This window comes from Odocoileus virginianus, chromosome 28 (assembly GCF_023699985.2).
Source record: "Odocoileus virginianus isolate 20LAN1187 ecotype Illinois chromosome 28, Ovbor_1.2, whole genome shotgun sequence".
NCBI classification, from domain to species: domain Eukaryota; kingdom Metazoa; phylum Chordata; class Mammalia; order Artiodactyla; family Cervidae; genus Odocoileus; species Odocoileus virginianus.
In genome coordinates, this window is record NC_069701.1 from 10,787,598 (window position 1) to 11,075,955 (window position 288,358).

The 288,358-nt window shown below is 41.0% G+C and overlaps 4 protein-coding genes, 3 long non-coding RNA genes and 1 pseudogene across 16 annotated transcripts in view; 4 read left to right on the forward strand and 4 right to left on the reverse strand.

Annotated features, from left to right (window-relative positions):
- The first annotated feature begins 23,514 nt into the window (after positions 1–23,514).
- On the forward strand, positions 23,515–50,012 carry CCDC90B (coiled-coil domain containing 90B). 5 transcript variants are annotated; one of them, XM_020882506.2, is made up of 10 exons: positions 23,515–24,042; positions 36,513–36,632; positions 39,170–39,273; positions 41,960–42,061; positions 43,025–43,066; positions 43,162–43,233; positions 43,341–43,394; positions 44,448–44,524; positions 45,217–45,331; positions 48,678–50,012. In XM_020882506.2, exons 1-9 carry the CDS (start codon positions 23,943–23,945, stop codon positions 45,281–45,283), a joined length of 738 nt encoding a protein of 245 aa, XP_020738165.1. In that variant the 5' UTR covers positions 23,515–23,942; the 3' UTR covers positions 45,284–45,331; positions 48,678–50,012. The 5 variants fall into 5 exon arrangements, with proteins under 5 accessions (XP_020738165.1, XP_020738164.1, XP_020738168.1 ...); XM_020882505.2 differs by lacking the exon at positions 44,448–44,524 and having other exon boundaries at positions 23,518–24,042; XM_020882509.2 differs by lacking the exon at positions 44,448–44,524 and having other exon boundaries at positions 23,520–23,735.
- Positions 33,315–109,900, reverse strand: ANKRD42 (ankyrin repeat domain 42). Of its 3 annotated transcripts, XM_020882499.2 has the most exons (13): positions 109,386–109,900; positions 105,164–105,330; positions 94,797–94,904; positions 91,311–91,430; positions 90,362–90,497; positions 82,751–82,951; positions 79,626–79,751; positions 75,618–75,723; positions 71,002–71,177; positions 66,803–66,929; positions 59,254–59,398; positions 54,425–54,507; positions 33,315–36,294 (listed from the first exon to the last, which is right to left on the reverse strand). In XM_020882499.2, exons 1-13 carry the CDS (start codon positions 109,441–109,443, stop codon positions 36,279–36,281), a joined length of 1,569 nt encoding a protein of 522 aa, XP_020738158.2. In that variant the 5' UTR covers positions 109,444–109,900; the 3' UTR covers positions 33,315–36,278. The 3 variants fall into 3 exon arrangements, with proteins under 3 accessions (XP_020738158.2, XP_020738162.1, XP_020738163.2); XM_020882503.2 differs by lacking the exons at positions 66,803–66,929; positions 71,002–71,177; XM_020882504.2 differs by lacking the exons at positions 33,315–36,294; positions 54,425–54,507; positions 66,803–66,929 and having other exon boundaries at positions 59,256–59,398.
- A 505-nt stretch (positions 109,901–110,405) lies between these two features.
- LOC110130478 (uncharacterized) lies at positions 110,406–117,068 on the forward strand. The gene is made up of 2 exons (XR_002311860.2): positions 110,406–113,484; positions 114,929–117,068. It is a non-coding gene; the product is annotated as an uncharacterized lncRNA (long non-coding RNA).
- Positions 116,523–140,645, reverse strand: PCF11 (PCF11 cleavage and polyadenylation factor subunit). The gene is given in 17 exon segments (XM_020882496.2): positions 116,523–117,635; positions 118,554–118,589; positions 119,143–119,235; positions 119,623–119,778; positions 120,284–120,467; positions 121,702–121,807; positions 122,286–122,405; positions 126,409–126,508; positions 128,362–129,060; positions 129,062–129,927; positions 130,439–130,922; positions 131,032–131,212; positions 131,624–132,738; positions 133,836–134,030; positions 134,401–134,589; positions 136,302–136,427; positions 140,125–140,645. Coding segments are annotated over 17 exon segments (5,058 nt in total). The 5' UTR covers positions 140,317–140,645; the 3' UTR covers positions 116,523–117,419.
- Positions 140,646–140,705: 60 nt separating this feature from the next.
- LOC139031792 (uncharacterized) lies at positions 140,706–146,212 on the forward strand. The gene is made up of 3 exons (XR_011484296.1): positions 140,706–140,841; positions 141,522–141,613; positions 145,932–146,212. It is a non-coding gene; the product is annotated as an uncharacterized lncRNA (long non-coding RNA).
- Positions 146,213–204,964: 58,752 nt separating this feature from the next.
- On the reverse strand, positions 204,965–217,414 carry LOC139031793 (uncharacterized). 2 transcript variants are annotated; one of them, XR_011484298.1, is made up of 4 exons: positions 217,258–217,414; positions 216,784–216,854; positions 216,204–216,340; positions 204,965–206,511 (listed from the first exon to the last, which is right to left on the reverse strand). It is a non-coding gene; the product is annotated as an uncharacterized lncRNA (long non-coding RNA). The 2 variants fall into 2 exon arrangements; XR_011484297.1 differs by lacking the exon at positions 216,784–216,854 and having other exon boundaries at positions 217,258–217,412.
- Positions 217,415–217,556: 142 nt separating this feature from the next.
- The window catches only part of RAB30 (RAB30, member RAS oncogene family), a 98,474-nt gene continuing 27,672 nt past the window's right edge, over positions 217,557–288,358 (forward strand). The window contains exons 1-2 of one of the 3 annotated variants that reach the window (XM_070457216.1): positions 217,557–217,775; positions 233,913–234,022. The gene's annotated coding sequence lies outside the window, so the exon portion shown is untranslated. Of the gene's footprint in view, positions 217,776–233,912; positions 234,023–275,952; positions 276,032–288,358 lie in introns of those variants that run through there. The other 2 variants (XM_020882485.2, XM_020882488.2) reach the window with 2 other exon arrangements.
- On the reverse strand, positions 269,400–270,842 carry LOC110130468 (N-acetyllactosaminide alpha-1,3-galactosyltransferase pseudogene; annotated as a pseudogene).

Below are 288,358 nucleotides of genomic sequence, written 5' to 3' on the forward strand. Positions count from 1 at the left end.
CAACCATGAATATTCATTGGAAGGACTAATGCTGAAGCTGAAGCTCCAATACTTTGGCCACCTGATGTGAAGAACTGACTCATTTGAAAAGACCCTGATGCTGGGAAAGATTGAAGGCAAAAGGAGAAGAGGGTGGCAGAAGACAGAGATGGTTGGATGACATCACTGACTCAATGGACGTGCATTCAAGCAAACTTTGGGAAATCGTGAAGGACAGGGGACCCTGGCGTGCTGCAGTCCATGGGGTCACAAAGAGTTGGACATGACTTGGCCACTCAAGTACAACACTGTTATGGGGAAGCCTGAGGTGGGGTTGGATGAAGAAAAGGAGAAGAGAGAAGGGTTCCCAGAGCAAACATCTTGAGCTCCGTTGTTTTATTGGAGACGAGATCTGACCGGGCCAAACAAACCCATCAGTATGCTACATGGCTTTGGGCCTAGACCAGGCCCCTGGGGGACAAACACTTTGTGTCTCTAATGGCCCCCAATCTCCTGGGCACAGAGTAAATTCTCATACAGCTTCAGTGAATGAATGAATGACAATAACTCCTGGCTTCGTCTTTCACAAGGTTATTGCCCTCACCTTTAATTTTCTCTCCCTGCAACCTCTCCAATCTCTCTAGCCCAGGTCAGGGTCAGACCTCCTAATCAAGACAGGAATTATCGCCCAATAAAGGCCTCACCTTGGCCCATCACAGAGTGCAAGCAGCTCTGAGCCTGAGACAGCAGTTTTCAGGTGAACCAAGCTAGCAGTTTTATTGCTCATTCCACTTGGACACATCAGATTTGACATTGTTCCCAGCAGAGGAATTGCTTATTGCAGAACAAGATGAAATCGATATCGTCTTATTAGCCATCCAGTGTAATAAATTTGCCCCAGATGACAGCCTCTACACCTGATTCTTACCAAGCCAGGCTGAGTCTGAGATCTCAGAGCAACATGTGCAAACGTTCTGCTTTGCTCCTGCCCTCCCCTCTCTGACCTGAGCACAATCACCCTGACCCCATCCTTAATCACTCTCAGTCTCTTAATCACTCTTCCTGAATCCAGGCTCTTGCCCCGTGGGCTTTCTCCACTGGATCGGGACACCCTCTCCCTGGGGCCTTCAGAATCCTTTACAGCTTATCTCTCTCAATTGAGTTCATCTCACCACCGCCCCCGGTCACCCCACAGGCCGAGGAACAAAGTCCGCGGTCCCAAGTCCACACATGAGCACCCCCAACTTTGCACGTGCTAATCCCTCTGCCTAGCGTGCCTTCCCCACTTCTTTACCAGAACTCCTACTCATATGTCAAGAACCACTTCCTCTGAGACGCCTTCCCCAAAGGCCCCCAGAAAGAGGCATTTACTCACTTCTCCATGCCCTCTTGGTATTTACTCACATCCTGACACCTGGCACATTATCTTTTAATTTTCATTTATTTGTCTCTTCTTCTAATTGTAAATTCTTCTAAGTATGAAGTATTATTCAACCGCCCATCCTGGCATCCATAGCAGGCCCACAAAAAAGCGTGTTGACGTGCAGGGAAAGAGTTACTGAGAATTGTCCAGATCTCTGGAGAAACCAGGAGTTATTGATTGAGGCAGTTCACAGGTTGCATAATGATAGGAGGGTTTCCCTGGTGGCTCAGTGGTAAAAAATCCACCTGCCAATGCAGGAGATGCTGGTTTGATCCCTGCATCAGGAAGATGCCCTGGAGAAGGAAATGACAACCCATTCCAGTATTCTTGCCTGGGAAATCCCATGGACAGAGGAGCTTGGCAGACTTACAGTCCATGGGGTCTCAAAAGAGTTGGACACAACTTAGTGACTAAACAACAATGCTAGGAAGAGGTATTGAACGTTAACAGACACTCTCCTAAAAGTATGCAAATTTTTGAAACTAATCACAGAGTGATGAGTGAAGAGCTGACTCACTGGAAAAGACCCCGATGCTGGAAAAGATAGAAGGCAGGAGGAGAAGGGGGCAACAGAAGACAAGATAGTTGTATGGCATCACCAACACAATGGACGTGAGTTTGAGCAAGCTCCGGGAGTTGGTGATGGACAGGGAAGCCTGGCGTGCTGCAGTCCATGGAGTCACAAAGAGTCAGACGTGACTGAGCAACTGAACAACAAATAGCCAATCTATTTCAACATTTTAAATGTGTCAACTCTCTGGCGCAGCCATTACACGTCTAGGAGTTCTTCCTATAAACATTCTCACATATGCACTAGGGTATATCTACAGGAATCTTTGGTGCAGCTTTGTTTAAAATAGAAAAAAAAAAAGAATACAACTTAAGTGTCCATTAAAGGAACACCAGTTACAAGGAGACTGTTCTGGGACTTCCCTGGCAGTCCAGTGGTCAGGTCTCTGAGCTTCCTCTTCACGGGACACAGGTTCGATCCCTGGTCAGGGAACTAAGATCCTGCATAGCAAGTAGTTCGGCCAAAAGAAAAAATAAATAAGATAAATGAAGGAGAATGTCTTACCTAAGTCATGTAATATTACTCAATTAGTAAGAAGAATGAAACAGAGCTATATGTACTGATTTGGAAAGATGTCTCAAGTATAACCCTAAGGAAAAAAAAGTATTGCAGCACAATAGAAAAGAAATACAGTAAATGGTTAACAGTGGTTATCTTTAGGACATAGGATTAGAGAATAATTTCATTCTAAACTCTATAGATTTCCCTACTTTTTTAATTTCTAAGCAAACAATACATTTATAATAAAATGAATGCTTTTACAAAAAAAAAAAAAACAAAAGCAGAAGTCTCCCCTCGCCTTCTCTCTAGCATCCCAACAGAATGCTCTAGAGAATAAGCCCAGGACTATTCACAGGCTAGAAAAACTAGAACCTTCTTCTCTGTGGGTGCTCCACAAGGGAGACACAGCTCCCTGCCTTGCTTTCTCCCAGCTGTCAATCACAGTCCCCCTTCTTCTGCCTCTCTGGGGACGTGGGGAGGGCTGAACAGACTGGGTGCAGCTAAGGGGGAAACTCTGACACCAAAAGTGCCTCTGCCTCTCTCTCATCCCTCCCAGCTGCCTTGTTGAGACCAGGAGAACAGAAATAGACTGCAGTATACCATTTAGCAGCAGAAAGACCCCACCTTGACTTCCGGTGGCTTCCTAGGCCGTGGGCAGGGTCTCCCACGCCAGGGAATTCTGCAGCCAAGGAGGTGGGCCTGCCCGGGGCATGGCCTGCAGAAGGCAGGTGGCGATGTAGCTCTTCGGAAAGGGAAAGGACAGGATAGTTGAATTCCCTGAATTGGTAAATTGCCTCATCTAATCTTTCTCTTTGGGTGAGTGTCCTTTGTCGCTGTTTTAAATGATGGAAAAGGTCACAGGGGTGAGACTGCTGCCAGCTTTGTTTCTGTTAAATGACAGGATCCAGGTCTGGCATCACCAATATTCCAGAAGCCTAGGAAAGGACGTTAAGCCACAGCAGCCCCTCCTACTCTCCTGCTGGGTAAGCTCTGGGATCTGAGCTGGGCTGAGAGGGCCTGAAAGATACATATGGAGGAAATAAAAATAATTCTGGTTATGCCATGTTATTAGTTCTAATAATGCCATTACATAATCGGGGGGAGGGAATAATAAATCAATTAACATGAGAAGCAGTATAGTATATCTGTTAGGAGCACGAGCACTGGAGTCAGGCTACCTACGTTCATATCTCAGCTCTGCCATCAGCTGTGTTCAGTGCAGTCCAGTCGCTCAGTCGTGTCCGACTCTTTGCGACCCCATGAATCGCAGCACGCCAGGCCTCCCTGTCCAGCACCAACTCCCGGAGTTTACTCAAACTCATGTCCATCGAGTTGGTGATGCCATCCAGCCATCTCATCCTCTGTTGTCCCCTTCTTCTCCTGCCCCCAATCCCTCCCAGCATCAGGATCTTTTCCAACAAGTCAACTCTTCGCATGAGGTGGCCAAAGTACTGGAGTTTCAGCCTCAGCATCAGTCCTTCCAGTGAGCACCCAGGACTGATCTCCTTTAGGATGGACTGGCTGGATCTCCTTGCAATCCAAGGGACTCTCAAGAGTCTTCTCCAACACCACAGCTCAAAAGCATCAATTTTTCGGCGCTCAGCTTTCTTCACAGTCCAACTCTCACATCCATACATGACCACTGGAAAAACCATAGTCTTGACCAGACGGACCTTTGTTGGCAAAGTAATATCTCTGCTTTTTAATATGCTATCTAGGTTGGTCATAACTTTCCTTCCAAGGAGTAAGCGTCTTTTAATTTCATGGCTGCAATCACCATCTGCAGTGATTTTTGGAGCCCAAAAATATAAAGTCTGACACTGTTTCCACTGTTTCCCCATCTATTCCCCATGACGTGATGGGACCAGATGCCATGATCTCAGTTTTCTGAATGCTGAACTTTAAGCCAACTTTTTCACTCTTCTCTTTCATGTTCATCAAGAGGCTTTTTAGTTCCTCTTTACTTTCTGCCATAAGGGTGGTGTCATCTGCATATCTGAGGTTATTGATATTTCTCCCAGCAATCTTGATTCCAGCTTGACTTCTTCCAGCCCAGCCTTTCTCATGATGTACTCTGCATATAAGTTAAATAAGCAGGGTGACAATATACAGGCTTGATGTACTCAGCTGTGTGGCCTTGGACAAATTACTTAACCTCTCTGATCTTACTTAGTATAAACCTTACCCTCTGGGTGAATGCACCAAGTATATATTATCTCATGTAATTCATGAAATCCTATCTAAGACATCTTCCGTTACACGAAGTTCCACTAATTTATGTACCACTTAAGAAAGAAAAGTTCCCACCATTTTAATTCATGCATCCCAGTTTCAGAGCCAGTAAAATGAAAAAGAAGCATGTCTTAGAATCAATGAAGAATGGTATTATTTTCACAGTAGAGATAAGAAAACAGAAGCTCACTCAGATGTAAACAACTTCTCAGTTTGTTCTGCCCTCTGTGTAGGTGGTGTTTCTCCTCTCATCTCCATCCCACGCTTAGAGCTGGTTTTGTTAGTTCATTTGTTTTTAATTAAGTTTGGGCATAAAAAAAAACCACATCACACTTTTCCTACTAGAAGCATCCAGTTTACTGGAACAGCTCCAGGAAGGCCATGACTGTTTGGAAGATTAAGTTCTCTGTGTTTAAAGGCAACTCCCACGTTTCACACGACCTTAAGAGAGGACCCGTCACGCAGACTATCTCACATGCACAGTAGGGCCTTCCCTGTTCCCTTTCATGGCAAAAGTCTCAGGGTCTGGAGGAAGCTGAATGGGCGCACTCGAAAAGAAGCATATCTTGGTAGGAAGCATGTTTAGTAGAAAGCCACATGCCTTGTTTTCTTACCAGAGAGATTCGGAGGCCTCCTTCCAGTTCTGACCTCCTCTTCCATCCGCCAGGACTGGGGGAGCCTGTGGGGAGCAGCTACAGCCCCCCAGCACCCTCCTTCCCCTCTCAGGTTGGACTGAGTCCTAGAGGACATCTGCTCCAACCCTCAAGTTCTAATGAGGAAACTGAGGCCCTGCTGGCGGAAGGGACCCGCCTCCACCACACAGTCCATGGGATGACCACGGGATCTGGGCTGCGTCCCAGACCTGGGCTGGAGCCCGCCTCTGCCCCTGGTGTCCGCATGACCTAGGGCAATCCCCTAAGCTCCCTGGAAAAGAGCTGTAATAGTTTTTCCTTTAAACAGTGAGGATTAATGGCTACCTGACACACAGTCTGGCATGCAGAACACAATCAGTATCACGTTTTATTTGCTACCTACAACTTCCTGTCATTTACTCGGGTTATGCCTCTTCATCTGTGCGGAGGAAGTTTGATGTCTCTTTAATATGGCAGCTCTTCACATAAATTAAGAATGCAGTCCTGTTCCCCGGGTCCTTTCCAAGTAATGCTCCACAGTCTCTTGGACCCTGTTTTCTGTGACATGATTTTTGACACCTCCTGGACCCAGCAACCCTCACTGAAAAATTCCATTTGAAGTTTAAAAAATAATAATAATAATAATACATACTACTAAAGAGTCATGAGACTTCCTTGATGGTCCAGTGATTAAGACTCCACCTTCCAATGCAGGGCCCAAGGGTTCAATCCCTGGGATCTAAGATCCCATATGCTTTGGGGCAACTTAGTCCACACGCCGCAAGTAGAGAAAGCCCGTATGCTGCAACGAAGACCCATCACAGCCAAGATTATTTTCAAAAAGTTAACAGAGAAAGAAAAAATGACAGGTCATGAAAATATATTCACAGCATGTATTAGAGGAAGCATTACTCTCTCTCTAGTAGATCAATAAAAAATCCTATACCATATACTACATACAGAAATTTTTTTTTAATTTGAGCCCAATTGATAACTGGATAAAAAGTATGAACTGGAAATTCACACAGAAGGACTTACAACTAGTAAAAATAATCAACCTCATTAATAACCAAAGAAATAAAGACTAAGATGATTGTGAGGTACTATTTTATATGTAAAATTAGAAAACAAAAAAATAGGTTTTGTCATGATAATATCTAGTGCTTATTAGGCTATAGGGAAATGGGTACTTTCAAAAGTGCAACTGCCAGAATAAATTTATACAACTTATTTATAAAACAATTTGGCAATATATCTAAGGAGCAATAATAAATGTATATACTCTGATCCAAAAATGTCAATTCTGGTAATCTATCTTTAAAAATGTAAACATTTTATTTTGTTTATAAAAGAAGGCTCAAAGTTTCTGTACCCACATGAGAAAATGGTGACCATGAAGAATTTATATTAAGCAGTTAATAAACAGGTAATACTCCATTTTTTTAAAGTAGGCTATAATTGTATATACACTGTTGTTAATGGCAGCTATGCTTAAAAGAAAAGAATTCACAGGGAAGAAATATTGCAAATACATAAACCAAAATGTAGATAATTGTTTCTTGAGATAGTGGAATTCTTTTGACTCTTTTTTTTTTCAGCTCAGTTGGGAGAATACATGATGACTATCCTCTGAGAGGCTGCAACTGCCGTGATACCTAACACCTCTGCAGGAAAATGCAGTTAAGTAAATCTCTGCTTTGACTAAGGAGCTTTATCAAAAGGATTTTAAAAATAACAATAATGCATTTATTTCAAAAGCCAGTGCTGCCAAAAACAATTTTCCTAAAACCACTTCACTCCTGTATCTGGAGGCTGGTAAAAACATATCAGTTCAGGAAGGATGCATATATATTTGTATAAAAAGATGTCATGGCTATTTTCATTTGGGAACAGATCTTGCAGCAGTTGAAATTATAAATCTGTGCTGTTTTTACCCAAAGAAGATAAAAATATTAAAAGGACAGCCAGGGTAAGATCCTGTTAGGAATAACGTCCCAACCAGTTCCTTGAGAACATTTTGCTTTACTTATTTCATTTGCTGACTGTGGTAGAGAGGGTCTGAAAAACCAGTGGGAACTCTCATTCCAATTATGACCATAATTAGTTATAAAACCTTGAGCAAGCTATTTAACTTCACTAAACCTCAGTTCTCTCATCTGTAAGATGGGGATGAGAATACTTAGTTATAGAAGTATCACAAGAAATAAATGAAAAGGGGCATGTATTTTCTTTTTTAATTCTTATTTTTTCTTTATTTTAAAGTCTTTATTAAATCTTTGTTACCATACTGCTTCTGTTTTTATGTTTTGGGTGATTGGGGGTTGGTCAAGAGGCATGAAAGATCCTAACTTCCCTACCAGGGATTGAACCCACACCCTCTGCACAGGAAGGCAAAGTCTTAACCATTGGACCACCAGGGTACCCCAAAGGGTGTGTATTTTCAACAGCCTATCAAAGCAGACTGTTGGACATAGTATCGCATCCTTCTGCCAGCACACGAGACTCCTGAGGGAAATAAGTGTGCGGCAAAGTCTGGCTAAAGAACACCCTACTGCTGTGAGATCACAAACATTAATGCAGACTGGGCCATGCAGACCACTCCTTTGTCTACACAGCCTGGATCATGGGTTCAAAGTGAAAACAAGCAGGATGTTATGGAGGTTTCCCTGGGACCAAGCTTTGTAGAAAAGTTTCTTTATAGAAAAGCTTTAGCTGCCTAAGCCTTCCCAGATTTCCAAAGAGCAAATTTAATCAGAGAAGTGAGAAAAAGGCAGAAATGAAGGGAAATAGTCAAGCAAGAGAAAACAGTAAGAGTTTAGCCATAAAGCAAAGCCAAGGACCTTTAGTTCCTCCTCGAGAGCTAAAGATAATATCCTAAGCCATGTCCTTGAGTTGTTTTGCAGATACTCAAACCCCCACCAGGAGGAAGAAGTGAACCACATGCTGGGACTTCCCAGGCAGCGGTAAAGAATCCGCCTGCCAGTGCAGGAGACAGGGGTTCAATCCCTGGTCCAGGAAGTTCCCCTGGAGAGGAAATGGCAACTCACTCCAGTATTGCCTGGAAAATTCCATGGACAGAGGAGTCTGGTGGGCTATAGTCCATGGGGTCACAAAGAGTTGGACATGACTTGAGTGCACATGTGCGTGCGCACACACACACACACACACACACACACACACCAGCACATAGACCCCAGACCCATTGGAACCAGAAGGTGGATGATGCTGACATCAGAAATACTACCCAGCTACCTCACCACCAACCAATCAGAAGAATGTCCACCAGCTGATCACAAGAATGTCCACCGGCTGATCAGGCACCCTGAAACCCTCTCCCTCAACTTTCTTTTAAAATCCTTCCCTGAAAACCATTGGGAAGTTGGGGTCTTCTGAGCCAGAGCTGCCTGTTCTCCTTACTTGCACTCTTGTTGAGTGAAAGTCTTAGCCGCTTAGACAAGTGATGAGTTAGCCCTGTTATGCTGTGCTACTCACCAGCTCTGAGACCTTCAGGGAATTCATGAACTATTCTGTTTTTGCTTCCTCTTTGTAAAGTTAAAATAACAGAATGCCTGTCTCTCCAGGATTTCGTCAGAAGTAAATGACATATGCATGTGCAGTTCTCAGAATGAAGCCTGGTTTGTGGGACACACTCAAGACGCGGAGCTGCTGTTACGCTCATCACCATCGGTGTCTCTTATTTGTATCCCTGTTCACGTTTTCCCCCTGCCGAGAACACCCTGCCTGACCTTTTACACCTGCCGGCTCCTAGACATCCCTCAAGATTCAGCCCATCGCTGCCGTCCCCCACGAGTCTTCTCTCCTCCCAGGCTTCTCTGTGAGGTCGAGCTCCCCGCACGAAGCTCCATCACAGCCCTCAGCCGCTCTGCCTGCCTGCGCCCTGACCCTCTGTGGACCGGGAGCTCCTCGAGCACAGGGCCAGGTGAAGAGCGTCTGTGGTTTCTAACTAGGAACCCTACCTGACCCCTGGGCTTCTACTTCCAAACTTACTCCCCAAATTCAAGTTCCCACCTGTATCATCACAGCTCCCACCAGAGACAGGGAATCCAAGAAGGCCTGCGATGGGAGGTCCTTCTGGGAGGGAAGCTCATCTTCCTCCCACGAGTGTTCACCGAGCACCGCGCGGAGCATCTTCTGGAGAGTCAAATGAGAATAAGGATGCATGTCGTGAGGTGAGGGATTTTTCAGTCTGCCATGACCCACCATACTCTACACCATGGTCAGCTTGACTCCCCGAAGCACAGCACACGCGTCCCACCAACTCCACCCCGTTTCTTCATCACAAAGGCTCTTACTCAGTGCTGACCACCATGCAAGGGATACCTGGAATCTTAACCCTAATGGCCGCTGTTGGGGAAGAGAACACTACTTGTTGTAAAGATTCTGAGAACTTGTGGCCATTCCAACTTTGTCTCCTACTAATCTCTCCATTTACCCTGAGGCTCAGACACATCTAACCTTTTCTATCTCCGAAACACGGCCTGCCCTCTCCCCCTGCACCCTCCCCTCTCTGACCATCCACCCTGCTTTCCAGCCACGTCAAAATCAACCAAAGGCAACAGCAACAAAAAACTTCAATCGATGCACAGAGACAGGATGGACTTCTCCACATCTGTACTGTGGACGCTTTTGTCGTTGACAGATTTTAATGCTCTCCATTTCAAACAGTTTCAAGCTACCCTGAGGTCCAAGACAGGGTTAACTTGGAGTTTTGTTGAGGACAGAATTTGAATCACAGTTGCTGTGAGTCTGGAGCACAGGAAAGGATCATGGAATCAAGAGGCTGGTGAGAGGGTTTAGCGTAAACTAGATCACAGAAGAGGAAGAGAACAGACCGTGGTGGGGACTTCTTGTCCACTCTCCTCTCTATTCCACTCTCTTAGAGAAGGGATGGGCAAAGGATTAGAGTCTAGTCCCTGAACCCCAGCAAAGGAGTCTAGAGGCATCAGCAGAGGTAGGCCAGGTCCTCTAGTAAGGGAAAGAGGAAGGCCGAGTAGGGAGGATAGCCAAAGACCCAGGGGCAGGGCTGATCCCTGGAGATGATCTGGAGTCATCACTCCAGATGACTGGAGACCAGGGCTCAGCCACCAGCTGTCAAGCGGGAGCTTGAGACCTCAGGAGCCAAGCACGCTCTTTGTCATGTCTACCAACAGAGCCTGATGTTTCTATTGTATTATTTTTTTCTGAATTCTGTGGGGGAGTATGAAACTGTAGAGGAGTTCTCAAGTTCAGAGGTCCCAAAGGCCTTGGCATGTACCCTCTGAAATGAGAGAATCTAGTGGATTCGGTGAGCGCCTCCATCACACTACCTGTCATCCTGGGGCAGCTGGGGATTCTGCTTTTTTCTCTGCTAGAAGGACCAGTGACTTGGTCTTGGTGGTCCTTGTAGTGATCTTTGGAATCACAGTTCCAAGTGGAGCAATGGTGGCCTTTGACTTTTGGACGAGGCTGATTTGCTCATAAGTAAAATCAAATTAAAAGATGTGTGCTCCTTGGAAGGAAAGCTATGACAACCCTAGACAGCATATTAAAAAGCAGGGACGTCATTTTGCTGACAAAGGTGCATATAGTCAAAGCTATGGTTTTTCCAGTAGTCATGTATGAATGTGAGAGGTGGGCCGTAAAAAGGCTGAGCACTGAAGAACTGATGCTGTCAAATTGTGGTGCTGGAGAAGACTCTTGAGAATCCCTTGGACTGCAAGAAGATCAAATCAGTCAATCCTAAAGGAAATTAACCCTGAATATTCATTGGAAGGACTGATGCTGAAGCGCCAATACTTTCTCCACCTGATATGTAGAGCTAACTCGTTGGAAAAGTCTCTGATGCTGGCAAAGATTGGGGGCAAGAGGAGAAGGAGGTGACAGGGGATGAAATGGTTGGATGGCATCACTGACTCAATGGACACGAGTTTGAGCAAACTCTGGGAGATAGTGAAGGTCAGGGAAGCCTGGTGTGCTGTAGTCCCTGGGGTTGCAAAGAATCGGCTATGACTTAGTGACTGAACAACAACAACAAAAAATAAATTCAAGCTGGCTTGTGAATCTTTTCCCATCAGTATTTGGACTTGCAGAGAAAGTCCAGAGAAAATTCAGTCAGTCTCTCTCTGGTAGCCAAAGCCAGATGCAAAACTTGAGAGCTGTCAGAGGCTGTTTTCCTCCCCATTTTAAAAAAGCCAGATTGCTACAAAATAATCACAATAATAGCTAATACTTTTTAAGTACCTTCTATGTGCCAGGCACTAAGCCAAGTCCTTTATGTGCATGTAGTCCATTTAGTCCATAATCTATTTAGCCCTTACAACAACCCCAGGAGGAAACAACATGATTATCTTTGTTTACAAAGAAGGAAGCTGAGACAAATCAGGGTTAAGTAACTTGCTCAATATCATATAGCTATTAAGTAACAAAGCCTAAGGTCATTTGGCTCCAGAATCCATTATCATAGCCTCTATTCCATGGGTCCTCACCACCCGGCCACAAACCTGTACTGGTCCCTTAGGAAACGGGCCTCCCAGCAGGAGGTGGGCGATGGGCAAGGGAGAGAAGCTTCATCTGTATTTATTTACAGCTGACCCCCATCACTCACATCACTGCCTGAGCCCCGCCTCCTGTCAGATCAACAGCAGCATATTAAATGTAATGTGCTTGAACCATCCTGAAACCATCCCCATCCCCAACCATGGAGAAATTGTCTTCCACAAAATCGGTGCCTGGTGCCAAGAAGGTTGGGGACGGCTGTTGTGCTCTACCTGGGAGAGTTGGCAGGCAGAAGTGAGAAAAAATGAGATGGCCAGAGGCCTGGTTATAGTCAAGCCCCCATGTCAACAGTTCCAGTCGGTATCTGGAACCATCTGCCCCGAGTCTGTTAGAGAAGGATGCATGACACAGTTGGTACTCAAGAGGAATTTCTACCACTAGCAACCAAAAAAATTTCTAGCAAAGATAGTGTACGCCCAGCATGGAGTATGGTGTCCACCGGCGACCTTTGTCCTCTCCATCTTCCTCTTGCTATCTCAACTGGGCAGCAGTGTGAGATCCCAGTTCCAAATGAAGTCACATCCTTGTGCTCAGTTGCTCCGTCAGGTCCCACTCTTTGCAACCCCATGGATTGCAGCCCACCAGGCTCCTCTGTCCATGGGGATTCTCCAGGCAAAAAGACTGGAGTAGGTTGCCACGCCCTTCTCCAGGGGATTTTCCTGACCCAGGGATCGAACCGAGTCTCTTGAGGCTCCTGCATTGGCAGGCAGATTCTTCACCACTAGCTTTAAAACCCTCCAGTCTCCTCCCGGAGCCCCGGGAGAAAGTCGAGACTTCTCTGTGCAACATGCAGGATCCTTCGGGGTCTTGCTCCTGCTGCATTTCTCACCGTTCCCCTGCCTGCTCCCCATGACAATCTACAACTAGGGCGAGAAAAATTCCTGGGCTCCCACAGTGTCTCAATCCCACAGCCATTCTAATTAATTTATTTTTTATTGAAGGCTAATTGCTTTACAGAATCTTGCTGTTTTCTGTCAAACTTCATCATGAATTGTAAGTATACATACATCCCCTCCCTTTTGAACCTCCCTCCCATCTCCCTCCCCACCCCATCCCTGGAGGTCTGAGTTTCCTGAGCCACACAGCAAATTCCCTCTGGCTCTCTATTTTACACATGGTAATGTAAGTTTCCATGTTACTCTTTCCGTTTATCTCACCCTCTCCTCCCCTCTCCCAGTGTCCGTAAGTCTGTTCTCTGTGTCTGTTTCTCCACTGCTGCCCTGTAAATAAATTCTTCAGTACCTTATTTCTAGATTCCGTATATATGTGTTAGAATACTCAGTCCCACAACCATTTTATCTTAGTTCACCCAGACTGCTTGGGGCTTCCCCAGTGGCACTAACGGTAAAGAATATGTTTGCCAATCCAGGAGACATAAAAGATGCAGATCCAATCCCTGGGTCGGGAAGATCCCCTGGAGGAGGGCATGGCAACCCACTCCATCCAGTATTCTTGCCCGGAGAATCCCAAGGACAGAGGAGCCTGGTGGCTGCAGTCCATGGGATCCCAAAGAGTCAGACACGACTGAAGTGACTTAACAAGCACGCACCCCAGCTGCTCATGAGTCGTTCTCAGGATTGGTGTCCACTTTGGGTCCTGCTCTCTTGGCTGGTTTTCGCTAGTTGCTTCTCCAGACACAGTGAGCCACACAACAGAACTCAGGACCTCAGCAGGATTGCTCGCCTGGCAGACTCCCAAACACCGTATCCACATCATTTCTGCCCACTGTACCTCTCCTACCTGGGATTCCGCTGCCTATCCAAAGGGCCTGTGAGCCAGGGCCCTGTACAGTGCCTGAAACACAGTAGCTCAGCATGTGATATTTTCCTTCCTTTCTCTCTTCCCCACGGGGGAACCCTATAACAGAAGTTCTAGTGCCCTCATCCTGCCCTTGTGAAAGCATCTCAGGACAGATTGCCCACTTCATCTGCCTTGCAGCTTATCTGAGGATGATCAGGCTTCCTGTCCAGGTCCTAGGATCTGACAAGGAAGGTTCAAGTCCTCATGCCTTAGGTCAAGGTGGGCGCTCCTTTGGGGGCTGGCTCTGTGGCTGCAGGTGCCTATCAAAGGGCTCAGCTGTGAGGAGGAAAGAGCTTCAGAAGTTGACACCCCAGCAGACCCGAGGGGGCCAGCCCACACAGCATCTTTCCCTGACCCGAGTTTCACTATAAAAAGAGCCAGCTCAAAGCAAGTTGTGCTGGGAGCACCATTCCATCTTCAGAGCAATTCTACTTGTGTCAGCAGAAGAAAGAGGGCTGGAGCATCCCAGTCTGGTACAATTGAACAATTACCCCTTAAATGTGATAATTACTGTTTGATCATTTGTAAGCAAAGGCAGGATGGGTTCCAGGGTTTTCTCCTCCTTGTTGGAACTTTCTGTGAAGAAACTACTTATTTTCCAGAGACACAGACATTGTGCTTCAGACCCAGATGTGAATGCCTTCCGTACCTACCCTTCCAAGAGGATATAAACTATCTAGGGTGAAACAGATCACCAGCCCAGGTTGGATGCATGAGACAAGTGCTCGGACCTGGTGCACTGGGAAGACCCAGAGGGATCGGACGGAGAGGGAGGTGGGAGGGGGGATCGGGATGGGGAACACATGTAAATCCATGGCTTATTCATGTCAATGTATGACAAAACCCACTACAATATTGTAAAGTAATTAGCCTCCAACTAATAAAAAATTTAAAAAATTAAAAAAAAATTTCCAAGAGGACATATTTCTGTTTTGTGCTGTGCTGCTAAATTTAGGCATGACCGTGACAGCTATCTGGATAACTTAAACTGGAAGATGACTAGACAGAGGATGAGATGGTTGGCTGGCCTCACCAGCTCAATGGACATGAATTTGAGCAAACTGCCGGAGGTAGTGAGGGACAGGGAGGCCTGGCCTGCTGCAGTCCATAGGGTCGCAGGGAGCCGGACACGACTGAGTGACTGGACCACAGCAACAAGGGCTAGACCTTTAGCGTGTGCCCATGTGCTTACGAGGGCTTCCTGTGTGGCTCAGTGGGTAAAGAATTCACATGCAGCACAGGAGCACAGGAGATGTGGGTTTGATCCCCTGGTGGGGAAGATCCCCCTGGAGGAGGAAATGGCAACCCACTCCAGTATTCTTGCCTGGAAAATCCCATGGACAGAGGAGCCTGGTGGGCTACAGTCCAAAGGGTCACAAAGAGTAGGACATGACTGAGCTACTACACAGACACACACGCTTGTACTTAAGAGGCAGCTGTCTTGTCAAATGCCATACTGACATCTCATCAACTGTTTGACCAAGGTGACAACATAAATAGTGTTTCTTTCAAGGCTTATACAGAAAAAAAACCTATATTCAGATTGCATTTTTGTATCTGTAAGCTGCATAATTGATCTGCCCATTCTGGACATCAGAATCTTATCTGCATGATTCAAAGTTTGGAACCTTATCATGGCTGCAAAAAGTTGAGAATAAATGGGACTAACCTATGAGATAAACTACATACAAATTATTATGCAAGTTATTTAAGCATAAACATACATAAAATAAGCACTGTGGGCTGGGAAGGTAACTTCAGGAATGGTGGGACCCTTTGATGCTTAGCCAGCTATGTCCAAAGAACATTTCTGCCCTCTTTCTATCTGGAAGGTCTTCATTTGTCATCCTGATTCTTCATTATAATCCTTTTCTGAGCCCACAGGACACACGTTCCACACGTATCTCTCTTTAATGGCCACCTGCTAGTCTTGAAATTTTAAGAATTCTCAGCCTCTCTCTTTCTCTTTTTAAAGATGTTTTCAAAACTTTTAATTGAAGTACAGTTGATGTACAATATTATATAAGTTACAGATATACAATATGGTGATTCACAATTTTTAAAGGTCATATTCCATTTATATTTATTACAAAATATTAGAATTATTGGCTATTATCCATGTGTTATACAATATATCCTGGTAGCTTTTTTTTTTTTTAAAGAATTTCCAATGTGGACCATTTTTAAAGTCTATGGAATTTGTCACAATACTGTTTCTGTTTTAAGGTTTTGTTTTTTGGCTGCAAGGCCTGTGGGATCCTAGCTCCCTGACCAGGACTGAACCTGCAGCCCCTGCCTTGGGAGGCAAGGCCTTAACCACCAGACAGCCAGGAAAGTCCCCCTCGTAGCTCATTTCATACGTGTCTCCCTTTCTGTCCTAGTTCCAAGTTCATGCTATAAGTGCTGACAGAATCACAAAGCCATTATTTTTATGGTGCTAGCAGTCATTATTCCTAATATAGCAATGCAAATGTCTACAAATTGCCTCCCCTTAAAGCGGTTCTGCTTGCCTTTCTACAGCTTCTGACAGCTGAGCAGTATGACACGAGTTCCTTGGCCTTTCAAGGGAAGAGCTCCACCTCCGGATGCAGTGCCATCTTCAGAGTCTCCCGCCACGTGGAGGTCCTCTAACCCAGGCTGCCTCCTGCGTCTCCTGCCCACAGCAGTCTGGAGAGGTGCCAGTTCTCCACTCCACATTCTCTCATACCCAACCTGAACATCTTCTGTTCATCTGTAGAGGATGCCTTTATCCTCAGGAAAACGTCCGCCCTTGCCATATATGTATATATATATATATGCCGTCCATCCCTTTCATTCACACACATGTGCTGTGTGTGCTATGCTCACTCAGTCCTGTCCGGCTCTTTGCAGCCCATGGACTGCATCCCGCCAGGCTCCTCTGTCCGTGGGATTCTCCAGGCTGGAATACTGGACTGGGTTGCCTTGCCCTCCTCTACAGGATCTTCCCCACCCAAGGATCAAACCCAAGTCTGCGTCTCCTGCATTTCGGGCGAATTCTTCATCACTCAACCACTAGGGAGGTCTATATATATGTGTGTATATATATGTACACACACACACACACACATACACACACACACATATATATATACACACACAATTTATCCATTTATTCCTTGATAGACACATTTGGACTGTTTTATCTTTTGGCTAATATGACTAGTACTGCTGTGAATATGCATATACATGTATTTGTTTGAGTATCTGCTTTAATTCTTTGAATAGATATCTAGGAATGGGATTGCAGGGTCATACAGTAGTTCTATGTTTAACCTTTCGAGGGAAGATCCACTTCTTTTTGTGGCTCAGCACAGTGCCTGGCACCATAAACATGGCTTAATAAGGATTCGTTGAAGGAATAAACGAAAAATCAAAGAGAGACACTATCAAATATGATGTAACATTGCAAGGGAAATAATGTTTTAGCAGTTCTTTTTCTTCTCTTTCCATTGTTCTTTCCTTAATTCATGGTAATCAGCAAACTTGTAACGGGGTGTCATTGCCAGGCCCCTAGTACAATCAGGAAAAAATTTCTTCCCAGCCGTGTGGGAGACAAGGATTGGTGGTCACTTTCAAGCTATGAAAAAATGTGATATTAGCGTAACACAAAGCTTTTGTGACAATGGGCTCCTCTGACTCAAGGATTACACAAAAACTGTAAAATGCGTTGCAGAAATAGGGCAGAGGATTGTCTTCTGCTCGGTCCACATACGCCCTCTAGTGTCAAGAGCCCCAAGTAAGCCAAGGAAGGAAATGGAGCCCAGTGGGTCCCACCAGTCTCTCAGCGCCTCATCCACCTGCCTTAAAAATGACACTGGGATTCCTTCACACCTATTCAAAGAGAAAAGAACTGACCGATGTCAGTGGCCCCGGCCACATCCACTCTTCTTAAATTCACGAGTGCTGCATTCATAGAGCTGGAGGTCCTCTGGCCATCTCATGCACTTAACGTCCAACCTGGGTCCCCAGACCTCTGGGCATCAGAAGAAAGGGTATTGGAGTCCTCAGGGGTGTCCAGGGATTTCAGAATGCCTAAAGAAATTGTACTGTCGCTGGAGATGAAACGGGAACCCACCAAAGAATTGGCAAATACTGTTACCTTCAGCTTGAATTTATCGACTCGGGGTTAGATTGTCATGGCTTATCTCCCGTTTGCCAAATGGTAGCTACCTATGTCTGGAATTGAAAATAGGAAAATAAGTAATGATTTTATACATGTGGTGGGTAAAGAGTACAACGTACGTTTTAAAGTGTTTGCATTAACATAATAAAAGTGGCCCTTCACAGTGAAAAAATCAGGACCCTCTTCCTTGATCCCCTATTGGCCTCGGAGGTACGGATTAACTAGTTGCTTTCAAGATGGAGCACTTCTCACAGCCAGACCCCCTCATCAGACATTGGGAGCAGCAGTGATTCTTTAGCCTGCACTAGTAAATGGCTCATGGTGCTTTCTAGAAAGTGCTCAAACTTTTATCCCTTTGGGCTTAGAAGCTTTTGAAATCTCGACCGTGTAAAATCTGAATTCCTTGGTCCTTTTTCCTTCTTTTTCTCAGTTTTATCTGCCCCAATTCTACTTTCTTCAGCGCCCTGATCTATCAAGTCTCCTCACCAAACTATGACTGTATTTTGAAGGTTTATTCATTCATTAAACACTTATTTATCAAAGGCTCGTGATGGGCCAGGCATTATGTTAGGTGTTGGTGAAAATGATGGCAGATGTGTCTCTGCCATCATGGAGGATACACAGAAGAAGTGCCATGATGTGGGGAGGTTGGCACTTTTGAAAGTCACTCAGTCATGTCTGACTCTTTGCAACCTCATGGACTATACAGTCCTTGGAATTCTCCAGGCCAGAATACTGGAGTGGGTAGCCTTTCCCTTCTCCAGGGGATCTTCCCAACCCAGGGATCGAACCCAGGTCTCCCACATTGGCACAAGGGAAGCCCTAGAATACTGGAGTGGGTAGCCTATCCCTTCTCCAGTGGATCTTCCTGACCCAGGAATCAAACCAGGATCTCCTGCATTGCAGGCAGATTCTTTACCAACTGAGCTATCAAGGAAGCCTGGTGAGAGGTGTTATAGGAGTCCATAACAAATACACGAAGTCTATATGTGGAGAGAGCAGGAACCCCTCCCCCAAGTAGGTGGGGTTTAAACTAAGATCTGAAGGATAGGAAGGAATGAACCCAGTAAAGAGGAGGAGAAAGGGGTCCAACTGGAGAGAATACCACGGACAGATGCTCCAAAGTGGGAAAGAGTGGGGAGACTAATTAAATGTCCTTGCTTATTCCCATGCTCTCTCCCAGACCTCGTCCCAACAACCTCTACCTACTAATACCTTTAAAAGCAGGGCTCAAATCGTAACTCCTCTTGCTAACCTTGACCAAAAAGTATCATCCTCAACTGAACCAAAGTCTTCTGTTTTCTGTACCATTTAAATGGCGCTACTTCCCTGGTTGCTCCGGCAGTAAAGAATCTGCTGCAATGCAGGAGACAAACGTGGGTTCGATCCCTGGGTCGGGAAGATCCCCTGGAGAAGAGAATGGCAACTCACTCCAATATTCTTGCCCAGAGAATTCCATGGACAGAGGAGGCTGTTGGGTTACACACAGTCCATGGGGTTGCAAACAGTTGGGCACGACTGAGGGACGAACACTTTCACTTTTTCACGATCCATGACTGCCTTGTGTGCAAGTGATTAGCACACTTGTTCTGTTCTCCTGGTTATATTACAAGTTCTGGAAGAGCAGAAATCTTTGCATATAGTAGGAACTCAAATAATTGTTGAACTGAGTTATGTTTCTTTACATTCTTTACATTCCTCACAACAGCTAGACTTAAACCAAGGTGGGCAGATATTTTTGTGAGCAAAATTAAAAGAATGAAAAATGTTTTAAAGTTCAGTGAAGGCAGAGTCATCAGGAATGATGAAGGGTTTGAGATCTTACCTATCTGCAAGATAACAAGTTAGCCTGCGCAGTTGCCCGGATGCGAGCAGAAGACCTGAGGCTAACAAACCACTTGAGCATCTGCATATTTGCATCAGTTCCCCTTGCCCCAAGTCTCATGGCGTGATGCAGAAAGGCCCCGGTGTGTGCCTGAGTGTGCAGTGGATTGCATTACAGAGAGGAACCTTGAGCTAGAAAAACCCAAATCTTTTATAATAGGCAGTAAATTTGAGGCCTTTCACTCCAGAGGGAGACACTGTACTTCCCAAGACTGTTCGTTATATTGTTTTGCAAAGTTCTCCCGTCCTTAAAAAGAGAGCCCATAACAAGAGACAGACAAGGCCTCTGTGTGGGAGCCGTGCGGAATCTTAACAGACCGGTGGAGAGCGGCCTCCCAATGCTGAGCCAAGTCAACAGGCATTCGTACTAAAAACAGCTGCAACTCGTTGAGTATTTATATGTACCATATACTGTGCTAAGTATTTTATATGCACTAGCTCCTTTATACCTCTTAACACATGAGAAAATATTAACACGTTTATGGAAAAATACTTTTTCTCAAATAAGACTTTCAGCAGACAAATAATAGGAGCAGTGGAGAAGTTTGAGAACACAAGAGCGTTAGGCAGGTCTCAAGTGCATGCTCAGTCACTTCAGTAGTGTCCAGCTCTTTGCGACCTCATGGACTGTAGCCCACCAGGCTCCTCTGTCCGTGGGAATCTCCAGGCAAGAACAGAGGAGTGAGTTGCTACGGCCTCCTCCAGGGGATCTTCCCAACCCAGGGATCAAAACCATGTCTCTTACATCTCCTGCGTTTGCAGCTGGATTCTTTACCACTAGTGCCACCTGGGCTGCCCAGGTCTCAGTTCAGTTCAGTCGCTCAGTCGTGTCCAACTCTTTGCAACCCCATGGACTGCAGCATGCCAGGCCTCCCTGTCCATCACCAAATCCCAGAGTTTACTCAAACTCATATCCATCGAGTCAGTGATGCCATCCAACCATCTCATCCTCTCTCGTCCCTTTCTCCTCCCACCTTCAATCTTTCCCAGCACGGTCTTTTCAAATGAGTCAGTTCTTCGCACCAGGTGGTTAAAGTATTGGAGTTTCAGCTTCAGCATCAGTCCTTCCACTGAATAGTCAGGCCTGATTTCCTTTAGGATGGACTAGTTGGATCTCCTTGCTGTCCAAGGGACTCAGGAAGTGGCTAAATCTATTAGCTGAATACCACCTGGATTCACTCCATCTGCTATCCCTGCTCCTGCCTCTGTACTTCTTTGGCAAAATGAAGCTGTGTGGGCTCTGAAATTCACTTGCTATAGTTCCAGCAAACTTCAGAAGATGATCAAGAATCCCTGAATTCAATGGCTAATTCCACAGAAAGGAATATGATTGGCCCAACATCAACACTGTGTATGTACGCTGGGGAGAGAATTTTATAGTAATATAAATAATAATATGTATTAATATTAAAGAGATTCACTTTTTCATAATCATTATTGAATTTAAGGTAAATAAAACTTTTGTGTTCTCACTAACTTGTCTTTTTCTTCCAGTATACTGAGAGCACCTAAAGAGCAGTTGGAGTTATTTTTATTAATGACACCTGTTGGCTTTACTTACATCATTTAACAGACTTAAAATCATATTGGGGATATAGTTATATAAGTATATAAATTAAACATTTTCTTGTCACTAAGTTTTTTTAATGATTGCATCAGAGAAAGCAATGGCACCCCACTCCAGTACTCTTGCCTGGAAAATCCCATGGATGGAGGAGCCTGGTAGGCTGCAGTCCATGGGGTCGCTAAGAGTCCGACATGACTGAGCGACTTCACTTTCACTTTTCACTTTTCATGCATTGGAGGAGGAAATGGCAACCCACTCCAGTGTTCTTGGCTGGAGAATCCCAGGGATGGGGGAGCCTGGTGGGCTGCCATCTATGAGGTCGCACAGAGTCAGACACGACTGAAGCGACGTAGCAGCAATGATTGCATAATATTCCAATTAGGGATATTTCTGCAAGTTACTGAATCATTTTGAATATTTAAATTATTTCTGTTCTGTGCTGAGTCACTTGGTCATATCCAACTCTTTGCCACCCCATAGACTGTAGCCCCTGTAGCCCACCAGGCTCCTCTGTCCATGGGGATTCTCCAAGCAAGAATTCTGGAGTGGATTGCCATCCCCTTCTCCAGGGGATCTTTCCAACCCGGGGATCGAACCCAGGTCTCCGGCATTGCAGGTGGATTCTTTACCATCTGAGCCACCAGATTATTTCTAATTTGTCATTATTATAAATAACACTGCAAGAGTTAAATTTTTAAAAAAATCTTAGCTACTTCCCTACCCCAGTGGCTAAGATGCTATACTCCCAATGGAGGGCCCCAGGTTCAATCCCTGGTCTGGGAACTAGATCCCACATGCTGCAATTAAAATATCCCTTGTGCAGCCAAATAAATAAATAATAATAAAAACTTTAAAAAAATCTTAGCTACAAGGTTATTTTTTTTAGAGTAAATTCTTAGAAGTGAAATTAGCTATTCAATTTTTAGAGTTTATATATATTATTACATTGTTTTCCAAATATGTTGTACTAACATAAACTCCTGCCAGTAGCTTGAGCGACTGTATCTGATGGTTCATTTGGTAGAACTGATCATTATTTTTTAGAAAATGTTTAACAGGTAATAATGGTATATCCTTCTGTTATACTTTTTTTTTTTTTTAAGCTGTGAGATTAAACTTTTTGAGGAGGGGTTGCTCTTTGTTTTTCAATATTTAAATAATCATTTATATTTCCTCTCCATACACTGTTAAAACCCTGTCAGGAATTGTGTTCGTTCTTTTCTTTCTTCCCCCCCTACCTTAAGCTTTTTATTTTGCACTGGGGTATAGCCGGTTAACAATGTTGTGGTCATTTCAGCTGTACCCCGAAGGGACTCCTGTTCTTCTAATGTGTCTCAGTGCTTAGAACGGTGCTTGTCATGCGGCTGACACAAAACTCTGAAAACAAATCGGTAAGATTGAGTGCAAAGTTTACATTCCTGTAAGAATAATTAAGCCACGAAAACCTGGCGGTTGTTCACCACTTTGTTGTGTTAGGCCCTCAGGCGCGTCCGACCCGTTTGCGACCCCGTGGACTGCAGCCCACCAGGCTCCTCTGTCCAAGGCGATTCTCCAGGCAAGAATCCTGGAGTGGGCAACCATGCCCTCCTCCAGGGGATGTTCCCCACCCAGGAACTGAACCCAGGTCTCCCTCATTGCAGGCAGGTTCTTTATTGTTTGAACTAATATGAAAGAATTTACAGAGAATCAGTTCAGTCGCTCAGTCGTGTCCGACTCTTTGCGACCCCATGAACCGCAGCACGCCACCTCCCTGTCCATCACCAACTCCCGGAGTTTACTCAAACTCATTCCCATCGAGTCGGTGATGCCATCCAGCCATCTCATCCTCTGTCGTCCCCTTCTCCTCCTGCCCCCCATCCCTCCCAGCATCAGGGTCTCTTCCAACGAGTCAACTCTTCGCATGAGGTGGTCAAAGTACTGGCATCCCCGCATCTGAACCCCACAACTACTGTGTGCTGCCACTTTCAACATTTTACCATGTGGGGAAAACTCTGGAGTAACTGAGGTCTGAGAGAGATAAAATGGTGATATATAAATCAGGTCGTCCCGAGAAACGAGAAAATTCAATTTCCCTCAAGACAACAACTAAACCAAATAAATATGGTCCTCCCGTACACTAGAGGGAGAAACGGCAAGAAATGAGAAACGAGAGCCTCGGGGGGACTACACTTCCCAGAAGCTCTCTGCGCAACTCCCGGCATGCTCAGCGGCCAAAGCCTGCACGTCCCAGGTTGCCGCGGGGTTGGACGTGACTCTGTCGTCCACCAACCCAAACCGGTGATGGCCGCTGGCTTTCCGGCGGTAGTCGGCTGTTTAGCTGCACACCTCATTGCCAGGGAACGGGCACCGGGAGGTTCTGAAACAAGATTCCGCTTCTTAGGGCGGTAACGGCGTGCACGGGTTGGGGTGAGGCGGTGAGAGAAGCGGAGCCGCTGTAAACCATGCTGGTGAGCTCCGGGTCAGTCTGTGGAGGGGCCCAACTTCGCGAGACCGCGCGCGGTGCGAGCCTGTGCCGGGAAGCCTTGTGGACGTGCTACGGGCCGAAAACTACATTTCCCAGCATCCTCTTGGCGCCAGAACTACGTTGCCCGAAAGCCTGAGCGCGATTCGCCCCGTCTTCTCACCCGGCTGCCTCCGGCTGGAAAACCCGTGAAATGTGGGGCCGCTGGGTGCGGCCGCTCTTGCGTTCTGAAGGCGGCGGGGGCCGCCGGGTTTCGAGCCCCTGTGGCCGTTTTTCGCAGGCCCTGCGGAGAGGTGAGAAAAGGCACCGTGTCCCCGATGCCTCTGTGCTCTGTGGGGAGGTGGTGCCAGTGGTTGGTGCCGGCTTGGGCGAGAGGAACGCGAGGGTGCCGCCGCCTCCCTCCAGCCCGCTCCGGGGCCAGGCGACCCTGCTGCCGAGCCTCGCCCCGAGGGGTTGAGGCGGGAGGCACGAGGGCCGAGAACGGGAGCGCGAGCCTCCGAAGGCCTGTCTTCCCGCCCGGCTCTTTCGCTCGAGCCCCGCCAGGTGTCTCTCTGAACCATTCTTTGTCGAGGGAGGCTGGTCGTCCCCGCCCCCTCGCAGGTGTAGTTTGTGCCCGGAGAGGCCCGTCACCTTTCGCGGTTTGTTCAAACTTAGACTGTTACTCGCGTGCCGTCCTCCAGCCCAGGTAATCTACAGCGCACGTTTCCCGTCAGGTCCGCTTTATTTTCGCTCTAGTTTTCGGTACTGGGGAGCAAACTCCGAGAGAGGGTGAAGGACAGGGAAGCCTGGCGTGCTGCAGCCCGTGGGGTCGCAAAGAGTCGGACTCGACTGAGCTACTGAACAACCAGCGCTTTATTTACGCTGTGGTTTTCAGTACTTGACAATCGCCTTTCAAGCAAAAGGAACGTGATCACGGGAAGCTACAGTGGTTGACGGGCGGGCGCGCCTGTCACCAGCGTGTGCTGGACAACTGAATTTATTGAGAGTCGTTTCCAGAATCTTTTCCCCACAATTTTTAAACCCTTTGGGGTTGTGTGCAGAGTAGGCACTTCGTACTAACCTCAGCGTTCTCTAGTTATCTAGGGTCACTCATCACTAAACCGCGAAAGAATTCCCCTTAATTCTTCAGTGCCGGACGAACTGAGCTGCCCAGCACCACAACTTTGTGCTGTTTTGCTCGTTTCATTTTAGTCACACAGCAAGGCTGCAGTTATTGACACACCCCCCCCCCCCCCCCATCTCTTAAGACTGTTGTTTAGTGCCCAGGGTCCTTGGCACGGTATTTGTACTTACTTAGGACGAGCTGGTTGGATGGCATCACTGACTCAATGGACATGAGTTTGAGCAAGCTGCAAAGATGGTGAAAGACAGGGAAATCTGGCATGCTGCAGTCCATTGGGTTGCAAAAAGTTGGACACGACTGAGCGACTGAACAACAAAGATCTTGAGTTGGTGTGTGTATTTAGTCGCTCAGTCGTATCCAACTCTTTTGAGACCCCGTGGAGTTTAGCATACATACACATTATGATGGACTGTACAAAAAACGGACGTTTTTTGAACCCTGGGAAATCACCCCAATCTCAATCTTTTGTAAACTTTCAGAGCTAATATAATTTGGGTCCCTCATCACTAAACGTTTATTGAATGTTTACAGTGTTCAAGTAGTTTAAGCTTGTCTCAACTCAGTAATCAAAGAATTTGTAAACCTTGACCTCTGACCCAGGGAAGGATCTTAGTTTTCATCTAGTTGAATTACCGTTTTAAAGATAAAACAAGGCACAGGAAGATGTTATTTGTGTAAGTTTTGTGACCACTGGTGGATTCCTAGTTCATTACTATTTCTCTTACTTAGCAGAACATCAAAAACACTGAGCTTCTAAAAACAGATTTTTAGGCTGTCCCTGAGAAGTCAGTCTCTGGATGTGGAGTCCATAGATCTTGTGTTAGTTTATTATTTAATATATTAATGCTGATAATCTTGATGGAACTAGCGCAGCATACATCAACAGACCAGCATGGAAAAATATATATTAATAATCAGCTATGTCATTTTAGTGTCACAACTCTAATGTTTTAATATTTTTTAATTTTTAATTTTAATTCAAGTACAGTTGATTTACAGAGTTGTGTTAGTTTCAGCAGTGGTGTTATGTATATACACATCTATACTATATGTTCTTTTTCAGATTCTTTTCCATTATGCTTTATTTTCTGTTTTAAAATTTTTTTATTGAAACATAGTTGGTTTGATTTTATACATAGCAATTTGTATCTGCTAATGCCAAACTCTTAATTTATCCCTTCTCCCACTCATTCCCCTTAGGTTTCTTTTCTGTCTGTGAGCCTGTTTCTGTTTTGAAATAAGTTTGTTTGTATCATTTATTGGATGCTATGTGTAAGTGATACCATATGATAGTTGTCTTTCTCTGGTTTACTTCCATTTAGTATGATAGTCTCTAGGTCCATCCATGTTGCTGCAGATGGCATTATTTCACACTTTTTGTGGCTGAGTAATATTCCATTGTGTATATAATCTCTCTTTTTAAATTTTTATTAGAATATAGCTGACTGACAGTGTTGTTAGTTTCTGCCATACAGCATAGTGAGTCAGTTACACATACGCATGTGTGCTGAGTCTCTTCAGTCATGTCTGACTCTTTGTGAGCCTGTGAACTGTGGCCCCACCAGGCTCCTGTGTCCATTGGATTCTCTAGGCAAGAATACTGGAGTGAGTTGCCATGCACTCTTCCGGGGGATCTTCCTAACCCAGGGCTCAAACCTGAGTGTCTCAAGTCTCCTGCATTGACAGGTGGGTTCTTTACCATTAGCACCACCTGGGAAGCCCCTACAGCTATGCATATATCCGATCTTTTTAGATGTGATAGGTCATTCTGGAGTGTTAGGTTGAGCTCCCTGTGCTATACAGTGGGTTCTTATTAGTGTCTGCTGTACATACAGTAGTGAGTCTGTGTCAGCCCTAGTCTCCTGATGTATCCTTCCCCTCTCAAGCCTGGTGACCACAAGTTTGTTTTCTACACCTCTTACTATTTCTGTCCATTTGCTACACTTTCTTATATTCCACATATAAGCAATACCATACAATATTTGACTTTGTGTGTCTTCACTTAGTATGACATTTTCTAGGTACCTGCATGTTGTTGCAAATGGCATTATTTCCTTTTTTATGACTGAGTAGTATTCTGTGTGTGCCTGTGCCTATGCCACATCTTGTTTATCCACTCCTCTGCTGATGGACATTTAGGTTACTCCCACATCCTGGCTATTGTAAACAGTGCTGCAAAGAATATTGGGATGCATGTATCTTTTCGAATTTTGATTTTCTCTGGGTATGTGCCCAGGAGTGGGATCGCTGGGTCATATAGTAACTCTATTTTTAGTAACTATTTTATAGTAACTCTATTTTTGGTTTTTTAAGGAACTTGCATACTGTTTTCCATAGTGGCTGTACCAATTTACATTTCTACCAACTTATAGGAGGGTTCCCTATTCTCCACACCCTCTCTAGCATTTATTATTTGTAGACTTTTGATGATGGCCATTCTGACCAGTGTGAGATGATACCTTGTAGTTTCCATTTGCACTTCTCTAATTTTAGTGTTGAATGTCTTTTCCTGTGCCTTTTGGTCATCTGTATGTCTTTGGAAAAATATTTTTAAGTCTTCTGTGTATTTTTTATTGGGTTTTTTTTTTTTCTGTCATTGAGCTGTTTGAGATGTTTGTGTTTTGGAAATTAGTCCCTTGTCGTTTGCATTATTTGCAAATATTTTCTTCCAGTCCATAGGTTGTCTTTTCAGTTTGTTTATGGTTTCCTTTGCTGTGCAAAAGCTCATAATTTTGATTAGGTTTCATTTGTTTATTTTTGTTTTTATTTCTATTGCCTTGGGAGACTACCTAAGAAAATATTGATAAAATTTATGTCAGAGAATGTTTTGTCTGTGTTCTTTTCTGGGAGTTTAATGGTGTCATGTCTTACATTTAAGTCTTTAAGCTATTTTGAGTATTTTCTTGTGTAAGGAGTGTGCTAATTTCATTGATTTACCAGGTTTCCCAACACCACTTGCTAAAGAGACTTTTTTTCATTGTGTATTCTTGCATCAGTTATCAAAGATTAATTCATCACAGGGCTGTGGGTTTATTTCTGGGCTCTTGTGTCCTGTTCCGTTGATCCATATATCTGTTTCTGTGCCAGTGTCCCACTGTTGGAATTACTGTAGCTTCATAGTATTGTTTGAAGTCTCGGCGGGTTATGCCTCCAGCTTTGTTGTTTTTCTTGAGGATTAATTTGGCAATTGTGACGGGCTTGTGTGTGTGTGTGTGTGTCGTTCTATATAAATTTTAAAATTATTTGTTCTAGTTCTGTGAAAAATGTCATGGGTAATTTGGTAGGGATCATATTAAATCTGTATATTGCTTTGGATAGTATGGTCATTTTAATAATATTCTTTTAATCCAAGAGCACGGGGTTTCTTTCCATTTCTTTGAATCACCTTCAGTTTTATTAGTGTTTTATAATTCTCAGCATATAACTCTTTCACCTCCTTGGTCAGGTTTATTCCTAAGTTTTGTTTTGTTTTTGTTTTTTGATGCAGCTTTTAAAAGGACTGTTTTCTGACTTTCCTTTTCTGATATTTCATTGTTAGTGTAAAGAAATGCACATTGATAGGTGTGTGTTGAACCATCTTTGTATTCCTGAGTGAAACCAATTTGATCATGATGTATGATCCTTTTTATGTATTGTTGGATCCAGTTTGCTAATATTTGTTGAGAATTTCTGCATCTATATTCATCAGAGATATTGACCTGTAATTTTCTTTTTTGGTAATGTCTTTGTCTGGTTTTGGTATCAGGGTAATAGTGACTTCATAGGATGACCTTTGGAGTGTTCCCTCTTCTTCAGTCTTTTGGAAGAGTTTGAGAAGGATCAGTATAAGTTCTTCTTTGTATATTTGGTAGAATTCTCCAGTGTAACCATCCCATCCTGAACTTTTGTTTGCAGGGAGTGTTTTTAATTATACATTCTAATTCACATTCAAGCAGTTGTTTTGTTCATATTATCTCTTCTTGATTCAGTTTTGGGAGCTCCGTGTTTCTAGAAACTTGTTGACTTCTAGGTTGTCCAATTTACTGGCATATAATTACTCAAAGTATTCTCTTACAGTTTTTTGTATTTCTGCAGTTTCAGTTGTTATTTCTCCTCTTTCATTTCTTATTCTGTTTATTTGGATCCTCTTTCTTTTCTTCTTGGTGAGTCTGGCCAGATTTGTTGATACTGTTTATCCTTTCAAAAAACCAACTTTTGGGGGTTTTTTGTTTCAGATTATTCTTACTTTGTTTTGACCACACCACATGACTTGTGGGAATTCTAACCAGTGGACCACCAGATAATTCCTCATTTTCTTTGATCTTTATTATTTTATTTACTTCCTCCTACTAACTTAGATTTTGTTTGTTCTTCTTTTTCTAATTCTTTTAGCTGGTGGCTTACGTTGTTTGAAATTTCTCTTGTTTTCTTGTCTTTTTTTTTTTTTTTGAGGAAGGCCTGTTTTTCTGTGAACTTCTTAGAACTGCTTTTGCTGTATTCATAGATTTTGCTTGGTTGTGTTTTCATTATTGTTTGTCTCAAAGTATTTTTATATTTCCTTTTTTATTTCATTGTTGACCTGTTATTTTAGTAGCATATTGTTTATTCTCCATGTGATCTTTTCCTTCTTTTCCCCCCACCCTGTGGTTGATTTCTAATTTCTTACCATAATTGGTCAAAAAAGATGCTTGAAATAATTTCTATTCTTTTAAATTTATTGAGGTTTGTCTCCTAGTACGTGGTCTGTCCTAGAGAATATTCCATGTGTGCTTGAAAATAATGTCTGTGGGGGGATGTAATATCCTAAAGCTATCACTTACATCTAACTGTTCTGTTTTGTTCTTTAGGATCTCTGTTGCCTTACTGATTTTCTGTCTGGAAGATCTGCCCATTGATGTCAGTGCAGTGTTAAAGTCTTCTACTATTACTGTACTCCTGCCAGTTTCTCGATTATGACAGCTAGTATTTGTTTTATGTATTCAGTTCAGTTCAGGTGCTCAGTCATGTCCGACTCTTTGGCGACCCCATGAACCGCAGCACACCAGGCCTCCCTGTCTATCACCAACTACCCAAACCCATGCCCATCGAGTCGGTGATTCCATCCAGCCATCTCATCCTCTGTTGTCCCCTTCTCCTCCTGCCCTCAATTCTTCCCAGCATCAGGGTCTTTTCCAGTGAGTCAACTCTTTACATGAGGTGGCCAAAGTATTGGAGTTTCAGCTTCAGCATCAGTCCTTCCAATGAACACCCAGGACTGATCTCCTTTAGGATGGACTGATTGGATCTCCTTGCAGTCCAAGGGACTCTCAAAGAGTCTTCTCCAACACCACAGTTCAAAAGCATCAATTCTTCGGTGCTCAGCTTTCTTCACAGTCCAACTCTCACATCCATACATGACCACTGGAAAAACCGCCTTGACTGGACTGACCTTTGTTGGCAAAGTAATGTCTCTGCTTTTTAATATGCTATCTAGGTTGGTCATCACTTTCCTTCCAAGGAGTAAGCGCCTTTTAATTTCATGGCTGCAGTCACCATCTGCAGTGATTTTGGAGCCCAGAAAAATAAAGTCAGCCACTGTTTCCCCATATTTGCCATGAAGTGATGGGACCAGATGCCATGATCTAGTTTTCTGAATGTTGAGCTTTAAGCCAACTTTTTCACTCTCCTCTTTCACTTTCATCAAGAGGTTTTATGTATTAGATGCTCCTATATTGGGTGTGTATATGTTAGCTAGTGTAATATCCTTTTATTATATTGACCCTTTTATCATCATGTAATGTCCTTTGTCTTTCATTACAGCCTTTGTTTTAAAGTCATTTCTGTCTGATAGTTTTGCTGCTCCTGCCTTCTTGTCATTTCCATTTGTATGAAGTGTCTTTTTCCATCCCCATCCTTTCAATCTGTGTCTTTGCCCTAAAGTGGGTTTCTTGTAGACAACATAACGTTGGTTCTTGTTTTATTATCCAGTCTGCCACTCTTAAGTCTTTTGATTGAAGCATTTAGTCCATTGGCATTTAAGGTAATTATTAATAGATATGTATTTATTGCCATCTTAAACCTTGTTTTCCAGTTCATTCTGTATTTGTTTCTTTTGCTTTCTGTGTTTCCTTTTGTGGTTTGATGGTTTTCTTTTGTTCTATGCTTGAGTACCTTTCTTCTTGGTGTTTGTGAATCTATTGTAGGCTTTTGATTTGTGGTTACCTGGTTTCCAAGTTTGTTAATCCATTACTGTATCTTCTTGCTTTAGATTGGTAGTCATATAAGCTCAAACACAGTGTAAAAGATCAACATTTTCATACTCCCTTTACCCACATTTTGTGATTTTGCTGTCCTGTTTTTACATCTTCTTGTTTATCCTTTTCTGTTCATTGTAGTTATAATTACTTTTGAAAGGTTGTTGCCGAGCTGTGAAAGACACCAGGATTCTTGGCTTACGAGGAGAAGAATTCAGTCTGGGGCCAGTGACGAGGCTTGATAGCTTAGAGCTTTTGTGTAATAAAGTTTTATTAAAGTATAAGAGAGACAGAGAAAGCTTCTGACACAGACATCAGAAGGGGCAGAAAGAGTGCCCCCTGCTAGTCTTCAGCCGGATGTTACAGAGCTACCAGCAGACTGCTAAGTGGAGAAAGGGCTGTCTGGAAACTCGGAGACTGGCACCAGGCCCCTCACCCACAACATGCATTTTGGGATAGCACTGGCCTAAGGGGAGCTGTCCCAGGCCGTAAAATGATGGACATGAACCTTGAAGAAAGGCAGGTTTCCAAGCAAACACAGTCCCGCTAACATAGCTTAAGAGAACACTTGCATGAGTAAAACATACTGGTTTGTCAGGTCAGTTCTGAGTCTTAGGTGGAACCACTTGAAGATAAGAGTCTAGGGTAAATACATAGTTCGTTAACATAGCTTAAGAAACATTTATGTAAGAAAAATGCATTGGTTAGCTCAAGGTTTGAGAAAAGTTCAGGTGGAACCAGGCGTTATTGTGGCAACACAGAATTTTAAAAAGAAGCCTCTTTTTAAATTCATATAAAGAAGGGGAAAAAATCTAACACTTGTTTGTTTCCTCCTCCCACTTAAGACAGATGAAAAATGTCTGACACTTGCAGCCTATTTCCTTGTTTGGAAATAGGAAATTTGGCCTTCCTGCCTGTTACCCTCTCACTTTCTTAAATTTTTTCTCTTAATCTCTGTACTGATTTATTTAAGTGATTTACTTTCCTAGTGTTGCTCTTCTCTTTGCTCTAGAGTCCTCCTTCTCTATTTAGGAACTTTTTTCAATTTTTTTTTTTTTAGGATAGGTCTAGTGTTGCTGTATTCCTTTAGTTTTTGCTTGTCTAAGAAATTCTTTATCTCTCCTTCTATTCTGAATGGTAATATTGCTAAGTAGAGTATCCTAGGTTGCATGGTTTTCCCTTACTTTGAATATATCCTGCCACCAGAGAAATAAGCCAGTAGCCTTAAGGGGGTTCCCTTATACCTAATTCTTTTTCTTTTGCTGCCCTTAAAATCCTCTCTTTTTAACTTTTGCCATTTTAATTATAAAGTATCTTGGTGCAGATCTGTTTGTCTTGGTTGGGATCCTCTGTGCTTCCTGTACTTGGATATCTGTTTCCTTCTTTAGGTTTGGGAGGTTTTCAGCCATGATTCTTTTCAATTTTTCAAATACATTTTCAACCCCCTTTTCTCTTTTTTCTCCTTCTGGGATCCTATAATGCATAGATTGGCATACTTTATATTATCCCATAGGTCTTTAAGTTGCTTTCATCTTTCTTCATTTGTCTTTTTGTCTGTTCTTCTGATGGGGTGATTTCCAGTATTCCATTCCATCTTCCAGATCACTTCTTTGTTCTTTTGCATTATTTAGTTTGCTGTTTATTCCTTTAGTTTGGTTTTCATTTCAGCACATGAGTTTTCTAATTTAATTGACTCCTGAGTTTACAAGGACACCAGCATCATAAATCTGCCAGTCACGCATCTATGGGGACGCACCCAGATTTCAGCCCTACCTCTGGGTGTAGGCAGCCTGCTGGCACTTGTGTGTTCCCCACGCTAGTCGAGTCAGAGCCACGCCTGCTGTGGGCATGCCAAAACTGAGGCCGCCCCTCCCTCACGCTTGGATGTACCATGGGGCTTCTGTGGCAGAGCAGGCTTCATCCTGTGCACACTTGCACTTGCAACCCAGACCACGCTCCAGGGCCGTCCTCTCCAGGATCTGTCTGCCGAAACTTGAGTTTCGACACTTAGCCCCCAGGCGCACCAGCAGACGTGCGTCCCAGGCTCGGGGCGCAGCGAGGTGGCCAGGACCAGCTGGGCTGCCCTCCGTTCTGCCCTCCGCGGGCCTCTGTTGCTCTCTTCTCTGAGCCTCTGGAGCACCCTCTCTGTCCCAGCTGATTGCCTAGCCAGTGATGGGGATTCCCAGAGGGAGGGAACTTTTTTTTCTTGCACCAGTTCCATCCCAATTCCTTTTTTTTTTCCTCTCTTCCCATTTAATCTTACCACGTGATGATCTTTCTTGAAACTTTGAGTGTATGAGATATGCTAGTGTTCAGTAGGTGTTTTGTGAGAATTGTGTGTTCTGTCAGCTCTACCCTCTTCTATTTTGCCATCTTGATGTCTCCCCTAAGATAAATATTCCTCAGTTGGGCCATCTAAGAAATGATTGTTTCTTTACATGTGATTTACATGTAACTCACATGTCCTACAAAGTGTTACACGCCAGCTGCCTCTGCAGGTTTACTACTTAGGAAAGAAAGCAGACCACTGTCAGAGTGAAGGATGAAGAGCAGCAGCTATGTATGGACTCCACAGTTTGCTTCAGTTTTACATTTCTTATTCTACTTTGATTCTTTGAAGAGCTAGAAAATGCACGCAATACAAATGTTGAAGAGCATATTCATATTGTTACTGTTTTCATAGAACTTTGACCAATAGTGGCTGCTTTGACTTAGAAATCTGACTGCATTAGTCCTGCCTGTTAAGGTTTTAAAGCATTATAGGCTTGGACTATACCTCAAAACTACTACATAAGTAGCTCTAAAAGTTATATTTAGGTATATTTATTTTTCAAAATCTTCATGGCTGAATCTGATACACAAATAAGGTTGAGAACCACTGGCCTATAGGATAAACTTTGGATTGTAAGCCATGATCTTCAGAGTCAGGGTCAGTCTGGTTTTCTGGTCCATTCGCCCTATTCCCTGTATCTACTTTCCTACCTTTGTAGCAGTATTATAGAACCTACCATTCTCCAGAGTTTTTTTTTTAATCTTCCTGGATGTTTCATATATTTATATACACACATACACATACATTTATATGTATATAAGGAGAGAAGTCAAACCAATCCTAAGTAATTTCAATGCATTCCTAAATGAAGTTCAAGAACATTTATAATACAGATACATCCACCACCAAACAAGGTAACAGTCTTTTTAGCATCCAATCAGAAATCACCAAGCATGAAAAAATAATAATGAAGAGAAAAAAACCCATAATGAAGACAAAAAATCAACCATTTGAAACCAAGCTAGAACTGACAGATGTAAGAATTAGCAGATATGAACATGTTTAAAAATTTAGAAGATATGGAAAAGGTAAGAAGACGATCAAGTGCAGAAGTGAATAATGGGCAGGCCACGTGTGGACTGGAATACTGGATTCTGACTTAAAGCTTGCTGCCAGGTGCACCTTAGTTGTCAGCTGCCATTCCCTGATACGTTTTCATGTGAGTCTGCAAGCAGTTGATTAATTATAGTCTCTGTGCAGTCAAGCCGCTGTTAATGGTAGCTGTACTTGCAGCCGCTCCCCGGCACCAGCATCACCGCCTCACTTGTCCACCAGATCGTCAGGTGCTAGATTCTCACAGGGAACCTAGATCCCTCATGTGCACAGTTCACAGTAGGGTTTGCACTCCTACGAGGACAGAGTCTGAGGCCACCCCTGGTGTGACAGGAGACAGAGCTCAGGTGGTAACGCGAGCAGTGGGGAGAGGCTGGAAATAGATGAAGCTTCACTTGCTCACCTGCCTCTCACCTCCTGCTGTACCCGGTCCATGGCCGAGGGGTTGGGGACCCCTGTTCCAGATGGCACTCAAAGCCAGGAAGATTGCTGACCACTGTGCATGCGTGCGTGTGTGTGTGCGTGCGCGCACGCACACGTGCAAAACTGATCCATCTTTACATCTGCTTCCTTTTATATCTGGTTACCAGAACTCATCTGAGTACTTGAATGAGTTAGTCTAAAGGACTGGACATTACTCTTTCATTATTTGAATTTAGAGTTTATGTTTAGATTAAAAAAGAAAAAATCTGTTTCCTGCCTTCCAGTTTATAAAGTCAGTGAAGATATCTGTTATGTCTCGTTTTGCTTATCATCCCCTGTCCCCAACACATGCCTAGCACTCAAGATGTTTCTTGACTGGCAAGATACATGGGAAGGAATCACATTTGCCATACACTCTACTAGCAGAATAGAGGTTGCAGCTTTGTCTTTTAAGTGCCTGGATGTCTTAAGTGACTTAGGATAAAAAGGACAGCATGAGGAAACAGCGTTTGCAGTCTGAATCCCAATTCTGCCAGAAACTATGACCTTAGGCAAAACCTTAGGCTTTACTTTTCCTAGGCTTGATTTTCTTACCTAAAAAGATGGATAATCCCACCTTGCCTTGGTAGTATATAAAGTATCTAGTAAAGTATCTTGTGTTTAACTGGGTGTTTATGCTAATTAGCAGTTATTTTACTTAATACATAATAATAGCAATAAAGTTGTGTATGGACAGAGTTCCCTTTTTAATAAAATCATCAGCAGTAGGTAAAACAGGACCATTCTGTGTCTAGGGTAAAAATCGAGAGTTTATTGAAATAGAACATTTATGTCAAAACTAAGAAAAACTTTGCAGGTCTTTTATGTTGATACCACTAAATAACTCCAGGATTTTAAATCCAGTTCACTGATTGGTTCAACAATAAAATATCATTTGCCAAGCACTGTTTTAGGTACTGTGCTCGGTTGCTAAGTCGTGTCCGATTCTGCGACCCCATGGACGGTCGCCCAGCAGGCTGACTTTGTCCACGGGATTTCCTAGGCAAGAATACTGGAGTGGGTTGCCATTTCCTTCTCCAGTTTTAGGTACTAGAGATACAGTAATGAAACAGTCGAGGCCTCATGGAGCGGACATTCTGGTTCAGAGACAAACAGTAAAGATAATTTCCAATCAGAACTGAGAACCATGTAGGCAAAAATGTGGATATTTAAGAGTGGGAGGACAGAAAGCTGCTTTAGATGGGACATATGTATGAACAGTTTTCATAGCTCTAAACTGTCACAGCCGTATGAAGGACTTCTGAGCACTGAGGAGAGCTGGGCAGTTGTGTGGCAGTGATATCCACGGTTCTTGATGTGTATTATATTACGATGTTAAATTGACTCTTAAAATTTCAGAATACTGAAAGAAAGAAAACATTTATTGATTATTTTGTAGGTACAGAATAATGTTGGAGACTTTTCAGATAAAAAAACGATGGACTCAGGAGTTATTTTGCTTGAAATTACAGAATTCCTGAGCAGAAGAGCTGGAACTATATTATAGATTTATGGGGGGAAATGCTTTAGAAGCCAGAGTGTGATGCTTCTGTTACTACAGAAAAATAATTTTCTTTTCAGACTTCTTCACCACCACAACCAAGGAAGGATATGATATGAGGCGAGTGGACATAACTCCGCTAGAACAAAGGAAGTTAACTTTTGATACACATGCATTGGTTCTGGACTTGGAAGCTCATGGTGAGAAACATGGATCCCTCCTGAAGGAGAACGTTAACAGCACTCATGATAGATTACCTAGTCAAGGCAACATCACCGTTATCAACCATTACAAGTCGTCATTTAAATATAAAACCTGTCCATAAGTGGAGTATTTTAGTCATGAAAATGGTATGACTTAGAAAATATTTACTGAAAAGAGAAATGCTCAAGATGTGTTCATTTAAAAGCATTATGTAAGATTACATGTACAGAATGTTTCCAATTATGTACAAAAAACAACCATTGTTTCTAGTATGATATTAAGTTCATGTAGAAGTACAAGCACAACAGAAAAAAAGAAAAAAAAATTTTTTTTTTTTTTTTGGCCTGACAATCTTTAATACTGGTTGAAAACAGGCTGATGTTTGTTGCTGATGGGAGATATCGTTAATCCAATGTGCAAAAAAAGTGCAGCTGTCTATTTGTACTTGAGATATATAAGACCAGTGCTTCTGTACTATCTACACAGGTAAAAGTTTTTAAACATAATGATTTCAGGAAGGACACTGCATCTTCTTTATGGATAATCACGTGCTGCCGAGAGCCCAAAAGCTTGATGACACTCTTTAAGTTACACAAACGTATCCAAAGAAGTATACCTGTTCTTGTCCTAATTTTGATCGTAAACAAAAACCCAATTTCAAAATTAGGAATTATTTTGATCTAGGAAATCTTGGACTTGTTGCAAACGTGCAAACCTTGTCTCTGAGAGCCAGGTTCCTACACTCCCTTTTCTAATCCTGTCACCACTGATCCAGCCCACAAACCCCATCAGCTGCAGAGTAGCAATACCCCAAATAAGAGTAAAAAAAAAACTCAGCCCTCAAACCACCCATATGCCTTCTGGTCATGTGACATCTTTAGGGGCAGGTACAGGCAATCAAAAAGGATGAAGAATCACTTCAGCAAAGCAACCATTATTTGTCCACAAAAACCATGAAAAACAGTGATAGAAAATTAACAAACCAAATATATAAATCTGACACCATTCTGCATTTCCAGAACTTGTTTTATTTTCTATTAAAAATTTAAAAAATCAAAGGTCACAAAAAATTATCAGATATGAAAACAGTTACTTAAAGTATGTGATACTATAGGAATAGAAGAGTTGACTTAAAGGAGTAAAGTGGCATTCAGAAACAAGTGTGTGTGCATATATGAATATATATATCATTGTAAGGTGTATATATATATATCTTAGAAAGCAATTACAAAGGCATTACAAATTAGGGAAAGGAAGGACTTTAATAATTGAGTTATGATAAATGACTGGCTATTTGAATAAATTCCTTTACTGAAAATAAATTCTAGATTGATTAAAAGCCAAATGTGAAAAACTATAAAAAATATTATAACATAGAAATATTTTTAGACTTTTATAGAGTAAGGAAGCAAGACATAAGACTGAAAGGCAATGAAAGTAAAGACAGACAGATGCGACCACAGAAATATTTAAATCTGTGTATCAAGGATATCTATAAGGTTAAAAATGTTAGCAACACATGTGACAATGAGCCTATTGCTTTAATATACAAAGAATTCATATGAGTCAATAAGAAAAGTTAAGCAGTTTTATAGAAAATGGACAGAGGCCATAAATAGCTCTCAGAAAAATAAATATATGTAAAGATGGGCTGTTGTCCTTAGAAAAATAAATATATGTAAAGATGGGCTGTTGTCCTTAGTCGCTCGGTCGTGACTGACTCTGCAGCCCCATGAACTGTAGTCCGCCAGGCTCCTCTGTCCATGGGATTCTCCAGGCAAGAACACTGGAGTGTGTTGCCATGCCTTCCTCCAGGGGATCTTCCCCACCCAGGGATCGAACCCAGGTTTCCTTCATTGCAGGCAGATTCTTTACCGTCTGAGCTTCCCAGGAAGCCCAGAATACTGGAGTGGGTAGCCTTTCCCTTCTCCAGGGGATCTTCTGTCCAGGGATCAAACCCAGGTCTCTTACATTACAGGTGGATTCTTTACCAGCTAAACTTCCAGCGAAACCCATATGTAAAGATACTTAAATGCAGTTTTTAAGTAGAAATTAAAATAACAATGCAATACCATTTTTAAACCAACTATATACTAAAAAAAAAGACCAGTAATACCAATATTGATGTAGATATGGGGAAACGGATCAGTGGAATTAAAATTGGAGAGTGTTTTTAGAGAGAAACTTAGCATAATCTGTTGGTTTTTAATTATAACCTTTTTGTTTTTTTAAAAGGCTTCAGTTGACCCTTGAACAGCACAGGGGTTAGGGACACCGACTGCCTGCGCAGTTGAAACTCTGCCTTAACTTTATAGTGGCCCTCTGTCCACAATTCCTCATCCATGGGTTCAACCAACCACAGATTGTGTGGTATATTAGTATTTACTATTGAGAAAAACCTGCATCTAAGTGGACCCAGTCAGTTCAAATCCATGTTGTTCAAGAGTCAACTGTATGAAAATTTAAATGATAGTCTATTTTGAGAAGGGTGTGCACTTTTTAAAAAATATAAAAACCTATTTGCTGTTTATAGGATTTGACAAAGCACAAGCAGAAACAATTGTATCAGCATTAACCACTTTATCAAATGTCAGCCTCGATACTATCTATAAGGAGATGGTCACTCAAGCTCAGCAGGTAATACATGCATTTTTATCACTTCTGACAGTCTCATTAAGATAATACTTTTCATAACCCACCTTCCATACACACCTGCATCTTCCTTATTCTCTCTAAAGGGACCAGAATCCTTCAGTAAAGTCAGTATCCAGAGAGAGTGAGGAGCTAGAATAGTCATCACAAAATGATGGTAACACACAGAATGAAAGTCTGTCAGATCTTTCATTGTGTAAGATAATTATTTGAGTCATGAGATGGTGGTAGCCGGCTAGTGAAACAAGTTTTTCCCCATAGAAAGCCCACCGCAGTAGAGGACCTGACCACTTGACTGCAGTTGTGTGTGTGTTCTGGCCAATTTTCACAAACTTGGAAAGCCGGAAGGGACCTACATGACAGGAAAGTGTGAGTCAGTCGTGTCTGACTCTGTGTGACCCCATGGACTGTACCCTCCAGGTTCCTCTGTCCGTGGGATTCTGCAGGCAAGAAAACTGGGCATCTTCCTGACCCAGAGATCAGACCCAGGTCTCCGGCGTTGCAGGCAGATTCTTGACCGTCTGAGACACCAGGGAAGCCCTGCATGGCTGGGAAGGACTTCATTTATCACCTGGCTCAGATGCTTTCCCGTTCTGTTGTTTTCCTCTATTTCTTTGCATTGATCATTTAGGAAGGCTATTTTATCTCTCCTTGCTATTCTTTATTATATTAATACAGAATAAGTATTCTGTAATAAAATGTTTGTTAAAGATTAAAACAAAAACTATAGTTAATGCCTTAGAACTGCTTCATAATCATATTTTGGGGGAACAATACTGACAACCCCTTGAAGCCACTTCTATATGACTTGAGGTAATTCTCATTAATATTTCTTTTTTTGTTTTTTTTTTATTTATTTATTTAGCTGTGTCAAGTCTTAGTTGCAGTGCACAGGCTCAGTAGTTGTGGCACACGGGTTTAGCTGCCCGAAGGCATTCGAGATCTTAGTTCCCTGACCAGGGATCGAACCCACGTCCCCCCACACTGCAGGGCAGATTCTCAACCACTGGACTACCGGGGAAGTGCCCCTCATTAATATTTCAAGCAGAACTGCATAAAAGATGACACTTAAGGATGGTATTACAGTCAGGGATGTCAACTCTACATAATAAAATATACTTTTAATTTTATATAGGAATAATATTTAAAGCAAAACTTCCTGCACATCAGAACATTCATTGGAGTCACACTGTCCTGCTTCAGCCGTTAGGTCCCTGTCTTATTACATTTATTGAGTGCTGTGCTCCAAATATCACTGTGAACGTTTTACGTGCATTATCTCATTTAATCCTGAGAACAGTGCTATAAGGTATAGGTAGTTATTTCCATTACACCAAAGAGGAGTTCAGAGAAGTTATTAATAAATAACCTGCCCAGAGTCTCAGAGTAAATGACAGTGTTTGGATTCAAACCCAGGCAGTCTGACTCCAGAACTCACATTTTTAACTTCCACTCTCTGTGACTGTGCCATCTGAGGGTTGTTTTGGAGAAGATGTGTGCATTCCAGACCCTTGGACGAGTCATTTCTTAGTTATGTATCTGGAACTGTTATAGCTGCTGTTTTCTAAAAGTCAAGTCAGTTTTGAAATAGTCTTTCTCCCTAAATTGGTCAGCAGAGGACTGATAACCCCAACAGTGCACCCCTGGTCACAAACTATGACAGAAATGGGAGTTCCACTAGTGATCTTGTTCTTGTTTGGGTTTTTTTGTTTTGTTTATGAACCATGTTATAGAGGTTCTTCAAGGTTATACTCTCATCTGCTTTTTGATAAAGAGGGATAAAAGATGAATCAGCAAACTACATGAGTTTGAGAAGTTTTAGTGGTAAAAGTTATATTTTCTTTGTAAGCCTGCTTTAAATCATTTCTACAGGGGCTTCCCTGGTGGTTCAGTGGTTAGGACTCTCTGCTTCCACTGAAGGGGGCACAGGTTCGATCCCTGGTTGGGGAACTAAGATATCACATGTTGCACAGCCAAAAATTAATCATTTCTACAAAAATATCCCTCACTAGCAAAGCAAAAGTTTATAAATCTATCAGATAGGGCCCACTTTTCCTTTCACTAATTCTTTATATTGCCAAATATAGGAAAGATACTCAGGAATTTAAACAAAACTAATTATGCTGACAAGGGCTAATTATTTAAACCATACTTCTACCTATTTTATTACCTGACTTCTAAGTCTTATCTAGTATCCTAGAAATTTCCAATGGTAAAAAATCCTTCAAAGTTAAAGCAATGAAAGATAAGAGCTTTCCCATGTAGATATTTTTTAAATAAGATTATTTGTTGAAGAACTCTTAGAGGTTAAGTAAGCAATTTATTGGGACTCTTTCATTGAAAAGACCTAGACATTAGTTTCTCTTCACTGGGAAATCCTTTTCCTCCTTGAATCTCTTGCTTTTCATTTTGATATCTCAGATATATAGGTTTCATATGCTTAAATTTTTTTTACTTAGCCAAGCAACATTATCCCTTGTAGAAAGATAATTTTGTGTGTGTGTGTGTGTGTGTGTAACACAGTTTTATTAAAGTATAAAAAGGGACTGAGAAAGCGTCTGACACAGACATCAGAAGGGAGCACCCCACTACAGTTTTTAAGTTTCATGAAGTTCCATGTAAGGGGATGGTATTATATAGATCACTAGATGACTTTAATTTTGCGTTTCAGGAAATAACAGTACAACAGCTAATGGCTCATTTGGACTCCATCAGAAAAGACATGGTCATCCTAGAGAAAAGTGAATTTGCAAATCTGCGAGCAGAGAACCAGGTGATACAAGTCTCAATTTATTAATAATAAAATACTGATTTCACAAGTATTCTACTTGGTGAATAGGACCCAAAAACAGTTTCATGTGGTTATTTAAATAAAGTCTACGACATGTTTAACCATACCTAATCTTCCTATGTATAAGTCAGTGTTTTGCATGCTTAAGAGTTGTTTAAAAAAAATGAGAGTTGTATTTTATATGGGTCACATAAAGGAGGAAATCTTTGAGGTACATATTTTATAAAATTTCTAGTGTGGTTTAGAATAATGTTTTCAGAGCTGAGAGTAATGTGGCTTGGGGTGGGGGTGTGGACTGTATTTTTGTCACTTGAGAAAAATGTTTCTGTAATTCAGTCAGAACTTTGTTATCCACTAGCCTAAAATATTAGAATGTCAGCCTACTTTTTTTTAAAGCAGACTACAGTAGGTCCCCCTTTATCTGCATTTTTGCATTCCACAGTTGTAGTTATGTGTAGTCAACACAATCTGAAAACATTACATAGAAAATTCCAGAAATAACTCATGTTTTAAATTGCATACTGTTCGGAGTAGCGGAATATCTTTCACCATCCTGCTCCATCCGCACAGGACAGGAATCATCTCTTTGTCCACAGTATTCACACTGTGTATGCTACGCACCAGTTAGTGTAAGAAAAAACATAGTATGCACATGGGCTTCAGTGCTAGTCGGGGTTTCAGGCATCCACTGGGGGTCCTGGAACATATTCCCATATGGACTGGGGGGACTACTATATTAAAACATAAATACATTTTCTAATGTCATGTTCATATTATTTTCTGAATAAGAGAAACTATTAGATTTTTTTTATTTATAATCAGTTTTTATATTAGAAATCCATAGATTGTCCAATTTTTGCTTTTGCAGCGTTTCAGATTTTTTTTGATAAATCATATGGGCTTTTGGTTTAACACCAATTGTGTGTGATCTTTCTTTATACCTAGAAAATGAAAATTGAATTAGAACAAGTTAAACAACAACTGATAGTAAGTGAAACTTTTTCCCCACTTCAGAATATGTAAATTTCAGACAGATATTCATGACAAGGTCACTTTTTAAATATTTTTATTTTCTTTTAAAGAATGAAACTAGTCGAATCAGAGCAGATAACAAATTGGATATCAACCTAGAAAGGAGCAGAGTAACAGATATGGTAATGTGTTTTTAAATGTACTTTTTTGGTCACTTATTCCTTTAAAAAATTCCAATTCCTTTTATTTTTTTTTTTTCTCTAACCTGCTGATAATTCATATCCTTTAGTTTACAGATCAAGAAAAGAAACTTATGGAAGCAACCACAGAATTTACCAGAAATGTAAGCTACTGGGTAACAGTTCCTCTGTTTTCGTATAGCTGTCATGCCTTATGTAGCTACCCTCACGGGTATCACTTTGTAAGTCTGGACTTGAACAGGCTGGCCCTGTGCAGCCCGTCATTTCCTCATAACTACTACAGGTAACCAGTACTTTGGGGGAAGCTGCCGCTAGGTGGGTGGTAGTACTGGAGCTGTGACTTCTGAGGCAGAATCAAGCTTTGCAGGTAGCACCTGTTTTTCAACTATTTTTATATGGAAGATAATTATTTTTCAAAAAGACAGGGAGTCACAGTATTTAAGTGCCTAGATTCAAGTAGTTATCTTACATATTTTTTAAGTAATAGCAAATATTTATTGAGTGCTTATTACATGTTAGATCCTACTTCACTTACTTTCTATTTTCTAGTTACTGTGTCAGCCTCTGGGCGAGGCAGGTGCTCCTACTCCCATTTTACCAGTTGGGAAAGTGAGGCTTTGGGAGTAAAGGTCACACAGCCAATAAGTGGTAGAGCCAGGACGCGAACATGGATTCTGACTCCATGCTCATATGTACTGTTTGTCTCTCAGTAATCCTAAATTGTAATCATTACTTAATCTCCATGGCTGAATAACACCTAACTCTCAGCCTAGTCCTTTGCTTTTTTAAAAGTTAAAAGCCACTTGGTCTACATTCCAACATGAGAGACATCATTCTTGATTATACTTCAGTAGAACAGGTACCATTTGCCTTTCCAAGTAGCCTGTTCCCTTCTCTAACTTCTTGGTCAGATAAAGGAGATGAAATCAAATTCTCTCACTGCTAATTTCTGAGCTCTAAGTATCACCTTCTTTTCCTACCCTTCAGCCCGTGTGCACGAAACATTCAGTGTTAACTCAACAAGCATATCTGCCATGGTCTTTAATATTGGTGTCAGTTTATCATAATCCTGGTTGGTTTTTCCTTTTGTAAAAGATATTTAACGTTTTAACTATGATATCTTAAGACTTTATACCCATAAAGTGATAGTTCTGTGACTGACATTTTTGCTTCTTAGTTTATCCTTGTATATTTAGGTCTCAAGTACAGGCATACCTCAGAGACACTCCAAATCCAGTTCCAGACACAGCAATAAAGCAAATATTGAAATAAAGTGAGTCACAGCAATTTTTCAGTTTCCCAGTTCTTATAAAATTTACATTTACACTATACTGTAGTTTATTAAGTATGCAATAATAGCATTATGTCTCAATAAACAATATCCATACCTTAATTAAAAAATAAGAATCGCTAAAAAGATGTTAACCAGTTATCTTCTGAGCCATTACTGAGTAGTAATCTTTTTGTAACAATAACATCAAAAGTTACTGATCACAAATCACAATAATATAGTAATAACAAAAATGTTTGAAGTATTGTGAGAATTACCAAAATGTGACACAGAGACATGAACTGAGCAAATGCTTATGGAAAAATAGTGCTGATAAATCTGCCTGACTCAAAGTTGCCACAAACCTTCCATTTGTTTTTTTAAAAAAATGCAAAATTTGCAAAATGCAGTAAAATGAGGTATGCCTGTAACTTACCTGTGAGGTTTTTAGTGGAATGCGCCCAGAATGTGATAATCCTAGTAGTCTCCAAATATCAAAGTAGAAGGAATAGTTTTTGTCAGTTTATAATGTTCATGTAATTTTTATATCACTGTGTTTTTTTTTTAAGCTATGTTTCCCCACTTAAAAGTTTTGTAACACAAAATTAGCCCCTAAATGAGGGTTTCTAAAGTAAACATTTCTGTCCATGATACATAGAGACAAAATCTAATTATCTTATTCTTAATTACTACAGGATACCAAAACCAGAGGTATTATTTCAGAGACTGGTAACAAAATTGACACTGAAATTGCTTCTTTAAAAACTCTGATGGAGTCCAATAAGCTTGAGACAATTCGTTATCTTGCAGGTAAGACTGTGTTGTCAGAGAAAGGAATTACTATCATTTGATTTTCAGACCCATTAGCTCCTACCTCCCAAGGTAGTAGCATGTGACACAAAAGGAGGGGCTGTAACAGATACTGTTTGGTCCCCTGCAGTGCTTGGAAAATGTAAATTTAATAGGCCACTCTGCATCCTCTGAAAAGGAAAAAGTGTACGGTAGTCAAAGACACACATAAACACCCGTACAAAATGATGCAAAGATTAAACTAGGTAGTCCACAATTAGGTACAGATCACCAAAACAGATATAGGCTATTAAAAACCACAGCAAACAAAGGGGTAGAAATTACTTCTATTCTTGAATCCAAATGAGGAAGCAGGGATACTGCCCAGAATTAGTCTGTCACATACTGAGTTCGTCAAGAACCTTGTGACCTGACTAATTTATAGAGCCCCAAGGAGTTAGGAAGAATGCCCTCGAGTAGTATTTTCTTTTATAAAAAAGTAATATATTTTCATCCTAAATTGTTTGTATAAGTGAAAAGCAATATAGTAAAAATGAAAGCCTTCTCCCTCCCCATATGTATTTACTATTGGTAGTATATATCTTTCCTAGGCTTTTCCTTCTGTATGTGAACATTATAGATTTTTAAAACAGTAATTAGATGATACTCTACAAGCTACAACTTTTAAAAATTTAACCAAATGTCTTGAACATCTTTCCATATGAATACATAGATATCTTTTTACTAGAAATCATAGTATTCTATAATATGAAAATACCATAATTTATCTAAATATCTAATATCTTCTTACAGACATTCTGCTCTGAAGTTTTCATTATTAAAAAAAATGTTGCACCAAATAGTCATATATATGTGTGTCAATAAATACACATACACACATATACATCCTTGTGCCTTCATACTAGAATTTCTATATAATTAATTGCTTATGCACATCTAAAAACTGGGATCAAAAAGATACACACATTTAGGATTTTGTGTTGTTATTGTCCAAAATAAAATAGCTGCTTTATAGCATCAGTGGTTTTTCTGGGCAGGCACTCATCATGTTGGAGCAACAGTAGGAGTAGAGATGACCCCAGCCCCCTACTGATGCTCACCTCCACACCCCCTTCTTCTCCTCAACTTGAATGACTTAATTTCTGCCTTTTCCAAATATTGGGCTTCTGCTAAAGATCCATTTGAAAAAAAGGATTGTAAGGCTAAAATGAGTTTCAAAAACCCTAGCAAAAGTCTCTGGAACCAGAGATCTGTTCAGTACTAATGCTCAGGGGAAGTTCCAGATCAGCCCAGTTTGGAGTGATGGTTCCCACTTTGAAAACAGATCTCAAAGCGCCCCATTAGGAAGAGCTGCTGTTGCCCTCAGAGTCTTCTAGTGTATTTACCTACAGATGCAGTGTCATGGTTAGTCTGAGCATGCTGATGGTCTCCAGAAAGGTTTCCATTCATTAGTGGACATACACGAGGCAGACTAACAGACTTAGTGGCAGTGGGAAAAGAAATTACCAAGTCTGTTTAGAAAGTTAGATTTCCTGTGTTCCTTTCCTTTTTTCACTGAGGACTTAAACAACTGCTGGTTCTGAAGGCACTGCTCTTCTCTTTACGAGACAGCAACTACTTTAGAGTCAGGTGACACAGCCTTGGGTCCTGATTCCACCGTTGCTCGCAGTATGGCTTTGAGCTTGTTGCTCATCTATACGATGGGGATACTGTCACTAACTTCATGGGGTTTTAATCATGCTAGATAAGGTAATACATGGAATTCTTCAGCACACTACCTGGAACATGGTAAATAGTAGCAGGATCAAATGAGAGAATGTGTAATTGACCAGTGACAACAAGACAAGAAATTCTTTAAGTGTTACTCTTTCTCCTCAAATGTCCAGCTTCCCACCATGACTTAGACCTAATCCCATTTCTTAAAATTAGGGAACTCTTGTCATTAACCAAGTGTTAGTAGTGTGATCAAATGGGATAATATATAATTAATTTACACATTAAAAATAGGATAGCTTTACTATAAATGGCTGTTTCTTATGTCTTTAATCATTGAAGTTTGCTCTTCATCTCAGAGTCTCTAAAGTCATGGCTGTTTAAACAAACTAAAAAACTAGGGAGTACAAAAGCCTCACCCAGATTCACCACCTTAAGGAGAATAGAAAGGTTTTCTATTTAGAGTGATGTAACACAGACAATAGGTGGTACATGAACTATTTAAAAAGTCTGATGCTTTTTCTGCCTTTTCTTCTACCTCACTGAGTTGTTTCTGAAGGGTTTTCATTAACAATTCATTTTTATAAATTTTTAATAATTATGAAATAATTTTTAATGTACTTTTAAGACAATTTGTCTTATGGATCATGTAGATGTCTGTTCTTCTAGCTTAATGACATAATTTTTTAATGTTGGCAAGAAAAGTTTTTCACTTAAAAATTATATCTGAAATTTATAATTATTTAAAGTAGTATTGTTAATGTAATATTAATGACTTGAAACACTGTTTATAGATTCTAACAGATTTTTTTTTTTTCTGAGAAAAGAAGAAATTATTTTTAATTTAACAACATCCAAAAATTAATGTTAAAAGTTCAATAAAACAGATACTTGTAGATCAGCTGGGTCCAAACCAGGAAGTTTCAGAGTGGGACTGGAGGATTGAAAAAGGAAAGGAAGAGATCCACTTTCCAGCTAAAATTTGATTCTGCGTTGGAGTCAACAAAAGCTCCTATATGGAAAGACAGTCTGATCATTACTCTTATTCCATGTTCACAAGGAACGACCAGTATATAAGTGGCAGGTTTATTACAAAATACCAAATGTTGGGAGTTAAAAAAAATTGTTCAAATTAAAAGGAGATCCTAAATTGATACTAAATTGAAGTACTACGTCAGCAAAAAATAAACATTTTTCTACTGCCAAAATCCTTTTGTAATTATTGTCAACATTCTGCTGGTTAGAACTTCATTTCTTAAAACAGAATTTTATGGTTGGCATGGACCTTAGAACCATCTAATCCAACTCCTTCAGGGAACCTGAAGCTAGGATAAGCCGAAGTGAGGTAAAACCTGTTTTTGTTTGGATTTAAGATTCTAACAGATTTTTAAATTACTGTCATCCTTATGTAAAATATAGGAAGCTTCTAAGAATTGGTATTAATCATGCCCTAATCGATATCCTGTATCGTTAGCTTAATTTTCTAGGGGATGAAAAACCGAAGGTAGAAGATTGGCTGGATTTCCTGATTTTTTTTTTTTTTTTGCTTTAAATTGAAAATGACATTATTCTGTTTGTCTCTGCAGGATAATCTCAAATGCATGACCTATAACACAGATTCTTCTTTTCACAGCCTCAGTGTTTACTTGCCTGGCAATAGCATTGGGATTTTATCGACTCTGGAAATAACAGTGAAACTGCTGTAGTTATGCATGCTCCTACTCCTGCTGCTTTGACTGTTGGAACACTGCCTGGATGGATTTACTCTGAACATTGAAAGTTAGAGTAGGAACTGAAGACACGATTATTTAAAGTACATATAGACTAAAAGGAAATATTTTAGAATAGAAGGTATGTTTTGTCTTTTTCATGTATGTCTTTATTATGTTGAAAGAGGCCATTCAAAACTTGATAAGATTTGAGATAGGGCTTTTGTCTTTATGGTTTTGATAGCTCACAGAAACTGAACTAGAGTTTTCTTATGTTTACTTGAGCGACTGTAAATCATATAGGATTTCTTTTGTATCTGTTGCAAATCTGAAAACTATTCCCAAGCCCACATGCTTGTTACTGTATTCAAATTTGCTGATAGCTACTGCACAATTACCTTTTTATATAAAATATATACAATAACAAAGTTGTTTGGATTTTAAAAGCAACTTATCATATAGCTAGAGTTAGGTTTTTTTGGTAATGAACTAAAACAATAAATTTTAAAATAATGTGCCCTAGTTCAAGTATATGACACTCAGGATGAAATCCGTAGAGTTGTTAATTTCTAATTCACAAAATCCAATTTATCCCTGTTTCTTGGGAACCCATCTTAAATTTACTACCTAAAACAAATTTTTTTAAAATTCAGCACATGTCTATTGGCATGTAATCCCTACTCTCAAGAAAGTCATGGGGAATTTTATATTTTTGTTTTGACATTACTGGGTCTATTTTCTTTGATAATAGCATCTATTAATAGGATATATAGTTCAAGGAAAGTACAAAATACCATTTCATCTCAGACCTTCAGTTTTAGCCAGATCAAGAAGCCAAGGCCAAGAAGTGCTAAATATTTCAAGATTTCATAATGCCTTGGCAAAACTTTTAAGTTTGATGATCCATTAGTTACTCAAAATGACCTCCATCATTTGTTTAGTTATAAATAGGGAATCTAAATTATAGAGCAGTCAAAAGACCAGCCCATATATGGTCTAGTGAGTGAGAATCAGACACTTTCCAACTAAATTTGTTTCAAAGATCTAATGGCTGACTTGTTTGCAAATTAAAACTTTCTGTACTTATCTTGTATTCTGATTTAAAATATCTCAGAATTCACTTGCCTAGAAAAATTCTTAGCACATTATAAATAAATTTGTATGTAAATAAGATCATATAGGTTCCATTGTAATAAATTCTACAGTACATTTATTCACTCAATAAATAAGAATGCCTGCTATGGGCATGCTGGTCCCCACATGCAGAGCTGACCTGGCTTCCTTTCCACTGAACTGAGGATCTTAGTTGAAGATAGACAGTAAACAGGTAAATTATTCACTTACACAATGTAAAATACGCTAAATTTTAAGAAGGACTATGTCTTCCCTACATGTGAAGGACGCTCCAGTAGCATACACTGGAATCACTTCCTCAGCCGCCCTGCCACAGGTGCTCAGTGAGATTAAAGGTGAAGCAGGCCGGTGGCCCAGGCACTTCTCCCCACTGCTGTCTGGGACCGGCCTTTCTACTCACAGCGCTCACTCCAGTCTGCTCCTGTGGGATAAGCCCTAGTGATGAGTTCAGGGCACACTCAGTAAGCCACCAGCGTGCAAGCCACTGGAGCTGCGGCCCTGGAGCCCACGAGTGGCCCAGAGGCCCTCAGGCGCGCGCACGCCCGCGGTTCTCGTCGGAAAGACCGCCAGAGCGTCCCCGCACCGCAGCGGGACGGCCAGCCGTCCTTGCGGCCTGCAGCCCCGCCTCCCCAGGCGCACAAGCGGTTGTGGCCGGACCCGCGGGGCGGTCCCTGCGCAACCAGGCTGAGTCCCTCCTCGGGTCTCACCCGCACCCAGGGGCCGCGCACGCCAGCAGGTACGCGTCTCGGGCTGGAAGTGTGGGGAGGCGGCCAGGACCTTCCGTGGTGGTCCGTCTGTGCCCTTCAGCGCCGTGGGCCAACTCCACTCCCCCCTCCCTGTCCCTGCCAATCCGCCGGCCCCACAGGAGGCTCCTGCCTAGGGAGCGTTCTTCCACAGCACGCGCCCAGACGTGCAGGTCCCGTCCCAATTCCTCTTCTCCCTTTCCCTTCATCCTCCCAGTTACGTAGGGATTGGAGCTTCGGTTGTGAGAGATCTGCAAGCCTTTGTAGGTATTCTGTGAGAACTGTCCCACATGTCGATGCCTTTTTTGATGTGTTTGTGGGAGGAAGCGCGCGCTCCATGATCCTGTCCTTCACGCCATTCTGAACTGAGTCCCAGTGTTTTCTCAGAGTAAAGGAAACAGTGAGGCGGTGGGAACGGCTATGCGCAGACACTGAGGTTAGTGGCTGGCATTCTGTAGAAGAGCCACATTGACTATACAACACGAGAGAGGGATGGGGTGGGGAGGGAGGCGGGATCCGGATGGGGAACACATGTAAATCCATGGCTGATTCATGTCAATGTATGGCAAAAACCACTACAATACTGTAATTAGCCTCCAACTAATAAAAATAAATGGGAAAAAAAATATGCTAAATAATATATCTCACTCACCTGTTTGTCATAGCAGTCCTCTTAGGCAGGTGGTTATCCTCATTTTACAGCTAAAGCAACAAGCTAAGTGAAATTAAGGTCACACAGTGGGTAAGTCACACAGACTTTAACTCCAGAGTTTATACTCTTAATAACAAGAGTAATCTCCAAGTTGAGTTCTCTGATGAGTCACTAGTTTTTTTATTTGCATTTTTCTAGTACTTAGCAACTCTAGCCAGGCTCTTCTCTTGTGTCCAGGTTCATTCCTGGCGGTGTCCAGTGACTCAGTACCTTACCACATTGCAGAAGAAGAAAGGGATAAGATGTGGGAAAACCCTTTCCCTTTAGGGACATGACCATAAGTTTATACATGGCATTTCTGCTCACACTCTTCTTGGCCACAACTTGGCATCTTAGCTGCAAAGGAAACTGAGAAGTCAGCCCTTAGCCTGAGTAGCCACAATTCCAGGTAAATCCTAATACTTTGGAAAAAGAAGAGAAATTGGGAGACAACCAGGGACCCTCTGCCACAAGGGTGTGTGCTTCTATTAAAACGCTCTCCTGGTATTTCCTGCCTCACTGGTACCGACGGAGATACGACCCCGAGAAAACTGGGACAAGTACAACAAACGGTGAGAAAACTGAGCGAATCGAAGACAGTGTTCCTGGGCGGGACCACCTTACAGTTACCAGGCTTGAAGGAAAAAGTAAGGCTGCGTGACGTCCCTGAAGGGGAGGGGAATGCTGGACTTGGGAATTCCGGCTGTGGTAAAGAACAATGCAGACTCCGAAATTTTCCTCCTAAGGTTAGAACCCTAGCTCCATGTTGCTGTGTGACTCTAGGCGAATTCCTTAACCTGCATGTATCAAGTACTACACCTCCATCATATAAGCTGTGGTGGGAATTAAGCAGTAATCAGATTGAAAGCCTACTGCACAATAATGACTGTAAGGGTTACATAAAGGATAGGTAGGCCATTTTTTAACACTTGCTTATAGCCCTTGACAAGCCTAAACACCTCTTAGCAAGCAAACGCACTCATGTCAGGGCATTCAAGCCCTGGTGATACTGGGCCAAAATGGCCTTGAGCACCATGTACAGTGCCTGCCAGGGCTGAGAGGCTGGGCAGCCTGGGGTGTGCAGAGCCTGCTGCCAGCGAAGCAAGGGCTTGATCACCGGACATGATTATCATCCTGTCCAATCAACCTTGTCTATGATTCCTTTCTTATAAAGCCTGCAAGACAGAACAATGGCTGAATTCTGAAGCAGATTATTTAGATGTGTATTTTTAGCAAACACTCATTATGTATTTTTTCTTTTTACAAGAGCTGATTTTCATTTTATGTAAACTTCCATGGAGATATTTGGTTGTTACTATAAAGTCGTCCTTTTCTAAAACTTACTAGTCTTGTAACTTCCCTGGTGGTCCAGTGGCTAAAACTCCAAACGCCCAATGCAGGAGGCCCAGGTTTGATCCCTGGTCAGGGAACTAGATCCCACATGCTGCAACTAAGACCTGGCACAGTCCAATAAGCAAACATTTAAAAAACAAAACTTTACTAGTCTTTTTCTCCCAAGTTCAGATGCTCTTTAACAGTCAAGTCATGTGACATACATATGACTAAAGAAGCACATCAAAGATGCTCAACGTCACTAATTATTACAGAAATTAAAATCAGAGCTACTATGAAGTACCACCGCTCACTGGTCAGAATGATAATCATTAAGAAAATCTACAGGACTTCCCTGGTGATCCAGTGGTTAAGAATCTGCCTGTCAATGCAGGAGACATGGGTTCAATCCCTGGTTTGGGAAGATCCTGCAAGTCACAGGGCAATGAAGCCTGTGAGCCACAACTACTGAAGCCTGAGCGCCCTAGAGCCCATGCTCCACAACAGGCAGCCTGCGCGCCACGACGACAGAGCAGCCCCTGCTCACTGCAACTAGAGAAAGCCCACACACATCGAAGAAGGCCCAGAGTAGCCAAAAATAAATACATATTTTAAAACCTACACATAAATGCTTGATAGATTCTGGAGAAAAGGGAACTGTCCTACACTGCTGGTGGGAATGTAAATTGGTGCAGCCACTACGGAAAACAGTATGGAGGTTCCTCAAAAAACTAAAAATAGAGTTGCCATATGATCCAGCAACCCCACTCCTGGGCATATAGGCAAACAAAACTATAATTCAAAAACGTACATGCACCTCTGTTCACAGCAATACTATTCACAATAGCCAAGATGTGGAAACAAGTGTCTATCAGCAAATGAATGGCTACACTACTCTGCTATAAAAAAAGAATGAAATAGTGAGTGCCATTTGCAGCAACATGGATGAACCTAGAAATTATACTAAATGAAGCATATTAGAGACAAACATTACATCACTTATATGTGGGATCTAAAAATATGGCACAAATGAACTTAACTATGAAGCAGGTACAGACTCACCAATATAGAATAAACTTGTGGCTGCCAAGGGGAGGACAGGTGGGAGAGGGATGGATTGGGAGTTTGGGACGGCAGATGCAGACTATTATATATATTGACAGGAGGGGTAGACAACAATGTACTACTGTGTACCACAGGAAACTATATTCAATATCCTGTAATAAGCCATAGTGGGAAAGAATATGAAAAAGAATGTGTGTATATTTATGTATAACTGAACCACTTTGTTGTACAGAAGAAATTAACACTGTATCAACTATACCTCAGTAAAATAAGTTATTTTTAAAAAGTCATTTGAAAAGTTGGGGGGAAAAAAGCTATGCCTACATTGGTAAAATAGTACTCTCTAGAAAGTAAAAGAAATATAATTTATTATGAAGCCATAACAGAACTTTCAATAATCTTTAATATATATAACTAAACCTTTTTATTATTACATTAAATTTTAAAGTTTATGTGAATACTGGAAAAATTAATAATTCACAGTTTTGGCTTGCCCACATAAATATAAAAAGTATATTGGGAGGGGAAATACAACTGAGTCCATGTAATTTTAATCCCTTTGACATCATGTAACATATTTCTGCCTTCAGAATTGGAATAACTGTGCATCAGAGTAATTCTGAGATGAATTTATATAGACTTACACTTATATCTATTTAAAAATAGAAAAAATCAAGTTTATTTAAAGCTATCTACTGATTAGTACCTTTTCACAAAAACTCCCCCAGAAGACACCTTCTTCTTCACTCGCCTCTTCTCTTTGCTTAACTCACAGGAAATGTCATCTTCCTACAAAGGAAAAGATTGCCAAATTAGATGTCTTAGGATTTCTATGCTAGACACATTTTCATCTTTCTACATTATCTGTTTCAAAAAAAACCATGCTAATAATTTTCAACTCTAGTATACATCTCTTTTAGAATTTTGTGTAAGTAAGTTCTTACATCTGAGGCACCAGGGCATCATACTGCACTGACTCATCAGCCTGGGAGGCACCTTGAGAAATCAGCCAGCCCTGCCTTCCCCTCACACACCCCCAGTACAGAACACCTTGTCATTCCTGCTTCTCTCTGACCAACACTTCACAGCGTATCACTACAGGAAATAACAAAGCGTTAACACGCCGCCCTCTGGACTCAGCAAGTCCCACTGGGCTGCGAGCCCCACTCCAGGGTCCGGCCCACCCTCCCCTGCTCACACAGCGCCCCCAGCTGCTCAGTCCGGGTCCTGCTTTACCCTGTCGCGCACTATTTCTGAATACGTCTCATCCATCATGGTATTCTCAGTATCTAGCACAGAAGACTCACTTCATAAAGGCTCTGGGGAGCAGGAAGAGAAGACTAGAAACATCAGATACTCATATATGTCAGTCATCTTTGGATAATTCTTCCAGTCAAAAATGCTCTGTCCGGTTGAGCAGGACAGATCTGAATGCAGGCGTTTCAGGAACATCACAAGGCGCATGTCTATCAGGAGAGCCAATGACTACAGGTGGCAGTCCCCAAGGTGTTCCCACCTACACCTCTGCTAATGAGGTCAGTCACTTAACTCATACGAGCATGTGAGCACAGAAGGAAACTGCTGTGATTGCAGCACCACCCAGGGAAACAAAATCACACATCTGTTCCTCCCCCTCAGCTGCAAACTTGAGCGACGAATAGATGGAGAATCTGCTAGCGAGCCCTTATAGTGGCCAGGCACTGGTGGGCACAGAGTAATACAGCCCCTTCTCTTGAAAAAGCTTGCCAACCAGTCTGAAGACCAAGAACAACAAACCTTTTAGTGGGGTTTAGCAGATGGTGCCACTGTATTTCATACGTTACACATACAACAAGGTGAAGCAGCTTGTATTACCAACATTTTAGAGATACAGAGACAGAAGTCCAAGATGTTAACCAACTTTCCCCAAGGTCACAAAACTAAGTCAATGGCAGGATTTTAATCCAAATTTTGTCTGACACCTAAGATCATGCTATAACCATTCTTCAATTCTTTCAGCAAAAACTTTGCTCATTCACTTCCTACAGCTGTACTGTGTACTGTATATACGATGCTGCAGGTATGCAAAAAGGCATGAGAGCTGGTTCCCACTCAGGAGTCTGTCTGGTGGAGGGGCAGATGAAAATAGGTGCTCACTTGACCCCAAGGTTTCAGGAGGACCTCAAGATCATCAGGGGATGAATGCAAAGATGTACATGAAAGAAAAATACTGAGGTAGGGCAGGAGTTTAACCTCATCCAACTAAGACAGAATCAGAGAAAGGAAACAAAAAATGCAGGGAGCACAGGAAGCTACTTGTCAGAGACAGCCAATTTTCTAGTGCTTAATAGCATTACCAGACTTTTGCTAACAGTAACATTTACTTCCCTTTTTCATATATGTTAACTCCTAAAGGAGGTTTTTAACAATCCCAAATATTCTAGAAAGAGTGATTATATATCAAAGCCTCAACTAACATCAAATAGGTAACTTGTTCTATCAAACCAAGCCTTACCATAAACTAGTTCAAAAGAAAACAGGTGCTTGGCACCCAACAGGCCTCCAGTAAGTCTTCACTGAAAGTTCCAAATTCCAAATGTTTTTGCATTTGGGGAACATTCTTCACCAAGATTACTCATTTCCTCATCATAAATTATAGCCAGAAACATTTTTCTCCCTAATATGTGTTTTCTCCCAAACTTGGGGAAAAATAACTGCAATACTGAGAGATTAAAAACAAATCATGATGCTTAGGCACCAAAAGCAATTCTAAGTGTAAATTAGCCAACAACCCCTGTATGAAAATGTATGTATTCTAAATATTAACCAGTTTCCATCTGAAAGAATATAAAGGTTTGTTAAAGGGACTAACAACACTGCACATGAAACTGGGGACAAAGGTATATGGGATTCTTGTTTTCTTTGGGGGGGGATTCTTGTTTTTACAAAGTTCCATGCAACCTAAGAAGTTCTGGGAAGCATATACAACTAAAACAAAATGATTCTTGATTATGAGAAAGGTCTTAGTAAGACTGTCAAAACAGTATAACCAATACAAAGAGAAATCACAAACTTCTAGGACTTCCTCACAGTAACAGCTCAGCATGGATAAACTCACTTAAGCTCTCAGATTGTTCCAAGGACCATTAACGGGCTCACAGACTAGGATGTCAGGACAGAGAAAAGCCCAGCAGAGAACATATCAAAGTCCAACCATGTTCCACAGCCTTGTAGGTAGAAAACAAGAGAAATTTAAACCCAGAAGTAATCATGGAACGTTACCAGTTCCACATTGGCCATTCTAGATTAGCAAGCATGGCCCAAAGCTTTGCACCAATGACCTCCCAAATGACACTGGTTTTAGCTGGAAGCATGAGGAGTTCAGCGCTGTATCAATCTGTGGACAGACATCTCTCCCAAAGCTATTAGAGTTCCCATCTAGTTTAAGTTTTTTAAGTAAACACTTTTATATAAGTACAATACACATATTAAAAATGTTAGTTGCTCAGTCATGTCCAACTGTTTGCAACCCCATAGACTGTAGCCTGCCAGGTTCCTTTGTCCAAAGAATTTTCCAAGCAAGAACACCTGAGTGGGTTGCCATGCCCTTCTCCAGGGGATCTTCCTGGCCCAGGGATTGAATCCAGGACTCCTGCATTGCAGGCAGACTCTTTACCATCTGAGCCATCAAGGAAGCCACATATCAAAGAGCACCCCAACGAGTGTGCAGTGTGATGAACTTTACAAATGAAAACAACGAACAAAGGCTTGGGGGTGGGAAAGTGTTGGGCAAGTTCAGAAAAAGGTAGGCTGCATGTAACAGAATAGAAAACAATAAGCTGGTGAGGTGGGTTAATATAAGCTAAGATAGTATATGAGAAAGCACTATAAAAAGTTATTATCAAAACCAGTTATTATAAAGAAACGATTTAAGTGCATTACATCAAACTAGCCTAAGAAATTTTTTTCTGGCTAAAAATTATACTATTGCAGATTCTTTTATAGATTATTTTACAAAATCTTAAGATGGAGACCCAATCATGGGTCTCTTATCAGCAGGTGACAGGAGAAAGATTTAGTGAGAGCTTCTTGAAGCCTCTATAAAAGTAAGCACAGAATCAAAAGTTCATTTTATTTAGACTTTATGTGTTTAGACTCCAAAATAAACTAATTCCTTCTACTCTCAGATGCATAGGGCTCTACACATTCATTTATCCACTATGTTTACACAACTCAAATGTAGAAAATGGAAAGAAAGAAAGGAAAAAAAGAGGAACGGATATGAGGAAGAGAGAATGTAATACTATGAATACTGGAGACAGAAGATACCTCAGGATTTTCACACAGTATTTCATCTAACATCAATACCCCACGGGGTAGGTGTTATCCCCATTTTACAGATGAGAAAATTGAGACCCAGAAACTTTTGCAGAACAGAAAATAAGCAACTTCCATGAGAGGTGAGTGACATTTGCTCATTTACAAAAACTGGTGGAACCTAAAGGACCACAAAACCCAATGGGCCTGGAGCACAGGACCCCAGGTCAGCACTCCTGAGAGCTACACATCGCTGGTACAGAGCAAGGTCTTAGGGGGAGGTGCTCCAGAGCGTGATGTCAGACTTACCCTGGGAAGACACGTTTCTGGGCAAGAAAAGAGGAATCATAAACAGTTAAAGCCCCAAAAACTTCCTAGGGCTTGACCATCAATTTGGATTGACTCAAAAGGTGTGCAGCAAAAGATACAGGCGGACAGGTGGCGACCTGGAGTGTGGTAGTTTATAAAAGGTGTGTGTCCAGAAGACAATGCAGGACTGCCCCAGCCAGCCTCTCCATACTAAAGTGTCTCCAGGGGCTAAACATGAGATCAGATGATAATGGCAAAAGAAGAGAATGGATTGATTATGATGACTAATTATAACCCCTGGAAAATTAAGCACAGATGAGATACCAAAACCCACAGAAAATGTTTGAATTTGCATATAGAAATACACACATGTAAAAGAAAAAAAAAATACACACATGTGTTTGCAGGTGAACAAAATGTTGTCTAATATGAGACCAAACCACAGCAGCTTCTTCAGGAGAATCAAACTCAAAATGGGAAGGAGCATCTGCCCTGCTTTTAACATTTTAGAGCAAGGACATATATTATTTTAATATTTTTTAAAGTGGTTATTAAAGTCCTCATGGGTGAGTTAATTTTGTTCCAGATCTATACCACCTCAAATATGATTTATAATAAAAACTTCCTGGCTTCTTTTTATTTTGTACAAATTAATAATTAATCTCTTCAATATATGTGTGTGTATACACACACACATATATATTCCTTTCATTCTTAGAATACTCTAGAAATTATAAATTATATACTCTAGAAATTATAAATTATCTCCAATTTATACCTAAGGTACAGAAAGGTTAAATGACTTGTCCAAACCAAAAAATGGTTGTAGCTGGAATTCAAATCCAAATAGCACCATCCAAAGCTTGTACTCTTAGCTACTCTTATATACTATCTCTTGAGAAACATAAACATGTTAAGAAGGATACCAACCACAGCCACAAAGTTGGGGACCTGAGTTTTTTCCAGCATCTCCTTGAGTTGATCCACCTCCACTCGATACTCATCCAGCTGACATTCTAACTTCTCTCTGCGTAATCGTTCATACTCCAGCTGGCCCTGCAGCTCTTTGATAGTCCTGTCAAAAAATTGTGTTTTCAATCAGTAACCAATATCAACTAGCAATTATTTCTGGTGATAGTGAAAAGTATCCTTACATTATATTTAAGGCAAATAAATCATTTATTCAACAAATATGTATTAAAAGTCTACTGTGAGCTCACACTGATCTAGATCCTGGGAATAAACTAGTGAACAAAGTAGGCTGTATCTGCCCTCATGGGGCTTTCTTAGACAGTAAAGAAAATAAGAAAATATATGTACTTAAATATAAGTATGTTGGAAGGTAATAAATGCTTGGGAGGAAAAAAATAGAGCAAGACAGTCATAGAAGATGTTTTAGAGGAAGGGGTTAATATCTCATACACAGTGGCTAGGGAACGCCTTACTGAGAAGGGGGTTTGTAAGCAAATTCCAAAGGAAGTAAGAGAGATAATTAAGTGGACATCCAGGGAAAGAGCATCCCAGACAGAACAGCAAGTGCAAAGGTCCTGAGGCAGAGAAATACCTGGGGAACTAGAAGAAAACTGGAAGCCAGTGTGACTGGAGTAGAGTCCAAGAGGTAAAAGAAGCCAGAACAAGCAGGGTCGTACAGATGACAGGGAGGACCAGGCTTCACTCAGCGAAACAGGATGCCATTGGAGGATCTCAACAGAGACAGAGCAGGACTATAACAACAGATTTCCTCTCTTTGTGCAGCTTTCTTTCTAATTATGTAAAATTCACTTTGTGTGATTACACAAATATCAAGTAAACAATTCAATGAGTTTCTTTTCTTTTTTCATGGCCAGGTCATGCAGCATGTGCCCCCTGCAGTGGAAGCACAAACTATTTAAGCACTGGACCACCAGGGAATTCCCTTCAATGAGTTTCCACTAATGTGTACACCTTTGCATCCACCATGACTACCAAGATACAAAATACTTCTGTACCTCAGAAAGTTCCTAACATTCTCCCCAGGCAATCCTCACTTTGCACAGGCAACCACACTTCTGAACACGTATCATGTTAGATTAGTTTTGTCTCTGCTCATAAACGAAGTTGTACATTATATACATCTGTGGGCCTGGCTTCTTTCAGTGAACAATAGGTGAGATTTATCTGCTTGGGTTTTTTTGTTTCCCCAATTATTTTTATTGGTTGGAGGCTGACTGCTTCACAGCACTGTAGTGGTTTTGCCGTGCACTGACATGAATCGGCCGTGGGTCTACGTGTGCTCCCCATCCCGAGCCCTCTGCCTGGGCTTTAACATGACTGACAGACCACAGGGTGTGCGGGTGGGAGAGAAAGGAGGAGGGCAAGGAGTTGGGAGACATATCAAGACGACATGAAAATAAACAAAAATAAACCCAGACAAGTGATGCTAGGACTTGAACCAGAGTTACTTTCTGCCTTATTATTGGGATGATGAGAGGACCAGAACTCCCAACACAACCTGAGTTGGATGTCAGGTCTCAAAGAGGGAAATCTAAGAATATACAATAGTAGCTTTAGTATGGAAGTGCGTGGGGTTGAGGCTGGGGATAGGAAAGAACAACATAACTATGGAAACCTAGAATTCAGAAAAGAGGAAAAGAAAATCAGCCCCAGGACTGATTCTGAGTTTCATCTAACTAATAACAAAATCAAAAGGACATCCCTCAACCAATACTTAGCTAAGTTTCCTTTACATTTACATCTAGTATCAGGAGTTTGTATCCAAAGAATAAATGTTTTAGGATGTACTCAACACAAAATAGGGAACAAACAATTGGATGGATCATGGAGAAAGCAAGGGAATTCCAGAAAAACATCTACTTCTGCTTCATTGATTACACTAATGCCTTTGACTGTGTGGATCACAACGACTGTGGAAAATTCTTAAAGAGATGGGAGTATCAGACCACCTTATCTGTCTCCTGAGAAACCTGTATGTGGGTCAAGAAGCAAGTCAGAATCAGACATGGAACAACTGACTGGTTCAAAACTGGGAAAGGAGTACGTCAAGGCTGTAGACTGTCACCCGGCTTATTTAATTTATATGCGGAGTACATCATCTGAGCTGGATAGGCACAAGCTGGAATCAAGATCACTAGGAGAAACAGCAACAACCTCAGATATGCAGATGATACCACTCTAATGGCAGAAAGTGAAGAGGAACTAAAGAGCCTCTTGATGAGGGTGAAAGGGGAGTGTGAAAAAGCTGGCTTAAAACTCAACATTATGGAAGAAATGGACAAATTATTAGAAAAGTATAACCTTCCAAAACTGAACCAGGAAGAAATAGAAAATCTGAACAGATTAATCACAAGCACAGAAATCGAAACTGTAATCAAAATCTTCCAACAAACAAAAGCCCAGGACCAGATGGCTTCACAGCTGAATTCTACCAAAAATTTAGAGAAGAGCTAACATCTATCTTACTCAAACTCTTCCAGGAAACTGCAGAGGAAGGCAAACTCCCAAACTCATTCGATGAGGCCACCATCACCCTAATTCCAAACCAGACAAAGATGCCACAGAAGAAAACTACAGGCCAATATCACACTGACGAACATAGATGGAAAAACCCTCAACAAAATTCAGGCAACCAGAATCCAACAACACATTTAAAAAAGCATACATCATGACCAAGTTGGCTTTATTCCAGGGATGCACAGATATTCACAAATCAATCAATGTGATACACCATATTAATAAATTGCAAGATAAGAAACCATACGATTATCTCAATAGATGCAGAGAAAGCCTTTGAAAAAATTCAACACCCATTTATGATAAAAAACAAACTCCAGAAAGCAGGCATAGAAGAAATACACCTCAACATAAAAAAAGCCATATACAACAAACCCCAGCAAACATTATCCTCAATGGTGAAAAATTGAAAGCATTTCCTCTAAAACCAGGAACAAGACAAGGGTGCCCACTCTCACCACTACTATTCAACATAGTTTTGGAAGTCCTAACCACAGCAATCAGAGAAGAAAAAGAAATACAAGGAATCCAGATTGGAAAAGAAGTAAAACTCCCACTGTTTGCAGATGACATAATCCTCTACATAGAAAAAACCCTAAAGATGCCACAAGAAAATTACTAGAGCTAATCAATGAATATAGTAAAGTTGTAGGATATAAAATTAATACACAGAAATCCCCTGCAATCCTATACACTAACAATGAAAAAATAGAAAGAGAAATTAAGGAAACAATCCCATTCACCATTGCCATGAAAAGAACAACATACTTAGAAATAAATTTACCTAAAGAAACAAAAGACCTATATATAGAAAACTATAAAACCCTGATGAAAGAAATCAAAGATGACACAAACAGATGGAGAAATATATCATGTTTGTGGACTGGAAGAATCAATATAGTGAAAATGGCTATACTACCCAAAACAATCTATAGATTCAATGCAACCCCTATCAAGCTACCAACGGTATTTTTCATAGAACTAGAACATATAATTTCACAATTTGTATGGAAACACAAAAAACCTCAACCAAAGCAATCTTGAGAAAGAAGAATGGAACTCAAGGAATCAACCTGCCTGACTTCAGCCTCTACTACAAAGCCACAGTCATCAAGACAGTATGGTACTGGCACAAAGACAGAAATATAGATCAATGGAACAAAATAGAAAGCCCAGAGATAAACCCATGCACCTATGGACACCTTATCTTTGACAAAGGAGGCAAAAATAAACAATGGAGAAAAGACAGTCTATTCATTAACAAGTGGTACTGGGAAAACTGGTCAACCACTTGTAAAAGAATGAAACTAGAACACTATCTAACACCATACACAAAAATAAACTCAAAATGGATTAAAGATCCAAATATAAGACCAGAAACTATAAAACTCTTAAGAGGAAAACATAGGCAAAATACTCTCCAACATAAATCACAGCAAGATCCTCTATGACCCACCTTCCAGAGTAATGGAGATAAAAACAAAAATAAACAAATGGGACCTAATTAAACTTAAAAGCTTATGTGCAATGAAGGAAACTATAAGCAAGGTGAAAACACAGCCCTCAGAATGGGAGAAAATAATAGCATCTGAAACAACTGACAAAGAATTAATCTCTAAAAGATACAAGCAGCTCATGCAGTTCAACACCAGAAAAACAAACAACCCAATCAAAAAGTGGGAAAAAGACCTAAACAAACATTTCTCCAAAGAAGACATACAGATGTCTAGCAAACACATAAAAAGATGTGTTTTCATCTTTTCATGTGAAATGCAAATCAAAACCACAATGAGATATCGCCTCACGCCAGCCAGAATGGCCATCATCAAAAAGTCTACAAACAATAAATGCTGGAGACGGTGCAGAGAAAAGGGAACTGTCTCATACTATCAGTGGGAATGCAAACAGGTACAGCCACTATGGAGAACAGTGTGGAGATTCCTTTAAAAACTGGGAATAGAACTGCCATACAACCCAGCAATCCCACTGCTGGGCATACACACCAAGGAAACCAGAATTGAAAGAGACACACATACCCCAATGTTCAGTGCAGCACTGTTTACAATAACTAGGACACAGAAGCAAGCTAGATGTCCACTGGAAGATGAACGGATAAGGAAGTTGTGGTACCTATACACAATGGAATATTACTCAGCTATAAAAAGGAACACATCTGAGTCAGTTCTAATGAGGTGGATGAAACTGGAACCTGTTATACAGAGTGAAGTAAGTCAGAAAGAGAAACACCAATACTATATATTAATGCATATATGTGGAATTTTAAAAGATGGTAACAATAATCCTACATGCAAAGCAGCACAAGAGACACAGATGCAAAGAACAGACTTTTGGACTCTGTGGGAGAAGGCAAGGGTGGGGTGATTTGAGAGAATAGCCCTGAAACAATATATGACCATATGTAAAATAGATGACCACTGCAAGTTTGATGCATGAAGCAGGGCACTCAAAACTGCTGCTCTGAGACAACCCAGAGGGATGGGGTGGGGAAAAAGGTGGGAGAGGGGTTCAGGATGGGGATACACATGCACCCGTGGCTGATTCATGTCAATGTATTAGAAAAACCATCCCAATATTGTAAAGTAATTATTCTCCAATTATTCTCGCACAGTCGTATCCAACTCTGTGCAACTCTATGGACTATAGCCCACCAGGCTCCTCTGTCCAAGGGATTATTCAGGCAAGAATACTGGAGTGGGTTGCCATGCCCTCCCCCAGGGGATCTTCCTGACCCAGGGATCGAACCATGTCTGTTACATCTCCTGCACTGACAGATAGGTTCTTTACCCTAGCGCCACATGGAAAGCCCAATGTATGGGGAAAACTATCACAATATTGTAAAGCAGTTATTCTCCAATTAAACTAATTTAAAAAATCAACATTAAAAAAAGGAAGATCTCATCTGGTCTCATCACTGCATGGCAAACAGAAGGGGAAAAAAGTAGAAGCAGTGACAGATTTTATTTTGGGGGGCTCGAAAATCACTGTGGATGGTGACTGCAGCCATGAAATTAAAAGGTGCTTGCTCCTTAGAAGGAAAGCTATGACAAACCTAGGCAGTGTATTAAAAAGCAGAGATCACTTTGCCGACAAAGGTCCACATAATCAAAGCAATGGTTTCTCCAGTAGTCATATACAGATCTGAGAGCTGGACCATAAAGAAAGCTGAGCGCCAAAGAACTGATGCTTTCAAATTGTGGTGCTGGAGAAGACTATCAAGAGTCCCCCGGCCTGCAAGGATGGATCAAACTAGTCAATCCTAAAGGAAACCAACCCTGAATATTCATTGGAAGGACGGATGCTGGAGCTGAAGCTTCAACACTTTGGCCACCTGATACAAAGAGCTGATTCATTGAAAAAGACCCTGATGCTGGGAAAGGTTGAAGGCAAAAGGAGAAGGGGGCAACAGAGGATGAGATGGTTAGATAGCATCACCAACTCGATGGACATGAATTTGAGCAAACTCCGGGAGTTAACACAGGACAGAGGAGCCTGGCATGCTGCAGTCCGTGGGGTCACAAAGAGTCACACACGATTTAGTGACTGAACAACAATAACAAGACGACTATTAAAATTGTAGTGACCTTGGCTAATAGATTTGGAGTCAATAGATTCAGGCCAAATCCTGGCTCCACCCCTCACCCTTAGTCCTCCCTTTGTGACCTCATGCAAGTCACTTAGCCTGTAGTTAAATCTTGGTTTCCCAATCCACATAGTGAGAGAATAGCTCATGGAAGTATGAAGACTGCATGAAACAGTATATATGAGAGGCTTACCTAATGCCTAGCATACAGCAGTGCTCAGAAGTATCAACAGTACAAGTAGTATAGTAATCTGCCTCAGAAGTAAAGGGAACAAAATTTAAAGCTCATTATCTAGGAAATAATTGCCCCACTGTGAAGTACTTTTCTAGACTACAAGGGATCTAAAAAATTTTAGCTAAGTTCTTAGGCAGAGGCCAATACTAAAAACATTCGACATCTCAAAAGACTTTACAGAGGCAGTGGATAGCTACTTGTGTGATGTGATTTATGAAATACAAGGACATTCTGATTAAAAAAAATTTTTTTTTGTCTACCACAACTTTCAAATATCCATAGAAAGAGAGCACATTCATCCTATCAAAGACTTAGATGTTACTTTGAATAAATTACCAGATCTCTTATTGAGAGGATGCACAAGAAGATGAATGAAAGGGAAACAGGAGGTTCTAATGAAGAGGAAGAGAATCCAATGAAAGGAAAGGGCAGGGAAAGCAAAGAGCCCATGTGCTCTGCTCTTTAAAGACCTGCATTTGATAAAAGCAGCAGTCTCCCTCCTGCCTGCCTGCGCTCTCTGAGCCCTGTGGAAAGGACACAGACGAGCAGAGCAGCAGTGGGAGGAAGAAGCACTTGACACCCTCTATCGCAGCAGCTGTTCATCAACCAGAGCGGGGCCAGATGTGCCCAGAGCCGACCTTGGGTGCGGGAAGTGAAAGGTAAGGGGGCCCTTGCTGCCTCCAGGCTTGAGAGCATGTGGGGGGCACCACCATCCATGAACACAGGACTGGGTCACACACTTGTGAGCAGGAAGTCCAATATAACAGGGATGGCTAGAGACTGTTGGCTGAAAATCTCAAAGTAGCTGTCTCAAATACAACAACTCCTCCTTATAAGGCTTTAGTTTTGCAAGATAGAAAGTTCTGGAGAACAATGTGCGAAAATGTAAATGTACATGACATGACTGAATTCTACCTTAAAAACAGTTAAGGTGACACATTTTTTGTTATGCATATTTTACCACAATTTTTAAAGAATCTTAACACCTTCTCCATCTGAGAGTTTAAGAGGAAAACAGGTTGGAAACTCAAACCCTTTGGTGGGATGAAAAAACAAGTTGTTCAGCAACAAACCCTCACGTGGCATTTAGAAAGGTAAGTAAAAACAAATCACTAGCATTTTGAGGACATTACTTTTCAGATTCGAGCTGTTCTTTCTTCTGCTTCACATCTTCTTCTGTTATTCCTCCCAAGTGTTTATAGTTGCTCTCAGCAATTTCAAGGAGGTGTCTCAATTCTACAATTTTCTTATAAGCTCTCACTGCAAGACAGAGTTGAACAGCAACCTAGTTTAGACAGGTAACAGCCCATGTGCTCACAGGAGGCTGGCCCTGAAGCATATTCTTCCTCTAGAGCCGTGTCTGCAAGGTCAGAGGAAGTGAAGGGAGGGAGGGTGGTGTCTACATAGAAGGATAAACACCAGTAGCAGAGTACTAGGGTAAACAAACAGTGAAATACCTAAATGGGCGATTATTTTCCTGATGCTAGAGGATGTATCATTGTTATGGCTATTATTAATACCATGAACAGGGAAGGAGGGAGGCTGGCGAGCAGCATTTTAGGACTACCAATCACACATGATCTACTTATGTCAGATAATTAGAAAAACTGAAATATGTTTGATGTATTTAAGATAAACCAGAACTAATCCAATTCCCAAATTTTGTCATTAGTCACTTGTAGTACCTTCAAAAGATGATACTGAGAAGGAAGTTTGCTGATAGCTGCTTTGAGCTATTCTCCAACTATTAAAACTAGGATCTTTCTATCCTTTGTGGTACTAGTTCTCAACCTGGGTTGATTTTCTCCTCCAAGGAGTATGTGGCAATATCTGGAGACCTTTTAACTTGCTGACCCTTGGAGGATGAAGGGAAACAGGCTATTGGCATGTAGAGGCTCAGTATGCTACTAAACATCTTAAAATATACATGAGAACCCCCTCAACAAATAAGGATCTGGCCCAAAATGTCCATAGTACAGAAGCTGAGAAATTCTGCCATACAACCAGTTAACAAATCACTTCCTCTGATTTATCTATCAGTTGGTTAGAGCTGCAGGTTCGAAACTGCACACATCAGAATCAACTTGGGCACTTTTTTAAATGGTATGTTTGAGCCCCATATCAGTCCTACAAATTCAGGTCTTCATACCCTGTACAAGCTCCTCAGACAATGCAGATGCACAGACAGGTTTGGGATCCACCATAACCACCAGCAAGCAAATAGAGGGGATTTTTTTTTTTAATGTTACATAAGATTGAAAGAATTGTGACTGTTTATCTAATCTTTAATATTTGAAGGCTATGTTTTGAAAAAGCTGTTCTACGGGATTGTAAGAGCTAGGACTAATCAGGATTAGCTCCAGGAAGACAGATCTTAACAAAGGTGAAACTTGAAATAAAAGCGGTAAGAGTTATCGTGCATTTGTGGAGTGCCTATGATGGGCAGGACACTGCGCTAAGTGCCTTGTACACTTTAATCCTCACAAGAACCCTGTCAAAAGGTAGAAATGGGCCATCTGGGCAACAGTGTCTTCACTGAAAGTAACTGGATGCTGGATGATGTGACAGGAGTGTTGAGCCAGAAGCCAAACCTCAAATGGTTCCAGGGTTCTATGATGCCACGACCCGAAACCTAACTCACTAAAGAATGCTCTCAACTGAAACTCAGTTCCAAGAATTGTGGGATGATAAGAAATCCAACCAGTCCCCTATAGGTGCTCCTGCAAAACCTAATGTTCCAAGAAGAGATTGGCTAGTCCTTTGGATTTTGTTCTGGAATAAAATTAAATAAAGATAAGAAAACAGCACATACAAACCCTCACTAGCTGCAAACACCCGACTGGGCACCAGCAGAGTCTCACTGTGTGACAAGGGTGTAAGAGGATGTTTACATCAAACACACCACAGTAAGGACCTGTTCTGGTTTCATTCATGGTCTTTCCCAAAGCATCATTTAAAAATTTTGTGATTCACTGACAATGATACTTCACAAATATCTCCTGCTCAAATCATTTCAGAAGACAATGAAATTCTACAAAGCACCTGTTCATTTTCGGCAATTCTAATAAGTCCTTCCTTGCTAATTCTCAGTACAATCAACAAAAAGAAATCTAAGCACAAACAAAATAAAAAATAGATATAGTGGATTTCATCAAAATGAAAAGCATGTGCACTGCAAAGGACATCATCAAGAAAAAAGACAACCCACAGAACAGGAGAAAACATCTGCAAATCATGTGTGTGACACGGGACTTAAATCTGGAAGTTCTCTTACAACTCAATAATAAAAAGATAAATAACTCAGTTGAAAAATAGGCAAAGGATTTTAGTAGATATTTCTTCAAAGAAGACAATACAAGTGATCAATGGGCACATAAAAAGATACTGAACATCCCACTAATCATTAGGGAAATGCCAATCAAATCTACCAAATGAAATACCACTACATACTGCAATCAACTATTCATATAATCAATTAGACAACAAGCAGCACTGGTAAGATGTGGGGAAACTGGAACCCTCACATGTGGAATGTAAAATGGTGCGGCCACTTTGGAAAACAATTTGAAGTTCTTCAAAATGCCAGACATACTTTTACCAGATGATGCAGCAATCCCAACTCCTAGGTGTATCCAAGGAAATGAAAATACACGTCCAAACAAAAACGTGTATACGAATGTTCACAGCAGCATTATTCTTAATAACCAAAATATGGAAACAACTCAAATGACTAGCAACTGATAAATGGATATATGAAGTGTATTTAGCAGTAAAAAAGAATAAATATGAAGTAATGATCCACGTTACAAAGTACATGAAGCTTGAAAACGTGCTAAGTGACAGAAGCTAGTCACAAAAGACCACAAATGGTATCAGCCCATTCATATGAAATACCCGGAATAGGCAAATCTATAGAGGCAGACAGTAGATTAGCAGTTGCCTAATTTGGGGGATGGTTTGGGGGTAAGGAAAAGAAGGTAGGGGTAATGGGTGTGAGGTTTCTTTTGGGGGTGATAGAAATACTACAAATTTTATTGTAATAATGGTTGCACAAATCTGAATATACTAAAACCACTATTAAATTATACACTTTAAATAGGTAGATTAAATGGTATGTGAATTACATCTCAATAAAGCTATTTAAAATAAAGCTGTCAGGAAATTCTGAAGAGATCATTGACTCTGAGCCTTGCTATGAGGTGATCCAGGTGGGCTGCTTGTTGGGAGCCCCTGGCATCAGCATCTTCACGCTGCATTCACCAGGAAAGAGGTTTCTACCATCTCCCAGAGAATGAGGTTCTATCTAACAGTGTTCCGAGAGTTCTTTTAAAAAAATTTATTTTATTTAGACATGAATTAGAAATTTTTCTCAGAGAATAGAGTTTTGGTACAACTAGTTCTTGTCAGAATAACTGAAAGTACTTTCCAGAGATCAGAAAGAAGGGAACTGGGCTTCCCTGGTGGCTCTGTGGTGAAGATCAGCCTGTCAATGCAGGAGACACAGGTTCAATCCCTGGTCCAGGAGGATCCCACAGGTCGAGGGACAACCAAGCCCATGCACCGCAACTTCTGGGCCTGTGCTCTAGAGTCCGGGAGCCACAATTACTGAGCCCACGAGCTGCTACTACTGAAGCCCGGACGCTCTAGGGCCTGTGCTCCACAACGAGAGAAGCCTCTGCTCACTGCAACTAGGGAAAAGCCCAAACAGCAACAAAGACTCAGCACAGCCAGATAAATGAATAAATTTTAAAAAAAAAGAGGAAGGGAACTGACATTTACTAAGCTTCTACCATGAGCTAGGCACATCCCATTCATTAGTGCACTCTGTGAGGGTGATGTTATGTTAATATTCTCATTTTTATAGATGAGGAAACCAAGGTTCAGAGTAACACAGCTAGAAAGAGGTGAAGCCCTGATGTCTGAATCCACTGCCCAAGCACTGCTCACTTTACTACACCTGCCTCTGCTTTGGTTAGCCTCCATTCAAACAGATCCTTCTTATCTTTCTCATTATGAAAGAGTGCCATTGAAACAGTTCTTCTCATCCACTCATATGAGCCATGGTTCTCTGACAGACACCATGAGAAGTGAAATTAGGGTTATATGGCATGAAAATATCACTTTCCTCATGGAGGGACTGAGATCATGTCTTATATTCTTTGTATGTTCAACAACCCCTAATACAAAAATTTGTACTACTTCTCCCCAAAATACCAAAGTATTTTACTTTGTAGATGGTAATTATCTTTAGAATAATTCCCCAAGTTTGTGGTAAAAACTGGCTATGGTATTTTTTTTAAAGGGAAAATCATGAAAGAGTTGGCACACTTACCTCTGGCATCTGTTTTATCTGACTCACTGAGACCTAAATCATCTTTGGCATCAGTGCTTCCCTCAACACCATGTCTTATAAAAAACCTAATATCATTTTCATTTATTTCATTCTCATCATCTGTATCATATTTCTGTAGTCCTTCTAATAGCTTTACTGCTGCTAAATGGGCAAACCTGTAGAAAAGAATTAGTAATTAACAGGATCCATAATCTTTTTCAAATTTAAATCACAGTTTGTACTTAATTTAGGGAATTACACTCTACATCATCTCACCAGCTCACCCACCACTAAAGAAGCAAAACTGTATCTGAAAGTCGGTGACAATGTGACACATATCCAGCTATGCAGGAAACTCAAATAGTTAGTGGAAACGAAGGACAAGCAGTCATACTAAAGGCTGATTCCATATTTTTGGGAGAGGCCAATTTATATGGCACGTGGAATCTTAGTTCCCCAACCAGGGACTGAACCCAGGTCCTCAGCAGTGAGAGTACAGAGTCCTAACCACTGGGCTGCTAGGGAATTCCCAGATGCCATAATTTTTAGTGGCAAAAATCCAACTGAAAGAAGTGATCTACTATCAAAAGAATATGTGGTGTGCCCCAGACAGAGCTGCTCAACTGGGCAGAAAACCCAGAACCACCCTACCTGATCTACCTGTGTTTACTACCGTTTCCTGACGGCCTAATTTAGGTTGTAGAATTAGTTCTGGTTCCAGTTTTAGGGAAAACTACAGCTCTAGCCCCCTTAATCTTCATCCTTCCTCAACCCTCAAACACTCAGCATGGCTTTGAAATTTAATGGAAAAATAATGGCATTTCTATCCACATTTCCTATTTTCTTTGATCTTCTCCACACCTCTATGAAGCTAGTAATATACTCTTGGTTTTCAGGTTGTTGCTGTGACTGTATGTAATCTGCATATTTTTTCCCAAAGTTTTGCTAATTAAAATGTTTAATTGCTTTCTCTTAGGAGATGAAGAATTACTCACTAAACACAAAAACCTCAAATCCCTATTTTTTCCTCACATACTTACGTAACCACATGCACACATATATCCTAACCTTTCACCAGGTATTGCAAATCATTAATGATATAGTAATAAACACAGGAAGTTGTAAGGTTAAAAAAATTCATGATAAAAAAAAATTCATTATATCTATTACTAGACTGTAACTTAAGAGCTAGCACTTACTGAGTACTTGCTTTACAAGAGATTCAAGGGTACTTCTATAACACCACACTCACACTTAGCATTTTAGTGGAGGAATGACAAAAAAAATGTGGGCCAGACATAATCACTCGTGATACTGATATAGACAAACAGATCCACAGATAAAATATAGGGTACAGAAATAAGCCCATGTATACATGGACACCTAACTGGGACAAAGACATAAAGGCAATTTAGGAAAAAAGACAGCTTTTTCAACAAATGCTGCTAGAACAATTAGACACCCATATGCAAAATAAAAAGAACTTAGATGCATACCTCATACCATATACAAAAATTAAGTCAACATGGATCACAGACATCAGTGTAAAACCTAAAACAATGTCTAAAAGAAAACAAAAGGGGGATCAGGATGGGGAACACCTGTAAATCCATGGCTGATTCGTGTCAATGTATGGCAAAAACCACTATAATACTGTAAAGTAATTAGCCTCCAACTAATAAAAATAAATGAAAAAAAAAAATAATTTCATGGCTGCAGTCACCATCTGCAGTAGATTTTGAGCCCAAGGAAAATAAATAAATAAATAAACTAAATCAAGCTGCTACTTAAAAAAAAAAAAAGAGGAAGAAATCAAAGATTTCTTAGATATGATACCAAAAAGAGTATCCCATAAAACAGCAAATTGATTAAAAAAAAATTTTTGTTCTTGGGACTTCCCTGGTGGTCAGTGGCTAAGACTCCACACTCCCAATGCAGAGGCCCAGGTTCCATCCCTGGTCAGAGAACTAGATCCCACATGTCGCAACCAAGAGTCCACATGCCACAATTAAAGATTCTGCATGCCTGCAACTAAAAGATCCCATATGCTGCAACTATTTTTTTTTTTAAATCTTACATGCTACAACAAAGGCTGAAGATCCTGCAAGCTACAACTAAGACCCAGCACACTCAAATAAATTAGTAAACATTTTTTCAAAATTATTTTTGCTCGTTATTAAGAGGATGAAAAAACAAACCACAACTGAGAGAAAATCTTCACAAAACAAAAATCTGAGAAAGAATTAGTATCCAGAATATAGAAAGAGCTCTTAAAACTCAACAACAACAACAACAAAAAACTACCCAAAGTTCTGAACGGTCACTTTGCCAAAGAAAAACAAACAAATGACAAATATGAATGTGAAAAGATGCATCAAGTCATTTTTCATTTGGAAAAAACAAAAGCCACAATAAGATACCAGTACACACCTACTGGAATTAAGAAAATCAAAACATCTGGCAATATTAAACGCTGGCAAGACAAGGAGTAACAGAAACTCTCACCCATTGCTTGTGAGACTCATATCGGTGCGGTCACTCTGGACGGCACTGTGACAGTGGCTTAGAAAGACAGACACACCCTCAGCATTGGCTTCCCTGGCGGCTCACACGGTAAAGCGTCCTGCTTACAACTCGGGAGACCTGGGCTCGATCCCTGAGTCAGGAAGATCCTCTGGAGAAGGAAATGGCAACCCCCTCCAGTACTCTTGCCTGGAAAATCCCGTGGACGGAGGAGCCTGGTAGGCTACAGTCCATGGGGTTGCAAAGAGTCAGACACGACTGAGCAACTTCACTTTCTCTTTACCATCTGTCTCAGCAGTCCTACTCCTAAGTATTACCCAAGTGAATTGAATACTTGCGTTCACACAAAAATCTGTATGTAAATATATATAGCAGCTGTATTCATAATCACCAAAAAGTAGATACAAATAAAACATCCTTCAACAGGTTAGGGGATAATCAAACTCTGGAATACTATGGAATTCCACAGCCACTGCGACAAGAAAGAGATGAACCACTACACATGAACAAACTTCAAAATAACTATGCTCAGTGAAAAAAGCCACATACATGAGTATGAGTATATACTGTATGTTTCCATTTATATAAAATTCATTTAGCAAATGCAAACTAATCTCTAGTAACAGAAAGCAAATTCATGTTTGCTTGGGGATGCAGCAGTGGAATGCAGTGGAAGGGAGAGAGATTACAAAGGTGCACAAGATTTTGTGAGGAGTGAAGGAAAAGTTCACTCTCTTGATTGTGATTATGACTTCACAGGTATACACATGTATCAGAGTTCATCAGTTTGTGCTGTACCAATCTGTGTGCTTTAATGATAAATCTATTTTTAAAAATAAAGACAAAATTTAGCCTGAGTTGGTAATGATGCTAGTATGTAGTAAAACAAAACCATATTCCAAGGCTTCAAAAAGATCCTACAGACAAAAATTTTATGGAACATGACCTCACAAACAAAAACTGCATGGCAACTTAATGAATAATTAGGCCTTTGCATCCTGTCAAGCCTCATATGCAGCTTTAGTCCACACTCCTATTTTAGACTCAAATTGTTCTGAGTCACATGCATTCCTTGAACACACAAGGCGTTCTCTTTCAACTCTTTCTCCTTCAAGTGGCAGCATAAATGTTGCTTTCACCAAGAAAAAAATTTTCCCAGACTTCTATATAAATTCTGACACCCTGCAGTTTCCTTCATAACTCTTACCACCATCTGTATTAACATTTCTCCCCCACAACTTTCAAACAGAAATACTTGGGCACTTTTTCTTCTATGTCCTTTATTGCACTTTATATAGGACTCCACTGGTGGATCAGATGGTAAAGAATCTGCCCACAATGCAGGAGACCCACGTTCAACCCCGGGGTCGGGAAGATCCTATATATAACATGTACTGATAATGTAATTATAATAAATAAAGGTTACATTTGCACATTTATCTCTCCACAAGACCATAAGGTTGTTGAGAGCAAGGACTAAGTTTTTTCATCTTAGTAATTCTAATGCTAACCACAGCACTTGGAACGTGGTTAAGCTGAATGAAAAATAATCAAATGAATAAATGGATGAACTAAAGTATTCCTTGAGGACCTGATCTGAAATGAGCTCCAAGTGAGTAATAATGGGTGTTACACTTAATTCAAATACAAATATTAAAATCTGTTTCAAAATCCATGTGACTCCTTTTGATTATTACTTTCTATTACACAGCATTTCTCAACAGGTACCAGCATTTGGGCGGGACAATTCCTCATTGTACGCCACTATTATGAGCACTGTAGAATTGTCTGGCATCCTTGGACTGACCTCATGAAACATCAGTGATGGTCTCCATCATTGTGACAACACTCCTCCGCACACATTTCCAAATTCACCACTCCACAAAGAAAGGGGACGATACTATCTCCTAGCTTAAAATTGCTTTAGAGAGAAGAGCTGATACGTTGTCAAACATCAATTCAGCTTGAAAATTATCATGCCATCAGCACTTGACTGAGTCCTATAATTTCAGAAATCTTCAGAGATAGAATTCTGAGTATAAGAGAATACATGCAAAATTTTAAAAACAAAGAAGCAAAACAGGTAGAGATACCTCTTAGCCACATCACTGGGTCTCTCCCTCGCTTTGTTGGTAATGTTATTGTCTGCTCCCATTTTAATCAGCCATTGCAAACACTCTATATGGCCTTGCCCAGCGGCTGTAAAAAAAAAAAAAAACAAAACAAAATGCACACACACGAAAATATTGTTATCAGTAAACAATTTTCTAAAATTCTGGACAGTACCACTAGAGAGTACTTTTGTAAATACTAATCCTTACAATAAGCAACAAAAGTAGGCTGGCCAGATGTTATTTTCTCTATGTCACTTATTCATTCATTAGACACATATTTAATCAAATGTTTGCTATGCTCAGCCCTTATGTAGAAACTTTACATACAGATACAAAAAAGCTGAAGCTCAGAGGATATTTATTTAACATCACACAGCCTATAAGTAATGGATTTGAAACTACAATCTATGCTTTGTGCTAACCCTTATCCAGTGCTCATCGACTGTACTCACAGCTTCTGACCAATCCTGTATCAAGCCAAATGTGAGTATAATCTATGTGAATGTGAAAGACTGGAAAATCTTCTGTCGTCTTCTATAAACAGTTTATTCCTCTGGCCTTCACAACTCAGAATTTACGGGCTCCTCGATGATCACATAAACCGTTCATCACCTCTCCTTAAAACACATGCACTCAACAATAATTTTCACCTCCACAGCTCAGCTTATATATTTTCACACCTGGTGCCCATCACCCAATTACATGCTCATCTAACTTCTCCCCTCCTCCTCAGTCCATCTCAAGACTCGGGGAAACTGTAGGGTGGGGGGGGGAGTTCAATAATCTAGAAAGATTTTAGTTTAGATTCACTAAACAACAGACTGGAGGACAGGACAGAACTTAGAAAGTGGCTGGCATGCAGAAATATAATAAAAATAATAATACAGAGTTGATGAATAAATGATGAAGAAAATGAATGAAATCTTAGCTCTACTCTCACTAGTTGTGCAACCTCAGTCCAGAAACCCGAGGCGGGTGATATAAATTGGAAATTTGGGATTAACAGATAGACTACTATTTATAAAACAAATAAATAACAAGGACCTACTGTATGGCATAGGGAACTATATGCAATAACTTGTAATAATCTACAAGGGAAAAGAATCTGAAAAAGAATATATACATATATGTAAATCTAAATCACTTTGTTATATATCTGAAACATGTAAATCAACTAAACTTCAATTTTTTTTAATAACATTAAAAAAAAAAAAAACCCTGATCCCTCTGGACCTCAATTTCCTTACCTTTTGCAGAGTTGTTGTCACATTTATAAGAATAATACACTACTGCTTCATAAAACTACAATAAGGATTAAATATGATGACAGTTTTACACCCTGTTTAGTGTTTACTAACATATTATATCTATATTCCCATGACACTTCCTCTGTAATTTAACCCAAAGAAACTTCTGTTCCTCACCATCTACTCCTGAATTCCTATTCCACGTATTTTAACAGCCAAATACTTTTTGCCACTGATTACACCCTGACTTACACAAATGTCTAGGTGCTCACAGTATAAGCATGTAGCTCCTTGGCAATAAGGTCTAAACTCATACTGTCTTCATGGTGCAGGCATGTGGTTGGTCTGAATACATACACGTGTGCTCAGTTGCTCAGCTGTGTCTGACTCTTTGTGACCCTACAGGGGACTCCACAACTGTTTATCTTTTAAGTGAATGAATGGATGGAGACGACCCCTTTGCAGAACTCTTCCTTGTTGTCTTAGCTTTCCAACTGTTTAACCCTTTAGGTCAATCATGTGTGATTCTGCATATATATCTGAATTATGTGCTGTGTGCGTGCTCATTCACTTAGTCATGTCTGACTCTTTGTCACCCCATGGACTGTAGCCCACCAGGCTCCTCTGTCCATGGGATTCTCCAGGCAAGAATACTGGAGTGGGTTGCCATTTCCTTCTGCAGGGGATCTTCCCGACCCAGGGATCAAACTCACGTCTCCAGCCATCTCCTGCACTGGCCAGTGGATTCTTACACCACTGAGCCACCTGGGAAGCCATGCTGAATATATACATGCCTCTCTAAGATGAGTCAAAGAAGAGGAACTTTTGGTATGACTCTGATCCTTTAAAAGTCAATCTCCAATACTGGCAAAAGTGAGGAAAGGACACAAAGCCAGACCCAGTGACAAAGCAATGCCCTCACCACAGCCCTGTATACAAAGGCCTGGAAGACTCTTGTCCTCCCCCCTTCTCTGCTTGACTCATCACCAAAACTCAGTGCTGGCTCCTGAAGAGACTGGGGTTTCTCTCAGCAAATCTAAAACCAGCTAACAAAGAATACTGCAGGGGACTTCCCTGATGGTCCAGTGGCTAAGGCTCCACACTCCCAATGCAGAGGGCCTAGGGTTCAATCCCTGCTGAGGGAACCAGGTCCCACATGCTGCAACCAACGATTTCTCGTGCTACAACTAAAGATCCCACACGTAGCAACTAAGACCTGGCACAGCCAAAAGAATAAATAAATATGTATTTTAAAAAAAGAACACTACAGGATTTCCCAGACCTCAAGATGCCCATCTTTGCTACAATGCTACAATAATGACACCCCACATACACATTAGCAATAGAAACCGGTTATGTATACAGGATATGATATGGAACTTTGCTCCAGGGTACCACATTTTAAAAAATACTCTATGAACATTTTGAATCTCCCCCCATTCACAAACCTCATGGTAAAGAGTTTTACACCTAAACATTCAGCGGAGATAGGTGAAATGAAATTCTCCGAGTCTAGGGTAGAACGTTTACTGAAGTGAGGACCTTTCTATGTGAGGAGAAACTCCTTTCATGTTCCTCTTCCTTCTGCTCCACTGACCCTCCCTCTCTGATAAAACATGGTGCTTAGATTCTATACTTGAGACCCAATACGACTTAAATGAACTTTAATGATTAAGCTAACAACAGAACCAACAAAAACACGATCTGCGACTGGGACTCCCAGAAGTAATGTATGAAATAAAGTCCAATTCAAACACAAGACTATATTAACAAGCCTATATATATATATTAACAAGCCTACTTTTTACACTAAGACTTTAAATAGAATTATATTCCATTGATTATGAAGAAACTTATGACATATCACAAATCAAACAGAATGGAAATTCACACGCAGTAGGTTAAAGATTTGGTTTTTCATTTTATAAATAAAAGATTGTCAAGAATAAATCCTACAGTATATATTCCCAACACTAAGCTGACAATTTAACAGCCTGATTTAAAAACAAACATAAAAAGATTAAGATTCTCACAGAGGGAAGGAGAGCACAAAGAAAAATGGCAGATATTTTGAAAATGTGTTCAAATCTAATGTTCACTGATATTTCTATGGCAGTAAAAACATTTTTGCAGGGTACAAGAAAGAAGAAAATTCTACTCAACCTTTTTAAAAATATATATATTTATTTATTTGGCTGCATCAAGTCTTAGTTGCCACACGTGGGATCTTAAATTGTGTCATGTGGGATCCTTTGTTGTGGGGCGTGGGCTCAGTGCACCGAGGCATGTGGGATCTTAGTTCCCTAAACAGAGATCGAAGCCACATTCCCTGACTGCAAGGTGGATTTTTTAACAAATGGACCACCAGAGAAGTCCCCTGCTCAATCTTCTTTTCTAGAGAGATGGTTTCTGTTTCAATAAACTAATCAGTCATTTTTAGTCCAAAGAAAATGACAGTCCTCAGAAACTTCTCTGGTAGTGAACTTCACTTTAACTTCAGTGTCACAAGAGAATTTGTGAATTACCCTCAAATGTAATAATGCATAAATGTCCGACATAAAAGGAATTATCACACTTGAGTTGAAAATTAAGCACCCTGTATACCATATAAGGTAGACTGATACCTCTCAGCATATCAGGAAAAATTTTACATTTTCATGTGCTTCTAATGAATAATTACTTTAACAGTAAGTAACTCAACAGCAATTGTGTTAAAACTGAAGCAGGAATCATAACTTACCTTTATGCATAAGAGTTGATCCATTATTATCACGTTCATTAATATTAATTACCCCATCTTCTATTAATTTCTTAAGCATTTCCAAATCACCCTTAAAGGCAGCAACATGACCTGGAAATGCTAATGCTATGAATAAAAAAATTCAGTATTTCAGTAAACATAGGAATTCATTCTTTTTCCCTGCCTTAATCAGTCATACATTTCAGGTTTCAATATTATGAGAATGTTTTAATTAGAATTAGTTCAGTTGATGCAATGACAAGTAATAAGATTATTATTGTGTGCCTTTCCATCCCTCAGGATATGAAAAGGACTATACTGTACCAGAACTATTCCTGTCATCTTCCCTGTTTCTCTCAGGCCACCACAAAATACAAGGAGATGGTCATTTTCAACCCTTTGCATAAAGATATACTTGGTCTCAAGTTGTACATCTGCACAGACCACTCCCTCTGTTTACAAGGAAGTGATGAAAGCAAAGGAAACTGGAAGCAGATGAGGTATACAGGTGTGTGCGTACATACACAGGTGGGAGTGCACCTGACCTGGGGCCCAGCACAGAGCAAATGCTTCGTAACATGTTGCTAATGGTAACAGTTACACACACTGGGCCCTTACTGAACGTCAGGCATGGCAGTATGCGCTTAAAAGGACTGCCTCATTTTGCCCTCTTAGCAACCCTGCAATAGCTGTTCTCAATTTTATATATGGAAAGAAAACAACCTAGAATACTCAAAAGGAATATTTTTAAAAGAACAAAGTTGAAAATATAGTAGCTGATTGCCAGTCTTACTATAAAGCTAGTAATCAAAAAGCTGTGTAGTATTGGCAAATAAATAGAATATCAATAAGACAGAATGCTTAAACAAAATATGGGACATCCATACAATGGAATACTACTAAGCAATAAAAAGTAATGAACTACTAATACACATAATACAAATGAATCTCAAAAGAGTTCCATTAGAAAAACCCAAACTAATCTATAGTGACAGAAAACAAATCAGTGGTTGTGTAGGTCAGGGTGAAGGAAGGGATGAGAGGGTATGAAAAAATATTTGAGGTAATGAAAGTGCTTTGCATCTTGATTGTGATGGTGGTTTCATGATATATATTAAAACTCAAACTGCATACTTTAAATATAGTTTATTGTACATAAATCATATTTTAATAAAGTTGCCTTTTTTAAAATAAAGGACATCATTTGTGAAAAAAGTCATAATGTGAGAGAAAATATATCAGATAAAATTAATAAAAGATAGGTATCAGAACTATATAAAAGAACTCAAGTAGTTTAGAAAAGGACAAAGAACAATTCTACAGGCAATTCATAGAAAAGTAAACTAAAACAGCCAGTAACTTTATGAAACAATGTTCAACCTTATTAGTAATCAAAAAATGCAAATTAAAACACAAGTTAAACCTCTTCATACCCAACTAAGTGGCAAAAATGTTTAAGTCTGACAACACTGAATATTGTTCATCTAAATTCTCACCAAACATTGCTGATGAGAGTGTAAATTATTACAACCACTTTGATGAAGAATGCAGCATTTATACCTATTTATACTGACGACGGGCATATCCCACCAAACAAAACCTAAAGCAGAATTTCCCAAGTGTTTGCCAAGGCAGAGCTCTCAGCCCTCAGTCTTCAGAGGAGACAAGCAGCACACCTCAAGAAGTCTCATCCACTGGTCCCAGCGTGCACACAAGTGTCATATGCAGTACAGGCTACGTGTGAAAAAGGCAGTGAGGCACTTCTCTAAAGAATATCTCGTACTTGCACACAAGGACACTTTTAAGAATATTCATCACCACATGGATTGTAACACTGAAAACTGTAAACAATCTAAACATCAAACTGGAGAATGGAATAATAATGTTTTTATTAAATGCCATACTACACAAAAAATTTAAAAGAATAAACTAGAATACATCTATCTAATAAGCCTGAAAAAGCATAGCATTTCACAAAAAAAAGTCAGAGAAGGATACATACTGTTTTATGCCATTTTTATCAAGTTTTAAAAGAAGTTTCAGGGACTTCCCTGGTGGTGGTGAAGAATCCACCTGCCAATTCCAGGGACATGGGTTCATCCCTTGTCCAGGAAGATCCCACATGCTGTGGAGCAAGCCCGTGCGTCACAACCCCTGAGCCTGCCTGCTGCAACCACACAAGCCCAGGCACCTAGAGCGCAGTGCCTGCAACAAAAGGAGCCCCGCACTGCAGTGAAGACTGGCCCCAGCTCGTCACCATTAGAAAAAGCCTGCGCACAGCAACAAAGATCCAGAGCGGCCAAAGATCAATCAATCTTTAAAAAAAAAAAGAAATTTCAAAGACTCCTAGTTGTCCACTGAAACCTCCTTCCTTTCATAGCAACAAGAGATGTAGCAGAGCTGAGCGTCCTCAGCTGGTTACTGAATTCTCCAGGCTTCCCCACAGCTGAGTGTGGCCATGTGACTGACTAATCTCTTGCCAATCGGATGTTAGCAAAAGTGATGACTGCAAACTAGACTTTGAAAATCCTAGTTTATACTTTGTTCTCTCCCCACCTCCTGCTGGATTAGCAACACCGACAGAGAGAGCTGGTTAGGATGACAACAGGTCTCTGAATGACTGCACAGAGCAAGATTCACTCTCCAACTGAAGCTATCCCATAAAAGAAATAAACTTCTGAATCATTTAAACTGTTGAATTTTAGGATTTCTCATCAGTTACAACAGTTCAGTTCCCTATTCTAAATATTCACAAAATGATACTGCATATTTTTGTGAGTACACATATACTAAATAAAAAACCACAGAATGGAATTATAAATCTAAAATAATGGTTACCTCTGAGGATGGAGAAAAGGGGATGAATGGTATTGAGAGAAACAGGAAACTTCAAGTATATCTAACCTAATATTTTATTCTTAAATCTAGTGGTATAAAGAATGTTCATTATGTTACATTAACCTCTATATATACCTGCTTAAAAGATTTCATACGAAGAAGAGAATCTGGATGAACTCTGTGGACAATGATACACAACATATTTTAATACATTTGCCTTATAACTCTCTTCCTTTTCTTTTCTATTCTGCTTTTTAAATGCTATAACACTTCAGATTATTACTTACTTTCTTGATCTGTTGGATCATTTCCTTCATACTCAGCCCCCTGGATAAACTGTAAAATGTTCTGCTTAAAGAACCTCTGGGCCAGGTCCAGTACATTTTCTCCATTATCATTGAAGGCTTTCAAACCTTGGGAGGCACTGCTCATTCTACTGAGTAGGAATTTAAAACAGTGAAGGTGGCCTTCCATGGCTGCTAAGTGAACTAGAGGTGAGAGGAAAAACAACAATTTAATTTTAGATAGACAATAAAATAACTTAAAAAAAATAACACGTTAATTCTAGTTCTCCTAGGGAGATGACTCTCCTACTCTAAATAACGGGGCTTCCCAGGTGGTACAGTGACAAAGAACCCACCTACCACCTTCCCTGGGTTGGGAAGATCCCCCAGAGAGGGGAATGGCAACCCACCCACTACAGTATTCTTGCCTCGAAAATTTCATGGACAGAGGAGCCTGGTGGGCTACAGTCCATGGGGTTGCAAAGAGTCAGACACCTGAGCATGCACACACACACACTCTATAGAACAGAGATGTACTCTAGATGCAAGAATAACAGACCATTTTTTCAGCATACATATCCTTAGCTAGCCTCCAAGTCAGGCCACAGCAGTAGGCTAAATAGTTGAATAGTTACACTTACTGTGAACTAGAAAAGCTAAGTGAGGGTCACCAAAGCGCAGATCTCAAAAAATTTTCATGGAAAGTGAAATCCAAATTGTGCAGCTTATAGGGGGGGGAAAAAAAAAAAAACGCTTTCTATTTATTATCAGTCGTGTCCAACTCTTTGCAACCCCATGAACTGCAGCACACCAGGCCTCCCCATCCATCACCACCAACTCCCGGAGTTTACTCAAACTCATGTCCATTTGAGTCAGTGATGCCATCCAACCATCTCATCCTCTGTCATCCCCTTCTCCCACCACCAGGGAAGCCCTCTATGTAATATAGGTGATAGGTGAGTTATCTTAATATTTGGGAAAAAGTGGAAGAAATAAACCAAAATAGTCATTATGCAAATAGGGGTGATGTTATTTTTATCACTATGCATTTTGTCACTTTTCTATAAACATTATTTTTACTATAAACAAGAAAACTGGATCAAAACTATAGTCTATTCACACAAACTATCTCACCCATTCCTTCTCTTAAATTCTTGAAAATAACAGGAAAGATATTTCTTAAAGCCGTAATGACAAGAGAAACAGACAAGAATACCTTGAACAGACAAGAAGTCTGAAGGGGGCGGGGGGTGCTACCCTGGTGGTCCAGTGGTCAAGAACCTGCCTTGCAAGGCAGGGGATACAAGTTTTGATTCCTGGTCTGGAAAGATCCCACATGCCTCCAGGCAACCAAGCCCACCCACCCTACATCCCAAGCTCTACAACAGTAAGAAGCCCATGCACTGCAATGAAGACTCAGCGTAACTAAAATAAACTAACACTAAATAAATTTTTAAAAATTTTTTAATGTTAATGAATCCCTGGAAGAAAATAAAATGAATTAGACTGAGGGAGAGCCATAACCCAAAATCTGCAAAAAATAGGAGTGGTTCTTGAGTACTACAAGCTTAGAGGCAATAATTACAAAGAACAGGATGGCCTTTACATCTCTTGAGAAGTGATCATTGGGAAACAGTCCAATTCATGTATAAATCTTGGCTCTGGAGAAATAGGGCAGTGCCCAAGTTACCAGCAAAACTCAGGAGAATCAATTAAGTAACAATGTCCAAAAGACACTTTGTTGGCACGTGCCACTGTACGCTTTCTCAGCTGAACCTCCCATTGAAAAACTCCCCGTGAAAGCTCAGATTCCTCTAACTACTTCCTCATTGTATACACTGAAATGTATTATAGGAATTTCTAACTTTACAGGTCAAAAACTGAACTCCTTACCCTTTTTTACATACACACACAACTCTCCCCGTATCAGTTACTAGAAATGCTCTCCCTTCTGTGAAGATCAGGCCAAAACCCTGAGTCCTGTTTCTGTCAGTCCCCACATCTAATCAATCAGCAAATCTTATTGGCTCTATCTTTAAAACATATGCAAACCCCAATCACTTCTCACTATCTTTGCCACCTCTACACTGGCTAAGAAATTGTAGACTAAATTATAGCATCAAGCTCCTAAATGCTCATGCCCACACCCTCATTACAATCTAGTATTATGAACATAATAGCCAAAAATGATGCTCTTAAATAGATTACCTTTATGTACAAAATCCTTCAATGGCTCCTGTTACCTCTCGGCCTGATCATCTATTACTAACCTCTTCACTTCTGTTTGAACCACACTGACTTGGTGTTACTACTCACTATTACACAAATACACCCAGGCACGATGCTGCCTCAAGAGCTTTACACTTGCTGGAGTTCTTCCTAAAATGTTTCTCCTCCAGGATATCAAGACCTGTTCTCTCAACTCCAAGTCTTCACTCAACTGTCAACTCTTCATGAAGGTTTCTCTCACCACCGTATTTTAACTTCATCCCCTGTAACATTCTACTTCCCTTTGCAATTTAACCTAAACACATATCCTTATTTAATATATGTTTTGTTCATTAAGTCCAGTTCAGTTGCTCAGTCATATCCAACTCTTTGTGACCCTGTGAACCACAGCACACCAGGCCTCCCTGTTCATCACCAACTCCCGGAATCCACCCAAACCCAAGTCCATTGAGTCAGTGATACCATCTAACCATCTTATCCTCTGTCGTCCCCTTCTCCTCCTGCCCTCAATCTTTCCCAGCATCAGGGTATTTTCAAAAGAATCAGCTCCTCGCATCAGGTGGCCGAAGTATTGGGAGTTTGAGCTTCAGCATCAGTCCTTCCAATGAACACACAGGACTGATCTCCTTTAGGATGGACTGGTTGGATCTCCTTGCAGTCCAAGGGACTCTCAAGAGTCTTCTCCAACACCACAGTTTAAAAGCATCAATTCTTTGGCGCTCAGCTTTCTTTATAGTCCAACTCTCACAGCCATACATGACCATTGGAAAAACCATAGCCTTGACTAGACGGACCTTTGTTGACAAAGTAATGTCTCTGCTTTCTAATATGCTGTCTAGGTTGGTCATAACTTTCCTTCCAAGGAGTAAGCGCCTTTTAATTTCGTGGCTGCAATCACCATCTGCAGTGATTTTGGAGCCCAGAAAAATAAAGTCAGCCACTGTTTCCCCATCTATTTGCCATGAAGTGATGGGACCAGATGCCATGATCTTAGTTTTCTGAATGCTGAGCTTTAAGCCAACTTTTTCACTCTCCTCTTTCACTTTCGTCAAGAGGCTCTTTAGTTCTTCACTTTCTGCCATAAGGGTGGTGTCATCTGCATATCTGAGGTTATTGATATTTCTCCCTGCAATCTTGATTCCAGCTTATGTTTCATCTAGCCCAGTGTTTTTCATGATGTACTCTGCATATAAAGTTAAATAAGCAGAGTGACAATATACAGCCTTGACGTACTCCTTTCCCGATTTGGAAACAGTCTGTCGTTCCATGTCCAGTTCTAACTGTTGCTTCTTGACCTGCATACAGGTTTCTCAAGAGGCAGGTCAGGTGGTCTGGTATTCCCATCTCTTTCAGAATTTTCCAGTTTGTTGTGATCCACACAGTCAAAGGCTTTGGCATAGTCAATCAAGCAGAAAAGATGTTTTTCTGGAACTCTCTTGCTTTTTCCATGATCGAGCGTATGTTGGCAATTTGATCTCTGATTTCTCTGCCTTTTCTAAAACCAGCTTGAACATCTGGAAGTTCACGGTTCACGTATTGCTGAAGCCTGGCTTGGAGAATTTTATACATCACTTTACTAGCGTGTGAGATGAATGCAATCGTGCAGTAGTTTGAGCATTCTTTGGCATTGCCTTTCTTCATTCATTTATTATTATTATTATTATTATTATTATTATTATTATTAGGGTCTGTCTCCCCCCTCACCACCAAACAAAGGCAGAGACTTTTGTCTGTTTTATTTGCAATGATATCCCCAGCACCTAGGGACTGACACACAGATACTTTAAAAATAAATTTTGAATTAATAATTTTTCAGAGAGAGATCTGAATATAAGCAGTATAATCCTGAGGCCACACTCTTAACCTCTACATTATACTATTAAAAATATACTATAAATGGTTATAAAATAACTATACATTTTTTAGAATGTATAGTTTTAAAGAAATAAAAGTTGAATGTTTTTTCAACAAGCAGGCAACAATAGACTAACAAAGTGATCAGGCAAATTCAATAAAGTACTAAATTAAAATGAAACCGCCCCTTACCTTGCATTACAGAAAAGTCTGTTATAAGTAGGCTGGAGATTTAAATGTAAAAGTGAAATAATAAAATTCCTAGAAGATAATATGAGTATCCTTGGGAATTCCCTGACGATCCAATCGTTAGGACTGCACGTTTTCACTGCAGAGTCCAGACTTAATCCCTGGTCGGGGAACTAAGATACCTCAAGCCACACGGTGTGGCCAAGGCGGGGGAATTTATACATACACACACATAAAAGAGTGTCTTCAAGACCACATAGCAGGAAAAGACGTTTTAGTAAGAGTCATAAAACACTAACTGTCAGGGTCTAGCCCCAGCAGGATCCAGGGGAACCCTCAGGATGAACGGCGTCGGCGAATGAGAGAGAGAGTGAGACAAAGCTCAGGGCTAAGTCTGAAGTTTATTTCTGCACAGCCCCTTTATACCCTTAACAACATCTTTGAGGGAAGTGCATATTGCTTACTCACAGGTCACCTCAAAACATTACAGCAACTTGACCTTCAACAGAAACAGGATATCACCCACACACTTTCGTTCAAGAGTCTTTCTTATCATTTGGCCTTCAGGCCTGCTAACATTTTATGGCTTGCACCTGGTGTGACTTAAGCAACTTCAGTAGCCGACCCTGTTTTTCTTATAATTAATCAATTTTCTTTTTAATAAGCGTCATCTCTATGGGAACTAGATAGGATTACATTTTTACAGAACAGAAATGCGAAGGACTGCAGAAACAGCAGATATGGCACAAAACAGGCCCTTAGTCTAAAAGTTAACTACCTGCAAGAAGTCGCCAGCTAATCTCTATCTAAAGTATTTTCTATTAGGCACATTTGTGACTATTATTTATGGAGCTTTTCTCACCCCGCGGAGCGGCCTATGCTTAATAGTTTCTTTTGTTAGCGTACTGTGTTTAGGATATTTAGAACAATCAAGAGCATTTTGTGCGATGAGATCACACATTTATCAAACAAGCCAGAATGCCAGCAAAATGTTTGAATGGAAGCATTTTCTTCATCTCTGGCCCCTTCACAGGGTACCAGCATCCAGATTTATTAATTAGGGTTTTAAGTTGGTCCTCATTTAGTGAAAGAGGAGCAGGAGAGCTCTCGGCAGACAACACAGAATCTGCAGCAGGGCAAACAAGAACAACAGCAGAAAAGGGGGGAGGATACAGGGTGGGGTAGAGGCCGAGGCCAACCTGGAGGGTCCCTTATCCTAGACGGCCTTGGCTGTCAGGTTTTTTCCTCGTGACCTCGTCATGGATGGGGCCCTGGATGGCCTTGCCTGCCCGGTATTTTCTTCATGACCTCGTCACGGGCGGGACCCCCCATAACGGCTCCCAGCATCTAACCACAAAGCAAGAGTTTAAAGTGAAAGTGAAGTCGCTCAGTCGTGTCTGACTCTTTGCGACCCCGTGGATTGTAGCCCACCAGGCTCCTCCGTCCATGGGATTCTCCAGGCAAGATTACTGGAGTGGGTTGCCATTTCCTTCTCCAGTGGATCTTCTCCAGGGACTGAACCCAGGTCTCCTGCGTTGCAGGCAGATGCTCTGAGCCACCAGGGAAGCCCAAGGGAGAGCTTATTAAACATTAAAATTAAAACTTCTAGTCATCAAAAGATATCTTAAAAGAATGAAAAGGCAAGACATAGAAAAGATAGTTAAATAGAAAAGATAGTTGCAACACCTGTGACTAAGAGCTTGTATCTGGCATATATAGACCCCTACAATTCAATTACAAAAAGGACGGACAGTTTAATAAAAAAAAAACATAAGTTTCACACTGGTATTTCACAGAAGAAAATAACCAAACAGCCATTAAACATATGAAAAGATGTTCTACACCCCTAGTTATCAGAGAAAATACAAATTAAAACCACAATGAGATATTACTATATACTCAAAACAATGACTAAAACTAAAAAAAAACTGACCGTATCAAGTGTTAATGAGAAAGGAGAGTAACTGAAAGCCTTATACACTGCTCATGGGTGTATAAATTTATAACAAACGCTCCGGAAAATCGAAAGAAACCACACACAAAAGGACATCAGTGCATTATTTTATTCCATGGAATTCAGAAAGAAAAATACTGACTTTTATGTTGAAAGTCAAGGTAGTGATTAACTTTGGAAATTGGTAGTAACTAGAAAGAGGATATGAAAAAGACTATCCTGTTTCTTGAAACACTTCACAGAAAAGTGTTCACTTATGGAAATTTTCTGAGCTGTGCATTTGAATTGAGCGTTTCTCTATATGCATGTTATACTTAAAAAAAAAAAATTTAAAAGACTGAGAGTAAAATAGCTAGTTTCAGATACACAAAAATTGAGAGTTCAAGCCAACAGACCTTTCTTTACTAAATGAACAGTAAAGGATGTCCTTCACAAGGAAGCAATGTGATTTCAGACAGTGAGTAGTGTCACAGGATGGAAGATGAGGGCAGGGAGGTAGGTCAGAGCCAAATTATGAAGGCCCAGCCTGCCAAACTAAGGAATCAGAGATTTGCAGGGATCTAGGGAGTTTTTTTAAACAGGAGAATGGTTTGATTATAGTGATCATTTTGTCTGGACTTCCCCTTCACTTGTTTGCCAACTAAGATTCCTTTAAGATATAAGTCAACTATCATTTTCAGTAACCCATCTCACTGTGGTCTAACTCTCTTCTGAACTTACAGCACCTCTCAGAAGAAGACAGGGTATTACAGGTCTCAACTGACTACCTGAGTGCAGGCTAAACAACTGCAATGAGCAAATTAGTTCAAACACACTACTGTCCAATATTTGTACTATTTCTTTTAAGTAATCTGTGGGGCAGAGACATCTGTGGGGCAGTGTCCACTATTTGTACTATTTTTTTTTTAAGTAATCTGTGGGGTGGAAACATAATTTAAAAAACAGTAACACTAGACAGTACATGAGAAAAGCAACTAGTGGGAAGAGTAAATGGAAGCTTTTTATTTTTCCAGTTTCTCTTTTGCTGCTAAAATGTTGTTCAAGGGAGAAAAAAAAAAATCATATGATGGGTACATAACATAGAAACAAGATTAAAAACTTTCATGTCAAGGGACTTCCCTGGTGGTCCAGTGGCTAAGAGTCTGTACACTCCCATTGCAGGAGGCAAGAGTTTGATCCCTGATTGGGGGACAATCCCCATGCCTCAACAAAGACCAAGCACAGCCAAATAAATACTTTTTTTTTTTAACGTTCATGTCAAATATATTTTACTACTTCAGTTTTGTTAGGAACTGTTAGAATGATGACAGCTTAAATTTCTTAAACATGATTCAAACATTTGAAAAGTTTATATTAATGAAAATCAAAATGTTTGTTTTTGCAAATACCTGGAAGGTTTCCGTTGTAGTCCACGTCTTCTACACTACATCCCCACTTCACAAGAAGTTGCAAACAGCCAAGCCGCCCATGAAAAGCTGCATAATGCACAGGTTTCCACTCTCTCTTATCAGTCACGCTGGGATCCTACAGATAACATTCACAAGGACTCAGTTTCCTTCCATCTTGCAGCAAAAACACTAAGTCTAGCAGCTTAATTCTACAAATGAGAACCAGAAGCTGTTCTTAAAACTGTAAGGCAAACACTAAATATAACAGAAATATTTACTGCAATCACTGATTTGAACATATCACCTAAAATACTAATGAAATTTTTAAATCTTTTTTAAAAAGAATATAACTTGCCACACAGAAACTGCTTCTAAAAAGGTACTTAACTAGTCATTTTACAGGTCACAAGTTCCTGACCAACAAAATGAAAGACAGATTCAAATGATCAAATTGTATCTTGGGAATGTAATCCAAGAGTTAATGAAAAATATTTAATTCTTATAAGAAGTTTTTTTTATAACCACTGGGTAATTTTAAAATATTACAATAAATGAAATTTTTGGAGATATAAATCACTTTGTAAATTAGTTCATGAAATAAGAGTTACAAAAGAAACACACAGGTAAACACATACCAATTCAGAAAGGTTACAATTGCTGGTTAAGATGTGTTTGGAAGCTTCAGTATCTTCCTGGTAAACTTTGAACTCATATGAAGGACATATAGGCTCTGAAATATTTTGTACCACTGGGCCGGTTTTTTTGTTGCTAAAGATTTAATTAAATTATTGGTCCCATGTTTAAAGATGGGAAAGTTAAAGAGAGAAATCAAATTACGTCCTCAGAGTCTTATGAAGGATATAAAAAGTCAGGAAGAGATAACCAGACTACCAAATGTTAGTCCATCTAAATGATTATACATTTTCACATATTAACAGGAACACCTCACCACTCCACTTCGGAGCATTATTTGTAAAGTGAAAGAATGTCCATGTGTTGCAGCAAGGTGTAAAGGAGTGCACCCACGATCATCTTGAGCGGCCAGGTTGGCTCCATTGATTATAAGAGCCTGAAGGCAGAGAAATAAGAAGGAATGTATGTGAACACAGACGCTAAATCATGCAGATACAGATTATTTAAAGGCAAGCAATTTATTAATCTATAGCTAAGCTATTATGTAAGTTTTTTTCATGCGTGCTACACGCAAAGTCTAAGAATTTCTTAGCCAGTCCTAAGAAAAAGCTTGAAATCCTTTTTAACATTACCTAGGAGACACTCATAACCGATTTCACATTTTGAGTATGTACATATAATTCATAAAACAAACTTTTCATGAGCACAGATTAAAAACCACTAGCAAATAATTTAATGCTAAGCTAATAAAACTGAAATTTAAACTTCCTCTATTTCAAAAGCAGAATCTTTTATTAACTGGGTTTTTAATATAATAAAAGGACTTCATTATTAAAGTAATCAATTCTAAGCTCCAAATCAAACTTCTAACTGCATCTGAGGAGATTCCATATGAATTTACACTTGGCCCAGTTTCTATATATGGGTTATAGAATATACACAACATGTCCCTCTATATAATATACAGAGCAATTAGTTTAAAAAATTATTAGCTAATATTTTTCAGTTTTATCTTCCTCAGACCTTTTTCTTTTCTAACCAGCCTATATTTACCAGTATCTCAGCTAAAGTTTACTTAGTCATAATTCCTCCCAAGAGTTTTAGGAAGAATAGCTTCCATGATTTTGGCTGACTCTCATTAACAAACCAGTCAATAATCATCACAAACCACACACCAAGGGCTTACTACATCACTACAAAGAATATAAAGATGTATTAACTTAGGGAATTAGGATATATGTAGAGACAAAGACAATCAACTATACAAAGCAGTCCTTGGTAAGTAACAAATGCACAGCACAGTACCCAAAAGCATCACAAAAGCTCTAAGAATGAAGAGATCACTTTGAGGAAGAAAAGGACAATCAAGGCAGAAAGAATGGCTTAAACCAGTGCTTAGGGGAAGGCAAGCATCAAGTAAAACTTCATTTGACCCTGATACCCCCTTAAGTTGCTGCTGTATTTGTACCTTCCTTTCACTGCCTACTTTTCAAATTAATAACCTCACTGCCTGAATGTAAAGTCCACCTACAAACTGGGTGCCATCTCTATCATTCCAGAAATACAGCCAACCTCCCACTACAGAGTTCTCAAATTCAACGGCATTTCCTTAAGTGTTGTTCCTCTTAGTTTTATTCTGTAACTGATACACTACCTGACTTCTTCAGCTTCTTCCTTCACTTGCAGTCAATGCATCCCGGCTCTCTATCTCTCTTTCTCCTCTAAATTCCTTACTCATTTCACTGCTTGCTTCCATCCCTACTAGTAACATGCTTCAAAACTCAATTCTCAATACTCCAGACACGCTTCTCTAAGCTTTATTTCTCCTGAAATCTTGCTCTCCAGTGCCCTTTTCAACTGCCTGGACCATCTGTACCTGAATGACCAACAGGCACCTTAAACTCAACATAAGCCAAACTGAACTCAACATCCTTCCTCCTAAATCTCCCCTGCCTTTCAGATGTCCCTATCTATAGTGCCATAATTATCCGGCATTCTGACTCAGAACCTTACAGTCTGACTACACTTTGGCAGTGCTTGCTTTGAAAGATATTTTAAATAATTTTCTTTGTTTCTCATTGCAACCAACTAATCTTATCCTCTATGGTTAATGATTATACCAAAAGTCTCTAATTTTCTTGCTTCCAAACTCTATTCATTCTAGATAATCCTGGATGCATCATGCTAAAATAACTTCCTAAAATACTGTTTTCAATACCACATTCCCCTGTTAATGTCCATGTGCATGTGTATATATGTGTGCACACACATATATATATACACACATATAAAAGTCTCTTTCCTATACAAATGAATCTTTTTTCTATTACTAAGACATTTTAAAAATCTGGCTTATCTAAACTTAGTTCACAACAGTTCACCTAACAAACCATCTACACTCAGTCAAACTCATACAACAGTATATTCCTCAAACACACCACACTTTTCCAATTCAAAGATTTCACACAGAATTATAGCATAGATGTTAATAGGACAAAGTCTGAATTCAAACTTCGGCTTTGTCACTAACATAGGCAGCATACTTAACTTTGAATCTGTTTCCTAATCTACATGAAAGGAAACTCAAAACACCATTGTATTAAATGAAGTGATGCATGGGAGACTGTGATTGACAAAAAAGTGTTTGATAAATTTAATCATTATTTTTATTTTCTCCTGACACATTCCCTACTTACAATGCTTCCTCACAACTTATCTTCTTAAAATCAACCCATTCTTTTAGGATTAGCTGAAGTTTCATTTGGAAGTTTCATTCCCTCCATTTATGATTCCTCTATCTCAAGTTCTACAGTTCTTTTCATCTATGCTTTCATGAGAATCTTACTCATAGACTATGATGTGTACTGTTTTGTAATTCACTGAGTAAAGGTCCTGTCATTGCAAATAGAATCTCAGGCTTCTTACAGGTAGGAACTGTTTGCTTATACGATTTTGTCTTCCTCCAAGTTTCAATCCATTTCACTACATTTATTCAATCTACTTACTCTAATAAACTAGATCCTGACACATATTAATGTGTAACTCTAGCTGAGGAAATACATTGAATGAGGAATTTTAGGCATGGAAATCTGGACATGACTGTAACAGCCCTTAAAACAACCCAAACAGATAGCCAACTACTTTAGATAAAATAATTTCAGATCTTACACAATCTGTTTGAGTGATTTGTTTTGTTGTTGTTTAACTGCTCAGTCCTATAAGACTCTTTGAGACCCCATGAACTACAGCCCGCCAGGCTCCTCTGTCCATGGAATTTCCCAGGTAAGAACACTGGAGTTGACTGCTATTTCCTTCTCCAGAGGATTGTCTTAACCCAGGGATCGAACCTGCATATCCTGCATTAGCCGGTGGATTCTTTACCACTGAGTCACTGGGGAAGTAATTTCTAAAGCAGTTAAATGCACTGACTTTTTAAAGAAGTAACCAAGGGTTTCTCTGGTGGCTCAGTGGTAAAGCATCTGCCTGCCAATGCAGGAGACATGGGTTCGATCCCTGATCCAGGAAGATCCCACGTGTCATGGAGCAACTAAGCCCATGAGCCACAACTACTAAGCCCGTGCTCTAGAGCCCAGGAGCCCCAATTGCCGAAGCCTGGGCACCCTAGAGCCTGTGCTCCCCAACAAGAGAGGCCATGTCAATGAGAAGTCTATACATCACAACCAGAGAGTAGCCCCCACTCGCCATGAGAGAAAAGCACATACAGCAATGAAGACCCAGGACAGCCATAAATAAATTAATAAAATTATAAGAAAAACATAACAAGTAACCAAGTTATTATTACCTGCATGCAAGCATCCTGTCCCCTGATAGCAGATATGTGAGCTGCCGTCCAGCCTCGCACGGTTACTTGTGAGACATCAGCGCCATGCCAGAGAAGCCAGTGAAGACACTGCATGAAGAAAACCACCATGTTAACCATGCTGGCAGGTATTTGACAGTTTTCTATCTTTCAAGTTAGTCTATCATCATAAAATACTACAGCCTGAGAAGCATCACTAGTGAAGGAGGGCGCAGGTATAAGAAAAACAAAAGCACAATCACATTGATATGATAGCCCACATTTGGCCTTATTGTTGGGTAAACAATATGGAGTGGTAAGAGATGAGGAAAACTGGAGACCACCTTCCTTATCCGTAAGTGAAATTCTACTCTATCCCAGCCAGTTTTTGCACTGAATGAAATGCTGGTCCAAATCTTATGTTTGACCAATACTTTACAAGCCCAACAAAACATATTTGTGGTTAAATTCATTCAACAGCTGCCAATTCACAACCTCTACCACAGGTTTTGAAATGGATCCAGAAAATTCTGTATCAGAGCAAATACTGTTATTCTGAGAAGGCAGTGACAAAAAACTATCCAAAAGAATTAGAAATGCAAGAAGGCAAACTGATTGTCTGAGAAGGGTTTACAAATAGCTGAAAAAAGAAGAGAAAGTGACAGGCAAGGGAGAAAGGGAAAGATATACCCAACTGCATGCAGAGTTGCAGAGAATAGTAAGGAGAGATAAGAAGGCCTTCTTAGATGAACAATGCAAAGAAACAGAGGAAAACAAAAGAATAGGGAAGATTAGAGATCTCTTCAAGAAAATTGGAGCTATCAAGGAAACACTTCATGCAAGGATAGGCTCGATAAAGGATAGAAATGGTAAGGACCTAACAGAAGCAGAAGATATTAAGAAGAGGTGGCAAGAATACACAGAACTACAAAAAACACCTTAAACCCAGAAAACCACAACAGTGTAGTCACTCACCTAGAGCCAGATATCCTGGAGTGTGAAGTCAAGTGGGTCTTAGGAAGCAATATTACAAAGCTAGTGGAGGTGATGGAATTTCAGCTGAGCTATTTCAAATTTTAAAAGATGATGCTGTTGAAGTGCTGCACTCAATATATCAGCATATTTGGAAAACTCAGCAGTGGCCATAGGACTGGAAAAGGTTAGTTGTCATTCCAATTCCAAAGAAGAGAAATGCCAAAGAATGTTCAAACTATTGTACAAAAATTGAGCTCCTTTCACGTGCTAGTAACTTAAAATCCTTCATGACAGGCTTCAGCAGTAGGGAACCGAAAATTCCCCATGTACAAGCTGGTTTTAGAAAAGGCAGAGGAACCAGAGATTAAATTGCCAACATTCGTTGGATCATCAAAAAAGAAAGTTCCAGAAAAACATCTACTTCTGCTTTATTAACTACGCCAAATCCTTTGACTGTGTGGATCACAGCAAACTGGAAAATTCTTAAAGAGATGGGAATACCAGACCACCTGACCTGCTTCCTGAGAAATCTGTATGCAGGTAAGGAAGCAACAGTTAGAAATGGACATGGAACTGGTTCCAAATCAGGAAAGGAGTACATCAAGGCTGTATATTGTCACCCTGCTTATTTAACTTATATGCAAAGTACATCATGAGAAATGCTGGGCTGGAGGAAGCACAAGCTGGAATCAAGATTGCCGGGAAAAATATCAATAACCTCAGATGGGCAGATGACACCACCCTTATGGCAGAAAGTGAGGAAGAACTAAAGAGCCTCTTGATGAAAGTGAAAGAGGAGAGTGAAAAAGTTGGCTTAAAGCTCAACATTCAGAAAACTAAGATCATGGCATCTGGTCCCATCACTTCATGGCAAATAGATAGGGAAACAGTGGAAATGAAAAAGGAATTCATAGGGCCTGGACTCCATCTCAGGCCTGTCCGTGCTGGTCGTGCGCGGCCACCTCTCCGTGGACTCTGTGCTTAGCACCTGTGGGAATGACAACGGAAGGATAAGAACCCCCTCTGGGCAGGGGAATCTTGAAGACACTAATCACCCCTGCCTCCAGACAGTATCTATCGAAATGTAACCACAGGCTTATCGGTTATTAACTGGTTGGAATGTAACCGTGGGCTTATTGATTGCTAACTGTTTGAACACATAACACATGAATGATGGGGTTATTGTGATTGTATTTACCCTTCCTTTGTAAGCTTAAAGGGATTTGGGCTGGTGGGTTTGGACATGTACACATGGGGTATAAAAGATTTTCACATGCTGGTCGGGGCCCTTGGCTAAGAGGAGACACTGCCTTGGGCCCGCCGGTGTAATAAACTGCACTCCACTATCTGCATTGTCCTTCTGAGTGAGTTTGTTTCCCACAAAGTGTGGCTATAACAGAAACAGTGACAGACTTTATTCTTCTGGGTTCCAAAATCACTGCAGATGGTGACTGTAGCCACGATATTAAAAGACACTTGCTTCTTGGAAGAAAAGTTATGACCAACCTATACAGCATATTAAAAAGCAGAGACATTACTTTGCCAACAAAGGCCCATCTAGTCAAAGCTATGGTTTTTCCAGTAGTCATGTATGGATGTGAGAGTTGGACTATAAAGAAAGCTGAGCGCAGAAGAAGTGATGCTTTCAAACTGTGGTGTTGGAGAAGACTCCTCAGAGTCTCTTGGACTGCAAGATCCAACCAGTCCATCCTAAAGGAAATCAGTCCTGAATATTCATTGGAAGGACTGATTCTGAAGCTCAAACTCCAATACTTTGGCCACCTGATGGAAGAACTGACTCATTTGAAAAGACCCTGATGCTGGGAAAGATCAAAGGCAGGAGAAGGGGATGACAGAGGATGAGGTGGTTGGATGGCATCACCAATTCAATGGACATGAATATGAGCAAACTCTAGGAGATAGTGAAAGACAGGAAAGCCTGGCTGGCTGCAGTCCGTGAGATCACAAAGGGTTGTGACATGAGTTAGTGACTGGACATGAGTTAGTGACTGAACAACAAAAGAAAATAAGTAGCACATTAAACAAAGGGAGGGAACCAAATAAATCTTAAGATTTTTTAAAATTAACTTAAGTCTCAACAAATACACTACTAGAGGTCTGTGCCATATACGGTGTTACAGTCTATATATATTTTCAACTTTGTCGTCTACCTTCAAGAAGTTTCCTTCTTGTATCATTCAGATACACTGTCACATCAGTCATTATGATATATCATTTTTTGGAAAGGGCAGTAACTTAGGTATCATCTGTCTACCATGGAGATTAATGGCTGAAAAAATATGAAGGGGGTGCTCAACCTCACTAATAATCACAGTAAGACATTCATTTTTACTCAACAAATATTTATGGAGATGACTGTATGCTAACACTGCATAGGTAGTGAAGAATAAAACCACTGTAAACACTGATGTACAAGGTCTCTATCCTGGGTAAATACGTACAAGTGAGACTGCTAGGACACAGATAAGTGTATGTTTCACTTTACAAGAAACTGCTAAACTGTTCTCCAAAGCAGCTCTATCAGTTTACACTTCTACCAGCAGTGTATGAGACTTCTAGTTGTTCCATATCCTTGTCCATATTTGTTATTATCATTTTTCTGGGTTATGTTTTTCTTTTTGTTTTGCCATTCTAATAGGTGTGTAGTGGCATCTAATTGTGGTTTTAATTAGCATTTTCCTACTGGCTAATGATGTTGAACACTTTTTTCATGTGCTCATTACCAGTCATATATACTCTTTGAGAAAGTATCTATTGAAACCATTTGCCCATTTTTAATTGGGTTTTTTAATTTTCTTACTACTGAATTGTGAGTGTCATACATTCTGGCTACAAGTTCTTAGTCATATTTATGATTTGCAAAAATTTCCTATGTTTTCATCTAGAAGTTTTATTAAGGTTAAGTTTCACGTTTCTTTATGACCTGTTTTCAGTACATTTTCATATATAGTACCAAATATGAACTAAGGTTCACTTTCTTACATACGATTTTCCAGTTGTGCCAACACCATTTAATAAAAATACTGTTTTCCATTGGACTATATTTGCATCTCTATCAATAATCAACTGACCAATCAGCAGGACTTCACAAATGACTAAGTGAGGAGCTTCGTAAATCCTCCCCAAGAAGCAATGACAAAGCCAGACAAAACTGTCAAAAACAACCATTTGGCAGTGGTTAGGACTCTGCACTTCCACCACAGTGGACGTGGGTTTGAGCCCTAGTTGGGGAACTAAGATTATGCATGCCAAGCAGTCATGGCCAAAAAAAAGAAATTTAAAGATTCTGCAAGGCATATAACGAAATGAGAAGCATGTATCAAGAAATATCTGCAGATTCTAAGAACAGGAGGAGCCTGTGGTAACATATTAGCCTGGGACTACAAGCATCCTTAGCCCCAGCTTCATGACACAGAAGTTCTACCCAGGTAGACAGTTCCACTGCCCTGCTAAAGAGACTGAGAAGTCCATGCCCAGGCACATTTTAAAAACAAATCTACTCCTCAGTGGCAACAATCTAGGAAAGCCAACATCAGAACCAGTCATGATACTGGTTGGGGCAAACACAAAACTAAAACCCTCCTAGAAAATTAACAGAAAAATTCAAGAAATGAGACAACCTAAGTGGGTCTTGCCAAGATTCCATTTATCCTTTTTGGTCTAAAAAGCTGGGTACATGTACAACATTGTTCATACCCAGGAAAGATTGAAGAAGTCCCAAGCTGGCTAGACATTCCTGGCTAAGGCCTGAAAACACATGGGGAAAAAAAAAAGGCAAGCTGACTTATAAACCGCTTGGACTTTGAACACATTCTCCAAGCCATACACAGAATCATTAGCAAGATGGTCACCTTAGTGGCTCAAGGTATTTAAGCACAGCCTCTGATTACTCACTGGCTGACCACTAAGCTATGCTGTCCCAGGGGTGACCCCTATGAAGCCACACTTAAAAATAAAAATAAGAGGGAAATTCCCTGGTGATCCACTGGTTAGGATTCAGGTCTTTCACTGCAGGGGCACAAATTCAACCTCCAGTTGGAAAACTACTTATTAAGATCCCTCAAGCCAGGCAGCCAAACTAAATAAATAAATATTTAAAAATAAAAAGAATTTAAAAAAATAAATGAACAGTGGACACACACTGTGAGGGAAACAAGATTCCACAAAATTAGTCCAAGCAAACCAACACACAAACACAGAACAAGCACCCCAGGGAAGAGGGATAGAGGAAGTAGGATCTGAATCCAGAGGTGCTACAATATACAATCTTAAACATCCAGAATGTGCAATGAGGAAAAGGCAATCTCTTCAACAAGGGATGTTGAAAGTTTGACAGCCTCATTAAATCAATGAAGTCAGAACACACTCTCACACCATACACAAAAATAAACTCAAAACGACTTAAAGACTTAAAAAAATAAGGTTTGACACCATAAAACTGCTAGAAGAGAACATAGGTAAAACATTCTATGACATCAGTCGTACCAACATTTTCTTATCTTAGGTCAGTCTCCCAAGGGAATAGAAATAAGAGCAAAAATAATTTTAAAACCTAATTAAAAAACAAAAATGTGTAATATACACACAGGAAAATGAGGTCAATAGAAATTATCTCTGAGAGGATACAGATGCTCAACTTAGACTTCAAACCTATAATAAATAGCTTCAGAGAATGAAATTATTTTTTAAAGAATTTATGTTTAATGAATTAAAAGCATGATGACAACAATGATTCATCAAATAGAAAAAGAGAGAGAATTTTTTTTTAAAAAAAGAAAATTCTGAAGGTGCAAAATATATCTGAAATAAAAGTTTACTTTATGGCAGAAAGTGAAGAAGAACTAAAGAGTCTCTTGAGGAGAGTGAAAAAACTTGTTTAAAACTCAGCATTCAGAAAACTAAGATCATGGCATCCAGTCCCAAAACTTCATGGCAAGTAGATGGAGAAACAGTGGAAAATCACTGCAGATGGTGACTGCAGCCATGAAATTAAAAGACACTTGGCTCCTTGGAAGAAAACCTATGACCAACCTAGACAGTGTATTAAAAAGCAGAGACATTACTTTGCCTACAAAGGTCCATCTAGTCAAGGCCATGGTTTTTCCAGTAGTCATGTATGGATGTGAGAGTTGGACCTTTTAAAGAAAGCTGAGTGCCGAAGAACTGATGCTTTCAAACTGTGGTGTTGGAGAAGACTCTTGAGAGTTCCTTGGGTTGCAAGGAGATCCAGCCAGTCCATCCTAAAGGAAATCAGTCCTGAATATTCATTGGAAGGACTGATGCTGCAGCTGAAACTTCAATATTTTGGCCACCTGATGTGAAGAGCTGATTCATTTGAAAAGACCCTGATGCTGGAAAAGACTGAAGGCGGGAGCAGAAGAGGACGACAGAGGGATGAGCTGGTTGGATGGCATCACTGACTCAATGGACATGAGTTTGAGTAAGCTCTGGGAGTTGGTGATGGACAGGGAGGCCTGGCATGCTGCAGTCCATGGGGTCGCAGAGAGTCAGACACGACTGAGGGCTGAACTGAACTACAGGGGCTGAAAAGCTGATTTCATCTGATAGAAGACAAAAAATGAAGTCTAATAAAGCACAGTTTTCACCAGTCATTAATTTAGTTGTCATTTTATACTACCAATGTTAAGTCCCACAAGTCTTAAGGAATCTCAAAAAGGATAACAAAATGTAAAGGTATTAGTGCAACACTAAAGTAGAGAAGTAGTGTAAAGTAATTAGCCTCCAACTAATAAAAATAAATGGGAAAAAAAAAAGTAGAGAAGTAGGAGACGATCTTAAATGGCAACAGAGAAATGCACCAAAACTTCTTTATTTAGATTCAATTTGATTAAAATTCAACAAACATTTCTTGAACAACCGCTATACACTGTGCTAGACACTAAAAATATAAATTTAATTCAACAAACTCAGCAATATGACAAACATTTACTGGAAATCCACAATGTGACTCCAAGATGCCAGACACTATACTAGATGCTAAGGAAAAAAGATAAATAAAACTCAAACGGAAAAAAGGTACCTTCAAAGAGTTCAAAATCTAACAGAGAATACAATTTAATGTGATAAATAGAATTTTTCAAATGTGTATAAACTTGAGGGAAAAGTTGCTAGTTGGATGATACTGAGGGGGGAAACACAGAAGGCTCTGCCAAGTAGATGCTACTTGAGCTGGATTTCAACTGGGAAGAGGTGAGACCAGGCAAATGAAATAGCTCGTACATGGGCTACGATAATAGGAAACAGTAGACTAGTTTGGGAAATGACAGTCACCTGCACTGGAGCATGAAACAAGTCTGAGAGGAGTTGAGGTTGGAGAGGTAGTCTACCGTACTAAACAGCTCAAACTTTATCCTACAGAGAATAGAGTCACTACACAGACTTAAGGAAGGTTTTCTGGAGAAGGAAATGGCAACCCACTCCAGTGTTCTTGTCTGGAGAATTCCATGGACAGAAGACCCTGGTAGGCTACAGTCCACGGGGTCAAAGAGTCGGACATGACTGAGTGACTAACACTTGCACACTCACTCTCTCTAAGGAAGGGTTACTGCTTTTGTTTCAGAACAGTGATCTTGTGTGCCAGTTTTAACTAGGGGTAGATGATCCAAGAAAGAAGGAAATCAAGTAGCTCTAAGGCTGTGAAGGTGGAGAGGACAATTCTGAGAGTCAGAGATGGAAGACAATCAACAAACTTCGTGATCACTCCTCACTACATTAATATGCACCATGAAGCACTTCATCCAGACAAATGCTGATACTGCAGTTTGCTTCTGGAAAACCCTGAGACAACTCAATAATGATGCAAAGGACATTAGCCTGGAAAGCTAAGGAAGGGAGTGAAAAGAATAATGGTTTAGTTTTAGACCAACTGAATTTGAGATGCCAGTCAGGTATGCATGAGCTGCTGATAAGCACTGTATGCAGAAACCAGAATTCAAATTCTGGAGAGAAAACAATTCTGTGAATAATTATACAGGAGCGATTAAGACAAGGAAGTCTAAAAATGGCCTGGAGAGAGAGTGTAACATAGGAGAAGTCCATTGGCAGGGCATAAAGAAAACCACTAATTTGGCAAACTAAAATCAGTACTTCCTCTCCTCTTCAAAATCATTCTTTAAAAAAAGGCAGGAAAATCCCACCATTGATGAAGCTAAGAGACATCTGAAACCACAAAACAGACGGGAAAGCTGCCAAAGGGTAGATCAATCAGGGATGTGGGAGGAAACAGCAGAGAAAATCCCCACTCAGGGCTGCAGGCACAGAAACAACCATCAGGCACATTCCTCCCAGGTGAGAGGGAGCCACTAAAAGGTCAAAGGAGACATCTCCACAGTTCAAGTGGGGCACACAAACTGGTGGAGAGAGATTCTTTGGACCAGATTTGGTTCCAAGAAGCAGAAAAGTCCAAACAAACAGGAAATCACACAGAGACTCCATATTCATAGAAAGCACACTCTGTGGCTGGCAGGGGAAAAAAGAGAAATGCATAGTGCAGCCTACAGGAAATAGGGAAATGTAATAGTTAAAATAAGCTCCCCACACACAATCATGAAAATCATGAGAAAAATTCCAGTTGGCTTTGTACACAGCCCAAAAATAAAATGTTGTGCATATAAATAAACTTATCTATGAAATAGAATCCGCCTGCAATGTGGGAGACCTGGGTTTAATCCCGAGGTTGGGGAGATCCCCTGGAGGAGGGCATGGCAACCCACTCCAGTACTCTTGCCTGGAGAATCCCCATGGACAGAGAAGCCCGGTGGGCTATAGTCCACGGGGTCACAAAGAGTCGGACACGACTGAGTGACTAAGCACACAGCACATGAAACAGACACAGATGCTCAGACACAGAGAACAGACTTACCGCTGCCAAGAGGGGCGGGGTGGGGGGAAGGACTGGGAGCTGGGGACTAACTATGCAGACTATCACATTTAGAACGGATAAACAACAAGGTCCTACTGTATAGCCTGGGGACTATGTGCAATATCCTGTGATAAACCATAATGGAAAAGAATGTATATAGACTTGCATAACTGAATCACTGTTGTACAGCAGAAATGAATACATTGCAAATCACCTAAACTTCGATAAAATAAATCAATAAAAAAGGAATTTATGCATTAAAATATTCACTAAGCACTGCTTGTACTATTGAAAACCTAAAACCAATGAAATATCCATCAATCAAAAAATGAATAAATTCTGATATTTACCTAAGAATAGACTACTACAACATGGCTGAAAGAAATGAACTAGAAAAGAAAAAAAAAAAAGAAAAAGAAATGAACTAGAGTACATATAGGGAGAAGGACATGGCAACCCACTCCAGTATTCTTGCCTGGAGAACCCCAGGGACAGGGGAGCCTGCTGGGCTGCCGTCTATGGGGTCGCACAGAGTCGGACACGACTGACGCAATTTAGCAGCAGCACCGGCAGCAGAGTACATAGATGTAACCAAATCATTAAGTCAAAAATACATTGTTGAACAAAAAAAAAGTAAGCTGCAGAATGGTCCAAATAATATGATGTCATTTAAATATAAAACGTCATTTAAAACCATGATCTAATCATATGTAATAATAGCATAAAACATAGATGGTAATAATAAACACCAAATTCAGAGCAACAGTTATCTCTGGAGCTGGAAGAAGAGAAATGACACCTGGGAGGGGCACTCAGGGACTTCCAATGCATCTGTGATATTCCATTTCTTTTCCAAAAATCTGAAGCAATTACGGCAAAAATATCAGGATTTGATGGACCTACGTATGCATTATGTTATCCTCTGCAAGCCACCCTCTATGCTGCTTTTGGAATCCAGCCACCACACTGAAAGGAATCACAACCTAGTCCACATGTGGTGACCTCACAAAAAGGTCTGCGTGGACAGGAATCCAGATGGCCAGGCTCCACAGCCAGCCTCTACTACCAGATGTCTGTGTGATCAAGCCTTCGGAAGATTCCAGCCCTAGCTTTTAAATCCTCTCGCTGGAGCCCCCAACATCACAGAGCAGAGAAAAGGTGTCCCTAACATCCAAATTCCTGCTTCACTCCTAAGCATGAATAAATGCTTATTTTATGCCAGTAAGTTTTAGGATACAATTTATTACAAAGCTAAAAAGAACACCCAAATGTTACAGTGAATTGAAAAGAAAAATATTTGTATATATATGTGTAACTGAATCACTCTGCTAAGCAGCAGAAATTAACACTATAAATCAACTATGCTTCAATAAAATTTAAAAAAAGAAAAACATTTGTGGTGCCCAGCATAAGGCCTCAGTCCTGGATGCTAAATTTACAAAGCCGCCAACAGCTCCAAACGTACCCAGTTTAATAATTTATAGTTTCTTACCTCCAAACTGCCAGAGTGTGCTGCCCAATGTAAAGGGGTAAATTTATGGAGAACATCAACTTCGTTAATGCTGGCACCACGTCGTACGATTTCTGAAAGTTGCTTTACATCTCCGGCACGTACTGCATCGTGTATGCTACCAAAATGCACTTTCTTCCTGGCACCTACTGAAAAACCAAATTGCTTAAAATATACTGCAAACCTAAAAAGAGACTAAAGCATTGATATATGTAATCTATCATGCACAGAGTAGGTAACTAGTGGAAAGCTGCTATATAACACAGGGAACCCAGCCTGGAGTTTTGTGCCGACCTGGAGCGGGGAGGGAGGTTTAAGAGGTAGGGGTATATACAAAAATAGAAGTCTGACTCATTCGCATCGTTGTTCAGCAGAAACCATCACAACATTGTAAAGCAATTATCCTCCAGTTAAAAAATAAATTTAAGATAAAAAAAAGACTAAAGCAACAATTGAACTGAAAGTACAAAATCACTTTGGCTTTCCAAATAATTTACTACAAAGATACTCATGAACAACATCTTAATCAGACTTCACTTTCGGCTCTAATATGTAAAGAGCACAGAAGTCATCACCTACATTCATACAGGAAAAAAGCTGAACAAACTGAAAATCAACAACTTTTCTTAGACTTATCAGAAGTCAGGTCTCAGGGCAAACAGCCACCCTAAATTTGAAGAGAAAGGTCAAGAAAAACGTGGTCAAGTTCAGCTCATCTGGAGCAGAAGCCACTGGAACCACAAACTTCCTGAAGCACTCAAGTGATAATTTTGACAAACTGCTGGGGACTGGGTATGTACTAGCCTAAGAGTGAGAAACTCCTCAGGGCCATAGTCTTACGAGGCCCCCTCATTTTCAAAGATTTTACCTTCAAAACTCCACCAGGTTATTACTGTGAAAAACAAACAAAAAAAACTCGCTTCATGTCTTTGGTAGAGACAGGAGAGAGGTGACCATCTGGAAACCTGCCCAGCTATTCTCTGTAACAAAAGCCTCTTCTCCAGTGGAAAAGAGTTAACCAGAACCTTATCTCACAGGGGCAGATACATCTTATCAATGTTTTTCATATCTTTCTCATATATCCTACACTAAGAAAGGGATGGCAAGTCACAACTTTTACTTCATACACGAAGTGACATATTTTATAATTTTATGTTCCAAACATCAAGACTGCATTGTCAGCCCTACTGTTTCATGAAATATCTTAACGTGCATTGTGAACCAGAAGCACCAAAAGTATCTAAGCATGAACAGACAGTAGTTGGAGAAGGAAGTAAATAGTTCAAATCAGTTGACAGCTGAAATCATTTCTTATACCAAACTGTTAACAAAATGCTATGCATTTTACTCAAAAATCCTTTCTGAGCATCTACCATATGCCAGGCACTATGATAATACAATGAACAGACATGGATTTTAGACATTTTCTTTCCACAGACGGTTTTAAAACTACTGGGATAAATAAATATTCGACACAATAAAAAACCTGACAGTAACATCCTAACAGTACAGGTGAAATAAAGAAGGAAGAGGAGGCAACAGTGGAGCAAGTCTCTGAAGAACAATTGAGATATATGCATCCGGGCAAGGGAATAAGGAACCACCCCACAAAAAAAACAAACTACTTGGTAAATGTTTAATGATGTTAATCCCCCTAGGTCAGACCTTCATTATTCTCCTTTATTTATTTTTTTTTTAACTTTGGCATAAGGGTTTGTATTTGGTTCTCCAGATGAGCAGCGGGGCATTAGTTCCCTGACCAGGGACTGAATTCACGCCCCCTGCAGTGAAAGTGCAGAGCCTTAACCACTGGATCACCAGCGAAATCTCCATTATTCTCCTTTAAACAAGTACTGCAAGATCTACAAGTGACATTCTACCCATTTTAATCCATTTTATACAGGACCACTCTAATCCAAGGACGCATGGACGCTATCTTGATCACTTCATGCCTCCACACTCCAAACTGCTTCTGGTTATCCAAGGCTCATCTAGAGACTCTCAGTATGACGGTCTATGCCCTCCCATAACTTACAGAGTGCTAAATTGCTTCAGTTGTGTCTGACTTTGTGACTCTATGGCTGTAGCCCTCCAAGCTCCTCTGTCCATGGGATTATCCAGGCAAGAATACTGGAGCAGGTTTTCATGCTCTCCTGCAGGGGATCTTCCTGTGTCTCAGGGATCCAACCCGTGTCTCATTATGTCTCCTGCATTGGCAGGTAGGTTCTTTACCACTAGCACCACCTGGGAAGCCCTCCCATAACTTGCCTCCATCTAATTTCACAACCTTTTTTCTCACCACATGCCATTCCAGTTTATTCATTCATCCACTCAACATTAATCTGGTATCTATCATAAGTATAAAAAGATTAAAAAGACATTGTCTCTATCCTCAAGGAACTCACAGAGATATACAAATACAAATTACAAAACAATGTAGTAAGAGCAACAACAGAAATATTCCTAAGAACTTATGGAAGCAAAAGACTTCTAACTCAGCTAGGGTAGGAGGGAAGGAGAGCAGAAAAGGGTTCCTAGAAGAGGTTAACACCTGAGATGAATCTTCAAGGGTTAGCAGGACTTTGCCAGGTGAAATGCATGCAGGGAAAGGCATCCTGGACAGTTCAAGAAACTATAAAAATACTCACCCTACTGTGGAAGCATAAGGTTGAAAGGAAAAGAGGCTAGAATTAGACAAGAGGCAGGCTGTGCTGGAACTTGTTGGACTTGAACAGATAGCGGGGAATCATTAAAGGATTTTAAGTAGAGGAATAAGAATGATCAGATGTGTAACGCTGGCTGCAGTAAGGGGAATTAATGGACTGGGGAGCAAAAGGGCAAGAGTAGAGACTCAAGGAGACCATGTGGGAAGATATCTACAGGAGTCTTCACCAGAGAGGTTGAGACCCTCAACTAAGAGAATGGCAGTAAGAACAGAAAAGGAAACAGATTCAACATATATTACACAAACAGGATGAAATGAACTTGGAGGGATTTGGTGTGTGAAATAAGGGAAAAGTAACAGGACAACTCCAAGGTGTGTGACTAAGTTACACAAGTGGTATAGTGCCACTATACACTAACAGAGACAAACAACACTAAAGGACAGAGAGGACATAATGATATAAAATCATATTTTGAATGTGTTGATCTTGAGGCACCCAAGGAAGAGCTCCACATGGGAGCTGTACATGGGAAGTCTGCAGCTCCAAGGAGAGGTCTTGAGCTGAGCTCTCAGGGTTAACTGTGTCTCAGTAGTAGGCAGCTTTCTCTGATCCCCAACCTCACCCCACACTGGAGCCAGGGGCCCTCTACTCTTCCTCGTAACATTCATCACACTAGTAATTACTTGCTCAGTATTTATCTTCCCCCAGTAGGAGGAAGGAATGTGTTTGTCTTCCTTGCTCACATATCCTTAAGAAAAAGCACATAGTAGACACTCAATAAATATTTACTGGATGACTGAATGAATAACAGATTCAGAGGTCCTCAATAGGGTTGAAGTCATAGTACATAACAAGGAAAAAAGCTCTATCCAAGAAAAATTCAAAAAGCAACATTTAAGGAGAGGATAGAAGAAAAGTCAGGATGGAAGGATGGATGGGTGGATAGCTAGCTAGCTAGACATACAGGGAGAGTCAGGAAAGTGGAAGGAAAAAAATTAGGTGAGTCTAATATCTCTAGGGCTTCCATGGAATCCGCCTGGCCAATGCAGGAGACGCGAGTTCAATAACCTGCTTCGGGAAGATCCCCTGGAGAAGGGAAATGGCTACCAACTCCAGAGTTCTTACCTGGGAAATCCCATGGGCAGAGGAGCCTGGCAGGCTACAGTCCACGGGGTCGCAAAGAGTCTGACATGACTTAGCGACTAAACAACAAACAAATACTATTTACACAGAGTCAAATGCCGCAGAGACTCCAAGAACTTAAAAGGGTCCATAAATTTTAACAAGAGTTGCTATCATCTAGGAACGAAGTCTCAGGAATGGGCGCAGATAGGCGCCAAAAAAAGAGAGTAAGGAAAGCTGAAATGAGGAAGGAGAGGGGCCAGATGACCAGATGAGCTTTGGGACCCACTGTAAATAGGTCAATTAAGGGAAAAGAGATGAGTGACAGGTGAGAAAGGGAAATGCCAAGAAAGGGCTGGAGTGAGAAAAGTGGAGTGTGGCAGAGAGACAAGGGCCAGCGAAGCGATCCGACTCACACGGGGTCGCAGTCTCCGTGGAGGTGGTGGACGGGCCTGAATCGGACACCCCGGGCATGGTGCGGCGACTCGGACTCTGGGGGGGCGTCGAGTCCAGGCCCCCGCTACTGCGGCGGTCTTCACTCGCTGTCACCCACGAGCCACTGCAGCAGCGGCTGTCTACCTCGTTGTCACTAGGCCCAGGGCCGCCGTCCTCCGTCGTCCTCCCCCAGGAGGCCCGGCAGCGGGAACCTTCGTCCTCACTTTCCCTCTCCCAGAAGCGGCGGCGGCTGGCGTCTTCGCTGACGCTCACCGCGGAGGAGTCGCTGGCCAAGTAGCCGCGGTCTTCACTCACCCCTTCCCAGGAACTGCTGAGACTGCGGCCGCCATCCACACTCGCGCCCTCCCAAGAGCCACTGAGGCGGCGGCGGAGGTCGTCACTGTCCCTCTCACCCGAGTCGGTGGCTCGGGGGCCCCGGACCTCCCGGACTTCCTCCCAAGTCCCGCTGAGGCGGAGGCCGCTGTCGTCTCTGATAGATCCCGAGGAGTCACTAGTCGGGTGGCTTCCGACTTCACTGAAGCTCGCGTCGTTGCTGAGGCCTCCCCTCAGTCTCTCCCAAGAGTTGCCGAGACGGTGGCTGCCGTCTCCCCTGACTCTTCCCTCAGAGACGCTGCGGCCGTGGTCCAGGTCTTCGCTGACCCTTCTCGAGTCATCGCGGGAGAAGCCGACGTCTTCACTTCCTCTTCCCGTCGGTACCCGGCAGCGGCGGTCGCTCTCCTCGCGGATTCTTTCTCTGTCTTCGCTAAGACGAGAGCCCTGGCCCTCGCTCACTGTTTCCCTGGACGGATCAACGCGACGGCCGTGCCGGCCGTTTATCCTCCACACGCGCTGGCTGGTGCGGCGGCCGCCGTCTTCGGTTGCTACTCGGCGCGACACGCTGTGGCGGCGGCCGCCGTCGGCGAGCACCTGCTCCACCGAGTCGCTTTCCAGCGTCCCGACACCTGCTACCAGGTTGGAGCTGGGGTGGGGGGGAGCGGAACCGGCGCCCTGGAAACAGGTAAACTTCCGGCGTGGTGCGGTCATTTCCGGTTCCTCGCTGCTGTGCGTCACTTCCTGCTTCCTTGCCCTTTCTTTTTTTTTAAAGTGCTCTTTATTTTTTTTCGAGGCGTCCCTTCTAGACATGGTGGTGTGGAACGGGTTTCGGTGAAATGGCGCTGGGCCTCACGTCCAGCCTGTCTCGGCCTCGTCTCTATAACGGTCTAGCATCGGTTGCGCCCGCCAGGGCTCGGCGACGCAGGTGGGGAGGCTCCGGGACTGCAGTCGGCGTCCGTGACCCGAGTGTGTACCGCGAACCGGGCGGGGCCTTACATCCTCTGGAAACCTAGTGTCCTTTTTCGGTGCCGGTTGGAGCGTTGGAGAAAATATATTCTTACCCTGTCATAAGTACGGACAAAAGACCTAATGGAGAAGTTAAGCGGCTGCAGCCCTGTCGTATTACTGTGTGTGCCCACTGCCAGCCTCTTTGATAATCGCTTGGTACTATTTCTCACACTAATTTTGTAAGGTAGGTGTTATCCCCGTTTTACAGATGAGAAGATTCGAGGTATAAGTAATTTATTAAGGCCATGTAGCAGGTAAGTTGCAAAACCTGTGTGAAAAGAGAGGTCATCAGTCAAAAGACTGCACCAGATCTCCTGATTCCCCAGATTTCGTTTCACTGTAAAATGGTTTCTTTGAACAGTTTGGCCCAGATCTTTCTCTGCAGTCCAGTTGCTTAACGTGTGTTCTTCCATTCGTGTTTATAGCAAACATAGGTCAGGTGTTGTGCTAGCATCTGAAAATACAGAAATTAGAATTCTCTGCCCTCCAAGGGCATCACACACTTTGATTCTCCTCTTACCGTGTTTTGTTTTTTTTTTTTTTTTTTCTTTCCCCATCCTTAACTGCCTTGCCACAGGTTTTGTTTTGTGAACACAATTGGGAAATTCCCCTGACCCTGCCTTTTCTCTCTTGAAATATAGTAAATGCCTTTCTTTACCTTTCATTGCCTCTTGTGATAATAATAACGTCCATTCCTTGAGTTCCTATGATGTGTTTAACCTTTAATATACCCTACCAGGTTGGGTATTCCTGTTCCTTTCTACAGATAGAGAACTTTAACGCCATAGTTAATTTTTGAGGGTACACAGGCTCAGACAGTAAAGAATCCGCCTGCAGTGCGGGAGACCTGGGTTTGATCCCTGGGTTGGGAAGATCCCCTGGAGGAGGGGATGGCAACCCACCCCAGTATGCTTTCCTGGAGAATCCCGTGCACAGAGGAGCCTGGCGGGCTACAGTCCACAGGCCGCAAAAAGTCGGACTGAGCAAGCCCCTGAGCGCAGCACAGCACACACAGCTAGTAAGTAGTGAGTCCCCGCCTGTGGTGTCCAACCCAAGTCTTGATTTTGCTGTGCATCCTCCTCAACGTCTCTGAATTCCCACAGCCTCTATTAGACCAGGTATCCCATTGTTTAACAGTTGGTGCTCACTCCTACCCTCTAGGTACTCTGACCTGGCAGGTAAGAATTATATCATTAGTTCATCATGGCATTCCTAACATCTAGAATGCCTAGTTCAAGGGACGTGCTTTCTAGCTGTTGTTTGGGTGAGTGAGTGTGTTGATATTTGGTTGATTGTCTGATAAATGAACTAGTAGATTGAAAATAAATTTTTTCAGGGACTTCCCTAACAGTCCAGTGGTTAAGATTCTGCACTTCCCCTGCAGAGGGTACCGGTTTGAACCCTGGTTGAGGGACTAAGATCCTACTTGCTGCTCAGCGAAGCCAAAAAAAAAAAAAAAATGAAAATTTTTCAGTTGGTAGGGAATTTGAGATTAGTCAGCCTAGTTCTCTCATTTTTGTAAATGGGGTAACTAAGGCCTTTTGTCTTATCAGATATCTATTGAGTTAGTAATATGGGCCAGTTCTAATGCTAAATGATTTGTAAATAGTCTTAAACTTAATCTGTATATTATTTCTATTTTTGCAGGTGAAGAAACCAAGATTTGGCCAAGATCACATAGCTAGGTGGTAGGGAGTTAGAACCCACTATGACTGACTCCAAATGAATACAGTGTTTGTAGCCACATTATAATAATCGTAAAGGCTTTTGTTTTTGCTCTGTTGTATGGGTAAACACACTGAGGGAATAAGGCAGCACATTCTTAAAGGATATACATTCAGTGGAAAGAATCAGCAAAGGAAACAGAAGCTGAAAAAGTAAAATCTCCCAAAATAAACTTAAAAGGAATTAAAGATAAAAGCAGAAATTTATGAAACAAATTGATCATAATAGTAGCTGGTGTTTGAAAAGAACAAATAGCAAGTCTGAGGAAGAAAAGGAAAGAAAACAGGAACAAGGGGACCATATTACAGATATGAGGGACTTTGAAAACAGAAGTGAATTATTTGTGTCTCTGCTCAGTCACTCAGTGTTGGCCAACTCCTTAGGGCCCAGTGAACTGTAGCCTGCCAGGCCCTTCTGCCCATGGAATTTTCCAGGCAAGAATACTGGAGTAGGGAGCCATTCCCTTCTCCAAGGGATCTTCCTGACCTAGATATTGAGTAGTCATTGCAGTACTTTGTAAATTAGAAACTTGAATGTACATCAGGGAAAGAATGGCTGGATAAATTACATTATATTCATATAATGAAATATTATATGAGGAGAATTGCAGCTCTCCATGCATTAATCAAGATGAAAATAGTTGTAAGACAGTAAATGAAATAGGAGGCAAAATCATAGGTATGTGATCTCATCTAATTTCTAAAAATTACTTTGTAGAATTTTCCAAAGTTTGGTAAAGATCTAAATTGTTAAATCGGTGACTATTTTATAGAATAATGAAAAGCAACTTTGTTTTCATCTGGTATCAATTTTTAATTTTTTAGATATTCCTAAGTAAAATTAAGAAGCACAGGAAAACATGCGCTGTTACATAAAGCAAAAGATACTTTTAAGAAGTGTATGAGCCAAGAATGATTAAGAGGACGCTGTTTTTAGCAAGGAGTCACTGATAATATTAAGGAGAACAATTTTAATGAAATAGGCCAGCTATATAAAACTCCACAGGATTTCAAGGTAAGTGAGGGGCTAACTGAAGGAAGTTTCTCAAGTGAAACACGTTTCAGAACACACTGAAGTGGGTATCGGCATTCCAGAGAATCAGAACCCTTTGTAAGTAGGAACTAATGTGGTTACAAGTAAAATGGGGTATCTCATTTTTTGCAAAGGTGGGGTGATAAATCAGGTTGTTCCTCTAATCCTCTGTAAACTAGCTCTTTCCATCTAGTTCTACAGGAGGGAGTAGGGCCAACCCCAGGGCAAGAATTAAATGGGTTTTGGAAACCATCTCTGCTTTCTGCCTTTACACCCTCTTGGCTTCCTTTTGGTGCTCCCCTCTGAACCCTCACTGGGATGTGCCAAAGATGCTTCTTTGCTCTTATTCTTTAACTTGTCCTTCCCCACCTGCCCAGCAGTGCCCATTATTTCAGAGGGCTGACCCCATACAGTAGAAGTTCAGGCTGTTCTTGACAGCAACCTGATTTTCCATCTCCACCTCCAGACTGCCTCCTTTCTAGTCAGCTAGATCTTTCCATTTGCAGACAATGTCTGGATGCCTTATTCTGTGTATTCTGAATAAACCCATCAAAGCATTCACTGAATGCTAACTAGGCTGTAAAGAAAGCCATCCAGGAAAATATAATGAGAATCTAAAATTGTCTATTTTAGGTTGAACTATTCTGTGAGAAACTTCAGTTTTTTTTAATTGAGGTATATTCGCCATTGAGTGTTAGATGCAAAACAGTGATATACACAGTTTTTGTGGTAAGGGTTATATTCATTGTCCATGTTGGTTGGCCATATTCCTCGTGCTGTACAATATTTCCTTGTAGTTTACTTTATACACAGGTGTTGTACCTCTGAATCCCTCCCTCTTACCTTGCTTCTCCCCCTTCCCACTTCCCCACTGGTAACTACTAGTTCTTTATTTGTAAATCGTTGTTGCTGTTGTTATTCACTAGTTTTACCTTTTAGATTCGACACTTGATATCATTCAGTATTTTGGTATATTTTTAACATACAATGAGGTCCTTATTTTTCTCCCCAAAGCTTATTGTTAGCTGAATAACAAATTACTTTGTAGTGTTTTACAGAACATGAAAGTTGGAAGTTAAAAGTAGGTAAATTATGTCAAAATCAGAGGATATTGTAAAGAGGGTATAAACAATGAAATATTCCTTTTATTTCTCCTCACAAACTTCCAACTCTTATTTCAAAAGACAGTACTCCAGGAACTTCCCTGGCAGTCCATTGGTTAAGACTCTGTACTTTCACTGCAGGTGGCACAAGTTCTGTCCCTGATCAGGAAACTAACATCCTGCATGCTATGAGGCAGGACCAAAAGAAAAAAAGACTTCCATCTTCCTGGGGCCTCCTTTTGCTTTCCTTGCTATACTGTCTTGTGTAGAGTAATGGTTCTAGTTCCTAATGGTATGTGTTAACTGTTTGATTTTCTTAACAGGCAAAAAAGGAGGTGCTGCTGATTTCTAGATCAGTTGTCAGATCTGGCTGTTTACTAGAATTAACTATACAGCTTTTTAATTGGGATGTAATTGACATAGAACATTGGTTTTGGTATAACTGGAGCTTTTTACTTATTAGAGGTGTTTGTGAGAATCTACTAAATAAGACTGGAGGTAAGCAGTCTCTTAGCATTCACCATGATTCTAATGCACAGCCAAGTTGACGGGCCATCCTTCTAAGTCACTGCTTGACACCTACATCAAAAACTAGGAACTGAATTTTCAACTTCACCTGCAGATACCTGTGAACATCTAAGAGAAATACTGTCCCTCCTCCATTCCAAGTCCTCTTGTGCTATTATCTCTCTTTCCAGCTGAGACTGGGTCAGTCTGTCTCTCCATTGAGTTCCGTTAGTAAACTAAGTGCTAACATCTGTTTATATAACTAAATCTCTCCAGTTAAATTTCATAGAAGAGCAGCTCTTTTTGTCACCTCTCACCCATACTCAACTGTTGTTCAGTCAGTAAGGAATGCCTCTCAATTTTCCCGTATTTGACCTTTTTGACTACCCAGTTTCTGGTTTTTACTTCTTCAGTTGTGGTTATTTCTCACCTTCCCACCTATGATACGAGTCTTTAAATGTTTGTCCCCTGAATATTTGTGGTACGTATGTAGGTTTGAATGTCCCCTTCCTCGATTGTGACATACTTTTAAGCATTTGATAAAAGCTATGGATGGTCTTCCCCCAAAAAGGCACATGAAGTCTTGGCCTACATTTTTAGATTCAGACTTCAGCATTTCTTCCATGACATTATTCATACAACGTATGAATGTGTTTTATCTCTCGCAAATCATAAATGTTTGTCTCAAATCTAGTGGACACCAGTTTTCTCACTGGACCTCCCCACTGCATTTACCACAAATCTCTTTCAATTTTTATTCACTTTAGTCTTTAAAAACGAAGACCAGCCTTGGATGCAGATGGGATATCGCCTCTGTTAAAAAATTTCTGGTGGCTCCTGTGGTTGTCAAGTGTATAGCAAACACATGAAGTGTTTTCAAGCCTTCACATTTGCTGCTCAATCTTTATAGATACCCTTGCCTCCTACCAATGTGGACTCTAGTTTGCCCTCAGATTCCACCACCTCTACATACAAAGTCTTCCTTAACCAACCTTCAGATAGTTTGGTGTGCCTGTTATCTTAGGGTATTTTTGTAAATTGCAGAAATAGTATGAAATGAAGTGAAACAAAGCTAGGTTCACATTCTTGTTCTACAACTTCATAAATGAAGGATTCAATCTGTAAAGTGAGAATACTATCTACTATTTAGAATTATTTGTAAGCATCAGAGTAAATATATATAAAGAGTTTGCAAATGCCTACCGTATAGTAAGTGCTGAACACTGACTTTTGTTCTTTTATAATAGCCTATCTCCTCCAGTAGATGGCAGAAAAGATTAACCTTGCATCTCAGAGTGCCCAGCTCACAGCAAGTGCCTTATTCATGTGTTCAAGAACAGAGTGATGATAGACAGGAAAAGGAAATCACTTTCTGAAGGCACTCAGGAAATAAACAGATACAAACTGGAGTTTCTTCATCATTCTATTTATTACATGTATGAATATTAACATCTCATGGCATCCATCTAATTCAGTCAAAACCAACAAAGGAAAAAAGGTTAACCATGTTTCAAATTAACATTCTTACAGATTCCCCTGTAACTTAAAATAGAAATAATGTTCATCTGCATTAAATTGACAAATCTGAAAATTGTCGTTAAAAAAAAAAATCACCTTTAGTACTTAAATATATTTGTTAATCTTTCGATGGCATCAGTGTCCAAGAATAAGTTGCTTCATTAGGTACTTTTCAAAAATGGACATCTGGATGGTTCTCTATAGCTGGAGATAGATAGATATATATGCAAATATGTCCTATTTTGTTTAAAAAAATTTTTTTAAATCTGCCTTTTCAATTTGAGAAAAGTCCTGCAGTGCTGTCATCACAACCCCCTTTTGAAAGATAAAAGTAATTCAGACTTTGCTTTAATCATGGGAAGCTGCTGGAAAAAAATCTTATGTTGAGGTTGCTGTTTAATTCTATTTTCACCCAATAAAAAGTACAGAAACACTGTCTTTATTTGATGGTGTGCATAAATATTACACTCCATGGATAGCAAAAATATTTTTTTATTTATAATTTACAGTTTCACAAGTGAAAATCGTACATTTTTACACATACAATTTCATTTTGTTAAATTTGCACACATCTACAGAACTTTCACACGACAAGCACCTGAAACTGTGCAGGCAGTAGGAAATGCAAATACTAAAATGTATTTATTAACCAAATGATAGCTGAAGGCCCTGCCTCAGCTAGACAATTTATATAGATATGTCTATATATACATAAAAAATTCTTCACCTTCTAGATTTCAACAGCAGCTTTTTTTTTAAAAAAAGAAAAACATACCTTTCTCATTTTATTTAAACTGACTCGACTGTATCATTTTCTGTTTTAATTTCAGTGGCTGTTGCTATGCTTTCCTCTGTGCAAGCTGGTGGAGTATCAATTCGTTCTTCCTTAACTTTGGGACTTTCACAGGGTTCCTGCAATTCGTTTTTGACAATGTTCAACATAATGTTCAAGGGATTTTCAACTGGTGTCTTGCTGGGAGATGGTGTACAATCAAATGAAGATGTCTACAAAATGAAAAACCCTTTAAGTACTGACAGATATCACATTAAATGGCATTTAGTTTTATAAGACCCTTTTATGGGCAAAGGAACATACCAAATGCAATTTGAAAACCCTGCTTTCCTGCAAAACATGCCATAAAGGCAGCCAATTAGACTATATACTGAGCACTTGGTATCTACTCCAGTAATGAGATAAGGTAAGAAAAGCAGTCACCAATATAAGGCCAAAAGAAGTTGGTTAAATGACTAGACATGTTTCTGTGTTTTAACCCCACTATAACCCCCCTACATATAACCTGGGATTTGTGACTCCTACTCTCAAATACTCTGATGATTTTTTTTAAATCCCCCCAAACCATCAAAACATCCTGTAAAATCTAATCTTTTGATGACCTAAGTATATCTTCCAAACTGCCCCTTGAAGCTGTGAAACAAATATTCCCTGAGAGTGAATATGTTTCACTGTTTAGTTTTAAAAAAAAAGGTCACTACAAATATGAAAATTTTAACTTCTAAGGTCAATACACTGATGTCTTTTCATAATTCACATATGATAATTTTTATTCCTATATTACACGGCTGAGTGGGGTATGTGACAAAACTAAATGTGACCCATAACTTGTACAAAATTATTACCATCATGAGCCTTCTCATTTTTAGTCTTCCTCACATTTCTCTAGGCCTAATACTCTAGTAAGATCATCAAGATTCAAACGAAAAGAATGCAAGGAAAATGACACAAAATCTCAACAGACCATATCAATCTATCACCAATATTTAGTGAACAACCTAAATGCTCCATCAAGTCTAACAGCTCAATCTAACAGCTCAACATATCAAGATTAAAACAACAATGTTGAGATGCAAAAAATAAAATTTATCAATGTAAATGAGAACAAAGAGTAACCAAAAAGAACTTACATTTTGATAATCTTCATAACATGATGGATGATAAATCTGAAGCAAAAACAAAAAAAGTTAAGTATTCACATGCATGCCTACTCCATTTCTAATGGACTATTCTGACAAAATTTTCTAACTTTAAACCAGAAGGTAAACTATCTTTGGAAAGACGAAGAAAATCATTTGGTCAGAAAAACAGATAAAAACAAAATTTTCATTCTGATATTTCTTAAAGCTTCCTTTATATATTTAGTTAACATGGTAAACTACTTAATATATGAGTTTTGATGATGAAATATAAATTCAGATCAAAATAGTGTGATTAAGCAGAAGATTAGCTAGACTCAGAAGACCTACTGCTGGATTTATCATTAACTAGTTAGGCAACCTCTTTCATAAAATGAGTACAAGACCAGATAATTGGTAAAATGCCTTCCATATCAAATACTGTGACTCCCAAAAGTCCAATACTTTAGAAATACTGCTTTTATTAAAAACCATAAAGCAAAAACAATTTTCTTTCAAAGTAGAACTACCCCTACAAAATTAAAATTTTTTAAATCTTAACACTTCCTTATAAAGTACGTCATAAAGAGGTGAAAATTACCTTTCCATCTACTCTAATAGCATTTTTTAAATGCCATTCCTCCTCCTCTTCATCCCAGTACTGTTCAAACTGCTCTTGACAGATTTCACAACTCTAAAAATAGAATCATATAAAAATGAAGTTTATGTAACAACACATTTAGTCCCATTGAGTAGAAATAAGCAAACATTTTGTTACATGGAGAAAAGAATTCAAGAGTTTTCTGAAAATTTAAACAGCTTTCAAATACATAATACAAAATAAGACCTAAGAATTTTGCATTCTTCCATGCAAAAATAGTTAACATTTCACTGCCCTTGGTCACTAATAAATATGCAGTAACTACAGTGGTTATAAAATACAAACCAAAACTCAAAAACACTGAAGAATAAAGCTTACAAGAAATCTTAAAATCATTAAAAGAGATGTAAATAAAGTTATGTTATTTACTTGAAGTGAAAGGCATGACCAGAGACAGAAAATTTAATGTTTTCCTTTTACCTCAACTGATCCTGCTGGTCCAGCCGGTACACTTTGGAACTCCTTTTCTTTAGCAGCCTCCTGAGTTTTGAGTACAACTTCTTCGTGTACTTTTTCAAAAAACTGGCTCTTTGCACGTTCTTCCAGATCAGCTATTTCCTCAAATTCTATCCAGTCCTTAAAGTTAATTTAAAAAGAGTATATTCATGTGTTTCTAAATTCTTACTGAACACCTTCAGTATAATGCCATTTCAATATAAGAAGTTCATTCTTCTACAATAGACTTTAATATTATTTAAAATTTTGTCATCTCTATGAGTCCCATAACTAATAGACAACATAAAGCAACTAATGAACAACTAAGATCTTAATATCAACATTCCACTACCTCTACAGTTACAACTACTTATGCAAGTAAGATAAATTTCGTTTACAATTTACCAAAAAAAAAAAAAATCAGTCATGGAACCTTGGAATTTCAGAGCTAGAACAACCCTGTGTTCTACTCTAATACAAGCAAATACATACTCTTCAAAAAAATTTTTTTTAATTAAAAAGACATTTTATATTCTAGGGGTCAAATTTTATTCAAAAAATTCACTAGTACTCATCAATTACTTAATTTATTTTTAGAATGATATAATTTAAAGGTTAAGAGTTCAGAGGCACATGGCTTACTTACTGTTAAACTGTAGTACCAACGCCTGTGAGTGACTTTTCTGCTTACATCTTTTTCAGTTCTATTTTGTCGATAATGCCAGTCCAAGTGATCTGCATATACATCTGTCTGTGATGTTGTAAACCTCATTCCACAGGAATAACACTGAATACCAGTGTACAGTCGATTTATAACACTATCATAACGTCTATTTTGAAAAATAGAGAAATAATCTTTAGTTTTGATAACATGGCTTAAATGGCCTTTAAAAAAAAAAGGCAGTTATAAGTACTTCAATTTTCTACATTTTAATAATGGTGAAACCATTATTATGTGACAAAATAACATTTCAGTCAAGAGCTGGTTGAGACTTACTATCCAAAGATCAATAAATCACTGTCTTTACCTTACCTTTGGTTAAATTTTGGAACATGGAGTCTACCCTCTTATCAACAGACCTGGTTCAGTTACTATTTCCCTCTAGCAAATAATGGAATGGTCACTGGCCTGCTAATAAGGCAATACTTGGCCTATTCTTCGATTAATGTCAGTATCAAGGTGGATATGGCAGAACAATTCAAATTCATCTTTCCAGAACTTCAGTTCTGAATTACTCAACTGTTCCCCCCCCCCTCCGGGTCTAAAGAATAGGGAAAGAGAAACTGAGGTCAGCAATAATCAGTTTGGTTTTTTTAAATTCTGGGCTCCCTACTTAGAAAGAAATAGGAATGCAGAACAAGTAAGTGAACAAACAGGCCATTAAGAACTCCAGAAAAGTTTTTAAAGTAATAGAATAAAGCAAAGCATAGTACACTAGTATTCTGTATACCAGAAAACAGAATATTTAGAGGATAATATTACTACTGAATAAATTAATGAGAAATGGTTTTATAACTATATAGAGGAGAGCTGGTAGGACAATGGAAGAGCCAACTAAGTCTCCACTTACAGGAAGTCAAGAAATTGTCTAAATGGGATAAATCAAGAAATGTAATAAATCAGAAGTTCTATTTTTTTTTATGAAGTGCTCTTAACATAATGGATCTAATAAAGCAACTGTAAATGATTTTATGTAAGTAATACAGGCAAAAAAATGAAAATATATGCATTAAATGTTAACACTGGCTATCAGTAAAGTGAGAACTGTAGGTAACTTTATTTTCTTGATTTCTGTAAAATGAAAAGTTTTAATATGTTAAATATCAGCCTATAAAAATCTCATTTTCTTAACTTCAAAAGCATGAAGGATAGCAGTAAAGAAAAAAAGTTATGATTAGTATAAAGGTAAAGAAGGACATGAGTGACTTACTAATACCTAATACTCAATCTCCTTATACTTGCTGTAAAAGAGGGGTAAGATGAATGGCACTAATGATAATAACCACTGTTACAAAGTCACCATCCCTTTTACCTGAAAAAAATGAGAAAACTAGATTACATACTGTTTTAATTCTTCAATTGTAAAATTGGTAAGATCTGGAACGTCTTGATCTTCATTTTGATCCTCCTCCTCCTCAGCAGCGGGCTGAGCAGCAACTTCATTTACTTCTTCAATTGAAAAGAAACAAATTTCTAAATACCAGTTTCCATGTATTCTTTATAGGGGAACATTAGAGTGTTAAAAGCATATGGAGAACCCCATCCTGTCTACTCAGGGCTTCTGATCTTAGGTTTACTGGCCAAAGAACCTAATACAATTATTTATTTTGATAAGTGATATTTTGTTTGATCTGTTAAAAGTCAATCTTTATGAAACTCATTAATAGTCTAATTAATAAGCTAAAATAATACAGAACAAATAGAAAAAACTCTGCACGTGGTATTTGCAGAATATTAACTGATAACAATCTCCATTATAAAGGTAACAGTTCCATGTTAGAAAATTTTTGTTTCATTATAAACCAGTTATATTTAATTTTCAGAAAACAAAGTATACCTAAGAATTCTTACCATAGAACATATCATTTTATATCATATGTCTTTATAACTTAAGCTTTGTGTAGATGAATTACAGATCCATACTTACGTGTTGTAGCTGAATCAGGCTGGGACAATTTGAGAATTCCTGTTTTTAGCAGTTTTGAAAATAATTCATTTACATCCACCTGACTGAGATGATTATCAGGATAAGCCTTAGGCAGGGCTCCTTTAAGAAAAGAATACTCTTAAAAGCAGAACAGAGGCAACCTGTGCTAAACATTTTTTAAGTTTTGTTCAAGATTTCCTATCAATATTAACTTTGAAAAAATCTTAAGATCAGTTTAATTACCAAAACTCCTAAAAATGTACTTTGCAATTTACATCAGCAAATTATCACCTCTTAAAAATCTATTTAGGACAAATAATAAAACCACAAATATTTTATAAGGACATTCCCTGGTGGCTGAGACAGTAAAGAACCTGCCTACAGCAGGAGACCAGATTCAGTTCCTAAGTCAGGAAGATGCCCTGGAGGAGGGCATGGCAACCCACTCCAGTATTCTTGCCTGGAGAATCCCCTGGACAGAGGAGCCTGGCGGGCTACAACAGTCCATGGGGTTGCAAAGAGTCAGGCACAACTGACCCACTAACACTTTCACTTTCGTGTACTATCTTAAAAAAACAGTATTACCCACTGCCGCCCAATTACTCCATGCAAAGAAAGGCAGATGCAGAAAGTTTAACGCTTCCTTCTACGCAGTGTGGCACCACACTTCTAGGTGCAACCTTCCACCCTTTCAGTTCTCTATTTGCCTAACTCGACTGGGAAAGGTAGTTTTATAGAGATGAAGTAGACTACCATCTCTTAGCACAGATTTCCAGGAGGAAAAAAAATAACCAGAGCCTAAACAGAAGCACTCCTGCCCAGCTCCCCAACTCCCCCGCCTCCCCATAACTGCCCAGGGAAACTAATGCAGGGAGCTGAGCCATATGGCTCAGAATATACCTGCCCCTCTGACCTGTACTCAATCACCACCCTGGGAAAGCACCTCAGACTATTGCTGAACATGGTACATTACTGAAGCTCCAATAATTTGAATAAATGAAACAAGAATAACAATATTCTCCTTAAGTTCACTGGCAAGGAATCAATCCAGTTACATATTTGGCTAAGCACTAATTTAAAAATGATAATTCTTTAACTCAATTATAAAAAACAGTATTTTAATATGTTTGTATACCATTACTATGCATCTTATTTACCACACCTTTACACAACAGTTCTGAACCACTAAAAATTCCTCTTAATGGGAGAAATTCAACTTGCAACCACAATACAATAAAGGAGAGCAAACTCAGGGAGACTGAAGGACAGGGAAGCCTGGCGTGTTGCAGTCCACAGGTCACAAAGAGCGGACATGACTTAGCAACTGAACAACCGCCACCACGATACAAGACATAATCTCTGGCCTTAACCACTGTATACTCTTTACCAGGTGGTGCTAGTGGTAAAGAGCCTGCCTGCCAATGCAGGAGATCTAAGAGATGTGGATTTGATCCCTGGGTCAGGAAGATCCCCTGGAGAAGGAAATGGCAACCCACTCCAGTATTCTTGCCTGGGAAATCCCATGGCCAGAGGAGCTTGGCAGGCTATAATCCATAGGGTCACACAGAATTGGACACGACTGGAGCAACTGACCAAGCACGCACTCTTTACATGCAGCAGAGTGCCTTGTATACAGGAGGCTAATTAATGTCTGCTGAAATGTCTGACTACATGAATAAGTCAATTACAACAGTCATTTCACACACTAGTTTAACATTTACATTTCATTAGAATTAGCTATTTATATGTCCAGGAATCCTAACTAGCTGATCACATGTCCCAGCAGCCAAGTTTAGTGCTCAAGAACATGAACAGTAGGAAAAAAAGCCAGGAATCAGACTCCTGGGATTCTAACTAGAAATTCCACTTTCTGATTGTGTTACATGCTAAGTTGCTTATCTGTGCCTCAGTTTACTTTACTTATAAAAGGGTAATGATAATTGTTGCTACCTGAGGTGGTTGTAAAGATTAAATGAATTAATATTTGTAAAGGCACTGACATATTTTTCAGTATATATAATGTTTGTTTAAAGAACAGTCCAAGTGAAATAAGTCAGTGAAAGACAAATACTGTAAGGTATCACATGTAGAATCTAAAGGAATATAGTCAGTATTTTACAATAACTATAAATGGAGCGAAACTTTTTAAATTATGAATCACTATATTGTACACCTATAACATAACTTTTTTAAAAAACACAGGAAACAAAATGAAGCTTTGACAGTCTCAGATTTACTTTTCTGTGCATTTAGAAACAAGAATAGAGGCAATTCTCAGAACAGACCTGGAATTTCAAACTTGGGTACCCAATGATGGTGTCTAGTTTATCAACCAATAGATATAACTGAACAACTATTTAAATAAAAAAAAGTCTATAGATCCTGCTACACTACAAAGCTCTTAGAAGGATAAACCTAGCACAATGCCTAGCACACAGCAAATGATCAATATTTGTTTGAATGACTAAATGAACATGAGTGTTTACTACAAGGAAAAAAAGGTTTTAAATCTTGAGAAAAAGACCTTGAGAGAAGCCAAACACTGAATACCTTTCATATCTCTTTAAGTAAAATGAAGAAGGAAGGCATATCTAACATATTCAATAACCTCCAACCCAGGATATAAGATGTGATTTCCTCTGTGACATTGCTATGCCCTGTATATGTAAGCAGCCTAAGGTTGTTAAAGCAAAAGAACACTGACAGGTTTTGTATATTATCTCATACAAGAAAGAGCAAAATTTAGTTGTTGCACACTATCTCATGCTACCAACTCCAATACAACAAACCCTCTACTCAACAAGAAAAACTGAGTTCTAAAGGAAAATACACTAATATAGCACTTTACAAGTCACAAAGTACTTTTGCATATACTATCTCATTTGATTCTCTGAAAAAAAAAAAAAAAAAGATTCCCAGGAAAATCCTGAAATTATCATATCCTATCTACAGAGGAAAAAACTGAATGAAGCCCAGAGAGGCTATTTGCTTATATAAACTCCGCCTACATGTACAGCAGCAGAGTAGAGATACTATCCCTACTCTTTTGACTTTAGAATCCTAATACTTTCCTTCCCTTTTCATTTGTGAAAATAAAAAAATACTAATCCTGTCAGTCTAGCAATTAAAAGCAAAATGTTTTCAAATTAATTTAGTTTCTTATGATGATACAGTTGAATAATTAATACATAAACTAGAGCTTGGCTAGGACTTTCCTAGTTACTTCGGAACTTTCGGAAAATTCTGAATTTGTACCCTTAATAGAGGCACACTAGACCATATTTCTAAAAATGACTGTTTTAATGATTCAGAAATAAAGCAAGTACCACTACAATTTGGTTAAGTTACCTCTTTTACATATTTCCATTTTTCACCTATTAAACAAACTTTTTTTTTTTTTTTTTGCCTGTACCATGTAGCCTGCAGGATCTTAGTTCCCTTACAAGGAATTGAACACCCAAGGCCCTTGGCAGTACAAGTGCACAGTCCTAACCACCGGACCACCAGGGAATTCTCTAAAACTTATTTTTAAAGCCTCAGTATCTACTAGTGTTATTGTATTCATAACAGTTATGCTTCACCCCACAGATGCTTATCATGGACATCTGCTAGGAAACCACAGAAGTGTTTTTCTACTTCTCTTTCAGCATGTTGTGTACAATTATTACTTAAGCACCCATAAAGACATATAAATGAATCAACTTATAACATGATATCCCCAGTATTCACTTAATGTTTACTGGATCATCACATACACACAAAACAAAAACTCAAAGTATCAAATAGCTAAGACTTCTGAGATTTGTCACTGATTTCATCTTATCTCAGCACAAATGTCACATTCCTATCCCAACCTCTAGCTGCCACCTAATAAAACTCCTTCCCTCTTTTTTGTGGTCTATCAATCCTGGCTAACCATCTATAGTTGTAAAGGGTTTAATGTGAAAACATATCAACATTATGCAAACAAGCAAAGAAAGGAAATGAAACATCCCAGTCAGATTAAATTTCTCTAAATTGCATATGCCCTCTCAAAAGTGTCACCTTCTAAAACTGACAAGGTAGCTATTAATCAAACAATAATTGTCTTTTGAGAAACACAAAGCTCAGAAAGTTAACATACCTGAAGGATTCTGAACAAATGCTCCAGGATTTTGTGGATGAACTGGCAAAAATTGCTGTCCTTGGCCAAATGCTACTGGCTGAGAAACACCAGTCAGAACCTTTAAGAAAAATCTTGGTTTTAAGAATGTTTTTTCTCTATTTTAACCAAAATCTTAACATTCAAATTACCAATACATTAAAATAGTCACAGATATCATAAGGCCAGGTTTTTATGATAATGAAGATGTAAAAGTATGACCTGACTAGTTCACTCACTTCTAAGGCTCTCTATAAAAAGGAATAATAATACCTTCCCTTAGATTTTTCATAGAATAATAAGAAACTGAGAATGGATGTGAAAGTTCTTTGAAATCTAAGATACCCTGCAAACTTAAGGTAGCCAACAACTAGCAAACTGTGACCTTACAAATCACTTTACCTTGCCAGAGCATTCTCTTATTTTACAAACAGAAAAACTTATATGCAGATATGTGACCTATACAGAATCATAATGGCCAATAAACATCAGAGCTGAGGCCAGAACTCCTGACCTGACTTCTTTACAAATTTCAGGAGCCTGCTTTAATTAGCACTCTGAACTGCTTTATGATCATTTTGCTAGCCATCAAACTTTGAGTTACAAAGTACTCTGTAAAAATTTTAAGGGACTGTTAAAAAATAAAACAGCCATGAAACAAGTACTGTATATGCATACAAATATTGTATTGTAGTCAAGAGTGAGGTAGGACATCTGCACACTGCTACTATATAAACAAATGTTCATTTATAAGCCTTGTTCAGGATTCCTCTGAACCTTTAGTGGTATGTATTTTTTCTTATGTATGAAACCCCCATCAATTCTGTATAATGTAGGAACAAGACTAAGTCAAGTCCCATTCTAGAGTATCTTATTGATTACATATCATTTCTTTTAAGAACATGTAATAGAGTAAATCTAAGGAGGCCAACTGTTTTCTCAAGCCACTGGATATGGACAGAAAGATACTTTCTAACAATGATGCTTATAACATGCTTTAAAAGCTTTCTTGTTTTACACTTTCTTCCATGCAATGTCACTAGTATAAATCAATTCATCCTAGTAAGAAAGTGTCAGTACCTGGAAAAAAGTAAATCTAGCCCTGGAGAACTTGAACAGGCAAACAATAATAATCATTAATATCAACCGAATTAATCACAAATTATAAGCACACTGCTTTAACATTATTTCAATGTGCATTTTAAAATATATGTATAACATCAAACAACTGTATTTGACTGGAATGACAGAAAGGTGGTGAAAAGTAAAAAGAGAGGAAGAAAAAGAACTACAGACCATAAAAACATGGACAATTTTATTTTCTTGTTTATTTAACTCAGGCTAAGGAAGTTCTCAAAGAATAGTCTATAAAATCAGCTTTATGGTTACTTAAAAGCTTATCAAGGCTTAACAGTTGTATAATGTAGCAGAGGTCTATGAAACACACACAACTGTATCATACTTTAATACCTTTGAAGCCAAAAAAATAAAAATCAACCCATGAAATAAAAAGCCATAACAGGGAGGCTATGCATAAGCAAGGGCAAGGGATATATGGGAAATTCCTATATTTCATAGCTCAATTTTGCTGTGAGCCTAAAACGACTCTTAAAAAACAAGTCTATATTTTTTAAAAAATAAGATTTTGTGGGGGTAAGGGGAAGGAGATTGGGAGGGTTCTCTAGATCCTGAAAGAACTAAGATTAATTTTGGATTTAAATCACAAATTTCAGTTCCAAAAGACTGTCATCCCATTTTCCTAGCAGTTGGGGTTTTGAAGTACACTAAAACTTCCTCCAAAAACAAAAATTTACTAAAAAAAAAAAATTAAATCTTTAAAAGCCCTTTCCAACCCATAAACTATATCCTAAAAACCTTCCTCAAATACTAGACACATTAAAAATACTTCATGTAACTTCAGAATAACAGACTTACCTGTTGAGATGCCTGAATATTTCCTACTGTTATTGGAGCAGGTAAATTGCCAAAGTTTCCAAACTGAGAACTCTGAAGATTCTTCTCCTCAAAATAGTGTCCAGAAGCTCTGTTAAGGGGATTGGAAAAACTCTGGTTTCCAGGGCCATGTGGTCCATTGAAATTTGGTCCTTGAGGTGAGTCAAACATTTGTTCATGTCTTTGGAACTGTAGTCCTTGGGATGGGGCATTAAAAGCATTACCAGGTGGATCATTATACGGGCCAGTCTGATTGAAAGATACTGATTCAAGCCTCTGTGAAGGATGATTGTCAAATCGTGTGCCTTGAAGACCAAGAGGAATATCAAACCTTGATGCTTGCTGGTGTTGTGGGCCTTCAAATCTCTGAGGCACACCATCGAATCTTGGTTGAACCTGCTGTCCAGGAGGTCCATCAAACCTCTGTGGGCCTGGCTGACCAGTTCTTTCAAATCTAGGACCTGGCTGACCGTGTAATCCATCAAATCTTGGCAGGAGTGATGACTGACCTGGCTGCCCTTCAAACCTTAAAGCATGACAACCTTCAAACCTCGGACCACCTTGACCCAGAGGTCCTTCAATTCTCAGGCCACCTCCTGGGACCGAAGGACCCTCAAACCTCATTCCACCTCCTTGTTGGACTAAAGGTCCTTCAAACCTGATCCCTACCCCTGGTTGACCTATGTGGACCCTCAAACCTAAGGTTCCCACCAAGTTGATTATGTTGTCCTTCAAACCTCATACCAGCTACTGACTGACCATGGGGGCCCTCAAACCTCATTCCAACTCCCTGCTGTAACAATGGGCCCTCAAATCTGATCCCACCTGACGGCTGACCATGAGGTCCATCAAACCTCATTGCAGCCCCCGATGGACCATGACCTCCCTCAAATCTAAGTCCACCTACTGGCTGACCTCGAGGATTCTCAAACCTAAGTCCACCCACAGGCTGACCATGAGGTCCCTCAAACCTCAGACCACCCACAGGTTGGCCCCGATGTCCTTCAAACCTGAGACCGCCCACAGGCTGGCCCCCTGGTCCTTCAAATCGCAAACCACCTGCAGATCCCTCAAACCTCAGACCAGGGGAACCTTCAAATCGGAAGCCACCTCCTCCTGCTTGACCAATTGGCCCCTCAAATCGCAGAGGTGTCCCGACTGGTCCTGGAGGACCTTCAAATCTCAAAGGACACCCACCTCCTAACTGGCCTTGTGGTCCTTCAAATCTCAAAGGGCCACCTCCCCCCATCTGTCCTGGTGACCCATCAAACCGAAGAGAACCCGGTGTAGGAGGTCCATCAATTCTAGGGCTTAATTTATTAGGTCCTTCAAAAATCATCTTGGCTGGGCCATCTCTCGCTACTGATGGCCTGCTAGGTCCATCGTATAACGGTCTATCTTCAGCTAAAGCCGTAAGTCGCTGATTTGTATCAAGGCCGGCGAATCTTGATGCAGGGCTATCTACAAATGGTTTATCTGAATCTTCATATCTAGGTCGTTTAAGTGGAAAACGATCATTGAATGGAGATCTCTGCTCTTCTCGTACACCTTTTAAAAGGAAAAAAAAATTATTTCCCTGAATCTGATAATTTATATCAAATTATCTTAAAATATTCTTCCTATATTCTTGTAAATGTTCATTCAAAAACATCCATAACTATCTCACTATCAGAGGGGAGGGAAAAGAGCAACAAGCAGCAGGTCAGAGAATGCCCTCTAGAACCAAACACATGGGGTAAAAAATTCCCACTCAATTTACTAATTATTTGACTTTGAGAGCAAGTTATTTAACCTCTCTGGTCTTGTTTCCTATCTGTAAAATGGGGATAATATATACTTCACTGGGTCACTGTGAGGAATGCATGAGATTACAAGTACCTAACACACAGTTGACCCTTTCAGTATTAGCTCCCTCCCCTTTGAGGGAAAAAAACTGAAACAAAACAAACAGCAAAGCAGTAGTCTGAACAGTCACAAATATCCATCCCCACTTAGCTTGTTCATTTTCCCTTCACTGCTGTGTGATTCAATAGGTATAATCTGATTTAACTTTTTCTACCTTTAGAAGAGACTTGCTCGTCATGTCTTCTCCGGCCCTCATGGGGTGAAAGATTCTCAGCATAAGTACGACTCCCAGATATAGGAGAAAGACGTCTTGCTCTTTCACTAAATTGTTCTTTTCTGTCAAACTGTGCTCCACTATTCCTACTTGCATGTTTACTTTTGGATGGCTCACATTCTATTCCAGACAACAAGGCATCAGTCAAAGGGTAGTCAAAAATATCAGGATCTAAGAGATCAAGTCTTGGAAATGAATGCTGAACCTGTGTCCTTTTCAGTTTTGCTTTATGTTCATAGTAGGTTAATTCAGCATCAGATAAGAGAGGTTTCTTTTTTAATCCACCTTTATTTTCTTCTGTAGGACTATCCCGTACACTGCATCTATGTTTACCTTCTTGATACTGAAATAGCTGTCGTATTTGATGCACAACAACAAGGAACTCATCCTGTGTTATTTCACCAGATGCTAAACGTTCACTCGTCTGCATAGGGATGATAAAAGGAAATCAAATATTTTAAATATAAAAAGTACTTACAAAAAAAGTTATAGACAAAAGGAGAATCATGACTACATGGGAGCATGGTAGCTACCTTTTGAAGTAATTCTCTTTTGCTTGCAACAGTTAACTCTTTAGGAATCTGAAGATTGGCATCTACACTTAATCGATGCTGCGGCTTTGGGGCTCGAGGTGACAAGATTCCTTTAGTGCTTGACCAGCTCTCCCTATGCCTTAGATGAGGAGCTTTACTATGTTCATCACCCTGTTGTGAACTGAAACCATAAAAGGAATATGTTACTTTATTAAAAATATTTAAATACTCAGGACCATATTCAAAGATCCTTAATAGGATCTGGTTAAAATGAACACATGTAATAAAAGTTAATTGAACGGTTAAGAGCACAAGATCTGAAGTCAAGAAAATCAGATATAAATTCTGATTTTTGTATATCCTGGATGTGTCACCTTAGGTAGATTAGTTAACCTTCCTAAACTTCACTTTCCTTATCTCTAAGGTAGCAACAGTAATGGTACTTAACTTGACAAGGTTTTAGGAATTAAAGGAGGGAAAAAAAAAAGTACTAATTATACCACCCAGTAAACATTGTCCAGTTTTTGAAGTATAACACTGTGTTTTTAAAGGTACACATTATTGTACTTGATTAAAAATGTTAACATCCTACCTTTTATTTTCTTCCCAACCGGATTTCCATCTTTTGGTAGACTTGGAACTTGGCCAATTTTCTACATTCTCCTTTGGTTCAGTGCCTGACTTGGTAGAATGTTGCCCTGCAGCCTCTTGTGGTCGTTCCTCTTCAGTCTTTTTTATCCGCCTTGGATCTCGAAGATCCTGTTTAGTACTTCTCTTTGCACTTCTTTCTTCCCTGGAAGGTGTAAACTCTTCCATGTGTGACTGTTTAACTCCTGACTGGCGAATCTTGCCAGCTTTGGGGGTTGAGGTTGGAGACATACTCCTTTGCCTCCGTTTGGGTGACCGCCTGTCTCTTCTCTTGGGAGAATGTATAATCGGTGACCGAGACTTGGGTGATCGTGATCTTGACCGCTTTCTAGTACTCGATCTCCCTGGTTTTGTCCCCTGTTTTTCCGATTCTTCCGTCATTGTATCCTGTTTTTGTACAATACCATTTATGATTTTATTTCTACTTCCCACCAGTCTATGTTCAGATGATTTCATGTGCTCATCTTTATCCTTTTTTTCTGCAGTTTTTCTCTTGTCCTTTATATCATCATCTTTGCTATCAGTCTTATCCTGAAGATGTTTTTTTAATCTTGGATCTCTCTTGCTCATATCAGACACCCTTGTACTTTCAGATTCTTGATTTTTCAAGTCTTTTGTGTGGGATAATTTGTTTTTCAAAGGTGACGGTGATTTAGATTTAGATTTGGATTTAGAATCCAATTGGTCAAGTTCTTTCTTGGTTATTTTTTCACCTGATTTACTTTTTTCTTGCTTGGATGAATTTAGTTTTTCAGAGGGTACAGTTTTACTTGTCTTAATATCAGATTGGTTCAGTGTGTTCATTAGGAATTCTTTCCTGTGACTTTGATCTTTTCCATGAGAAGAATGTTGACTCATCCTATTGAGACGGGGATCCCGGTTAGTTCCTTTCGTATCCGGAATTTGTAAGGATGGACCTGGACGACTTTTCTCAGGCTGCACAGGAACCTGATGGGGAGCTTTAACTGCCATAGGGGGAATCTGTGAAACATGTAATTTGGATGGTGCAGATCCAGGACCTAAGTTGGATGTCTCCTGCTGAACACTAAGAGAAACTGCCTGAAATACAAAATAAATGTTCATGTTACAGCCGTTAAAAACATTCCAACACTATTTTCAGTGCAATCTTTTGGTATTTTAAGTGGAGATAAAAACAAAAGAAAGATCATATTTATTTATGTGGCCTGTTATTTCTTCCTGGTTCTCTACTTTTGGGTTTTATAACTTTTAGGTAGAATGGGGAAAAAAAAAAATCTTCTAATTATTCAGAATTCTGGGCCAGACTGATATTAAGAAACAACTAAATAAATCACTGCACTCTAGTCGCACAGGCATCAAAGTCATTCCAGCTAAATTTCAAGTCATAAAATTTAGTTCCTCTCAGTGGCACTGATAATGAACTTATAAAATTTTGCAGTGCTGTACTCCCTCACTCTCAAATAAGGCCAAGCACTAAGTAAAATAATATAAGATTATTCATGAACAGAAATACACAATCTTCCTGGCCTCCTTATTTTGTGATAGCTTTTTTTTCTTGGTGGTAGTCTTCTAAGGAACCTGCTAAAAATTTCTGCTCATGAAACCTAAGTGCACAAAATATTATTAATAAAGACTAGGCAAAAACATTTGCCACAACACACCATCTGGGGACTGATATGAAGAAGTCCACATAATTTTTAACAAAACTAAGATGCTATCTAGTAAGACAGCAATCTAATAAAAAAATTTTTGAAAGAAAGTAGTGCAGTTTATATTCAATCAAGTGAGTTTTACAATAAAGTTAAAGTCGCTCAGTCGTGTCAGACTCTTTGCAGCCCCATGGACTGTAGCCTGCCAGGCTCCTCTGTTCATGGGATTCTCCAGGTCAGAATGCTGGAGTGGGTTGCCATTCCCTTCTCCAGGGGATCTTCCTCACCCAGGGATGGAACCCAGGTCTCCTGCATTGCAGGCAGATTCTTTACTAGCTGAGCTAACAGGGACTCCCAAGTTTTACAATAAGGATATAAAAATTTGGCCTAACAAATATACCTTAATTTGCAAAATAAAGGCGAAACAAATACACTGTTAACAAACGTAACATGTTAATACAAAATAATTCCACCTCCACCAGAAGGCAAATTTAAAAATACTCAAAATGCCAAATCTCCTTTACTTACCAGTTGTGCCTTAGCTTGCTCAAGTTCAAGCTCCAGCTTTTTCTGCTGAAGTTCTAACAGCTGCTTTTGTTTTGCCAGTAATTGCTGCCTTATTAGTTGCTCTTGAGTAAGATTCTTTTGTATATCCGGAACAATAGGAGGAGTGGAGATGCTAGGGGAACTGACCACTGTGCCAGGTGTTGAAGACTCTTCAGGCTACAAGAAAAAATAATTTGTTAAAAAAAAAAAAAAAAAAAAATCACTGCTAAAAAGGAAGTAGCTAAGGGGGAACTAAGTTATCAGTTTCTCTTTTAATAAACATTACCCATAACCTTAAATGGCTGATTATGTTTAAAAGCATACAGAAAATTTTCAGAATTTAAAAATCAAAATAAATATATTATGCACTAAGCAAGGATAATACTTATCTTCAAGGCACTGTGAACCTGGGGGGGGCGGGGAACTTTTTAATTAAACTGATTCAGCACGGCATATTCTTGATACTTTTTTCTGGCAAGACATTTCAGAAAAGTCAAAACTTGACAGTTGAAAATATTAGTTATATATCATTTATGTTAAAACTTACCGATTTATTTAAAAACTTAGGATTCACATGGATGCTAGATGTATTCACATTGGGGGGCAGAGGTTTAATAGGCCAAGCAGGATCTAACGAATTAACTCTGACATCCAGGGCATAAAGTTTCTTCAAAGGAAATATTTCATCCCATGTGGAACGTAATTTAAATAAACTTTTTCTAGTATTTTCATCCACCTAGAACAACAGAACAATTCTATGGCTTGTTAAGTTACTATAGGATATTTTATATATCAAGTATAATACTACATCAATCTCAGTTCTACTTCACATATAACACACATACTTCTCATTCATAATTATATATAACAGTAATAATTTAATAAAATTGTATTTGCACAGTTAATTAAAAAAACTTGTCAAAAAAAAGAACTGACACAGTATTCCTAATGTAACTTTTACTCCAGACAAAAATATAAAACAACTAGAAAATAGTTTATCTGATGACTTAAATTTTAAGCTATTTACATTTAGTACAAAGTTAAAGTAAGACAAAACTATTCAACTGATCTCATGCAATACAATATGGTCAGTGCCTATGAACAAGCTATTTATAGTGTGGTAGACACCTGAATAATTTAAATTCACAAAATTTTACCCACTGGTAAGCTTTAGTTTTATATATCTGCTCATGCTTTAGTATTATATAACTTATCTGCTCATGCTTATGATGAGCACAATACTTTTTAAATTACCATCAGAGAAATCTAGCACTTGGGAAAACTGAATTAGATTTTTAACTATATTTGAATCTTTAGATATTTACTACAAAGTCATTTTCATCATCTTCAGTATTAAGGCCTAGTTAAGAGTCAGTAAAAGTATTCTACCAAACACCCAAATGAATCTGAACATCCTAAAACTGAAACCAAGAAACTGGTTTAGCATCCCTATTTCTATAATGCAAAGTTGGTTTCTCCTTAAAGTCCCAGGCAAGCAGTATTTAGTAAAGGTCTACAGTACTATTAACAAGTTCTACTAATACAATTTGAAATATGGCATTCCAAATTTCTTCTGCACATACGGGCAAAGAGTTACTCAAGTAGCAACTACACATTTTCTAACAAACAAGTAAAATCTGATAACCAGTAGTTCCTTCTAAATAATCCCAATTCTCCAAGCCTGACAACTGTAAAATTTCTCAAGATATCTACTAAAATGCAGTTTTTTGGTTAGAAACAGTGTTTAAACCCAAGTATCTTATAAATGTCCTTTTGCTCAGCTTGAGAGATGAAGCCTGACAGGAAAAAGAATTACTTCAGCAAATCCTTTGTCTTCCTCAACATAATAACTAGATTACCAAACTATCAGATACAATGTTATAGAAGGAATTTACAATTTCTAGGTAAAAGAAACTAACAATCCTTCTAAACACTAAGAGGGTGCAGAATTGGGGGGAGGGGGGGGCTACTTCCAAAATAACCTAAAGCATTTCACTGATCCACCATTCACATATCTCATAAAATATACTTGAACAAAGTAACAAGAGTAACACTTCCCAAAAAAAAAAAATCCAAAGTTTCAGGAATCACAGGTTGACACACACTAGCATTATGCTTTTTCTTTTTAAGAAACAGTTAACATCCTAACACCAGAAACCCAATGACATTTGAAGTACTCTTGATAGCTTCAGATCTTTTTGCCTACAGTTCTAGTGATGAAACAGATCTATCAAATAAACAAAAACACAAAAAATTCTAAAAGCAAACTCATCTGTTTTTTAATGGATAATGTTAAAAAACCTAGCACCCACTTTAGGTATAAAACACTAACTTTAGCCCAAAAAGAATAAACATTTCACCACCCAAGAAAACCCCACACAAAAGCAAGAATTTATTTAATCAGGAACATTTTCTTAAAAATTCAAATGTTTCTAAATGTATATATACCTTTTCAAACACACAAATAAATGTTGCAACTAGATTTTTAGTAAAGGCAGTGAGATACTCTCTTCCAACATTTTTCACGATAGAATCCATAAGGTACATAACAGGAAGCTTCTCTGAGGAGGGAGCCTGAGTAATAAAAAGAAACTGAGAAGTTTAGTATAATGAACTGCCCCCAAAGAATCACTTTTAAAAATGAGTTTTAAGCTACAATACAGACCTCTATTTTGTTGGTATTCAATACTTTTGAATCAATATTATTAACCTTTATGAAATTTAAGTGTTAAGTTCTCACCTCTTACAATGTTCTTTAGTTGAGCATACAAAGTTCAGAATCGGAAAGAAAAAAGTCTCTAGTACACTCATTTAACAATCAATGGAATTTCAAGTTTGTATAGTAAAAAAAAAAAATCCGTGTTTAAAAGTGACCCAAAAAAGGGGTGGATATTTTCTGCAATCCAAGTGTAAGCTTTGTGACCCACATTAACTTTGATGTACCTAGACTCAATGAAACAGTTTTCAGACCTCTGGCCCTAATCTTATTTTATATGTTAAAAGTCTATGAATCCTTGTTACCTGTAAAATCATTAGGATTATTTCTCTATAATCCTATGAACAAAAGAAATTAAGTACACTTCACATATGAAGTTAATGACAAAAAAAAAAAACTTTTAAACTTGCACATTAACATGCATAAAAGTGCAAGTTGTTATTGATACAAGAAAAACTGGATGGAGCAGCCGCTGAGTCATGTAAGTCAGGTTGAACTTGACTCTGGAAACCAGGATTTGTCCTGAAGATTTTCTTCACCGCATGGACTCTCCGTCGAAAATAGTTTTCCTCTGACCCGCACAAACCAAGGTTCTAAATTTGTGCAGGGCCTGTATGATGACGTCGATACAGGTGGCCCTTTCCAAAGCAAAGAAAAGTTGCCCCCGCTCAACTGTAAATCATACCCATCACTGGCTTTTAGAAGGCACAGCAAGTTTCCAGAAAGCATCAGCAGGTTCACAGACTTGTTGAGGAGCATTAAAACACACCACATAAACCAAGTGTTAACTCCCACTCCACAGGAGCACCCACGATTTAAAAACAAAATTAACCCCCTTTACCCTTCCCATGTGTATAGGAATCTTAACCCTGAGCAACACTTACCCACAGCTACCTGTAGCTAGGGTAAGCTCACAGTTCTGCAGTACACAATGCCACCATTATTTCACAAAACCAACTGCCCGTACAAGTGTGTGGAAGTGCTCCTGCTTCTGATAACAAAGTTGACTAAGGAAACCTTTGAATAACTTTGTATGAAGAAAGTTTTTTACAGTACTAATAAAAGGGTTTCACAAGGCCATTGCATGTGGGTAAACTGTTAAGTACCAACATGTCAATTGCTTTACTGCTGTTGTCTTTATCTTACCATGTCATGTTTTATACCATTTTAGCCATTGTTGGACTTATGAAGAATCAGGCTCTTTAAAACCAGAATCTGTTCAGTAGGCTAACTTTTTATTGTACAAGTAAATGAATCCTTATATGTAATATTTTTTCGCTATTGCCTCATGGGAGGAGTCAAAGAAGTGTGAATCCTTAAGTTTAGTAATGCTGAGACACTAGAGGATAAGGACACAAACATTCACCTCCAGAAACACAAAATCAAGCCAGTTTGCTACCAAATGACAGAAAATCCCTCCCCTCACCCTTGCCCCCATCCCTCATTAAGATACTTCCCCACAGTGACTGTTACATCTTTCCCTTCATCTGGCTTTACAAAAATAACCAGGAAATGTGTGCCAAAAAAAAAAAAATTCAGCTGTCTTTCATCAGCAAATAGTCCATCTATTTTCACCACTCTGTGTAGCCATACACAAATACAAATGTTAATGTGGTCACTACATTCAGCATTTAGCTTTCCACTTCTCGAAGTTCTTCTGGATCCTTTTAAAAACCAGCAAGGAAACAGCTGAGTGACAACCTGAACTGCTAAATATTAGGCTCTGTGGAGTATTAGTAACCCCAAAAATACGAGGTAAGACTTTAAAAACCAGTGATATTTTCTTAAAAAACGCAAGTGCACTTTTGTTTTTTTAGAAAAGGCATTTAATGTTAAGCCTTCAACAAGGCAAAAACTTAAGTTTTCATGTCCAACATGTTTGTGGTATCAATAAAAAGGATGTTGAATATGAGGAATGCTTCCTTTTAAAATCTCATACTTTCAAAAAAGAACAATAGCTGTTTCACACAGACATTCACAGGAAAAGGTGAATAGGGAATTTTAGCTGTCAGACTGAGCATGACAAACTTGTTGGGGCTTAAAAAATAAAAACCCTTACTTTTTGTCAGTAAGGGATACACCGCCTGAAACCGTGTATCTTGTGAACACATTTACCCAAAAGAGTGGACAGAACCTATAAGAATGAACCCAAGTCACTTAAAGACTTTGTTTAAAACACACAACCACGTAGATAAAAATAAGTCTTGGAAACAAATTCTACACCTTACAAAGGTAAATAAAAAAGACAAATACATATTTCATATGTTTTATTCACAAATTTTATAATATCAGTCACACATTTCAAAACCATTTATTAAAGTCAGACCACTCAGTTTTACACTAGACAGAAACCGCCTCTAAACAATATATTGGTGGTTGTTGTTAAAGTGGCCTTTTAAAAGGGGTTCACTCTGCTACAAGGAGGCTGATCCTGATCATTTCAATCACTAACTAGAAAAAAACTAAACCTTAAGTACAAGCTTCAAAAATAACTTAAAACGTAGTACTGGGAAGCTTTTAAAACTCATTACGATAACGAAGTTTAACAGTAAGTTGACTTAAATGACACATCGCTCCCACATGAATCCACAGAAGAGGAGAACTATAGGGAAATATAGGGTGGCAGAGGACCACTACTGTCAAGGGGTGAAGCAAAGAACGTCTTCACTCTCAGGGAAGGAAGGGAGGGGGGGAAAAGGAGAAAAGGAAGAGGAGGGACTGAACTTTTCAAAAAAAAAAAAAAAAAGAACTACAAGTACTTGTTACCCAGTGGGCCAGTTCTCCACCTACAGGTTGGATAAGATCTCCTCCCCACCCTCTCCAACCCCACCCTCGACCCCAATTTTCCCGGATTTGGGGACAAATGAGACCTTCCGACAGGAGAATGTACACAAGTTCTATCTAGCCGCCCCCACCCCAAAATGGGGATGACGGGTGTGAGCAGCTGCCTGGCTGGCAGAGAATGGATTCTCCTCTCTTCCCTTTCGCATCATGTGCTTTCCAGGCGCCATGTTGGGCTCCTAACAGGCGGCTGCTCCACTCGGGGCCAAAGCCCTATTCCCACCCCACAACAGCTCGCTCCCAGGTCCCCCTTCACCTCCTTCCAACCCACAGAGCACAATTACCCAAAAGGGCTCGGGGACGGGGACGGGGACGGGGGGGGCGGAGGGGACGGGGGAAGAATCACTCCCCACCTTCCCGGGGCGGGGGGACACTTCAAAAGGCTTTAACTCTTACTTCCCCACACCACGAACTGCCTTCCAGTCTCCCCCTCCCCAAAGGAGCGCGTGTGTGTCGGGATACACAAGGCAGTGGCCTAAATAGGGAGCTGGGGAGCGGAAGTGGGACTCCACCCTTGATCCTCCCCACTCCCACCCCCCCGAGAGAGGCCCATGCTCGAAGCCTGGGCCAAAGACCGAGCGCCTGAGTTGGAGGGGGGGAGGGTTGGAGAGGAGGAACACCGTCCTCCTTCGGATGGAAGCGAGACCTGGGATGAGGCTGACACTAAAATCAGGGAGTATTAGAAGAATAGGAGGCTGCGGGGTGTATAAAAACCTTGGCGGTTTGGGCCTCGATGAGAGAGACGATCTCCTTGGCGAAGGGCAGGTTCTCCTCGGCTAGAATGGTCAGCATATTGATGTGCGGTTTGCTATTGAAGGTCAGGTCTTCGAGTGATGACTGATAATCCCGACAGGCGTCCTCCCGGGCCCCCGCAGTACCGGCCTCGGCCGGCGTCTGCTCTGACATTGCGCCGCGGCCCCCCTCCGAGGTCCGCCGCAGCTGAAGCTGAAGCCGCTCTGGATACCCCGCCTCCCTTCCGACTCCTCTCTTCCTCTCCCCGGATCTCTCGCGGCTCCGGCTTCACCACATGCTGACCGCGGAGGGGGGTTGGGGGACGACACAGGGGGAACCTCGGGTATGAAACGCCGCCGTCTCACAGGTGATCTCCGTCCACTTCCAGCCGCCAGAGTCTTCTTTCTCCACAGACACAAAATGGCGGCGGCAGTGGCGGCTCCAGCTCCGAAAATGTCTGTGTTCCCAACCGCTGCGTCGTGCGAAATGAGCTAGGGGAGGGGAAATGTGCGGTAAAAGGGCGGGGCCGTTGATAACACAAGACGCGATTGGCTCTCCCTGCAACGTCACAATCCCCACCCCCGGCCCTTCCGCTGAACGTCCTGGCACCACCTTCTTCTCCGGATCCTACCCGGGCTTTCGCAACACCTATTTCTCAGAAGTGGGATGGAAAAGACGGCCCCTCTCATTGGCCGATTCGTAAGGGACTGTTCGGTCATTTGTTGCCATAACAACCCATTCAGGGAGGCCAGTGGGCCCGGGGGAGGCGGTTCCCGAGGCCCAACCCAACCGGTTTAAGGCGAGCGCTCAAGCGGCCGGCTCTTCGGCCCTCCCTCCGCGTCGCCCGGGCCGCTGAGGCGTTCTGTCAATCATCAGCCCTTCCGGCAGCCCGGCTGCCGCGGCGGAAAGTCCGGGCTGAACCGGGAGGAGGTGTTTGGCCCGCCCCGCCTACTCCCGGCGCGTCTTGGCGACTCAGGTGCTCCCGAGAGCCTGGGCGGGCCCCGCTGTCGCGGCCGACGGTCTCCTCCCGGAGCCGAGGGCCGGAGGGAAGCGCCAGCTTCACCCGGAAGCTCGGAAGAGCCCCTAGAGTCGGCTCTGGCGCGCCGCTTTCCACTGCCACAGACAAGAAACACCTCAACTGGCTGTCTAGAGTTGAAGCCCTTTATTTAGAAGGCATGTGTGTGTGAGAGAGAGAGAGGAAGGCTTTTCTGAGGCATGTGGAGGAGATATTTGGGAAGCCCGTCCTGAGTTCTAGGAAAGGTATCTCACCACAGCCTCACCCAGCCCCGAGCCGATAGCTCCTTCGAAACACCCCTAGGGTTCGCAGTTTGGGTCACCTAAGAAATACTACATAAATACTTGCAAGGATCTTTTCCCAGGCTTATAAAATCCGATTTGGAGGCTGGAAATGACGCAAAACACAGAGCATTCAAGTGCGGAGGAGCTGCCACAGAACACAATAAACTAAAAGGTGGTTTTTGTTTTGTTTTCGTCGAGTCGAGATAGTAATCTAAATGTAGACTGGGGAAAAAAATAGGTATTAATTACATAAAATGTGCATTGTCCTCAGGCGACTAGGCTCTGCAGAGGTTCTTTGTTGTTCCCAGGAAGAAACCGCTCTTAAATAAATGAAGTAATTCCTTTATTTGTCCTATGTAAAGTAACATTTTTGTTCCTTTTTGTTTCGTTTTGAAGCAGCTTGATTGAGATTTATTGATGCATAATAGCACATATTTAAAGTGTACAAGATCGTTTTGACAGGTGTTTTTCATTTCTTCCTAACGTGATACCACAAATGAATGAAAGCCTAGGGAGGAGAACTTATCTTTCGTTATTTGAAGCTACTAAATATTGTTGAATAAGTATTTATGGATCTCAATACCATTGTTAGTGATGACACTTAGTTATAATAGAGTTAAAATTGAGAAACTGTCAAAGTTCCTCTTTTCTCAAGGGACATGTCCGCAGTAAAACAGCCCTTGTAGTAGTTTTCCTTGTAATTTTAAAGCTGAACTTAGTTACTGAACTTTTAGTTACAGAAAATACCTTGTCTTCCCTTATTTTTTATATCATCTTAACAACCAAGTGAACTTTTAAAAGAGTTTTCATAGCTCTGATTTGGCTTCTATTGTTTCCCTCCGAAGCTACACAGGGACTAAACTATATGCTTAGCATATAAATCAGCAAATCTATGTACCCACAAAAGACGGGGTAAACTCTAGAGCGTTGTACAATCGTATTTGAATTATCTCCTTTACAGGAATACACTTTTACTTTATATACTCCACGAACTAGATCATCAGTATTTTTAAATATACAAATGAATGCATGAAACGTCTCCCATGACAGATTCAAGGCCAGTTCTTTTAATGCGCTCTGCACCTACATTAAGGCCATCTCTATGCTAGGTGCATTGATGACCATGATAGGTGCTGGGCCTGGCCCTCATGATATTTACAGCCCAATTATAATCTCACGGAATAAAATGGAAAAAGTACTACATCTGACCAAGAAACAGTGGGTATCCCAGAGCTATTATAAAAAATCAAACCAACTGGTTATTGTTTCTTTTTTTTTTTTTTTTTTTTGAGGAAAATAATTATACTCCTCCCTTGGTTCACAGTGTTTATAAGAGGACTTAACTCTTCCCCAAAAAAACCTCTTAGGAAATCAGGTAACTTTTTGTTGTAAATGATGTCATCAGACTAAAATGTGTATCAGACATCACATGTATGTGACACATGTATGTGACACACGACACATCTGATGTATGTCATCAGACTAAACATAGAAAGTCAAAAGGAAATAAGGGAATAAGAATTAAAAAGCAACCCCTTTATAAACAGGTAATTAACTAGCACTTCCAGCAGGTGAAATATTATCTTTAACATGTGAATCCAGTTTGTATAAATAATATGCAGGAATAATATTTTCAGTATATATATATGTGAGTATATGTATGTGTGTGTGTGTTAGTTGCTCAGTCACGTCCAACTCTTTGCAACCCGATGGACTGTAGTCTACCAGGCACCTCTGTCCATAGGATTCTACAGACAAGAATCCTGGAGTAGGTAGCCATTCCCTTCTCCAGGGAATCTTCCCGACCCAGGGATCAAACCCAAGTCTCTTACATTGCAGGCAGATTTCTTTACTCTCTGAGCCACCAGGAAAACCCCATGTGTATGTATATATGTAAAATATTTACATATTGTATATGTATATATATATATATATGATTGCTCAAGGGCTTCCCCAGTGGCTCAGTAGTAAAGAGTCTGCCTGCAATACAGGAGATACAGGAGATGAGGATTTGATCCTTGCATCAGAAGATCCCCTGGAGAAGGGCATGGCAACTCACTCCAGTATTCTGGCCTGGAATATCCCATGGAGAGAGGAGCCTGGGCAGGCTATAGTCCATAGGGTCACAGTCAGACGTGACTGAAGCAACTTATCACATGACTGCTCAAAACATGAAGAAAATTTGTATCCACTTAAACATTCTTTGTTATTTAGACATTTTACAACCACAAAAGTAATGCATGCTTATTCTTAAGAATTCAAGTACAAATATATAAATTAAAAATGAGGGACTCCCTTGATGGTCTGATGGCTAAGACTCCACACTCCCAAGGCAGGAGGCTAGGGTGCGATCCCTGGTCAGAAAACTAGATTCCCACATGACACAGCTAAGAGCCTGAATGCTGCAACTAAAGATCTTGAATGATGAAACTAAGATGGGAGATCCTGAGTGGTGTGACTAAGACCTGGTGTGGCCAAATAATTAAATAAATAAATATTAAAAAAATGAAAGAAAGTTCCACTTTCTGCCCTTGGCCACAAGATAATTACTGTTCAGTATATAATGTATTTTCCATGCCTTTTTCAATGAACATATGCATAAACATGATATGTTCAGCCTATTATATTTGATCTTTACAAAAATGGGTCCATTACTTTTCAAAGTATAATGGACATTCTTTCATGAGCAGACCTAAAGCTATGTAACTCAAAGTATTTCTTTTTAAAGTTTATGGCTTAGAAATATAGCTCTCAAGAATAAAGCAATTTTAGTATCATTTCTAAATGAAGTTCTAAAACTGGCGTATAGTAAATATTCAAAGAATACTTGTTGACAGACCCAAACTTTCTGATTTCAGTTTCTCCTTGCTTGTCCACCGTTTTATTCCACTAGCTGAAATAGGCAAATACAAGGTCAGTTGAGAATCTAGGCTAGAGGCTGGACTTGATGTTATGGAGTTGAGAGATAATCAGGGGGAAGAGGCTGACAATTCGAATGATGTGATCACCATGTTCCAAAAATCAGTTCATAGTTTGGGGCCTTAGAAGTTTTGCCAACAGCCCTACTGTTAACAATCTTTTCACTTGTTTGCAGAAAAATATGATGAAATAATTTCTCAATTTAAGTTTTACTCCCATGTATTTATTTTAACCATTCAGCATTTCTTTCCAATTATGCTTGAAAAAAGCACAAGAATATGCAGCAAATATATACTAACAGAAAACCTCCAAAATGTTATTTCATAACAGATTATAGGTAGCTAGATTTTCTTGCTAAAAAGTTGTTGATTTTTTCATTAGTCTACTCAACATGGCCACTGCTTTCATGGAGATAGTTACATTGTGTATGTGCTCATGCTCATTTGCAGCCCACTGGTTGGAACCATCTAGACTGTAGCCCACCAGGCTCCTCTGTCCATGGGATTCTCCAGGCAAGAGTACTGGAGTGAAGTGCCATTTCCCCCTCCCCAAGGATCGAACCCTCATCTCTTATGTCTCCTGCATTGGCAGGCAGATTCTTTACTACTAGCGCCACCTGGGAAGCCACATTGTATATATGTAGTCTATATTTTATATATAGAGAGAGAGGAAACGGAGAGAGAAAGAGAGTCATAGTCTGCTGAGTGAGATAAGCAATTAAACCAACAATTACAATGTGACAAGAGTCATACCATACAGTGTGACAAGATAGCAACATAAACTGTGAATGTGAAAGAAGCATGTATATCAGACTGGAGTGGTCAGGTAAGCCCTCCCTGATTTGTTAACAGTTGACAGTTTTCAAAGGCATGAGATTAAGGAAGAAAGGGCATTCCTAGCAAAAAGACAGGTAAATCCAGGTTTTGTGGGTCCCCAATGCATACACAATTTGGAAGACCTTCTCAGAGAAAAAGAGCGCAATATTACACATATAAAGTTTTATGGCCTATGTTAAGTGAGGTTTTGCTGGTTTCACTATATGTCCAACCTATTTGAAGTAACCTATTCAAACAAGGAAATAAATCTCTGAGATCTGCAACTATTTTAAAACAGATCAAATATATGTGTGTAGGAGAATTTATGAGGTAAGAGCAATTGCAAATGGCCTTTTATGAGCTTTGAAGTATAAGAAATGGGAGTCCACTGAAGGATTTTTATTGGGGAGTGGCCAGATTTTTTGTATCAAAAGATAATTCTGGGAGTTCCAGGTCTGGTTAAAAACAATTATTACATTTCTTTTAAATGTATTTATTTGTATTTTCAAATGTATTTATAAATAATCAAAATGATTTATTTCTTTCAAAACTCTTAGGGTTGGCTTTTTTGTGTATTTAAGAAAAAAAAAGTGATGCTGCTTAAAGGTAACTACAGTATAAGTTTCATGGGGTGGAAAGTAGATGTACATAATGTAATTTTGATGTATAGTTTTGGTTATAAAGTTTACTCTGAGAATTATGTGAATTAGGACTTCCTTGGTTGTCCAGTGGTTAAGAATCTGCCTGCCCATTCAGGAGACACAGATTCAATCCTGATCTCGGAAGACCCCCCCATGCCAAGGAGCAACTAAGCCCGTGGGCCACAAGTACTGAACCTGCGATTTAGAGCCCTCGAGCTGCAATTTCAGTATCCCACACACCTACAGCCCTTGCTTCCCAACAAGAAAAGCTACCGCAATGAGAAGCCTGCACACCGCAACTAGAGTAACCCCTGCTCTGCCCGTAACTAGAGAAAGCCTTCACATGTCAATGAAGACTCAGCACAGCCAGAAATAAATAAATATGGATTTTAAAAAGGAATTATGTGCTTTAGTTTTAACTGCATCACATTCTAAAACTCATTTCCCAGATTACCTTGTGGCGGAAAGTCTTGTGAGTCAAAATAAAAAGCCCTGTTCTTCTTAGCATCTAAATCATTTTCTGGTGGTGATTTCTGCTCTGAGAAGCCAGTTCATCTAATTTCAGGACTGTTCTGTGCCAGGAAATAAGTTGGGTTAAGGCAAGAACAGAGCCTGTTACCAGGTAAGTGAATCAAACTGAAGGAGTGTGTATAGGTACTGCATAGAGAAACCATAACTCAGAATAGTGGTTCAAAGCATGAAGGCTGATAAAATAGTTTCACTCCTTTCCCTGTAGCAGTTTCTTAACCCAATGACTCTAAAAAAAATTATCTAACATCTTTGAACTTCTGGTTTCTCATTTGTAAAAGGGAATTATTGACAAGTCTTACCTTATAAGGTAATTACAAGGATGGAATGAGATGATAGATATTATTGTGGACTTTGTCCTGGTACATTGACCCAGAAATCTCACTTCTAATTCCACACAAGACCAGTTTACTCACACTTGGGAAATAAAGTGTGTAGAAGGCTATTCAAGCTTCCCAGGTGGTTCAGTGGGTAAAGAATCCGCTTGCAATGCAAGAGACGCAGGAGACTCAGATTCGATGCCTGTGTGGGGAAGATCCCCTGAAAGAGGGCATGGCAACCCCTTCTAGTATTCTTGCCTGGAGGATCCCGTGGACAGAGGAGCCTGGTGGCCGCAAAGAGTCGGACACTACTGAAGCAGTTGAGCACACACGCAGCAGGAGGTTATTCATTCCAGCGTGGCTTGAAGTAGCAACATATTGAAAACGATTGAAATGTCCATTGTCATGGGACAGACTAAAATATGGTGAAGTGAAAGTTACTCAGTTGTGTCCAACTCTTTGCAACCCCATGGAATATACAGTCTATGGAATTCTGCAGGCCAGAATACTGGCGTGGGTAGACTTTCCCTTCTCCAGGGGATCTTCCCAACCCAGGGATCAAATCCAGGTCTCCTGCATTGCAGATGGATTCTTTACCAGCTGAGCCACAAGGAAAGCCCATACATCTGTGCAATAGAAGAGCGGTTGTCAAACTTTTTAATCTCAAGACCATATTACACTCTTGGAATTTTTTGAGGACCCCAAATATCTTTAGTTTATATAGAGTACATATAGTGACATTTATCATTTTAGAAATTAGACATAAAAATATTTATTCATTTAATATAACAATAATAAACCCTTTATATATAATCTAAAAATATATTTTTTAAAAATTTAAATTCTTTTTGCCCACACCACAAGCACAGCTTGTGAGATTTCAGTTTCCCAACCAGGGATGGAACCTGGGTCCCCCCCGCAGTGGAAGCATGGAGTTTCAACAACTAGATCACCAGGAAATTCCCTAAACACATTTTTTTTCTTTTTTAAAAAATTTATGATTATGGAAGTATATTTGATTTATAATGATGTGTTAGTTTCACATGTACAGCAAAGTGATTCAGCGCTATATGTATAAATATATATTCTTTCTCAGATTATTTTCCATTATACCTTAATATAATATTTTTCTTTTTATTTTATATCAGAGTACAGTTGATAAACAATGTTGTGATAGTCTCCGGTTTACAACAAAGTGATTCAGTTATACGTATACATACATCCACTTCTTTTCAAATTCTTTCCCTATTTAGGTTATCACATTATATTGAGCAGAGTACCCTGTGCTATACAGTAGGTCCTTGCTGGTTAGCCATTATAAATATAGCAGTGTGTACATGGCAGTCCCAAACGCCCTAAAACTATCCCTTCCTCCTACTCTTTCCCCCATGGTAACCACAAGTTCATTCTCTAAGTCTGTGCGTTTGCTAAAAAAGTTTTTTTTTTAAATTATATTTTCCAAACACACTCAAAAAGTCAGTAAGAAAGGTAGCATGGTTTATATTTTTAGCAAATCTCTTTACTGTCTGGCTTAATACAAGACAGCTGAATAAATATGTCATCTAAGTAAAAACAAAAAAAGTGCAAGACAGCTGGATTTTTAGGTTTGCTTCTGCATTCATTCTGTTGCAATAACTCAGGACATGTAGACACTGGAAAATGCCAGTACTCTAGTGAAAGACTGAAAAAGGAAAATAACATCTTAATATTATGAAAATAATTCTGGCCTCAAGACCCCTCAGTTTGAGAACCAGTAGATTGGAATATTATGTGACTTATATAAAAGAAAGAGAAATCTCTTTATGTGTTGCTGCAGAATATTCTCTAACATACATTGTAAAGTGAAAAAAAATAAATAAAAGCAAGATACAGAATCCTGTAATAATATGTTAATACTACATTGGTTTTTAAAAATCAGGGAATATACACAATATACACACATAAGGATGTACATGTTTGAAAGTGCAAATAATATCGCTGGAAGAATATACCAGAGAAATGGGTAACATTAATTGTCCTTGGACAGGGCAATGTAGGAAACAGAGTAAGAAGAAATCTTTTCACTTCATTCTCTTTTTTGCCTTTGGAACTTTCCACCTTATTAAAGTATTAACTAATGAAAAAAATTGCATTTCTTTTTAAAGAAAATGATGATATGTATATATACTTTCCATAAGTCCTGGAAGATGCTTAATGAATTATATATAGTGTCTTTTTATTCTGAGATAAAACCATTATTCTAGAAGTCTTTTTTTCTTCTATAATTTTTTTTTGATGGGAGGGCTACATCATGTGGGTATTAATTCCTCCACCAAGGAATGAACCCACACCCTCTACAGTGCAAGCATAGAGTCTTAACTGCCAGACCACCGTGGAAGCCCCTAAAAACTCTCTGTTTTTTTAACAATGGGAAAGACATAAAACAGTTAAAAATCTTTTATTCAAATGCACAGTCTTATTAAGCTGCTTCAGAATTAAATACATGAAATCTAAACATCCTGATAACTGCAGTTACTTTACATCTGTTATCAGAATCAGTTACTTTGCATCTGTTATTAGAATGATCATCATAATCATGGACATAGACAAACAAAAATCTGAAAATAATGTCAATTCAATCACACAGCAAATAAATGAGCTACCTGATCAGTCAAACAAAGAAACCTAAGACAAATCAGAAAATTTCACAGAGCCAAATCATCATAAACTTTAAAAAAATTGTTTAATACTAATCATTGGCTTGAAAAAGTTTTTGCTGCATATCAGTCAACGTTAAACTTTGAGAGGCTTTTAGCTGCAAATATTTATTTCCTTTCTCTGATCTATGGGTTGGATGTGGCTCTGCCAGGCTTGACAGGAATCAGTTAGGCTTGATTCCAGGCTTCTGGTTGGATTCAAGCTATGCCACATATTTCCTCATTCTCCTTGGACCAGTGGCTACCTGGAACATGTTCTTCTCACGGAGGGTCACCGCAGTCCAGGAGAGTAAGCTGAAACATAAGATGCCTCTTGAGATCTTGACCTGCAACTGGCACACTTGTCATTTTGGCCTACATCTCACTGACCAAACCATGTTACAAGGCCAAGTACATCATGGGTTGGGGTGAGGGGAGATGTCCTCTGCCTCCTCTAGTAGGAGACACTGAAAAATTATATGATAAGTGTGTGGATGTAGAATTGTAATACAGAAAGTTCATGAAGCATGAGGAGCAGTGATTCAATCTATCATATCATTTTCAAAGAGTTCAATGTGGTCCTTAATGGTTTAAGAATAACGACTCTGGGTAGATGCAGTCCAAGATACGACACAAAATCTCTGGTCCATAAACAATCTCATCCTGCTGAACTGGTAGCCCCAGTTTCCTCCAGTTGGTAAACATAGATACAATGAAGTAAATTAAACCTGTTTTGGAATAACCTGTATACTTGTTTTTCAGTTACTAAGTCACATCTGACTCTTTGCAACCCCGTGGACTGTAGCACACCAGGCTCCTCTGTCTTCCACTGTCTCCCAGAGTTTGCTCAAATTAATGTCCACTGAGTCAGTGATGCTCACCGGCGATATTATCTGCACATATTTGGTATTTATTTGAGAGAGAAGGGAGCAAGATAGTGCAGTAGTATGAATTTGCAGCCAGTACAAGCCACCACCTTCCTCTGGCCCCAGGTTGCCTTCCTTAGCTTTCAGCCTTGCTGGGTATAGCAGCTCAAGGTGTCTTTGCCACCACACACTGGATCGTGAAAGACCAGAAGACCCAGCAGCAGGATTTTTGCTGAGTATGTGGTAAGGCATGAAACCTAAGGCTGGACTAGATGACAAAGACAAGATCTCGTGGTACATAGGTCAAAACATACTACTTGAAAAGAGTCTTCTAATTGCCATACAATCCATCTTTCCCTCAAGACGTTTGAAATCAGAAATGGAACAAAGCTAATTAAAGATGCAAACTATCTGGACCACCTCAACTATTGTTTGGACCAAAGTGATCAGGTCCTTGTCCTTCATGCCTAACAGAAGAAAGGGCATGGCTTCTAGGGGAGAGGAGGTAATATGTACTCCAGTATCTATGGTCTTTTAAAACATTGTCTGGATGACGTCAATTAAAAATTAAAAGACTTGAGAAGAAGCGGGGCAATGTGATCTAAAATCAAGGGGGAAAAAGTCAAAAGAAAATAGAAACAAATCTATAGATGATCCAGATATTGAATTAAGATGGAAGAACTTTAATATAACTACTGTAAATATATTTAAATTATTTGATGAACAGAATGAAAGATAAATATTTTAAACAAAGAAATGAATCTCTAAAAAGAAAGAATGAAATGGAAATACAGACATAAAAGAAAACATGAATATTTAAATGTAGCTCAGTAAATTTATAGCCATTATTTCCCAATCACCTTCATTCAATATGTGAAATATTTTGACATAGCTGATAGAGACTTGAGAGACACCTTGATCTCATTAGCAATATAATAACACTCTAGCTCTAAAATGTGTCATTTTCTCAGAGGATTTGTTTCATTTCCTTTCTGTTGAAAAATGTTTAACCTTTTGCAAAAAGTCTATGAATGCACTCTATTTTGGACTCCTGACCTCCTATATACCTTCACCATCCAGAACATTTCAGAGAAAATTTGATTACAAACACGAGTAACTATGTGCATTTTTAAAATGGTTTTGACATTTACAGATTAATACAGAAAAACCAACTGCCCTATGATCTTGGAGGAGCCAGAGTTTCCACATGCTTCTGTTTACTCCTTTCATTTTAAATCAAAGAGAAATTCTGATTGTAAGACATTTACATGGTCTTGTTTTCACCATCCTTGATATATCTTTACTCTCCCTGCTACAAATCCAAGGCCTTAACAACTTTAACCTTCTCTAAGAACATATGCCTCTGAACCAGAATTATAACACAATGCCTCAGATAATCCATTCTACACCTTTTATGATATGCCTAAATAATTCTCATTGTTTTTAAATGAGGAGTTTTATTTAAATAAATTGAATATTATATCAATTTAGGTAATTCATTTTTAAAAACTACTATTTGCAATTTTAGAGAATTTAGCATTTTACAGAATCTGAGACATAACCACATGGTTTTCAAACAAAAATATGTGGTTTATTTTTGACTTATAAAATAATCTGACTATTCATAAATATTGTTGCAATATTTAAGAGAACTCAGAGCTTGGAAAGGTTTTGCTTATAAGGTCAAGCATTTAAAGTGTTTAAAATAAAATGGAATGCATTAAATTTACAAATGCAGTTTAAAAGTTTAAAGAAATGCAATTAACTAACTATAATTGTTTGATGAAGATTTGTTTACTCAAGTGAAGTTGATTGAATATTCATTAGGCAATTTTTGACATTTTCTTGATATATAAATAAAATAATTGAAATTATTCTAAGTTCAAAGACAGTTTTTGAAAGAAGTTTCTTCAATTGTCATCTTAATATATTGAATATTAGTTTTTAAAAACTCCAGTACTGATGAAGTCTTTTCTATGTGCAAAGCTCTTGGTTAAAATTTTACATTAACAAAGTCCTTTTTAGGTAATAAAAATGGCAAGTATCTCTGATAATGTGAAATTAATATATCATTTTCTTGTTTAAATACAATAATCAGCCTGTCAGAGACCTTGGAATATACACTCGACAGCCTCACATTCTTCACTGAGCCAAAGAACTTAGAAGCTGAGCCGCATAGTACAGGTTCCCACTCTCTGTTCTGCGGGTGGAGCCATCTTGCCGAACACCTACTGCAGAAACTTAAACCCTTCCCTGGCTTCCCACTGACCCAGCATCAAGTCCCTGATCCTGTGAGGTCCCACCGCCCCTGGCCTTTGCCTCCAGCTGAGCGTCAGGAAGCCAGTTGACCCTGGCTCTCTAATCCGCCCCCATTTAAATAGAGCTCCAAGCATTTTCTTTCCTCAGGGCTTTAGCAATGCCATCGCCTCAGCTTGACTGGCTTCCCAGAGCATTTCCTCCCTACAACACACAAGTGGCTACTGTCACCTAACTAAGGAGGACTTCTCTGACCCTCCAGACCAGGTTAAGGACTCCTGGTTTTATGTCTCAGGAAAAGCGTGAGAGAAATTATATCTCTTTGTCATAAGGTTATTCAGAAAATATCCTTAGCCAATCCCCTCTAAAGTATATTTAGGTTGTTGATAGTGTTTGTGGCTTCTGAGGGGACACTAGCAGTATAGAATCCATCTGACAATGAGGGGGATGCAGGTTTGATTCCTAGGTCAGGAAGATTCCCTGGAGGAGGAAACAGCACCCTACCCCACTCTTTTTGCCTGGAGAATCTGACTGATAGAGGAGCCTGGCAGGCTGCAATCCACAGGAGCACATACAGGTTTAGCCATTATGCACAATGACCTGAATAAAACTCTGTAGACTATTAATATAGTGCAACAGAGCTGTTGGTGCCCCACAGATATTCCCTTGGCCTTCAATGTTTTTTACACTAAAGGATCTCTTTCTACTTCAGGCACCTGTGACTTGGCCTTAGACTTCCTAGCGGGAGGAGAGAGTCTGGATCATGCCTGGGTGGGGCATCAACACCCAGTGCTCACCATCTGATGACGGATGGGAATTTGTGGATCAGTTCAGTTCAGTTCACTCGCTCAGGTTTCTTCAGCTCTTTGCAACCCCATGGACTGCAGTACGCCAGGCTGCCCTATCCATCACCAACTTTCAGAGTTTGCTCAAACTCATGTCCATTGATCAGTGATGCCATCCAACCATCTCATCCTCTTTTGTCCCCTTCTCCTCCCGCTTTCAATCTTTCCCAGAATCAAGGTCTTTTCCAATGAGTCAGTTTTTCACATCAGGTGGCTAAATATTGGAGTTTCAGCTTCAGCATCAGTCCTTCCAATCAACACTAAGGACTGATTTCCTTGAGGATGGACGGATTGGATCTCCTTGCAGTTCAAGGGACTCTCATGAGTCTTCTCCAACACCACCATTCAAAAGCATCAGTTCTTTGGTATTCAGCTTTCTTTATGGTTCAACCCTCATATCCATACGTGATTACTGGAAAAACCATAGCTTTGACTAGACAGACCTTTGTCAGCAAAGGAATGTCTTTGCTTTTTAATATGCTCTCTAGGTTGGTTAGGAGAAGGAAATGGCAACCCACTCCAGTGTTCTTGCCTGGAGAATCCCAGGGATGGGGGAGCCTGGTGGCTGCCGTCTATGGGGTCACACAGAGTCGGACACAACTGAAACGACTTAGCAGCAGCAGCAGCAGCAGCAGCAGCAGGTTGGTTATAGCTTTTCTTTCAAGGAGCAAGTGTCTTTTAATTTCATGGCTGCAGTCGCCATCTGCAGTGATTTTGGAGCCCAAGAAAATAAAGTTTCTTGCTGTTTCTATTGTTTTCCCATCTATTTGCCATAAAGTGATAGGACTGGATGCCATGATCTTAGTTTTTTGAATGTTGAGTTTTAAGCCAGCTTTCTCACTCTCTCCTTTCACTTTCATCAAGAGGCTCTTTAGCTCCTCTTCGCTTTCTTTCATAAGGATGATGTCATCTGCGTATCTGAGATTACTGATATTTCTCTCAGCAATCTTGATACCAGCTTGTGCTTCATCCAGCTTGGCATTTCACATGATGTACTCTGCAAAAAGTTAAATAAGCAGGGTGACAATATACAGCCTTGACATCCTCCTTTCCCAATTTGGAACCAGTCTACTGTTCCATGTCCTATTCTAACTGTTGCTTCTTGATCTGCATACAGATTTCCCAGGAGGCAGGTAAGGTGGTGTGGTATTCCCATCTCTTGAAGAATTTTCCACATTTTGTTGTGATCCACACAGTCAAAGATTTTGGTGTAGTCAATAAAGCAGAAATAGATATTTTTCTGGAGCTCTCTTGCTTTCTGAATAATCCAACGGATGTTGGCAATTTGATCTCTGGTTCCTCTGCCTTTTCGAAAACCAGCTTGAACATCTGGAAGTTCTCAGTTCACATGCTGTTGAATCCTGGCTTGGAGAATTTTGAGCATTACTTTGCTAGCATGTGAGATGAGTGCAATTGTGCGGTAGTTTGAGCATTCTTTGGCATTGCCTTTCTTTGGGATTGGAGTGAAAACTGACCTTTTCCAGTCCTGTGGCTACTGCTGAGTTTTCCAAATTTGCTGGCATATTGAGTGCAGCACTTTCACAGCATCACTTTCAGGATTTGAAATAGCTCAACTGGAATTCCATCGCCTCTACTAGCTTTGTTCGTAGTGATGCTTCCTAAGGCCCACTTGACTTCACATTCCAGGATGTCTGGCTCTAGGTGAGTGATCACACTATCGTGGTTATCTGGATCATGAAGATTTTTTTTTGTACAGTTCTGTGTATTCTTGCCACCTCTTCTTAATATCTTCTGCTTCTGTTAAGTACATACCATTTCTGTCCTTTTTTGTGCCCATTTTGCATAAAATGTTCCCTTGGAATCTCTGATTTTCTTGAAGAACTCTCTAGTCTCTCTCATTCTATTGTTTGCCTCTTATTTCTTTGCATTGATCACTGAGGGAGGCTTTCTTATCTCTCCTTTCTATTCTTTGGAACTCTGCATTCAAATGGGTATCTTTCCTTTTCTTTTGCCTTTAGCTTCTTTTCTTTTCTCAACTATTTGTAAGACCTCCTCAGACAACCATTTTGCCTTTTTGCATTTCTTTTTCTTGGGGATGGTCTTGATCACGGCCTCCTGTACAATGTCACGAACCTTTGTCTGTAGTTCTTCAGGCACTGTATCAGATCTAATCCCTTGCATCTATTTGCCATTTTCACTGGATAATTGTAAGGGATTTGATTTAGGTCACATCTGAATGGTCTAGTGGTTTCCCCTACTTTCTTCAATTTAAGTCTGAATTTTGCAATGAGGAGTTCATGATCTGAGCCACAGTCAGCTCCTGGTCTTGTTTTTGCTGACTGTATAGATCTTTTCCATCTTTGGCTGCAAAGAATTTGTGGATAACTACCTCAACTTTCTTGGGTGAGACACCTCTGAGGCAAGTTCTGTATAATTCCCCTGAACAGGACTGAGCCCCAGTTACCCACGGTAGTGATCTGTTAATCAATTTTGCACCTATCCTTCCCTCTTATTTCCCTGGTCCTTCACAAATGGTTCTGGGTTCACTATCCAAACAAACTGCTTACACTCAAATCCTTGTCCCAAAAACTGTTTTAGGAAGAACTTACCCTAAAATGTTATCATATATTTGCTTACTTGGATTCAGTCAATAATTATTAAAGTAGAATTCCTGGTGCAAGGATTAAGCATTTCAAGTTTTGATCAACAGTCTCCAAAAAAGTTGGTGTAAGAAATGTCTGTTTAACTAGGACCATTTATTATAACATTTAGCAATTTTAAATTGATATATCGTGGGACTTCCCTGGTGATCCAGTGATTAAGAATCCACTTTCCAATGCAGAGGACGAGAGTTTGATCACTGGCCAGGGAACTAAGATCTCACATGCTGCATAGCAACGAAGTCTGCCTGCCCCAACTAGAGAAGCCTGCTACTGCAGCAAAGAACCAGTGCAGCCAAAATAAAATACAGAAATAAAATAATTAATCAATGTAGCCTATATTATTATTTCACATCGGACTTGAGACACTTTCAGGAGTGAGGAACTGTCTGCCAAATTATTTACTAGGAAGTTTTTGTAACTTGCTAAGAGAACAGAGCCTTTGGAGTCAAGTAAACCCAGGTTAGAATCCCATATCTTACTTATTAATTCACTTATTAATTATGTGAACTTGACAAGTTATTAATATCTCTCAGCATCATTTTATTTATGTCTAAAATGAGGAAATAATAATACCAATTTCATAGGTTATTTAAGGATTAAATGAGATGATACATTTCAAAAAAATAACTTAGGATAGTGCCTGGTAAGTAGAAAAAGCCCAATAAATGGTAACTATTATTATTACTGGAAAGAAACGACAATAACTTATCCAAATGTAATGCCCCATGGTACTAAGCACGGTACTTGGGACCTAGAAGATGCTCAAATATTTATTGAACTACTTAATCCACAAAGTTGTTGTAGAGATCAGACGACAAGGTGTATATAAAACTGTTTTGAAAACTAGAACATATCACAGACACATGGTACTGTCCCCCTTAACTGGTCAAAAGCTTTACCTTTTCTCAGACAAAAGTTGGCTAAATAGTATCATTCTTCCTATTCTCAAAATTGGAATTTTGAGGCATGTTTTAGATTTCACTGTGTGATAAACGGCCCTTTCTGGGCTTATTCTGCCTTCAGCTACAGAGCTGTCAGGAACAACTTCTTCACTATGGAATCCTACTGCCAATTGTCCTGAATTAAACTCCATTAACCCGAGGGTTTATGCCACAGGCAGTCATATTGAGGTCAGAAGTACAAAGATTTGACATGGGTTTTGGAGACAATCCAAATTTAAAATATCTGTATATTGTAAACTGATTTTTTGGGAAACTTCCCTAGTGGTCTAGTGGGTAAGACTCCACCCTTCTACTGCAGGGGGCATGTGTTTGATCCCTGATCCGGAAACTAAAATCCCACATGCCACATGGCACAGTCAATAAGTAAATAAATTCAAACTGATTCTTGTGAACTGTTTTATTTATTTTTATAAAAATGTGTTATTATCAATTTATTCATTCCTTCCTGTGATTTTTATTGAATACTTAGTGTGAGAAGGACTTTCCAGGTGGTGCTAGTGGTAAAGAACCAGCCTGCCAGTGCAGGAGCCGCAGGAGACGTGGGTTTGATCCTTGGGTCAGGAAGATCCCCTGGACGTGACAATCCACTCCAGTATTCTTGCCTGGAGAATCCCATGGGCAATGGAGGCTGGTGGGCTAAAGTCCATGGGGTTGCAAAGAGCTGGACACGACTGAAGCTACTTAGCATGCACCCACACAGTGTGAGATAAAGAAGTGACAGTACTGAACAAAATAGACATGATCCGTGCCCTTGTGAAGCTTACAATCTTGTAATTATACGAGTCGCTTTAACCTCTGAGCCACCAGGGAAGCCCATATGAGTCGCTAGATCTGGTTTAATCTTCATGCTTTGCAATAGTTAAAGCCTGTGTTCATTTTTTTTTTTCATTTTAAAAAATACTGTCACATTGTCTGTGAAAAGGTGCAAAGGATTATTCCCTTTCCAATAGTCCTACCAGAAAAAAAGAGGAAGAAGAAAGAATTCTACTTTAAAACCAAACACTTCACTTATCAAATAAAATCATAACAACTTGAGAGGAAGATGTTCTTGTCTCCATTTTAAGAAGAAGAACTGAGACTCAGAGAGGCTAAATGTCTTGCCAAAGCCTACCACTAACAAATGCCACTGCTAAAATTAGAACCTAGCACTGCTGGATTCCCCAGTCCAGGCTCTTTCTCCAAGTCCATTCTTCTCCAAATCAAGCAACCAGCTATTAAGCCAAATAAATATCACTGAGTGTTATGTGCCTCGTTGTTTGTTGTTTAGTCACTAAGTCATGTCCAACTGTTTTGCGGCCCCATGAACTATAGCCCAAATATATCCCTCCTTTGTCTGTGGGATTTCTCAGGCAAGAGCACTGGAGAAGGTTGCCATTTTCTTTTCCATATGTGCCATGGGTGGGACACACAAAAAATATATGGTTCTTAAACTCAAGGGCCTTAAATCTGATTGTAACATACCAAAAAAAAAATAATAATAATAATCAACTAAACTGACACTTACTATAATGAGTTCCCAGCAAATATACATAAATGTGCGTTTGAATACTTCAGAATAGTTTCATGGATGGTATATGAGTTGCCCTAAACTCTTTCAGGCATATGTGTTTCCTATGGGGCTAAAAGTAACGTCTCTGATCACAAGGAGTTTTCCTGCCTTCCTTCCCTCCAAGAATGTTCGCTCCCTGAGGTCAGGAACCACCTTAACTTTTGTGTTCCCACAATCTAACGCAGCGCTTACTACCCAATAGATAGTAGTTTGAATACGGTTGAATTGAATTGAGATGGCTTTTGAGAACTGGGTATCGTTGGATGATTTTTTTTTTTTCTTTTGGCCACGAGGCAAGCAGGGATATTAATTCCCTCTTCCAGGGATCAAACTCAGGCCAAACGAAATGAGAGTGCAAAGTCTTAACCACTGGACTGCCAAGTCCTTAGAATGATTTAAGATGAACAAGAGATTAACCCCCACAAGCATTCTGGGTGGGGGGTGACAGTGAGGGCGAAGGTGAGGAAGTATATGGGAGTCTGAGTGTCGCAAATGCGGTAGAAATCCTCTGAATGGAGCAGGTTTGAAAACCTGAACTTCACAGCTGTTCCTGTGTTTGTCAGGGCACATATGGCCTGGGAAGGACATCTTTTAAAGTCCAAGAAACGAACCTAAGATTAGAGGCACCGTAAAAGAAAAAGGTCCGTTTTTGTTTGCTTTTTGTTTGTTTCCCCCATAAAGAGGGAAGGGTAGTTACAACTATCACAAAAACAGAAGCGGTAGGAACACTGGAGAAATTCACTAAATGCTCACCACTTCTAACAACACAAAGCCTCTGTGAGCAGCCAGCCCAGAGGAACGGAGAGGGTAGCAATCATCTCATCAGTGCTGCTGGACTGCATTCCAAGGCTGAGTCAATGATCCCATCTTTCCATTTGATCCTAACGACAGCCCTCGGTGAGGCCCACGGAAACACCTCTAAAGGTAACCAATTAGAAGGCACTTCTTTCATCCGTCATCTCTTCAAGTCCCCTTCCTCCTTTCCCAAAAGTCTTTACATCATAACAATTCCCTCTCATTAACTGAGTGGCTGGGTTCTTTAGCCTGCTAGAGCAAATCAAGGTGAGACCCAAAGAACAGGAGAAAAAAAAAATGAGTGTTACACTGTTTCTCAGGATACTCAGAGGCCCAGTTTTCAGAGGCTGAGGGCAGGGGTCTTCCAGGTGCTGGAACCCTTGTTTGGCCCAGGTTTTAAGCACACGAGACCTCAGCTTTTGGCTGCTTCTCAGTGTTGAATCTGCAGGGAGCAAGGAAAGGCTTTCTTATAAACGCTCATCCTAGATGAAATTTAGGTATCCCTAATACTAGCTATATCTGAGGGAGAAGACTGATTCAAGATGAGGGGCCTCAAAATTTGAAAGCTGCTTCAGCTTGTGGAGGCTCTAGAAATAAGGAGAAGAGACCTAAGATAGTTAGTTATCTATCATAGCATAATATAGTATAGTTATCTTTGTACCCCGAGGACAGTGAGGAGAATTTTCTAGGGATTATTCTTACTTTAAAAAGGACAAACTCTGAACTTGAGCACTTAAATTTTTTTTTTTTTTTTTTTGCCATGCCACACAGCATGTGGGATCTTAGTTCCCCAACAGGAACAGACCCTACACCCACTACATTGGAAGGGTGGAGTCTTAACCACTGGACCTCCAAGGAAGTCCCATGAACTTGAGCAGTTTTAAATTTGTTCTTGCATGAAGCTTACTAGTTCATTTACAAAAAGCTTTACCCACAGTTGCTGGCTTGATCCTCATTACAGCCCTGTGAGATCATCACACCCGTGTTTATCAATGAAGGTGTAGATGTTCAAAGAGGTGAAGCATACTCAAAGAGGCCATTGGGTGGGAAGTTCTGGGGTTGGGACTAGAATCCAGATTGTCTTTCAGCTGATCCAATACAGTTAATTTTTTCCCCCATAAACCAAGTAATCCAAAAGTATTTTTATGGTTTTATAGCAATTAGCAGAAGCAAATCACAGCCTCAGACCTGTCATCTTGCTAACAACTGAGCAAACATGTATTGCACCCAAACATGAACCAGGAATTAGACTAAACACTGGGAAAAACAGAGATAAATAAGTCATAGACTTTACCCTCAAGGTCCAGAGTCTAGTTGGGGAAGCAGAGATGTAAAAAATTAATTGTAGTGTGAGGTGATAAGTGCTATAATTCAATTGAGAATTGGAAATACAGTTGCATAAAGGAAGATCAACTCTCCTTGTGGTGATTGAAGGGTAGTGTCCCAGAGGCAGTGGTGATTAAGTTAAAACTTGAGATATGAGTAGGAGCATGACTGGTGGACAAGGGAAAAGACATTCTTGTCAGAATGAGCAGCTGGAGTAAAAGCATGGAAGTGGGAAACAGTATGACTAAATCGTTATCGTTCGATGGTGGCTCAGACAGTAAAGAATCTGCCTGCAATGTGGGAGACTTGGGTTCGATCCCTGGGTTGGGAAGATCCCCTGGAGAAGGGAATGGCAATCCACTCCAGTATTTTTGCCTGGAGAATTCCATGGACAGAGGAGCCTGGTGAGCTAGAGTCCATGGAGTCGAAAAGAGTCCGACAGGACTGAACGATTAACACTTTCACTTTCTTTCACGAAAGTTAATCAATACAAACGTTATACTTCCTGATGTCACTCCTTCAATCAGCAGTTCCCCCTCTGCAGTTTGCACCAGACACCATTTAACAAATATTGATTGAGCCCCGATATGGTGAAGACTGCTTTAGGGGCTGGGATACAACAAAATAAGCAAACGTCTCTGCCTTTAAGGGCTTTCCTGATGGTTCAAGTGGTAAAGAATCTGCCTGCCAATACAGGAGATGCAGATTCCATCCCTGGGTCAGGAAGATCCCCCAGAGGAGGAAATGGCAACCTACTCCTGTAGTTTTGCTTGGAGAATCCCATGGACAGAGGAGCCTGGCAGGCTATAGTCCACAGGGTCACAATGAGCTGGACACAACTGAGCACGCACGCGCGTGCACGCGCGCGCACACACACACACACACACACACACACGCATGCGCGCGCCCTGCCCTTAAGAAGCCTACATTCTAGTGGAAGGAAGCAGGCAATTTTAAAAAAAAGTACATCAGTGAGTGATAAGGGTTATGTAAACAAGTGACTACCACAATATACAATTTTAGTTCAAGAAATACATTATTTAGAATTTGTTTGGCTATACATAAGAGAAAAACCTAATACAACAGGGACTTAAACAATAGAGTTTATTTCTCATGTGAAAGAGATAGGCAGTCCAAGGCTGTTACGGCCAGTTGTCAAGTTGTCAGAGACCCTGGTCCTTTCTAACATTCTATGCCACCAAGTCTAGTGTGTGACTGTAACCCTCATGTTCCAAAATAGATGCTAGAGCTCCAGGAATCATACCATCATTTAGAGAGCAGGATGGAAGACTAGAGAAGGATGAACCTTTTAGAAAGATATAAGAATAATTTATAGCTTTTTATGTGCTATTTAAAAGTAGTTCTTTTGCACATTTAGTTATTTAACATTGGGAGGTCAAGAAGTTTGGTTTTTTAATCTGTTATAAACTACATTCTGTAAATGGAGATCTCAAACATCAAAAATAATTTACATACCAGGGAAAAAAATAAGAAGAATCTATAGCATTTCTACTTATTTTGACTCTGCCTAGCTACAAGGGAAACTTGAAATATAGTTTTTCAGCTGTGTAACAATAAAAATGAAGTTGCTCACTTGTGTCTGACTTTTTGCAACCCCATGGACTGTAGCCTGCCAGACTCCTCTGTGTAACAATAAACTCAGGTAAAAATGAGCATTCTGCTTCCAAAGAAGGGGAAAATGAACATTAGCAAGTGTAATAGTGAAGATCCCAACAGGAAACAGTTGGTGCTCTAAAAATTAGAGCAGGTGTATTTACAAAGAGATTGCGTGTGTGTGTGCTAAGTTGCTTCAGTCGTGTCCAACTCTGCAACCCTATGGACCCTGCCAGGCTCCTTTGTCCATGGGATTCTCCAGACAAGAATACTGGAGTGGATTACCATTCCCTTCTCCAGGCAATCTTCCTGACCCTGGGATCAAATCTGTGTCTCCTGCAGCTACCTGTACTGCAGGCAGATTCTTTGCCGCTGAGCCACTGGAGAAGCCACCCCCTTTTAGATTATTCCCAGTGAATCCATAGGTTTGACATTATTTTCCGGACGTTGTTAGACTCTTGTGCAATTCCATGGGCTGCAGCCTGCCAGGCTCCTCGGTCCATGGAATTTTCCAGGCAAGAATCCTGGAGTGGGTTGCCACGCTTTCCTCCAGGAGATCTTCCCGACCCAGGGATCGAACCCGCATCACTTTACCTCTCCAGGATTGGCAGGTGGGCTCTTTACCACTAGAGCCACCTTGGAAGCCCCTACTGTATAGTACACGGAACTATATTCAATATCCTATGTTAAACTATAATGGAAAAGAATATGAAAAAACCATATGTATATGTATAATGGAATCACTTTATTGTACAGTAGAATTTAACACAACACTGTAAATCAGATATTCCTCAACACAGTAAATGGCATTGTTTTGGAACTTCCTTTTGAACAGAATTGAGGTTCTGTTTAAAAACATAAATTTGTGGGGACTTCCCTGGTAGTCCAGAGGCTAAGAATCAGCGGCAACTAAGCCCGCCCCGCTTGCCACAAGTAGAGAAACCTGTGCACCAGAATGAAGAGACTGTGCACCACAATAAAGAACCAGCACAGCCAGAAACCAAAACATAAATTTGTGAAACTTCTAACGGTTACACTGTTTACTTCAAGGAAAGGCAGTGTCAACAGATGAATGGATTAAAAAAACGTGCAGATACATACATGGACATGAACTTGGGCAAACTTCAGGAGATAGTGAGGAACAGGGAGGCCCGGTGTGCTGCCATCTATGGGGTTGCAAAGAGTCAGACATAACTTGGCAACTGAACAACAACAACAACAACAGATAAATACAATGAAATACTATTCAGTCATAAAAAAAGAATGAGATAATGCCATTTACAGCAACATGGATAGACTTGGAGGTAATTATGCTAAGTGAAACAAGTCAGACAGAGGAAGACAAATACTGCATGACATCACTTATATGTGTAATCTAAAAAATAAAACTAGTGAGTATAACAAAAACGAAACACACTCATAGATATAGAGAACAAACTGGTGTTTACCAGCAGGGAGAGGAAAGCAGGGAGGGGCAAGTTAAGGGTAGGGTTTTAGGAGGTACAAACTACTATGCATAAAACAAATAAGCTATGAGGACATATTGTAAAACATGGGGAATATAGCCAATATTTTATAATAACTATAGATGGAGCATACCTTAAAAATCATGAATCACTAGGTTGTACACCTGAAACATATAATATTGTACATCAACCATACTTCAGTAAAAAAATTTTTAAGTCACTGTCTGTAATGATTTCAATAAGAAATATCAACACTAGAGGTATAAAGTATATTCCTAGCCACATCCTCAAATGTCTTAAAGAGGCACTCACAACAAAAGTTTCCCAGCAAGATGAGCTGTTAATATGATTGAATCAGGGTTAAATACAATTGAAGCCCAGGCCTTCTACAATTAGTCTTTCTACAGCCGTCTGAACCTTTGAAGTATTTTGGTATCGTTAATTTGATGGATGGAGTCACAGACTGGGTAGAACAAAATATTCTCTGTCCCTTATCATGACTAAACCAGAGCTGCTACCTTGGTGTCCTGGAGATTTAGAATGTTCTGAATTAAGAGGAAATGTTATTGCCAGAGTTACTCCTTCGTTGATTGAGAACAGGGAGTGCTTCTGAATGAGCACACCTGGTTCACACAAGTACTCAGAACTCGTGTATCCACAGGTGCTAAGGGCAGTCATACAGATATTTCCAAGAGGAGGACAATGGAAGCATCAGTGGCTTCAGACAGCACAAAGTTCAAATCCTCAATACTTCCTGGCTAGGGTGACCTTGGGAATTGAACATTTATGAGCCCCAATTGCTATGACCAGTGTGTTCTCTTGGCAAAACTCTATTAGCCTTTGCCCTGCTTCATTCCATACTCAAAGGCCAAATTTGCCTGTTAATCCAGGTGTTTCTTGACTTCCTATTTTTGCATTCCAGTTTCTTGTAATGAAAAGGACAACTTTTTTGGGTGTTAGTTCTAAATGGTCTTGTAGGTCTTCATAGAACCGTTCAGCTTCAGCTTCTTCAGCATTACTGGTTGAGGCATAGGCTTGGATTACCATGATACTGAGTGGTTTGCCTTGGAAGTGAACATAGATCATTCTCTTGTTTTTAAGATTGCATCCCAGTACTGCATTTTGGACTCTTTTGTTGACCATGATGGCTACTCCACTTCCTCTAAGGGATTCCTGCCCACAGTAGTAGATGTAATGGTCATCTGAGTTAAATTCACCCATTCCAGGCAATTTTAGTTTGCTGATTCCTAGAATGTCGATGTTCACTCTTGCCATCTCCTGTTTGACCACTTCCAGTTTGCCTTGATTCATGGACCTAACATTCTAGGTTGCTATGCAATATTGCTCTTTACAGCATTGGACCTTGCTTCAATCACCAGTCACATCCACAACAGGATATTGTTTTTGCTTTGGCTCCATCCCTTCATTCTTTCTGGAGTTATTTCTCCACTGATCTCCAGTAGCATATTGGGCACCTACCAACCTGGGGAGCTCCTCTTTCAGTATCCTATCATTTTGCCTTTTCAAACTGTTCATGGGGTTCTCAAGAACAGACTGGTTCCAAATAGGAAAAGGAGTACGTCAAGGTTGTATATTGTCACCCTGCTTATTTAACTTACATGCAGAGTACATCATGAGAAACGCTGGGCTGGAAGAAGCACAAGCTGGAATCAAGATTGCTGAGAGAAATATCAATAACCTCAGATATGCAGATGATACCACCCTTATGGCAGAAAGTGAAGAGGAACTAAAAAGTCTCTTGATGAAAGTGAAAGAAGAGAGTGAAAAAGATGGCTTAAATCTCAACATTCAGAAAACTAAGATCATGGCATCTGGTCCCATCACTTCATGGGAAATAGATGGGGAAACAGTGGAAACAGTGTCATATTTTATTTTTTGGGGGGGTTCCAAAATCACTGCAGATGGTGATTGCAGCCATGAAATTAAAAGATGCTTACTCCTTGGAAGGAAAGTTATGACCAACCTAGACAGCATATTAAAAAGCAGAGATATTACTTTGCCAACAAAGGTCCGTCTGGTCAAGGCTATGGTTTTTCCAGTGGTCATGTATGGATGTGAGAGTTGGACTGTGAAGAATGCTAAGTGCTGAAGAATTGATGCTTTTGAACTGTGGTGTTGGAGAAGACTCTCGAGAGTCTCTTGGACTGCAAGGAGATCCAACCAGTCCATCCTAAAGAAGATCAGTCCTGGGTGTTCATTGGAAGGACTGATGCTGAATCTGAAACTCCAATACTTTGGCCACCTCATGCAAAGAGTTGGTTCATTGGAAAAGACCCTGATGCTGGGAGGGATTGGGGGCAGGAGGAGAAGGGGGCGACAGAGGATGAGATGGCTGGATGGCATCATCAACTCAATGAGTAAACTCCAGGAGTTGGTGATGGACAGGGAGGCCTGGCATGCTGCGATTCATGGAGTCGCAAATAGTCGGACACAACTGAGCGACTGAACTGAACTGAGCCCCAATTTTTCTGTCAGTATAAATTAGGTCTATAAAAGATACTTTGTAATGTAGTTGTGAGAATTAAATGAGAAAGCAAATATAAAAGGGCCTTACCAAATGACACCTCTCTGAGAGAATCTGTGGAGTCCAAAGGGACCTTCAAAAAAAGTCAACCTCTTCACACTCTAAGATATTTATTACTACAGAGTCACTGGCCCTAAGGGAACTAGCCTCTTGATAGTAAAAAAGTAAAAATTACCCTAGTTTGGTTCCTTTGCACCAGGCTGGGTTGCACTTTTAGCCTGTCTGCAAAGGAGTCAATTGTTTTGCTCAAAGAATAGGTAAAATGTGCTTTTCTGGGAATGTGTGATCACTACTCTTTGATTTGGTCAGAAAGGTTAGGATAGACTTGAAGATATTTCTTTGGTTCCTACCACGTGCAAGGCATGAGTATGAAAATTATGACACAGTGATTATAAGCATGGACACTGGTACCAGACAGCTTGGGCTTCGCCTCTTCCTAACTGTGGGACCAGTGGGATGTTAGTTTCCTCATCTTAAAACAGAGTTATAGTAGTACCTGTGAAAATTAAAGGTACTTTCACACTATTGTGAAAATTAAATTAGGTAACGTTTGTAAGGGCTTCCCTGGTGGCTCGGTTGGTAAAGAATCCACTTGCAATGTGGGAGACCTGGGTTCGATCCCTGGGTTTATAAAGTGCTTTTAATAGAGTGCTTGGCACATGGTATGTGCTATGTACTTGATAAATTCATTTTGACTATGTTTAGTGTTTACTTCATCTATTGAGGGTTTGGTTTTTTCTACTGGATTATAAATCCCCATGGAATGAACGAATTTGGAAAGGAAATTCACATTTCCCTTTGTGTCAGAGAGTGTCCCTACACCTACTCTGTGTTAGATTGTGTTACATGCTTCACATACATTTATTTTATTTATTTTTTTTTAAATTTTTTATTTTTCCATTTATTTTTATTAGTTGGAGGCTAATTACTTTACAGCATTGCAGTGGTTTTTGTCATACATTGAATTAGCCATGGATTTACATGTATTCCCCATCCCGGTCCCCCCTCCCACCTCCCTCTCCACCCCATCCCTCTGGGTCTTCCCAGTGCACCAGGCCTGAGCACTTGTCTCATGCATCCAACCTGGGCTGGTGATCTGTTTCACCCTAGATATACATGTTTCGATGCTGTTCTCTTGAAACATCCCACCCCCGCGTTCTCCCATAGAGTCCACAAGTCTGTTCTATACATCTGAGTCTCTTTTTCTTTTTTTGCATATATGGTTATCGTTACCATCTTTCTAAATTCCATATATATGTGTTAGTATACTGTAATGGTCTTTATCTTTCTGGCTTACTTCGCTCTGTATAATGGGCTCCAGTTTCACCCATCTCATTAGAACTGATTCAAATGAATTCTTTTTAACGGCTGAGTAGTATTCCATGGTGTATATGTACCACAGCTTCCTCATCCATTCATCTGCTGATGGGCATATAGGTTGCTTCCATGTCCTGGCAATTATAAACAGTGCTGCGATGAACATTGGGGTGCACGTGTCTCTTTCAGATCTGGTTTCCTTGGTGTGTATGCCTAGAAGTGGTATTGCTGGGTCATATGGCAGTTCTATTTCCAGTTTTTTAAGAAATCTCCACACTGTTTTCCATAGCGGCTGTACTAGTTTGCATTCCCACCAACAGTGTAAGAGGGTTCCCTTTTCTCTACACCCTCTCCAGCATTTATTGCTTGTAGACTTTAGGATAGCAGCCATCCTGACTGGCGTGTAATGGTACCTCATTGTGGTTTTGATTTGCATTTCTCTGATAATGAGTGATGTTGAGCATCTTTTCATGTGTTTTTTTGCCATCCGTATGTCTTCCTTGGAGAAATGTCTGTTTAGTTCTTTGGCCCATTTTTTGATTGGGTCATTTATTTTTCTGGAGTTGAGCTGGAGGAGTTGCTTGTATATTTTTGAAATTAATCCTTTGTCTGTTGCTTCATTTGCTATTATTTTCTCCCAATCTGAGGGCTGTCTTTTCACCTTGCTTATAGTTTCCTTTGTTGTGCAAAAGCTTTTAAGTTTCATTAGGTCTCATTTGTTTATTTTTGCTTTTGTTTCTAAAATTCTGGGATGTGGGTCATAGAGGATCCTGCTGTGATTTATATTGGAGAGTGTTTTGCCTATGTTCTCCTCTAGGAGTTTTATAGTTTCTGGTCTTACATTTAGATCTTTAATCCATTTTGAGTTTATTTTTGGCTTCACATACATTTAATTCCCACCTTTTGAGATAAACATTATCATTTTCTTTTTATAGACGAGGAAGCCAAAGCTCAGAGAGGATGGTGACTTGCCTGTGGTTGTACAGTACTGAAGACAGAATTCCAATCTAGTCTAATGACACACCCCATAATCACACATTTTAATAATTATGAGGCTGTGGGGGTGGGAGGGAATCCAGAGCTTGTTGCGGGATTATATCCTGCTGTGATCAGGATTACAACAGGGCATCCTGCTGCCCTCTAAAGTGTTTAGTATGTTTCTGAAATAATGCAAGGATGTATCATCAATATTGGGCTTCCTTGGTGGCTCAGCAGTAAAGAAACCACCTGCAATGCAGGAGATGTGGGTTCGATCCCTCGGTCACAAAGATCCCCTGGAGGAGGTCATGGCAGCTCACTCCAGTATTCTTGCCTGGAGAATCTCATGGACAGAGGAGCCTGGCAGGCCACAGTTCAGGGCCACAAAGAGTTGGACATGACTCGAAGCGACTGAACACACAGGTACGCACATTGTCAATATTATGCCTGTGGGTCATAGGCACAAAAGCATTCATCCTACTTTCCCAAAGCAAACACGAATTTCTGTCAGGGCAAAACAAGCAATAATTAATGATTATATTTTCAGAAGGGGAGGGTAAAGGAGTGGAAGGGATGAAAGGGGGAAGACAAGGAAGGGGGATATTCTGCTGACTAAAAAATGCTGTAAACAACTTTATGAGACTGATGAACACGAACAGGCAGGAAGCATCGTAAGAAATAGAATTAGCTTCAGCCTCAAGGAAAGAAAAGCCTAGCAGACAAACTTGTCACAAGCCACCAGGAAGCACCATGTGAACAGACTGAGGCAGAGTCAGGCATAGGAGGCATCCTGAGCACAGGTGTCTCAGGCCAGGTATTTACTAAAACAAGGAGCAACAGTGAAGAGAAGACTGGGGACCATTGTCATTGTTGCTGACCTTCAGGTAAGGCTGACAAGTCAGTGGCTTTTGGAGTTGGATTTTGAAAAATGTTGTTCAGACACTTGAGAAAGATTGTTCCATAAGACGTGGAGTGTAATGAGAAGGAGAAAGGGGATGGAAAGACAGATGTGAAAGAGGCAGGAGGAAAGGAAAAGAGGAAAGAGAGTTCAGGGTCAGTAGAAAAAAATATTAAAAGTCCAGATAAAATCACACGATCAGTCAGATATTTTAATTTAGCACCTACTATGTGCAGGACACTGAAACTCTATGCTGAGGATACAACAGAATAATAACAGATGCTACCGTTCTTTGAATATTTACAAAATGTGAGTACTGTGGCAACAGGTAACACTATTTTTTGTTTCCATCTTAGCAACAGCTCTCTGAGGTGAGGATTCTAAACTTGAGAGGTTAATCACAGCTGGTTAATGACCAAACCAGGTCTGGCAGAGTTATGATAGTGTACTTTCCTTTTTCTCTCTCCTCACCTTCCCTTTAATTGTCATAGGATTTTAAGAAATGCATTTGTGTATATAGTTAACTATAAAAGATACATATTTACTGTAGGAAAACTGGAAAACACTCTTAATAAGGCAAAAAAGAAATATTTTTTTTTCAAATCTATGCAATTTTAAAGTAGTACAAGAAAGGACATCCTGAAATGGATTGCTAAAGTGTGTATGGAAGTTTCTGTTCTTGCAATCATATCAACACTGAGAGGCATTCTTTTAAAAGATGCCCATTCGATAAAGGGAAAGAGAAGCTCATTGTTATTTTAATCTGCATTTCTCTATTACTACTGAAGCTCTTTGGTCTCTCATGTTTTTTGGCCTTGGCCTCTTTTTTACTTTATGTGTCATACACTAGTCTTTTTTCTTCATTTTCTTTGGGAATGTCTGCTTCTAATTGATTTGTAAAATAATATCAAGAATATTAACTTTGTTGTACTTGGCAAACATTTTCCCTGGTTTCTCTTGTTTTGATTATAGGATGTTTTGACATAAAAATTTTTTCATTCTTGTGTAATCAGATTTATTGCACAATTCCTTTATTTATTTATTTTTTATGTTCTTTTGCTTCCTTTCCTTTTAAGCTCTTTATATGTTTCCTTTTATGTTCTTTTGCTTTCTTCTGTTTGGAAAGACCTTCCTTATCTTAAGGTTGGCTTTGTTATCTTCTAATGGGCTGGGTTTTGAAGGAGGCAAGGGATGTGGATTGACCCAGAGGAAGGCAAGGAAGGGATTTAGGGACTCAAAGCAAATGCAGTGATGGAGTTGGTGCTGCCAGAAGCAGGGACTGGCAAATAGAAATCGGATTGCATCAGTCTAAAGACAGCAGACATGGAGGAAAAGACTATGTTTGGGACCTTGAAGACTGGGCTATGAAGCTGGATATTGATTTGTTAAATAGGAAGGAGACTCACACCAACTTCTCTCAAAAGGGAATCCCACGTGGGAAAAGGGCACTGTATAATGTGAATTTACTACAAGCTGCACAGTTGCAGGGACCCGGAAGAGCTAGGATGCTGTTGCTGAAATCCAGGCCCTAGGCGGTGACATACTAAATCGGCGTGACTGACTGAAGAGGTGGAAGAGAAGAGGCAGGCCCAGGAAATGTTTCCACATTCAAAACAAAACAAAAAAAAAAACAGCAACAAGAAGAAACCCAGGAGTTTGCGACTCATTAAGCACAAGAGGAGGAGACATACAAAAGGTAGAGGTTAAATCGTCTCCTGTATCTGGAGAAAGAGGTAAGGTTTTTGTTTCAACGACAGTAGCAGGGAGATGTGGAAGGATAAACTGATTTTGGGAGCAGCACCAAAGGGGAAACCTAAGCTTAGTGTTGGCACGCTCTAGTTTCTGGGTGCTGATGGAATATTTCTACGATCCCATGGATCAGAAGAGAGAGCACACGCAGCTCACTGGCGAAAGGAAAGAAGTTTGAGACTAGCAAGAGAAATGAAAGACTTCATTCCGTCTTCCCCAACATATGACTCGGAGCAGGGCTTGGGCTTGAAGGAAAATAAACCAGCTTGCTGTTTCCTTAGGCATATTTGGGGACTGACTAATGATCACGGAGCCTAAACGCTGTAATTTTGAGAAATGACAGCTTTTATGTTGGTGTCAATGGTTGGGGTGAGACCCTCTGAGTAGGGTTGCCAGATGAAATAATAGATCCCAGTTACATTTGAATTTAAGAAGAACAGTAAAAAAATAAAAAATAGGGTAAGTATGACTCAAATGTTGTATGGGATCCCTTGACACTAAAAAAATTATTCACTGTTTGTCTGAAATTCATTTTTAACTTGGTGTCATGTATTTTTTTTGCTGGTGGCTCAGTCAGTAAAGAATCTGCCTGCAATGCAGGAGACTGCCTGCATATACACACTATTTTACATAAAATATATAAACAATAAGGACCTATTTATAGCACAGGGAACTACTGATTAGTTATTTGATATCTTATAATAGCCTATAAAGGAAAAGAATTTGAAAAGGAATATATATATTTAGGCTTTCCAGTTGGCTCAGATCCTCCTGCCAAGCAGGAGACGCGAGTTGAAATGCAGGTTCGACTCCTGGGTTGGGAAGATCCCCTGAAGGAAATGGCAACTCACTCCAGTGTTCTAGCCTGGAAAATCCTATGGACAGAGGAGCCTGGCAGGCTACAGTTTATGAGGCCAATAAAGAGTCGGACATGCCTTAGCAACTAAACAACAGCTACATGTATTTGTCTTTGCTTAACCTGGAAACCCTACCTATAGGGGGAGATTTTCCAAGAAGATGGCAGTTTGTACTAACAGTTGATGACAGTTGAGAAACAGAAAACATAGCAGGAAATGTCATCTTCCTAAAGATGAGAAGATGCAAATGAAGCAGGAGGAAGAGATACTCAATGCAGAGTGAATGAATTAATCAATGTGTGTTTCCTGAGCAACTACTCTGCACGGTGCTGGTACTTTGGGGGCTTCACTCAAGGAGATTATAATGAGTGTTAAGTTGATTCCTATAGTCAGTCATTTAAGAAGCATGTCCTGAGAACCTAGTGTGTGTTGGGTTCAGGCCTTGGCACTAAGCTCTCAGATGAAGATCATGTTGGAGGTCACAACTGTAGGGAAGACTGGAATAATTTAAGAAATATCATTTGGAGACCAGTTCGAGAGGAAATCTAATTGGGAACTAAAACTGTGGCTCATGAGAGCAAAAATCTGAGCTAAGAAGTGATATTTCTTCTATCTTCATAGCTTTGCCTAGTTCCGAGAAGCAGCCATAGTTGAAAGGAATCAGTGACCTGCTGAAGGTGGTGTTAATGAAAGGATAGGGCCTTGAAGCCAAGCCTTGAGTCACTCTCTGTCACTCCATATCACACTCTTGTGTGACACCACACTGTAAGAAAGAGCTCATGAAGCATGCCAACTGTGCATTCTAACATGAAGATGAAAAAAGTCTGAAGATGAAAAGTCACCGTAGGAATATTCTGAAGACAAAGTGCTGAGCAATAATATTCTTCCTCCAAGTTTCTGGATCCTTTGTAAGAGTATTTCTTCTGTGAGAAAGTTGAGAGTGCAGATGAGTTTTTCTGACGGGGGTGAACTATGGTGAAGAGTTCCTTGTTAAACGGATCTGGGGAGGCTGACCTTCAACCTCCTACTTCCCGGCTCCTGTTCGTGTCCCCTTCTACCCTGTCCACGGCTCAGCATCTGATACAGGAGTGGCTGTGAAGTCATGAGACCTCTGCACCCATGTGATGGGCACCTCACACACAGCGCCACCTTACCTTTTTAGGACGCCTCTGGTACAGGGCCACAGACAAAAGCACTTGTTAGTGTTTTTAAGAGTACTTCACAGTTTATAAAGGGCTATAATCCACACATTTCTCTCATTACTCAGAAAAATCCTGGGAATTACTTTCAGATGGGGAACCTAAATCTCAGAGATGACAGGTGATCGGTCAACGTTCACCCTGCCTAAAAAGGTTGGTGTTGGGATTTGGGACCTAAATTCTTCCAACCCTAAATCTCACAATTAATCACATTGCGGTTGCCTGTCTTCTAGGCAATTCTTTGTAAACATAATGAGTAAAATCCTGTTTCTGAGGACCATCTTCTGCGTACTTGAGCTTTTGGATATGAGAACTTATTATTAAGGGGTTTGGCCTCAACTCTTGCCCTTCTTTCTCTGATAACAGAAACTACCATTTACTGGGCACATTCTGTGATCTATGCATCAGTGAAGCAATTAAGTTCTTTAAAATTTAACAATTGATTACCCAGGCTTTAGCCATGCTCCTTTCCAAAACAACATGAGTCCTGTTCATCCCCCAAAATGTTGCAATCTTTCAAGTACCTACTTTTAAAAAATATTTATTTATGTATTTGGCTGTGCCAGGTCTTAGTTGCAGCACATGGGATCTTTGGTTGTGGCATGCAAACTCTTAGTTGCAGCATGCTGATGTAGGATCTAATTCTCTGACCAGGGATCAAACCCAGGCTCCCTGCATTGGGAGTGTGGGGTCTTAGCCACTGGGCCACCAGGTAAGTCCCATCAAGTGAAGTGAAAGTCACTCAGTCATGTCCGACTCTTTGCCACCCCATGGGCTATACCATCCATGGAATTCTCCAGGCCAGAATACTGGAGTGGGTAGCCTTTCCCTTCTCCAGGGGATCTTCCCAACCCAGGGATCGAACCCAGGTCTCCCACATTGCAGGCAGATTCTTTACCAGCTGAGCCACAAGGGAAGCCCAAGTATACTGGAGTGGGTAGCCTATCCCTTCTCCAGCGGATCTTCCAGACCCAGGAATCGAACCGGGATCTCCTGCATTGCAGACGGATTCTTTACCAAATGAGCAATGAGGGAAGCCCAGTCCCATCAAGAGTCTACTTGTAATAAAGACTCTCCTGTTTCCATGTGCTCAGTCACACAGTCCTGTCTGACTCTTTGCGACCCCATGGACGGTAGCCTCGCTGGCTCCTCTGTCCATGGAATCGGTCAGGCAAGAATACTGGAGTGGGCTGCCGTTTCCAACTCCACGGGGTTTTCCCAATCCAGGGATCGAACCCACGTCTCTTGCGTCTTTTGCATTGGAAGGTGGAGTCTTTATCACTGCACCACCTGAGAAGCCCTTAAAGGCTCTACTACAGTTTCTCAATTAGATGTAGTTGGCCCAGGTTTTGGACTTTGTGTGACGTTTGCAGGATTGACATCTCCAGGAATGCTCAAGTGTTTTACTGAAGGCATGCCTCCCCTTATCTTTCAGTGAGGAGGATCCTGTGTTGATCTTCCCGAAGCTTTAATATGAGGAAGTCACAATGAAGAGAGGGGGTGGGTGGATCAGGAATGGGAGCTGCATGCCAGCCCGATGGGAGAAATTCAGAACAGCGCCTCTGTGTGCTCACTGCTTCGCTTAGTTGATTCGCAAATATTTGCTAAGCACAGACAACACCCACATGCTAGCTGTTTGGGGATCTGGCCATATCCTCCTAGCACATGGGAATAGACAGACAAGTTAATAGGGCATTTTGGTTTCCACACGAAATGCCTGCAGAGTATAACGGATCAGTGCTTGACTTTAAGTTCTAATCGCAGATCTTGATCCACAGGTTGGGGTACACGGCTTTTATTTATTTTTTTAAAAATGTTTACTATTTGCCTGGTGATATGCTATATATTTTGATATATAGCATGCAAGACTCTGTTTCCTTGACTGTAAAATAGAGACAATAATGGTCAAGCTGCCTTGTAGGGCTATATTAACTGAGGTGATGAAAATAATAGCTACAATGTGTTGAGACTGAGCCTTACGCCAGGTAAGCAGAGTGGTCTTACAGAGGAGCCATGGGGTCGCAAGGAGTCAGACAGGACTGTGTGACCGAGGACAGGAAACAGGAGAGTCTTTATTAAAAGTAGACTCTTGATGGGACTGGGCTTCCCTCATAGCTCAGTTGGTAAAGAATCCACCTGCAACGCAGGAGACCCCGGTTCGCATTCCTGGGTCGGGAAGATCCCCTGGAGAAGAGATAGGCTACCCACTATTATAAATAATTACAATAATTATTTAACTCAATCCTTACAAAACTCAAGAGATGGATACCTTTTTTGAAAAACTGAAGTAGAGTTGATTTATGATGTCGTGTTAGTTTCAGGTGTACAACAAAATGATTCATATATATACATACATACATATATATATATATATATATATATATATTGCTAAGTTCACTAGCAACTTGAGTTTAGTCACTAAGTCGTATCCGACTCTGTGACACCATCAACTGTAGCCTGCCAAGCTCCTCTGTCCATGGAATTCTCTAGGCAAGAATATTGGAGTGGGTTGCCATTTCCTTCCTCAGGGAATCTTCCTGTCCCAGGGATCGAACAAGCATCTCCTGCACCGACAGGCAGATTCCTTACCACTGAGCCACCTGGGAAGCCCATATATATATATGAGAACTATAGGTTATTATAAGATATTGAATATCTTAGATCCCTATGCTATAAATAGGTCCTTGTTTATATATTTATATAAAGTAGTATGAATATGTTAATCCCTAACTCCTAATTTATTCTTATTCCCTCCCACCTCCAACCCATCTATCCTGTTTGGTTACCATAAGTTTGTTTTCTATGTTTGTGAATCTATTTGTTTTGTAAATAAGTTCATTTTTTTTCAGATTGCACATATAAGTGATATCATACAATGTCTGCCTTTCTCTGTCTGACTTACTTAGTATGACAATCTCTAGGTCCACCTATGTTGCTGCAAATGGCATTATTTCATTCTTTTTTGGGGCTGAGTAATATTCCATTGTACATATATACCGTATCTTCTTTACCCACTCATCTGACAATGGACATTTAGGTTGCTTCTATGTCTTGGGTTTGAAAATACTGTTGCTATGAGGTGGATGCCCTTATTAACCACATGTTAAAGATAAGCACATTAAGGCTCAGACTGATGAAGTAAATTGCCCAAGCTCACAAGGAAAATAAATGACAGTGTTTGGACTGTAACCTATGTTAGTCAGAGATTAAAGATATGTGCTCAGCTAGTGATCCATGGTGCTTTCATAATAAAAGTGTAAGAAGATTCTAATTCATGGTTTGGCAATGGTTGTTCTCTGTTGATAGTTTCTAATCCATTTTGCAACACTAGAACCAGTTTTAAAACCAAAATTAAAAACTTCCTCTGCTCAATACTATTGGGCCAGTTTAGTCTTGACCAAACAAACAGAAAACAAGACCATCCCTTTGGAGCTTGGAAGCTAAAGTGAATACATTTCCTTTTTGCCTTAATTAATTCTTTTTATCTGGTTAAAAATAGTCTTTGGTGACCTTTGGAAGCAACCTTGAAGGAGAAAAATTCACCAAAGGGCAACATACAGTCTGAACTGAAAATGAGAAAGGTGGAGAGTAGGGAGGGAATTGTTGCTTATTAAACTTCTCCATATGCCAGTGATCTTAAGAATGTTATTCAACTCATTTTGCTCTATAAGCCTGGAAAGTGTCAAAGTGTTAGTCTCTCAGTCCTGTCTGACTCTTTGTGACCCCATGGACAGTAGCCCACCAGGCTCCTCTGTCCATGGAATTTTCTAGGAAATGCTGGAGTGGACTGCCATTCCCTTCTCCAGGGTATCTTCCTGACCCAAGGATCAAACCCGTGTCTCTTGCTCCTCCTGCATTGCAAGAGGATTCTTTGCCATCTGAGACACCACGGAAGCCCAGTAAGACTTACTGAGCATTTAAAGTACACCTGGAAGTGTGCTGCTGCTGATTTATCAAATTCTTGCCACAACATTGCAAAACGGGGACACAGAACCTCGAAGAACTTAAGCAATTTGCCCAAGGTCACATGTCTGGTTGTTGACAGAAACTAGTTTCAAACTCTGGTCTGCCTGCTTTCAGTCTGCTTTTTTAACATGTTTCTGCTTTGCCCAGATAATGCTGGAAAAGGAATTCTCTGAGATTCTAAGTTGATAAGCCTAAATTTTAAGTTCTGATAAACCCAAACCACATCTCACCCCCTGACCCTTGTTTACCACTGGTTGACTCACACCTTCAGAGAAGATGGGAAATTAGGAGAGACCAATAAAAAATTTCTATAAAAAATTTTTTTATAGATTCAATAAACTAAGCTTTGCTTTAAGCACTATTTTGGAAAATGTATAGTAACTTTCAGTTTGGCTTTAAACAAATCCCTTTTAGGAGTTGCTGATTGCTCTGGAAAGACTAAATATCAGTTTTCCAGAGTCTGGGAGCTTTGCAGTGAGTGTAGTGCTTGTACATCTTAGAGGCAGGTCACTTGAGTGGTAGGGTCAGAAATCCTCTGACATGGGGCAGAACTCTTTGGGCACAAATAGGCTTGGGGCCAACTACTTCTGCTCTGAGCAGTCCAAATGGAGATAGAAACAAGAGGCATCCAGTGAAATGTTTCACAGAATAATCCAACAGGGCTAGTCTCACACTTGCCTCTGTCAGCTATGTGGAGAGGCACGTGTTTTTAGAATGTTTTGAACTATTCTCTTATGCACTAGAAAACCAAACATCAAAGAAAATAGCTTGCTGCTGAGTTATGTGGCTACAGTGTTTACCATCACTATTCCATTTTTTCCTCTTTGAATTGCTTTGTACAATGAAGACAGAAATTAAAATAGACTACCTTGGGAGCCCTCTGGTTGTCCAGTGGTTAGGACTCAATATTTTCATTGCCGTGGCCCAGGTTCAGTCCCTGGTCAGGAACTAAGATCCTGCAAACTACATGGTGATCCTGTAAGCTGTGTGGTGCAGCCCCAGTAAGTTAAAAAATAAAAATAAGATAGTCTCCTTTTTAGAAAAGATGGCAGTTTCTAGCATTTACATCTCATAAATATCCAGTTGCTAAAAGAAAATCATCTAACTATTGATGTCACCAAATTTTATTGAGCCCTTACCACGTATCGGCCGTTGTAACCGAAGCTGGTGATAAACTGATGAACGGCTCCTGCCTTTCAAGAAGCTTTCCATCTAGTGGAAAAGCAGCACAGACGTGTGGAATCACACACAGAATAAAATGAGATATTTTTCACAATTGAGCTACTTCCAAGGCAGGCTGCAGTGACCGTGCCAGGGAGGCAGGCTGCAGTGACCGTGCCAGGGAGGGCCAGGTCCGCATCCCTGCTGCTTCTTAAAGACACAGACACCGTGCCCAGACATTCCATCTCACCCATCACTGGTTTAGCCCTCTGTTAGAGATCAAGAGTGCCAGCTCCTAGGACTGTTTGAAATGCAGCACAATACTGGACTCACAGGTCAGCAAGGAGATCTGCACAGTACTAGACTCACAGGTCAGCAAGGAGATCTGCACAGTACTAGACTCACAGGTCAGCAAGGAGATCTGCCAGATCTGCTCTGTTTTGTTTTTAAAGGTTTATTCGTTCAGTATCTTGACTGCGGTGGGTCTTTGTTGCTGCGTATGGGCTTTCTCCAGCTGCCGTGAGCGGGGGTTACTCTTCGTTCTGGTACGCGGACTTTTCATTGTGCTGGCGTCTCTGGTTGCAAAACACAGGCCCTAGGAGCAGAGGCTTCAGCTGTTGAAGCCCGTAGGCTCAGCAGTTGTGGCTCCTGGGCTCCCGGCCCTGGCTCAACAGTTGTGGTGCACTAACTCAGTTGCTCCGCAGCATGCGGGATCATCCTGAACCGGGGATCGAACTGCTGTCCCTTGCACTACAGGGTGAATCCTTAACCACTGGACCACCAGAGAAGCCCTGATTGTGTGTGTTTTGTTTTTGTTTTTGAAAGATAACATATGCTCCTGGTGAAAAAAAAAAAATCAAACAGTACTGAAGAGTATAAAGCGTAAGTCTCACCTAGTTCATTTCCTAGGAGGCTACTACTCTTTTCAATCCTTTGTAATGTTACTCCAGAGATGTTTTAATGCTTAATATACAGGTATATATATATCTTTAAATTTTTATACAAATGATAGCACCCTATGTATACTGCTCTGAATTTTGTTTTTTTAACTTATTTTAGGGATTTTTAAAATATCATTGCACAGAGATTGCATCTTTTTGGCTCTAAAGAATTACATTTTGTGGATATGCTGCAATTTACATAATCATCACCCTGTTGATAGACATTTTGGTTATTCTCCATCTTTTGCTGTTCCAGTGCTGCAATGAATATTCTTCATGCATATCCTTGTATGTACATTTCTGTCGGATAAATGGAATGCTGGGTCAAAATTATGGTCATTTTTGATAGATATTGTCAAATTAGTCTCCAAAAAAATTGTGCCAATTTACACAATTATCAACAATGTATGAGCGGGACCTCCCTGGTCTAAGACTCCATGCTCCCAATGTAGGGGGCCAAGGTTCAAGGTTCAGAGAACTAGATCCCACATGCTGCATCAAAGATGAAAAGATCTCACGTGCCACAACTAAGACCCGGTGCAGCCAAATAAATAAATAAGCATTAAAAAAAAAAAGCTATAAGGAGATGCCAGGGGGCATTAAAAAAAAAATGTATGAGGACTTCCCTGGAGGTCCAGTGCCAACGCAGGGGACGTGAATTCTATCCTTGGTCTGAGAAGATCCCACATGTCTCAGGGCAACTTAGCCTGTGCAGCACCACCATTGAGCCCGCACACTCCAGAGCCCACGCTCTGCAACTAGAGAAGCCAGCTCAGTGAGAGGCCCTCCCAGGCAACTGGAGAGCAGACCCCAGTCTCCACAACCAGAGACAGCCCGTGCATGGCTGTGAAGAACCAGCTCAGTCAACAATAAATAACTCAATAACAAAGATTTTAAATGTATGAGAATATTTCCCCATACCCTAGCCAAAATCATGCATTATCAAGCTTTGCGATGTTGGCCAAGCTGATGAAAAATATCTTACTTAGTTTTAATTTTTCAATCTCTCATTTTAAGTGAAACTGAACATCTGAATATATGTTCAAAAGCCACTTTTTGTCCAGAAAGTTTGCCATAACCTAATGCAAAAACAGGAAGTTGAAGAAGCTAATGGAAGGGAGTGGATAACATAGAACACCCTGTTAGATTATCGAAGATGAAAGATCTCACACAGACAAGATCTGTGCAATAAAATTGGTCATTAAAAGTACTTCGGCAAGAGAAGTTGACTCATAGTCAAAACTGTGTTTTGACAATCCCTAGACAGTGTGGATGATGTATTGGAAGTGCCAATAGAACCAGAGGGAGGGAAATAAACTAGTTAAAAAGTTGTAGAAAATAGTATCCTGAACTAAAGCATTGCTACAAAGAATGGAGACAGTGAAACCAATTTGAAAAGCATTTCAGAAGCAGAAGCAGAATAAAAAAAAAACACACACAAAAAAACTAGGTGACCCAGTAAGTGTAAGATATGAAAGAAGAGAAAAGTAATACACAAAACAAAAACAAGAAGAAAAAAAAAAAAAGAAGAGAGAAGTAATTTAGGCAAATAAATGGATTGCAAAGAAAGGGAACACATGGTGGGAAATTTGGCCTCTAACATTACTAAATACCTACCAAATTAGGGTTTTTGTTAGTTGGTTTTATATATATATATATATATATATATATATATATATGAACATCAAACAATGACAGTAATACACATACATTGCATTGATTTAATTTAAAATAACCTCCTTAGGGAAATATAATCCATCTAAATATTTTAAAACCAAATTAGAAAAGTAACATGTGCAAAATAAAAAACTCTTGAATTGTCCTGATTCATATCAGAATTCAAAGTCTGACATATCTGACTGCAAAACCGATGCTCTTTACACCATTCCAAGTTACATGGGCTTAAAGAAAAGATTTATGGAGAAAAAAATTATCTTACGTCATTCAGGGAAGCAAACTGCCCACAATATTTGCAAACCACCAGGAATTATTCCCTGAGCTGCCATATCATCAGTTTAGTTTAAATACGACAGTTCTCTGAGGAACCCATTATAATTCACAGCTGTCTCCATTCTGAACTAAGCAAGGTCATCCCCTTAACAGAAAAAACCCTCTTCCCTTCCCTCTTGTCACTTCCCTGCAACTCATTTGGGAAAACATGTTGAACTGTAATAAGATTTTAGCTACTGTATGCTGCTGCTGCTACTGCTGCTGCTAAGTCGCTTCAGTCGTGTCCGACTCTCTGCAACCCCATAGACTGCAGCCCACCAGGCTCCCCTGTCCCTGGGATTCTCCAGGCAAGAATACTGGAGTGGTTTGCCATTTCCTTCTCCAATGCATGCATGCTAAGGTGCTTCAGACATGTCTGGCTCTGTGAGACCCCATGGACAGCAGCCTCTGTCCACTGGGTTCTCCAGGCAAGAATGCTGGAGTGGGTTGCCATTTCCTTCTCTAAAGATACTATGTAGTCATATTCAAATGTTACATGAAGATGTCTGGCCAAGAAGATAACATCTTCATTAAATATATTGACTGTTAAATTGGATGGGGATTGTGAACACATAATTAACATAACTACTTTGGAAGAGTAATGGGCTATTGGAGAGGGAAATTCTTATTATTTTGGACTGGATGGTATATATAGTATCCATGAAAGCGGATTCTATATTATTGCTTATCTTGGAGAAATCATATATTTATATTTCACTTAACACTAATCAACTTGCTAGCTTCCTTCCATATGCATTATTATTTTATCTTTTCATTGGGTAAATGCTTTCATCACTCAGTGTTTGCTGAGCCTGGCAAGGTAATTGACCACATGGCTCTTTAGTCTGTTGTTCCCAAAGCTAACTATACACTTCATATACTAAGTCCTTAATAAAGACAGTTAAAACAAAAGTATGGAGAAGGAAATGGCAACCCATTGCAGTATTCTTGCCTGGAAAAGTTCATGGACAGAGGAGCCTGGCGGGCTGCAGTCCATGGGGTTGCGTGCGTGAGCATGTGTGCACGAGGGTGGAGGGAGATGGGTTGGTAGCAATAAAGTGGTAGAACTAAAAAAAAAAGTAAACATTAAGTCAAAACAAAAGTAAGCATTAAGTCAAAACAAAAAATATGAATATATAAATATAAATAATGAACATTAATTGCCCAGCTATTGAATTATGGAGTAAAGGTAAAGAAATGACATAATAACTTCAGAAAAAGAACACAAAAGTACAAGTTCCAAGTTTCTCAAATTTGGACCAGGGTAAAGAGAGAACTTGGAGTCAGATTAGGTTAAAATAAAAAGAAAGAAAGAGGGGATAAGAAACCCCAATTATAATTAGCTTACAAACATCTGAGGAGTGAGTAGCATAGGAAAAGAGATTAGCCTTGTTTTAGAAAATAATTTAGACAGGAAACTAGATGGCAAAATCTGCCAGGAACGAGAATGTCTAAAAAGAGTGTTGTTCCTTTCTCTGAGAGACAGCTTCCCAGAGAGGAGATGAATCTTGATTATTCAGGTTTCTAAGGGCCCTACCCAGTACCGGACACAGAGAGGGTTGTTGAGTAAACTGAGTAAATGGAATGGGCTCCGTGGGAGGCAGTGAGTTCTCTATCGCTGGAAGTGGCTAGGAAGTTGGAGTGAATCCAAGAAAAGATAGGATTAGAGTATACTCTTGATTATATTTGTGGTCCTTTCTAACTAACTATGATTCTTATATTCTAAGACTTCCAAGATGTTTGCAAATCATCTTTAACATAATACGGTCAGCTTGTTCTCTGTCATATACTTACTGCATAGTTCAAAATGTATTTCCAGTCTACTGACTCCTATCCATCTCTGCTGCCCCTCTCTTAGCCAAACCACAATCTTTTCATATCTCAACTACTGTATTGGACTTTGAAAAGGTTTCCTTGGTTCTACATTTGCAGACAATGTAATCTTTGATATTGTAATCAGAGGAACTTCCCTGGTGGTCCAATGGTTAAGAATCCATCTTCTAAGGCTGAGGATTTGGGCTCAATCCCTAGTCAGGGAACTAAGATCCCACATGCCTCAGGGCAACTAAGCCCTTGCACTCTAGAGCCTGTGCTCCACAACTAGACAAGCCCCTGCATGCTGCAACTAGAGAAAGCCTGTGTTCCACAATGAAGACCCAGTGCAGCTAATAAACAAATAAGTAAAATATATCATTAAAAATTGTAATCAGATAAGATAGCCCTACTGCTTGTAATCCCTTAGTGGAAAAATATGAGAAATAAACAGTAGAAAGAAGAAAATAAATTGTATGTTGTTTAGAGATGATATAATTGCTTACCTGGGGAAAAACAAGAGAATCTTGGAGATATATAAAATATAAGGAAAATCTCTTCCTTATAGACAGGAAGAGAATTTAGTTCAGTGATGGGATTATACAATTAATTCAGAGAAAAACCAATATGCTAACTTCAAGCAAACAATGACCAGTTGAAAATATAATGTAGTAATATCTTCACTAGTATTATATAAAAAAAAGACAAATGTCTAGGAATAAATGATGAGAAATGCACAAGCTCTGTATTATAATACTAAGGAACATAAAAGATTTGAACAATTAGAAAGGCAGGCCCTGTCTGCAGCCTGCCAGACTCCTTCTGTCCATGGGATTTCCCAGGCAACAATACTGGAGTGGGTTGCCATTTCCTTCTCCAGGGGATCTTCCCGACCCAGGGACTGACCCCTTGTCTCTTGCACTGGCAGGTGGACTCTAGCACTGAGCCACCAGGGAAGCCCATTCATGAGCATGAAGATTCAACAGTAGAAAGAGAATCTATCATTAAAGCTCTCCTAGTAAAAATCCTGATGGATTCTTCTTTGGAAATAGATAAGCTGATTCTCAAATTCATATAATTAAAAAGAATAGTAATAAATACTCTAAAAATAAAAGTTCCACCAGATATTAAAGCATTTTAAAGTCACAACAACTAAGACAGAAAGAGCTCAGTGAACAGAGGAAAAAAACATTAAAAGATACAATCAAGTACGCATAGAAATTTAATATATCATACAAGTCTCATTTCAAATTATTAGGGAAAAATGGTTTACTGAATAACTGCTAAATAAAAATCAGGATATCCATCTGGGGAAAAAATTAGCTTGGAGCCATACCTCTTACCATATACCAAAAATAAATTCCAGATAAATCAAAGATTTAATTATTATTTTAAAATTACTAATAGAAATATGGAGGTATTTTATAAGTTTGAGAGTAAAGAAAAGGAATAAACACACTGTCATTACTCACACACCATATGGTTATATACATAGAAAATTCAAAAGAACTTACAGATAAATTACTAGAATTAAAAAACAACTTTAAGAAGGGCTGCTGGAAAGAAAAAAAGAAGGTTGCCGAATATACAAATCAGTTGTACTTCTCTGTATTGGCAACAAACAGAAATTAAAATTTCTAAAGTTTCAAGTACTTAGAAATAAATTCATACCAAAAAATGAGCAAGATCTTTATGTAGAAAAATGTAAACTTTACTGAGAAAAATTAAAGGCGAACTAAAAAAAAAAAAGAAGGATATACTATATTCATGGGTTGGAAGATTCAGTTATATAGATGTGAATTCTGTTATCTATAGATGCAGTGCAATTCCAACCCAGGTCCCAAGATGACTTTTATTTTGCTTTGATTATGAAACTCCATAAGCTAATCTAAAATTTATAGGGACATGGAATATCCAAACATAGCCAAGACACTTTTGAAAAAGAACAAGGTAGGAGTAATTGCTTCATAAGATATCAAGATTTATTACAAAGCTAGAGTAATTAAGTCAGTATGGCAATGGTGCAAGAAAAGAAAATAGACCAATGGAATAGAACATGAAGCACAGGAATGATGAACTACACACTACCACTTGATTTATTGTAGAAGTGGAACTTCAAAACAGTGAGGAAAGCGCGCATGCATGCTAAGTTGCTTCAGTTGTGTCTGACTCTGCAACCCCGTAGACTGTAGCACCTCCAGGCTCCTCTGCCCATGACATTCTTTAGGCAAGAATACTGGAGTGGGTTGACATTTTCTCCTCCAGGGGATCTCCTGACAGGAAAGGATGGTCTTTTAATAAATAGTGCTGGGTCATTAGATATCCATATACTAAAAAAAGGAAAGACAATACACAAAACTCAACACCAGGTAAATTATCACCCTACATGTGGAAAGTGGAACAATACAACTTCTAGGATATTTCTCTGGGGCATACCTACCTTAAGCTAGATAAAAAGTTCCTAAACAGAATTTTAAAAAGTATAATAACAGAAAGATCAGTTTACTACATTAAATGAAGAACTTCTATTCATCTAGAGACAGCATTAAGAAAATGAAAAGGAAAAGCATAGACTGAGAGAAGATATATAAAACATATAATCTACAAGGACTTACATCTAGCATATAGGAAAAACACCTACAAATCAATAGAAGTCAAACAATTCAAATGTATAGATGGGCAAAAATCTTCAAAGACGTCACAAAAGACAATATCCAAATGGCCAGAGAACATCAGTACTCAGGGAAATGTTAATTATACAATGATATGCCACAACATACACACTAAGATGGCAAGCGTTGAAAAAGAAGGAAAAGGATGTGGAGCAACATCTTTTTATGCATTGGAGATGAGAATGTAAATTGGTTCAACCAGTGGGGAAACTCTTTGGTATTATCTGTGGAATTTGCATATATATATATATATATATATATATATATATATGACCCTGCAATTCTACTCCTGGGAATATACACAACAGAAGTACATTTACGTGTGCACTGAGACATATACAAGCACATTCCTAGCAGCACACAGCATTCATTATTTGTAAGAGTTAAAAACTGGAAACATGATCATAAACAGCACAATGAACAATAAACAGTGGCATGCTTTTTTAACAGAATACTAAACAATGAAGAAATAAACCCACAACATATGAGTTAAAGATGTTAGAAGTAAAAAGTATTGCTATATGTATTCTCCCACTCTTAAACCTCAACAACAAGAAAAAATGAAACTATGGTGTTTAGGAATTCACTATTATGCAGTAAAGGGCTTCCCTGGTGGCTCAGTGATAAAGAATCTACCTGCCAATGCAAGAAATGCTGGTTCAATCCCTGGCAAAAGAAAGATCCCCTGAAGAAGAAAATGGCAACCCACTCCAGTATTCTTGCCTGGGAAAACCCATGGACAGAGCAGCCTGGCAGGTCCATGGGGTTGCAAAAGAGTCAGACATGATTTAGCAACTAAACAACAACATTATGCAGTAAACCTATAAAGAAAAGCAAGAAGTTACTACTTTGAAAATTCAGGATGGTGGTTACCTTTTGATGGAAGGGAGGGAACCCAAGGGGGCTATGGGGATTCGGGCAGTGTACCAGTTCTTGATGGTGGTGGTGGTTATGTAACTGTTGGCTTTGTGATCATTCATTGAAGTTACATATTTTGTGGATTTTTCTACAGGTGCATTATATTTCAGTTTGAGGGGAAAAAAAGGTTTAAAGAAACTCCTCTCTCTAGAGAGAAAGCAAATACATCAAAATGTCAACAGTTGTTACAACTAGGTGAAGAATATTGTTTTATTCTTTCACCTTTTGTGTAAATGAACACTTTTTAAAAGTTGGAGGAAAAACTCTCTTTTGACCTAACTTCTCCTGCGGCTCCTACCTAATTTCATCCCTTTCCTTAAGGCAAAACTCCTTCGAAGTGTTGTCTGTTTTCAGGGTCCCCAGTTCCCTTCCTCTAATGCTCTCTAAACATACTCCTATCAGTGGTTTGCTTCCACTATAGCAGTGAAACTGTTCTTCCAAGGTCACCGATGAGCTCCACGTTGCTAAATCCCGCGTTTGTGTCTCAGTTCTTATCTTCATTTTCTAACTGCAGTATTTTACATTGTTGATCTCTCTCCACCCTGAAATATTTTCCAGTTTCCAAGACAATTGCCTGATTCTTCTCTTACTATTCCAGATGCTTCTTGACATTCTCCTTTCCCGGTGTTCTTCATCTTCCCTGACCTCTAAATACTGGGCTTTGTCCCTGGACAAGCACATGGACATTTCATATCTTTACTTAAGTGTAAGTTTTTAAATGTGACCTTATCTGTTCACTGTTATCTAAAATTGCAACCCTATACATAACTCCTTTTCTTAGTTTCTTAAAGTATTCTCCTTAGCACTATCTAAAAATGCTATCTATTTTACTTATTTATTTTGTTTCTCCTTGTCTCCACCACTAGAATGTAACTTTCAGGAGTTACTTTCAGTGTTGCACATCCAGAGCCTAAAGAAGTGCCTGGCACATGTTAGGAACTATTTAATCTAATAATATATTAAAAAGCAGAGACGTTACTTTGCTGACAAAGGTCTGTACAGTCAAAGATATGTTTTTTCCAGTGGTCATGTACGGATGTGAGATATGGAACATAAAACTGAGTGCTGAAGAATTGATGTTTTCGAACTGCGGTGTTGGAGAAGACACTTGAGAGTCCGCTGGACAGCAAGGAGATCAAACCAGTCAATCCTCAAGGAAATCAATCCTGAATATTCATTGGAAGGACTGATGCTGAAGCTGAAACTCCAATACTTTGGCCACTTGATGTGAAGCGCTGATTCATTGGAAAAGACCCTGATGCTGGGAAAGATTGAAGGCAGGAGAAGGGGACGACAGAGGGCAAGCTGGTTGGATGGCATCACTCAATGGACATGAGTTTGAGCAAGCTCCTGGAGATGGCGATGGTTAGGGAAGCCTGGCATGCTACAGTCCATGGGGTCACAAAGAGTTGAACACAACTGAGCGACTGAACAACAAAAACACATTAGGCCCTCATTGATTGTTGAATAGTTACTGAAGTACACTTAAAGTAAAATCCATTGTTCTAGTTTACAAAGTCCAGGTTAATTTGTCCTCATTTCATACCCCTTTAATTTCTCTAAATATATCAAGCCCTTCCCCCTGTCTGAGACCTTTACACTTACTGTTCCCTCTGCTGAGAAAGCTTCTTCCTAGATTTTTCTCATGTTGGCAGCTCAGGGCTCAATGAAATATTTCCTCCACAGAAAAGCCCAGGCTTCCCAGGTGGCACTAGTGGTAAAGAACATGCCTGCCACTGCAGGAGACATAAGAGATGTGAGTTCGATCCCTGGGTTGGGAAGATCCCCTGGAGAAGGGCATGTCAGCCCACTCCAGTACTCTTGCCAGGAGAATCCCATAGACGGAAGAGCCTGGCGGGCTACAGTCCATAGGGTCGCAAAGAGTTGGACATGACTGAAGCAACTTAGCATGCATGTGGAAAAGCTCACTTTAACCACTCTGTTTTCCCCTTCTATTTATTTACACTTTTATATATTCCTTGTTTAGTTCTTTTACAGCACTTATTTACCAGAGTTTTCTTGTTAATTTATTTGATGACATGATTTTTGGTTTTTTTGGTCTGTCTACCCTGGTAGAATATAAGCTTCGTGAGGGTCAGGGTCTAGTCTGTCCACCTTTCTCATCGATACAACCCCAAGATCTAGCACAGGCCTGGGGCAGAGTTGGTGGTCAATAATGTCTAGTGAGTGAATGAATGAATAAAGAATGAAGTAAATAAACAAAAACAACTCCTTCAGTGTTTAGAGCAGGGTTCAAATAGAGGCCATCCCATCACTATCCAGGAGAGGATAAAGGATATTTGTTTGGATGCAGCAAGAGGCCAAGATGACATCCTCAGCCTTCCTTTAGAGTCAACAACCTTCCAAGATCCTTTCCCCTCTGAAGAGCCTGACCAGTTACTGAGGGATAAAGAGCAATTGGGGAAATAGTCCAGCTGCACCAAACAGGCTCCTTTTGATGCGTTGATCAGAGATGGCCTGAAATGCTTGGTTATGGACGATTAAGGATGGCTAGCCTTTGAGACCCAGTAGCTCGTGCTTGAAACAACGATGCTTGTGTGGGAAGAGAAGTGGGGAGTGTGGCTTTCTGGGTGGGGGCAAAGTACACTGTGTGTCCCACCCACTTCTCCATTTCTTTTATTGTTATTATATGTTTCAGAGCAGTTTTACACCAAATTAAAGTCAAGGGAAAAAGAAATCACAACAGAGAAAATTACAATTTGGAGTGGAGCAGTTGGTGGGGCAGAGGGGGATCAATTTCAAAGCAGGAAGCCATGAAAGCCCGAGCATGCCATTTACATGACACCACTGAATCTTCATGATAACCTTTCTTTTTTAATGTATTTACTTTTAATTGGAGGATAGTTGGTTTACAACATTGTGTTGGTTTCTGACGTACATCAACTATAATAACCTTTCATGGTATGTATGTAGTTCCCATTTAACAGATGAAGAAACAGGGGGTTTAGAGATATGATGAATTTGTTCCAGTTCACACGGAAAGTAAACAGCATGTTGATTGAAACCTCGATCCCTCTGACGTCAGACTCACACATTTGCCACCTAGCTGGCACTGTGCCACCTCCTCCTCCAAATGAATAGTCTGGGACCCCCAGAGATTTGTTTCTGAGACAGTCGGCCTAGAGTTCCCTCTATGATGCTACGCCATGATCTAGTTTGCTCCATTCTCACTGACTGGCATAGCGCCTGGTACATGGCTGGCTGTTCAATAAACACGCATTGAGTAAAAAATAAAAGAATGAACAAATGGACAAAGGAGACATCTTACACAATATAGCTTCCCTTTGAATCACATGTTGAGAAACAAAAACACTTAGTTTCTAGGGGTCTTCCTCCCCTCTGCAGCACTTTAGGGAAAGGATGTCTCTTCAAGAACAGCACAAAGGACCCGACAAAAAGAGACTGCAGTCAATTTGGTGTTGTGCTTCCTCTGCCTTGATCTGGGCAATATTCTAGCTGTAAAGCCTGTAGGATTTCCTTCCGGTGGGGGCGGGGGTGGGGCCCATGTGTGCCCCCCACCCCCACTCAGTCATATCCAACTCCTTGTGACTCCATGGACTCTAGCCCTCCAGGCTCCTCTGTCCGTGGGGTTTTCCAGGCAAGAGTACTGGAGTGGTTTGCCATTTCCTATTCCAGAAGATCTTCCGAACCCAGGGATCTCCCGTGTCTCCTGCATTGGAAGGTGGATCCTTTACCACCTGCCACCTGGGAAGTAGCTGCCAATAACAATAAACACCAACAACATTTATTGAGCATACACTATGTGCTAGGCACTGTGCTAAGCCCATTCCATGTTTTGCCTTATTTAATCCTAAAAAGTCTGAGAAAGAGAGGTAAATATATTATCTCATGTCACAGGTAAGAGAAAGAAGATTCTGGCTTGATTATGAAAGTAAACTGCTGGAGGGGAAGGGATAAATTAGGAGGTTGGGTTTAACATATATACAGTACTATACATAAAATAGATAAGCAACAAGGACCTATTGTATAGTACAAGGAACTAATTCAATATTTTGTGATAACCTACAATGGAAAAGAATCCAAAAACAGTATATATATATATATATATATATATATATATATATATATATACACACACTCATACATGAATCACTATGCTGCACACTTGGAACTAACACAAATTTGTAAAAATCAACTACATTTAAATTGCAAAACAAAATCAATGGCCAATTTGTGAAACAAGACTTATGAAGTCCCTACTTTTCTCTCTTTGTTCTTCTTTCTTACCCTTCCCTTCTAAGATATAAAAATATAATGCCTTCAGAAACTCAATTGTTTGAGAATAGAAGGATAAGGAAAAGATTTGCCCAATCAAAAAACTCAACCATCTGTAAGACATTGTATTTGCCCTGACAAAAATGGTAGGACAGGTTTGCTCTCAAAAGATATACTATTTTTATAGAAAATATATCAGATTTGATGTCAAAAGCCCTGGATTTGAGTCCCAGCTTTTCGGTTGACTGTGGGTTTTTGGTTTTCATTAATCTTGAGGAGCCTCAGCTTTCTCGCATGTGAAATAGGGATCATACACAACCTTCCGCCGCAGGCTTGTACTAAGGATCAAAGGAAAGAATGTGATTTGGGTAGAGTGAACCCATCTATAAATGCTGACTGTTCAGAGATGTGCTGGGCTTCCCCAGAACTCTCAAAGGTCAGAGTGTGACATCATGTAGTCCCGGCAGAGTGTCTCTTGTCATCAGAGCTGGTGACTGTGTTTGTATCCTGGAGTGGACATAATAGTGCTAAGACTATTAAGACTACTAGGAGATATTTCTGTGTAGAGTTTTAGTTATTCCTTATACAGACATTTGTTACAGCAGAAAGGAACTGGAGGCAGGATGGTTTCTGATGCACCAGCATTTGGGTTTCAGAGAGGGTATTATATTCAAATCATTAAGACATGGGGTGAAACATAGTCCGAATACAGTATATTTTCTTCATTTATTCATGTCTTCTTTAAGGTCTCTGAATAAAGTTTTGGTCTTCTCTCCAGAGATAGACACATCTTTTGTTAGATTATACCTAGATACTTGACATTTTTAATGGTATTATAAGTTGTCTATTTGGGACACTTTTAAAAACTATTTGTGGCTGGTATATAAAAATACAATTGACTTTTGTAATTAGTCTTGTATACAATTAACTTTCCAAGCTCCTATTAAGTCTAATAATTTAAATATAGTTGTTTTTGAATTTTCTTTCTTCCTTTCCAATACTTAATACCTTTATTTATATATTTTTCTTGCTTTACAGAGCTGGATAGACTCTACAGGACAATGATAAAATAAGTTTTTTATTTTTTGCCTAAGTCTTTTATTTTAGACCTCAGAGAAATTTTTCATCTTTTAACCAATAATTATATAGTTTTAAAAGTTATCCTTTATCATTTTCACAGTTTCTGCTTCCTTAAGCATAACTTTTTAAAAACTAGATATCCTTTATCAATTTAAGAGGTTCTCGTCTAGTCCCAGTTTGGCAAGAGTTCTGTTTTTATGAATGAACATTGAATTTTATTAATATTTTTCTGCATCTATTGAAATGACCAAATGCATTTATCCTAGCAATCAGTTAAAGTATCAATTACATTTTGATTTTTTTAAGTATTAGTCCAAACTTGGGCTTTCCAGGTGGTGCTAGTGGTAAAGAACCTGCCTGCCAACGCAAGAGACGTAAGAGGTGCAGGTACTATCCCTGGGTCAGATCCTCTGGAGGAGGGCATGGCAACCCGCTCCAGTATTCGGGCCTGGAGAATCCCATGGACAGAGGAGCCTGGTGGGCTACAGTTCAAGGGGTTGCAAAAGAGTTTACTGTATAAGCCTCGATAACAGCACTTTGAATACAGATACTTATTGATGTGTCTGCCTGCCTGAAGAGTAACATCCTCTGGGGGGCACAAAGGCTATCCTATTCACAAGCTTGGAGCTAGTGCTAACTATAAAACATCTTAGCTATGGTACCAAACCTCCTGACTTAGAGTCTCTAAAGTGGGAAAATATCTCACAGGGCTGCTGTGACCATTAAGTGAGACAACACATTTAAAAAAATATTTGACTCATCTTAGCTGTTCAAAGAAAGTTATTTTCTCTAACCTTCCCAATGAACACAATAATAAATGCCTTTTGGATGGATGTTAAGTGAAAGAAAGTGAAATTAATTTTTTAAGCCTTGAGATTCTCTTATATGACTTTTCTTTAAATGACTAATGGATCAAGACTGCTTATATCTTAGTCACTATGATATATGCTTTATAGTCATTTAATCTTCACAATAATTATTTAACATAGGTACTACCTTAATTCTCATTTCACAAATGAGAATACTGAGGCTTAGTAATCTATCCACATTTGAGTAGGGGAGTCAAGACTGGAATCCATGTCGATCTAACTCTAGGGCCCATGTTCTTAACTGCTTATTTACGGCAGAGGAATACTTCAGGTTTAATATCCAATTTTCAGCCATGCTTGGCCCTGTAGTTTTTATTGCCAAACCCAGAATAAGCTCTATATATTAATATTTGGATTTAGAGCAAATACTGCCTAGTCCTTTTGCAAACACTTCATGGAGACTAGCCTGTTCTCTTCCCCACAAGGCCATGTTCTCTGAAAAGCAATGGGCATCTCAGTGCCAGGAATTAGATCCTTTGAAGTATACAGCCCGTGATATAAACATGCCTGGGTTTTGGTCAGCCCCTCAGCTCTGAGTCAGCTGACAGGCAAAGGGCCAGAGGCTCAGATGTAATCAGTTCCTGGATAGGCTCAACCATGCCACCTCCACCCTGCTCAACCTTTCTTATCCTTCCAACTTTATTTCACCACAAGAAACTTGTATGAAATGCCCCACTTCTCTCAGAAATTGACCAATGGACACCCACTTAGTCTTTCCCTTGCTGACTCCCTGCCATGGACAGTTATACTTACTTGGTAAAGGACAACAGTGATTAGTGGTAATTCACACTTGAAGCTTTGGCAGTGGATTGGAATGGAGTACAGACTGGTGTCAAATTAGCCAGGGTTCAAAGTCTCAGCTATGAAGTATTGCTGAGCAAATTGTCTAACCTCTTTAAAAATCAGTTTTCTTATGGCTAATTTAATGATGACAGTAGGAGCAGTATTTACTGAGTTGTTATGAAGACTGAGAAATGTGAAAGGAATGACTGTAATGCCCTTGGAGCAGTGCCTTTGTTTACAGCAAGCATTCAAATGTTAGCTATCCACTGCACCACCAGGGAAGTGCCCCAGGGAAGTCCCTTGATTACTCTTCATTCAGAAAGTTCTTATGGAATTTAAAAAACCCCAGGCACATAGTAAGTGTTCAAAATATTAATCCATTTGATCAACAAACTTTCTGTTTTCCAGTTTTCAGTTCAGTTCAGTTGCTCAGTGTCCGAATCTGCGACTCCATGGACTGCAGCATGCCAGGCCTCTCTGTCCATCACCAACTCCTGGAGTTTACTCACACTCATGTGAATTGAGTCGGTGATGCCATCCAGCCATCTCATCCTCTGTCGTCCCCTTCTCCTCCTGCCCCCAATCCCTTTCAGCATCAGGGTCTTTTCCAATGAGTCAACTCTTCGCATGAGATGGCCAAAATACTGGAGTTTCAGCTTCAACATCAGTCCTTCCAATGAATATTCAGGACTGATTTCCTTTAGGATGGACTGGTTGGATCTCCTTGGAGTCTAAGGGGTTCTCAAGAGTCTTCTCCAAAACCACAGTTCAAAAGCATCAATTCTTCGGCATTCACCTCTCTTCACAGTCCAACTCTCACATCCATACATGACTACTGGAAAAACCATAGCCTTCACTAGATGGACCTTTGTTGGCAAAGTAATGTCTCTGCTTTTTAATATGCTGTCTAGGTTGGTCATAACTTTCCTTCCAAGGAGTAAGCGTCTTTTTTATTTCATGGCTGCAATCACCATCTGCAGTGACTTTGGAGCCCGCAAAAATAAAGTCTGTCACTGTTTCCACTCTTTCCCCATCTATTTGCCATGAAGTGATGGGACCGGATATCATAATCTTGGTTTTCTGAATGTTGAGCTTTAAGCCAAAATTTTCACTCTCCTCTTTCACTTTCATCAAGAGGCTCTTCAGTTCTTCTTCACTTTCTGCTATAAGGGTGGTGTCATCTGCATATCTGAGGTTATTGATATCTCTCCCAGCAATCTTGATTCCAGCTTGTGCTTCATCCAGCCCAGTGTTTCTCATGATGTACTCTCCATATAAGTTAAATAAGCAGGGTGACAATATACAGCCTTGACATACTCCTTTTCCTATTTGGAACCAGTCTGTTGTTTCATGTCCCATTCTAACTGTTGCATCCTGACCTGCATACAGGTTTCTCAAGAGGCAGTTCAGGTGGTCTGGTATTCCCATCTTTTTAAGAATTCTCCACAGCTTGTTGTGATCCACATAGTCAAAGGCTTTGGCATAGTCAATAAAGCAGAAAAGATGTTTTTCTGGAACTCTCTTGCTTTTTCCATGATCGAGCGGATGTTGGCAATTTGATCTCTGGTTCCTCTGTCTTTTCTTTTTTTTCTTTTTTTTTTTTCCTCTGTCTTTTCTAAAACCAGTTGGAACATCTGGAAGTTCACAGTTCACGTACTGTTGAAGCCTGGCTTGGAGAATTTTGAGCATTACTTTGCTAGCATGTGAGATGAATGCGACTGTGCAGTAGTTTGAACATTCTTTCGCATTGCCTTTCCTAGGGATTGGGATGAAAACTGCCCTGTTCCAGTTCTATGGCCACTGCTGAGTTTTCCAAATTTGCTGGCATATTTAGTGAAGCACTTTCACAGTGTTAGGTAGTTAGAATAGGGAAAAGGAGTCCAGAATGGTGGTGGCTAAAAGACCTGGAAGGGAAAAGCCCGAGAAAATAGAACAAAGGAAGGTCCTCGGAAGGAAGGTCCGAGGACCGGAGTGAGAACCTCAGGTAAAACAAACAATACTCCTGGCTGGCCCAGTTTACATCAGACAGGCCCAGGGACAGAGAGACATATAAAAAGAGGAGCCAAAGCCCTCTTCACTCACTCTCTCCCACGCGACTGGGCGCTCTTCTCTTCGAGTCTTTGGATCGATGTGCCCTCACACCTTGAGGATGGGTTTTCCTGTTATTATCTAAATAAAATAGAGCTGTAACACTGATTTATTTAAGAGCTATAACATGGCCCATTCGAGACCTGAGAGCTATAACACGGTCTGTCTAAGACCAGGGAGCTGTGACCTGTCGAGGGGGCTTTAATGCCCGTCACTCCAAATTTTTGTTGTGACGAGACAAGGAACCAAGGAGCATACAGTCTCCTGACAACAGCATCATCTTTCAGGATTTGGAATAGCTCAACTGGAATTCCATCGCCTCCACTAGCTTTGTTCATAGCGATGCTTCCTAAGGCCCACTTGACTTCATATTCCAGGATGTCTGGCTCTAGGTGAGTGATCACACCATTGTGATTATCTGGGTCGTGAAGATCTTTTTAGTACAGTTCTTCTGTGTACTCTTGCCACCTCTTTTTAATATCTTCTGCTTCTGTTAGGTCCATACCGTTTCTGTCCTTTATTGTGCCCATCTTTGCATGAAATGTTCCCTTGGTATCTCTAATTTTCTTGAAGAGATATCTAGTCTTTCCCATTCTATTGTTTTCCTCTATTTCTTTGCACTGATCACTGAGAAAGGCTTTCTTATCTCTCCCTGCTATTCTTTGGAACTCGGTATTCAAATGGGTATATCTTTCCTTTTCTCCTTTGCTTTTGTCATCTCTTCTTTTTACAGCTATTTGTAAGGCCTCCTCAGACAGTCATTTTGCTTTTTTGCATTTCTTTTTTCTTGGGGATGGTCTTGATCCCTCTCTCCTGTACGATGTCATGAACCTCCACCAGGCATCTCTATCAGATCTAGTCCCTTAAATCTACTTCTCACTTCCACTTTATAATCATTAGGGATATGATTTAGGTCATACCTGAATGGTCTAATCGTTTTCCCTACTTTCTTCAATTGAAGTCTGAGTTTCACATAAGGAGTTCATGATCTGAGCCACAGTCAGCTCCTGGTCTTGTTTTTGCTGACTATATAGAGCTTCTCCATCTTTGGCTGCAAAGGATATAATCAATCTGATTTCGATATTGACCATCTGGTGATGTCCATGTGTAGAGTCTTCTCTTGTGTTATTGAAAGAGGATGTTTGGTATGACCAGTGCATTCTCCTGGCAGAACTCTATTAGCCTTTGCCCTGCTTCATTCTGTACTCCAAGGCCAAATTTGCCTGTTACTTCAGGTGTTTCTTGACTTTCTACTTTTGCATTCCAGTCCCCTATAACGAAAAGGACATCTTTTTTGAGGGTTAATTCTAGAAGGTCTTGTAGGTCTTCATACAACCATTCAACTTCAGCTTCTTCAGCATTATTAGTCAGGGCATAGACTTGGACTACCGTGATATTGAATGGTTTGCCTTGGAAACAGAGATCATCCTGTCATTTTTGAGATTGCATCCAAGTACTGCATTTTGGACTCTTTTGTTGACTATGATGGCCACTCCATTTCTTCTAAGGGATTCCTGCCCACAGTAGTAGATATAATGGTCATCTGAATTAAATTCACCCATTCCAGTCCATCTTAGTTCGCTGATCCCTAAAATGTTGATGTTCCCTCTTGCCATCTCCTGTTTGACCACTTCCAATTTGCCTTGATTCATGGACCTAACATTTCAGGTTCCTATTCGATATTGCTGTTTACAACATCGGACCTTGCTTCTATCACCAGTCACATCCACAACTGGCTATTGTTTTTACTTTGGCTCCATCCCTTCATTCTTTCTGGAGTTATTTCTGCACTGATCTCCAGTAGCATATTGGGCACCTACCAACCTGGGAAGTTCATCTTTCAGTGTCCTATCTTTTTGCCTTTTCATACTGTTCATGGGGTTCTCAAGGCAAGAATACTGAAGTGGTTTGTCATTCTCTTCTCCAGTGGACAACATTTTGTCAGAACTCTCCACCATGACCCGTCCGTCTTAGGTGGCCCTACATGGCATGGCTCATAGTTTCATTGTTAGACAAGGCTGTGTTCCATGTGATTAGATTGGTTAGTTTTCTGTGATGGTGGTTTTCAGTCTGTCTGCCTTCTGATGGAGAAGGATAAGAGGCTTATGAAAGCTTCCTGATAGTATAGATTGAGGGGGATACTGGGTCTTGTTCTGATGAGCGGAGCCATGCTCAGTAAATCTTTAAGCCAATTTTCTGTTGATGGGTGGAGCTGTGTTCCCTCCCTGCTATTTACATTATCTTCATTACCTCCACCATAGTTTGGCCCCAGGTTTCCAGTTTCACTAGTAAACAATTAAAGTTTCTTCTTTGACAAGCCTGTGTGCAGTCCTGCTCTCATAGGTAAAAGGGATGACACTATTGGAGAATAGGTAAGCATCCAAATAGTTTCTCTAGTTAGAGTGTGATAGGCTCTGAGGATTTTATATAAACGTAGGGGCTAGATGTGTTTAGAAAACTTTATAGTTTACAAGGTATCCCATTTTCCTTTAACCAATTTGATCCTCACAACTTTATGAGGATAGTTATCATTCCAAACGTGGAATTTTTACACATCATTCTTCTCCACTATGAGACAAGGAAAATTTTTTCATCGTCTTTCTCTACTCAGATAAAAACACTCGTCTAAGTGTTTTAAGTGGGTTTCTGAATGGGTGTGTGTGTGGCACACACGCTCTGTCATGTCCGACTGTTTGCAATCCCATGGACTGAGGCCTCCAGGCTCCTCTGTCCATGGAATTCTCCAGGGAAGAATACTAGCGTGCATTACCATTTCCTCCCCCAGGGGATCTTCTTGACCCAGGACTCAAACCCATGTCTCTTGCATTGGCAGGTGAATTTTTTTTATTACTGTGCCACCTGGGAAACACTGATCTAAAGATAGACGTGTATAAAATGCCTAATACATCAGTTCAGTCGCTCAGTTGTGTCCGACTTTTTGTGACCCCATGGACTACAGCATGCTGGTCCACCCTGTCCATCACCAACTCCCGGAGCTTGCTCAAACTCATGTCCATTGAGTTGGTGATGTAATCCAACCATCTCATTCTCTGTTGTCTCCTTCTCCTCCTGCCTTCAATTTTTCCCAGCATCAGGGTCTTTTCTAATGAGTCAGTTTTTTCACATCAGGTGGCCAAAATATTGGAGCTTCTGCTTCACCATGTCCTTCCAATGAATATTCAGGACTGATTTCCTTGAGGATTGACTGGTTTGATCTCCTTGTAGTCCAAGGGACTCTCAAGAATCTTCTCCAACACCACAGTTCAAAAGCATCAAATCTTTGGTGTTCAGCTTTCTTTATGGTCCAACTCTCATATCCATACATGATTGCTGGAAAAACCATAGCTTTGTCTAGACAGACCTTTGTCGGCAAAGTAATGTTTGTGCTTTTTAATATGTTGTCTAGGTTGATAGCTTTTCTTTCAAGGAGCAAGTGTCTTTTAATTTCATGTCTGCAGTCACCATCTGTGGTGATTTTGGAGCCCAAGAAAACAAAGTTTGTCACTGTTTCCATTGTTTCCCCATCTATTTACCATGAAGTGATGGGACTGGATTTCATGATCTTAGTTTTTTGAATGTTGAGTTTTAAGCCAGCTTTTTCACTCTCCTCTTTCACTTTCATCAAGAGGCTCTTTAGTTCTTTGCTTTCTGCCATAGGGTGGTGTCATTTGTGTATCTGTGGTTATTGATATTTCTCTCAGCAATCTTGATTCCAGGTTGTGCTTCATCCAGCCTGGCATTTCCCATGATGTACTCTACATATAAGTTAAATAAGTAGGGTGACAAAGTACCACTTTGACGTACACAAACTGTTGTTGGCCCTCAACTGTTAGTTCCTTTCCCTTCACATATCAAGTTAAAGCCATATACCTCTTCCCCTCTCTTTTCCCCTGTCTAGCACTACTTCTAATATTCATTGAAATGAGATTTTGCATATCTTGAAATATGTTATCCAGGATGAGAGAGGGAGGCATGGTGTGATTTTCCCATACCTGTAAACATATAAAGGTCAGCAGCACTATAAAAATCTTTAAGCAGAGTAGGAAAATACCCTACATTAAAAGTCACGGAACATAGAAGGTACTGAGTGAATAGTGGCTCACTAAAATTACAAAAATCAATGTCAGAACAGGTGCAAATCCAGAGGCAGTGAGAAAAGAAGTAACACTGGTAAGTTTTAAGATTTCATGGTCATAAAATGTGAGAACTACAGGGAACCTTGGAGTATATGCCGTCATTCTATCAATCAGAAGACAGGCTCAGAGCTGTGTCACGGAAGCCCAGTCCAGAAGAACCTTAATTTTGCTCTGTAGCCTGTGACACCGGATTGCATGAAATTTCAGGGGCTATAAGGCTTGCCAGTTTGGTTATTGCTATCTACAGATGTGCTCTTCAGTTGTAATCGGAGGGCAGACAATCGGAACACACACACAAACATGAGGGTTTGTTTCTAGTTGAAGAAAACTGAAATGGACTTTAGAATATATTTATTTTTTATAAATGATGAAACTGAGGCCCAGAAAGCAGAAAGGGGGTGTGATTTTTTGAGAGCAGGTTAGTGGCAGAATCAGTTCTAGACTCCTACTTCTGTAGCTCCAGGTAGAGACTCAATCTTCACGAAGGGCTCCTCTTCAGGGCTCCTCTCTTTACTTGGTGTCCCCTATTTTTGATAACCCAGTGCCCTTATACTAACATGAACACAGTACCCATATCGACCCTTTCATGTAGAGTTTTATTGTCAGGCCCTAATCTCCAATTCTACCCGCTGACCCCTTTCTAGCCTATGACACACACTCTACATACACCATACACCCTTTACCTTTTCTTAGTTCTAAATCCTTTCAACAGCTCCATCACAGTAAGGTGGTGTCATGATTTAGCCCCTCCTTGGATATCTATATTTCTAAAGAGGCTTAGGAAAAAAGGTACTGTCTCAAAAGACATACTATTTTGGAATAGAAAATAGGTATATGTAGAACATTCAACCATTAATTTTTGAGAGAGATAAAATTACTTTTTATCACAAACTATAAAAAGGGCAGTGTATCAAAAAGCAGAGACATTACTTTGCTGACAAAGGCCCATCTAGTCAAAGCTATGGTTTTTCCAGTAGTCATGTATGAATGTGAGAGTTGGACTATAAAGAAAGCTGAACACTGAAGAATTGATGCTTTTGAACTGTGGTGTTGGAGAAGACTCTTGAGAGTCCCTTGGACAGCAGAGAGATGAAACCAGTCAATCCTAAAGGAAATCAATCCTGAATATTCATTAGAAGGATTAATGCTGAAGCTGAAGCTCCAGTACTTTAGCCACCTGATGTGAGAAGCTGACTCATTAGAAAAGACTCTGATGCTGGGAAAGATTGAAGGCAGGAGAAGCGGACAACAGAGGACAAGATGGTTGGATGGGATCACTGACTCAATGGACACGAGTTTGAGCAAAGTCCTGGAGATGGTGGAGTACAGGAAAGCCTGGTGCGCTGCAGTTTACTGCGGTAGCAAAAGAGTCGGGCATGACTGAGCGACTGAACAACATTAACAAATAAAAAAGGGCAGCACGAGAGAATTTGGGGTGACGGAACTGTTCTGTGTCTTGTTTGATTACATGACTACGCATTTGCCAAAACCTGTAGATTTTTTTAAGAATTTTACATCAAAAGGAGTGAATCGTACCATGTAAAAATTTTTTTTAAAGTTTAAAAAGAGGAATGGAAAAGTGATTTCATACCCATCAACATCCTTTAGTCTTTCTGCCCAGAGGCGACCACAGTGCAATGCTGGTCTTAAAATAACTTTCCACTCGTGGAAATTTAGAGTCAAGACTTGTTGAGATACTTTTCAGAATGATTTTTTTTTAAAGAATTCTTAAACCAGGAAGTCATCTATTCCCCTATATTATATCGCAGCTTTTTTGACTTACAGATTTCTTTTTCCACCTCTTCTACACTGTTAGAACTCCAAATGAAATGTCTGTTTAGTTACCCTGGTGTCTCCAGAATCTACCTAGTATATCTGACACCTAGTGGTTACTCAATGAATATCTGCTGAAAAAACAGAAGTCTTGTTTTAAGTACAAAGGAAATGTGAAAATAAATATGGTATAGTTCCCGCTCTCAAAAGAACTTTAAAACCCAATGGTCATGTATCCTCAATATAGTTAGCAATACAAAGACATAAATGGGAAATAAAAGAAGACAGAAAGTAGGGAAAGATTTTCATACAGACTGATAATGGAAACTCACTCTATTTTAATGTTCTATAATGAGCAGTAGTGTATAGTGTGTAACAGGAGACACTTTAATGTCTTTTCACGGAGCTGTGGTTTGTGAAAAACCCGGGTGACAGGAAGAGACCAGATGGAGGTAGTCTATCTAAAAATGTTTTACCTAATTGCAGAGTTTTTTTTTTTTTTTTTTTTAATGAAACTGAAGATGCAACATCCTTTGACAAAACTGCATCATCCTGGACTCTATTAAAAATCAGGTCCTGAAGGAAAACAATAACATCAATAAAAACTAAGTCATTCTGGATATTTTACAGGCTTCCTCTAGAAGATAAACTTAAGTGTTACAGTAATGGCTTTATGATCATGACATTAAACACATGATATAAAGCTCAGCTATTAATATTTTTATTCTTAAATGTCAAGGCCCTCTTTGCTCTGGGAATTAAGGATTCCAATTCAGTCTCCTGTCCAGGTCATCTAGGGTTTCGTAAACAATGTTCTATTTCCTTCACTGTAACAGTCTACTATAGGAGCTAAAACCTATTCATGAGCTAGAATCAGGTTACAAAAGGTGATTTGTCAATTATTATGTAAAGGATTAAGCAATCCATCAGTGTTATAATTTAACACCTTATCTATTAAATAACTGTTGCATGCCTGTGTATGTGCCAGGCAGAAGAAAAGAGCATATTACCGACAGGTAACAGTAACATCTGGCTGCCAAAGACAGTTTACTGGTTTATGGCCCAATCAAGTTGCAACTTTGTACCAAAAAATGGAGTTAGAAGGTAGAATATTGTCACTATATTTATGCTGTGTGTGTTAGTTGCTCAACCGTGTCCAACTCTTTGCAACTCCATGGACTGTAGCCCACCGGGCTCCTCTGTCCATGGAACTCTCCAGGCAAGAATACTGTAGTGGGCTGGCGCTCCCTTCTCCAGGGGTTCTTCCCAACCCAGGGATTGAACTCAGGTCTCCTGTGTTGCAGGGGGAATCTTTACCATCTGAGCCACTGAGGAAGACCACGTATTTATGCTTCTAAGTAACAAATCATTTTGGTGACTGTTCTGGAAAGAAAATAACTACAGGTCAACAATTCCTTCTTATAAATCCTTGGGACCAGGTGTGATTCAGAAATCCTTATAGTTTACAATGGCAATAAAGTCCACAAAGCTCATGTTATGTATGGACTGTCTCCAGGAGGGTCTTGGACAGGACACTGTCATCAAATCACATGTCTACAGTGAAGTGAATGAATGCTCACACTAAATAGCATGGGTAAAACCTATAATGGTCTCACATCAGTACAAGCCAAGCCAAATTTTATTTCCCAGGTACCCAATTTCTTCCTATGTAAAACAAAGTTCTATTTAACTCCTCCAAGTTATGGACTGACCAACATGAGTGTTGAATCAAAATTGAAATATTTGTATCATGTATTAGATATTGATCTAGTGCTCCCCACATGGATCAAAAGGGCTTGAATATCACTTCATTTTTATAAACATTTTCTTAGTGTAAATAAATTTTTTTCTCCAAGTTGCTTTACTGCCTTCTAAACAAGCTGTATGAAAATATACCCACTGATATTAATGGGTATGGGTAGGAGAATGGGCATAAAAAAAATCCTTTTAGTTGTAAATTATGAACACAAATCCCAGCAACCTTGAAATGTTTTTCTTGGAGGGGAGAAAAGATGAAATGATATCAAGTACATTGTGAAAACAAAGTCGTTTACTACAGCACAAACCGTAGATTACCTATAAAGTTTAAAAAATGTTTTCAAATGAGTTTTTAAAAAATGTGATTTAAAGAGTTATGGAACTTCTGTTTTGTCATCAAAAGGGCTTGGTGTCACATGGTTGTTATACCTCTTTGGGAAATGTAGGTAAACAATACATTTGTAGTCTTGGCCAAATGGGAGATAATGAGGTCTGCAAAACTTATTTTCTGTTTCACCTAAAAGCAAGATATTAATAGCAGTTCTCATGTATATTTCAAACATCAAACAAACCTGGGTTTTACTTTCTATTTCTACTTGTTAACGGGTAACCCTGGACAGATTTATCTCTTAATTATAAGATGAGGTGATTTCTACCCTAAGTACTATTGAATAAAAATGGTGTTAGTTGTTCAGTTGTGTCCAACTCTTTGCGACTCCATGGACTGTAGCCCACCAGGCTCTTTTGTGCATGGAATTCTCTAGGCAAGATTACTGGTTGCCATTCCCTTCTCCGAGGATTCTTCCTGACCCAGGGATTGAACCCAGGTCTCCAGCATTGCAGGTGGATTCTTTACTGTCTGCACCACCAGGGACGGGAAAAACAGTAGCTAAAACATATACTTATGGCAGTACTAGCTTGCTGTTGGGAAGGGAAAAAAATCCCTCTTGATTCACTTATTGAATACATAAGGGAAAGGGGGCACTTTTAATTTTCGTAGTTGGAAGTACGTTAATACTGAAATGTTTGATCAGTGTCTAGAATTATATGAAGTAAGGTGTCATAAGTTTTTCAGTGCTTGGGTCTCTATAGAGATCTTGATCAGGTTTTGGAAACAACAGTGAAAAAGAGTAAGTTCCCATCTAAAAAGTTTAGCCAGGGTTCTTAATCACAGGTTAACAGAATTCAGGGTTCCATGAACTTGGATGGGGAAAAATTACATTTCTATTTTCAATAACTTCTAATAAAACTTGAATGTAGGTAACAGATTACAGTAGTATTAGGAGTAAATATGACTGTCATAGCTGAAGTCTGATTATTTCCTATTACAATTGTTACAGACAACTTGCTTGAGCTTTAAAAAAAACTATTTGGCTGTGCCAGGTCTTAGTTGAGGCAGGCGGGACCTTAGTTGTGGCATGTGGGATCTAGCTTCCAGACCATGGGTTGAGCCCCCAGCATTGGGAGCTTAAATTTTCAGCCAATGGATCAGCAGGGAAGTCTGTAGAGCTTGTTAATGAGTTTGTTTATATATATATATATAGCTATGTCCAGAATTAAAAAAATGTGTGTTCACTTCAGCATTATTGTATCCCTTTATTATGCTATACTCTGTACTTTATGCTTTTAAAAAACTTTTTGGAAAAGTGATACAGATTTCATTAGATTGACTAAGGGGTTCAGTTCAGTCTCTCAGTCACGTCAGAGTTGTTGAGACCCCATGAGCTTGCAGCACAACAGGCTGCCATGACCAAGGGGTACACGACGGCAAAAAGGTCGAGTCCGGTGGCTTAGATGGTAAAGAATATGCCAGCAGTGCAGGAGACCTGAGTTCTAGGGAGTCCCTAGATTGTGAAGATCCTCTGGAGAAGGGAATGGCAACCCATTCCAGTATTCTTGCCTGGAGAATTTCATGGACAGAGGAGTCTAGAAGACTACAGTCTATGGGATCCCAAAGATTTGGAACCAATAGAGTGACTAACACTTTCACTTCAATGGTCTCGAAGTTTCAGTTATTTTTGTACACCCACAGCCTTTTTTACTTGGTAACTAATCAATATATACATATAGAACAAAATAAATGGATTTAAATTGGCTGAAATAATACACCCATTTCCAAATATTGATATTCTAGATGTCTATAATAGCCTAGGATAAGGCTTCTTTAAGAATTTTCCACTGTTTGTTGTGACTCACACAGTCAAGAGCTTTGGCACAGTCAATGAAGCAGATGTTTTTGTGGAACTCTTCTTGCTTTTTCTATGATCCAACGGATGTTGGCTATTTGATCTCTGGTTCCTCTGCCTTTTCTAAATCCAGCTTGAACATCTGGAAGTTCACGGTTTAAGTATTGTTGAAGCCTGGCTTGCAGAATTTTGAGCATTACTTTGCTAGTGTGTGACATGAGTGCAATTGTGCAGTAGTTTGAACATTCTTTGGCATTGCCTTTCTTTGGGATTGGAATGAAAACTGACCTTTCCAGTCCTGTGGCCACTGCTGAGTTTTCCAAATTTGCTGGCATATTGAGTGCAGCACTTTCACAGCATCATCTTTTAGGATTTGAAATAGCTCAACTGGAATTCTATTACCCCCACTAGCTTTGTTTGTAGTGATGCTTCCCAAGGTCCACTTGACTTCACATTCCAGGATGTCTGGCTCTAGGTGAGTGATCACACCATCTTGGTTATCTGGGTCGTGAAGATCTTTTTTGTAGTTCTTCTGTGTACTCTTGCCACCTCTTAACATCTTCTGCTTCTGTTAGGTCCATACTATTTCTGTCCTTTATTGTTCCCACCTTTACATGAAATGTTCACTTAGCATCTCTAATTTCCTTGAAAAATATCTCTAATCTTTCCCATTCTATGGTCTTCTTCTATTTCTTTGCACTGATCACTGAGGAAGGCTTTCTTATCTCTCCTTGCTATTCTTTGGAACTCTGCATTCAGATGCATATATCTTTCCTTTTCTCCTTTGCCTTTAGCCTCTCTTCTTTTCACAGCTATTTGTAAGGCCTCATCAGACAACCATTTTGCCTTTTTCTTGGGGATGGTTTTGACTGTCGCCTCCTGTACAATGTCATGAAACTCCATCCATAATTCTTCAGGCACAGATCTCCTGAGAAATCTGTATGCAAGTCAAGAAGCAACAGTTAGAACTGGATGTGGAACAATGGACTGGATCCAAATTGGGAAAGCAGTAGGTCAAGGCTGTATTTTGTCACCCTGGTTATTTAACTTATATGGAGAGTACCTCATGTGAAATGCCAGGCTGGATGAAGCACAAGCTGGAATCAAGACTGCTGGGAGAAATTCCAATAACCTCAGACATGCAGATGGCACCACCCTTATGTTAGAAAGCAAAGAGAAAGTAAAGAACCTCTCGATGAAAGTGAAAGAGGAGAGTGAAAAAGTTGCCTTAAAACTCAACATTCAAAAAATGAAGATCATGGCATCTGGTCCCATCACTTCATGGCAAACAGACAGGGAAATAATGCAACCAGTGAGACTTTATTTTCTTGGGCTCCAAAATCACTGCAGATGGTGACTGCAGCCATGAAATTAAAAGACGCTTGCTCCTTGGAAGAAAAGCTATGACCAACCTAGACAGCATATTAAAAAGCAGAGACATCACTTTACTGACAAAGGTCTGTCTAGTCAAAGCTATGGTTTTTCCAGTAGTGATGTATGGATGTGAGAGTTGGAGTATAATGAAAGCTGAGCACTGAAGAATTGATGCTTTTGAACTGTGGTGTTGGAGAAGACTCTTGAGAGTCCCTTGGACTGCAAGGAGGCCAAACCAGTCAATCCTCAAGGAAATCAGTCCTGAATATTCATTGGAAGGACTGATACTGAAGCTGAAACTCCAATACTTTGGCCACCTGATGCAAAGAACTGACTCATTAGAAAATATCCTGATGCTGGGAAAGACTGAAGGGAGGAAGAGAAGGGGACAACAGAGGATGAGCTGATTGGATGGCATCACTGACTCAAGGGACATGAGTTTGAGCAAACTCTGGAATTGGTGATCGACAGGGAAGCCTGGTGTGCTGCAGCCTATGGGGTTGCAGTCAGACATGACTGAGCTAGTGAACTGACTGCTTCTTTTCATTCAAAATCTTTTAATCAAATGCTTTAGTTACCAGCATGGATCATATAATTCATGTATTTCCCTAAAATAAACTTTATTATAGACCTGATTTAAGCAATACATGCCGTTCAGTTCAGTCGTTCATTCGTGTCCAACTCTTCGATCCCATAAATCGCAGCACGCCAGGCCTGCCTGTCCATCACCAACTCCCGGAGTTTACTCAAACTCATGTCCATGAAGTTGGCGATGCCATCCAGCCATCTCATCCTCTGTCGTCTCCTTCTCCTCCTGCCCCCAATCCCTCCTAACATCAGGGTCTTTTCCAATGAGTCAACTCTTTGCATGAGGTGGCCAAAGTATTGGAGTTTTTCAGCTTCAGCATCAGTCCTTCCAAGGACACCCAGGACTGATGTGGCTGGATTATATTCTTTATTGAATACAACTACAAAGAAAAGATTTTGAAAGTTTTTGCTCTGTGTCTTGGAACTGCAGCAAGAAGTATTGAGCACAATAGAAAGGAGAGTTGGAACACAAAAATGAGGAAGGGGGAGAATGTGTATTGAGGCCTCATTTTAGAAAGCTGTTTTACCTTGGTACTTTCAAGGAGAAGTAGGTGAAGAGGTGAGTTCATTAAAAATACAGATCCTAGGGACTTCCCTGGTGGTCTAGTGGTTATGATTCTGTGCTTCCACCGCAGGGATGTGGGATTGATCCCTGGTCAGGGGACTAAAAGGGCTTCCCTGGTGGCTCAGTGGTAAAGAATCCACCTGCAGTGCAGGAGACACAGGTTCAATCGGTGGGTGGGAAGATCCCTAGGAGGAGGATATGGCAACTCACTCCAGCATTCTTGCCTGGAGAATTCCATGGACAGAGAAGCCTGGTGGGCTTACAGGCCATGGGGTCGCAGTCAGACATGACTGAAGTTCCTGAGCACCCACAGCGGACTAATAACCCACATGTCATGCGGTGTGGCCAAAAAAAACAAAAGTAAACAAAGATCCCCAGATCTTGCTGTAAGCAGCGTAGGGACACTAGAACCTGCATTTTTTGACATGTATAACAGGAAAGTCTGTTGCTAAAGCCTCTAGACTACACTACAGAATTAATACAACAGAAGACAATTTGGTTTTCAGGTTAGCCTATTTTTGAAGATAAGGCAACAGATTTAACAGCTAATTTTCCTAAGCTGAGATATCTTACTCACTAGTCTCTTAGTTTGGGAAACCAAAAGTCACTCCCGACTTGAAGGCAATTCTTACAAGTGATGCATTTGGAACTTCTTACAGACCTAATGTTCTTAAAAGTGGGCCATAAAGCTTGAACTCACTTCAGGTATTTGCACACCAAACCCTGAAAATGGTTTGATTTTAGACAATACTTTCCTTACTCGATCTTTAAACTGTCAGTGGCAGAGTTCCCAAGTTAATTGTAAATTATGGTATAAATATCACATTTATGTTATACATATTTACATAAAGCTTCATTTACTAAACTAGGTATTTGGTAAAGTTAAAACTGATGGGACATTAACTTATAACATCTAAAGCAAAGAACCATACTCATGCTTAAAAATGGTTTAATTTTTGAAGGATATTATGTACTTTCAGTGAATACTTAAATAGTGAGTAGATTTGCAAAAAAACATGTTTTTGCATTATAGCTGATAGGGATCTCCACATGCATTCAATTCTCATAGCAGCCCAATGAGAAAAGTAGTATTCCCACTGCACAGATGAATCTGAGGCATAGGGTTAAACAACTTGTTCAGTCAACCCAATGGACAGAAGTGTGACTTCAACCCAGGATGACTGGCTCTGAGACTACGCTCCAAGCCACCACACTACACTGCCTTTTGAGTGCTTATAATGTAAAATAATATAAACAAATGCAGTGTGACAGACCTCAGCCAGCAGAAAAATATTTTAACAGCATGTCCTGCTAGTGTTATCAGAGGAACTGCTTTCCAGTTATCTGAACTGTCAAACGCACTTTAAGTGAACTCTGCAGACTGAGCAAGTATTAAAAAGTAATAACTAATCACCGTAAAAAATTAACTCAGCAGTAAAGAGGGGTGTCAAGTAACTTTTCTGAATCTAACTCTGGGCCCACAGCCAACAATTATTCTCTTTCTGTTAACACTGCTTTATCTTTCCCTCTCTCCAGATGGTTGAAGAGGTGGGAGATTGTGCGAGTCTAAAAATTTGCTAAAGATAGGTTATCAGCTTGAACAGTCAAGTTTTAGCCTAAAATGGGGCATCCTGCTGGGTGTACAGAGGCTAGTAACTCAATTCATGGGTAGCCACAAGTTTGTCTTTCCATGGAAACACCTCAGGTCATTTCTTCTGGTGCATCTCATGAAAAGCACTGAGATAACATTTGGACATACTGTGTTCCTGTGCCAAAATCTAGAAGTAACCAACTTTCTATATTTTTTGATTATGCAAAATCTTATCTGGTTTACTTGTTTCCCTTTCTTTTTTTTTTTTTAGTTCTACCAGTTTATTGCTACCAACCCATCTCCCTCCACCCTTGTGCACACATGCTCAGTCATGTAATCCCATGGACTTCAGCCCGCCAGACTCCTCTGTCCATGGATTTTTCCAGGCAAGAATACTGGAGTGGGTTGCCATTTCCTTCTCCAGGTTGTTTCCCTCTTTCATTGACATCTTTCCATTTATTCTGCCAGTTAAACTCCCAGAGGGAAATAGTAGCTCATTTACATTACTGGGTAACAGAATGAGAGTTCAGGTTATTGAAAATTTAGTTCCTATTAGTCAGAATTGGATTTACCACCTTCTGTGTAGGGCCTGGTTGCCCTATATTTGCTTTTCCCTCCATATATATTTTCCTTGATTTTCACGATCATACCCTCCTTGCTTAATGACACTAAAGAATTTGACTATCTCAGACTTCTCCCCTCTAGGTAACGTATAATGATAAAGTCACAGCTGGGCAAGTCACAGACACGTCCTGTTCAAGCCTAACCTCCTGGTTCAAGTGAGCGCCAACCACCTTTTATACAAGAGGCTGTGAGGATCCCAGGCAGTAGGGCTAGAAAGAATTAATGATACAGGTACAAAGGGCAGGCTTCCCAGGTGGCTCAATGGTAAAGAGCCCCCCTGCAATGCCAGAGACATGGATTTAGTCCCTGAGTTGGGGAGATCCCCCGGAGAAGGAAATGGCAACCCACTCCAGCACTGCCTGGAAAATCTCATGGACAGAGAAGCCTAGTGGGCTACAGTCCATGGAGTAGCAAAGAGTTAGACACGACAGAGCATGCATGTGAATATAAAGGGCAGATATCACCTATAAGAACAGGTCATTTTTCAAAAGAATCTGAGGCTCACGGTCATTGCTATGCTTATTTTGGAACTGTCATATAAACCGCTATTCCTGGAGTACATGAGTGCGTGCTCAGTCACTTCAGTTCTGTCCGACTCGACAACCCTATGGACTGTAGCCCACTAGGCTCCTGTCTGTGAGGATTCTCCAGGTAAGAATACTGGAGTGGGTTGCCATGCCCTTCTCCAGTCCTGGAGTACAAGTTTGGTTAAATGAAACAACAGAAAACTGGGAAGGAAAAATACTTAAATCAAATGAAAAGCATCAAGTAACATGCAGGGGGAAAAAGAAAATCACAAAAGTGCTTCACAGCTCTTCCCCCTTTTCTCTTGGCCCTATTTCAGTGCAAGGTAGAATTTTAAGTCTTGATTCCTTTAGGAAACGATCAGACTGCCATGAAGTATAGAAAGTGATTTTGACCTCTAAGTAGGACGATTTAAATACAAACCCTCTTTTAATCCCACATGCCCTCTGTAAACAGTTATTTCTTACCTCTTTTGGAGCCAAACTTCTTAAAAAGCTGTCTACATCTACTTCTCTCCCCATTCCCTTCACTCAACCTTCAAACTCCTGAAATCTGGCTTCCTCTCAGTACTCCATAAATCTTAGAATTTCCATACAAGAACCCAAAACAGCAACAAATTCAAAATAGGTTCCAAGAATGAGGAAGATGAGTAAGCAGAGTTTATCTGGAAAACCAGAAAGTCCAGGACACATCTTTGGCAAATACATTGCCAGATGAGATGCAACAAAAACTGTTCATCTCAGAACTATCAAGAAACAAGCAAACAATTTTAGAAAGACACAAACATGAATACTGAAAACAGACCAGCCATGGGACTGAAATTCAAAAGGCATAATGCCTAACATTAAAGATACAAACAGTAAACAAGAATTGAAATGGAATTCTTCCATTGAGACTGTCAAATATAAAATAAATAAAGTTCATCATCAAAAACAGCACTTAATTTTCAATACATTGTCAATTTTTGCATCCCATTACTAGAAAAGTATTCCATTGGAATAGCACAGGACTGATAGGGGCCGTTTACATCACACTTATGTAAGATGCTGCTTTGCAGTTAAGCAATTGCAATAAAGTGCTCTACTATGTTACTGTTATTTGCAATATACTTTTATACATTACCACTTAGGCAACATGCTTTATTTCAGCATGTTTAATATTTAAATTAAGGTTTTCTATAATTTTTGTCTTAATATAAGAGGCTATGAAACATTCACTAGGAAATGGCTCTATACATATGCTAACATTGAGTCAACAGCATAAATGCTCTCCAGTTCAATGTGGACAACTGCCAAAAAACTATGAAAGATTCTGCTTAATACTAATGACTAAAAGTCTGATGGTACAGGGTAAGGAAGGAGGAAAGCTGAGTTTTATTTTGGCTCAGAGGTAGAAAAAAAAGATCATTGAGATTATGTCAAGGGTTATGGTTACTGAACTTTACCTTATGAAGGTGGGGTAACTCAAACAAGTCCCCAGGCTATTCCATTTACAAGCACCTATGTGCCAAATTCACCAAATCATGGCTTAGGAGTAAATAGATGATTTTGATGGAACATTTTCTAAAATGTTTTAAGACAGAACTCACTGAGGATTAACCTTTACAGCAAGTTCAAAAACAGTACTATAAAGAGTCCATAATCAAATTAAGAATTATATGGACCTTACATAATTGCTGAAAACTGTACATCTCTGCAGTTTCCTTAAGTGGCTATATTCATGAACATACTTATATTGGATTAAGTTCAGATTTATATACATATTCTTGCAAAGAAATGTTGTTCTAGTGCCACTTTAATTATCCAAATCTACTAAAAACTGAGAAATAAAAATCATGGAAAGCTCATTTTTTGGTTAATTAAACACAGCAGCTACAATTATACCAACCTGTTACAAAAACAACAGTGGGTCAACTAAACAAGACTAGAAAACATATGTTTTAGTTTTCTGAAAGCTGTTAAAGTAAAATGTGTAAATATGAAATATCAGTTTCCAGAATAAGTTAAAAATCTTCCTCAGAAACTCCAAATGCTGAACCCTGTATAACATGTTCATCTCTGTCCACTTTAAAAATAAATGGTGTAGAAAACATTTAACTCAATATAAGCCTATCCAATATTATTTTGGTAAAATGTTTTTCATTTTCCCCCTTAAGTTTTCTTGTCTTAATTCTGTGACCAACTTAAAATAATTCTTACTGTAACTGCTGGGGTTTACATCACCTTTGGATTGTTGGCATTTCATTTCTGAGAATGGTTAAGAAAATTGATTTTATTTTGGAAGAGATAAAGAAAGGCAATGTAACTGATAGTTGCTGTCTCAAATTTCATAGCCTGAAATATAAAAGCATTATTTTAGATCTCTGCAGGCATGAAACAAGTCTAACATTTTTCATAATTTGAGACATCACCTTTTAGAGAATTAACTAACTACATTGATTCTCAATGAAGATAGGGCCTAATTTTCATAACCAATTGAGGGTTTTTTTAACTATACAAGTACACAAGCAAAATTTTACTGTTATGTAAGTTTTTCAACTTCAGCTACCCCAGGCCACTACCATGACAACAGTAACAGGAATTTTACATTTCTTATGTGGTACGGGCTGAAAAAAATTGTCTTAAATCATAATTCTATCAAAGGAGAAACTGGAACTATACTTTGTTAAGAATTTGGTCATACAAGTTTGACTTACCAACAAACTGTGAGAAGAGTTCATCTAAGGTAATCCCTGTCCTTGGGTCCTAAGTACTTTGAGACTACTTTTTAAAAACTAAAAAAAAACCCACAACAAATTTACATGTTCCAAAGTCCTCTACTAAATGCTTTACATAACTTTGTTTAATCTTCACCATCATCCCTGAGACCTAGAATGTTACAAATTTCCTATAAAAAATTAGCAAGCCATTCAACACAGATCTGACACTGAAGCAGCAGGAACCCAGATAGGCCATTAATACTATCTAAAACACTAAAGTCAGTCTTCACATACCACCTCTATGAGGATCTCCTATAAAAGGACTCATGGAGTGCTTGACTATTGGCGTTGCTTTAAAATTTTCATATATTTGTTCTCTGTTTTTATTCTTTAGCAGATATGGATAAAAAGAATGTTACATCGTTTTGAATGTAAAGATCACAAATTTAGTAATGTCAAAGAATTTGCAGCTGAAAAAGATATTCTCTTTATATATTGTACCCCAATACCAAGAATACTACAGATCATCAATAGTTTTTAAAAATTAGGATTGAGAGCAAGGAGTTAAAGAAAAATTATTTTCAGAAATTCAAATATCTTGTTGATTCCGTCTAGATACTTCAGTTTAATTATCTGAATAACTTTCCCATAAGTTTGTCACAGCTCTGAGCTTACTGCTGTGTCTTTTGCGATCAGTTTCTTTTTTTTTGGAATACCATTTTTTTTTTAATTTTTTTTTTCTTTTTTAAATTTTTTTAATTTTTATTAGTTGGAGGCTAATTACTTTACATCATTACAGTAGTTTTTGTTATACATTGAAATGAATTAGCCATGGATTTACATGTATTCCCCATCCCAGTCCCCCCTCCCTGCGATCAGTTTCTTAGAGCAGATTTCACTCAAAGAAATATTCAAGAAGTCAGGATATTATGGTATTCTTAAGGTAAAATTGATTCCCCCCACCTCTACCATGCTTAAATTAATCCTTAGGTCATCTACACATCTTGAAAATTCATTTATGAATATATTAATAAACCTAAAATCTTTATTACTCATGTCACACACCACAAAAAGCTACAAATCTGGGATGTGGAAGACTGCTCTACCCTACCGCTGTAAACTCACCTGTAGTGTTTTAAAGATATACAACAGCTGGTGACAACTCTGAACAAAAATAATTCAGCTGGGTGAATGGGTGGGAAATAGCTTCACGTATCTAGAGTTCCACAGGTGATCCAGACACTTGACCCTATTGAGAAAACTCTTGACCTAACAACTAACTCAATACTTTTTAATGAGCTATCTATAAATATAATACAAATCAACATCCTAACTCTCCTTTGAGATAAAAAGAAGGTAGGTTTACCTGCGTAAGGCATTCCTAACTGCACTCTTCTTCTTTACTTTGGCCACACCCCACAGCATGTGGGATCTTAGTTCCCTGCTGCTGCTGCTCACTTGTGTCTGACTCTTTAAGACCTCATGGATTAGAGCCCTCTAGGCTCCTCTGTTCATGGGATTTTCCAGGCAAGAATACTGGAATGGGCTGCCAATTCCTTCTCCAGGGATCTTTCAGACACAGGGCTCAAACCCACATCTCCTGTATTGGCAGGTGGATTCTTTACCACTGAGTCACCTGGTAAACCCGCATCTGTTGCATTGGAAGGTGGAGTCTTAACTACAGGATCACCAGGGAAGTCCCTAACACAGTTTTTATTCTGGAACACTACAGTTATTCTTTCAGAAATTGGCATCATCAACTCCTATAATACTAATTTTTTAAACAAAATATCCACATAAGAGTACATAAATTTTTTTCCTAAAAGTTAAGGGTCATGGAGTTGTTTTTTGAGATAATAACTAGATTTCTTTATGGCTTGATGCCCATTAGATAAAAGGCTGAAAAAAATTTCTAACTACCCAAACACATGACAAATTACAGAAATCACTATATTATACAGGTCTCATTTCTCTCATACAATGTTTCTGAGAAATCTGCTGGGTTCCCCAGCCCCCAACAATTATTTTTTAATAGTAGTTCAAATTGAGGGGGTTGTTGCTTATATAAAGAAGTCTCTTACAAAATGAACAAGATAAGTTCATATGAGACACAACACCACCTATGAATCACCAACCCCTAAAAATAATTTGTATGAGTTTGAACGAGAGCCTAAATGTAAATCTGTTCAGTCTATTTTCTCTCTTAAGGTTAAAACATGTCTATAGTTTTACAAAGAAACATAGATCACACAGAAAATAGCACACATTTTGTTCCTTTTCCTATACTTACCAACATTACTTGTAAAGAAGGTATTTCTGAATAACAAATAATGCCATTAAGTTCCATGCATAACTGAGACCAGCACATACTACCTCTGTTTAAAAATGAAAGCCACTTGATGTAAATAAACCAATGCAATAAAAAAAAAATAAGATTAAAAAAAATGAAAGCCATTCATCTGATTTGTTCCTACAAACATGACAATATATAAGATCATTCTTTATAAAACTGTCTTTGTAATTATCATCTGCATACATCTGAGAGATATTTTGACCATGATTTTTTCATTTATAACCACTCTGCCTAGTCCTTCCTTGATACAATAGTCCATTTATCAGCTATAATTTTAACTCCTAACAAGTGAAGTGCATACCCCTACTGACCTAAAGTGATGTTATGTTTTCAGGATAATATGCAAAAGGAAAGGAGAAAAACAGCACTCATTTATCAGCCTTTTTAGCCCTTCCGACACCCTCAGGAAGAAAGAAAATTTTTCATCTTTTCATTGTGTAGACAGACTCTGAAAAAGAAACAAACACACAGCATTGTTTTAACAACATAAATGGAGAAAAAATAAATACAGTTCATTCGAGATACTGGGCAAAACAATTTAAAAGACCAATGACTTTAGTTTCAGCTACTTAGTTTGAAAGCAAATTAGCTGCTAAAGTAGTGGTATATATGGAGTTCTACAAATTAAACACTAATTGTATTTTTAAAGTAAGTTGGTCGTCCATGGTCCTGAAGATCCCGTCTGGGCAGTAATTTCAGTATGCACTCTAGGTTTATTCAAGAACCCTCTTACTCAGGAACCAATCTCCAGCCGTCAACAGGCCGATCATCAGTATTCTCTTTTAACGTCTCTCTGCCTTCGCTGGCAAGTATGAAGATGTCATTTTAAACTGGGACTTTGTGTTTTCTTTACTGCGGGGCCAAAGCGCCGTTCCCTTCCAGCTTAGCTACCTTTTAACATCGATGTCTTTGGAACCTTTTGCAAACCACTTCTGCAGGAAAGACCAATGAGGGTCCGACACCTTGGGAAAGGAGTAAGGACGCTTGGAGAATGACAAGACAATTAAAAAAAAAAAATCTGTGAGGGACAGCCCAATTCCGTAAGTAGAAGTTTCCGCGACCAAAGGCTAGAGGGTCGCCACCCGGGATCCCCGCAGCGCACCCCACTCCCCCAGGAAAAACACAACCGCCCCTTACTATCCTGTCAGCGGCTCAATTCGCTGCTCTGAGCCCAGAAGTAAACCGACTCCCTCTATCCCTTTGTCACAACGTGGGGCAAGAGGCGTAGGCGACCTCCGCAACTCCAGCAGGGCCGTAAGGCCGAGGCCCACTCGGCCTCTCATGCCGCCACCAGCCGGACACGTCCTACTCGGCCCCAGACGCCGCCTCCATCCCCCGGTGCCCAGGTTCGGAACCCAGGCTCACCGACCGACTTGTCCTCCTTCTCACTGTCCCCTCTGCACCACCACTCGACTCCCGCGTCCCCTAAAAACTCAGCCGGCACCGCGGAATCGTTCCAGCACCCCTAACATGGCGGCCGTTCCCAATTCGCTCCCTTCGCCCTCTCCAGGCGCGTCCGACCATGGTGCATTTTGGGCATTGTAGTTCAGGCGGATAGCCCGGCTGTTCCGCCGGGCCTTAAGAAAACTACGATTCCCAGAATGAACCGCTCCTGAGCATGGCTATTGGGGCCTTTAGGACAGTGGGATGATGTCATTGCAAAAACCCCACTGCATTCATTGTGCTACGGTCTATCCACCCCCCTGCTGCTAGGCTGGCGATTGCCGCTCGCTCCAGCTGAGCTAAGCGTAGCAGCAGCACCGGTGCGAGGACTGACTTCAGCCTTTGGACTTAGGACATCGCAACACCCTCCCTTGCTTGCGTGACTCATTCGCACATCCTTTCTGTTTATGCCTGGGGTGGGGAGAAAAATCCCAAACCAGGTGAGTTGAAGTGATTTATTCAAATGATTCTACCAAGTTATTCCTCCCGCTTAGTTCTCAAGGCTTTCTTTTGGGAAGATGGGGGTGGGAGGATTGGGAAGGTTGCTCGCAAGCGCTGCTAAGCGAAAAGCTCTCTGCAATTTGGGTCACTGCAAAGAACAACTCCAGCAGCCTTCCCCCGCCAGAGGACGGATGCTTGCCAATTCCCTAGTCGCAACTCCCCTCAACCTTTTTGAAGGCTGGGAGAGGGAGCTGGGTTGGGGAGGATGTTGGGAAGTGCTCTTGGAAAATAATCAGAGGAAGGCAGTGGTGGGAGACTGCAGTCCTGTCACATACGGCCCGAGTGCTGGGATTTGAGTGGGAAGGGGTGATGCGTGGGGAGACAGGGAGACAGTGATTTCATGTGGTCGCACTACTTTAGAACATTTCGTGTCACTTGGGCGAGCACACACTATTCATTTTTAAGATGAGCGTGCGTCTGAGTAGGTTAAGTTTTGTGGGGCTTTATTTTGTGTGTGTGTGTGTGTGTGTGTCTGCGTCGTTTGTCTCGTCGCCTTTTCTGCCGGTTTGAGGTGACAGTGTCCTTTAATGGTGCACTCCGTGCCAGTCAGAAACATTTCACGTGTCTGGGCAAGGTTCTTTGAGGCTTCTGGAGGCAACATTTTCGTTGAGTGTTTTTCCTCTCCCAACTGCAAGGTTTCAGGATTGTTTGGAAGTGGAGCCGCCAGATTTGTACTTGTGCGAAATGTTTTAAATTACATTGCAATAGGCTTCTTGCCACTGACAGTGGTACCCTAATGAGCTGTCCTTTCCTGAGGCAGTCACCAGTCACAAATAACGGTTTGGAGAATGGATCATTAGGGTTCATTTTTAACGCATCAGGGAAAGGAAAAGTTAGAAGCACTGTTAACCTTCATTTGCCATTACTGAAAGGTACGGCATGGAAGAGTGATCCTGGACTTGGAAACCGAAAATCACAGTAGAGCTTTTTTGGCTTTTTGGTTTTGTTTTTTTAAACAAACTGACACATCTAACAGGACAGAGAGCATTTTGACCCGTGTGATATTGGCTCTGTTCTTGTAAGAGTTACTAGGATGATTAGTACAATAAATATGTCATTTTGGAATAAACAGCTGGCTGACTCCAGAACAGATGGGGCCAGTCTTAGCTGAGAGATCTACAACCTTGGAAATGAATGGACCTGGGGTCAACCACACCCCCTCTTGGAATGTCAAAAGGAGAAATGCCAGAGTGTTTTATGCTTAACTCCAAAATGCCAAACCTTTTCAACGCCAAGTCAGCCACTGGGGGAAAGTCATCACTGGTTATCTTCTGCTGCTGAACCAATTTTGTTCATTTTTAATTCAGACCGTTAGGTCTCTGAAGTTACAGCTGGGCGATGCTTCATTCCATGCCGCTTGTTACTGAATGCAAAGGACAGTCCATTGTATGGGCTTTGTAGTAGAGTGATTTATTGGAATGCAATGAGCAGCTTTGGGATTTGGGAAAAGATGGTCTGCCTGGCTTTGCTTCTTTCTGTGTCCCTCTGTTGCTTATTGTCTGCTTTCCTGAGCACCCCTTCTGCGCTGTCTTCCTTTCCACACCCCTCTGTGTCTCTTGAAGTTCTTCCAGTTTCTCTGTCTGTCCATTTGCAATTCTCATTTTTCCCTCTGTGTTTCAAAATCTCCCTATCACCATCTCTCTCTCCCTAAGAGTCCTTCCAGGCTTTGGATACCCTTCCATCTCTTCTCTGCCTCACCCAGAACCTCCAGGGTAATTGAGACTTCAAATATTTCTTCTACTGAGTCCTCATGGAAGAGGCTTTGCCTTTCCTTCTTGCAGTTGGTGCTTGGCAGGATGAACAGAATGAACCTAACCCCTTGGCCTGGTTTGTGGCTTCTGTCACGGACATCATTTGGCTCCTGCAGCCCGAGGACAGTGAACTGTTACAGTTGAGCTCATGCTACTTTTTCTTTCATGGGTACATGTTTTAAGAGCTGCCGGAACATTACAAGTTTTGGGTGTTTTTTTAAATATAATTTTCTTTATTTCTTATTTTTGGCCATGCTGGGTCTACGTTGTGGCGAGGGCTTTTCCCTGGTTGTGGTGAGCGAGGGCTGCTCTTGGTGGCGGTGCCGGGGCCTCTCATTGCAGAACCTGGGCTTCAGTAGTTGCTGCTCCCCGTCTCTAGAGCACAGGCGCAGCATGCGGCACACAGGCTTAGTTGCTCCACAGCACGTGGGATCTTCCCGGACTGGGGATTGAACCCGTGTCTCCTGCATTGGCAGGAGGATTATTTCCCACTGAGCCACCACTGAAGCCCTTGGCAAGATTTTTAAATGCTCTACACAAAATGTTCTCCTAATGCTCAGAGAATCAGTAGACTTTGAATGGCTTCTTCCTAATTTATTACCCACCCCTCCCACCCCCTGACACACACACACAACCCCTGCACTTGCCTGTTGCAGTAAGTCTTTTCTGCTCCCTTCCCTGTTGATTGCTGAGGAGCAGGTTCAAGTGAGCAAACTGCCCATTTGGGCTTTTTTTTTTTTTTTTTTTTGAAGATGCTTGGAGCTGAAACCACTTTTCTTCCTGTCATTTCTTCTCCTTTTTGGCTGAAAGAAGTTTGTTATTTTATACCCACTGCCCCATTAAGGCAAAGGAGGTAGTAGTGGTTATGTTTGTTGGTGTAGTAAGAGGCTCCTCTAGGCAGGGGAGGTCTCACTGCTGTCCTTATGGAGGCAACTAGTGCGACAGGCAGATTCAGAAGCTCTCCCTCACCACCTGAGACCTCACACTCACCATCTTTTCATTCCAAATTTTCTTCTAAGTCGCTCCCTCTTCTACCCAGGCTTTTTAGTGTTTTCGGGAGGAGAAATGAGCTAAATGGGAGGTTAGTTTTGGCCTCATTTCTGCCTTCTCTGTGACCTTGAATAACTCTGCATTTCTTTCTCCCTTCGTTTAAATCATTTGCAAAGGGATAAGGATCCTTGCCCCTTTGTTTACTTGGCCTGGTGACAGCCCCAGCCTGTCCTTCTGACCACAGATATTGTGAGCAGCTAGATCTTCCCTTGTAGCTCAGTCGGTAAAGAATCTGCCTGCAATGCAGGAGACCCGGGTTTGATCCCTGGGTCGGAAAGATCCCCTGGAGAAGGAAATGGCAACCCACTCCAGTATTCTTGCCTGGAGAATCCCATGGACAGAGGAACCTGGCAGGCATTAGTCTATGGGGTCGCAAGAGTTGGACACGACTTAGTGACTAAAGCACACCACCAGTGTGGTCTGAGGACTGGGTGTGTGCGTCTGTGTGTGTGTGTGTGTGTGTGTGTGTGTGTGTGCTCGGTCACCCAGCCCTGTCTGCCTCTTTGCAACCCCATGGACTGCAGCCCAGTCTCCGTGAAAAGAGATGCTTCCACCACCATCATGTAATTTATGTTCTGTTAGGGGAGATAATCATTGGAGAAGTCATCGCAAGTGTGATGAATTCTCCTGCCAAAGTGGGATGTACAACAAGGTAGGAGAGGAGTGGTTAACTTGATGTGCTTCCCTTGTCTGGAAGAATCAGGGAAGGCTTCCTGTAGGTAGTGACATTTCAAGAGACTTGGACAGTGAGAGGAAGTAATTTAGGATGGCAACAGGGGGTGCTGAGATGAGGACAAGGGGTGTTTCTAACATGGGAACTACATGTTCAAAGTACAAAGGAAATAGATGACTATAAGTATTTAAAAGTTAGTTAGTTATGGGGGTGAGACAGTTTATGGGGGCAAAACCAGGAGAGAGAGACCAGAATGAAGAATGAAGCTGGAGAGGTGGACAGAGTCTAGAGAGGGGGCAGTTTTCTGAGTCACTGGTGAATTTGGTCTTTAACCTAAGTGAAGGATTTTAATTAGCTAATGAATTCCATATTCAGGTAGGATGATATTAAAAACATCACGTTGGCTGTTAAGTTGGAGAAGAGACTGGAGAGAATTAGTTAAAACAGACACAAGATGAGATGGAAAGTCATTTTTGTAGTCTACCTGTGGGATGGTGCTGGCCTTGGATCTAGGGTGGTGGCCGGGGGCTTGGAGAGAAGGGAAGAGATTGGGAGACACTAAATTGGAAGACTATAGTTGATACAGTTGTTGCTAGATTGGGTGTGGGGATAGAGAAAAGATTCAGTTAAGATGACTTCCGTTTTCCTTAAGCTACTGGATATATCACTTACAAGAGAAAGAGGACATTGGATGGGGACCAGATTTTTATTTGTTTTTTTCAAAGAGGAGGGACTTTTGGACAATCTGAGTTTGAGGTTCCATGAAAACATCTAAGATCTCTGGCTCACCTTGTCTGTATGTAGAATGCATCATAGTGGAACAGAAGAGACCTCTGGTGAGGCTTTTTAAGACTAGCAACTATTTATTTATGATTTTAGACACATCATATTCTTTTTGCGAACTTTAGTTTCCTCATCTGTAAAATATATTTATTCCACTGATTTATACTGATCCCTGGCAGCTGTATGTGCCCTGTGTTAGGAATACAGTATTGAATAAGACAGTGTTTGCTTTGGAAAAATTCACGTAGGTGAGGGAGAGGAATATAAACAAATAACCACACACAGGGAGGTTTGTTGGCAGTGCTAGGAGAGACAGTCCCAAGGGAAGTTTTCATACTTCTTTGGGGGCTGAGTGGCGGTGTGGTAGGTGACCTGTGACCTGAGACTTGGAGGTAAGAAACAGCTCTCCAGACTGAGTTCCTATGCATCTTATAGACTGCCTTGCACAAACTGGGGACTCTCTGAATGTTTGTCGATTGAGTATATTAACCTAAGTCATAAGGATGCACTCAAAGGCAGGAAATATCAACACATCGGAAGAGGGCCATTAGTAATACAAATATAAAATGTAAAACGCTTTTAACAAATGCACTGATATGAGGAGACCTAAGCCTGAGGAGACCTTTGAGATGTTTTGTGGATGACTTTCAGGGAAAATTTAGAATTACTTCAGACCTGGTTTCTTTGGGGGCTGAATTTCCTTTATTCCAGTTAGTTTCTCAGAAATAATTTTGATTGTATAGAATGCCATAAATAATGGATTTCAGACTTTTATAGGTAAGTGAAAATACAAAAAAATTAAGATAAAATTGGGTGAGCTTTTGCCAACAGTTATTCTTCTATAGTTAAAGGTGTTTTTAAAAACATGTCCTCCTTTATCTCATGAAATAAAGCATATTTAATACCAAAGCTTATAGAAAGACCATCATTTTAAAATTAGAAATATATTTAGCTTTGTGAAAAATTCTCTACATTGTCTTTTTTATTTTTTCATTTTGTTGCAAAATAGTGAAAAAACAAGCCAAATACCAGAATGTTATAATAATTTATGGAGCCATTGCCCTATTTTCTTGGCTATGGTGGAAAGGTGGCCCATCTCCAAATAAGATTTCCAAGTGTGGAAGAATTTTATGTGGACCACAGATAATTTATTTTCAGTTTCTTCTCCATAGGAATTCAACTCTTGAAAGCTAGCTAGGCCTCAAGATTAGTCTAAGGTAGGGCTTCATAACTTGTCCCTGGACGATCTTCAGGGAGACCATGAACCCCAGAGATCATATGTTGGTGTCTGTGTGAGAATGAGTCCACATGTGAAGTGTACATTCTTTCTATTGCTACATATGTGTCATTGGATAAGTGCCTTAACCTCTCTGAACTTCTGCTTCTTTACAAGATTGTTGTGAGGTTTAAATGAGACAATATGCTTTTTGAAAATGTCTGATACTATGCCTGGAATAGCTGGTGTTCATTGAGGCTGCTTTTGGCATTATTCACTATTTTGAATATCTTATTGATTGGCCGATGCTTTCCTGGTACCCACAGTGACATAATGAAGAGGAAGATATCTCAGTGTAACTAGACAACCGAATGCAATGGCAAGCACACACCCATTGCCAAGGTAGAATTCTTGCCAGAAATGTTTAACCTCAATCTAATCATGAGGAAATAATCAGGCAAATTCAGATGGTGGGGCATTCTGTAGAGCAGCCGGACTGTGATCTTCAAAAGTGTCAATGTTTGGGGGACTAATCTAGATTAAAAAAGACTAAAGAGCTACGGCGGGCGTCCCTGGTGGCTCAGAGGTAAAGGATCTGCCTACCAATGTAGGCGACATGGGTTCGATCCCTGGTTCGGGAAGCTCCCCCGGAGGAGGAAGCGGCAGCCCACTCCAGTATTCTTGCCTGGAAAATCCCATGGACAAAGGAACCTGGTGGGCTACAAGGCCATGGGGTCACAAAGAACTGAACAAAACTTAGTGACTGAGCCAGCATGAGCAAAGAGTTATGACAACCAAATGCCGCATGCAACCCTTGATTGGATACTGGACTTGAAAAAGCTATAAAGGACATTGAGGGGACAGTTGGGGAAATTTGAATGGGAGCTGCATGGGAGATAATCAGTAGCAAGGTTAGTTTTCTTGGATGTGGTAATGATTCTGCCTGCGTAGCCTGTCATGTGGTGAATATTATTGTTCAAGTCAGTTGCCCATTCCTGAAAGTCATCTTTAGGAATGTCACAGGAAATCTAGAAGACATCAAGGCCTGCTTCAGAAGATAGTGATTGTTTTGGTCACTGCATGTATTTAATCAGCTTATGGGCTGGAATACTGTTTGTTGGAAGATATTGTAGGTGATCTTTTCTGTCCTTTCTGACCACGATTCTGTCATTCCCTAAAGAGTGCAGACCACTGCAGCTGGCACTCCTTATTTCTAGAGGTAATGATGCAGGTGGCTGTTTCCTGAGTAAAAAAGAGAGATAAGTGGGGGAATAACTCAGGAGTAGAGCATTTGACTGCAAAGAAGAAAAGACATAAAAGAGGACATAAACATATAACTTAAATTAGTTTTTTGATTCTAGACATAAGAGAAATCAAATTCCATTACAGAAATGTCTAATGAACCACAAAGGGAAAATTCCCTTAATTCTACCTCACACAGTCCACTGTTGTGATTTTGATGTGTATTGCTGTCATTTTCTGGCCTGCCTGATAGCTCTGATGGTAAAGAATCTCCCTGCAATGCCAGAGACCCAGGTTTGATCCCTGAGTCGGGAAGATGCTGTGGAGAAGGGAGGGCAGCCCACTCCAGTATTCTTGCCTGGAGAATCCCATGGACAGAGGAGCCTGGTGGGCTGCAGTCCATGGGGTCACAAAGAGTTGGACACAACTGAGCGACTAAGCATGTACACACACGCTGTCATTTCCCCTCACATGCATGCTAATGATGTTATTATAATACGTATCCGGCTTGCTCTCTTTCACGTAATGTATTTTGGGCATTTACCCCATGTATTTGCATGTTCCTCTAACCCTTTTCGGTGGCCGTCAGACACTGCTGCAGTGAGCATTTGAGCATGCATCCTTTTGTAATAAACTTGTGGGAGTATTTCTGTAGGATTCATTTCTAAGAGTAGAAATGCTGGGGCAAAGGGCAGAGATATTTTTCATTTAAACTGCCTCCCGATTTAAATTCTTATCACAATCTTTGAAGTGTCATTTTTATACCTTTGCCAAGTCCATTAGCCACTTAGACTACCCTCTCTTACTAAGGGAAGGAAGTTGTAATGGTTTTGTGATCGCTGTAGTAAAGGTTGATACATCAATAACATGGAAACCTCTGGAAGAGAGAAATAAAATATATTATCCCAGACTGCAACACAGCATGATGTTTAAAAAGTGAACAGGAACAGTTACACAGTCAAGAGTCTTCCCCCAGAAAATTTTGCAGGGAAATTTTATTTTTGAGTTAAGGTTAACTTCACTGAAATACAGACACCGTCGACCTTGAATTGAAAATCATCTCTTCTGCTCACTTCCTCTCCATCTCCCGTCACGTAGCCACATAAGAAAGGGGAATTTAAACTGCCGTTTTAATATCTGAAGCTGGTGGCTAAAAGGCCTGATTTTTCATCTTTCTGAATAGCCAGAGAAGCAGTCCCAAGGCAGATTTTTGGCATTTTTTTTGAAGAAAAGGCCTGAGTTTAGGAGTGGCCATCAGTGACTCACTGTCCTGCAGAGACCCTGGGATCACTGAGCTGTGAGGCATTTCCATTCTTTTAACCAGTTATTTTCGTTCTGCGGCTGGGTTGGGCAAACAGAAAGTTGAGTTGTGCACTCAGTGGGTAATTCATTTTTGAAACCTCAGTTTATTCATCTCTAAAATAGGGATTACTTTGAGGGCTCAGATGAGATAATCTGTGTAGTAGGACTTCTGCTAATTTTGTTGTTGTTCAGTCACTGAGTCGTGTCAGACTCTTTACAACCCCATGGACTGCAGTATGCCAGGCTTCCCTGTCCTTCACTATCTCCCGGAGTTTGCTCAAACTCATGTCACATAAATTGGCAAATTTATGTGTACATAAATATGTGCTTTTGTGAAGGTACTGCAGTCTCTGGCTGGGCCAGCTCATATTAATCGTTTCTCTAATTCCAGTGGCATTTGTAGCCACAGAGACTTTCTTTAGGTATTCTGTCTCATAATGTCTTACCATTACTTCTTCATCCAGTATTTGTGAGCATAAGCTAAATGCAAATTCCTGTGCTGGGTGTTCTGATAGGGAAACAAAGGTGGAACCCTCGCGAACTTTCCTTCTCTGCTTTTATTCTAGGAGATTAATATTTTACTAAGTCTTCAGTAACATATGCTTTACAGAGGTGTATTATGTATGCTATCTTATTCTCTCAACCTCACTTGTAGATTCCAGCTCCATTTTTCCATGTAAATGAGGAAATAATTCTTAGTGACGTTAAGTAACAGTTCTGTTTTGCTTTTTAAAAGGTTAACCAAACTTTAAAAAATTCACAGATGTAGGCCCCAGATAGCTCTTCTGGAACCAAAGCCTTACTGAATCTCCAGGTGTTTCCTGTTTTTGTCTTGTCATCTGATCAGAAGTGTAAGCTTTCTGAAGGCAGCACTGTCTGGCTGGTGGCATTTACTTTGGTTTGATTTTTGTTGGTGGTGCTACTGGTAAAGAACCCTTCTGCTAATGCAGGAGACATGAGATTTAGGTTCAATCCCTGGGTCGTGAAAATCTGCTGGAGGAGAACACGGCAACCCACTCCAGTGTTCTTGCCAGGAGAATCCCATGGACAGAGGAGCCTGGTGGGCTACAGTCCATAGAGTCGCAAAGAGTCAGACATGACTGAAGTGACTTAGCCCAGCACATAGCGTGGTTAGAGGGCAGGAGCTTTCTGTAGATCTGCTGAGTTGGTTGAAGCCATGATAGGAACTCTTACAACACCTACTGGATGTCAGGTGATTCACATGTTTCGTTTGATTTTTTTTCCCCCAACTTATTTTGAACAATTTCAAACATATAGAAAAACTGCAAAAATATTACAGCAAAAATTCCTGTACCCTTCATCTAGATTTATTTGCTTTCCCATCCTGATTGTGTGTGCGCACACACACACACACACACTGACATACACATTCATATTGTTTTTTTTCAAAATCATTTGAAAGTAAGTTGCAGACACCACCACACTTTATCTCTAAGCACTGAAGTGTGTATGTGTAAAGAACAAGGACATTCTCCCCTGTAACCACAATATCATTACATTAGAACAATAATATTTTTCAGATTTCCCCAGTTGTTCCAATGATATTTATAACCTTTTAGGGGAAGGAGGACACAGAATTTAATCAAATATTGCTTATACAGTGTAGTTGTGTCTCTTGAATTTCCTTTAATGTGGCTAAGTTCCCCTGCCCTTTTTTTTTTTTTTTTTGTCTTTCATAACATTGACAGTTTGAAAATTCTAAGCTGCTTTGTAGACGGTATGTTGGATTTGTCTTCTGGTTTTGTCATTCTTATACTCAGGTTAAACATTCACGATAAGAATTCCCCATAGGCGATGCTGTATCCTTCCCCTTGCATCACATCAGGGTGACACATAATGTCAGTTTGCCCCAAGACTGGTGATGGGAAGTTTGTATTTTGAATATGGTGGCCTTGCCAGATCTCTACATTGTAAAGGAACCCTTTTCTCTTTCTAATTAATAGCATTGTCTTTGGGGTGATACTTTGAGATTGTTTCAATCTCCTGTTCCTCAACAACTTTTATCTCTCTTTTTTAAACATCTATTGATAATCCTGGCCTAGATCAATTAACATCTATAAAAGTATGATTTTCTATTTCGTTTTTTAAACTTTTTATTTTGTATTGGAGTATAGTCGATTAACAATGTGATAGTTTCAGATGAGCAGCGAAGGGACTCAGCCACACATATACGTGTATTTATTCACACCCAAGCCCCCCTCCCATCTAGACTGCCACGTAAGACTGACAGAGTTCCCTGTGCTATGCAGTAAGTGAAAGCATGATTTTCTAATTCTCTCTTTTGTTCTGTATTTGTTTTCCAGCATTTTCCTGATAAATTAGCTTTCAACTCCCCTACTCTTTTATTTACTTATTTATTTTTAGTATCACTTGGATTCCTGGATTCTTCCCCCACCCCCATGTGTTATAATCCATACCCAACCTTCTGCCTCCCCTGCTCCCATATTTACGCTTTTTGATACAAAAATTGTCCCAAATTTAGCCAGTGGGAGCCTGTTGAGCACTAAAAGCAACCTGATAAAGTAGGTGGGATTTTTGCCTACTTTATGAAGTGAGGAAATTAAAGCTCAGAAGATAAAAGTGACTTCCCCAGTCATGGAGCTAATAGCTAGTCAGCAGAAGAGGCTGTGCCTTCTCTAGTAGTTCAGATGGTAAAGCATCTGCCTGCAATACAGGAGACCTGGGTTCAATCCCTGGGTCAGGAAATGGCAACCCACTCCAGTATTCCTGCCTGGAGAATTCCATGGAGAGAAGAGCTTGGTGGGCTACAATCCATGAGATGGCAAAGAGTTGGACATGAGTGAGCAGCTAACATGCACACGTACAGATGAGGCTGAATGCAGACCCAGTTCCGACTACCTCTGAAGAGGTTCCTGCTGTCGATGCCGTCTCCCTTAAGTCTAGAAGCATAATGTAACCTGATGAAACCAAGTTAAGAAGAAAGCACAAGCGTTGTGTCATCATTGCTAATAGCAAATGATTGGAGATCACCTAAGTATACATCAGTGGGAAGCTGGTTAAATAAATGGATATGTTCACAAAAGGGAAAGCTATTAAACTACCAACAAGAATTAGGGTTTCTCTAAGTGCTGATATGCAAAGATCTCCAAGGATATTTTAAGTGAAAGAAAGATGGGTCTTCCACACCCCTCAAAAAGAAGGCTGATGCAGAAGAGTGCATGTTTTGTGAAAGAAGTAGGGGGTTAAGCAAATACATTTGAATTTGCACATAGGAATCTGGGAAGGATATAAAATAACAAAATGGTTACTGATACCAGTGCAGTAGGAGTTGGGGTGTGTGTGTGTAGTGAGATTTCTTAAAATTTACTCTTTTATTTGATGCTGGCTTTTAAATGACTCTTGAGATAAAATTCACATGAACTGTATGTATTCAGTTGTTTGTTTTAGAATGTTCACAGTCATGCAGTCATCACCAAAATTAATACTTAGAGCAGAAACAAGGCCCTGTGTTTCAAGTCTCAGTCTGGTGCCCTTCACCCGGTGGGCCTCAGAGTTATTTGGGCGTCCTGATTGGGGAAGGCATTCAGTAGCCCTTAGCTGTTATTTGGGAGCCAAATTAAAATTGACCTGTGGCATATGGGGGGCTTTCCAGGTGGCACTAGTGGTAAAGAACGTGCCTACTAATGTAGGAAACATGAGACTCGGATGCGATCCCTGGGTTGGGAAGATCCCCTGCAGGAGGGCATGGCAACCCACTCCAGTATTCTTGCCTGGAGAATCCTACAGACAGAGGAGCCTGATAGGCTACAGTCCAGAGAGTCGCAAAGAGTCCGGCATGACTGCGCGACTAACAGTAGCATTTGAACAACATTCTCTTACCTTCTCTTTTCTTCCCTTCCCTCTCCTCCACCACACAACCAAGTTTCTGACTTTTGTCTCAGAGAGCCATTTAAATTAGCCATGAGGAATGTTAATTGTTTCAGCAGACAAAGAGAAACTCCAATAAGTTTTCCTTCTAGGACTTAAGAACTCTACTTTCTAAGAGCTAACTTTGGAAGGAATGTTTCTGGTCTGGAAAATTTGGAGAGCAACCTCAAAAGGAATTCATGTCCAAGAGGAACTAGGAGTAGGTTGGGGAGCTCAGTTTACTTTGAGACAGATTGAAATAAATATGTCTGTCTGAAATAGTCATAAAGATCTATTTCTTTTTTTCATCATTTTGCTAAAAAGTTCAAACTTGAATGATCAAATTTAAGACAGACTCAGCCCAGGCACCAAAAAATAGCACCCCTCAAATCATCCTGATGAAAAAATGTGAGATCTTTGACAGGCTGCTTTGCTCATTGAGGTGGTCCTCAGTACAACGTTTGAGTTTGTCCCTTTGAAGTGGCAAAACTTCCAACATCCAGACCTCAAGATTTCAGTAGAGTGAAACCAATCCAAATTCATTGTTACTGCTGTGTAGTGTCTTTCTGTTTTGACTGTTACCTGTAATGAATTGTTTGCTCTCAGAATTCTGCATACTCTTTGCCTTTAAAGTTATCATGGCCAGAAAACTAAATGGCCTGTTTGTATGTGCAGTAAATTCCTTATTATGTAACTTTATAATCATAATACTGGCATACTTTTTTTTTTAAGTTTATGGTGTGCCAAGTGCTGTGCCAACTGCTTTCCATAAGTTATAATATTTAATTGTGGCAAAAACCACATAAGGAAACTAAGACTGTGAGAGCTTAAGCAACACGCCTAAGATCATATGAGTAGGAAGAGGCAGATCCAAGACCAGAAATCAGGACTGTCTACTGCAAAGCCTGTGCTTTTCTGCTGTGTAATACTGCCATTTGCAAATTCTTGCCTAGGCAATCCCACAGAGAGAGGCGCCTGCTGGGCTACCGGGCATGGGGTTGCAGAGTTGGACATGACTTAGCCACTAAACAACAACTGTCTTATTTACTTGATAGGTTTTTATTAAGTGCCATCACATGTCAGGCACCTTGAGAACTATAGAGATGACTGAGACTCATTCATTGTCTTTGGGAAGTTCACATTTAGTAGAGGAGATAAGACAGACAAACCTCTATACACTCACATTCACATCAACATTATTCACGATAGCTAAGAAGTGGAAGCAGCTCAATTGTCCATCAACAGATGAATGGATAAGCAAAATGTAGTATGTGGATGCAATGGAACATTGAATAATTATTCTGTGTATTCAGTCTTAAATGTATTTCAAAGCTGAATAGCCTTTGAAGGAAATTCTGAACACATGCCACAACATGGATGAACCTTGAGGACAGTTTGCTAGGTGATATAAATCAGACAGAAATGGACAAATATTGTATGATTCCACTTGAATGAGGTACCTAGAGTAATCAAACTCAGAGAGACAGAAAGTAGGATGCTTGCCAGGGGCTGGAGGAGGAAGTAATAGGGGGAGTTGTTGTTTAGTGGAGAATTTGGGTTTCACAAGATAAAAAAGTTCTGGCAATTAGCTGCACAACAGTGTGAATGTACTTAACACTGCTGAGTTGTCCACTTAAAAATGGTGAAGGTGGGGGACTTCCTTGGCAGTTCAGCGGTTAAGGCTCTGAGCTTCCACTTCGAGGGGCACAGGTTTGATCCCTCGTTGCAGAGCTAATATCCCACATGCTCTGTGGCACAGCCAAAAAAAATGGTTAAGGTGGTAAATTTTACATTGTGTGTGTTTTGCCACAATTTAAAAAGTCAAGCAGATACCCCCCGCTGCTATATTAATTAGTGAGAGAGGAAGGGCTAATGACATCATCGGAATCAGAGACAGCTTTTTAGACAAGCTGTAACTAGCTGGGTGGTAGAAGATGGGTAATTTGTGCGGCAGATTTGGGAAGCAAGGGCAACCACAGTGAAAGGAACTGTGAGCAACATTATAGAGGCTATTTGGCTTTAAGGTCTACTTCCAGCAAGCAACAAATTCCAAGTACATAGCCGTGTAATTATGGGTGATCCAGCCACCTTCTACGCAGGCAGAGATTTAAATACAAAGTCTGAACCAGGTTCTTGCGGTGTGCTGGACAGGGACTCCTTCATGATTCATTGAGTAAACATTTGTTTGGCACACCGCTGCTTCTGTGCATGGCACTTTATGTGTCTTGGCAGGTTCTATACCCCCAACAGCTCTGGAGTTATTAGTAGCCCCAATTAACAGATGAGGCCATTGTGACTCAGAGAGATAAAGTAATTTATCCAAAATCACATGACAGAGGTAGCCGAAGACTTCACCTGGGAAGCCACCAGGCTACACCGCCTCCCCTTGGGAGTGAGTGTGAAGTGATGTCTATCTTTGAGCTCACAGTCAAAGTGGCGTGTGACTGCTGCCACTTCTCATCTTCTCGCTGATTCTGAGGCCACCTGGCCTGAATCTTCTTGCAGCTCTGAGCCTCAGGTTCCTTATCTGTAAGATGAAGACCTTGTATTAGACCAGGTGATTTCTAAACTTTCTCCCAGATCTTTGTTGTTGTTCAGTCACTCGGTCGTGTCCGACTGTTTGTAACTACTGGACTGCAACATGCCTGCTTCCCTGTCCTTCACCATCTCCCAGAGTTTGCTCAGACTCATGTCCATTGATGCCATTCAACCATCTAGAAACCCTATTTATTTATTCATCCATCTGATACACCTCCAGTATTAATTCAACATTTATTACACACCAGGTACTGTGTTGGTAGGTACTGGTAACTGAGATATGGCAGAACACTGTTCTTGCCTGAAAGGAGATTGTAGGGTAGTGAAGAAAGCGTGAAATAGACAGTTATTGTGTAGTATAGTCAAAGCACTGGTAGTGGTGTATATGAAAGTCTGGTGTATAGAGGACAGGTATGACCCTGACTTGGATATTAGCATGTCAAGAGGAAATGGTCCCAAAGACCCGGAAGATAATGAAGAACTCCACAAGAAACTCATCCTTGCTGTTGTCCCTATGTTCATAGGCACACTACACATTGATGGAACTGTATAAAGCTTTGGTGAACTCAGAACTCTTCATTTTAAGCCTTATGGAATGTTAGTTGAACTTGACTATTGTTAAGTTGTTAGGTGCAGCCGTGTGCCAAATATCCATAAGGTTTGGATTCTCTTTCGAGTTGGAGAAAGATGATAAGGTTGCAGGGTTTTTTGTTTGTTTGTTTGTTAAGGGAATTTAGGAAGCATGAAGTAGACTAGTAAGAGACCCAAGGGTCTAGAGTTATTTGAGATGTTCACAGCCAAAATCACAGATGGTTATATTTCAGAGAGACTAGCAAAACAGCCAAGATATACATGATTCTCTCAAGACTACTGCCTAGTGAATTTCTAAGAATTAGAATGATCAAGTATTAACATTACAATAATAAGGAATTGAAGTAAGGATTGAGAGGGTGCACAAAAAGAGAGCTCACATTTATTGAGTGGCTCCTGTATACTAGGTGGTGTGCTATGCCCTTTACATTTATAATTTTTCTTCATCCCCCTCCAAATCCTGTAAGGTCAGTGTTGTATCCTCTACAGATATTGAAACTGAGGCTCAAAGAGGTTGCGAGTTGTTTAAGATCACAGCTAACAAGACATTGAGCGCTGGTTCAAGCCCAAGTTTGTTCAGATCAAGGCCATTGCCCCTCCCCTATTCCATATTCATCAGGATCTTGGATTTTCTCTCTTGGGAAGTGCACCAGGATGAAGGCCCTTCCTCTTATCCTTGTTGCCTGGGAGGTAGTGATATTCAGGAGAGGCCCACTCTTCAAGTTTTCCAACACCCCAAAGGACAGGTCCTCCGATTTCCCGTGTCTTCTTTCCAAGGTGGTGGTGGGATAAATGGCTCTTGTGTGTGTGCTCAGTCGCTGAGTCATGTCCACCTCTTTGCAACCCTATGGACTGTAGCCTGCTAGGCGCCTCTTTCCATGGAATTCTCTGGGCAAGAATACTGGAGTGGGCTGCCATTCCCTTTTCCAGGGGATCTTCCCGAGCCAGGAATCGAACTTGCATCTCTTGTATCACCTGCATTGGCAGGCAGATTCTTTACCACTAGGCCACCTGATTTTTTTTTTTTTTTCCTCCTTCCCAGGTAATATGTGAGTGTTTGATCTTGGCAATTTGCCTCTCAGAGGTAGCTCATGAACTGTCTAAGGCCAGCTGAGTTTATGTATTTGATCCTCTCTCCCATCCCAGCAAAGGGTAAGTTCAGTTCCTTTGCCCCAGATTCTATCTTTAGGATCCTGAGAGAGCTTGTGGCCTGTTTCTCAGAGGCTTCCGACTCTGAGGTTCTGCCAGGGTCACACAGAGGCCTTAGCACTCCTAATCCCGGGCCCTAGACTCCTTCTCTCAGGGCCTGCCTGTGGGCACAAGCTATGGTATCTTGTCAGAGAGTATTTTCCCAGCTGAGTTCGGAGGCAGACCAGGCATTTATCCCAGGCCCTTTAACCACCCCCACCCCCCACCTGCAGAAAGTTCCCACATGTGGCTGCACGAAGCAAAGAAAACCACCCTCCAAGTGGGTTGATGGATCTTACGGCATTGGGAAAAGTCTCCTCCAGCTGGGCCCTCTCTGCCCCGGCGTTCCATCGTTTGGGGGACAACGAAATGGACAGCGGATGTGGGGTCAGGAAATGGGAGCTCAAGTCTTGGCCCAAACCACAAATCCTGGGGCTCTGAGCACTTGACCTGGCTGAGCCTGTGTTCTTAGCTGTAAATAAAGAACTGATGACAATCCCAGTTTCCTACTGTCCTGTGAGAGTCAGACCACTTGACGTGTAGTGCAAAAGTGCTCTGTAACTAGCCCCTAGAATGCATTACAGACGTCAGTGCTTGTTATAAATCTTGGCTCATTGAGAGACATTTCTCGAAACTGAGCAGGATGCGTGCTCTGTCATCGCTGACTCCCAGTTCAGGCAAAACTTTTCCTTGCTGATGGAGGCATCCATCGCATCACTCTTCTGTTTATTTTTGTAATCTTTTCATTTATAGTCTTATAAATGCTCCCGTAAGCTTTGTTGAGTCTTGAATATTTGTTCTTGAAAACTCTGATCAGCCTTGTACTCTCATACTCAGAGCACTGTGGCTCAGGGTAGTTATCTGACTTCTCAGAGTTGCTTGTGGACCCATTTCCCAATAAATCTGGGGACAGCAGGGCTGACTCTGTGTGATAAGTGAGGTTTATCTTGCTTGCTAGGATTCTAGGTGGGTGAGAACTCATGAGTGTATATACCCTAAGGCATGGCTATTACAACTTAATAGTGCTTATGGTAGTAAAAGGAGATTAGAGAGAGGATCTCACTCTAAGTGGCTTATGAGTTTAGAGCTGGAAGCTCTTGGACACTGAAAAGAGTCTTGTGATTTGCCATTAGTTTGTTGGACTTATTACTCTGTTCTGAGCGATTTTCTAGTGTTCCCTAGACACTTAGGGACTGTTGCTTACTTTTATCTTTTTGCCATTTCAGATGATTGCAGTTCATTTCCCAGAACTCTTCAAGTTGTAAAGGAAAGACTTTCAGCTCAAACTACTTTGGGTGAAGAGGGAATTTATGGGAAGAATAGTGGGGTGTTTCATGTAACCATGGGAGGGATGGGTATACCTGGAACCAAGGAAGATTAAAGCAGATAATTGCCCTAGTAATCCCCCCAAATATCAGTGCTTAACACAAATGAAGTTTATTTCTTGTTAATTCACCAGTTCAACATAGTTTTTCCTAGTTAGCATGCTTCAGGGACCCAGGCTTCTGCCATCGTGTAGTTCCCTTCTCCTCTAGGTATCTCAGAGTGTTCTCCTTTTAATCTGCAGATGGAGAAGAAGCTTGGAGGATCTCACATGGCAAGGTTTTCATGGGCCAGGTCTGGAAGCAGTTTATATTACTTCTGGCCTCATTCCATCCATTATTACTCAGTACATGACCCCACCTAATGGTAAAGGAGGCTGAGAAATAAGGCCTGAGAAGAAAAAGAAATGGGTTTGGTGAGCATGTAGCTGTTATGAGCCACACACAGGCACTCAAATGATGTCAAGGCTCTGTCTCTTGCCTTTGATTCTCTCTTGCATGGCAGGGAGCATGGCCAGGGATTGCTCCTGAACTATAAATCTCACGGTGGCTAACACCAGAGACAAACTGGGCTACACTCCCATTGGATGTCTGCGTGTACCCTCAGTTGCTAAGTTGGATCCAATTCTTTGTGACACAGTGAACTGTAGCCCACCAGGCGCCTCTGTCCATGGGATTTCCCTGGCAAAAATACCGGAGTGGGTTGCCATTTCCTCCTCCCCCAGGGGATCTTCCCAACTCAGGGATCAACCCATGTCTCCTGCATTGGCAGGCATATTCTTTACCCCTGAGCCACCAGGGAAGCCTCTACACTCTCATTGGCTCCAAGTGAAAAAATCTTAGAGTGATGATTGACTCACTATGAATCCTGGGACCACCCCTGGACCAATCAGTGGTGGGCAGAAGGACATTTATCTAGCGTAGACTGGCCTGTGGGCTGCTTTTAGAGAAGGGGCAACCATTGTGAGCGAAATAGCCACTCCGCCTGTGCTCTGCTGTTGCTCACTTGTGTCCGACCCACTGCGACCCCATGGATTGTAGCCCACCAGGCTCCTCTGTCCATGGGGATTCTCCAGGCAAGAATTCTCCAGGGGATCTTCCCACCTTTAGGATCAAACCCAGGTCTCCCACACTGCAGAGAGATTCTTTACCATCTGAGCCACGAGGGAAGCCCAAGAATACTGGAGTGGGCAGCCTATCCCTTCTCCAGGGGATCATCCCGGCCCAGGAATCGAACCGGGGTCTCCTGCGTTGCAGGTGAATTCTTTACCAGCTGAGCTACCAGGGAAGCCCCTAAAAAGCCCAGCCTCTCTTATTGTTTCTACTCTTGTGGAAAATTCAGTGCAATGTTATGATTGTCTTTCCAACCCTTCTTACTACAGCTATATCAAACGGTTATATTTCACTAAACCTATGACACCACTATTTTTAAAAAATATATTTTAATTTTAATTTTTAATTTTTGTTTATTTTGGCTGTGCTGGGTCTTTGTTGCCGTGCGTGGGCTTTTCCTAGTTGCAGCACATGGGCTTCTCTAGCTCTGGTGCACAAGTTTAGTTGCCCCATAGCCTGTGAGATCCTAGTTCCCTGACCTGGGATCACACCCAAGTCCCCTGCATTGCAAAGCAGATTCTCAACCATTGGACTGGCATTATTTTTAACATGTCAGACTTTCCTGTGTACCACTGAGAAAGGAAGGAAGAGAAAGTTCCAAATAAACTATAACACAATGCCAAGTTGCCATCCATTGCAAAATGCATCCTGATTTATAAGCTGCCAGAAGGTAAGAAAACATGTTTTAGAACTGGAAAAGGTGATACTTACTATGCCACAACCAAACTCTATATTTTCATGCCCTAGTACCACTGCTTTTTTATTTCTTTCATCCATTCATTCTAAAAATGTTTATAGGACAGGTAACAATGAATAAGACAGATTCAGTTTCTGCTCTCTTAATACCTACTGCGTCTCTTGCTTTTCCATCTGGGTGTTATGAAGTACCTGCTAGGTGCTAGGCAGTCTCTTGGGTACTGAGGACTCAAGAAGGAATATGATGGGGTCCTTGTCTTCAAGGGACTTATAGTCTAGGGTAGTAGAAGCAGTGACGTGTGAGGAGAGTAAACACATTGAGTAAATAAAAGGTCATAGGTCCTGTTATTAACATCCATATGGGGTCCAGTGGGTCCACAGAGTAAAGGAAATAATTATTAATGCTTTAAGGAGTAAGAATGGTTGTACCATGTTTATAAGATGCTTTGTTGTTGTTGTTCAGTCATTAAGTCATGTCCGACTCTTAGCGACCCCATGAACTGCAGCACGCCAGGTTTCCCTGTCCTTCACCATCTCCCTGAGTTTGCCAAACTCATGTCCATGGTGTCGATGATGTCATCCAACCATCTCATCTTCTGTTGGCCCCTTCTCCTGCTGCCCTCAATCTTTCCCAACTTTAGATTCTTTTCTAATGAGTCGGCTCTTTGCTTCTGGTGGCCAAAATATTGGAACTTCAGCTTTAGCATCACTCCTTCCAGTGAATGTCAGGGTTGATTTCCTATAGGATTGACTGGTTTGATCTCCCTGCAGTCCAATGGACTCTCAAGAGTCTTCAACACCACAGTTCAAAAGCATCAATTCTTCAGTGCTTAGCTTTCTTTATGGTCCAAGTTTCACATCCGTACATGACTACTGGAAAGACCACAGCTTTGACTATACAGACCTTTGTTGGCAAAGTGATGTCTCTACTTTTTAATATGCTGTCTAGGTTTGTCATAGCTTTTCTTCTAAGGAGTAAACATCTTTTAATTTTGTGGTTGCATACACCATCCACAGTGATTTTGGAGCCCAAGCAATAGTCTGTCACTGTTTCCACTGTTTCCCCATCTATTTGCCATGAAGTGATGAGACTGGATGCCATGATCTTCATTTTCTGAATGTTAAGTTTTAAGACAGCATTTTCACTCTCCTCTTGCACCTTCATCAAAAGGCTCTTTAGTTCTCCTTTCTGCCATTAGAGTGGTATCATCTGCATATCGGAGGTTGCTGATATTTCTCCCGGCAATCTTGATTCCAGCTGTGATTCATCCAGCCTGGATGATGTAAGATGATTGTGCACTGTTAAAAGAATAAGCCATAGTGTATTTTGAGCATTAATATGCATTTTTCCATATACAGTTTTCCCCAAACATACTTGATAATAATGTCTGAGTAGTCCATTGTGTTTTCTAACACCTACTTGAATCACCTTAAACTTCCTATGAAATGTCACATTCAAAAGGCACATGTGGGAGACTTCCCTGGTGGTTCAGTGGTTAAGACTCTACACTTCCAGTATAGGGGTCCGGGTTCAAGAACTAAGGTCCTTCATGCTTCAATTAAGACCTGGCACAACCAAATAGACAAATATGTTTTTAAAAAGGCACATGTGGGTCTCTTTTCTTTATGAAAATATTAATGAATAGCCTGCAAAATCTTTTATAGAGACAAAATCAGTAGATATTAGATTTATCTTATGTTGGAGGGAGTCTGCATTTCTGTACATTAATTACCTAGATGCTTTCCAGGGATTTTTTTTTTTTAAACCAAGTGATGATTTTCTTTTGGCCCTAGTGGATGGTCTGGATCTACTTTGGATCCCATGCTCAGCAGGGAGAAGAGCCAGGAATAGGTACTGTGCTGGGTCCCCCAGCAGGGGTTACAATGATGGCATTTGCTGAAAATATAGATGAGGCTGTTTGCTCCTGGAATCAGAGAACAGTCATTGCAGGATTCCTCCCTAGGGGCCGGGGGGAACTCAGCTCCAATAATATAATCTGAGGTGTTGGATTCTTAACCTTTCAAGTGAAGATGCCAGCCGAGATTAAACCCATTTTTAATGGTTGAGAAACCCATGAGAATAACAAGACTCTGAGAAGGAATGGGTTTTTTTTTTTTTCAAGTTCATGCAGAGGTTGGCAGAGGGTCAGTGTCTGTCTGTCTGTCTGTCTTGGCTATTGGAAAAAGCTTACCTAGCAAGTCAGGAAAAGAATCCAAATTTAAGCTGTTCTTCTGTCCTTCGGTCTCTGGAAATAAGCTTTGAGATATACAGGTTGTTTTGTTGTTGTCGTCAAGCTTCCAGCTCAGTATATATTGGGGGCATGGGGCTGGGGGGCTGGGGGTGGGAGTGAGGTGTATGAGTCCATCGCGTCATTGGGTGTGGGGGTCCTTTAGATTTCTCGGCCAGTGGGGAGAAGGGAGAGCTCCAACCGGCTTCTTTAGGGGAGAGTGGAGAGGGCAGAAACCCCAGATCAGCTGGGTGATTCCTATGGCTCAGTCTGATGAAGGGGGTGGTGGTTGGCACGTGCTGCACATGTGCTGAGGGTGCTCAACTGAGGGAATCATAGAAAAGCGCCCCCAGGCCCATTCAGGATGCCCTCTGTCAGCATCCAGAAACAGGAAGAGTGAAGTTAAGGTAGGAGAAAAAGAAAACCCAGAGACCTGTACTTCGAAATCACCAAGAGGTATATGCCCAGGAGTGATTTATGGATGTACAGAGAAGGAACATTAAAAGAATAATTGCTGGCTGTTTATTTTGGAAATGTACGTGCAGAGAGCAGGGGGCAGGTTTTATTGTCTCTGTTAGCTTGCTTCAACTTCCATTAGTGTTAATAGGGTCATATATTCTAGGCTTTCCTTGGCTTGCTGCCCTGACATAAATGTTTGAATTCCTTGTTTTGGTATTATGTATCCTTAACAAGAGAGGGAAAGAGAAACAGAATGTGGTGAGCTAAATTCTTCTGTGTGCCTTATTTGGGGTGGGATTTCCTCTCTTGGGTCCACGGCTATTAAGATTATCTGTTGAGATGATCTGTGTTTTGATAGCTACTTCTTGATAGCTTTATCATTTATCCAAGGGGTTTGTGCAGGGGATGGCTAAGTGTGTTTTTTATTTGGTGAAGCCAGCTGAGTCTTAATCCTGGTTATCTGAGCTCAGGGTCCATTTTGGTGCCACTGTCATCCCAAGAGCCTGTGGAGCTGCTGCTCCGTCCCCTTGTTGTGGCAAGCGGATGCTGGGGACATCTATTAGGGCTTCATTTGATACACATTGACCCAATTTACCCTCTTGGTGGGGGATTTAGTTCTTAGGGTTACTGATGCAGAATCCATTTATTCAGTTAGACAAATGACAATTGACCTCCCGCTGTGTGTACTGGTTGAGACTTGGGAATGCTTGGTGCACGGAGCCAGAATGGGGCTGATCAAGCAGAATGAGAATGCAAAAATGTCCAGTTTTAAAGGACCTTGTGTGTGTGTGTGTGAGTCACATCTAATCCAGAGTCAGCAAGCTTTTTTCTGTAAAGGGCCAGAATGTAAACATACTAGGTGTAGAGAACCACATAGACTTAGGGGTTCTCTGATGCATGTTATTCTTTATTTGCTTTTATAACCCTTTAAAAAATGTAAAAATCACCCTAAACTGGAGGGGACCATGAGCTGAGCTGGGTTTGGCCCAGGAGCCATAGTTTGCCAACCTGTGATCTAATCCTCATTTTATCAGAGAGGAAACTGAGGAACTTCCATGGTGATCCAGTGGTTAAGAATTCACCTTGCAATGCAGAGGATTTGAGTTTGGTGCCTGGTTGGGGAACTAAGATCCCATGTGCCTCTGGGCAGTTAAAGCCCTTGTGCCACAGCTAGAGAGCCTGAGAGGAAAGATCAGGTATGTTGCAACTAACACCCAATGCAAAGAAATAATAATAATAAACAACTTTTTTAAAAAGAGGAAACTGAAGTGATCCTCCCTCTCCCCTGCTACCCCAGGTCACACAGTTATTTCTTGACTCTACTGGATCGGTGACCCTCTGTGAAGGATCCTGAGAGGTTTAGGCCCGCATCTCAAAATGCCTAGTCACTTTGCCAATGTATGGTTTCGTTCCTGAGGGCAGTATGAATTTTAGTTAATTATTAAGTCATTAGGCATCTGCCACGTTACAGGCACTGGGTTGGGACTGAGGATGCAAAGTTAGCATGACAAAGTCTCAGCAGGCAATCAGCTTAGTTGCTGACACAGGCAGATAAGATGGCAGGGTGGGGAGTGGCATACGGGACAAATTGAGGTGCCCTGGGAGCACATGAAGGCCATCTTCCTTCAGTATTGTGCGAGCGAATGAATGAATCTGCTCATTCATTGCACTTCTGCCACTTGTATTTTGAAAGCCAAATCTGCCTGCAATGCAGGAGACTGGGTTTCCATCCCTGCATCGGGATGATTCCCCTGGAGGAGGGCATGGCAACCCACTCCAGTATTCTTGCCTGGAGAATCCCATGGACAGAGGAGCGTGGCGGGCTACAACAGTTCATGAGGTCTCAGAAGAGTCTGACACGACTGAGTGACTAACACTTTCCCTTTCACCCAGCCTAAAGGAAGAGAACAGTGACCTGGCTTTCCCTGGACCTGCCTGTTTTTCCTTTTTGGGGACTCATTCCTATCCACATTCCAAATGTGCATAGGTAGGCTAAGTGATTAAAGGAACAGAAGTGAAAAAAGATTCAGTCACCAGAGAAAGGTGGTTTATTTGACCGTTGTTTTTATCTAAGCAGTGATACTGAGGCACATACGAAATCATATAAGATCAATCATAGAGTCTAAATTTTTTCTTAATATATTTAAAAATTTATTTGTTGTGTATTTGGCTGGGTCAGGTTGTAGTGGCGGCATACAGAATCTTTGTTGCACTATGCAGTGCGTGGGGTCTCTAATTGTGGCTTTTGGGCTTAGTTGCTCCAAGGCGTGTGGAATGTTGGTTCCCTGACTAGGGATCAAACCCACATTCTCTGTATTGAAAGGCCGATTCTTAACCACTGGGCCATTAGGGAAGTCCCATAGAGCCGTTTAATATTCTAGAGCTGGAAGGAATTTTAGAGATCCCTTAGCTATACCCTTTCATTTCACAGATAAAGACCCAGAGATGTTAAATTTCTTACTCCAGGTCAAAGCTGATTATAATCTCAAGGTCATAATAGACCCAAAAAGATGTATAATGCAACTATTGAGATAATAATAAAGAATAGTAATCATAGCCAGCATTTATCGAAAGTTTATTGTCATGTGTAGTAATTTATTATATATGGGGTTTCCTTGTGGCTCAGAGAGTAAAAAAATCTGCCTGCAATACAGGAGACCCAGGTTCGATCCCTGGATTGGGAAGATCCCCTGGAGAAGGAAATGGCAACCCACTCCAGTGTTCTTGCCTAGAGAATTCCATGGACAGAGGAGCCTGGTGGGCTACGATCCATGGGGTTGCAAAGAGTCAAATACGACAGAGCAACTAACACACATAGTAATACGTATTATCCGATTTGATTCTGACAATAACTCAATATAAGAGGTATGGTTATCATTCCTACTTTATAGCTCAGGGAACTAAGCTTGGAGAGATTAAATAAAATTTTCCCAAAGTCACCCAGCCGAGTAGAAGAGCCTGGATTCATGTCCAAACTCAAGTGACTAACCTGTTCAGAGCTCTCTGCTCCAGCCTAAGTGTTTGTACTGTGCATCTCTGTTGGCTTATGAACTTCTCGTGGGAAGGGACTAGGGACCATATCCCCTTCATCTGTGTTTCCCCACCCTATGTTTGGCATGCAAAAGTTCCTCAATAGATGTTTTCTCAATGAATGAATCAATGAGCGTATCAATCAATCTATGCTTTAAGCAGTTAACACTTTCAGTAACGAGTGAGTGGGGTCTCAGTGGCTGATCCAGACCTGTGCCCAGGTCAGCTGCTGTCTAGTCCTTCTACCAGACAGATACACTTATCTGCAGATGTGGGCCAGGAAAGCCTGTCGTTCAGCAGCTGTCTTCACAGTGTTGATGAACAATTTTGAGAATTAATGTGCACAGAATTCTCTTTGAACATAAAAGTTCCCTTGAAAACATGATAGCCTGGTGGTTTTTCTGGATCAAGTTTGTGGAACCATTGGAAGTTTCTTCCTGTATGTGGTCCCTTCTTCGTTTTGCACAACCACTTGAACCTAAAGTTCTAGTTTCAAACTGTAGTCTGAGACATCCTGGGGATTGTGGGCTAGAGAACTGAGGGACTGTATAAGAAAAAGTGGGCATGGATTTGGCTTTGAGTCAAATAAATGCCTTAACAAATATTTCTGCTGCATTGAACATTCAGTTTTGATGGATGAGAACACCCAACTCATTAGAGGTACAGTACCTTGAGACATTTTCTTTCCTCTCTTATATAAATTGAATGTTTTTTTCACCTGACAGTCGAAGTCCTAGGAATGCTTGATTGGAGCTTTTTGAAGTCAAAGAAATTTTAATAGATTTGTAGAGATTATTCTAAAAAATTAATCGCTCCACCTAGATTACTTTTTTTTAAATATGAGGAACAGTGCAGGCTTTGTTTGCTGTTCATTGTTAAGCAGACTTAAGGCACAGGAAAGCCAAGGTCCTTGAATTTCAGCTCAGAAAACCATATTCTTTGAACCTAGGCCCTTGGGTTGGTTCATATAAGTCAATACACAGCGTTAATAATTGCTGCATATCACTTGGAGGGAAATTCAAATTAAATAATGGAGGCTTTCATCCAATTGTGAAAAAACAGATTTCCGCTCTATTGGTAAGAATCTTGAGGGATTTTCATGGAGAAGAGATGTAATACAAGATACTCTTCTCATTTGTAGGCGTTGGAGAAATCCCTTAAAATAGAGAAACACATGAATATTTGTTTTCTAACACAAAATAATTCAAAGACCTGCCCATGTTTCTTGCCAAAGCTTTTTCTCTTTTCATACTCTAGCCAGCTTGCCACAGTTATTATTTTTTTTTTTCCTGATTATATCAGGGAGAAAACCTCAGTGATTGCTTGCTACGTTTAAACATTTCTTATCTATGAATGAGTCTTTCTTTGAACTCTACTAGAGTATACCTCTGGTTTACTGTACTTTCTGTTCTGCCTCCCTTTTCAGCAACAATTGTGCTCAGTCGCTTGGTCATGTCTCTTTCCGACCCTATGGACTGCAGCCCACCAGGGCTACAGTCCCCTGGTGGCAAAGAGTCAGACACAGCTGAAGCGACTTAGCATGCCTGCAGACATGCATGCATGGACTGCAGCCCGCCACGCTCCTCTCCCTTGGGATTTTTCAGGCAAGAATACTGGAGTGGTTGCCATTTCCTTCTCCAGGGGATCTTCCTCACTCAGGGACTGAACCCGTATCTCCTGTGTCTCCCGCATTGCGGGCAGATTCTTTACCTGCTAAGTCATAGGGGAAGCCTCAGAAACAGTAGTCTTTATCAGTACAAAGGGGTGGGTGGGGGTAGAATGGAAAAAAGGGTTGAGAAGGATCTGTTCACTACTAGGTGGTATGCTGGGCTCCCAGATAAATACTCAGCATCACCATGTTCTGGAGATAGGTGGGTTATTTTTCTTTCTAACTGTATATTTTGAAAAATCTCAAATGAACAGATTAGTGCAAAGAACATTAAAGAAAACTCTTAGGTTTACTATTAACATTTTGCCACATTTGCTTTCTATATGTACACAGATTTATGTTGGGGGGGGGCAGACATCATCATACTCGGTTTCTAAATATGTCAGCATTTATCACCTACGTGTAAGGACAACCTTCTGTGTAACTACAATACCACTATCATGCCCTGGAAACTTACATTGATTGCATATTGTCTAATATATAGTCTATATTTAAATCTTACTTTCGATCAGTTACCTTTCACTGCATAATAAATCCTACCAAAATTTTGTGGCTTCACACAACCCCTATTTATTAATGCTCATAATTCTGTGGGTCAGCTGAGTGCTTCTTCTAATGTGGATCAAGCTCAGCTGACCTTGACTGGCCCCCTCAACACTTGTAGTCTGTGCTGGATCCACTAGGTGCTGGCTGGGTCGCTGATCCAGAGGGTCTCTCAGCTTCCAGTAGTACAGCCCAGACTTACCCACTGCACACAGGCAGAGTCTGAGAGAGAGTGGAAGTGTGCAAAGCCTTCTCAGGCTCACACTTGGAGCTGGCACAGCGTAACTTTTGTTGCAGTCTTTTTGCCAAAGCAAGTCACAAGCTCCTTTTGAAGGGAGACGCTGCAAAGTCATTTTGCTCAAGGGCATGAGCAAGTGCAGGCATTTTTGCAAACAATCTATCCTACCCCTATTGTCCAGATAACATGAATAACATTAATTTTATAATGTTGATGACAGTTATTATTTTTAATTCTAGGAGCTAATCAAGGACTGTCCGTTAAATTTAGGTATGTGTCTTTAGTCTTTCTCTCTCTTTTTAAGTCTCTTTTAATCTACAAGTCTCCTTCTCTTTTATTGTGTTTTATGACATAGATATTTTTAAGATACCAGGCCTGTTTTCTTAAAAATATCTCACAATCTGAGTTTATCTAAGTATTTCTCCATGATTATATTTAAGTTAGTCATTTTGGGCAAGAATTCTAAATCGCTGATGTCGTGTACTTCGCATTGCTTCCCAAGAGGAGACGTGTAATGTTAGTTTATCCCATTACTGGTGATGTTCAGTGTAATCACTTGGTTAAGGTAGGGTCTGCAAGATTTTACAGTCTTAAAGGTGCATTTCCTGTAGGTAGATTTGTATTAAGTCTGAACATCTGGTACTAAAGTTCTTCCAGTCACATCAACATATATTTATTAGATACTTATTGTGTATCTAGTCTTGATTTTAGTACTATGGCAGATCTAAAAGAATAGTAAGGAATGTTGCCTGTCAGAAGGAATGTATAGTTTGAGACTGAGTTACTCTTTTAAAAACTGAACCGAGTACAGGAGTAATAATTCTAAGTTAATGATTGGTTTATAAAAGCTTTTTATTAATGTATAATATGCATAGAGAAAAAGTGAAAGTTTCTCAGTCATGTCCAACTCTTTGCAACCCTGTGAACTGTAGCCTGCCAGGCTCCTTGGTGCATGGGATTTTCCAAGCAAGAATACTGGAGTGGGTTGCTATTCCCTTCTCCAGGGGATCTTCCTGACCCAGGGATTGAACCCGTGTCTCCTGCCTTGCAGGATTCTTTACAGTCTTAGCCACCAGGGAAGCCCACATATAGAGAAGGGCATGTATAAGCATATAGCTTGATGAAGTTTTCAAAGTGAACACATCAGAATAACAGTACCCAGATTAAGAAACTGAATATAAGCACGTCTCAATAAGCCTGTTTTTTTTTAACCATATAGAACTGATATCTAAATGATGTTTGTCTTTTTCAATACCAATTTTTGAGTGGCTCAAGAAAATCGGTATCATTTTGCTGTTGATTTCAGAATGGTGTTATAGAACTTGATCGCTCTGTACTCGTCCAACTTGATGAGAGTCTCTTTCCTAATGTCTGTAGAGCAGTCTCTCCTCCTTGATTCCTGTCCCAGAGCAGAAGGTGACTTCTCCTTCCCCACGGGTAGCCTTTCCCTATGCATTCTGTCCCTCCTCTTTGTCTCCCTTGGGTCTAGTCCTCTTGCTGTTTCTTACTTCCATCTCCTCCACCTACCTTTTGTCTTCAGTTTCTCCTTTCCTTTGGCTCCTGATTCTCCTCATCAGGCTGTTATTCTCTCCCTTTCCTTTTTTTTTCTCCCCAATATTTATTTATTTATTTGGCTGCTGCAGGGCTTAATTTCGGCACATGGGGATCTTTGATCGTAGCTGCAGTTTGTGGAATCTAGTTCTCTGACCTGCGATCGAAGTTAAACCGCCCCTCTGTTGGCAGTGGGGAGTCTTAGCCACTGGACAACCAGGGAAGTCACTTTCCCTCTCTTTTTAATCCCCAAGCTTATTAAAAGATGGGGCTTCTCTGGTGGCTTAGACAATAAAGAAGCCACCTGCAATGCAGGAGACCCCAGTTCGATTCCTGGGTCGGGAAGATCCTCTGGAGAAGGGATAGGTCACCCACTCCAGTGTTCTTGGGCTTCCTACAGCAAAGAATCTGCCTGCAATGTGGGAGACCTGGGTTCAATCCCTGGGTTGGGAAGATCCCCTGGGGGAGGGCATGGCAACCCACTCCAGTCTTCTTGCCTGGAGAATCCCCATGGACAGAGGAGCCTGGTGGGCTTCAGTCCATGGGGTTGCGAAGAGTTAGACATGACTGAGCACCTAAGCACAGAAGCACTTTAAAAGATTGCCTCCCCTTCCTCTTTAACCCATTCTTCCAAATGCCTTATGCGATTTGGTTTCCTTCCCCACAGTTCTAGTGAAGTTCATCAGAACACCCCAAGGTCCTAAGTCAACCTTTGTCCTCTTAGATTTCTGCTTCCTTTGGCCGTGTTACTCTTTTGCCTGAGACTCCCTCCTCATTTGGCTTCCATTGATTGTGTGCTTCTGCCTACTGCTGTCTCTTTAACAGTTTTGACTTCCCAAAGAAATAACAACAGTAATCCTCGCTTCCATTGGTCTGTATGAGGATATTTTTTAGAACTTTTTTTTCATGGAATATGGGTCATTATGTTGGCAGTTTATCTGCAGTTTGACGATTGTGGTTTTTTTTTTTTTTTTTTTAATATTGTGGTTTTAATAGCAAACTCTCAGTTGAAGTGAAGTGAAGTGAGGTTGCTCAGTTGTGTCCGACTCTTTGTGATCCCATGGACTGTAGCCTACCAGGCTCCTCCATCCATGGGATTTTCCAGGCAAGAGTACTGGCATGGGGTGCCATTTCCTTCTCCGTTAAATGAATGTAAATTCTCTGTAACCTTAGTTTCTTGATGCTGTGCCTGGGTGGTGTTCAGTCGCTCAGGCATGTCCAGCTCTTTGAGACCCCGTAGACTGCAGCACACCAGGCTCCTCTGTCCTCCACTCTCTCCTGGAGTTTGGTCACATTCGTGTTCATTGAGTCAATGAGGCTGTCTAACCATCTCATCCTCTGCCACCCCCTTCTCTGTCTGCTGTGGCTGGTAGGAACTCAATAAATGTTTGTTGGAATCACTTATTCATTCAATTATGCATCTACATGTTGAATAAATATTTACTAAATTAACTGAATTATTTGTGAAATTTAACAGTAGATTGCACATGCTCAGTGGCTCAGTCGTGGCTGACTCTTTCTGACTCTATGGACTGTAGCCCACCAGACTGCTCTGACCATGGGGTTTCCCAGGCAAGAATCCTGGAGTGGGTTGCCATCTCCTTCTCCAGGTTGTCTTCTCGAACCAGGGATCAAACCTGCATCTCCTGCATTGCAGATGGATGCTTTACTGCTGAGCCATAGGGAAAGTCTGCAATAGTAGGTTACATTTCTTCAAATGATGGAAATGTGGTTTTCTTTGTCTTTTTCTTTCAACTTTTGTTGAAGTCTGTTTATTTACTTGGTTCTTCCCCTAATTGGAGTATTACTGGCTGTATGACTCTTGGATAGGTTGTGCTCAGTCGCTTCAGTTGTGTCCAACTCTTTGTGACCCCATGGACTGCAGCTCATGAGGCTCCTCTGTCCATGGGATTCTCCAGGCAAGGATACTGGAGTGGGTTGCCATTACCTTCTGCAGGGTTGGATAGGTTATGTAACCTCTTATGTCTGTTTTCTAACGTTTAATACAGGGATAATAAGTGCCTAGGTTCTGGGTTATAAGGATTAGATGGAAAAAATGTACTTAGAACACATAGCATATGCTAGCATATAGTAATGGCTCAATAAATGTTAGTTATTGTTATTAATCTTACTATAATGTGTGAGATGCTGGACTTGGGTCTGCACAACAAACATCCTAAATCAGGCATTGTTTTCATATTTTTCAATGAGAGAAATCAAGACTTAAGAGGATTTAAATACATTGCCCGATGTCACAGAGCTAATAAATTACAAATCTCAGGTATCTGATTCTGTAGCTTGTGCCTTTTGCTTATACAGAAACCTTTCATCTTCTTGTATGACACTTAGAAGTAAAGTAGGAATCACTTTATAGTGAATGACATAAGCCAATTGTTCTTATTTATCTTCTAGAAGGTAGAACATACCAAGGAAGCTTTGCCCTGTTGGGCAAACTCCAAGTTAGAAGATCAGATTAATAAATATTTTATCTTAAAACCACAGAATTCTGAAAAGATTTTGGATTTAGAAGGATTTCCCTACCCAGTTATTGAATTCACTAACCATCTAACCAGGGGGTCATTTATTCTTTAACTGCTTCCAGTGAGAGGAAAGTCATCGTCATCCTGGGCACCTCATCCCACTTTCCACACTTCTGATCACAAAACAGCCCTTACTTATCTATAACTGAATTCCATTCCTGAGTCTCCCTTCCATCCATTGGCCCTGGTGTGGCAGTGATGAATGGCCCAGGAAGTAAGTGGAACCCCTATTTCCTAAATCAGCCTTTCAGATTCTAGCTATTTATTTTCTACGTTCACACCCAACACCTTCTCTTTACCAGGTTAAGTAGCTTCAAGCCTTTAATTCACAGCTTTCCCCAAACAAACACAATTGGGTCTACATGTCTACTTTTTTTTTCCATCTTGATTTGATAAGGATAAAAAGCATGGCTATCTCATGAGCATTTTGCTTTTTCCTCTTGTCTTTCTCATAATACATGGTACCATTGTCTCCCCAGTTGTTGAAGCTAGAAACCCAGGAGTTTGTTTCCTTCCTCATTCACTACAGCCCATCAGCGAGTCTGTTAAGTCCTATCTCCGAAAATAAAATCCATCTCTGCTACCATCATCCTGGACCAAGCTACCATCACCTCTCCCCTGATTCCTTATTCTTGCCCCCACCCTGCTCTCTGTCCTCCACACAGCAGCCAGAATCACCTGTTAAAGCACAGATCAGATTACGGCACTCCTTTAATTAAAACTCTTCTTTAATTTCCCAGGGACCTCCTGACAAAATCCCAATTCCCTTCTGTGGTTAACAAGGCCCTGCCTTATCTCAAACGTTTGTTCACGCAGCCTTGGTCCCTGGTGTGGTTTGTTTCACAGGCACGCCAAGCCTCTTCCTACAAATGCTGCTGGCCCTTCTCGTTCCTTCTGCCTGCGCTCTTCTCCGAGTTTTGCAAATGCCCAGCTCCTCCTCATCTTTCAGGTCTCAGGTAAAATGCCACTTCTTTGGGGCAGCCTGCCCTGATTGCTCTTCTGAGGTCCTGATCTTATCGTCTGCACCTCTCTTTCGGATCACCTTTGTCTTCTGTCCTCCTGGGATGTAGGTTCTTTGGTGACTGGACCTATGTGACATGCTAGCAGTCGGATCTTCTACAGGTGGCCCAATGGCTGTCCAGAGAAGGGGCTCAGTGCGTGTCTGAGGAATAAATGCTTGGCCTCACGACTGAACGTTGAGAGTCCTAATGAAAATGCATTTGAATCTGAGCTTTGCCACTTTCTGTGTGGCTTGGGACACAGCACGGCACCTCTCTGAGCTTCAGGTGCCTTATCTGTGTGATAGCCATCTTATCTACCTCATCTACCTATTAAACTGTGAAGATTAATGAAGACAGTGGCTGTGATGGTACCTGCCACAGCCCTTGGCAGTATCAGGCGTTCAGTCCTCCTCCCAGCCTGGTGCTTAGCTGTGAACATGTGGGAAAGAGCCGTATCGAGCTTCATTAGAGCCTGATTAATGGAACTGCTTGTGTGGTGTTCCTGTGAGTGTGTGCCCCGTGGTCTGGGTATAAGACCCCTGTGACTCCCCTCAGGTAACACTTGCTGGGCTGGGAAGACAGTTCCAACCCTGCCCATTGGCTGCGGTACAGAGTGATGGTTGAGCTGATAACCCAGATGCCAAGCCCAGGGCCTTCCCTGGGCTACTGAACACAGACTCCCCCCAAAAAACTGAGCAAACCTGACATCGTGTGGCCCATCTCTCGGCAAGATGGATTGGGATGCTCTGTCTAGACAGTAGTCTCCCTTGGGAAATCACAGTTGCTCTAAGAGAAGGCACATGGCCTCCTGTTAGGAATATAAAACAGGCCTGTGAGCTGTGGACGGGGAAGGAGGGGGGTTGCTGCGAGGCGTGTGGGCCTGTGGAGCAGAATCTGCAGAAAGGAGCTGTCGAGGCGGTGGCCTTCTCCTTCATACACGGAGTGTCAGCGGAGCCCACGGCCCGGGGGGAGCAACCCTGTAGTGGCCTTCTCCTTCATACATGAGGTGTCAGCGGAGCCCACGGCCCGGGGGAGCAACCCTGTCAGCCTTCCCAGAGTCAGGACTCAGGAGCGCTTGGAGGAGCCGAAAGGTAATCCTGGAATGTAAATTACCTGTTAAGAAGTGGGCAGTTGTCTTTTTGCAGCTTGTTGCTTAGCGTGATGGTGTCTGTGGTTCCCTCTGTAGGTGTGTGTGTGTGTGTGTGTGTGTGTGTTAGTCATTCAGTCGTGTCCAACTCTTTGGGACCCCATGGACTGTAGCACTCCAGGTTCCTCTGTCCATGGAATTCTCCAGGCAAGACTACTGGAGTGGGTTGCCATTTCCTCCTCGAGGGGATCTTCCCAACCCAGGGATTGAACCCGGGTCTCCTGCCTTGCAGGCAGATTCTTTACCATCTGAACCACTGGGGAAGCCTTCAGGCTGTTAGGGTGAGTGTTTTATTAATACATGGAAGAGCGAGGTGGCTCCAGAAATAGATAGATTTGGGTTCAAATCTGGGTAGTGTCATGACTTTGGCCAAGTTACTTAGCATCTAGTGTTAGTTTCCTCATCAAAAATGGAGATGATAAAGACTTATCTGGTTGCTATGAGGATTTGATGTTATCATGGGTATAAAAATCTTAGCTTACTTGCAGGCACAAAGCTGATATTCAGTAAATGATCCTTCTTTTTATTAAACAGGACAAATCAGGATGTTGAGTTTATTTCTGCTGAACCTCACCCATATTGAACTTTGAGTCTTAGTTCCCCCACTTGCCAGCTGCATGCCTTGGACAAGCTATCTAACCTCTCTGAGTCAGTATTTTTCTGTGTTAAATGCAGTTTATAATTCCCACCTTATAGTCAAGGTGGAACCATAGTCAAATGAAATTTATAGTCAAATGAAATCAGACCACCTGACATGTAGTGAGTGATCAAAATATCCCTTTCTTCCCCTTTGGTTCTCCTGTATCTGAAATACGGTCCCTTTAAGCTTGTTAAGATTCCTCACTAGCCTTGTATGCAGCTGTGTTCAGACAGCTTTGGCAGAAGGAAAGAGGCTTTTATTTATTTATTTTTTTCAAATGACTGTTTCATAATCTCTTGGCTCAGACCTGCTGCCGCCACACCCTGTGCTTCTCAGGGTCCCTGGGTCCTGCTGCAATTAGCATGTGCCTTGCCTCTCACCTAAATGACCCTGGAAGGTGGCTGCCATGGAAGGCATCGTTGAATACGAAATGGTCTTCTTCCCGGCTCTTTGGGATGAAGCTAGCTCAGGGATTCTCAGCCGCAGGGGGGAGGGGCTGGCAGGCCTGGACTGTAGTTGGACTGAGTGGCCAGGAGTTTTCTGGTTTTCATTAAAATTCTCTGGCTGTCTTTCGGGACTGCTCCGCTGGCTATGACTCTGCTCTAGGGCTGGTTGTGCTATTCTCTCAGCTACACACACCCATCAAATCTCAGCGGCCCCGAGGATGAGAGAAAATTGCAGGTGGGGAACAGGCTGGCTAAGGGGTCTTGCTCGGCAGTCTTTGTGATAAGGGACCCCCATCTACAATGGCAGAACTTGACCTTTGCAAAGTCTTTTAAGTACTGATGGGGAGGTAGACAAAGGTAAGCTGGGAATGAGTTGCAGAGAGAGAATCCTCCTGGAGCTTACTCCTGAAGACAAAGTTGCTCTTGAGAGCAGATAAAGGTTTCTTGGCAGCTGTCAGAGGATCCCCAAGTGTTTAATGAATAAAATCAGTCTGGTCAAATCCTAAGGTGCTGATACCCAGGGGTTGGGGTTGAATGGTACTTCTCTGAGGATGAGAGATGGCATGAGAGTAAAGAAGATTCTGGTTTTGAATGTTAATTTCTGGCAGCTAAAGAAATCTTATTTGAAGTTGAAACTTAAATCTGAAAACCTAGGTTCAGCCTAGCAAACTGGGTTGCTAATTGAGTTGCTTTGTGACCTTGAACAAGTGACTTCCCTGGGTCTCAGCTTCCCAGTGAGGTTGTGACGATTAAATGAGATAAACTCTGCTAAGCTCTTGGCATATCGTATGTTCTCAGTAGATGGTAGATGCTGAGATAAATTTGACTAGATTTGACCTGTCACTCAGCTCACCAAGATATATCCCAGGTCTGTCATCTAAAACCTTTGTTCTGCATCTGCCTCAGCTCTGTGTCTTTTAAGAATTCAAGGTAAATGTGTTTCCTAGGGCAAGCTGCGTTTCCTTTCGTTGGAAAATACATCAAAACCATATTATTATGTCTCTCTGTGAGAGGCTTACCACGTTGGATATTTCATCTTCAGGTAACTGAGTAGGGGAAAGAAAAAAAAATTTTTTTTCCTGTCCTTCTCCATGGATAGATTGTGAGAAAGCCATTTTAATGGACCTTGGGTATAAATCTTGATGAGCCTCCCAAGACAGCATCACTGAGACTCCCATTTGCCTTCAGAGTTAGCTCCATTTCATCTTTTCTCCTTTCACTGGAATCATTTTTTTTTTAAATTTTATATTGGAGTATCGCTCATTAACTGGAGAAGGAAACGGCAACCCACTCCAGTATCTTTGCCTGGGGAATCACATGGACAGAAGAACTTTGTGGGCTACAATTAATGTCCATGGGGTTGCAAAGAGTCGGACATGACTGAGCAACTAATAGTGCTACTACTGTAGCTGATTAACAATGTTGTGATAGGTGCAGATGCACAGTGAAGGGACTCAGCCATACATACACATGTATCCATTCTCCCCCAAACTCCCCTCCCATCCAGGCTGCCATATAACATTGAGCGGAGTTCCCTGTGCTATAGTGGGACCTTGTTGGTTATCCATTTTAAATAGAGCAGTGTGTACATGTTGATCTCAAATTCCGTAACTATTCCTTCTCCCTGTCTTTCCACCCTGGTAACCGTAAGTTTGTTCTCTAAACCTGCCTTTCACTGTACTCTTCAAACTTACTGTTCTAGCCACGGTGGACTGCTCACAAAAAAGAATTCATATGAAACCTGTCATACATACCAAAGAATGCTTTAAATAAATATTTACAGGTAAAGAACAATAAAGTGAAAATTGTGTATCCACCATCCAGTTTATCAAGTTGAACATTACTGATACTTGAGAAGCTGCTTGTGTACCCTCTGTCCCTAAATCATGTTTGTATTTTTAAACTATACACTGTTTAGTTTTTTAAAATAAAGGAGTAAGCACAAATCTAGCAAACTTTGTTTCAAAAGGGCAACGCCTGCTGTTAGATCTAAAAATAAACTGAATGAACTCAGGTTCATGGTCTGGCATTAGCTTCCCTGAGGGTTAAACAAGGTCTTGATGGGAAGGTCAGTGGGCAGGGTTGGGAGTGACTCCTAGGAAATAGAAGGCTGACCGCTACTGGGGCATCTAATGGGGCTTCGTGTGGGTCAGACATCAGACATCTGGCATGATATGGTCACAGAGAATGGCCTGCCATGTCTTTTCTACTTCTGCTTTCTCTGTGACCTACCGCCAGTTCTCAGCAAGTAGGTCAAAGCAAAACTGTTCTGTGGGAAACAGTGAATGCCCTCAGCTAACTCAGGTGGACAGCGTGGAAGGGATGAGCAGGTACTTCAGCTCATGGTTGAGGTCAGTATTGCCAGAAAAAGTCTGGATCAACTTTACAAAATCATTCTTTGTCAGGTTAAAGAGAGGATGCAGTACCACCTGTAGAATAGTCTTGCCCTAAAGGTGACCTCTAAATCAATCAGGCCTCTAGAGCTAACTTTTTTTTTTCAAATTTACTAATGCACTTTAAAATAATAATAACAAATTGAATCATTTCTTAACATGAGTAAAAATGATATTTTCCAAAACAAAAAGGAATTAGCAAGAATACTTTGTTTACATTTTTGCAAATTTCCTTTTTTCTTCCAGTATTATTAAGATATAACTGACATTCAGCCCTGTGTAGGTTTAATGGACACAGTGTAATGATTTGATTTACATTCACCATGAAGTGATTATCATCATAAGCCTCATGAATATCCATCATCGCATACAAATATAACATTAAAGAAAAAGAAAAAGAATTTTTCTCTTGTGATGAGAACTCTTAGGATTTACTCTCTTCTAGCTAACTTTGGTTTATTAGAAAGAGAGGAGAAAGGATGACAAATTATACTCCAAGGAAGCAAACAGATGAATTCAGAGTGTTGGACAACTGACTTGGCTTCTGTACCAAGTCAAGAGCATGAAAAAACAATATGAATTAAAAATCAGAACCAAATGTAATGTGTGAGCCCTATTTTGATTCAGAGAGTCTGTGGATTAGTTGGCTATGACTGTCATAACAAAATATCACAGACTGGCTAGCTTAAACAACAGAAATTTATTTTCTCACAGTTCTGGCAGTTGGAGGCCCAAGATCCAGGTACCAGCGGTTAATTTCCTACGCGACCTCTCCCCCTGGCTGGCCATGGCCACCCTGTTCCTGCCTCTTCACATGGCGGTCCCTTGGCACACACGTAGCTCTGGTTTCTCTCTGTATGTTTTAGTCTCCTTTCCTCTTCTTCTCCTTATCTCCCTCCTCCTCCTTCTAATTTATTTTATTGATACATGGTTGTTTTATAGTGCAGTGTTAATTTCTGCCATACAGCAAAGTGATTCAGTTATACATATACATGTTCTTTTTCATATTCTTTTCCATCAATCTCCTTTTTTCTTTTAAGCACTTCAGTCAGGTTGAAATAGGGCCCACCCTCAAGGCCTTATTTTAACTCAGTTACCTCCCCAATTACAGTCACATTCTGAGGTATATCAGAGCATAAGGATTCAACATATACAGTTTTTTGTTTTTTTTTTTGAGGGGAATACAATTGTGCCTGTAACAGCCTAATTTAAAAAAGGCATTTTTGAGATACAGGGGATATTTTGTTATGGACCGATATCAAGGGAGTATCGTTATTTCTTCTAGGTGCCTTAATAGTAATGTGGTGTTAAAAAATGAGTAGTGTAGAGATGGATTCTGAAATATACAGAAGTGAAATGATATGATGCGGAATCGGTTTTAGAATACTTCAAGAAAAAATATGAAAGCAAGAAGATCGATTAACTAATAGGCCAAAGTGTTGATAATTATTGAATCTGGGTGATTGGGTGTCAGGGACTTACTTTTGAGTATGTTTGAAAATTGTATAATGATAATTTTAAGTATTTGGGTCAACAGAAGCAAAGAGAGTTTAATGGCTGTGGGGTTGTTGCTTATGACTGTCCTCAGCATGTTTACCACTTGGGTTGTACTTCTCTAGTCTGGCTGACTTCTTCATGTGGTGATCTTGGGATTCTCTGTTGCCTGTCTCTACTAGTTCCTATGTTTTTTGAATACAGCTTGGTGAAGGACATCCTACATGAGCTTCTTAAGAAAAGGTTCATTGGAATCTGAATTTCTGAGATCTTAAATACCTGAGAAGTCTTTGTTCCGTTCTCATACTTGATCAATAGTTTGGGTTCTTAGATTGCATTGTAAGTTGGAAATAATTTTCCTTCAGAATTTTTAAGTCATTGCTCCATCATCATCTTGTTTTTATTGATGCTGTTGAGAATTACTATACTGATTTCATTGTTCTGTCTTTTTTTCTGTTTTTCTCTTTCTCGGAAATTTCTCTTGTTCAGATATTGAACCCCTGTATTGGTTCTCTGGAATATTGGTTCTCTGGAATATTGTTACAAATATTCTCCCTCCTTTTTTCCATATTTTTGTTTTTGTGTGTTTGCTGTGTCTGTATCTTCATTAGAGGCTTTCCCAATATGTCACTGTGAATGTGATCTTTGGCTGTGTTGCTTCTGATTAAGGGCAGGGCAGGGGAATTAAAAAAGAGCTCTCAAGACCTTGACATTATGGTAAATGAATAAATGAAAGAAACCACTCACAAAGTACCACATGGTATATGGTTTCATTTTAACGAAATGTCCAGAATAAGCAAATTCACAGAGACAGAAAATAGATCAGTAGTTGCCTGGGGCTGGAGAATGGGGTGAATGTTAATGGGCATAGCATTTGCTTTGGGGTAATGAAAATATTCTGAAATTGATTGTGATGATGGTTGTACAACTCTGTGTATATACTAAACACCACTGAATTGTACACTTCAAAAAACTGAATTGACCAGGATGGGCGTACACATGTGTACCCATGGCTGATTGATGTCAATGTATGGCAAAAACCACCACATTATTGTAAAGTAATTAGCTTCCAATTAAAATAAATAAATAAATTTTAAAAATGGAATTGAGTTACATCTTAATAAAGCTTAATATTATAGCTTAATAAACCACCCCAGTGATGATGGTTATACTACTAAACACCATTTAATTGTACACTTTTTAAAAGGGTGAACTGAGCTGTGAGTTATATCTTAATAAAACTGTCCAAAAAAAAAAAAAAGCTGTCAGGAAACCGAATATGAGATGGAGATCATTAACTCTGAGCCTCCCTGTCGCTTGATCTGGGAGGGCTGTCTCCTGGGACCCTCTGGAGCAGCATCTTCTGGTTTTCCTTCTGCTCTGGTCACCAGGAGGAGTCTTTCATCCTCTTGCAGAACGTGGGCCACCTGACAACATTATGGCAGTCAACGGGAGAGAGCGAAAGAAAGCCTTTCCTCTTACACTTCACCTTCAGCTGATACCGCTCCCTGACGTTTTCTGTTCCCCTTCAGTCATGCTGCACCAGAGACACTCTTGCTTTTTACTATGGAAAATTTCAAAGATTGACAGGAGTGGAGAGAATAGTGCAGTAGACCTCCATATTCCCACTATCCAAGTTCACAAATGATCCCTTCGTGATTATTTTCCTTTCATCTATATCCCCCACCCCCTTCCTTAGACTGTTTTACAGCAAATACTAGACATTTCTGTTCTATGCTTTCTAGAGACGGTACTGCGCTATGCTTAGCTGCTTAGTTGTGTCCGATTCTTTGTGACTCCATGGACCATAGCCCGCCAGGCTCCTCTGTCCATGGGGATTCTCCAGGCAAGGATACTGGAGTGGGTAGCCGGGCCCTCCTCCTGGGGATCGTCTCAACCCAGGGATCAAACCCAGCTCTCCTGCATTGCAGGCGGATTCTTTACCATCTGAGCCACCAGGGAAGCCCTCTGTTCAGTTCAGTTCAGTTGCTCAGTTGTGTCCGACCCTTTGTGACCCCATGGACTGCAGCATGCCAGGCCTCCCTGTCCATCACCAACCCCTGGAGCTTGCTCAAACTCATGTCCATCGAGTCAGTGATGCCATCCAACCATCTCATCCTCTGTCATCCCCTTCTCCTCCCACCTTCAATCTTTCCCAGCAAAGACCCAGCATCAGGGTCTTTTCCAGTGGGTCAGCTCTTCGCATCAGGTGGCCAAAGTATTGGCGTTTCAGCAGCAACATCAGTCCTTCCAAGGAATATTCAGGACTGATTTCCTTTAAGATTGACTGGTTTGATCTCCTTGCAGTCCAAGGGACTCTCAAGAGTCTTCTCCAGCACCACAGTTCAAAAGCATCAATTCTTTGGTGCTCAGCCTTCCTTATGGTCCAACTCTCACATCCATACATGACCACTGGGAAAAACCATCACTTTGACTAGATGGACCTTTGTTGGCAAAGTAATGTCTCTGCTTTTTATTATGCTGTCTAGGTTGATTGTAGCTTTTCTTCCAAGGAGCAAGCATCTTTTTATTTCATGGCTGCAGTCACCATCTGCAGTGATTTTGGAACTCCAAAAAATAAAGTCTCTCTCCGTTTTCATTGTTTTCCCATTTATTTGCCATGAAGTGATGGGACTGGATGCCAAGATCATAGTTTTCTGAATGTTGAGTTTTAAGCCAACTTTTTCACTCTTCTCTTTCACTTTCATCAAGAACCTCTTTAGTTCTTCTTTGCTTTCTGCCATAAGAGTCGTGTCATCTGCATATCTGAAGTTACTGATATCTCTCCCAGCAATCTTGATTCCAGCTTGTGCTTCTTCCAGCCCAGCATTTCTCATGATGTACTCTGCATGTAAGTTAAATAAGCAGGGTGACAATATACAGTCTTGTTGTACTCCTTTCCTAATTTGGAACCATGTTGTCCCATGTCCAGTTCTAACTGTTGCTTCTTGACCTGCATACATGTTTCTCAGGAGGCAGGTCAGATGGTCTGGTATTCCCATCTCTTGAAGAATTTTACACAGTTTATTGTGATCCACACAGTCAAAGACTTTGGCCTAGTCAATAAAGCAGAAATAGATGTTTTTCTGGAATTCTCTTTCTTTTTCAATGATCCAACAGATGTGGGCAATTTGATCTCTGGTTCCTCTGCCTTTCCTAAATTCAGCTTGAATATCTGGAAGTTCATGGTTCACATACTGTTGAAGCCTCTCTTGGAGAATTTTGAGCATTACTTTGCTAGCGTGTGAGATGAATGCAATTGTGCGGTAGTTTGAACATTCTTTAGTATTGCCTTTCCTAGGGATTGGAATGATAACTGACCTTTTCCAGTCCTGTGGCCACTGCTGAGTTTTCCAAATTTGCTGGCATGTTGAGTGTAGCACTTTCACAACATCATCTTTTAGGATTTGAAATAGCTCAACTGGAATTCCATCACCTCCACTAGCTTTGTTCGTAGTGAAGATACCTAAGGCCCACTTGACTTTGCATTCCAGGATCTCTGGCTCTCTGTGAGTGATCACACCATCTGGTTATCTGGGTCATGAAGATCTTTTTTGTATAGTTCTTCTGTGTATTCTTGCCACCTCTTCTTAATATCTTCTGCTTCTGTTAGGTCCATATCATTTCTGTCCTTTGTTGTGCCCATCTTCGCATGAACTGTTCCCTTGGTATCTCTAATTTGCTTGAAGAGATCTCTAGTCTTTCTTATTCTATTGTTTTCCTCTATTTCTTTGCATTGATCACTGAGGAAGGCCTTCTTATCTCTCCATGCAATTCTTTGGAACCCTGCATTCAAATGGGTATATCTTTCCTTTTCTCCTTTGCCTTTCACTTCTCTTCTTTTCTCAGCTATTTGTAAGGCCTCCTCAGATAGCCATTTTGCCTTTTTGCAGTTCTTTTTCTTGGAGAGAAAGAGGAGACAAAGCATCCTGAATTCTGTCAGTGAGGGGGTTGTCTAGGGCTCCAACCTCTTTTCAAACTGCTTTTACTGTGGTCCTTACTTTAGCATCCTGTTCCCCGGCTCTAGGTCCCCTGCAGGAGGGCATGGCAACCCACTCCAATATTCTTGCTTGGAGAATTCCATGGGCAGAGGAGCCTGGCGGGCGTCAGTCCATGGGGTCACAGAGTCAGACATGACTGAGCGACTAAATACTTTCTTTTCAGGCACCCAGTACTGCTAGTCTTGAGCCTGGTAAGGATTCTGTGGTTTTAATCAGTCAAATTCTCAGCTTTCCTTGCATCTGATTTAAGATTCAGATTTCTTGAGTCTGCTACGTCTGTTACTACTTATTCATTGTATCCCAAGCTTCCCACATTTGACATCATCATCTTCTCTCCACGTTCCCTGTCCTGAACTCTTTTTCTGGCTGTGGTAGGTCTTCATTGCTGTGCGCACGCTTTTTCTAGTTGTGGCACTTGGGGGCTTCTCTAGTTGTAGCTTAGTTGCCCCACAGCGTATGGGATCTTTGTTCCCCGACCAGGTATCAAAACCATATCCCCTGCAATGGAAGGTGGATTCTTAACCACTGGGCACCAGAGAAGTCCCCTGTGTGCTTTTGTTATTAAGAAAAAAGCAGGAGTTGGTGAAGGTAGAGGCATCTGTTCAGTATGCCAGCCTGTCAGAAAGATCAGCTGCTTTTTTTTTTTTCCCTTTTTTTGCTCTGTCCAACCCTATTCTACTCAAAGTGGAACCCTCTTTTATTTATTTATAGATGATCAATCTATTTGCCTGGAAAACCCCTTTCCGATCTTCCAAGAACGAAGAGGAATGTCCTTGTTTTAACACGCCTCTCTTCCAACCTTAAGGCCAGGCAAGGTTACGGAGTCCCTGCATTATGCCTTGCTGGCATTTTGTCCTCACCTCTTATTCTGGCATTGTCTGCCTGCGCTCCAAGTGCCGCGTTGCTATTTGTTTTCATCTTCCATGCTGGCCTGGGAAGTAAGGCCTGAGACTCAGACTAGATGGTGTTTTCCTCTGTACCATGAGCACAGTGTCTGGTTCCCAGGAAACACGTGTTAACCCCCAGCCTGGGTCATGGAGCACTGTGCTTCCAGGGTGGGGACAGGGAGTGGACAATGACCCTCTCCTTCTTGCCTCTTAGAGGCGTGACTGTTTGCTAAATATTAAGGAGTAGAACATGTTGTTGGCTTGTCGTTATGCAATGTTGCTCCCTTTGCTTTCAAGTCTGGTGTTTTTTAGCCAGCCAGTAAGTCAGAGAGGGTGGGAGGGCTGCTCTAAGGGCGAATAAACATCCTACCAAAGAAGGAAGGGACTCACTCACAGATGCTGCGTTTCCCTCCCTTGAGAATAAGGTTTGCAGTCTCCACCCCCCACAACCCCCCCAACTAGGGAAGGGAGGCAGTTCATCCTGTCTTGACAGCTGTTCACTCAGCTCTGCAGGGTCTTCCATTGTCTTTTCCTTTGGATGTGACACCAGGAGGATTTTTTAAATTGATGATTATGTTATTTAAGAAAAAAAAAATCTGGTTTTAGGATATTATTTCTAAGAGGTCCTGTTAAAAGTGCAAATATATAACTGAAAGGATTTAACACGTTGTTTCTTTATATGTGTGTGTATATATATATATATATATATACACACACACGTTTGGCTGTGCCAGGCCTTAGTTGTGGCACATAGGATCTTCCCTCCTCATTGCAACATTCAAGGTCTTTAGTTGCAGCAAGTAAACCCTTAGTTGCAGCTTGAGGGATCTAGTTCCCTGACCAGGGATCGAACCTACGCCCCCTGCTTGGGAGCTCAGAGTCGCAGCTACTATACCACCAGAGAAGTCCCTGACTTGTTGTTTCTTGAAGTGTGATCCTCAAGAAGCTATAAATATCATCCTGGGGCGGGGAAGGAAATCAAGAACTAGTGGCCAAACAAATGTGGGATGCTAGATTAAACAAAGTTAAATAGGGTCCCTTCAAGACCTGTCAGCATCTCTCTGCTGTGCCTGTGACTCTCCCAGAGGGGTGTGTAGTAGCAACGTTTCCTGAGTTTATTTTACGTTTTATCTGCGGATCAGGAGCACTTCAGTAATGTGTTTTGTGGAACAAGAGTAATTCTGGAAACAGCCCCTCAGCTTAAGTTTATCCTTTGAGGTCCCCCGGACGTGCCACTTCATCTAAGCTGCCCCTGGAGATTTGTAAACTTTTCCTTCCGTGAATTGCCTGACTTGCCTTTTTCTCATTGTCTCCCCGCCTCTTCTCTACCCACTGTGGTGGTGGTGGTTTAATTGCCAAGTCGTGTCCAACTCTTAAGTCGTGTTGCAAGCCCATGGACTATAGCCCTCCAGGCTCCTCTGTTAATGGGATTCTCCAGGCAAGAATACTGGAGTGGGTTGCCATTTCCTTCTTCAGGGGATCTTCCTGACCCAGGAATCGAACCCGGGTCTCCTGCATTGCAGGCAGATTCCTTACCGACTGAGCTACAAGTGAAGCCCTTTCTACCCACTCCCTCCTTGTCCATATTGTATCACTTTCACTGCATCTGGGACATCCTTGTCTTGCCCAGAGGTACTCAGGAGATATTTGCAGTACTGTATTGGTGCTTTGCTGAGTCAGCCTCGGAGTTCAAAGGGCACTGGTAGGAGTGGGAGCCCAAGAAAGGTCCGGGGCTTGGGACCCTCACTGCTGAGGGATAGGGAGTGGGGAAGACATGGGACCAGTGTAAGAGCCTGGCACGGAGGACAGAAAAAGCAAAATCTGGACAGGCTGAGACCATAAACCAAATGTACTGAAGGCCAGCTCTGTGCCTGACTCCCTGTGGTAGACTCTGTTTGTTGTTATGTTTGTTTCTGTTTTTTTTTTTTTTTTTTTTTTAAACATTTCTTTTTTTGTTTGGCTACATCAGGTCTTAGTTGGGGCACGCGGGCTGGTTGTTGCGTTATGCGCGATCTTTCATTGCGGTTCGCAGACTGTTCCGCTCTGGTCTGGGCTTAGTTTCTCCTAGGCAGGTGGGATCTTAGTTCCCTGACCAGGGATTGAACCCATGTCCTGGATGTGAGGGCGACCTGGTTGCGACATCTGTCACCCCATTGATCGCCAGGGTTGATTCGGCGGATCTGGCTGGCTAGGCGAGTGTCCGCTTCCTCCCTCACCGCTCCGTGTGTGTCCCTCCCGAAGCTGCGTGCTCAGTCAAAGAGGACGACCATCCCCTAGAGAGGAGGACGACCATCCCCTAGAGAGGAGGACTGGTCTTAGGTCAAGGGTATACGAGTAGCTGAACCCATGTCCTCTGCCTTGGAAGGTGGATTCGTAAGCCCCAGATCACCAGGGAAGTCTCCTAACCATTGAATATTTAAACTTAATCCTGACCTTTCAAATAGGTGATATTCTTCCCATTTCCTCGACGAAGAAATGGAGCGTCAGCAAGGTGAAGCAGACATCAGTGTTTGTGCTGAGGATACAGAGATGAATAAAGCCCGGTCCTTTCCCCCAGTGGACCCTTGTTTTGTGGAATAGGTGGTCCTATAAATAAATAATTATAAACAGTGTGGTGACTACAATGATTAGCTGTGGTCAGGGTCACATGGGAGAACTTAACGTGTGTATGTGGGGAATGGGTGGGAGTTGACAAATCCAGAAAGGCTTCCAGGAGAGTGATGCCGGAGCCAGGTGGGCTGAGTGTGAGGACAGCAGGGACCGACAAAGCAAAAACATGGAGGTGAGGAATATCCCAAGAAATTCATTGCCACTGGCGTATGGCTTGTGAGGTAGGTGGGCAGTGAGGCTGAGGAGCTGTAAGCAGGTTGAAGAGTTTCGGATATGATTTTTGAAAACCATGGGAAGCCGCTGCAGGGTTTTTAGCAGAAGAGCAAGCACGTTGTGGATACATAGCCAGGTAGTAGGTGATAGGTAGTATTATGCCTATTGTCTGTGAGGGAAGCCAGGCTCAGAAAGAGACTTGCCCAAGCTCACTCAGCTTATCAGAGGTGAAGCAGAGCCACAATTTCAACTCAAACCCAATCTGGGATCTTTCCATGACTAAGCTGCCTCTCAAAGTAACAATGGCCAATCATCACACTGAATTTCCTACCGAAAAGTACTCTCACTCTGATATTGGAATCAGAGAATAGTGTTAAGACTTAATATGATAAAAAAAGTTTGAGTCCTTTTTTTTTTCTCTCTACTTACTTATTTTTAAAGAAACACTGGATAAAGTAAGGAGATAAAGTATGCTTTATAATAAAACCCATTTACTTCCGATAAAAGTTCTTATAAAAACTTTATAAAAAGTTCTTATAAAAGAACCGCTAAAAGTTTTCCAGAAGTTTTAGCTTCTAATACATTTAAGATTTTCACTTCTAATACATTTAGTCTTATGATGGATGAAGATAGTGAAAATTTATCAGTGTAAAATGTCATTCTTTATTTATTTTTCCTTTTTATTTTTTGTTATTTTATTTTGTTATTTCAACTTTTTATTTTATATTTGAGTATAGCGGATTAATAATGTGATAATTTCGGGTGCATAGCAAAAGTGACCCAGTCAGTTGAGTTCAGTTCAGTTCAGTTGCCCAGTCGGTCCAACTCTTTGCAACCCCATGGACTGCAGCACGCCAGGCCTCCCTGTCCATCACAAACTCCCAAAGCTTACTCAAACTCATGTCCATTGAGTTGGTGATGCCATCCAACCATCTCATCCTCTGTTGTCCCCTTCTCCTCCTGCCTTCAATCTTTCCCAGCATCAGGGTCTTTTCTAGTGAGTCAGTTTTTTTAACCAGGTGGCTGAAGTATTGGGGTTTCAGCTTCAGCATCAGTCCTTCCAATGAATATTCAGGACTGATTTCCTTTAGGATGGACTGGTTGGCTCTCCTTGCTGTCCAAGGGACTCTCAAGAGTCTTCTCCAACACCACAGTTCAAAAGCATCAATTCTTCAGTGCTCAGCTTTCTTTATAGTCCAACTCTCACATCCGTACATGACCACTGGAAAAACCATAGCTTGATTAGATGGACCTTTGTTGGCAAAGTAATGTCTCATACATATATATGTTATCACTTTTTTTTGAGCATAAGCCCACCTGTTTTCCTTGGTTGGCCCTTATAATAAACCTTTTCTGATCACACACACAAAAAAAGGCTTAATGTGATCAAGAGCTATATTTACGTGGTACTAGTACTTAGTGCTATAAAGGTTCAGAGAAGGAGGGAGCAGGGAGGATATCATGGGGAGATGGCATCTGTGTTTCCCTGAAGGAAGAAGTAAACTAGAACAGATGATGCGAAATCAGGTGAGAGAACGATGGTGCTGAAGGGGGTGGGGTTGCGCCTCCACGTGGCAGAGCAGGAGTGGGCGTGGGGAACTGATGACAGGAGGCCACGTCCTGGCACAGCCATAGCCACTCCCTTCCAAAGATCGCTATGTAAAGAGGAAAGAAACAACCACCATATAACTTGATTTCCATCTTCACTTTTGCTAAATATAAATACACAACTGACATTCTTAAAATATTTTTAACTGCCTTATTGCAGTCACTAGAGAGTTTATTTCCTGCCGTGTTCCCCCTTACTCTGCACAGTGGTGTATCTCAATGTCCCCATCCCCTCCTAAAAGCCACTCTGTACATAAAAGAACAACAATGAAGATTCTGCTGCGGTAGGACCATAGCCAGGTGTACACACATAAATGACACTTGAGTGAAAATGCAATCATGAGGATTCTGTATGATGAACAGAGCTTGCTTACATAGAAGGGGGTGTGTGTTTGTGTTAATTCTTCCAAGTTAAGATTCCTTCTAAAACTGTTCTGATGATATTCAGAGCCTGGAGTTGGAATCTTTTGCAAATGCTACTCTATTATATTACCGACGATGGTGTGTGGAAAAAAGGATGTATATATGAATAAAACAGACCTGGGAAAGTATTCTAGCTCCCTTCCTATCGATTCTTTTACCTTGGGCACATTATGAACTGTCTTAAGATCAAGTCTTATGGATCTTTGATCCTATAATTATGTCCCTTCTCTCTGCCATCGTGAAATTTACCCATCACTGGATAATTTTCAGTAGCAAATAAATATGCTGTAAGGGGACAGCAGAGGATGAGATGGTTGGATGGCATCACCGACTCAATGGACATGAGTTTGAGTAAACTCTGGGAGTTGGTGATGGACAGGGAGGCCTGGCGTGCTGCAGTCCATGGGGTTGCAAAGAGCTGGACACAACTGAGCGACTGAACTGAAATGAATATTTCTTACCTGAAAACAGCCCCCCCCCCCCCCCCCCGCAAATTAGAAATGTTTTCCAATTTTGTTTCTCAAATGTTACAAAATAAATTCATTAATTTAAAACTGTTGATCTTATTCCCCTCTTGAGCTATCCTCTAGTTTCTGCGTTCCCTTTCTCAGTAAAACTTAAAAATTGTCTCTTGTTTTGGCTTTGACTGCTTCCCCTCACTCTCATCTCATCATTCCACAGGGACTATTCTTGTCTGTGTCATCCAGTGACCTTCGTTGTGCCAAGCTGAAGGCCACTGCTGTTTATGGTCTTAGTTATTCTCTCAGCAGCACGTGACAAGGCTGATCTCTCTTTGACACTCCACTTTCCTGGGTCTCTTCATACTTCCCTGGACTCTCTTCAAGTCTCCTTCTCTTGGGACTTCCCTGTGGTCCAGGGGCTAGGACTCTGCTCCCAGTGCAGGGGCCCGGGTTCAATCCCTGGTCAGGGAACTAGATCCCACATGCTGCAATTAAGAGTTCCCATGCCTCTACGAAAGATCTAAGATCCCATGTGCCACAACTGAGACCCAGTGAAGCCAAATAAGTAAATATTTTTAAAAACCAAACTCTTAAAAAGAAAATCTCTGTCTTCAACCTCTAAATGATAACATGCCTCATGTTCCGAAATGGCCTCTTCTCTATTTATTCACCCTCTGTAGATGTCCTGTTTTAATCTGATGGCTTGCCGTAACATCCTTTGGCTAATGACCCTCAAATCTGTAGCTTCATCCTCATACTTTCTCTGGAACTCTAGATTCATATCCAGATAGATGTCTAGGCAATGTTGCAAATTTAATGTGACTGAAAGACAACTCTGGATGTGGTCTAAACTTGTTCTTTCAGTCTTCCCCACCTCAGTAAGTGCTGCTAGTATTCCTTCCAAGTGCTCATGCCAAAATATCTAGGCCTTACTTTTTTTTTTTACTGAGAAAATAATTTATTTAATTGTAAATCAGAAATTTTAGTTTTTTAACATTGAACTATTAATAAGATTTTTGAGTTTGTCCATTTGGATTTTAAATTTAAGTGAATTAAAAAAAAAATCAAGATCCCTTTGAAAGGAAACATCATTTCTTTTCTCTGATCTTTGAAGATATGTCATTTCTTTGCTTTCAGACTTAAACCATGAACTCTCCCTACTCCAGAATGGATTCCCCCCAAAGCTTGAATTGTAGAGAAGCAAGAGTCCTAACTGACCTTTGATCGCCTTTTTTTTTACAAGCCCACTTCTTCAGGATTTTTGTTGGTTTTCTTTTGTTTTACTGGGTTGTGAAAAATTTTGGCAAGAACCGAATAGTAGGAGGCACAAAGAAACAGTAGAGAAAATGGAGGTTTCATTTTATCAAAGAAGCTCACAGTGCTGAGAGCATCACGCCAGTGCAGTGGCTCTTTCAAGTCAATTGCTTGAAAATGGAAAGCAATGACGTAAACTGGAGCATAAGCAAAATATAAACAAGCCTGCATATGTAAATGTTGCCCCCTAATCTCCTTTACATTGACTTGCTTAGCTTTAAATAATATATAAGATTTCATAGCTTCTTTTAGAGAAAGGAATTGAATAATGTTCAGTCACAAGGACTGGATCTTCCTTTGCTATCCCCTCTACTTTTGATATAAAATCAATCACCCATTTTATTAAGCACGTCTGGTTGTTATACTTCAGTAGTGCAAGGGGCAAGGGGAAATGAGAGGTTCCTTGATGTCAGCCCTCCAGGTTGGGGCTTGATGGGCTGAGGGTTAGAGCAGGTGGTAGCAGAACTCACTGATGCTGACTGTCATGAAGTCCAGGTCTGGGAAATGTAACCCCTTGCAAGCCTCTTCAGTCCCCTGCAGGTCTTTGTCTCCTCTGACACCATCCCCTTCCTCTGGCCAAGGATCTGAAGACTCAAGTTCCAGAGTCTGGCTTACTGCATATGACTTGGCCAAAACAAGAAGCATCTTCTAAGACAACACTGCTCTGGCTGTCGTAATGGTTGAGGAGACTGGAGACCACCCACACTGCCTCTCATTCATGCCATATTTATGTGGCAACCACATGCCCTGTGCCCCTCAAAGGAGGCACTGCCCCACGGTGATCAGCTCCCTCTTTCTACCCTCTGTTTGCTTATTTCATGCCAACTCACAGCAAGTCATTGCCGACTTACTCTGAGGCTTTGTTCTCATTTCATGCAGAGCACCCACTGGCTCTTTCAGATTGCCTGTGACTCCCAACATCTCCACCATATCCACTGGGAATCTTGACTAGTCTTGGCACAGAAGCCAAACAATGTCCTGAGAAGGAAAGTACATTGACTAAACCATTTGAGGAGCACCAAGGTAGACTGTGGCCCACTAAGAGTTCTCCTGCTGCAAAAGCAACTGTTGTGTTGCTTCAGACCCAGCAGAGATAGGAAGACACTGCAATCAAGAGGACAGCCCCTCACAATAATCGTATCTTGTTGTCAAACACTTCCCTTTGCATACTTCTCTCCCGTATGTCAGCTGGCACACATAGAATGTTTCTGGCTTTTTCTTTGTCTATGGCAATCTTTTTTTTTTTTTTGATCAACTGATAGTGTATCCTCTCCCTGCCTCCCCAACCCAGAACAGATAACAAATCACTGGGAATTTACATCTGATTACCATAGGTTCATTTTCTCATATTACAAGGCTCAAAGTTACAAGGAGAAATACTATGTACTTGCTGTGTTGGTCTTTTGTTAATATTTTTTTTAAGTTAAAATTAAGTGTTACTTTTCTCAGGAAGTAGCCAGAATAATACTCTCTCAAATTCAGAAATGTACTGGCACAAAGTCAAAGTTATTTCTAACCACATGATACTCTTTTGTCTGCCAAGATAGCTTGACAAGCTTACTATCTGAAGGCAGGCCTATATGATAATCCCAGCAGTATTCCGGGGATAAGATTTTAGTGGGTTTGTTGAGAAGGAAATGCTTGTTTAGATGGCTTTCATCATGCCTTTGGGTTTTTACATCATTTTTCTTGTCCTTGAAGACTCCCTTGAAGCACTCCTGGGTGATGTTCAGGACCTGAGTGGGTGCTCCCCCTGAAATGGCCGCGTGGTAATAAAAATCCCCTCTGCCTAAGCGAATGTATGCTGCAGACTCCTTCCACTTCTCGTAGGTGAACTTACGGGGATCTGCCTTGTAACACCAGGCCTGTAGCTTTGCTCACCAATTCGCCCAGGGTCTCCACTCCACACTTGTCGTGGAAGACCTGGTCCATCTCCATGCAGAAGAGGAAGTCAGCCTCATGCCAGATGTGGGCCACGATGTGCTCCCAATGGTCTTCATGCGCATCGTGAGGATGTCCGGCCAACTCTTTTCAAACACAAGCCTTTGAGATCAAAGGCTTGATCTCAAACACTTCAGTGGAGTGCAGAGGACTCAGCTCTATCAAAGGCATCCTGAAGACATCATCCACCATGATGTAAAATATGACTCTGTGGCTAACCATGAAGTGCTTATCTTTAAGAACTCCTCCAAGTAATGCTCAATGTAACTTCCAACAGCAAAAACCGTCAGGCCGCTGGTAATTTTCTGTTTGGCATAATCATCATCCCAGATGGCTCTGTTGGAAGTGCCTTCCCACACTACAGGCGCCTTCCATTCCGTCATGGTCACAACCTCGGGGCATCTAAGTGGGTTGAATCAGTCCGAGAGATGAAGCTTTCTTTCATCTTCCTTTCTCTGTTCCTTTTCTTCTTTGTGGTAACCATTGTTAAGCCATTTCGGAAACCACCAAGCCTTCTGAATGCTGCTGCCACCAACTTCGGGGTTTTTTGACGGGTTTATCCAAAACAGAGAGCCTTCTTGGCTGTGGCTGTATTCCCCACACACAACAATGACAGCTGAGACAACCAGCATTGACAGAATTACTTTTCCTTTGACATTCATTCTTTTCTCCGCATCGTCTGCTCCTCTCCTCCCAGAGTAAAAGGCAAAACCCACCAAGCTCTATTGAGCTCTGCTCTGCAGGAGGAGCCAAGGCTGGGAGGCAGGGAAGGTCCGGCGTTCTGACTCCGGATGTGCAGAAGCCAGGCGTGCTGGGTGCTGGCAGGCGCCTCTGCGGCGTGCCTGGGCGGGGCGTGCCAGGGTGGGGGCAGGGGGCTTGGCGTGGCGGGTGTGGTCGGGCGTGGCGTGGTGGGCGTGGTTGGGGGTGTGGTGTGGTGGAGGGGGGGTGTGGCGGGGGGGTGTGGCGTGGCGGGGGTGGGGCTGCTGGGGCGTGGTCGGGGGCAGGGCGTGCTGGGGCGTGGCGTGGCGTGGCGGGGCATGCTGTGGTGGGGCGTGGCGTTGCGTGGCGGGGCGTGGGGTGGCGTGGCGTGGGGTGGCGGGGCTCGGCGGAGCGGGGCTCGGCGCGGCTCGGCGGGGCTCGGCGGGGCTCGGCTCCTCCGCAGGGTGCTCGTCTCTCCTGGGCTGCAGGCAGGGGGCACTGGACAGCCGTGGTACGCACCCGCTCTGCCCGGCCCGCGGCCCTAGGCCTTACTTTTGATTTCTTTCTTCTTCCACCATCATCATCCAGTCCTTCAGCAATTTCTGTCTTGTAGCTCTATCTTCAAAAACATTCCCAAATCTTATCACCTTCCCGCTGTCTTTATTACTAACACCCATTCATCTCTCATCTAGGCTTCCTGCAGTAATCTCCTAACTAGTTGCTTCAACTTGTATCTCAGCCAAAGACCCTACAGTACAAGGACCAGAGAAATCTTTGGAAAAGGTTAAGTGGTTTATGTCACAGTCCCAACCATCCCTCCCTCTCCAGGTGGCCTCCTGTTGCACTCAGAATGAAATCCCGCCTCCTGGCCATGACTGAGCTGTGTGTGACCTGCCCCGTGGTCTATTTCTTAGCCGTTTCTTCTTGACCATGCACCCAGCCTCATTGTTCTATTTTTGGCTCCTTGAACATGCCAAGTCCATTTTTGCTTTAGGTCTCTTTGTACTAATTATTCCTTCGGCCCAAAATGCTCTTCCAGTTTTTTTTGGCTGCACTGGGTCTTCGTTAGGGCATGTGGACTTAGTTGCCCCATGACATGTAGGATCTTAGGACCCCAACCAGGGATTGAATATGTGTCCCCCTGCATTGGAAGGCAAATTCTTAACCACTGGCCCACCAGGGAAGTCCCTGTTCTTCCTATCTTCATGTGCTTCACTTTTTCTTATTCTAATCTTATTTTAAATAGAGCCAGCCCAGAGAGGCCTTCTCTGACAACTCACTCTAAAATTGCTGTCTGGGGATTTCCTTTGTGGTCCAGTGGTTAAGACTGCGCTATCAATGTAGGGGGTACAATTTCGATATCTGGTCGGTGAATGAAGATCCCATATGCCACATGCTGCAGCCAAATAAAATAAAATTGCTGTCTGGATACACTCTGTCCTTTCCTTTTATTTTTGTTCTCTACTGACAGTTGCCACTATTTGATATTTTTCTTGTTTATTTATGTATATTCTCCTTTCCCCATTCATTCCTTGCTTTCTTTTCTGTTCAGCTAGGATGTATACTCTGTGAAGGGTGTGGGGAACTTTGTCTGCCTGTTTATCACTGTATCCTGGGCTCCTGGGTCAGTGACTTGCACAGAGAATATGCTCACTAAAAATGTATGGAATGATGAATATGTTTTTCTTATCTATAGAATGCAGAGGGAGATACTTAGTCTCAGAGTTGTTGAGGACTTGCATTATCCAATCTAGATGATGTATCTAAAGTGAATGGTTCTGTGTCTAGCACCTTCTGCTTAATAAATAGAAATGATATTATTTTTAAAGTAGCTGGCTCACTATAGACATTCAGCAAAAATTACTTCTCTTTTCTTGCAGTCTGGGTCCTGTGTAATATTTTATATTGAAATCAGCCTCTACTCTGAACAAGGTAAAAAAAAAAAACTTCCCAATCAGCTTTTTTTTTTTTCCCCTAAAGAAAACATTTAAAACCTGCTGTTCAGTGATTAGTCAACATCAGTTAATTTAGAACCATTATTAATGTCACTTCTCCCTCCGCCTCCTCCAGTACACACAGAGACACTGCATTATAATGAGGTTTGGCTTTCCCCTGGGAAATTATCATTTTCTTTCTTCTCTTTGGTTATATGATCTTTGCCAATTAACTCTCCTCAGGATCAAAGTGTTTTGGGGTTTGGTTTCCTTATCTTGGTGTTTAGGTTCTCTGAAAACTATTCCTAGCTTTTGCATGTTCTGATCAATATTTCTTTTGCATTTATTTAATAACTATTTGCTCAGGATCTCCTGAGTGCCAGGCAGTGGGGATACAGACAGAAATTCATAGGCACCTCTGTCCTTAAGATCTAGTGGGGGAAGCAGGATCCCTGAACCAGTGAGGATAATGAAGTATCTATGAAGGGAGTCTCATGGCACAGGGTGGAAGTGTAAAGGAGAGAGGGGCTAATTCCCGCGGGGGTGGGTGGAGGGGTCCAGAGCTGTGTAATTGTTCACCAGCAACAAGGAGAGAATGGCTTCCTGTGAGTAGAGATGTGGAGAGATGAACCTGCCTCAGGGGCCACACTCTGGGAGCTTGGCATGGCTGTGTGATCATCGTGGTAGTGGAAACTCTAAGGTCATGAGAAATGAAGCCAAAGAAATGAGCAGGGACTGGGTTATGGGTGGCTCTGTGTGCCCTGCTAGGGAATTTGAACTTTCCAACAATGACTTAATAAGATTTATAAGTACCTCAAAGTTGGTTTTTTTTTTTTTTTGGTTACTTTTTATTTTGTATTGGGGTATAGCTAGTTAACAATGTTGTGATAGTTTCGGGCAGACAGTGAAGGGACTCAGACATACACATACACATATCCATTCCCCCCCAAATTCCCCTCCCATTGAGGCTGCCACACAGCATTAAGCAGAGTTGCATGTATAAGCACCTGAAATTTACTGGATGCCGGGCTCTCTTCTTCATGCTTTGTTGTATTAAATCTTTTCATCTGTAAAATAAACCCATGAAGTAGGCGCTGTTATCATCCCTATTTACAAATAAAGAAATATGGGCACCGAGGGAAAGGGAACTTGCCCACAGTCACCCAACACTTCAGGGCAGAGACAGGACTCAGACTCGGGCAGTTTGGCTCCTAGGTTTACCTCCTTCACCAGGGCCCTGTCCTTCCTCTTGCAGAGGGCTTGTGTGGGAGCCGGGATCTCTGAGGAGTTTGAAGTCTGGGAATGGCATGGTCAGATTAATTCTTTGGAAATATTAAATTAATATTGTAGTGGAGTAGTCGCATTGCATCTTGTCCACAGGTTCGTTTCCAAAAACTTTTTTTTTTTTTCATTTCCAAAAACTTCTAAGGCAAAGAATGCAATGTGACTTTTTACCTTAACGTAGGCGGTATCTGAATGAGGTTGGCTGTGTTCACAGTGGCATCTTATGTCTTCATAAGCAGCCCAGCCGCTTTCCCCCAGCTTTGTGACAGAGAACAGAGGCTTTGCTAGACACACATGGAAGAGATGAATAGTGTTTGTCTCGAGGGGCCCTGGTGTTTGAAAAGCCCCAAAGTGTCACACTCCTGCAGAAACCGAGCCTGTTTATGAGGAAAGCAGACTCAGCCTCGCCTCCCTGTCTGCAGGCAGCGGAGCCCAGGCGTTGCTTACGTAGCGATCCCTGTTTCTCTTCCTGGAGGGATCCTTGCTGGTGAGGTTGTCAGTTCGGTGTCAAGAAGGTTAAATATGCTGGCTCAAGCAACCAGTTGGATTGGATCGCTTCAAGCTTCTCCTGATTTGAAAACTTCGTCCATTGTTGTATCTATTATCTTTTCTTTTTTTAATTTTATTTTTAATTAAAAAATTTTTTATTTAGGCTGTGCTGGGTCTTTGTTGTGGCTCATGGGAGCTTCTGTAGTTAGTTGCAGTGTGAGGGGCTTCTCTCTAATAGCAGAGCACGGGCTCTCGAGCGCATGGGCTCAGTAGTTGTCGTTCACGGGCTTCATTGTCCAGCAGCATATGGGATCTTATTTCCCCGACCAGGGATCGAACCCATGTCCCTTCACTGGAAACAGGATTTTTAACCACTGGGCCACCAGGGAAGTCCCCCATTATCTTTTCCAAATCTGAGAAAATTCCTTCTAATTTACAACAATGTAAGCTTTAGTAGCACAGCACTCTCCACACTCCTGGCTTATGGCTATTGATACAGGCCCAAGAAGGCTGAGCACTGAAGAATTGATGCTTTTGAACCATGGTGCTGGAGAAGACTCTTCAGAGTCCCTTGGACAGCCAGGAGATCCAACCAGTCTATCCTAAAGGAAATCAGTCCTGGTTGTTCATTGGAAGGACTGATGTTGAAGCTCCAATATTTTGGCCACCTGATTTGAAGAGATGACTCACTGGAAAAGACCCTGATGCTGTGAAAGATTGAGGGCTGGAGGAAAAGGGGGAGGAGACAGGATGAGATGGTTGGGTGGCATCACCGACTCGATGGATGTGAGTCTGAGTAAACTCTGGAAGACAGTGAAGGACAGGGGAGCCTGGCGTGCTACAGTCCATGAGATTTCAGAGTCAGACACAACTCAGCGACTGAACAACAACAACACAGGCCTAAAAGTCTTCCGCAGGTCTTAGGAACTTTGATCATTCCAGCTGTTCTGCCACCATGGTATGAAATTGCTGTTTTGTTTATAGTCAGACATTGTATGAAGTCAGTTCTCCTGACAGCACTTGAAGAAACCCATTGGTATATGTTCCTACAGGTCTTTGTTATGTTCTCTGAGTTTAAAAATTGAAATGATTTTTTTAACTACTTTGAAGGAAATCTTGTCATGATTACAGTGATCAAAACCAAACTAAATCATGTAGTGCTTAAGAAAAAGAGAGGGAAGAACACATCAAAATGTTGGCAGTGTTTGTGTTGCTTTTGGTAATTCCTTTTTATGTGTCTTCTACGTTTTTAAAAAATGTGTCTATGGTATATGCAAAATGTTAAAACTTGTTTAAAAGGTGGGGAGGATGAAACTTAAAAAACAAAAAGCTCCCTGTGATCTCATAAACTAAACGCAATATATGTTCTTGCTTTGGAAATGCCCTTGTTCACATCCATGCTTATTTTTTATAGCTACAGTCCTGATAAATGCAGCTTTGTGTATTCTTTTAGTTTTGTAGCCTATGTTCAACATTATTTCATATTTCTACATAGTTTTCATAACTGGCATTTCTAATAGCTGCCCTGCATTCCATGGTGTTGATGTTCCATACAACACTGCCCAAGCTGGACAACTGGATTGTTTCCAGTTCTTTTAGGTAAGATGTAATGAGCATTTCTGTTCATATTGCATTTTGAGTTTGTTTCTTAAAGTGAATTTCCAGAAGTGAGTTCCCAGCATGGAAAGTATGAATGCAGTTCTGGCTTTTGGTTTGTACCCATAGGAAGATTCTGCTTTCAGGAGAGCTAATTAAATGTGAATGGGCACTGGCTGATTATGTGTCTAGCTGTTCCATGTCTCCCTTACCAGTATTGAGTCCCTATATTTTAATAAAGCGTATAATTTCTAAATAAGTCATGTTTATTGAAGAAAGTTTAGAAAAGATATAAATAGATCAAGAAGAAAATAATCTATAATCCCACCACTTAGAGGAAGCATTTTTAAAATGTATTTTCTTCCACGTATATGTTTCATAATGTTACATCATGTAACATTGGTTACATGGTTCAATGGTTCAATGTAACCGTTTCTCCACTGTTGGAAGAGGCTTTACCTGCCCCGTTTTCGTTTTCTGGGACTATTCTAAGTAATACTGGAACTAACTTTCTTTGTGCACTACTGTGAATAAATCTGTGTGTACATCTTGGAATCATTCCTTAGGGAAAACTCCCAGAAGCAAAATTCCTAGATCAAAGAGCGTGGATGTTGTTAAGGCTTTTGATAAATATTGAAGGCGTGCTAGTGAGGACAGTCGTTCCTTGTTACACTTAACCTGGTTAGACATCGCTGGCTGGGTGAGAGGTGACAAGGGCTGGATCCAGGCTGGTGCAGCAGAGACAAAGGTACAGTGGAGGCGGGTATTCGGGCTACATTTCTTGCTTTCTTCTTTCTTTTTCCATTTTATTTATTTTTGGCTGCACTGCATTGCGTTTGTGCGGGCTTTCTCTAGTTGTGGCGAGCAGGAGGCTACTCTTTGGCTGTGGTGTTTGGGCTTCTTGTGGCATGGCGTCTCTCGGGGAGCACAGGATCGGGGCACACGGACTTCAGTTGCAGCCTGTGAACTCAGTAGTTGTGGCACAGGCCCGGCTTGCTCTGAGGCGTGTGGGATCCTCCCAGACTGGGAACCCATGTCCCCTGCATTAGCAGGTAGATTCTTACCTACTGCACCACCAGGGAAGCCCCAGGCTACCTTTCTGACAGCACGTCAGCAAGCCTTGGAGACAAATGGCTTGTGGCCTTAGGGGTGTGTGTGTGTGTGTGTGTGTGTGTGTGTGTGTGTGTGTGTGGTGTTCGGGGTAGACTGGAGGAGAATTTTTACCCCATATTGCATGTAGGAATTTGCAAGGATACAGATAAGGGTCTTCCCTGGTGGCGCAGATGGTAAAGAATTTGCCTGCATTGCAGGAAACCTAGGTTCCATCTCTGGGTCGGGAAGATCCCCTGGAGAAGGAATGGCAACCCACTGCAGTATTCTTGCCTGGAGAATTCCATGAAGGAGCCTGCCGGGCTACAGCCTGTGGGATCGCAAAGAGTCAGACTCATCTGAGCAACACACATACAGATAAGATAATTTTTAGGACAGCAAGCCTGAGGCCTTCTATAGATGTAAAAGGTTACTGATAGTAACAGTCACCAAGAAATCTCACCCCACAAGCCTGTTTCAGGGGTGAAATAGGCTGATGTGTATAAAGCATCTACGCTCTAGACAAATAGGCATTCTTCTGTGTTGACAGGGGACCTGGCAAGGTCTTGGGAGATAAAACTTGGGAGAATTGCTACATTTTATCCTCCTCCATTTGAGTCACAGAGCATGTGGACATTTGCTTCCCTTTTTCCTTTTCTTCTGCTTCCAGTGAGGAGGGAATTTGTTTAACAGCTGAGGGTAGGGTCCAGCCTGGGGTGACAGGGAAGGAGATACCCCCATCCCTGGTCTGCCTTGGGGGGAAGCACTTGGGGCTGAAGCTCTGACCTCTGGTCGCCTGGCCCAGCCGCACTGAATCTCAGCCTGGGGGAGGAGCCTAAGGATGCTGATAACAGGCCCTTCCGGCCCAGCCAAACAGGCGCAGGAAAGCTTCTGCGGAGGAAAGATTAGACACACTCCCTGATTTACAGAATGTGGAGAACAGACCTTCCCCGCCTCCCCAGAGCTCTTGGCGGGTGGTATTGTTTATTGTTGGAGGAGGACAACAGAGGGAGCTTGGCAGGCTTGTGCAGAAGCCGGAAACAGCAAGTTGGGTCTGGGAAGGCGTTTTCTTAGATCAGTGCAACAAATATGTTTTGCAGACAGAAGCTCCCCATCTTGGAAAGGGATTAATGAGTGGAAGGGTATCTTCCTTCTCCCCGGGAGACAAGGGGCCTGTATCACCCATTGTATGCGTGATTCTGGCAAGCACCTGTTCTCAGGTGCTGTGGTGCAAACCAAATTAGCTCTGCCTGCCGGGGGAGTGCGCAGAACCGGGGCCCAGGTGGGTGGGGGGCGGCCCTCCCCCTCGTCCCCCTCGTCCCCCTTCTTTGTGGGAAGACACATCTGGGCCCAGGGCAGTGACGCCTTCTCACCGCGGAAAGTCAAAGAGCGTTGTCTACTTAAGCAGGATCGTTCTGATGTGGCCTTTGGTGAACTGTTCTCGTGAAATGCCGTTCCTTGGGTTACTTTTCACTTTGCTTATTCCTCTGGATTCCCAAATCCATTTTGTATTTCGAGGAAAATATGGGAGATAATGTGTATGAAGAATAAAATATCTTACTGTCTTGCCTTTGAAAATAATACTGTGAAGATCTCAGGCCTACTTTTGTTTTTTTATCTTTATTTTTCATGTGTCTCAAAAAATATTCTTGGGACTCCCCTGGTGGTCCAGTGACTGAGACTCTGTGCTTCCAAAGCAGGTAGCCCAGGTTTGATCCCTGGTCAGGGAACTAAATCCCATGTGCTGCAACTAAACATCCTGCATGCTGCAAAGAAGTCCTGGAGCAGCCCCCCTGTCTCCCCAAAAGAAATCTCAGAGGCTGCTTTTTTTTTTTTTCTTTTTCCTCCCTTTTATTGGAGTCATAGTACCCCTCCCAAGTTGGAAACGCAAGCAAACCCAGGGCTGCTTTTGACCTCCCTCCCATCCACGGGTCCCTGGCAGCCTCCCTGGTGGTTAGGCCCCAGCCTTGCCCAGTAGGATTTATATTTGCGGACTTTATTTGTCCTGGCAGCAGCTCTGACTTAGAGTAAGGGGACCCAGGTGTCTCTTCTGACTGTCGCTTGCAGGCTGTGCAGCTTGAGGCAAGTCACTCTTCGTCCTTTCAAAGCCCATTTCTGTAACATGGGGAGAAGAAGACAGGTTCCCCCTGCCTCCTCAGGAAGGTTCTGTGTCAGAGCCCAGTGACAGCAGTTTTCTGAGCGGCAGTACATGAGCCTCGTGGGCCAGAGTTTTGTTTTTATTAGGGACACAAGTAGCCTATCGTTCTCCCCGTTGGATTTGGCCGTCACACACATGATGGATACTTGGTTTTAAAGGAATTTGGCGTGAAAGAATGAGCCCACCATGTAGAAAGACGTGGTTTAATATACACCACAAGCTGGAAAAGGCAACTCCAGAAGCTGGGTGGGACATTCCTTAGAGGGTCTCACAGTAAGGGGTGCAGCGGGGCAAAGAGAAAACAGAAAGAGACAGACAGAGCACCTCCAATAGATATTTTTAAAAGGGCCCCTTTCACTGTGTTAGGATAGCTACCTTGTCTTTTAAGCACTATTGTAAGACTGAATGCAAGGGCAGAGGATAATTTTTTTTTTAAATATTTCTTTGGCTGCACTGGGTCTTAGTTACAGCATATGGGATCTAGTTCCCTGACTGGGAATCAAACCTGGGCCCCCTGCCTTGGGAGTGTGGAGTCTTAGCTACTGGACCATCAGGGAAGTGCCTATAATTTATTAAGAGTTGGAGGTTATCTTCTTTCCCAAAAAGAGCTAGATACTATAGTCTCTCCAAAAGCAGACACTGTACTAGTTTTCTTTTGTAGTTTTTCTGGAGATGTTTTATGCAGATGTGCTGGGCTGTGCTAAGTCGCTTCAGTCGAGTCCGACTCTTTGCGACCCTGTGGACTGTAGCCCGCCAGGCTCCTCTGTACCTGGGATTCTCCAGGCAAGAATGCTGGAGTGGGTTGCCATGCCCTCCTGCAGGGGGTCTTCAGGGATTGAACCCATGGTCTCTTGCGTCTCCTACATTACAGGCAGGCTCTTTACCACTAGTGCTACCTGGGAACACATGTGGATGCAGTTAGTTAATCATGTGCCCTCTTTTCATACTTACGGGCTTCCGCAGTGGCTTAGTGGTAAAGAATCTGCCTGCATGGCCGGAGACTCTGGAGAGACGGGTTTGATCCCTGAGTCAGGAAGATCCCCTGGGGGAGGAAATGGCGACTCACTCCAGTATCCTTGCCGGGAAAATCCCATGGACAGAGGAGCCTGGCGTGCTATAGTCCATGGGGTTGCAAAGAATCAGACACGACTGAGCAAGTGAGCACAGCAGCAGCTTTTCACACTATGCACACTCTTCTCCACCTTGCTTCTTTCACTTAATGTATTTTGCAGACTGCGTGGAATATTGATATATAGTTTTCACAGTCTGTACAACTATTTTGCTGCTGATGGAGTTAGGCTGATTTCATATTTGCTATTATAAACAGTGCTGTAATATATCCCACTCCATGTGTCTTTGCACCTATGTATCAGTATCAGTGCAGGATAAATTCCTCAAAGTAGAATTGTTGACTCAGAGGGAGTATAATAGTCTTTTTAGTTTTCGGTCAGTATAGCCTTCCCTAGAAATTGCATTGGTTTGCCTCCCACCAGCAGGATACAGGTGCCCCATTTCTCTATACTCTGTCCAATACAGAGTGAACGTTGCCAATGTGATATGAAAAATGGCCTCTGATTACAAATTCATTGTAGTTTCCATCATAAATTATAATTTATAAATTCATCATAGTTTGAATTTACTCATGAGCGAGGCTGATTTTTTTTTTTAATGTAAGTACCATTTAAATTTCATATGATAAACTGTCTCCTCATGTCTTTTACCCTTTTTTTCTATTGGGTTATTCATCTTTTCTTATTGATTTATAGGGAATTAGCCCTTAGTTACATGCATTTCAGATATTTTAGTTCATCTTTATGATGCAGAATTTTTAAGAATTAGTCAAATGGGTCAATATCTTTATTTAATGGCTTTGAGTTTGTGCAATTCTTAGAAAGCCTTCCTCACTTTCAGATTTCTGTATTTATGTATATCATGCTTTCTTCTAGCACTTGCATGTTTTCATTTTTAAAAATCCAAATTTCTAATCCATCTGGAATTTATTTCAGTAAGAGGAGTGAGACAGGATTCCAGCTTAATTTTTTTCACAGAAAAACATGGGTTTTGAATCTTGGCACTTTAGCTCATTAGCTGTGTAATTTTAAACAAATAAGTTAACCTCTCTGAACCTCAATTGTTTTATCTGTGGAATAGGAATAATAATGCCTACTTAGTGAGGCTGTTGAAAAGGTTAAATAAGATTATGTATGGAAACAGAATAGTTCGTGGCATATAATTAAGTGTTCAAATCATGGTCCAAATACCCAGGAACCTGGGAAAACAGAGGGTGTTCCCACAAGGGGAGAAGTTTGAGGTGCGTGGGATACAGAGGTCACCTTGCAACTCACCAGCGTGTGACTTAGGGTGAATCACTTAAACCCTTGGTTTCCTCACCTGCATAATGAATGATAAGAACCAGTTCTTGTGGAGAGGTCCAGATTAGATCATGTCTGTGAAAGCATTTGGTCAACTGTAAAGGGCCATGACAAAAATGCCGGAGATTACGGCCTGATGAATGAGAAGCAGCCATGGCACAGGTGGGTGTTTGCCATCCCTGGCCGGGGAGAATAATTAACTTGCAATAACCTGAAATTAGCAGCTGATGTAAAGCAAGTGAGCTTGCAGTGCTTGATTATAGTAATGTTTAGTAATTGCCTTCTAGTAATTAAGCAATAATGAGCTTCCTGAGACAGAAGCTTGTTAGAGCAAAAGACAGATCAAGCCCTTCCAGTTCGACGTACGCTTCTTGAACGCCGCCAGGGGAGTATGCAGACATGAGTACCCTGTTGAAGCGTGGTCCTTGTCTTTAAGAGCAGACGGGAGGAGCCGTTGACATGTAGGGCACGTGCAGACAGAGCACGTGTGGAGATAAACTTGGAGGAAAGTCCGCAGCGCCCCGTGATTGTCCGGGAGGGGGAGAGCCACTTTCTCAGCCCTGTGTGTCTGTCTGCACGCAGCCCCTGCAGCCCGGCCCAGACCGGAGAGCCCCAGCTCAGTAATGCTTTCTTCAGATGTCACTGGTTGCCCTTTTCTAGTCCTCATTTGGTTGTTTTGGATTCATCAGTCTCCTATCTTGTTTCTTGGACCCTACCCATCTTCGCCCACTGCTGGGGCTGTGTTCAGGGTCTCTCTGTTTCTACTAGACCTGATGAGTCCAATTTTTCCCAGGGTAGGAATTGCTAGCTAAAGTGTAGGATGCCCGGTTAAACGGAGAAGGCAATGGCAGCCCACTCCAGTACTCTTGCCTGGAAAATCCCATGGATGGAGGAGCCTGGTGGGCTGCAGTCCATGGGGTCGCTAAGAGTCAGACATGACTGAGCGACTTCATTTTCACTTTTCACTTTCACTCATTGGAGAAGGAAATGGCAACCCACTCCAGTGTTCTTGCCTGGAGAATCCCAGGGATGGGGGAGCCTGGTGGGCTGCCGTCCATGGGGTTGCACAGAGTCGGACACGACTGAAGCTTGGCAGCAGCAGCCTGGTTAAATTTGAATTTCAGATAAACAACTAATAACTTTATAGTAGCAATATAAGTATGTTCTATGCAATATCGGGGTTATACTTATCTACTAAAAATTATTCATATGTCCTATGTAATATTTGGAGCAAACATACTGCAGTTTATTTGTTGCTATCTGAAATTGAAATTTAACTGAGTCTGTACCTCCTTCCTTCTTCCCTCCCATCCTTCCCTCCTCCCTCCCTCCATCCCTCCTTCTAAAACCCTATCTCAATAGCCCTGATTTCAAATGCTATAAAATAGCATTTACCATACTCATGTTTCATGGAGTCCACGTGGCAAGGGATAGTAAAAGGTATTAATCTTAGAAGATTTTTCAGCTAAAATCATGTTTGGTAAATCCTGGATTAAACAGTTAACCAGTTTTCTTCATTGTAGAAAAGTTTTCAGAACCTTTTAAGTCTCCAGCCCTGGGTTATAGTATTTAGTGTTTCTCGAAGTTATGTCAGTGTCCCCCCTCCCCCCAACTTCCTGCGTTTTTGCTCATGGGAGCAAATGTTGAGTGAATGCTGATGGGCCTTCCGGGTGTCTGTTCTGTTTGCAGACCATGAGTTCTGATTTGGGGTTTTGGAAAAATAGCCCGCAGTGTGTAAGTCACTCAGTCGTATCTGACTCTTTGTAATCCTGTGGAGTGTAGGTAGCCCACCAGGCTCCTCCGTCCATGGGATTTTGCAGGCAAGAATACTGGAGTGGGTTGCCATTTCGTTCTCCAAGCCATCTGTAGAAAATAAAAAAGTTTGTATAATATTATGATTCTGTTTTTGTTTTAAAAATCTGTACATTAAAAAATAAACACATTGATATGAGAAGATATATATTAAAAAAGCTAAAAGATTGTAGAACAAATTATTAACTGTACTGTCCCCGGGGTGGGTGTGGGTAGGGAAAGAGATTTTCCCTAAAGACTTTCTTTCTTTCTTGTTTGACTGTATGCTCTGCAATCAGTATATATGACTCTTGACTGAGGGTTAGGGATTTAAAAAAGTTTGATTATTTATTTTTTTTTTAAAGTTTGATTATTATACTTTTGAAAACATTTGATTATTGTATATTTATTTACATACTGCTTTTCTGTTTATTTCCTGATTTGCAACTCAGGTTCTAATGTTGTTGTTTAGTCACTAAGTTGTGTCCGACTCTTTGCGACCCCATGGACTGTAGCCCTCCAAGCTCCTCTGTCATGGAATTCTCCAGGCAGAAATAGTGGAGGGGGTTGCCATTTCCTGCTCCAGAGAAATCTGCTGGGCCCAGGGATTGAACCCACATCTCCTGCTTGGCAGGCAGATTCTTTACCACTGAGCCGCCAGGGAAGCCTCATAAGTGCCCGCTTTATGGATGAGGAAACTTTACGCAGCTCTTTGGCTGACCCTCTCTCGCTTTCCTGGGACACTCATGCTGCCTTTTTGGGTTAACGAAGGGGCGGCACGTGCAGTGCTGGGGAGGGGCTCCCCGGGGAGGGGCCACGGCTCCTGGTCACCCACGCCCTCAGTTTATAGAGCAAGGTTGAGACCTTGAACAGGAGAAGGACCTGCATGAGACATACAGCTTTTGAAGAAGGACAAGTCCCCCAAATATCATTTTCTTTGGCGGGGGCTGGGGGACAGAAGGCAGGGCAGGGATCTGGCCCTGTGTTCACTGGAAGCCTTGACTTTTATTGGTTGTGCTGAGCCCAAAAGAGCAAGGGGAGAATGTTCTGATGTACAGCAGTGAATACAGTTTGTTTTGTTTTTTGAAAAGGTCACTTTGATAATTACTTTTATGTTGCCAAAATCACATTGCTTAGAATTTTTTTTTTCCTTTTAAGCTTTTCACAGTACATCTTGTTTCCTTATCTTTTTAAAAATATATATTTAAGCATGATCTATTTATTTATTTATTTTTGATTGTGCTGGTTCTTAATTGCTGCATGGGCTTTTTTCTAGTTGCAGAGAGTGGAGGCTACTCTCCGGTTGCAGTACGTGGGCTTCTCATTACAAGACCGTCTCTTGTTGTGGAGCATGGCCTCCAGGGCATGCCAGCTTCAGTAGTTGCAGCATATGGGCTCAGTAGTTGTGGGTCCCCGACTCTTGAGCACGGACTCAATAGTTGTGGCCCTCAGGTTTAGTTGCTCTGAGGCATGTGAGATCTTCCCCAACCAGGGATCGAACCCATGTCTACTGCACTGGCAGGGGAATTCTTTCGCATGGAGCCAGGGAAGCCCCTCCTTATCTTTTTTAAACTCATTTTTTCCTTTATCTGTTTTTCCTTTTTTGAATTTTATGTACATATCCGCTTACTTAGAGCTATTGCGGTATTTACGGTATATGAGGCTTGGCTTGTTTATCTGAGCAGTGTTCCTGTTTATATCCCCTGTGCCGACACTTGGTTACAGGACAGACTGAATGGTGCATGTGGTTTGCTGGCGAAAGTCTGGCTCCAGCTCTGAAAAGAGGCCTGGGCATGGAGGGTGGAGCTGTGCTTGTGTGACTGACGTCAGAGTGTGGCCCTTTCAGTGTGGTGTGATGCTCCCAGAGCAGGAAGCTTCCAGAATACTGCAGTTCAGAGAGGCCTGGGGGTCCCTTCAGCTTAGCCTCCAGTCCTCATGACAGTTATAGCAGTGCTGTCTCCCACCAGGCAGAGGGCAGTAGCATTCTGCTTCAGAAGGAGCTGAAATTCGGAGTTAGATGCATCTGGCTTTGAGTCCTGATCTTAAGACTAACTAGCTGCATGACTTTAGAATAACCACTCTGTGCCTCAGTTAGAAAAGGCAGAGGAACCAGAGATCAAATTGCTAACATCTGTTGAATCATAGAAAAAGCAAGAGAGTTCCAGAAAAACATCTGCTTCATTGACTCTGCTAAAGCCTTTGATGGTGTGTTTCACAGCAAACTGGAAAATCCTTAAAGAGATGGGAATACCAGACCACCTTACTTGCCTCCTGCGAAACCTGTATGCAGGTCAAGAAGCAACAGCTAGAACTGGACATGGAGCAACAGACTGGTTCCAAATTGAGAAAGGAGTATGTCAAGGCTGTATATTGTCACCCTGCTTATTTAACTTATATGAAGAGTGCATCTTGAGAAATGCTGAGCTGGGTGAAGCGCAAGCTAGAATCAAGATTGCTGGGAGAAATATCAATAACCTCAGATACACAGATGACACCACCCTTTTGGCAGAAAGTGAAGAGGAACTAAAGAGCCTCTTGAAAGAGGAGAGTGAAAAAGCTGGCTTAAAACTCAACATTCAAAAAATTAAGATCATGGCATCTGGTCCCATCACTTCATGGCAAATAGATGGGGAAACAATAAAAACAGTGACAGACTTTATTTTCTTGGGCTGCAAACTTACTGCAGATGGTGACTGCAGCCATGAAATTAAAAGACGCTTGCTCCTTGGAAGAAAAACTTTGACCAACCTAGACAACATATTAAAAAGCAGAGATACTACTTTGCCGACAAAGGTCCATCTAGTCAAAGCTATGGTTCTTCTAGTAGTCATGTATGGATGTGAGAATTGGACCATCAAGAAGGCTGAGCACTGAAAAATTGATGCTTTTGAACTGTGGTGCTGAAGAAGACTCTTGAGAGTCCCTTGGACTGCAAGGAGATCCAACCAGTCAATCCTAAAGGAAATAAACCCTGCACATTCACTGGAAGGACTGATGCTGAAGCTGAAGCTCCAGTACTTTGGCCACCTGATTCGAAGAGCTGACTCACTGAAAAGGACCCTGATGCTGGGAAAGATTGAAGACGGGAGGAGAAGGGGACAACAGAGGACGAGATGGTTGAATGGCATCACCAACTGAATGGACATGAGTTTGAGCAAACTCCAGGAGATGGTGAAGGACAGGGAAGCCTGGTGTGCTGCAGTCCATGGCATTGCAGAGAGTCGGACAAGACTGAGTGACTGAACAACAGAAAGTTAGGGATGGTCATAACAGTACCTACCTCATACGTTGTGGGACTTCCCAGGTGGCGCTAGTAGTAAAGAATGTGCCTGTAGTGGAGAACCAGGTTTGATCCCTGGGTTGGGAAGATCCCCAGGAGGAGGGCACAGCAACCCACTCCAGTATTCTTGCCTGGAGAATCCCATGGACAGAGGAGCCTGGCAGGCTACAGTCCATGGGATCGCACAGAGTGGAGTGACTTAGAACGCACATATGTTGTGAGAAGTAAATGAGCAAATACATGTAGAAGAATACCTGGCATGTAAGAAATATTGAAGAGAAGAAAATGGCAACCCATTGCAGTATTCTTGCCTGGGAAATCCCATGGACAGAGGAGCCTGGCAGGCTACGGTCCATGGGGTCACAAAGAGTCGGACATGACTGAACAACTAGACAGCAGGAGCCAGAAACGCTGAATTACAAGGGAAGCCACTGCAATGAGCAACCTGCGCACTGCAGCTGGAGGGTAGCCCCCGCTTGCCGCAACTTGAGAGAGCCTGCCTGCAGCAACAAGACCCAGCACCGCCAAAAACAAGGTTTCAGAAATTTTAACAAGAGAGACATCGAATAAGTGTCAGCTATTACTAACAATAATAGAACATACAATTCCTAGAATTGTGCTTGGCCAGTGGCATATCTTGCGACGTGTTTGCTCCAGACAAGGTGTGACTTTTGTTGTCAGTTTTGGGGACGGGGTGTAACTGACAACTTCTGAGTGGATTCCCCCTCCCGGGACGCTGTGTCACCACGCGGCAGTTGGAGACGCCTGGGCTGTTCCGTTACTTCCCAAACAGGAAGACTTCCTCAGAATGCAGTTTCCAAACAGTCTTGTGAGCTTTGTACCCAGCAGTATGTTTTCTATTAGGAACGAAACGGTAACCACAGCCAATCCCCAGGAGTTTACAGGCCAGCGTTCACCATGGGCAGTCTGCATGTTTAAAGGGACCAAACACTTTCCCTCGCAGAGGTTTATTTAAAAGAAAACAACTGCAACCATTCAATGGAGCACTGAAGTTGTTTCTTACAAAAAGAGGCGGGACCTTCGCTGTTAGTCTGTGGCCGGCTCCAGGTGGTCACTGCCTGCGGCTTGACTGTGAGCATGACTCTGGCCAAATAACTTCACCTTCTTCCCTGAAGGTGCATAATTTGGGCTCTGCTGACCTTCTCTTAGGAGCCCTGTGTCTCAGCCCTTTATTTTTGGACATTCCCGTCTCGATCTTCTGCTTTGTTTCTTTGACCTCTGTCCAAGATGGAGAAATCAATGTGTTGCAAATGATCTGAGCACAGAAAAAGCCCCTGACCCAAGGCCACATTCTCTTTTCATTGACCTAGGAAGTGTGAGTTGTGGTCTGTGTGTGAGTCACACAGCCACGCATCTTCCTGCTCTCCTTGCACCTAACCCTGAGATTTTTTTTTTTCGCTTTTAACAGCTTTATTGAGTTTTAACCCTTGTGTTTTTAACTGGAGTCTGATCTTGATTCTTATCTAAACTGCTCCAATGTGGTAGAAAGAATTTTGGATTTGAACCCCGAGGGGAAAAGAAAAGGAAAATCACATTTATTGAGTCTTGCCCTCGTCATTCAATTTGTCAGGTTTTTCTGAAGTTGCTAGTATGAGCCGGGCTTTGTGAAAGACACGCTA

What these genes read in the sequence shown, in the direction of transcription:
- CCDC90B (XM_020882505.2), top strand. Translation starts at nt 23,943, where the DNA reads ATGTGGGGCCGCTGGGTGCGGCCGCTCTTGCGTTCTGAAGGCGGCGGG. An exon ending in ATCTGCGAGCAGAGAACCAG is followed by an intron (nt 42,062 to 43,024) that starts GTGATACAAGTC and finishes CTTTATACCTAG; the next exon opens with AAAATGAAAATTGAATTAGA. An exon ending in CCACAGAATTTACCAGAAAT is followed by an intron (nt 43,395 to 45,216) that starts GTAAGCTACTGG and finishes TAATTACTACAG; the next exon opens with GATACCAAAACCAGAGGTAT.
- ANKRD42 (XM_020882499.2), bottom strand. Translation starts at nt 109,443, where the DNA reads ATGCCCGGGGTGTCCGATTCAGGCCCGTCCACCACCTCCACGGAGACT. An exon ending in CACACTCTGGCAGTTTGGAG is followed by an intron (nt 94,905 to 105,163) that starts GTAAGAAACTAT and finishes TTCTTCATGCAG; the next exon opens with TGTCTTCACTGGCTTCTCTG. An exon ending in GAACAGCTCGAATCTGAAAA is followed by an intron (nt 59,399 to 66,802) that starts GTAATGTCCTCA and finishes ATTTTTTGACAG; the next exon opens with GACTATCAAAGAGCTGCAGG.